Source organism: Bubalus bubalis, chromosome 15, assembly GCF_019923935.1.
Source record: "Bubalus bubalis isolate 160015118507 breed Murrah chromosome 15, NDDB_SH_1, whole genome shotgun sequence".
Classification (NCBI taxonomy): domain Eukaryota; kingdom Metazoa; phylum Chordata; class Mammalia; order Artiodactyla; family Bovidae; genus Bubalus; species Bubalus bubalis.
Genome location: NC_059171.1, coordinates 37,743,692 through 37,990,083, shown reverse-complemented (window position 1 = coordinate 37,990,083; position 246,392 = coordinate 37,743,692). Strand labels below are relative to the sequence as shown.

Genomic DNA, 246,392 nt, shown 5'->3' with positions numbered 1-246,392 from the left:
GTTCAGCTCTCTGCTGGCAGGAGGCAAAAGAAGAAAGACACCAACTGGACGTTTACTAAAACACCCAAAATGCCACTCCAAGAGTAGAAAAGACAGGGTGGTTAGACTCCTAAACTCTTGTGACCCTGTAAGCAGTGGATTGTTTTATAAGCACTGTGACACATTGTTACGCTCGAGTAGTAATGGTGTTGTCGTTATTACTGACTTGTTTAGTGTTGTTTTGAACTATCCCTCCTTTTGAGATTACTGCCCACGATTCTAATATTTGAAAGGCTCCATGAAAAGAAGAAGTTGAAACTCATTGCTACACCCTTGTCAGTGACTGAGGGACACCCAGAGTCCATCCCAATTCTAAGGGGCCAGCCATTGGGCGGGTGGGGGTTCCAGTCAGATGAGCAGAGCTCAATGGCTGCTATTGTTTTTCTATGTCTGGCATCTATTTCCCCTTTTGGTAAAACATCCTGATTTTCCTTTCAGGAACAATATCCTGAAATTCACTTTGGGTAGTTCAGTATAAAAGAGCCATCTTATTCCTATGTGGTAGTACAGCATATTGCTCTTTTCCTCAAGTTTCTATATTACTCTTCTGTTAATAAATTCTTTTGTTACCCAATGGTGCATGGGTTTCTTCTATGATGATTTTGTCCTAGGGAGCAAAATCTTTTTATTTTTTACAGGATCCTTCCTACAGGTCCTAGATCGTACACGTCCTATCACTGGGACTAAAAATACAATGAATAAATGATGACTCATGGGAAATAGATGGGGAAACAGGGGAAACAGTGTCAGACTTTATTTTTTTTGGGCTCCAAAATCACTGCAGATGGTGACTGCAGCCATGAAATTAAAAGATGCTTACTCCTTGGAAGGAAAGTTATGACCAAGCTAGATAGCATATTCAAAAGCAGAGACATTACTTTGCCAACAAAGGTCCATCTAGTCAAGGCTATGGTTTTTCCAGTGGTCACATATGGATGTGAGAGTTGGACTGTGAAGAAAGCTGAGTGCCGAAGAATTGATGCTTTTGAACTGTGGTGTTGGAGAAGACTCTTGAGAGTCCCTTGGACTGCAAGGAGATCCAACCAGTCCATTCTGAAGGAGATCAGCCCTGGGATTTCTTTGGAAGGAATGATGCTAAAACTGAAACTCTAGTACTTTGGCCACCTCACGCAAAGAGTTGACTCATTGGAAAAGACTCTGATGCTGGGAGGAATTGGGGGCAGGAGGAGAAGGGGACGACAGAGGGTGAGATGGCTGGATGGCATCACTGACTCGATGGACGTGAGTCTGAGTGAACTCCGGGAGTTGGTGATAGACAGGGAGGCCTGGTGTGCTGTGATTCATGGGTTCGCAAAGAGTCGGACACGACTGAGGGACTGAACTGAACTGAACTGAGATATAGCATAAAATATCTCTTCAATCAATTAGAGACTTGCTAACCCACTTCATTGCAATGTAAGCCATTATAGGGTACCCAACAGAGACCACCTAACTCTTATTTTCTCTGAATAATAAGTACAGCAGGCTTTTGTTTCTGGCTTCTTCAGGACTTACCTATAAGTTCAGATCAAATGGCACCCTGGCAGCCTTTATATTTTCCAAGAGAAAAGAAGTATTATCTTGGTATTCCACTCACAGAAATTTGCTTTTGCTTTTTCTAGGGTTAAAGTTCTTGGTTTGCAACCTTTAGTGTGCTTTCAAGTATTTTTTATTTGATCTCCCTTTTGAAGCTCATGTAGCTCTTCCAAGTCTAGAATAAAACAATTCTTCCTTCTATCCTTGGATTTCTTTAAAAACAAATAAAAACAAAAGACATCTCATTCTCTAGTCCTCTCTGCTTATAATATGATTTGGAACTCATCTGAAAAGGTAAGTTTTACCTGAGGAACTTTTGGTCCCAGTGTATTCATCTTTCTTGTACAATTGTAGTCTGATCTAAGCTCACTTTACTTTTAAATTCTCTCACTTGGATGAGACAAGTTTATTCAAAATAATATGAACTTTTGGGTGAGTCTCATACGATTTTTCATGGCATTGGATACTAGCATATTAATAGAGCAGCAGGAATAGAACTCTACTAACCCATTGTATATGCGTGTGTGCCCAGGTGCTCAGTCATGCTCATCTGACATGCTCCCTAGGACAAAATAGGACAATTTTTACCACTTCCAGCAGAGAAAATCAGAGTTCTTCTATTGGAATATCAAGGGCTCATTTACATTTCCTTTACATGTTACAAATTTTACAACTGTAAAGGAAATGTAAACGAGCCCTTGATCCAATAGAAGAGCTCTGATTTTCACTGCTGAAAGTGGTAAAAATTGTCTTAGGGAGCATGTCAGACAAGCACACCTTGTTTCAGTAGAACTCACTGGGTTTTAAGAAGGAAAGACCATGACTTTATCCATGTCTGGAAATCTTGAAAGGCTTTAGCGCCAGAGTAAGCAGAAAGTATTAATAGACACAGTTGTCATCTTGGATTTTTTAAAGGTGTAAAGAGAAGACTGGGCTTCCCTGGTGGCTAATCCCCAACACAGAAGCTTCCCAGACCAAGACCGGATCAAGTAGGATATTAAAATGATGTACTTTATATGAGAAAACAGGTCTCTGGTGACCCAAAGGAAAATTATAGCATAGCAGGTCCAGTGATATCCCACTGTTATGAATTCATTAAGGAAAAAGGGAAACTTCACACTGGTAAAATGTCTGGATCATGTCCACTTATTCTCACTCATTCCCAGGTGGCTCAGTGATAAAAGAATCCGCCTGCCAATGCAGGATACGCTGGTTCAATCCCTGGTTTGAAAAGATTCCCTGGAGGAGGAAATGGCAACCTGCTCCAGTATTCTTGCCTGGAAAATCCCATGGACAGAGGAGCCAGGCGGACTATGGTCTATAGTGTCGGACAGAGTCAGACATGACTGAGCATGCATTCATTTAAAAAAAAATTGCGAAATTCCTGCTACATACCAGGAACCATCCTACATGCTAGAAATAGAGTAGTGGAGAGACAGGCCCTGCCCTTGTGCAGTTCACTTTCCAGTGGGAGACAGACAACTTATATAAATGAAATTAATAACTTTTTCTTATTGGCAACAATGAGAATGTGAACAGAGAAACAGGATAGAGCATGACTGGTAGCGGCTGGAGTGAGGTGAGGACTTGACGAGGACCATCCAGGACACTGACCTCTCAGGACTAGAGGTTCTGACCTCTCACCACATCAGAACTGGAGCTGACTGATGAGAAAGAGCCAGTCCTGTGAAGGTGGCGGGGGAACATTTTAGGCACAAGAATAGCAAAAGCAAAGCCTTTGTTTACCTTTCTCTGTCTCTAGAAAATTGGGTGAAAGAGTTATCCGTCCAGTTCTTGAAGGGGTGTCCTAGCATCGGAGAACCGCAATGCAATCGGCGTATGCCCGGAGGCTTTGGTGGGGGAGCTGATTCTCATGAGAACGTTGGCTGTATTTTCTCCTGAGGGGCACTTGCAGCCACAACCTTGGTGGGAGGTGGGACTGCAGTTGGAGGTGCTCGACCTGAGCTGGTGTGTGCCCGGGCTTCTCCTAGGCTCCACGGCGGTCATCACCCTGACTACTGGGGGCAGGAATGGGGCCTGACTGGCTGGAGCAGGAGCCCTGAGGTAATGTTTCTCCTGGGTAGGACGGAAGTCTCTTTTGTGGTTGGGGTCTTGGCCAGGGCTTGTGAGCTCGGGGCTGTGCTTCTCTTTTCTTCACATTGCCCTCTGTGAGCATGCCTTGGCTAGAGACTGGGTCAAGGTCTGAGGAACTGGAGTCACACTCATAAGCTGGTTTCACCCCCTCGCAAGTATGCTTACAAAGTGTGCCAGCAATGGTGGGCTCAGCCCTGGAGCTGCTCTGCTCCCGCCTGAGTGTGTGCATAGATGTGTGCTGGTGAGTTGCCCCTACCCTGGTCAAGGCTGGGCCTGGACTGAGGTGGTTCCTTCTCTCTAAATGTGTCTTCTCCTGGGCACCTGTGACCTCCGCCTCAGTGGGAGCCTTGCAGGAACAAGAAGGGCTGGAGTAGGAGCCAGTGTGGGTGGGGGTGCTCGAGGGCAGGCCTGGCAAACTGGCCAGGTGACAAGCGCTTCTGCATCTGCTGCCTCTGTGCTGTGTCCTGGAGCAAGCAAGCCTGTGCTCTTGCTCTTCAAGAGTGGGTCTAGGTTTCTCACAGCACTCCAGTAGCCCCCCTGGTTTTCAAACAAGTTAAGGGGGTGCTGGAGAAGTGATCTCACTGGGACTTACATCCCTAGTGGGAAATCCAGAAGAAAAGCAGGATGTCACAGGCTCAGGGAACCTTGCTGAGGAGCAAGGGGTTCAAGCTGTGTATTAGGCATCCCAGTACTGGGGTCCCACATGGGGAAGATAAGCCCTCATGTTATTGTTGTTCTTAAGACTCTTGAGAGTCCCTTGGACTGCAGGGAGATCAAACAAGTCCATCCTAAAGGAAATCACTCCTGAACATTCACTGAAAGGACTGATGCTGAAGCTGAAGCTCCAATATGTTTGTCACCTGAGGCGAAGAGCTGATTCATTGGAAAAGACCCTAATGCTGGAAAAGATTGAGGGCAGGAGGAAAAGAGGGTGACAGAGGATGAGATGGCTGGATGGCATTGTTGACTCCATGGACATGAGTCAGAGAAAACTCTGGGAGTTGGTGATAGACAGGGAGGCCTGGCGTGCTGCAGTCCATGGGGCCACAAAGAATCAGACACAGCTGAGTGACTGAACAACAATAACAAGGGGGCTTATCTTCTCCATGTGGGACTCCAGCACTGGGATGCCTAATACACAGCTTGAGCCCCTTGCTTCTCAGCAAGGTTCCCGGAGCCTGTGACATCCTCCTTTTCCTCTGGATCTCCCACCAGGGACGTGAGTCCCCACAAGATCACTTCTCTTCCCTCTTGACCGACTCCATGTGGATCTGTCTTTACAGCCTTTTTATTAGGAGAAGCCATCCTGCTAGTCTTCAAGTGTATTTGGTCAAGAGTTGTTGTGTATATGGTTGTAGTTTTGTTATGTTCTGAGGGGTGGTGAGCTCAGCCTCCTCATGCTCCACCCTCCTGGTCCCGCCTCATAAAACCTTTTAAGGCAGGTGATCCTCAGTAAGCCGCTGGGGATAAAAGGTAACCAGAATTTAAACAGACAAAGGGGGGATTTCATTTGTTTCCTCTGTGTGTGCATGTAAGAGAGAGGAAGAGAGAAAAAGGAAATTTAATGAGAATTCAATGATATCGAAGGACTGAAAACTAAGTGGCTGGCAGACATTCCATATCTCTCTTCTCTCTTTTCCCTAGAAACCCTGTAAGTACTCCCCACACCACAAATGCTTAAATGAAGTCTGTCATATTGAAAACTAGAGAGAGTTCTTGTTTTTGTTGTTGATGTTTAAATAGTTCAGTGATATGGTTGAGTGCAGTGGCATGGGCTGAAGCCAACAGTGGTCATGAGAATAAAGGAAAAAATTTGGCAGACTTTGGGCCTCTGCAGGCATGGAAAAAGTGGTCAAACTGACCTTATCCATCATTCATAGGCCAGGCTGCTCCAACAAACATCTGGAATTCATATGTAGCCACAAAGGCAGCATCTTTCTATCTCGTCGCCTGTCTTCATAGCTGTGTTGGAAATGTGCATGTTTGCAATTTTGGAGAGGGTTTCTGAGGGTTAGATTGAAGGCGATTCCACAATCTTAGAACCTCATGTTTTCTGGTCTCTTCTTCACCTCCTTGGGGAAGAGCTGCTCTGATAGCCAGTGTAAGGGACCTCGCTCTTCTCTCTGGTCATTTCAGCTCCATATCTGAGTCTCTGCCCAGACATTTTGTTCATTAATTCACTCATTAATTTGAAAACATTTATTGAGAGCCCACTATATACCAGGTATTGTTTTGAATGTTGGGGATTCAGAGCAAATAAAACAGATAATAATATTTATCTTCATGGAGTTTAAATGTTAAACCATTTCTTCCACCTTGATTGATACTAATTCTCAGTGTCATGCTGAAAAATTGATGCTTTTGAATTGTGGTGCTGGAGAAGACTCTTGAGAGTCCCTTGAACTGCAAGGAGATCAAATCAGTCAATCCTAAAGGAAATCATCCTTGAATATTTTTTGTAAGGACTGATGCTGAAATTGAAGCTCCAATAATTTGGCCATTTGATGGGAAGAGCTGACGCATTGGAAAAGACCCTGATGCTGGGAAAGATTGAAAACAGAAGGAGAAGAAGGCAACAGAGGATGAGATGGTGGGATGGCATCACCAACTCAATGGACATGAGTTTGAGCAAACTCTAGGAGATAGTGAAGGACAGGGAAGCCTGGGGTGCTGAAGTTCATGGGGGTTGCAAAGAACCGGACATGACTTAGTGACCGAATAACAACCACACAGAGTCACTAGAGGGAAGAGAAAATAAGCACATGTCATAGAGGCTGATACATGCCCTAATGGAGGTTAGGATTCCCTGGTGGTTTAGACGGTAAAGAATCCACCTGCAATGCAGGAGACCTGGGCTTTATCCCTGGGTTGGAAAGATCCCCTGGAGGAGGGCATGGCAATCCACTCCAGTATTCTTGCCTGGAGGATTCCTATGGACAGAAGAGCCTGGTGGGTTGCACTCCACGGGGCTGCAAAGAGTCGGACATGACTGAACAACTAAGCACAGCACTGTGGAATTATTGAACCTATTCTAGGGAATCAGGGAGGGTTTCCTGCAGGTGGTATCAGCCTTGGGCAGGATGATCGTGGAAGGCAGGTAAAAATTTCCGCTACCTTCCTAGGGAGGACTAACATAAGACAGATTAACAGGGGAAACACATATAAATTTTATTTATATGGAGCCAGAAGAAAAATGAAGACTCAAACAAATGACTAGGCCTAAGTGTTACTATAGCAAGTTGAACAAAGGACAGCCATTTTTGCTATAGTATAGAAGTAACCAAAACATATGGGGGAGCTAAAGGAAGATAAGAGATGTTTTAACAAAGTTTGCTTGTCACATTTCTCTAGGCATCTACTCCCTCTCTCTGGTGGCGAGAATGTTTCTTTCTCCTGGTAGTGAGAACACTATTCACATTGGAATTTAAGCTCCTATGTTTTGGAATAAAAAGGAAAGTCAGGGTGCCTTCCTTGCATTTGCAGTTTTTCAAGTGTCTTTTTTTTTTTTTTTTTTTTAATGTGGACCATTTAAAAAGTCTTCTATAGAACTTATTACGGTATTGCTTCTGTTTCAGGTTTTGGTTTCTTGGCTTCAAGACATATGGGATCTAAGCTCCTCAACCAGGGATCAAACCCACACCCACTGCACTGGAAGGCAAAGTCTTAACCACGGACCACCAGGGAAGTCCCTTTCAAGCGTCTTTAACTCAAAATAATCAGCATGCCAAAGTGACACATTTTGGGGTGGCATGTTCTGAACCCCTTCAAGTAGGAATAGTTAGGTGAGAATGGGGCAGGTGTTCCTGGAAGAGGGAGAGCAGCCTGGGGGACTAACCCCAGCATGGCTCCGGTGTGGGGTAGGGAAGGAAGGGTAGTGTAACCTTAGGATTCGTAGGAAAAGATTAATTTAGTTTGAGACACACCCCATAGTGTGGAGAAAAGGAAATTAGTTTTTAATCCTGGCTTAAGGCATGACTAACTTTGGAACATAGGCCAAGTCTTCCTAGAGAATTCCCGTACTTTTCCCAAGAAGAAGGTTTTGCTTACTTTATAAAATGGGGGTGTTGGGCTAGACCATCTCTAAAGTTTTCTCCATCCTGACTTCTTGATTCTGTGAAAGGGAGATGGGGGTTGTTTCCACCTGATTTAGATTGTGGCTTAAAAGTAAATCAACACTTGACTGAAAAGACCATTGTGCATGTAACCAAAGAGCTCAGGCTGGGTGAGGTGCCATCATTTCACCAAACTACAGAAGACTAGAGCAGATGCTTCAAGACAGGGAATGTGAATGGCTCCATGAATCCCTAGAGCTGAGAGACTCTGAAATTCTCTGGATGTTTTCAAAAGAAATGTAGCCGGTTTTAGTTTCAATTCCTTCAAAGCTCACAGGTAGAAAGAGTAAAGTGAGGAGTGGATTCCCACTGTGTCCAAGGGGACTCTTGGTGGCAATCAAGGGGAGTGACCTCTGTCTTGGGAGCATCTAGAGGACCCAGAGATTGGCTGAGGGGCTGAAGGACCATCAGGGAACAAGGGATCATGCGGGCCTCAAGACCCACAAGGAGGATGTTGCAGAAATGTTTGGGACACTGTACACCCTTGTTTTTTCCAGAGTATCTGACCTCAAATTGTCCCTCCCATCTTTGGGGTACCAGCTGGAGATTCAAATCCCCAGTGGGGATGATTGGCCACTTACCCACACCCTTAGCTGAAGAGGAAGAATCCAGCCCCTCAGTTTGGCTTCCCAAGTAGCCCCCTATTCACTTGGGAAGAAAAAGGTCAAACTTTTAAGGGGTTACCTTTGTGTGTATGGGGGCTTCCCAGGAGGCGCTAGTGGTAAAGAACCTGCCTACTGACCCAGGAGACATAAGAGACGCAGGTTTGATCCTTGGATCAGGAAGATCCCCTGGAGAAGGAAATGACAACCCACTCCAGTATTCTTGCCTGGAAAATGCCATGGACAGAGGAGCCTGGTGGGCTACAGTCCATGGTATCACAGAGCCAGACATGAGTGAAGCGACTTGGCACATATTTTGTGTGTCTAAATGAGAGGCTGAAACCAGCATGCTGGCCAGCAAGAAAGGGGCTGGTGAATCAGGTATGATGACTTCAGTTTGGCGGCAGTCCCCAGATTGGTTGCAGAGAAGCAGACAGAACAGAACCACCTTTTCTTCACTCTGTACCATTAGAATGTTGGAAATACTCAAAGCCAGTGATTTTGCCATGGAAAGCAGCAGTATCTGCACCTTCAGGAGGACAAGGTGCTTGGACTTGTGTCTTACTCTTGTTGTGTATGCTGCAGGGGCTGTTAAACCACCCCCGCCCCCAGTCTTGGGGAGGGAAGAAGTCAAGAGTAGCATCTGGCAAGGTCCATGGCCAGGGTGGGCTGGCCCCTCCCATCGAGGCTGAAGGCTGATGTGTTGCTACCCACCTCAGCACAACCACTGGGGGTGGGGGTGAATGCAGTGAGAGGTCGTGGGAGGAACTGACGTCTCCCCCAAAGACCAGACCTGATCCTAACCTTGATAACTGGAAGCTGGGAGGCTACGAGGGACTATATGGGAGAGCAGGTGAGGAGAGAGGCTGTGCTTGCACTCCTGGGTGGGACAGAGGATGTGGGGATGAGAAGAGCTCACAGACACCAAATAGCACCATTTAGAAAGAACCCAGGATTCCCTGGCTGTTCAGTGGTTAAGACTTCGCCTTCCAATGAGGAGAGTATGGGTTCGATCCCTGGTCGGGGAGCTATGATCCCACATGCCTCTCGGCCAAAAAACCTAAACATAAAGCAGAAGGAAGACCCCAGCCCTGGAGACCTGCCCACGGGGGCCCTCACTCATGTGTGAGGCTGCAGGGTAGCACCTAGGGGCAAGAACGGAGGTCGGGGTGAGAGGCTGAGTCCAGTGCAGGGTACATGTCCTCTTTGGCCACCTCTGAAGGTCCCACTGATTCTCCCCCTCAAAGAGACAGAATTTGGTTGCCTGCAGTGGCAGAGACTGAACAGCTAGAGTAGAGGTGCTTTAACTCTTTTATTTTCACCTTCTGTTCCTATGCTTTCACTCTTCCCAGCCCCTGGAGTGGCCTGAAGTAGCCAATAGAGGTAAAGCAAGAGAAGTGGATTCAGGTGAGGAGAGGGAAAGACCAGACTCCCCACCTCCATCGCTGCGGCGCCCCGCAGAGAGATACCATCAAGGCAGAAGGCTGCTGGCAAGTCTGAGAGGGAATTAGGTACAAGTTGTTATTCAGTTGGGAAATAGAGGTCTGAGTTTAGAGACTAGTACTCTAACTCAGGTTTTTGAGAAGAGTCTTCCATAAAGTGGGATCAAGAGAATCTACATCAGTGGGATAAAAATGGTGTTATGTGGCAATCCCATTCCTATTCATTCGTTCATTCGTTTTACAGACATCAGTTGAATGCTTGCCAGAGGATGGCTGCATCTATAGAGAGAGCTGGTCTTTTTGTATTTAGGGCTTCTCTGATGGCTCAGTCTGTAAAGAATCTGCCTGCAAACCAGGAAGACCTGGGTTCGATTCCTGGGTGAGGAAGATCTCCTGGAGAAGGGAATGGCAACCTACTCCAGTATTCTTGCCTGGAGAATCCCATGGACAGAGGAGCCTGATGGGCTACAGTTCATGGGTCACAAAGAGTCGGACGTGACGGAGCGACTAACACTTTCTGTACTTAGCATTGAGAGAGCTCAAGCCCTTTCTTGAATTTCTATAGCTGTTGATAAGATCCCCCTAGTGGTGCTTAGATCCAACTTCCAGAAGGCACTGACATGTCCTTTCTTGTTATTACCAGCATTGTTTAATCTAAAACGCACCCACAATAAATCAGATGAGTGATCTTGGACTGAAGAGGGAATATCTTATTAGTGTGCTCTGGTAGTTTATTTTCTAAATATTCCTAAATGAGTCAAGTACCCAGAAATGGAGAATCTTTAATCCTTCTGAATCCTGCCTGGTAGGTTCAGAAGTACCAACACCACCCACCATTCTGCTCCTGCCTCAGATCCTACGAGAAGGGGGCTGTTTCTCACCTCTCTGTCGCTAAATTAGAAGTGAACCACTTTCTGCAGCTGAATTAGAGGTTTGTACTGCAGCCAAAACACAGTGTGGATTAGACAACTAAAGATGTCTTTTCAAGGGAAACAAAGAAATTAATTAAAGCCAGACAGGAAGCGTCTCCGGTGCAGTGTTTGGCATTGTACCCTCTCTCAGGCTTGCGGGAGCCAACAGGGAGGGTGCAATGTGGCAGGTGGTGGTTGGAAACCTTAGCCAGACCTTGGGGTTAATGGCGAGCCTCTCACGGGATGGGCGGCTGCCACCACTGTGAATGCCGGAGAGCAGGCTGCTGGAGCGTGCCCAAGGCAAGGAGTCGGGGTATGTGTGTGTGTGTGTGTGTGTGTGTGTGTGTGTGCATGTGTTTCAGTGTGAGTGCATGTATAGGATCTGGGTTGGGGGAAGGGAATAGAGCCATTAAAAAGTCTTGATGGTGATAAATGGGCACCTTTTCTTCTTTCCAGGGTAGAGGGACAGACAGATCTCCGAAGGAACAACAACAACAACAAAATGACATGCTGGGAGTCAAATAAGCCAGGCACGCTCATTCCTGTTATTTGATATACAGTAGGTCCACCATAGGGCTTCCCTATATACCAATATTTGAGCTTCGAACTTTCAAAGATGCAAGTGTGCATCTGTGTATCTGGTTCCAGCAAGGAACCAGAACCTGTGCCATCAATGTCAGGCGTGCATGACACTGCAGCTTGCCCTCTGTCTCCTGTTGCTGACGATCCTTCAGCTCTACCACCTCCCACCTCCTCTCTCTCCTCAGTACTCTTCTTGCCTGTTCACTCGATGCCAGCCCCTGTATGCCAGCTGTTGTACTGTTCTACTGTATTTTCAAGGTACTATACTGTAAGATTAAAATTCTTTTTATGTATAATTTGTGTGAAAAGTATTATAACCCATTACAGTACAGTACTATATAGCCAATTGTGTTGTTTGGGCACTTAAGCTGACATTGTTGGACTTAAACAAATTGGACTTAGGAACTCGCACTCTGAACAGAACTCATTCGTATGTGGAGGACTTACTGTAATTCACTGAGGTGAGTGTTTTCCCAATTTTAGAGATGAGCATGGTGATGTAGACAGGGATCAGTTACCTGACGATGGTTAAATGGTGAACAAGTGGCATTACTGGGACTTGAACTCTGGTCTTTGACATCAAAGTACTGTTGCAGACCCCCTTCCCCACCCTGCCTCTCCTATGCCCCCTTCTTGCAGTGTCTCCCAAGGGCTGTATATGGTGGTAACTCCAGAGGAAGTTGAACAGAACTCCAGAGGAAACCCACGTGGTCTCTTGAGGCCTCTGGGCCTCCATGGAGAAAGGAGGCAGATGAATTACTTGAGCTTGAGATCCCTTCTGGGACTTCCCTGGTGGCTCAGATAGTAAAGACTCCACTGGCAATGCAGGAGCCATGGATTCAATCCCTGGGTTGGGAAGATCCTCTGGAGAAGGGCATAGCTAACCACTCCAGTATTCTTGCCTGGAGAATTCCATGGACAGAGGAGCCTGGTGTAGTACAGTCCATGGTGTCGCAAAGAGTTGGACTGAGTGACTAACATTTTCACAAGATCCCTTCTAGCTCTAACATTCTATTTGTAAAGACTGAAGGATTTTGGGGGTGGGGCAAGATAATCCAGACTCTAGACCAAGCTGATGGTGGTGGAAACCTTACCTCATTATTGTGTCCCAGATATGCAGGATGGTATTTAGTTTCTCCAGAGAAACTCGGAGTCAGACACTAAGCCCCACTCTCTTCAACTGTAGTCCTACTGCTTTTAGAGGGAAACAAGAGTGCCTGGTGCATTAAATACTCAGTGATTATTGGACGAATGAATGCAAGATTGAATGGAACCCAGTGCTCAGTTGGCCCTGAGAGTGGGGGTAGGGGTGCGGATTGAAGGACCTGTGTGCGGAGGCGCATAGAGATGCACTTGGACATCACAGAACTTAAAATGATATTTACAACCGGAGCCACATGGTGAGGTCTATCTGTTTTTTGTTAGAGCAAACAAAGATGGAGTTTCAGTGGGTTGGTTAAATGACTTTGATGTGGCTACTTTGTAGACGCAGTTAATCAGCTCTGCACAGGCTGTTTGGTAGAAAGAGAAGAAGCCAAATGTTAAAGCCACTGTCTGATTATCTTTGCTGCAAAGAGATAGACCCTGAGTAGATAATCTTTTGTCTCCGGGAGCCCATTAATTAGCCTTGGAACACACCATGGATGGTCTCGGGCCCTGCTGGGAGTGGAGAATGGAATTGCACAGCATGTGCAAATCAGGAGATAGAGAGGGGGCGTGCTGGGAGGAAGAACGTGGTGGGTGGGCACCTGCGGTGCAGCCGGGGTGCTTAATATGTGGTTCTAATTTCTACCTGCGGTGACATCTGTCACCTTCAGAAGCGCTTTGTGGAAGTGACTTCAAGGGAAATTTGAAAGGTGGGGTCTGGATCCTGGAAGAACAGGAAGAACAGTTGCAGGGGCAAAGGAGAAAGAGAGATGGATGGTCCAATAAGGAATGGTGTGCCCCTAAGGTCCCGCACTCCACAGAAACCTCCAGCCATCCTGGGACTTCCCACTAGATAAGGGCACTGGTTTGTTACATTTCAAAAGAGCATGACCTGACTGTTGTTGACACCATGCAGCCTGGCCACAGAGTACAGAGTGTGCAGGCATCACCAAGGCGGGGAGAAAGGGCATTTGCCTTAGGAAGCAGTCAAGACGGAGCCCGGCATGCACATGGCTGCTGGATTTCAAGGCTCAGTGGGAAACCACTGGTGCCAAAGGATATGAATATGTAACATTTTCCCAAAGAAACAGTCAATCTGTTGGTTTTACCTTTCCCCATGTAACAAGATGTAGATGATGAGCAAGTGAAAGTCACGGGGGGACAATGGAAGGTCACAGGATCCAACTAGTTCTGCAAAAGAATGAAGGGAGAAACACCACAGGATGGAAGCCCACGCAGGAAAAATACAGTAAGAGTAATTATAATTGACAAGAATCTCTGAACTAAAACCATTTCATTTTCAAAAGCTTCCCAGTCATTAATGAGTAATGAGTAAGAGGAGAGAATAGGGAATATGTTTGTGGGAAAATTGTTTTTACTTTATTTTAAATATTGTCACGTAGAGTTTTTTTCCCTGTGTGTTCTGCTTTCCCGCTAACTGCCAGCTGGCTCTCTGTTTTACTGAGCCTCTATTCAGTTACTACGGTAGGCTTCATTCGGGTGACTGTAGATTCTTTCATCCAGCCCTGGTGGTGTGTGATTAATATATAACCTAACACTGATTCACTGGGGTTAGTGTAAACTATTGATGGAAGAGAACTATGAGTTTTCAGCAAATCCCTTCTTGAAGCCCTTACATGGAAGGACCCACAGATTCAGATCATATCTGTTTAATCATGTTTCAGTGCAGACTCCATAGTTTTCCAATTTATTATGATTGGAGAGTTTACATCTCTGCCCTCTCTCCCCATGGCATCATATTACATGTCTTTCACCAGGAAACTCAATGCAATTTTATTAATTATGAAACCAATAGGTAGAAAGCTAATAGGTAAATATTGGATTACTAGATGTGGAAATGGAGATATGACTATTCAAAGCTCAAACTGAAGTCATTATGTAGCCCCCTTCAAACCCTCTCTGTCTCTATTTATAGTTCATTAATATTATCATCATCTATCTATAAACCCAAGAGTTTTCATCTATGCCCCCAATCCCCTAGATCCTGTCAGTTCCCAGGTTCCTTCTGTTCTGCTGCTGCTGCTGCTAAGTTGCTTCAGTCATGTCCGACTCTGGGCGACCCCACAGACGGCAGCCCACCAGGCTCCCCCGTCCCTGGGATTCTCCAGGCAAGAACACTGGAGTGGGTTGCCAATTCCTCCTCCAATGCATGAAAGTGAAAAGTGAAAGTGAAGTCGCTCAGTCATGTCTGACTCCTAGAGACCCCATGGACTGCAGCCTACCAGGCTCCTCCGTCCATGGGATTTTCCAGGCAAGAGTACTGGAGTGGGGTGCCATTGCCTTCTACCTGCTTATGTCTGCGATGAGCATCTTCATTTTCCCTGTTCCCTCTGCTCTGTCCAAACCAGTCTCAGCATCCTACAGTACAAGCTCCGAACTTTCCAACCCAGGGATCAAACCCGGGTCTTCCGCATTGCAGGCAGATTCTTTACTGTCACCTCCCTGCATTCATCACTCACCCTTGCAATACGTGTTTACTGAGCTCCTACTATGTGCACACATAGTAGTGGAGAAATGAGAATATGGCAACAAACAAAACCGATACTGTTGTCCTTATAAATATTGCTTCTTACACTGATGCATTTTTAAACTTTTATAAGGAAGTTTTGCAAATTTATGGAGTCAAACATATCGGGATCCTTTAAAGGTATTATTATTTGTGGTTTTGTGGACAGTTGACCCTTGAGCAACACAGGTTTGAACAGTGTGGGTCCACTTACACGCAGATTTTTCAGTAAATAGTGAAGAGTGAAAGTGAAGTCGCTCAGTCGCGTCTGACTCTTAGCGACCCCATGGACTGCAGCCTACCAGGCTCCTACGTAAGGAGTTTTCAGGCAAGAGTACTGGAGTGGGGTGCCATTGCCTTCTCCGCAGTAAATAGGTACTACAGTATTGTTTAATCCACAGTTGGTTGAATTGGGGATGTGGAACCAAGGGTATGGTGGACCGACTATAAATATATATACATACTCAGATTTTCTACTGTGTGTGGGTCAGCACCCCTAACTTCCCACACTGTTCATGGGCCAACAGCTTCAGAAATCGTTTGCTTCAAAACTATAATAAAAATCTCACATAGACCAATCATGATTAAGAACTCAGGACAGCAGTCAAACTAACTTTAAATCCCATCTTTGTCAATGAAAGCTAGGCAATTTAGTCAACTCTTCTGTACTTCAGTTTGGTCATTTGTACAGATAAAGATTATTTAAGGGTATTTAACTCATTGCAGCTGTTTTGGAAATCAACGAAAATTAAATGCATATAGAAATGTGTGACAAAACGCAAGTGTGTATTATTATAGCCATCATTTTACCATGTTTTTTATGATTGCCTTTCTAATCCATTTGAAATTTATTTTCATTTATGGTGTAAACTGGGAGTCCCATTTTATGTTATTCTTCGTATGGAAGACCAGTTATCCCCAAACTTTTGTTTATGGTTTTCCATGGTTTCTCTGCTCTTAGAATCACAGGACCATTCCTTATCTTCTCCGCTGCATGAGTTCTCGCTCCACCTGCATTTGAGACTTCCCTTTTTACTGCTCTCCACCTCTGTGCTACAGCCACCCTTGCCTCCTTTGTGGTCCTGGAACATACCATCCACTCTTCCTCCCCAGAGCCTTTACACTTGCTATTTTCTTTGGAATATTTTTCTTTCCATATTTTCTATGGCTGCTCCTGGTCATCCGGGCCTTTCCTGTCCACTGAAGATAAAACACAGCATCTCTTCCCGTTCCCCCAACCCCTCACCCCCAAACCACTACTTACTCTCTATTTCATCACCATTTTACTTACTTTGTTCCATCTTATTTCATTCGTCACATTCATGATCTGGAATTTGTTTCGAAAATCATTTCTTCCCTTCCCTCCCTGGAAAGTACATTTCATCGGAACAACAATTTTTGCCTGTTTTATATACCGTTGTATCTGCAGAATCTGGAATAGTGCCTAGGAAATAGTATTAAAATTACCTTATTAGGAAGTCTCTCTTTCTCCTAACCAAACCAAACTTGCTTTTTAGAAGGCGAATCCTGGTGACACTATGGAAGTTGGTTTGTTGCATGTCTGGAACGCTCTCTCTCTCTGGCTTATTTTTTCAGTCTTACCTTAATTATAACTTGCTCACATATAGAAGTATGAGGATTCAGATCAGATCAGACATTTATTTGGTGCTTGTTGTGTAAAGCAAACAGCAAACACTTAAAAGCTAAACCATGCCTCAAAGGGCAAGGGGGACAGCTGGGAAACACGCTCTCCACTCCAGAATGATCACATTTGAGATGACATCAGGACATGCACATGCAACAACAGATCCTGGAAACAGATGTGATTCCTGGTAAACAGTTGGCTCTGGAGCCCCCGAGGTCCAGCCTTGAGATTTTAAGAGTCATCTTAGATGAGAGCAAACATCTTAGATGGTGGCTGTAAAGGGACAGTAGTGTCCGGTGTCATTAAAAAAAAAAAGGAAAAGAATCCCAGTGCAGATCCACAGAGGAAGGAAGGTAGACGTGAATTAATTTTATAAATAACAAAGGAGGGTGGAGGGTGTCTGGCTCAACTTAACCAGGGTCTCGGAATTCTCACTCCCTCTCACAAATGCATGTCCTAGAATTGGCAGCTCATCTCTGGCAGAACTGCCAAGACTACTCCATTCCCTAGGTGACTGATCATCTACCGAATTGCTGAGCCCCAGAAAGTCTGTTTCCCCAGGCAGCCTAAGTGAGAAACCTGATCCCGTGACCCAAAGATTCAGAGCGAACCTTTAACTGGGAGCCTCAGTACACAGAATGGAGTGGGCCAAACAGCTCTGGGGAATGAGGAAATTCCCCTCACGAGGTCAGAAATGAAGCAGGCGTTTGAGACCAAGATGGTCAGGTTCTTCCTGCTTTTGCCATGAGGTTGTCATCATTGCTTTGCATCACATGCAAAAAAGCAAAGCCCCAGTGTGAGTTCAGACTCAGACATGGTGTGTGGGTTTGCAATGTCCATCCTGACAGCCAAGGGTATGCTAAGGGTGGTGTGGGCTCAAGACTGAGAAGGCAGCAAACCCTTAAACTGTCAACAGTCTAGGAGTAAGTGGCGAGAGTAGCTTGCATAGGGAGGCCCTGGTTCCACAAAAATAAGCAGGTCAGTCCAGGGGAATTTGGATCAGGGTGAGTGTTTATAATTGCACAGATGGGATGGGGCAGAGGAGGGAGCATGGCAAAAGGTGGGGGTCAGGTCAAAGGGGTCTTATAAGAGGCAGTTTGTAGGTTTGGGGGTATCCTGGAGTTGAGGGGCACAGACACAAAGGAGACAGGAGCATACCTAACACAGCCCTCCCTTGATTCACCTTTTGGCCCCCAGGTCTGTCTTTGGAGATTAGCAAAGAGGCAGCTAGGGTCAGGTTGCCTGGCTAAAGCCATTTGCCTTGAGACTTCCTGCTGGGTAACACTCCCGTGCCCTCAAGCAGGTAGGCTTTCCTCATGGCCTGGGGCATTCTTTGTGCTTTGCTTGCATTTCTTCACAGGAATGCCTAGCCACATGGGTAAATGCCATCAGCATTTCCCCAGACTTCTTGTGAAGAGGGTCTGTGAGCATTTACAGAGCATTTAGCTTCTTCCAAGGGCTTCCCCGGTGGCTCACAATAAAGAATCTGCCTGCAATGTGGGAGATCTAGGTTCATTGCCTGGGTCCAGAAGATCCCCTGGAGAAGGAGATGGCAATCCACTCCAGTATTCTTGCCTGGAGAATTCCATGGACAGAGGAGCCTGGTGGGCTACTGTCCATAGGGTTGCAGACAGTCGGACGTGACTGAGCCATTGACACACACTAGCATCTCTTGGACAGCAAAAAGATCAAACACCAGTCAATCCTAAAGGAAACCAGTCCTGAATATTCATTGGAAGGACTGATGCTGAGGTTGAAGCTCCAATACTTTGGCCACCTGATGTGAAGAACTGACTCATTGGAAAAGACCCTGATGCTATGGGCAAGAGAAGGGGCAAGAGAGGATGAGATGGTTGGGCGGCATCATTGACTCCACGGACTTAAGTTTGAGCAAACTCTGGGAGACGGTGAAGGACAGGGAACCTGGTGTATTGCAATCCATGGGGTCACGAACAGTCAGACACAACTCAGTGACTAAACAACAGCATCTTCATACACCAAGTTCAGTACCTCACAAGGGGTGGTTGAGACAACCTTGTTTGTAGGTTTGTTGTTTTTTTTTCATATAATTTTGTTATTTATTTTTGGCTGTGCTGGGTCTTCATTGCTGCACGTGGGCTTTTCTCTAGTTGTGGTGAGCAGGGGCTGCTCTCTAGGTGCTGTGTGTGGGTTTCTCCTGTTGTGGAGCGCGGGCTCTAGGGCACACAGGCTCGACTGCTGCGGCGTACAGGATTGGCTCCTCAGTGGCACGTGGGATCTTCCCAGATCAGGGGTTGAATTCATTTCTTCTGCATTGGCAGGTGTTTTCTTTACTGCTGAGCCACCTGGGAAGCCCATTAATAGGTTCTCTACTATGATTCCCCACTTCTTTTTTTTGAACTTTGACAGACTTTTATTAGAGAAATTTCCCCAAAATGTTAATTTTTACCAACAGTACCTTTTATCAACAGTGTTAGATTGTATTACCTGTTCTTTTTTAAAAATTATTTTATTGAAGGATAATTGCTTTACAGAATTCTGTTTTCTGTCAAACCTAAACATGCATCAGCCATAGGTATACATATAACCCCTCCCTTTTGAAGCTCCCTCCCCATCCTCTAGGTTGATATAGAGCCCCTGTTCGAGTTTTCTGAGCCATACAGCAAATTCCCATTGGCTATCTATGATTCCTCACTTCTTAAGTGGAAACAGAGGCACAAAGAAGTACTATGGCTTCCTCAAAGTCACCCTGGAGCTGGGACTCAAACTCAGGTTCTTTTCTGCAGAGTTGGCAGCTCTAACCACTCAGCTCCACTGCCTGCTTCTCAGGCACCACCTTCTTCCTGCCAGGCAGTGAGCTGACTGTCAAAACCCCCAACCCTGGTGATGCCCTCAGGGCATATAAATTAGCCATTCTTGATCTTCCCAAATGTCAAATGAACTTAAACAAGCTTTTATATAAAACTGATTTTTATTGCAATTAAAAAAGAACAAAAGAGAATTTGATAAGTGCCTTTAATTACAACGTACCTGCTATTTACATGTAATTATACTTCTATATACAGCTTGAATAAAGTTCATTACATGTAAACTACAAGATATGACAAGTTAAACTCCAGCCTTTTGGGAACATTCAGAATAGAAATACTATGGGCAGAAACACACAGAAAACAAATACCAATTTCAGTACCATTACTGGATGATGATCGCTATCTGGCCACAGAAGAGAATTGTAAATATACATCAAATTGAAACTTATTCTTAACATGACTAACAGTATTGCTATTATTTAAACTCTAAACATAACAACTGGATCATCAAAAACAACACAATTTCAATTTATATAGCACCTTTCTTCCAGAGTTCAAAGCATTTGTATTTATCTATATTGTCTCAATTGTCCCCATAACATCCCTATGAGGTAGGCAATGGTTGGTATCATTATCCCCATTTTGTAGATGGAGAAACTGAGGCACAGAGTAATCATTTGCTCAAGGTCACACAGTAAAGTCAATGCTGAAACGGACCACAGAGCTATGAGCTTGTCTCAAAAACCAATGCGTCTCTTTAAATTGGCCCCTCTGATAATTTAATTCAATACTTCAATTCATTTTTCCAAGAAATAAAAAATGTACATTTTTTTCCTCCCATAAAAATTGTTGAAATACTATAGGCAAGAAGCAAACACTCTAGGGCAGATGTTAGATTGATGCCAAGATCCCCTGGAGAAGGGAAAGGCGACCCACTCCAGTATTCTGGCCTGGAGAATGACTAAGCATTCATGCTCTTTTAGAAAGTGTTTATGGAAGTTTCTTATTGGTTTTGTGTTTTCATTACTAGGAGGTTCTTTCCCCAGTTTTACAAAAAGTTGGAATGAAACATAATTGAAAGGCTGTTCCTAGTAACCTACAAATTATGTCTTTAGTAGCCATCTCGTGCTAGCCACAGGCTTATTTCTGAGTTTACAAAGAAGAAAATACCTAAACAATAATTTACGTCTTTAACATCATCTTTCTCAGTCTTATACACATGTACAGCGTGCTCCTTAAGAGACTCAGGGTGGTAGATAGTGCGTTGGAATAAGACAGTTTCCAGAGTCACATACACAAGGGCCGGAAGTCATGCCCACATCCTTTAGTTCCGATTTTACTTCTAATCCCTGCTCTGTCAGCCCCCCACCCCACCCCACCCCAAATCAAATATGTAGTTAGTACTCAGAAAAAAATAATTTTTTTGTGTGTGTCAAAATCTGAGGTATACAGGACTCTTTCAAACATTTGTTGACTTGGATGTAAAATTCAACTCTCCCAACACATGCCACGAGCTTCTCCCTCTGAGGCGAGCACTGCTAACGACGCTGCCAAGTTTCCAGGACATCAGCAGGCAGCCGTGGAGTGGCCCACAGGAATTCAGTTTCTAGCATGGCTCCAGGTAAAACAAGGGAAGCTTATATTTAAGAAGATGAATGCAAAAAAAGCAAGCAAGTTTACTGGCTAGGTCACGATCATCATGCCAGGTTCATTTATGGGTTTCACATGAAAAATACATAAAAACGTGTCAAAGGAATGTTCAAAGACCGACTAAAGCCTTTGGTTCTAGTCTCTCCGCCTAGGGAAAGGCACCGCTGTCTGTCAGGGAAGCCTTTACTACCTAAATGGGAGCTAAAATTACATTTCTTTTTTCCTTAAGCGTAAAAAAGGAAAAGAAAAGAGTCTGTTTACACTCATGGTTTCCCACTTGCTGAGTGAAAAAACAAACAAAACAAAATTAAACCAGACATTACAACAAGTCGGTTCTGAAATGCAGGCTCCAGGGGCCAAGACTGGTCTCCTCTCTTTTAGCCTTAATTATCCTGTGAAGGGTGCCTAATGGGTATAGCAGGTAGGCTTTCAACAATTAAATGAAATGAAAATGAACAGATACCTGTTCTGGTAATTTGGAAAAAAATTACACTAGAATACATATTTTAGACCATGATTTTATTTCATTTACTTTCGTAATTCCAGATGAAGACTCTAATTTAACACAGTTTTTGGAATGATCTCTTTTAAGTCAAACACTACCTTAGCGTGATGAGAGTGAAGTTTAAAAAAAAATGAAAACTAAACCCGGCCTGGATCCTTCGGTGTATAGAGACAGAGGCCCTCAGTCACTGAATCACCCACTGACTCCAAATGTTGGAGATTTCATCTATAAATGGCCAAGTTATTTTCAACATCTGGTAACTTCAGATGCTTGAACACTATCCTCATTTCCTTGAGACCTAGGAGAGCAGCTCAAACTAGTTACAGCAACATAACTTATAAGCACTATTTCCCAGGGGTGGGGCGTAATAGCTACAGGATTTAAAAAAATGTTACACTCAATATATTTTAGAAGTGATTCTTTCTTACAGGAAAGGGTTTTCCCCGCCCCCCTCTTAAAACAATCAGTGTCCTTCTACTTTACGGGTCGCTACTGGTCTGCTGTTCCAGGATTTACCTTCAGCCTGTAGGGGCCGTGAACTTTCCTGGAGAGGGCACAGTGCTCCTTTTTTTACATTTGTGAGTCTGAATCCTCAACAGAATGTTTTAAAAATTCTTTTCATTGGCCCCTTAGTGCCAACCACATCTCACAAAAGACATGGGCAAGAGTGTCCACGATTTGTGTGCTGTGCTCATTCAGCTATGTCCGACTCTTTGCGACCCCATGGACTGTAGTTGACCCGGCTCTTTTGTCCATGGAATTTTTCAGTCAAGAATACGGGAGTGGGTTGCCATATCCTCCTTAGGGGATCTTCAGGATCTGGGGATCGAACCTGCATCTCTTGTGTCTCCTGCATTGGCAGCAGATTCTTTACCACTGAGCCATCAGGGAAAAGGCCGAGAAGTGATGGTTTACACGGTTTAGCAAAGTTTCTGACAAATAACACCTAGCATCTGCTTCCCCAAGTGGGTCTGAGGCTTATCCAGGGAGCCCCTGATGCTGGAAAATGTGAACTGGGCAGAGCTGGGGAATGGTTCAATGCTGCCAGTCAGGGTCTGTGATAATGAAGATTGTAACTGCTATTGGAAAAGAAGGCATGGAACATTCTGGGAGCAGCAGACACAAGAGGGGCTGGGATGGTGCCATGCAAAGTGACAGAAGGTTTTAAACATTCCAAATATTGAGAATAAAGAAGGCTGACTGCCAAAGAGTTGATGTTTTTGAATTGTGGTGTTGGAGAAGACTCTTGAGAATCCCTTGGATTGAAAGGAGATCAAACCAGTCAATGCTAAAGGAAATCAATCCTGAATATTCACTGGAAGGACTGATGCTGAAGCTGAAGCTTCAATACTTTGGCCACCTGATGCGAAGAGCCAACTTACTGGAAAAGACCCTGATGCTGGGAAAGATTGAAGGCAGGAAGTGAAGGGAACAACAGAGGATGAGATGGTTGGATGGCATCACCGACTCGATGGGCAGGAGTTTTATCAAATTGTGGGAGACAGTGGAGGACAGAAGAGTCTGGGGTACTGCAGTTCATGGGGTCGCAAAGAATTAGACACGACTTAGCGACTCAACAACAACAATATTGAAAACAACTCTCCCACTCTTTAGTAAATTGGACAAATTTGACCATTACAAAGGTCTTTTGAGACAATGAGTCACAATGATGCTAACTGTCATGAATTATTTTTGAGTAGTTTTGAGTAAGAGGAGTACTTTGAAACTGATTGGGATCATCTAACAGACAATGTTATTTTTTTTGGAAACCATTTTTATGAGGGAAAAAAATGCATGCACAGTGAAATGAAAATTCCTATTGTTCAGTGATATTTCAAACTTCCCCTGAAAACATGAGGCATGTTAATATAGTGCAAAATTTAAACGGTAACAACATTAAAACAATTTACTGTTTCCAATTTAACATACAGAGGTCTGAGGAATGACAATTACCAACCTTTATAATACGTAACAGGAAGTGAGCCGAGATAGAGCACAATACATTTTTAAAAGTGAAAGTGAAAGTGTTAGTCCCTCAGTTGTGTCCAACTCTTGGCGACCCCATGGACTGTAGCCCACCAGGCTTCTCTGTTCATGGGATTCTCCAGGCGAGAACACTGGAGTGGGTAGCCATGCACTTCTCCAGGGGGGTCTTTCCAACCCAGGGATTGAACCTGGGTCTCCTACATTGTAGGCAGATTCTTTACCATCTGAGCCACATTTTTAAAAAACACCCACAATATGGAAGTGGTGAGCAAAGAAAAGTTCAATCTAACTGCATTAAGATAAATGATTACCAAAATAATGCTTTAAAAAAATCGTCTTTTTTAAAGCAAAAAATGTATCTCTTGTGTCATCTGGCATTAAGAAAAGTCTGAACTACAATTTCCTAGTTAAATAAAAGAAGAACCTAGAAAAACAATGAAATACTTTATAAGTATTGGAGACTGCATGTAAATCCAGCTTTAAAATGAGCAGTAGGGGTAAAACACCAGTTATGAATGTTTGTTCTCTTCTAGACCATGATTTTATTTAATTTACTTTGGTAATTCCAGATGAAGACTCTCACACAGTTTCTGGATTGCTCTCTTAAAGTCAAACATATTCTAAGTGTGTAAAACTCGTCTAGTGATACTGTCAGAAATAATATATTTAAGAAAAGCTACAACACAGAGCAAGAAAATACGACTACAGGACAAAGAATTTAGACTTCACTGCAAATAAAGCCATATTTGATATTATAGACACATGTTCCTATTTTCACATCAGTCACTTATTAACACCAAACATTACATTTTAACTTTTCCCCATTACACAGTACAATAAGCCTGTCAAGATTTCCAGGAAATAACCATCCGTACCTACTGTGCTTCCAGCAACCAAAGCTAAGCTGGTTGGTACCAGAAATCAACATTTTCAGAATGGCATCACTAGACCACACGGACTCACAGCAACTATTACCAGGAGCATTTACTCATTTACAAAGTCCTAAATCAGTCTTGAACTGAGGCTCTGAGATTCTAGCCATAATATGGGACCATATCAAAGCAGCACAGGATCCTCCACCACTGCTGTTCGTTCTGTGCTAAAATCTCATTGTTTCTGGAGACAGTGAAGGAAATGCCTTCAGGTGATGATGGGCCCCTGCTTCTGCCGCCTGGTTGCGTGTTGGGGGGTCACTATCCTGGCTCACATGGCCCTTGCTGCCTTCGGCCAAATCTCTCCTCAAATACCTGTCTGAGAAGGACACCTACTTTCATTTCCTTCTGTCAGGTTGAATATTTAGGGAGCTGCATGAATAAAACTGTTTAAACACACCACTGTTTGTCAGCTAAGAGAATGATGGACATAGTTTAAAATCTGAATTCATTAACTAGAGAAATTCACTGAGGGCCAGTTAAGAAGGTTTTCTGGTAACTGTCAAATGAAAATGATTGGGAAAAAAAGAAAATGACTGGACAACTGTTTCTTCTGTTCTGCTTTTATGACAATAATCATCACACTAGTAGGATACACATTCAAAATACATGACGGGATGTATCCTAATTAATTAAGCACCAGAGTGACTTTATATATACACGTGTGCGTGTATGTATATAGCCTGCCAGGCTCCTCTGTCCAGGCATTCTCTAGGTAAGATTACTGGAGAGGGTGGCCATTTCCTTCTCCAGGGGATCTTCCCAACCCAGGGATCGAACCTGGGTCTCCTGCATTGCAGGCAGATTCTTTACAGTCTGAGCCACCAGGGAAGCCCTATATATATAGTTACTGGTAAAAGTAAATAAATGCTCTAATTTGAACAATGAAAATAAAATATGAGAGCTAGATCTAGTAACATGCTGAGGTTAAATTTCAGTTCTTTTTGCTAACTACCTAATCTAGCACTCAATTAGAATCAACTCTCAGATTTTAAGGGCAGATAAATCAGTAATTAGCCTTTTTCCCACAAAGGAGAGTGGTACTTTCAAAAGCTTTAATAATCCTAATGATTTAATTTACTGAAGGGCAGGAAAAAAAAATGTGGCAAAGATATGTGCAAAAATTACTTCCTCCTAGAATTTAAAATCTCCTCAAACATTTCACATAAAGCAGGTTACACTTCCCTGCTGACAGACAATATCTGAGAATCAGTAAAAAATTCTTTGAAACTTTCAACATACATGAATAAAAGCAAAGATCCTAGGCAAGATTATAATAACCTAGGTTATTATAGTTCAATGCATACATAATATGGATGTCAAATTGAATTTTAAAGATACAGTAAACTTTCTTTCTTGATAATTACTTTTCATACATTTAAACTATGTAGCTTTTAAGATGAAAACTTTTTAAAGAAACCATAGGCTTCCAACCTAAAGATTCTAGCACAAAGTTTCAACAAATAAAATTTTTAAAAAGTGATGAAATTTATGAAATACTGTACTAAAGGGTTAAAACAGTGATGTTACATCAATAAAATACTTCAGTAAGGTACCTAATGTTCTAAAGAGCAGAGTCATCTCCCAAAGTTTACTCTGCTTTTCTCACCCCCTAGTCCTCATGGATTGTGCTATTACTTACTCTTTCAGGATGTGTTTTGGAGGCCCTTACAGTTCCCTTTTAATACTTTATATCACAACTTATTCTTAGCACAGGTTCTCCAATTGAGAGAGAGATTTCACTGCACACTTTATGGCCATAAGGCATAGCCCTTATTTTGAAACTTCTGGAGGAATTCCAATAATGAAATTTCAAGATATGACTATTTATAAAGGGCTTCCCTATCTAGAAACGGCTTTACTCTTTAGAGACCATACCCGTTTCCTTGGTCATAAGTGAGACATCATGAACTGCAACTTTTGAGCAGTCAGGTGTGACTGCAGCATGCACGAGGCTAGGTGAACAGTGTGACGTGGCTGTCAGCAGGTGCCAAAGCAACCCCATGATACTGAGGTTGTTGGCTCAGACTCCTTCACAATAAGCAGTGAGAATCACCAGGCAAACCAGTGCTTACAAAGGAGATGAATTCAGAGAGTATGGGCCTTGCACCTTTCTGATAAACTTCTCCCTGATCCAAGGTTATTCTGCCATGATCTTTTGATCAATGATGATTGTGCTTTTATGCACATAAAGTCTTCACGGGAGAGACCAGGCTGATTGGAAAATAACAAGCAAACCATTTACTCCAACTGAGCTACTTTACAATTGCAGAAACGTATTACAGAGCAGTCACAAAATCAAGCCATGAATGCAAGGAATGGAAAAAACATGCCCGGGAGCTGGTCCCTACAATTTACAAGATGCTTCATCCTCCCAACTGCATTCTTTGTCCTAATGAGTGAAAACAGTAAGATTATTCAATCTGAAAAATCACAGATGTCACAGTGGTACAGAATAATTGCCTTTTTTTTTTCTTTACAGTGTAGGAAAAGCTTCTTTTCTGTAGCCCACACTACATAATAGCACTTCAACCAGGTTCCTTTTAGAATGAAAAGTGAACAAGTTTCCCAATGTCGGCCTTATAAAATCTAAAGAGATGATTAAATTCAAACCAGGCTGAGCTCTCAATCTGAGTGATTTCAGCCACTGAATGAAGGGGAAAAAAAAAATCCCAACAGGGAATTTACATGTACAAGCACCAGGCTACAGAATTCATCACCTTTTTCTTAAAAACGTAGCTAAACCTTAATGGAATCATAATACTTTCATAAGGTTAATCGTCAGTCATCCCTAGTCATATCTTGTTCCTCTTTCCATTTTTACCATTTCAAATATTTCACTATTGCCCACCACAAACCATTGAAAATGATCAGTTCTGTTTATTCCACTTGTTTCTCCAGTGAGTCAGCTGATTTTTGACCAAGAGCTCCAAGTACCATTTGAAAAGCGATGTCTTTAAAAACCTTCCATGTTTTAAACACTTGGTTAGAAAAAAGATAACTACTGGTACAAGCTTATGTGCTTCATGGTGTCTTTTCAAAATGAGAATATAAATCATTGTACATCAAATCAAAATAGTTAATATATATTTTATCTGGCACTTCCTAGAAATTAGGCATTAAACATAAAATACCTTATAAATTTATATAACAAAAATAAATGTTTATATTTTAATCTCAAATAGATTACCTTAGGGGAGCAGTTCATGTATGAACTCCTGCACCGTCAGTGTGGCAGCGGAGATCATCAGAAATACACATTCAAGTCCACAGCCCTTGGGAAGAGATGGATGCAGTGGCTGCCACCCAAACACGTGGTCTGTGTCCTAACATTGAGATTAAGGCTCTCTGTTTTGGAAGAATGAGCTGGACTAAAACAAGTATAGAAGTACCATGATATTCTTTGAAAATACTGAAAAGACTCTGAAGAGTTTCAAACACTGGGGGGGGGAAACCATATTGACTATAAAAATAAAATAAAGCATCTAACAATGACTTCACATACTTTGGAAGAGGCTTGCTGACATGGAGTGCCCAAATCAGAAGGAATGAAGAGCCAGGAAACTCAAGGGGTGTCCCCAGCACTCTCCACTGGTTGGGGGCTTGGGTTCCCAGGTGCAGCTCTTTGAACGGGCTGGGGAGCAGACCGGAAATAGCAACCACAATTTCTTAGCAACGGAAAACACCCACTTGAAGGCAAAGGCCCAGCCTGGTAGGAGAAAATCCTTGGAATGAACCATTATAAATCGGAAGATTTCAGAGAGAAATGCCATTCATTTTACTATCAGTAGCAGACAGCGAAAAGGAGAGAGGGAGAGAAACCAGGCTCCTGTGAATGGCAGTGTTTCAGGCAGGTGAGCTGTGGTTTTTGACAAGTGTCATTCTTCCTTACTGCGTGGCTTTCTTCACGAAGAGGGTGAGATCACTGACAGCCGGGATCCTTCCAGAGGGAGCGGGTGCATGAAGCAGGTGTGCTTGGGTATGCCAGTGCCCTGGCAGCAGGGTGCCTCCCGCATTTCTCCCCAAACTGAGAAGCAGTTCTGGCACCTCCAATCGTCGTCCCTTTCCTAAAGCAGCATATGAAGTGTGGCTGACGTCGCTTCTTATCTTCTGCAGCCGCACTGGCTGTGCCGGCTGGTCCTGTGAGCTGGGTCCTTTCCAGGCTGCTAGAGCCTGGTGACGTCTCGGCATTGCTGCAAGTCCCCGATGCTCTCGTAGTCATTCTCTTTTGGGCGAAGGCCATGGTGACTGTTGGTCTCTGGGGTAGACTTCTCTTCCTCTCTGTTTAGAGTCTGTATTGCTTCATAATCTGGCTCAGGCTCCTCACTGGGCTTGCCTGCTGCTGGAAGTGTGCTGACACTATTCGGCATCTTCTCAAAGTCTTTAACAGTGGCATAGAGATCGTTGCAGGAAGAGGGGGACCTCGGAGCGGCTCCCGGCATGGAGGTGTAGGAGGTCTCCGGTACTCTAAGTGACTGTCCTGATTTGTTCCCTGGCTGTCCTTTTTTATGCACTGATGAATACATGGCCGAGATCTAGAAAACAAGGGGGGAAGTGAATAAATAAGCTCCAAGCTTGATTCCTCCCTCCCCCCTTTTAGTGACAAGCTAGATTCTTGGGACTATGGGGGTGTGGGTCCCTTTAAGAATTTTTTTCAGATTCCCAAACTTTACGGAGACATAATTGACACACAACACATGTAAGTTTAAGGTGTGCAGCATGATGGTTTGATATACATATTGTGAAATGATTACCACAATAAAGTTAGTTAACAACTTCTTTACTGTAATTACCATATATTTGGTGTGTGGTGATAACATTTAAGCTCTAAGTTTCAAGTATATAACACAGTATTGTTAGTTCCAGCCACCATGCTGTACTATATTCCCAGAACTTATTATAGATGGAAGTTTGACCCTTTGACCAACATCTCCCCATTTCCCCCAGTCCCCAGCCTGAGGCAACCACCATTCTACTCTATTTCTGTTTGGCTTTTCTAGATTTCACATCTATATGAGAATACACAGTATCCGTCTTTCTCTATCTGACTCATTTCACTTGGCACAATGCCCTCAAGATCCATCTATGCTGTTGCAAATGGCAAGATTTTCTTTTTTATGGATGAATAATATTCCATTATGTGTACATGCGTGTGTGTGTGTGTGTGTGTGTGTGTGTGTAATTACATTTTCTTTATCCATTCATCTGTTGTTGGACAGTTAAGTTGTTTTCATGACTTGGCTACTGTGAATAATGCTGCAATAAACAGGGGAGTACAGATATCTCTTGTAGACAGTGTTTTCATTTCTTTTGAATATATACCCAGAAGCCGATTCTTCACAACCTATGCTAATCCTGGAGTACGTAGCAGAACAATTATATGTGTTGTCTATAACTTTGTAAGTAGCCTAATTCTATGAAATCCAGGTTCTCTCTAATTCTGCCGAGGGTTTGAGGCAAGCAGGTAGAGTGGGCAGCTCAAGACCCCCAGGACCTGACTACAACATCGGGTTTTATTTGATTTCTTTATCACAATGATATTTCACCTGAGGAAAGTTTTGACTGCTTTACAAAAAAGGGTAGAAAACATATCATCCTGGTGATACTCAAAAGGGTGGGCTTCAAGTCAGCAGTAGCAGGATCTGGACATTTTTTGGAAAGGCAAACTCTGGGGCACCACCCCAGAACCACTGAGTCACAAATTCTGGGGGTGGGCTGACTCTCATGCCCACTAAGTGCGAGAACCACTGCACCAGACTGTGTAATCCACTCCTCCCGCATCACAAAGGTCTCAACAATAGCTTCTGGATGCTGGTTGGCAGTATACATATATCTGTCAGAGGATCACTTTCCACTATTTTTTTTTTTTCTGATTTTATCTATTAATTTTATCGAAGGACAATTGCTTTACAGAATTTCGTTGTTTTCTGCCAAATATCAACATGAATCAGCCATAGTTATACCTCTTCCTCTTGAACCTCCCTCCCATCTTCCTTACCATCCAACCCCTCTACTATTTTTTAAATTAACACTTCATTGCATACTATTGGTTAAATAGACATTCAGAGATGGGGCTAAGTTTTCTTCAGTGGGAAAATTCATTCTTATATGAAATCAACTCAGAAATGATATTGGGAGACAATCAACTTAGGGGATGGGCTGCCCAGGTGGCTCAATAGTGAAGAATTTGCCTGCCAGGGCAGGAGATGCAGGAGTCATGGGTTCAAACCCTGGGTCAGGAAGATTCCCTGGAGAAGGAAATGGCTACCCATTCCAGCATTCTTGCCTGGGAAATCCCATGGACAGAGGAGTCTGGTGGACTACAGTCCACTGGGTCGTGGAGAGTCAGACAAGATTGCACCTCTCATGCACCAAAGACAAAAACTTATGGGACACTCTTTCCTTTGGGAAGAACAGGCTGTTTTCCAAGCAAACCCACTCAGTCTCACCAATACATCTCATCTAGCCACAAATACAGAAGGCAGGAGAAGGGGATGACAGAGGATGATATGGTTGGATGGCATCACTGACTTGATGGACATGAGTTTGAGCAAACTCCAGGAGACGAAGGACAGGGAAGCCTGGCGTGCTGCAGTCCGTAGGGTTGCAAAGAGTCAGACATGACTGAGCGACTGAACATCAACAACAAAGCCACAAATATCAGGAGAGGTTTCATTTTCTTTGATACAAAAATGGACTGATTAGGAGATGTGGGAGGGAGGGTATTGTTTTATTGTTAGAAATCATGGTTGGAAATAAGTAAAAATATCCTTCATTACCTGCAGTTATCTTTGCACAGCAATTGATGTATTAAAACACCCAGGAAATAAGGGAACATACTTCCTGACAGATGCTTGGCTTTGCAAGTGCAGAGGGAGATGTCCTACTCTCACATATCCACATGCTGGGCAGAAAGCTTCCAGCTGGCCTCCAAAGCTTCTTAAGACACGCCTGCCGCACGCTAACTGTCATTTGCATGAGAACTTTCCCTACAGGCTGGTGGCTGGCATTTGCCAGGCTTAGACAATCCAAAGGGTTTGAGTCAGAGAAATAATCTTTGTGAAACTCCTGCCCTGTTGATTTAACCATTTTCATGCATATTAAATTAACATTCTCACCTGAGAGGTTTTAACTAAAAAATTCCTTTCAAAATGAGGAATTAGAGTAGCTTTCCATTTCAGAAGAATAAAAAACAAGGCCTCTGCTTTGTGTAGCAAGTTGCCAACACATGAAACTTTTTATTTAAAAGGTGGTCCGAGCCAAAAATGTGGACGGATTATAAAGGGGTGAGTCAGGCATGATAGGGGCTTCCCCGGTGGCTCAGAAGGTAAAGAATCTGCCTGCAGTGCAGGAGACCGGGGTTCGATCCCTGGGTTGGGAAGATCCCCTGGAGGAGGAGGAAATGGCAACCCACTCCATTATTCTTGCCTGGAGAATCCTATGAGGAGGCTGGCAGGCTACAGTCTGTGGGTCACAAAGAGCTGGACACGACTGAGCCATTAAGCACACATGCATGGATAGTAATGAAGGGAGCCGGTGTCTGGATATTTATTCCTCAGCTTCAGCGGTAACATCAGGAAGACAAACACAGCTTTATCTGTGAGAGTGACAGCGAGAGCCGGGCCCTCAGCACCATTTCTGTTTCTCTTCCTCCTTTCTTGCCCATGCTTCTGTCATAATGGCTTCCACTCCTGGTAAGTACTTGGGCCTTCTTGGCTTTTACAGTCTTTTCTTTTTTAAATTACAGGCTCTTTCATTAACTTGCAACTTAATATTATCCCTGGGCATGAACCAAATGTGCAGGAGGGTGTCACTGTAAATTTGAAATCTTATTAACATTTCTCAAGTCTTCTAATATTCTTTTTGAATATATTTCTCCTATGACTATTATTTTTATTTTGTATAAATAAAAGGTTTCTCTTCAAGCCCTCTTACTATTTAGCTTTGTAATTTTTCTCTTTAACATCTTTCATCATTATTATTCAGTCTGTAAATTGTTATTATGTTCTCATAAATTACCCTCTTTCCCTCATTTCTCTTCTTTTTATATTCAACCCTTCCCCCATCATTCTGTTAAATTAGGATAATAGTACTTAAAATTCAGGTCTCAGTTTCAGTCTGGACTAACATTATATCACATGAATATAAAAATAAATGATCTCCATATTTATTTTTCCTAAATCATCTTCCTAGAATGAATACATGGGAGTCACAGTTCTTTATTCTATGTTCAACATTCATCAGTATAACAGTGTCCTATTCAAAAACCACAAACAAATGTAAGATAAGAGGAAAAGTAATTAAAAATTTCACATAGTCTCAATTTATTTTAAAGAATTAGTTTCCAGATCTCTTATATATTTTTTTTCAGCCTGGCTTGTAGAATCTTAATTCCTTAACCAGGGACTGAACCCATGGCCTCAGCAGTGAAAGCACCAAGTCCTAAAAACTGGACTTCCAGGGAATTAAAATATTTTCTTAGCCCAATGGGATGGCTCCAGGAGAGAGAAAAATGCTGGAGGAGGCACAGGAGCCACTTCGGGCCCTGGTAGGAGGGCCCTGCATTAGTCTCGTGGGGGCGGGCCCAGTGGAGATGGACAGGCATGGGGGGGGACATGAAAGTTAGCTTCTGAGGTGGAATTGAAGGGCCTGATTACTGGCTGAATCTGAAGACAGTGAGGAAAATGCGGTGTTCAGGAGGGCCCCAGAGTTTTGGCTTCTGCAACCAGGTGGACAGATGGCAGTTCCACTCCCCGGAGAGGGAACATGGTGGGGGCTGGGCAACGTCACACGTGTGTGTTGCTTTTGTGTGTGTGTACGCGTGCCAAGCCACCTCAGTCGTGTCTGACTCTTTGTGAGCCCATGGACTGTAGCCCACCAGGCTCCTCTGTCCATGGGATTCTCCAGGCAAGAATAGTAGAGTGGGTTGTCGTGCCCTCCTCCAGGGATCTTCATGACCCAGGGATTGAACTTGTGTCTCTTATGCCTCCTGCACTGGCAGGTGGGTTCTTTACCACTAGCGCCACCTGCAAAGCCCACATTGCTTTTGTACACATACACAATTTACTAAGCTAGGCATGCCAGAAAGAGGCTTTATGTAGCTAGACAAATTAAGGTGTTCGGCTCTGAATCTAGCTTGACAAAATCCCATAAATACTGGCTTTTACAATTTTAATGCTTCACTGAAAGTTTAACCCATGACTCTTTAGCCCCAGTGCTTAGGAGGATACATCACTGTTTCTCATTGGTGGCCATGTCTAACCCTACTTCCAGTCTGGAAGGGTTTTTGAAGTTTCCTGCTCTGTCTCCCAGAAGCCTAAGCCTTTCTTCCTCTGTCTCCCAGCCTGGAGCAAATTCTCTACACCTACCTGTTCCAATTCCCTGCATATTCCAACCCACTATTAACTTCCTTCTAATGGGAACCTCCTCCCTGATTAAAGCTCACACACTTACATTTCTCTCTTCTCATTCCTCTTTCCTCCCCTCCCCTTTCTATTTTTGTCTTCTCCTTCTTCCCTATTGAGCTTCTTTGTTCAACTTATCCTCTTCCTTGTCTTCCCATCTCCCAGTTACTTTCTCTGAACCATGATAAAGCCAACATAGCCAACTCTCATCTCCAACCATAGGCTTAAGAGCCTACTTCAGCTTTCTCAGATGAAGGGTAACATGACAGAGCGTCTACTTAAGGAAGGAAGTGCTATTCTCTATTACAAGAGCTTCTGGATTATTTAAAAGTAACAAAACTCACCTCTTCTTCTGTGAGAGTTGGGTCTTCTTCCCGGGACTTGTACGACAATGAACTAAGTCTCTGTTAGAACAAAATAAATCAAGAGAAGAGAGTTTAAAGTCAATAATTTAACCTTTTTTTGGGCATATGCTTTGATGCAACTATAAACAAAAATGTTTTCAAACGATTTTTAGACAAGAAACTATTTTCTACAAAGAAATTATATAAAGGACCTCAGGAATAAACACATAAGTATGATTTTACATACCCAGCAGTATTACATTAGATAAGTTTCTTCTAATTTTTTTATTTGAATCTGTAGGTACAGAAAAACCAAATGATTATGAAGCCTACTGTTTCAACTCCTAATTATCACTGAAGGATTGATCATTAATGAAAGATTGAAAAATTGACTGAAAAAATACCATGGTGTTTGTCAAATCCCTAAACTTTTTATTTCTAGTTTGCATGAGTCATCAGGAAGATTCTTAAGCCATCTGGAAACTTTTCACAACTAGTGGAGAAATCAACTCACATTTTCTGGCCTCATTTCTTGGTGATTCTTGGTGATTCTGGCTCTGGGTTCACTGAATCTCTAACACATCTCCTGCCTGAATTCTTGGTGATTTCAACCGACCTGTATCCTTCCAAACCTGCACCTACTCCTTGACCTCCCTGCACTGACCGTGCATCCTTGCCCCACCTCCCTGCTCAGTCTGCACCTCAGACCCCTCTTACCCTAAACCACAGCAGCCCCACTATCCCATCTCCCTGCAGGCCCCTTCCGACCAGCACTCACTATTCATGCCTACTCCTCCCATAACCCAGTTTCAACAAGCCTGCAAAACTGTGGGGCCCCCAACCACTTTTTCCATGTCTCACTTCTCCTCAGTGTCCTTCCTTCTTACCCTATCAAACTCAAGCTCCATGGTTGGCCACCACTGTCGTACTTTAAGTACTCCACTCCCTTCCTGGTCACTGGAGAACTCACCCCTCAAGTGAGTCCTTAAAGCTGCTCTGAATCTTCCTACACCTGCTACTACCCCCTGGCCCCTGCTTTCCTAGCTGCCTTCTTCACATCTTCTCCTCTCTCCCCGAACCCCCAACACCTCATCCCTAGCTGAGGACCTTGAGAAAACTGAAGGAATCAAAAGAAATGTCTATAAACTTCTACCTCTCCCATCACACCTCCAGTCTCTGCATTCACACGTCTTCCTTCCTGCCCGCTGCCACAAGTGAACGTTCCATGCTCCACCTTAAGGAAATCCCTTCCTCCTGTGCAGGAGACCCTGACCCCTTGCACCCACTTGTGGATATAAGCACCAGCAACACTCCATTCTGTCTACATCAACTTTCCCCTCTATGGAGTCATCCCCATCCACATAAAAACAGGCTATTTATCTATTCTAAAACCCAAACCAAACCAACACACCCTTCTAGTTCTGTTACTAATTCCATTATAGCAAAACCTCTTAAAAGAGTTGTCTAAAAAAAAACAACACTCAATTTTTCTCTTCCTATTATCTCTCCAAACCCATTTCAGTTCAGTTTCTGCCTCCTAGATTCCAAAGAAACTGCTCTTGAGGAGGACACTGATGTCCACCGTGTCACTGATCTCTCCTGACCTCTCTCCTGACCCACCTGCTGTGTGCTGCAAGGTCACCCCTTCTTCCCCGAACACTCACTCCTTGGCTTCTAGGACACTGGATTTTCCTGTTTTTCTCTCCTGTTTTCCTCTCTTCTGCTGGCTTCTTTCTTTCCTGGACCTGTGTCTTTAGAACTCTTCAAGTCCCCACTCACACACACTCATGCAGTGATCTCACCCGATGTCAGCTTGAAAAAACTAATTTCTGCTGCTGACTTCCAAATGTACAAGCCCAGCCCAGGCCTATCCTTATAAGCCTGCTCCTCCATCCAGCTGTTCTCTGATGTTGCTTCTTGGATGACCAATATCTATCTCAAACCAATATGTCCAGCCCCGAACTCCCAAATTTGCTTGGCCCACAGTCCTTCTACTTCAGTTTATGGCAGTCCCACACTTCCAGGGGCTCAGGCCACACCCTGGATTCATCACTGTTTCCTCATCCTTTCATCCACATCTGGCCCATCAACAAATCTCCTGGTTCTAGTTTAGTGTCTCCTGTTACTTCTGCTGCTCCTACCCTGTTCCAACAAGTGTTTCTTGTCTTGCTTATTAGAATGGCTACCCAACTGGTCTCCTTGCTTCCATTCTTCACGGCTGAATGTCAACTCCATCAGAGGGATCCTTCTTAAACCCAGATGAAGTCATCCTGCTCAAGGCTTTCAAGCGACCCCATTTTATTCAGATTATAAGCCAAGGCCATACAGGGCTGGGCCCCCAGTTAATCTCTCTTTCAACTCCTCTTAGCCTTGCTCTCTCCTCTCCAGCCACACCTATACCCTCTTCGTCCCTGGAGAGGCTGGGCGTGCTCTGGCCTCAGGGCCTTCATACTGGCCATTCCCTCTACTTCATTGGCTCTTCCCCTAAAACATGAACCAAGTCACTCTCTCAACTCCTTTTAATTTTTTGTTCCAATGCCCCTTTGAACAAAGCCAGGTATGCCCTGACCACTCTCCTCACAACTGTGCTCCTACCCAATTTTCTCAGTCCCTCAGATTCTGTTCTGATTTTTTTCCTTTATATTTTAAAGCCTTCTAAGATATACTTTTGTTGTTCAGTCACTAAGTCGTGTCTGACTCTTTTTGAACCCGTGGACTGCAGTACGCTAGGCTTCCCTGTCCTTCATTATCTCCTGGAGTTTGCTCAAACTCATGTCCATTGAGTCAGTGACGTTATCTATATAATACATATGTATATATGGGGCTTCCCTGGCCGCTTGGATGGTCGAGTCTGCCTACAATGCTGTAGACCTGGTTTCGATCCTTGGGTTGGGAAGAGCCCCTGAAGAAGGCAATGGCAACCCACTCCAGTTCTTGCCTGGAAAATTCCATGGACAGAGGAGCCTGGTGGTCTACAATCTATGGGGTCACAAAGAGTCAGACACGACTTAGTGACTTCATTTTACATATAAGTATTATATAAAAAATATATTTTACTTACATACATATTTATGTCTTTATCTTCTAACTAAAATGTAAGCGCCACAGGGGCAGAGGTTTTTGTTCATTTATCTGCTTGTTCACTAGTGCATTCCCAGCACCTAGATCTTGCAGCTTACAGTGGAAAAGCTCATTAAAATCCTTTTGCAAATGAAAGCATGAATATTAAGCATTTCAAGTTCTCCCAATCACTTAAAATGAGAATGGTTTATATGGAAACGATGGATCATTCATCCCTATATTCCTACAGAAAGGTAATCTGGTTCCCAGATGGGTATTTCCAGTTTCTAATGTGACATCTGGAGAATGGCTTACTTGGCAGTGGTTAGACAATCAACTCTCTTATCTATCAACTGCTTGTAAGTAAAAAAAGGTTTAACTGTTTTAAACAGCATAAACTTCACATTAGTTTTATTATCTTTGGTTATACAAAGGGCAAAAAATTGGGCTGCGTTTTTGCCTTTAACAAATATGTTCATAAACACTTCATTGGTGTTGTCAACGGCTTACTTCGTGGGTAACATGAAAAGCTGAAATGCATTCAGAGAACTCTGTGCAGAATGACCCCTTGGAATAAGGGCTTCCCAAGTGACGCTAGTGGTAAAGAACCCACCTGCCAATCAATGCAGGAGACAGAACAGACGCAGGCTCCATCCCTGGGTCGGGAAGATCCCCTAGAGGAGGGCATGGCAACCCACTCCAGTATCTTTGCCTGGAGAATCCCACAGACAGAGGAGCCTAGCAGGCTACAGTCTATGGGGTCGCAGAGTCAGACACAACTGAAGTGACTTAGCATGCACATATAACCTTAGCCAGGGCTCCCCTTTGGATCATGAACTCCACAAGTTTTCTAAGGCTGCTATTGACTGACTAGCCCCTACTTAGCTTTCCTACCGAAACCTGAGAAGAGAACCCTACTGTTGTCTCTGCAGAGAATGGAAAATTGCAAGGTAATGCTGACAGCTGGAGATGAGAATTCCAAGCTATTGTGGCTCGGATGTCAGTTCACAGGACACACACAGAGAAGGCTCAGGGATTCTTACTGCATTTTAGAGCTCTGTTGAACATCTAAACTTAAGAGTCACAGGTTATTGTTTAGAAATTGTTGTTAAATAAAATCTCTTACTTGACTCCTATAAAAGTCTATACATAACCAGATATGCCCAGCAGCACCTGTGGGCTTGTTCCTGGGCTCTGATTTCTGGGACCTTGGGTGGAGGGGCGGGAATCACCCCACTGCTTGGGATGGCGAAAAGTAGAAGAGGCTAAATGGGCAGCAAAGTCTCATCTTTTTCGTTTTTGGCCTTCAAAATGTAGAAAATAATACTTGGCCTCAACTAGACATGATGCAAAAACTGGAAAATATCCAAGATGCCAAGGCAGAAATATTTTGTAAGCATGAGTTTTCAGTATTTTATTACTTGGAGGGGTAAAAAAATTCAAACACAGCTTACATGAAAACAGCTTTTACCATTCAGTGCACGTGAAGATGTCAGCATGTATTTCTTAGAATACCATGCAAACAAACGCCCCAGGTTTAGCTAGATTCCCAACTGGGACCAAAGCTCTGAAACAAAATCGCAGGAACCCACCTTGTTGGTTTCACTGGTCCCCTCAGCGGCTCCCTCTTCTCGTGCTTGACTCTCTTCCTTCTGAAGGTTTTCATTTTCGTCCAGGAGTTTCACGGGGACAGGAGGCGGGGCCTCCTCTTCTGGATCACATGAATTTCCAAGAAGAATCTCCGCGTTGACACTCTGTCGACACTTTTTGTTTCTGTCCACCGAGGCATACTCGGCAAAGTCTGTTCTGCTGTTGGCCTGCAGCCCCGGAAGCTCTTTCACACCGGAAGTAGACTTCGACCTACTGCTGTGGCCTCGACTTGGCTGGGCAGCTGCCGTCACCTCCTTAATTTCGTTCACGGTTTCATACAAGCAGTCCTCCACCATGTTTTCTTGCGAGGAACTGTCCTTGAGCACTTCATAGGGTCCTTCCATCCGCAGAGCCTGGTCCCCGTCTGCACTTCTCCCATTGTGCATCGTGTCCACCGAGCTCTCTGGGGGAATTCTGGGCAACTCTCGACTTTGATGACATTTTGGCTTCCCTGTGCTGTCCTGGGAGTCCAGTAGATCTGAAGCCGAGGTCTGGACTTCCTCATAATGTTGCATGCAGGTCACCGTGCTGTCTTCTGAAAGAACTAAAGCAGCAGGAGTATTAAAAGTGGAGAAAGACGCTTCCTTATAGAATTATTACAGTGACTCGGATAATGTCAAGTGAAGTGAAATCAATGTGCTGGCTTTTTATTTGACTTGAAGTTGCAAATTGTACATGATGTGACTGTTAGTGGAAATCTGGGCTTCCCTGGTGGCTCAGACAGTATAGAATCTGCCTGCCAATGCAGGAGATGCAGGTTCAATCCCTGGGTTGGGAAGGTCCCCTGGAGAAGGGAATGGCCACCCACAACAGTATTCTTGCCTGGAGAATTCCATGGACAGAGGAGCCTGGCAGGCTATGGTCCATGGGGTCGCAAGGAGTCAGACATGACTGAGCAACTAACATACATTCTTATTTCAATCACAGTGTAAACTAAAGCCATCCATTTCATCTTTCCAATACAGTATGTAATAAAATGTCTTGGCTATAAATTTGGGTCACAATTATACAACATTTGTGGTTACTCCTGATGGGCTTCTTATAGGCAGTGTTCAAGGGACCAGAGGATGAACGTGATGCTGCAAGGGGCCAGACTGTGGTGGGGGGCTGGGCACCTGAAGAGGGGCATGCATGGTGACTACTCCCCCTGTTTGGAGGGACTGTTTGGGAGCCATCCTCCTTCACGGGTCACTTTGACAGACATGATGGAAACCATGGGGCAAAACTGTGGCCAAAACAGAGTCCCAAAGGGTCCACCTACCCTGTGCCTTTTTAAAGCTTTTCCCTCCAGCTCACTGCCCCTCCCCCACCCCAACATTTCTACTTCAAATTAGAAAATGCAAACAAGAAATTCTTAGATTGCCACAGAAATGTAACCCTGTGGAGGCATTCAGTCATCCCTTAATCAAATGACTTTTTTTATATTAGTCCATTTATTTTAATTGAAGGATAATTACTTTAAATATTGTGATTATTTTTGCATCAAATGATTTTTGAGGGCCTATAGGTGCCAGGGATGGTTGAATGCTGGATACATCCTTCATCAGTGATGTCCAATGAGTCTGTGCTGCAGGTACCTACACTGTATCTCACAATAGTGAGCCGGCTGTTAAATGACTGTGTCTTGCATGTTCTTCATGTACTATATATTCTTCATATATATGTGTGTGTTTAAGTGCCAATGTATACCTAAACATATATTTATACTGGTATATTCATATGTATTTACTTTATATTTTTGTTATATATAGCCTATATATGCAAAACTTATGCAAAAAAACTTAAGTTTTTTAATCTACTTGTTTTTACTGACTAAACTGGGGTTCTCTAAGACCCTGAGTCCAGAATAGTATCTATGGTATGGCTGATCTCACTAGGTTTTTACATGAAAAACGAAATGAGTGAAAGAAAGAATAAAATGCTTACCTCCTGTTCTGGAAAAAAAAAAGACTACTTCTCTTTGGGGGAGGGGGCTTGAAATAAGTGTCCCTAAGGAGTATCTGGGCTTCCCCAGGGGCTCAGATGGTAAAGAATCTGCCTGCGGTGCAGGAGATCTGGGTTTGATCTGTGGGTTGGGAAGGTCCTCTAGAGAAGGGAATTGCTACCCACTCTGGTATTCTTGCCTGGAGAATTCCATGGACAGAAGAGCCTGGCGGACTACAGTCCATGGTGTCGCAAAGAACTGGACACAACATCTGGGGAAATTGATAATGGATCTCTTGATCTGTGAAGTTATCACCACCACCCACTGTGTTCTGAATACTTAATCATCCTGGAGGAGGTGAACTTTCGCCCTCTGGATTTAGATGTTTGTGTCCTGGTAGACAGAACCGGCACTGGCGTCTGAAGACACAGTGTCAATCCTGACTGCCCCACAGCTTCCTCGTCTATAAATGGAGGTAAAAGAGGATTTGCTATTGCAGGTGAAAGCAGTCTGTAAACTGCACCATGGAAATGTAGTTGTGACCTCTGTCAGCATTCACATCAGGCAGTGAGCGTGTAGATGGGGTGCCTAGGACTCAAATCAAAGGTTCAGATTACAGATCCTTAGTGCATAGACCATAAGATCTTAGGCAAATTAAGAACTTCTCTGTGCCAGGCAGAATAATGCACCCTTAGGTGTCCACGTCCTAATCCCTAGATTCCATGAATGTGTTTCGTCACATGGCAAAGGAGGAATTTAGGACAAGGATAAACTGCCTACCTGTTGACCTTGAGATGGGGAGGACCCTGGGCATCCAGGTGGGCCCAGTGTAATTAGGAGGGTCCTTATAAGTGAAAGGGGCTTCCTGGTGCCTTAGACAGTAAAGAATCTGCCTGCAATATGGAAGACATGGGTTTGATCCCTGGGTGGGGAAGATCCCCTGGAGAAGGAAATGGTAACCCACTCTAGTATTTTTGCCTGGAAAATTCCATGGACAGAGGAGCCTGGTGGGCTACAGTCCATGGGGTCTCAAAAAGAGTCAGACATGACTGAGCAGCTAACACCTGTAAGTGAAATGGGCAGGAGAGCCTGAGAGAGGCTTGACGATGGAGAGAAAGGCCTGGACCAACGCAGGCAGCTTCTAGAAGCTGAAGCAGGCGAGGAACCAGATTCTCCCCTAGAACCTGGGGAGGAAATCCTGCCCTGCTGCTACTGGGCTGGACAATACTTACAGATTTTAGCCCAGGGAGACCCGGTTCAAACTCTGATACCCAGAGCTGTAAAGGGCTGGACAATACCTTACAGATTTTAGCCCAGGGAGACCTGGTTCAGACTCTGATACCCAGAGCTGTAAATTAATCTGTGCTGTTCTCAGACACTAACTTTGTGGTAATTTGCTGCAGCAGCAATGTTTCAGTTGCCTCCTCTGTAAACTGAGGACAGTAATAATCTCCATCTTACAGAGCAGTAGTAATACTAGTAATAGTAATCTTATAGGTAACAGCAATCTTACAGTTGTTAGTGTACACGAGTTCATAAACTTACAGATCTTAGAGCGAGGGCACCCAGCAGTCAACTCATAGATACTAACTTTTCATCCAAATGATATTTTTTTTTTTTGCTAAAACTGGCAGTAATACAAAAGGAGAGCAAGAACACATTTCCTAGTTTTTTTGAGCTACATTTTCTTTTTTCATGTGTGAACGGTTTATTGAAAGGTGAAAGAAATACACTGGATAATGTAGCCAATAAAGTCTGCATTAATAAGACAGCTTCAAATATGTGACTGGAGCCAAATCCTGCAGGAAAAGTCTGGAAAAACAGAGCAATAAACAGGCCTTCGAGTTATCTCAGGCAAGGGACAAGGGACCCCTCCTTGTACCACTCATTGGTGAAGGGCTGCCTTGGGGAAGATATTAATTCCCAGGTACTTCCATCCAGGTCACGCAGGCAAGTGAGCTGGTGTTATTAAAAAATGATGATGGTAATAGCGGTGGTGTTCTGAGCTACATTTTCTGACCTTTCTGAGCTACATTTCTAGTTCTTTCGCAGGTAATGAGGCCTGCCCGGAAAGCTGGAATTGTGGCAGCACTTACCATCTCCGTTGGTGAGTGCTCCGTTCTGCTCGCTGCTAGGGGGCGCATCTGTGGCCAGGCTGGTGACAGAGCGGCTGAACATCTCCTTGTCAGAAGGCTGCAAGAACAAAGGTGCCAGGAGAGTCAGACTGCGGGGCAGAGGGGAATAGCCATGCCTTTTTGTTGTTGTTTTATTTATATTTATTCATTTGCATAGCCTGTGGGACCTTAGTTCCCCAGAGTCCTAACCAGTGGACCACCAGGGAATTCCGTCCATGGCTTTGTCTAAAAATTAGAACAGCAACAACAAAACCCAAATCTGCTACTTAGATGCAAATTAAGTGAAATGAAATGAAGTTGAGTCCCTCAGTTGGACTAGCTGCATGTCAAGGGCTCAACAGCCACATGTGGGCAGTCGCCATTCTGTCAGTGCAGCCAAGCCATCTTGATAGAAGGTTCTGTTGGACAGAGCTGTCCTGGGAATCTCCTGAGGCTGCCACCCACAGAGTTTCCCTTCCCAGATCACAGGTGGGCTACAGCAGGTCGTGGGGAGCCAGTCTCCTAGCTCAAGGCAAGGCGGGACGGGGAAGCCCCAGGGCTGATCCGAATCAGCGCCAGCAGATAGCGGCCTCGTCTTTCTCCCAGAGATGCCGGAAATGTCACCCTTTTCAAAGGTGTGTCATGCTGAGGCAAACGAGGGAAAACATCACCTTTGTCATCTGAAGGGAAGAGTCTTAAATCTGATCAAAGATAAATGTCACTGACATCTGAGATGTTCATAATCAGCCAAGTCTCCACTTGAAGGTTCACAAAAAATGTTGTATGCTAAAGCTTAGGTCTGCAAACCTTCCTTATTCTCACAAATTCAGGACCCTTGAGGGGAAGAATGGCATTGATCGTTTTTTACTGGGCTTATTGGTGGAAGTGGACAATACAGGGCATAATACACAAGGCTGAGCTACAGTTGGAAGTACGTTGCTAGATCACGTATTTCTTGAAATATGCCGCCTGTCTCATGTAGCAGCTGAATCACTGCTGATACGGTCTGCTCCCCAATCCCGCTCATGAAGTACATGCAGGACCCAGGTGGCCACACCCAACCGGCTCCAGGAGTCCACACAGGAAGTTCTGATGTAAATAGCACCACTTGGCTACCTGGCTTCTCAAATTCTCTGACTCCTGACTGGCAACGAAGTAATAACAACACAGGGGGCTTCCCAGGTGGCTCAGTGGTAAAGAATACACCTGCCAAGCAGGAGACACAGGTTAGATCACCAATCCGGGAAGATCCCCTGGAGGAGGAAATGGCAACCCACTCCAGTACTCTTGCCTGGACAATCCCATGGACAGAGGAGCCTGGTGGGCTATAGTCCAAGGGGTCGCAAAGAGTTGGACACGACTTGGTGACTAAACCACAAAAATAATAATAGAGTATGGAGCTCACGCTCATCATGCTCCAGAAACTTACAGGGAATCAACTGTTTCAATCCCATGACAGGGGACCCCCTTTCCCCTGGGTCGCCCCTGGACCTGCGTGTGTGTGAAGCTACAGCAGAGGCGCCATCTTCTCCCCCACCAACCTTCTGGGTGCAGTCTAACAGAGGTGCTGCGGACAGGTGAGAAGTGGGGACACAGACAACCAGAGACTGCCGTGGGGGTGACAAAGTGAGGGTAAGAGGGAGGGCGGTGCTGAGAAGCCGGGAAGAGGTGGGTGTGTGAGCCTCCTGCACACAGAGACAAAAGGGAGGACCCCCGGGGCTCCTAGGAGAGGAGACTTGACCACTTCGTTGCCCGGGCTGGAAGAGTGCCCACATTCACAGGGCAGGGCGCCCGGGACTGGAGACGCCTGCTGGGGGGCTCAGAACCTGACTGCTGGCTGCTTTTTTTACTCCAGACCTCACCTCCAGATCCCTCACCTCCAGACCCCTCACTCATCCATCGTTCCTCTTTGCCCCTTCTTCCTCAGACAGATTTACAGTTGTTCTTGAGAAATTACATCTAGGAGAGAAAGCAACTTCATAGTTTTATCCTGCGTATATGAAGGCAGGGGCTTCCCTGGTGACTCAGCAGAAAAGAATCCGCCTGACAAGCAGAAGATATGGGTTCAATCCCTGGGTTGGGAAGATCCCCTGGAGGAGGGCATGGCAACCCACTCCGGTATCCTTGCCTGGAGAATCCCATGGACAGAGGTACCTGGTGGGCTACAGTCCATGGGGTCACAAAGAGTCAGACATGACTTAGTGACTCAAGAACAACGTAGCAACTCAACAACAACAATGGGAGGGTGGCCCACCCCCAGCTGTTAGTATTGTTCAGCCAGTTAAGGGCACAGGCCTGAGCGGAACAAGGTGGGACCAGGATGCTCAAGCTGCTCCTCACCTGGGTGGATCCCAGAGGCCCTCAGAGCTTGTCAGGACCCTGTAGGACACAGACCAAGAAAACTGGGCCAGGCCATCTAGGATGCTGGGGGTCTCAGGCTCCTGCGACCTTACTGATAGCTGTTATGGGTTGAATTTTCATCCTCCCTAAATTCCTGTAGTGAAGTCCTAACCCTCAATACCTCAGAACGGACCTCCTATGGACTCAGGGTCGTTGCGGATGAAACAGGTTAAGATGAGGGATGAGGTCATATCAGAGGCCTTCTAAAAGGGGAACATGGACAGACATAAATACACACAGAGGGAAGATGGTATGAAGAGTCACAGGGACAGATATGTCAGTGAGGGCAGAGTCTTCAAGCATCGCCAAGGGCACCGCTGGAAGCGAGGAGAGCAGCCTGGAACACGCGCGCCCTCATAGCCTGCTGCTACCGTGATCTTGAATTTCTAGCCTCCAGAACTGAGATGATAAATTTATTATTTAAGCCACTCAGCTTGCAGTCCTTTGTTATGACAGGTGTGGCCAACTAATAAACCAGCTGGAGCTGGGCAGAGGCGAAACAGAAACGTGCCTGCGGTAAGCTGGGACTATCCGAGCAGCTTCCGAGCGCTGGCTGCAAAGAGCCAGACACAACTGAAGTGACTGAGCATGCACACAAGCTAGCCACGGGGAGGATAAACCTGCAGCACAAGGGCTCAGCCCAGGCAGCCAGTTAACTCTGGCTGAGTTGCTGCCCTCAGCTTGTAAGCTTGCAGGGACCTGCTTAGAGAAGTGGCTGATGCCTCAAAGGGCACATGCGTGTGCACACACACACACATGCACGCACACTCACCACGTTCATCAGGTTCTCATGGTCCCCACTGTGCGGTCTTGGCTTCTTTTCTCTGAAACAGAAAAGGAAACGTGGCTGTAATATCCAACGTGCCACCTAAAATCAAACATACACTCCCCTTTCCTATCCAAACTGTATCAACACTTAAATCTCTCTTTTAATAAAGAACCGACTTTATTTTACTGAGAAACCAGAAGCCAGACAACTTACCCCTCCTCTGCAGGCAGCAGGGTCTGAGGGGGTCAAGTCCTAGCAAGGGGCTGGCCAGCTCTCTTGCCCCCACTTCCTCCAGGAGTAGAAAATACAAGTTAACAAGAGGACTGGGGGCAGTTTCCTGAGTATAAACTGTTTATATCTAGAATACTGGGATGATTTCTTTTTTAATTTTTATTTTTTAAGGAAGTCCAGACAATTCTCATGTCTTCATTTTTCTTAATTCAGTCTTTGCAAAGTCACACACTGCCAGGGGATTGAGAAAATAAAGAAAATACAACTTTTGGCTTGTTGGGAAGGGTACATGCTCTCAGGATGAGTCATGTGTACTTCCAGACTATGGAAAAGTCCATCCAGTAAAAATAGAATTTATTTTTACTCAGGACAGGCTAAAGAAAGCCGTCAGTACTAGAAGCTACCTTTCCCATAGACGTATAAGGCAACAGTGACACCTAGTGGGAGCATAAATAATTACAGCGACAGGCTCTCCCAGGCCCAGAAGAGTTGACACTCCTCTCTTCTTTGGTCTTATTTCTTCAGCCAGCTGGTCTCCAGCTCAGGAGACCTGGGTCCGAACCGGCACTACTTGAGTTCAGGGACTCCAGATTTTCTCTTTTTGACAGAGACTTCAGTGCAGGAAGCCATATCCGGACTTTTAAATGACACTTGGCAACTCTCTTCCAAGGTTATTGAGAAGAGTTTAGAAGAGGGTTGGCTGCCAGCTGGTCTGCACTGGCTGCTCCAGCAGCAGCCAGCTCACCAGAGAGCGGCATATGTTGTAACAATGTCCGAACACCTGGAAAATCACTCTGGCTTCGGAAGGACTCTGCTTCTCTCCAAGCAAAGATCTCCTTTTTTTTTTTGGTGGGAGGGTTACACATTTTATATGAAGGAGTCGAGAGAGAGAGAGAAGTGTAATTCTAAAATAAGACAAGACGGTTATTTCATACACAGAATGGTTGGTTCTCTTTTAGAAAAATCTGGTTCTTAAGAAACTGCAGTTCTAGATTACAAGTCTTTAATAAAATGACCCCTCCACAGCTACAGAGCAGCAAAAATTCTCAGTAACTCTCAAATGGTAGCAAAATAGAGTGTGTTTAATACACATCGTACTTAGATTTCCAAATGTCCACAGATGGAGAAAGACAATATAAATTTAGACATGGGTGTGCTCATGAGAACAGAAAAAAGTTCCTTCTGGGAAGTTTCATATATAAGGGCTTTCATATATAAGGTCTCTTCCACTTGCTCCCCAGGAAAACCAAATATGGCCTTTCACTGAGCTAATAAAAAGTGTCCTGGGCCCCTTTGCAGGAGAGAAGGCAGTTAATCACAGGAGTGTCTGTGAACATCTATGCAGTGGGATGCCATCCATCACAGGCTTTTTAATACAGAAAGTCTTCTAGGTCCCAGGAACGTGTTATTTTAAGGCTTCGGTAGACACCCGTCACTCTCACCTGTTGCAACTGGAACACAGAAAGATGAGGAAGGTGATGAGGAAGAAGGTGGCCACAGATGCCAGGCTCCCCAACAGGATGATCTGTGTTTGTCCCTCGATCAGCAAGCTTCCCTCGGATCCCATGGTGGGGGCAGGGAGTGGCACGGGCTGCTGGAGTCAGTCAGTCCTTCCAAGGTGGCAACATGGGGGCAGAGGGTGGCGTCTTCCTGCAGAGAGAACAGCTTGTGTTTTGACAACTTCTCAGGAGAGGTGCTAGAATCCGGTAGCAAGTTCCTGTGGGGGAGGGGCTAGATGAGAGTGGGGGCTGGGGGCAAGTCTGAGCAGATCAGGGAGGTGTGTACAGAACACACTGGACTCGACCTGAAACCAGTACCCCTCCGTGGTCCGGGCTTTTGTTTTCTTACCCAAAATGCAAAGCAGGAGTGTGTGGTGCCTAGCTCTATGTTTTGAGGCCACAGATGTTATTTTTGTAGGTTTGGGGGATGGATTCTTAATGTTTTCAAGTAAGACTCCAAGTCTTTTTAATTATTATTTTTCACCTTTAAATATTTAAATAAATGCAAAATGTTTCACCTGGAGGAAAATCTGCTGAAAAAGAAACAACAAATAAATACACGTGTATTTGGATTCCTTTTTTCCACAGAACACTGTAAACCATTTATTACAGCTTTCACAAAAACGTAGTTTGCTACGTTTTTCTTCCCCACTTGAATCCTCAACTCCCCAAGCCTGCTTCTCTCCGAGAAGGTTTAAGGTCAATACAATTAATGACATAGTCTTTATATTCACCTTCAGAAACAGTTACCTGTTCTGAGCCTATGACTTTATTTTCAGGGCTGGCTTTCGTGAAAGGTTGTAAGCATTCAGTAAGTCTACTTTCAAGACACTGGAGGAAATTCTGTGCTGAGAACACATCACCAGCAGCAAAGAAGCCTAGTTATAAACAACTACAAACCGAGTGTAAGAGCTGTCCCTAGGACATTGTAGTACCTGGCACTGAGTACCTGGCACATGGGGGCTTCCTAGGCGGCACTAGTGGTAAAGAATCCGTCTGCCAAGGCAGGAGATGTAGGAGATGCAGGTTTGATTCCTGGGTCAGGAAGATTCCCTGGAGAAGGACATGGCAACTCACTCCAGTATTCTTGCCTGGAGAATCCCATGGACAGAGAAGCCTGGTGGGCTACAGTCCATAGGGTCGCAAAGAGTGGGACACGACTGAAGTGACTTAGCACACATGCAGTCAAGTGCTTTCCTCATTTAATCGCTGACACAAGCCTGTGAAGAAAGCATGACTAACTCCCATTTTTCAGACAAGGAAGCTGAAGTTCAGGCACTAAGTTCCCCCCGCGGTGTTGCCAGGCTCAGTGGCAGTGGAGGACCTGAGTCCAGCCAGCACTTGTGGCCTCTGCCCCTAGAGGGCGCTCCTTCTCACTGGGGGCTATTGCTCCCAGGTCCAGTGAGTTACAAGGCTTCTAAATGAAAACAGCCAACGAGCTTTGTGAAATATTTTAAGATTTAGATTTGGAAAAATAGAGCACTATTTCAAATTAATGATTTGCTTTCTCATCAGAGCTTGTTAAAGAACATTTGCTTTGATCAATTCTAGAACATTTCTCACTTAACACAGCCTTAGCTTCATTCTCAAGTTACGTGAATAAAGTCACCAAATAAATATTTGTGTCATGACAATTCATTAGAACTCAAAACACTTTTTAATAAAAAGGCTGGTTGATATTTGCATTTCCATTTGCTCCTTGACAGAGCTGGGACTATGTAGCCATCCACTGAGCAGCTACATCAAGCCTGCACATGGGCAGCTTAGGGAGTGCACTGTGGTTCAACAGGAGAAAACTTGCTCCAGGTGAAACATTTTGCATTTATTTAAATATTCAAAGGTGAAAAATAATAATTAAAAAAAAGCTGGGGAAAAAGAAATTGTATCTGTAAGTATGCAGAGAGAATTCTAGGAGATGAAGCTGACTGCTTTCTATACGGCCTTAAACCAACACGAACACATCCTAAAGGTCCATAAATACATAAATGTACAACTTCCTGGGTAATAAAGAACTGCATTCTTCCTGCGTTGGTTATATATTATGCCTGTGAACACTGCACACATACTGTCATGGACGGTCACGTTGCCTTTGCCTGTTTGCCCCTGGACAGCTATAACTGAAGAGCACTTCTCTTATGATTCGTTGCAACAATGAATAATTCACTTTAAACTTAGGCTACAAATTGGCATCAGAGTAAGTTATTAAAATACATTCAAGCAAGCACATAAATCAATAAATGTTTATATCCAGGTCCATGCGTGGCGCACTTTAAGAGGCACAAACGAAGAAGATCTGTTGTGCAGGCATTTGTGTGTTCCTTCTTTCATTTGCTCACTCATTCGTACAATGATTGATCAGTGTCTATTGATAAAGCGCTAGGTCCTTAGAAAATAGTTTCTTTGGTGAATTATTCAAAAGCCACATATCCATCCAGCAAGCCCCTCTCTCATCTCTGTGCACGTTTTTCTTTCTCTCTCTCAACAGGGGGAGGCGATAGAATATAATATGGTGCTTTGCCTCACAGAGCAATATGGGGAGGAGGATGAAAGCAGATTATTACCAGCGACTGAATAAAGGATGTAACTCACAGAAAATGTGTCAAAACTCCGGGCTCACTACCCTTCCACTAGAATCTGCAGAAAAGCTTCTGAAAGTGAAAGCAATACTTTTTCCAAAAGTTCTCCTGGTGCACAGAAAAAATGCCACAGTGAAAAGAAAGATCTGGTGTGTTTCTGAGTCAGATATTATAATACACTGTAATCCCCCAGGGCAAGGGCTCCGATTGTGTGGGTGGCTTTCGCCCCTCGGAAACTTCTGCATGCAACTGAAGGAGCCGCACAGGTCACAGCCCGGGTTGGGAGTGTGGCGGGAGCCCCTTCCTTTGCAGGGGCCAGCAGTGTGTGTGGGAGGTGTCTACACACATATGACTTCTAGGCGGGATTATTCTTCTTTTAGAGAAAATCCACACCACTGTTAACTCTTGTCTCCTAGCCTCTTTCTGTTTCCATAATTCTGCCCATTTCTTCTGGCTTATCTACAGTTGAGACATGACCGCCTCCCCGCCGTGGGCGTTCATGGCCTGCGCTCTCCGGTGTGCAGATAGACTACCTCTACCCCTCCCAGTGTGTAGATAGCCCATTCCTCCCCCACATGTGTAGATGCACATGTTTGGCTTCCATGTTCCTCCTTCCCAGTGGGGATGAGAGTGGAAGCCCTGTGCTAATGGTCCGGGGCTTTCCAAGAAGTGGAATGGACTTTCCTGCACAAGGCTGGGCCCTCACACACTGGTTTCCCTGAACTTAAATGCAGTGCTCAGGGGTCCTTCATGTAGCTCATCTTGAGTAGCGGAGCCATCTGCACCCTTACCAAAGGTTGAAGATTTCTCTCAAGAGTAGCGACAGAGGGAGAGAAAACAAGGCACAGTCTCTGGAAAGTAAGGAGTCACCCTGAAAAGGAATGGTCCCGCAAGGAGTGAGGCTTTCCTATACCTTACACTCTTTGCCAGGGTCCACATGGAAAAGACAGTCCAAGGCTGATGCTGTTACTGGTCTTGGGGACCAGCTTCTATGTGTGTGGATATGTTTAGTCACCCAGTCGTGCCTGACTCTTTGCAATCTCATAGGCTGTAGCCCACCAGGCTCCTCTGTCCATGGAATTCTCCAGGCAAGGATACTGGAGTGGGTTGCCATTCCCTTCATCCAGGGGACCTTCCTGACCCAGGGGTTGGACCCACGTGTTCTGCATTGAAGGTGGATTCTTTACCATTTGATCCACCAGGGAAGCCCATGGGGACCAGTTTATTCTCTCCTAATTCCTTCATCAAGTAAGATGTCTCCTGAGCATCCTGAATCAAGCCATATCAGCAGAAGCACATGAACAGTTTGGGGTGCTCTCTCACGATTTTTTCAAGGAGATAGTTAAGCCTATTTCTCTAATTCTCTTCCTACCTATCACAATAAAATTACATTCAATTATAGAATGCTGTTTCTTCAAACAGCATCCCATTGTCAGACCTCATGTGTAAATATTTTATGAGTAATTCAACATAGGGCAAAGCAGGACCATTCACTGACCTCAGTGAACATTTATTAAGACACCTGAATGTCCCACTAAGATGTGCTGCAAAAGATCATATTAGTGAAACAGCAGGTTTAGCCTAATAGTTGTACATCAGCTCTTTCTCTTTTAGAATAGGCTTTACTGTTTGCTGCACTGATGCACCATTCATGACCAGCAATAATTATAGTATTGCTCTTTAAGAGCTTCCCAGGTGGCTTAGTGGGAGATGCCAATGCAGGAGATGCAGGTTTGATCCCTGCATCGGGAAGATTCCCTGGAGAAGGAAATGGCAACCCACTCCAGTATTCTTGCCTGGAGAATCCCATGGACAGAGGAGCCTGGAGGGCTCCAGTCCACGGGGTCGTAAAGAATTGAACACGACTTAGAGACAGAGCACACACATGCATACGCGCATACCCACCCAGCCACCCACCCACACATTGCTGTGTAAGAGGCACTGGGATCCTCCTACCCCTCGATTTCAGACTACTGTGGGAACCTGTCACTTGGCCGGTGCTTGAGTTCACAGGACTTCTGTTGGGGATGTTTTTTTAGAAGTTGTGCTGGATAACTATTTTGGACTGAAAACTCCAAAATTTCTCATACTTTTATATCCATTCATTTCTTGGTTTAATCAACAAGCGATTCGATCTTGAGAAAAACCCAAAGCCTTTTATTTTAAAAGCACATGCCACTTTCAACCACAAGGGGGCAGTGTAATTCTATTCTCGGCCCTAATCAGCAGGCTTCTCCTGGAGAGACCTGCTATTCTTGTTGTTGGTGCCTCTGTTGAGCATTTTAATTGTCTTCATTAGCCTAGACCATCAGCCACTCCGATCAAGTCCAATAAGGAAAACAAAAACTGGGTGAAGTGAATGAAAGTGTTCTCCAGTGTTCTTGCCTGGAGAATCCCAGGGACGGGGGAGCCTGGTGGGCTGCCATCTATGGTGTTGCACAGAGTCGGACACAACTGAAGTGACTTAGCAGCAGCAGCAGCAGCAGCAGTTAGATTAGCTATGGCTCCTTTGAAGCCGGCTGAGGTCAGTAATGATGGTCATTATCATTTTACAGCTGTCCTAGTTAACTCATAATTACACACGATGGAAACCACCTCCACGCACGACCCCTCACTGATGCTGAAATAAGGAGATGGAGGACCCATCCCCATGGATACGCCTCCTTCCTGGTTGTCACCAAGTGTGGGAACCATGCAATAAAATGACACTTTACAAGCAACAGATCAATCAGACACATTTAACAAGGGCTGAGGACCGAGATTCTCTGCCGGGTTTCTGTCCCATGAAGCAGGTGCAGGCGCACCGGCTGCAGGGGCAAGAACCCCTCCACGGAATTCTCCTGTTCCCTGAAGACTCTGAAGCTGAAGTATCTGAATTGAGGTCACTTTCCCTTCAGACCAAAGGGGCCCTGCTGTCGGGAAGCTGTGTTCACTGAACACAGGAGAGTCAAGCAGGACTGCTGTGGACAAGGAGTCACCTCAGGCAACGTCTGCTGTCCATGGGGGCCCTGCTAAGACCCAAGGGTCTCTGCCAAACCAGTTGCTGTAAAGATCATCCCGCTTCTCTGCCATCTTTCCCTGAGTCAGGGGGAAACACACCCAAAGAGCGCAAGACAGCAAAGGTCTCCAGGGTGAGATTTTCTTGATGGTTTTCCTGAATCATTTCACCATCACTCTGGAGCAGTATCTTGACATTTCTTCCTTCAGCAACTTGGAGCACAAGAGAAACACTTGACGTCAGCAAACTGGCCCTGCCATCAAGGTTCGCTGCTGCTGCTGCTGCTGCTGCTGCTGCAGGAAGACCCGAGCGTTCATCTCCAGGGCAGGTTATCAATCTTGCAGGCCATCTGTCAGCCTAATCTGATTTCATCCTGTACACACCAAACCTATTGATCCCCACAGGAAATGGGAAATCTGACCCTCTGAGGGGTGTGTGTGTGTGTGTCTCATTTCCAAAATACACTAAACTTACATTACAGAATATAGTTTACTGCTTATCAAAGTCCCGCCACCATTTTGGTTTTGCCTTGAGAAAAGCCAAAAGGCAAGTGACTTTGGTGGTTAAGGAATGCCTTCTAAGGTTACTGTTCTTCGTATCCTGACTTGGAAACCAATTACCAAGGTTCATTTTTTATTTTCAAACATAAATCTCCTGAGAGAACCGGAGAGGAGGAAGGGGGAGAGGGAGAGAGAATGATTTTGACAGACTGGGTGAGGAGCACAGGTAAGGGGTCTTCAATTTGCATAAGCAAGTCTTAATGGTCTTTTTACAAAGTGTACAGTTGGACCTTTCAGCTCTATTTCTTCCTGTCTTGCATATTTGCTCTGCTGATCTGAATTAAAAGTTCCCTGAGGGCAGACACATATCCATCTCACATCCCACCATATTCTCAATGTCTCCATGAGCTGGGATATAGGACCCAGTCCAGAAATTTTTATGTTTCTGTGAAAGGAAGATTCCCCACCTGACTCTCAAAAGGCAAGTTTAATGAATACTTTATCAGGTCAGGAAGAAAAGGAGAATTAAAAGAGATGAGCACACCAAGCAAACAATTAAATAAGCCAAGGGTTTAACTGGCAAACCCTCAGTTCTGGAATGAACACAGACACCTGCCTTCTTTGTACTCTCACTGAAGCACCTGGATGGTTCTTGACAAAGGCCTTCAGAGATGGTAAGAATTAGAAGAAGAAATTCTTTTTCTCAGTCTTCTCAAATGAAGCCAAGGGATAAGAGGAGTTCAGAAGCCGGCCAGCCTGCCTGCCTACCTGATGGGGAATCTCCATGTTGCGGCCTCCATCCTACACACGAGCAACTGGCTTCTCCCCACATGCCCCCTCAGGGCCAGGAAGGGGCCAGGCTTGAAATAAAAAACACAGCCACCTCCACCGTGTTCGTAACCCTCAGGTGTCCACCTGGCTGGGACAAGCACAGACAGGTGAGGATATGGAAGCCCTGCCATCTTCCCGGCAAGCTCAGCTTCACGCTATAGTGACTGGTTTTCAGTATCGGAGAGAAGAACACTCATTCTCCGCTGGTTTGCCCACTGCTCACTCCCAGCCTCCTCATCATGGGCCTTCCTTCCAAGCGACCTAGAGCACTTTGCAGCCCTGGCACCATCCGCTTTGTTGGAGCCCGGTGGGGATGTGGTGCTTACACACAGGGCCGGTTTACAGAGATGAGGACTTTTATTTACTTCTATTTTTAAAATTTATTTTGTTAAAGTACAGTTGATTTACAGTGTTAATTTCTACTATACAATGAACCGATACAGATAGACACACACACACACACATTCTTATTCATATTCTTTTCCATTATGGTCTATCCCAGGATATCGAATATAGTTCCTTGTACTACACACTAGGACCTCGTGGTTTATCCATTCTCTATATTATAATTTGTATCTACTAATCCCAAACTCCTAATCCACCCTTCCCCACCCCCTCCTCCCCCCTGGCAGCCACAAGCCTGTTTTCTATATGAGGTCAGGACTTTTAGATCTCACTCTGTTAAGCACCACGTTGCACTTTTTATTTGGTTTCGGAAGCTCGGGTGATTCAGCCACTTTTTTTCATAACAGTAAAAGACTTAGCCAAGAAAAGCCCCGCAACCTCTTTGTTGAGAGGTTCAGAAATTCACCACATGACATAAATGCCTCTCAGATCCTCCACTCATGGATCATGATATTTAAAAGATCAGATTCATTGTAACACTTGGACTGAGGTTGGACAGCTAATTACACATGCTCTAGTATCTGTCACGTCCCAATTAGCTTTTACCAAGCCCTCACCTAACCCGGCTACTGCATGCAGACTGTACAACAAAGGATGCTTACCCTGGGAAAAGGAACTCTTCAGGATGGAAGAAGTAGAATTTCAGAGATTAGACTGAATTTAAGCCACGTCCCAGAGGAATCCTAGTTCATAGTGCTGGCTTCCTTGTGAGTTAGATCAACCACACCCTCTGATGTACCCGGATGTGAGCGCGCTGACTTAACATCATGCCCAGGCACTAGCAAGACAGCAGCTCGACTTACTCCTCAGTGGTTAACACATCAGGGCCATCTTTTACTCTCATACTTCCCAAATAAAAAAAAATTTTTATTTATTTTTGGCTGTGCTGGGTCTTTGTTGATGTGCAGGCTTTTCTCTAGCTGTGGAGAGTGGGGGCTACTCTCTAATTGTGGAGTGCTCGCTTCTCATTGTGGTGGTGGCTTCTCTAATTGTGGAGCATGGTCTTAGGGCATTCAGGCTTCAGGAGGTGAGACACACGGGCTCAGCAGTTGTGGCTCCCGGGATCTTCCTGGACCAGGGATCGCACCTGTGTCTCCTGCACTGGCAGGCAGATTCTGTACCACTGAGCCACCAGAGAAGCCCTCATCTTTCCTACATTTTACAAGCATTAAGGATTCTTTAGGTTATAAAACTGGTCAACAAAATACGTTTCATTGACTTCTAGAAAGCAAAAATCTGCAAAAAACATCCCTGTAGGTTACTTGTCAGTGTTCCCGGAAACTACTTAGGGCTGGGGAGACAGAGCGACGGCTTGATCAGAATGAGTCAGAACTCGTTATTTAAAAATGTATGTTCTCGGGGCTCATCATCAAGGCTTTCTGCTGGAAGGGTGTGGGCAGTGTGTGCAGATACTCAGGGAGTATGGCTCCCCAAGCCCCTTGGAGAAGAAGCAACAAGGTCATGGTCTTTGCAGAGCAGAGCTTCTCAAATGGGGGTCCTGGAGCAGAAGCCTCATCATCACCTGGGAACTTGTTAAAAATGCAGAATTCTGGACCTTCCCCGAGGCTTATGAGTCAGGAAGTCTGGGGTGAGGCTGAGCGAACTCTGTTTTCGCAAGCCCTCCAGGTGATGTGATGCATGCTGAAACTGGAGAAGACAGTTCTAGGACAGGACCTACTGCAGACAGAACACCTGGGGATCTTGTTAAGCTGCAGATTCTGAATCCTGTAGGCTATTATTATTATTATTTTTAGTTTTAATATTTTTTAATTGGGGCTTCCTAGGTGGTGCTTGGAGAAGGAAATGGCAACCCACTCCAGTATTCTTGCCTGGGAAATCTCATGGACCGGGAAGCCTGGAGTGCTGCAGTCCATGGAGTCGCAGAGTTGGACACGACTGAGCGACTGAACAACAGCAACAGGTGGCACTAGTGGTAGAGATCCTGAGTTTTGGGTTGGGAAGATCCCTTGGAGGAGGGCACGGCAACCCACTCCAGTATTCTTGCCTGGAGAATCCCATGAAGAGGAGCCTGGTGGGCTATAGTCTGAAGGGTCGCAAAGAATTGGACATGACTAAAGCGGCTTAGCTGGCACCCCACTCCAGTACTGCTGCCTGGAAAATCCCATGGACGGAGGAGCCTGGTAGGCTGCAGTCCATGGGGTCGCTGAGGGTCGGACACGACTGAGCGACTTTACTTTCACTTTTCACTTTCACGCATTGGAGAAGGAGATGGCAACCCACTCCAGTGTTCTTGCCTGGAGAATCTCAGGGACGGGGGAGACTGGTGGGCTGCTGTCTATGGGGTCACACAGAGTTGGACACGACTGAAGTGACTTAGCAGCAGCAGCAAAGTGGCTTAGCACACACACAGCACACACAATTGAAGTACAGTTGATTTACAATGTTGTGTTAATTTCTGCTACACACCAAGTGACTCAGTATTATAGATATATATACATTTTTCATATTCTTTTCCATTATGGCTCATCTTAGGATACTGAATATGGTTTTCTGTGCTATACAGCAGGACCTTGTTTATCCATTCTACGCATAGAAGCTTGCACCTGCTAACCCTGACCTCCCACCCCATCCCCAACCCTTTCCCCCTTGGTAATCACCAGTCTGCTCTCTTATATTCCTGTGAATCCTGCATTTCTACCTGGCTCACAGGCAAGGTCTAGGCTGCTGGTCTGAGGGCCATGGATGAGTAATTCTAGTGTAGATTTCCTCTTCCTTAACTAGGGCTGAAGGGTCATCCAACCAGATTCCTGTGCTGAAACCTGACCTTCATCTTACTCAGAGTTATGTGAGATGAGGTCAGAGCTCCAGTGTCTCTGGAGCCTTCTTGATTCTCACAGAAGCACCCACACACAAGGCCGCTCTCTCCAGAGTCTAATGAGATGGCAGCGAGTGGACGAGTCACTGGTGCATGGAGTCACAGACCCAGCTCCCACTCCATTCCTTCCCAGAGCATCGCTGTGTGGCCCGAAATGAGCCCAAACCTCCTGTGCCTCCATTTCTCTTTCTGAAAAGTGAGGTCACTTATAAGGTTTCTTTCCATCTCTGAGATCCTTTTATAAAAGAAGTTGGTGATTCCTAAGTTCTGAGACACAAATCCTCAGTGGGATCAATAGTTTCAACTCCCCAGGAAGCACAGTCTTAGTGATTCATGGAAAACATGACGAGGTCACACGTGTCTGGAGGGGACATCACAGGTGGACTTTTTTCTGGCTGCCCTGAGTCTTGGTTGTGGCACGTCCTTTCTCCGGTTTCAGGGTGCAGCAGCTTCTCTTGTTGTGGGGGCACGGGCTCTAGAAGGGCTCTGAAGTTGTGGTGCACAGGCTTACTGGCCCCATGGCATGTGGGATCCTAGTCCCCTGATCAGGGATTGAACTTGTGTCCCCTGCATTGGATGGTGGATTCTTTTTTTTTGGAAAAAACAAAACAAAACAAAACTTTACTGAGTCACAGCCAGCTGTAAATGTGTCACTGTGAGAGCACGTGGATGGTGGATTCTTAACCGCTGGCCCACCAGGGAAGTCCCCCTCATGTGAGGTCTTTAAGGTCAGTGTCCAGTGTCAGAAGTAAATTCCAACAACCCCTGAAACATCAACAGCACTTCTGACAATACTGGGCTTCCCAGGTGGCACAGCAGGTAAAGAATCCGCCTGCCAATGCAGGAGAAGCAAGAGAGGTGGGTTCGATCCCTGGGTCAGGAAGATCCTCTGGAGGAGGAAACGGCAACCCACTCCAGTATTCTTGCCTGGAGAACCCCACAGACAGAGGAGCCTGGCAGGGTATAGTCCATGGGGTCACAAAGAGTCGGACGTGACTGAGCACGCATGCATGCTGGGAACACCAGCACGGCACACTGGCTGTAGGGCTGACGGGGAAGTCTCTTCATTTTTTCATTAATGTCCAGTTGATATATTTACACATTTACGATTCATATTTATAAAAGCCTTTCAACAAAATGCGAGGATCAAATCAAAATATGGAAAGAGAGGATGCTGCTGCTGGAAGCTGCAGAGGCTTTTTAAGGCATTTGCCCCGAATTAGGAAAATCTTACAGAGAAAAGTTTGAAAGTGATCCATCTAATTTCCAATCTCAGTATTTGATAAGCCTGAGGTGCTTCCAAAGGTGACAGAACATCCTGGAGACTTTCTCTGTCTCTATTATTAAAGATGCTCAGCTCTTCGAGTTGGTTTCATTGGTCTCTTGACCGCCAACAGTTCTTACTCTTTGATTCTAAGGCACAAGCTGTATTTTACTCTTTGACACTCTGTAATTCATTGAATGAATAATTGGTAAATATCTACTCTGACAAGCACTGCTTCATCTTCAAATCACACCTTGAATATGAGATGACACTGGTCTGATGCAATTCAGTGGTAAAATTCAACTGGCAAGAGGTGAAAAATCTCTAGAATTAAGTCCCTAATACATAGGGCTTCCCTAGTGGCTCAGATGGTAAAGAATCTGCCTGCAATGCAGGATACCCGGGTTGGATCCCTGGTTGGGAAGATTCCCTGGAGAAGGAAATGGCTACCTACTCCAGTATTCTTGCCTGGAGAATCCCATGGACAGAGAAGCCTGGTGGGCTGTGGTCTCTGGGGTCGCAAAGAGTCGAACACGACTGAGCAACTAACACTTTCATTTTCCCTAATACAGAGATATATTTTGATCAAAGATGAAAAACAATTTACCACTGAATTCCAAGCATGGGAAGTTAGGAAAAAACAGAGCCAGAAGGCCTTTCACTCCCACCATGTTGCATGAGAAGCCACATCTAGTGGTAATAATTGTAGCGTGATTCTGTTTGGCTTGACAGCAGAGGCGCCACCGCATCAATGCAGCTGCAGCGCCCTTGGACTGATGGTGTTTCAAGCTGAGAACTGCCCTCATTGTGTCTGGTGGATTCCAAAGACAGCCTTTGCATGCTCACAGGGTGGACAGGACCGCCTCTGGGCGCCCACGCACACACTCATCCCAGTCAGGGTCAGCCAGCCACTGAGGATGAGTCAGATTCAAGGACCCGGGAGGGCACTTGTAAAGAGTACCCCCCATTCTGTCGACCCCTCACCCGGAATGGAGGAAAATGGCTTTCACTTTACAGTTAAAGCAAAGCTTAAAAAAAAAAAAGATGTTCAGGAAAGAAGTGGCGCATGCATTTAAAATCCCATTAAGGCATACGTGATGGAGCGGAGCAAGTCACCTGGGGAGGAGAAAGGAGGGAGGAAGAAGATGAGAAGGTTGAGGGCAGAGAGCAGATGCATTGTGTGTGGAGGGGGGCAAGGGGAACAGACTCAGCACTTATCTGGAGATTCTTTTCTGCTTTACCACTTTGTCTACAGCTGACCTTACTCCATGGGTTACTTTGGGAGTTTAAGAATGATGTGTGTATGTACACAATACTTCAGTACACCTATTTTCTTCTCCTCCTTTGCACAGTTTTGGGAAGATAACACTCTGTTGATGGAGGTAGGAGAGGTGAGTGTGCGAGAACAGAAACCCCTGTGGAGATTCTGTTCTTACTAAGTGACTAAGCATGGAAACTGCCACATTCTTTGGACGAGGTTCCTGTTCATTAAAAAGGCGAAAATATCATGACAGCCAAACACACTTCGAACCAGATACAAAAGGCAATATGGAGTATTTAAGAAAATGTGGTAAGAAGATTTAAGATGTCACACACAACACACACACCCACACACAACAGACTATTGTCGCAGACTCAGCCGCAAACAAGAACGAAATAATGCCATTTGTAGCAACATGGATGGAGCTAGATATTATCAGGCTAAGTGAAGTAGCTCAGAGAAAGACAAATACATGCTATGGCTTACATGTGGAATCTAAAAAATAATACAAATGAACCTATATACAGAGTAGAATTAGACTCACAGACAGAGAAAACAAACTTACAGTTACCAACACGGAAAGCAGGGGTTGAGGGGGAATAAACTAGGAGTTTGGGATTAACAAAGACATACTGCTAAGTGTAAAACAGATTAGCAACAAAGATTTACTGCATAGTACAGAGAAGTAGAAAATAATCTGAAAAAAAAACCCATATATAACTGAATCACTTTGCTGTACATCTGAAACTAACACAATATTGTATATTGACTATATTTCAATTGAAAAATCCTGTTTCAAAATAAAAGGCAATACGGGGTAAACTGCAGGATCCTGAGTAGAGACATGACAAGTATATCTCACTTGTGAGCACGAGAATATTTTCTCAACTTTGATGGCGGAGCGTTCTGCCTAGGGCCCTACTGAACAACTAGCCTTGACTGGTATCAGAGGGTGTGGCCTCCAGGCCGCCTCCATCTATCAGCCCCATGGGTCTCACGTGGCTTCCTTCTCAGGCCACGTGAGAGCATCAACCATTGTACAGATCCCCCCTAGGACTCCTCAGTCCCGCTCACAACCCCTGGGACACGTGTTACACGGCTGATGCCCAGGCCTGACCCTCAGATATTCTGGCAGATATTCAAGGCCCAAGAATCTGTTTTTTTAACGTGTGTCCTAAGTGATCCTGAAGTAAGCAGTTCACTGAAAACCCTGGGCTCAGGATTTGTTACAAGCCCTAAGGGAATCCCAGTGAGGTGGGAGTTACTTTTCAAGTCTTTAGACGTTCAGAATTATTCAAAACTAACATGACATTGGAAAAGACCCTGATGCTGGGAGGGACTGGGGGCAGGAGGAGAAGGGGACGACAGAAGATGAGACGGCTGGATGGCATCACCGACTTGATGGACATGAGTTTGAGTGAACTCTGGAAGTTGGTGATGGACAGGGAGGCCTGATGTGCTGCGATTGATGGGGTCGCAAAGAATCAGACACGACTAAGCAACTGAACTGAACTGAACTGAATATAGCATTTGGCCAGGGGAATCATTGCAGATGGAATTAGGAAAGAGTGAGAGGAACATCTGTATGAATGTGGCTTCTACAAGCTGTATCATTTTCATTGGCTCATCCTAGGAAAGGAAAAATCTATTCCTATGTTGGAGTCCCAGCGGGCAGGGGTAGTGGAATCCTGAAATCCACCGGGAGCCTTCTGCAGGGCATTTTCTTCCTTACAATGCCACGTAGCTAATGTGATTATAAGACCTAATGAACTGAGACGAATGCAATTTTGAAAATCTTCATAGCTAATGAAAATCACATCTTCTCCCTTAAGATTCCCCCCTCTTCTTTTCCTGTTTGTAAATCATGAATGAAATGAAGTCATGGGTTAAGGCTGTGTTTAGGAAAAGTCTTTTATAATTTGTAGACTTGGACATTTTAAATGTCACAGTGGTCTCCAAGTGGAAGGGTCACATTTGGAATTTACATTAGATGCCAATAAAATGTAAACTTTTTGGAGAGACCTAGAATATGGATTTATAACACTGATATTTAAGAGAGTTGTTTTTCCTGCCAGTTCTAAGAATTTTGTACGTCACAGTGTCAATGTCGGCACTCTGCCCCAATTTTCTTTTTTTTTTTTTCCTTGAAATTAGAGAGCAATAAAATGAGAGCTAATATCAGGGTATGGCTTTGACCTCACCCCACTGCTCTGTCCTATGTTTTGACCCCTTTAGGGGAAGGAACATTTCAAAGGCATAAAATTGAGAAGTAGAGGAGTGGCCTATGGTGAAATGGGAGACTGGGAGAGGTGAACCTTAGAGACATACTGTGGTAAATTCAGGAAAAGGTGCCAGCCACCTCTACCCAACTGACCAAGTTACTCAATTTTAACTTTTATTTGTTAATAAAAGAAACACAGATATTTATGGAGTATGCGTGCATGATAAGTCTCTTCAGTTGTGTCCAACTCTTTGCGACCCTATGGACTGCAGTCCACCAGGCTCCTCTGTCCACAGGGATTCTCCAGGTAATACGGGAATGGGTTGCCATGCCCTCCTCCAGGGCATCTTCCCGACCCAGGAATCAAACCCACATCTCTTATGTCTTCTACATTAGCAGGCAGGCTCTTTACCACTAGCGCCACCTGGGAAGCCCAGGTAAAACTATTCAGAACTTAAAAAATGGAATATGGAAACTCAAAGAAATGTCACACCTGGAGTTAAAAATTTGCATTCACTCTTCTCCACCACTGAGACTGTGAGTAGCTCTGATTGTACTAACAGCACAGGACTTAGCATGTGAGGGAGGTCTCCCCAGGTGTGGAGTGTGCACTGCGTAGCCATAAGAGCAGCTCTGCAGATGCGGACTGTGGAAATAGAACAGTGGATGTTGATCCTGACAAGGTCACTATTTCTCATGCTTCTACTATAGGAAAACTTCAAGAAAAATATACTTAGAAAATGGAACAATAAGGTGTGTTTTCTGGAAAAGAGGAAAACTCTTTTAGAAAAATTGAAGTAGTCACACCTATTTATTGCTATTGGGAAAATAAGTTAGCAGTTATCATTTTACTTCATTAGATTAAAAAAAATCTAAGCCATGTGGCTTCATTCCAGTTCTTTTGGTAAACAATTATTTCTAATGGTCATGTGATTTCTCAACACTAATTATAAAACAGTACATTATTATACTTTAAATTTAAGAGTCTTTTTTACATTATTTTTCTTAAGCCTTTCCCCGAACTCTCTGAAATCCTAATTCATCCAGTTTTTTAATACATTGTCATATTACATTAGGAACAAGCAAATTTCAGTGACAACTGGTCCACTGGCAGCCACTGACACATTGTGCTTCATCTTACTGAGAACATGACTGAGAATAATCATATGTATGATATATATGATAATCATATATAGAATATATTAATATTTATTAATGTGTATGTATATATGTGTGCATACCTAATTATGGTCTTGATTTGCATTGCTTTCATGATTAGTGATGTCAAGCACTCTCATATACCTGTGGGCATCTGTATGTCTTTGTGGGAGAAATTTCTGTTCCGGTCTTTTGTCCATTTTTTAATTGAGCTCTTTGACTATTGAGTTATAGGAGTTCCTGATATATTCTGGAATATAACATAGTGTAATATGGAATAATATAATATGGAATATTATGTATTCTGGAGCTCCTTTCCAGATATAAAGTTGGTAAATATTTCCTCCCTTTCCACAGGTTGCCTTTCCACTCTGTGGCTTGTTTTCTTTGTCATGCAGAAGATTTTTTGGGTTTGATGTAATTTCACTTCTCTGTTTTTACTTTTGTTGCTGTGCTTTTGGTGTCATATTCAAGAAATCATTTCCTAGACCAGTGACATGATTTCTTCTGATAGATTTACAGTGTCAGGTCTTACCCACTAACGATTTCAATCCATTTTGAGTGGATGTGTGGGTATGGTGTAGGATAAGGGTGCAAAGGATATCCATTTTTTCCCAGCACTACTTGTTGAAGAGACTATCCTTTTCCTACTGTGCAGTATTGGCAGACTTGTTGAAAATCAATTAACTGTATATGTGCAGGTTACTTTGGGGGATTTCTACTGTGTTTCATTGGTATATATGCCTGTTTTATGCCAGTACCATGAAGTTTTAATTATGCTTGCTTTGTAATGTATTTTGAAATAGGAACCTGAAGCTCATCACAGGATGAATTCATAAAGAAAATTTGGTATATGTATACAGTGGAATATCATTCAGCCTTAAAAACAGAAGGAAGTAAAAAAGCAGAAAGAAATCAGATTCTTTACCCATATAGATTATTATAAAATAGTAAGAATCTGGAAAAGAATGAATATATGTACATGTATAACTGAATCATTCTGCTGTACACCTGAAACCAACACAACATTGTTTATCAACTATACTCCAATTAAAAAACAACCCAGAAAAAAAGAACAGTTTTAGATGCTCTGCGACATTCACTTCCACAAGTCTTTGATTCTGTAGCCAGGATGCTCTGCGACATTCACTTCCACAAGCCTTTGATTCTGTAGCCAGGATCCAAGATCCCAAGGTGTATGATTCAGCACAGTCCCCAACTAGCACTGCTCTCCCAGTACTAGTACAAACTCTCCCAGATTGTCATAGTAGCTACCACTGTAAGATTAGGCAGGGTAGGGATAGGCTAAAAAATCAAATTCCAACCTTTCACATTATTAACCAAGTTGTAATCGGATGTCTTTTCCCCTAATTTATCACTGGATATGGCTTTTAGATGAACTGAAGGCTACCCTCTTGCCAATGCAAACTGGAAGACAAATATCGTCTATCTTGTGGCTGACATTGTCCACTGTCATGAGCTAGTGGGTAGACTGGAAAGCAGCTGAACCCACTGACTAATTAATGTCATAAAAGGTGTCTATTATCAAATATTAACAGAGGGAACTGTCCTGATTTATCTGTATTTTTCTGTAAAACTATGAATTATATTGTTCTATTGTGTAGTGTGTAAAGCTTTGTGTGATAAACTCAGAGATCTCAGTGCTTAGAAGGTTTTTTTTTTTTTTTTTTTAAATCCTGGTAAGTTAGCTTTCTTTTTCTTATAAAAACTAATATACATATAAAAATTATATTTCCTTTTCTCTGGCTGGAAGCTAAATGCTGTAATTATCCTTCAATTATAGCAATTACCTTAGTCTAGCTCTTTCTTTCCTCTCTCTACCACCAACCCCAATTACAAGTTTTTTATTTCACACATTTTGAAGTCTTATAGAAGTGTTTTTATTATAATAACCTCAATATTTCTTAGAAGCGCATCTTAATTTCTAAATATTGTATATATGAAGCTTTAAATTTAATTGCCATGTACTATTCCTTTAACGATTTAAAAAACTTTCAATGTCCAGATGCATTTTTAAAAAGCAAAGGATGAAAGAAGGAAGGAAGAAAGGAAAGAAGGAAGATCTTCTCACTAAATTAATCTTTGGGATCATAAGTTCTGATCTCTACTCTAAGAGAATAACGAAAGGAGTATTCAGATGATACATGAGATGCAGACTAAGATGATTAAAATCAAACTAACTTTATCCTAAAGGCTACAGAGAATGATTAAATTCTTATAAATTAGACTAGAATATTCAACCCTGGCTATACATTAGAATCACTTGGGATACCTTTTACAACATCCTAATGCCCAGGTCTAAGCCCAGAAATTGATTTAATTAAGTAGAGATTTGGTCTGGATATTTATAGTTGTAAATGTGTCCCCAGAACATCTGAACATAGTTTTGGCTGAGAATCACTCACCTAGACTATTCATTCATACTTCTAAGCTCTTAACTGACAAATCCGACTTCATTTTATTTCTTACATTATTGGAACATAGCATAGTCAGGATATGACAATATAAAACAGATATAGCTCATCTTTCCTCTTCCCATGCAAGTCCACACTGGGAACCACGCAAAGCAACTTTTTGCAGCACTTGTATAACCTCAATACCCAGACCCAACCATAGCATATATAGTCTATTCCGGAAGGCAGAATCTGACCTTGCAACATAAAGACACAGACTCAGAAGTGCGCTGAGCTATGTTGATTGTCTGCTAGATTATGTCTACATGTTTATCTGTGTATCTCTCAAATATGGACCTAAAAGTTGTATGACTGAATATAATTCATTGGATAAATTAAAATAGCATTATTTCAAAGTATTTTCAAATGTAAAGATTTCAACAAGAAATTCTTGTCTGTTACTGGTTCTCACATGCTGTTTGTAGGCTGCATGTCAAAGCTGGTCTAAATGCTCATTAAAACTATCTGTCCATTTACAAAATGATCCATAATTCTCAGAGGTAAAGAAGGTATTAGAAGCCAATACATTATTATGACAATACCTTTCTTTATGTTTTCAGCTACTTGAATTTTTCTTTTGATCTTTATTACTTAAACAGACACAACATACTGTTCAGGTCATTTTAACAAGCAATTTACTGAAAGATGACCATGGGTAAGGCAGGCCCAAGCCGCCCCGCCGCCCCCAGCTTCAGCTGGTTCCTTAGTCTCCTAGGCCGTGACCTTTCAAAACCCAGGGCTATTTCTTTCTAGCTCTTGGACATATTGAGTAAAGTCAAAGTTGCTCAGTCGTGTCTGACTCTTGGTTGATTCTATGGATTGTATGTAGCCTGCCAGGCTCCTCTGTCCTTGGAATTCTCCAGTCCAGAATACTGGAGTGAGTAGCCATTCCCTTCTCCAGGGAATCTTCCCAACCCAGGGATCAAACCCTCCCACATTGCAGGCAGATTCTTTACTGTCTGAGCCACCAGGGAAGCCCCATCCTTTTATACTAGCTGTTTATCTACTGGAACGATCATATTTTGGGCCATCACACCACTGATTTCCTCCTTCTTTTCTTCATCCTGTTCAGGTATCATGTTCTCGTCACCCCCTCTTCCTTTCCTGATGTGTGTGTGTGTGCTGAGTCACTTCAGTCATGTCCAACTCTTTGCAACACTATGGATTATAGCCTGCCAAGCTCCTCTGTCCATGGGATTCTCCAGGCAAGAATATTAGAGTGGGCTGCCATGCCCTCCTCCAGGGGGATATACTCAGGGATAGAGCCCACGTCTCCTACGTCTCCTGCATTGGCACGCAGGTTCTTGACCACTAGCACCACCTGGGAAGCCTTTCTTAAGCATCTTAATCTGAAAGCATCTTATGTACTGGTCTTAGTGTTCATGGTTGGGGGATGCACTCTAGAACACAGAGCCTCCCTGAGCACAGGATCTATGTCTTGACAAGCAGTAACTGCAGCACCGACAACAGTCACATGCACTCAGGAAGTATCAATGGTGTGAATGAATGCATGCCTTTGCAGTCTTACCAGGAATAGTTCCCGAAACAGTCCTGTACTTTTCAAGACTGAAACTACTGAACAGATAATAAATGAGTGGGTACAGCTGCCATTTTAACCTATAGCTCCCCTCACAATATGCACGTGTTAGGATTTTAATTGGACCCACAGTGGCAGCCACGTCTGCACAGAAGGCGATTTGTACCCTGTGGCTTTGTTGGCTCTCAGTTTCTGCCAGAGAGAGCTTCTCTTTTTGCAATCTTGGCTGTTCCTTTCACTTCCCAGCAGAAAGCGGCTAGACGTTACTGCCTGAAACTGCACTTCTAATGGTCTGTAGAGGTTTCTTTAGACCACTTTACTGCGGGTAACTGTGTTTACGTAGCATAGGGTCCTCAGTCTACCATGCAAAAGTTTTGGGGTCTCTTGTTATTGTTCATCCCCACACATGTCTGGCCTGGGATGGAAGTTACATTGCAAATAGCATCCACTTAATGTTGATGGGTTTGTTACATACAGCCTAGGATCTTTTGTCAGTAATCTTATCCTTCCATTACCACCACATGATATGAACAGTATTGGCCAGGAACTCAGCTGTCATGTCTCCAGGACAAATCCTCTTGACATATGGAATCGACAGTTGGATGCTGCCTCTATTTTGAGGCGCTTCTGTTTGGTCTGGGTTAGCACTTTAAGCCATATTGATACCACACTGCCAGCCTTCCAAATAGGCACCTAGGTTTGCATGTCAGCTCCATTCAGCATCTTCAGCATTTCTGTTTTACATTCAGTGTAGAAAATTCTATTTGCTATCACTAACAAAGTCAGTTACATTTGTATCTTGTGAAACATGCATAGTTTGGTGCCCTTGCTCAGAAAATGCACCCGACAGATAAATATTCGTTCCTTCTGTTGCTTCCCTGGCTATTTTAACAACTTATTTTATTCAAAGATATACTAAAGAAGAATCTGCATCAGTTAAAAACTCAATGTACCTAAAGTATTCAAATGTATACCCGGCGTCTGGTTATTTCTCTTTGTCAGCTAACTGGAGTTATGTTAAATTCAAACAATAAATTGTAATCATTATAAGTATCAGAATAAGCTGTTTCAATGCAAGACGTCCGATGACAGTATAAAGTTCTAAGAGATCTTGCTTTAACCAAATCTAATGTATATAAAAATTTGTATTCGTAAGAGTGGTATTATGAAATAATATGAATATTTTCCACAGATACGATTTTAAATGATGATTGATTCAAATTCCTTTAAGATATAACGTGATTTCAAACAGCCTTTCACAGAAACGTACAGGAACGTATGTAATGCCATAGAGGAGGCCAGGAACAGACACAAAGCCAACCCAGAAACTGATGACTGCTTCTCAGCAGTGATAAAAGGCTGTTCAAACTGCAGGGCTGGGGCTGATGGGAAACCAGTGAGGGAGTCGGGATGACCACCCCTGAACCCCCGATGAATCTTTAAGCCGTGCAAAGAGGCACAGTCGGGCACCGGGTTGTGTGATGTAAGAGGAGGTGGGAACTGTGAAGCCATCCTGCCAAAAATTGATTAAGCCTCCTGACTTGCCACCAGGCTTTTATTTTCACTTATTTATGTTTTTTAAAAAAATTTTCTATTTGTCTGTGCTGGCTCTTAGCTGCGGCACACAGGATCTTTAGTTGCAGCATACGGGATCTAGTTCTCTGACCAAGGATTGAACCCTGGCCCCCTTGCATTGGGAGCTTGGAGTCTTCACCACTGGACCACCAGGGAAGTCCCTATTTATTTTTTAATTCTATCACTTAAACGTGCTCAGGCGCTCAGTCACGTCCGACTCTTTGTGACCCTATGAACTGTAGCCATCCAGGCTCCTCTGTCCATGGGATTTTCCAGACAAGAATACTGGAGTGGGTTGCCATTTGCTTCTCTATTATCATTTAAGAAACCAAAGAATAATCAATGGTTGTGTCTACTCCTGTCATTTAACTCACATTCACAGGATTGTGAGGTTTGTGCGTAAGTTTCTATATGTGACTATCTTTATAAAAAAAAAATCAATAAATTTTATATGTGCAACTTAAGTAACCACCCATAATGACTGTCATCAATGTGTCCATTAGAATGCCATCGTATTGAGTGGAAGGAAATGAGAATGACAGTTTGGTGGTAACTACACATTTGAGAAGACACTCCTGGAGCCTCCCTCCTCTCCCTGGTTATGAAACAGAGTAAGTCCTCTACACACTAATGAGTTCCCTTTCAAGAACGAGTTCATAAGTTCAATTTGTTTGTAAGTTCAACAAAACCTAGGTACCCAACTAACAACACAATTGGCTATATAGTGTTATACTTAGGTTTACAAAACTTTTCACATAAATAATAAATTAAAAAAACCCACAAAAAATCAAGCAAACATTTAAAGTCTTACAGTACAATACCTTGGAAATTACAGTAGTACAGTACCGCAGCTGGCATACAGGGGCTGGCATTGAGTGAACAGGCAAGAAGAGTTACTGGCTGGAGGAGGGAGTGGAGGTGAAGATGGGAGAGCTGAAGGACTGTCAACAACAGGCGATGGAGGGCAGGCTGCAATGTCACTCACACCTGACACTGACGGAACACACGTCCTCCTCTTTGAAAGATGCAACTTGAAGGTTTGTATGTAGGAGACTCACTGTACTGTGATCCTCATTCTTTGGAGTTCAGTCTTAGGCTTTATTCCTTACTTTGCCTCATATTTTCTTCTTGACGTTTTAGCCATACCCATGAGTTCAATTCCCTTTGTGTTTCCTTGATGCCCTGTTTGTTGTTCTGTTGTTTAGTTGCTGAGTCATGTCTGACTCTTTCGTGCCTCCAGCTGAAACCTCTATTCTGAGCTCCGGAGTCCAGACCCAGCTGCCATGGGCCCACCGCACCAGCATGTTTTCAGGCCCCAGGCTTCTGCGCACGTGCCTGCTGGACCCCCCTTTCCACCCCCATCCCTCTGTGAACGGTGCCACCTTAAGCTCCCTGTGCAAGCTCACCTGCCAGGGTCCTCCCTTTACCACCCTCTCAGTTTTCCCCCACGTCCAATCCAACACAGCGAGCCCTCTTGGTTTCATCTCTGAGATGACTTTCAAATCCATCTCTTCAGCTGGTCTCTGCACCCCCAGGGTCGGTCCCCTCCTCAAGTTGCAGCATCTCTTGTCTTGGCCACCGGACTCACCCTGCTGCCTTCCAGTTCCTTCTTCAAACCCCAGCCAGGGGGATCTTTCCAAAAACAAAATCTGATCACACTGAGTCCTCTGCTTAAAACCCTTTAATAGTTTTCCATTGATCAAAGTGTACAGGAAATGAAATCACATCAAGTAGCTGCCACTTTCTGTAAGTTCTGGATGTGGCCTCCCTCCTTCTTCTCACTCTACTGTCTGTCTCCATCTCACTCACTTAGTCTTTATCCGGAACCTCTTCAGCCCCACCGGAGCCCTTCTCCTAGTTCAGTTCTAACCCCCATCAGATGCCAGGAAGGCCCTCCCATGCACAGGCCACTGCTCATTGCGATGCACGTTTCTCCTTCACAATGCCTCCTTTTCCTATGCCCACGTATTTGTGCCACAGGTTTGATTAATACTTGCCACACCTTCCAGATTGTATGGGAACCCTGTTATGAAACCGCACCTGAGCTACTAGTCAGTAGATACTGTACTTTGTCATCAAGTAGTACTTGGCAATCTCTCCTCCAGTCATGCTTGAGTAATCTCACTGAATCCGGAGATTCTAGTCTGTATTGACTTTTGTTTGTTTTTGTTTCCATAGTTAGTTGTGATGTACGAGGTCAGATTTAAAAGAGGCCCCACGTGCACAGAGCCTGGCAGGTAATGTAAACACTGAGGCAGGCCAGGTTAACCATGTGGAAATATTTTTCTCCTTCTCAAGGAAGCATGGTGTTTCTCATTTTTCTTTAAAGATGTGATCCGCTCATTCTAACTTTCATTTCTTCTTTACCTTAAGAAAACCACAGGACAAAACTAATGGGAAATGGTTATCAATACTCAATTTGATGGTTGGGGAATAACAAAGCAGGGTGGGGCTGGGGCAAATTATTATTCTACACCCTCCAAGTTGAGTGTGGGTTGCCATTCTTTCAAGAGACAAAAGGAACAAAGTTCTATAGTTTTAAAAAACAGAACGTATATATACGTGTGCATGCGTGCTAAGTTGCTTCAGTCTTGTCCAACTCTTTGTAACCCCTTGGACTATAGCCCGATAGGCTCCTGTGTCCCTGTATCCATGGGATTCTCCAGGCAAAGATACTGGAGTGGGTTGCCACTTCCTCCTCCAGGGGATCTTCCCGACCCAGGGCTCGAACCTGTGTCTCGTGTCTCCTGCATTGGCAGGCAGGTTCTTTACCACCTGGGAAGCCCATATAGATATGTGAAATAGAACTAGTATTCATGTTTTATTAATCATCTTCTAAAATCTGAAGGATTAAATAGATTGTTTACTAAATTTGTGGATGGCTTTCAATTAAATAGGGGTTCCCACAACTCTTAAGGCATATACTTAATATAAAATGTTTAACATATTATAAATCCTTTACAGTAATAATATGAAAAACCTGAGACTGTCCACAGATTTTTGAGATTAAGTCCAACATATCTGCATTACATTTTAATTTGTAAAAAATAAAGTTGCAGGAATTTAAGATACTTGCAGGGTTTGCACGGGTAAATTTTTCTTATCCTGGATTTAGAAACCTTTCTACAACTTCTAGTTTTTCAAACAAATGTCAAAAATAGGGAATTCCCCTTAAAGATATTATATATAAATAAAGTTATCAAATTTAGAATAGCAAGCCCCAGATGGTCTACCAGCATCAACGAAACCACTTTCCTTGCCAACATGAAATTCAGAAAGCAGAAATCATTCTCAGGCATACAGAGACAGACATCAAGTCCACAAATACTTGTGGCCATATGCTCAGTTCCAGGTTAGGTACTTTATTACACAGCCCATAAAACATAACTTTAAAATCAAACACTGAGTGTTCAGAATGAATACTGTTTAGTTGTTACGGAACGAGAGACCCCTGCTCTTGTGTTTTAGAGGGAGAGACGGTGGTGAGTACACACATGATGGATGGAATTCAAAAGCACAATCAAGGCTATCAGCAAACCTGTCTGGATTGGGTAGATTTGGACTTTTTACCTTCTATTGCCTTTTTCTTTCTGATAATCTGTTTAACCTATGGACTTCCCTGGTAGCTCAGGTGGGAAAGAATCCACCTGCAATGCAGGAGACCTGGGTTCGATCCCTGGGTTGGAAAGATCCCCTGGAGAAGGGAATGGCAACCCACTCTGGTATTCTTGTCTGGAGAATTCCATGGACAGAGGAGCCTGGCAGGCTATGGTCCATGGGGTCGCAAAGAGTCGAACATGACTGAGTGACTAATACTTTCACTTCACTTTCTTTTAACCTGCATTTCTGGGATTCAATATTTGGGACTATGAATGTGACAGAACCACCATGGAAACATACGTATCTTTGTAGGATCATGGTTGATGGAGTAGGAACTGAGGCTTATAGAGTTTGCCATCATCCCCATCTCTATCCTTGACTCCCCATCATTCAGAGAGAAAGTGAGAGAGATGAGGATGAGAGCCATGGGTCTCAATCACTCCACCATTAGGACTTTCTAAAATCATAAAAGAAACTGCAATAGAGTGGAAACTCAGTGCTTGAAAGCTAAGTGTAAGCAGATAGATGGCTTTTTGAAGGTCCTGGGGATCCTGGAGAGTGGGGGGCTGGGGTGATGCAAGCTGGGCTCAGGCTGCAGGGCCCAGTGATCATGTGACATATCTTTGTTGTTGCTGTTGTTGTTGAGTTGCTAAGTCGTGTCTGACTCTTTTGCTACTTCATGGACTATAGCCTGCCAGGCTCCTCTGTCCATGGGATTCTCCAGGCAAGAATACTGAAGTAGGCTGCCATTTTCTTCTCCAGGGGATCTTCCCGACCCAGGGATCAAACCTGCGTCTCCTGCATTAGCAGGCAGATTCTTTACCTTAAAGAGCTTCAAGTTCCACAGTTTTAAAAAGCAGACACCATCCTCAATGAACATTTGCCCTATTTCTATACTGTACATTCCTGAATAACCTTTGAAGCTCTATTTATTTCAAAGGAGATAGTTTTTTTTTTTTTGACCCAGTTAATATCACTGATTATGGATATTCTAGCTGCTACATAAATGAATCTCTACTGAGTCCAATTTGTGGGATCCAAGAGCAATTTGTGGATCAATCAGGAATTATATGGGGCTTGGCTGGTTTTGTGAAAATAGTTATAACACAACAGTGAAAGAAATCAATAAAGATTTATTAAGGTTTTGCTTCCTTTGCATAGGTTTAAAAATAAGTTCTGACCCATTAAAAAGGCTTTTAATATTTTTGGAGTTGAAATATCACACTTCACTGTCTCTGATTCTTTTCCTGAGTTGACCCTTCACAGCAATTAAATATCTTTTTCCTGAATAGCTGTGACTTTGTCTGGCTTCGGCTGCCAGGCTTTGTTCGCTTCTTTAGGTGACAACACCTGAATTCTGTGCCAAGGTGCACATGCCCTCGTAGACAATGTGCTTTCCCCTACTTATATTATCTTTCTGCAACAGAGAAAAAAATATATAACATTTAAGCTTTGCAAATACCATTTGGAGGCTCATTTGATACTCTTTACAAGTAGGCAATTAAAGAACTTGCCTGAAAAATCGGATTTTTAATATATGTAAGGAAAAATTAACAGCTTCTACTTATTCAACATCCACTGCTTGCCAGATTCTTTTTAACTTGGAGCCTCACCAAGACAGCTGAAGAACGGATGCTTTCAAATTGTGGTGCTGAGAAGATCCTTGGACTACAAGGAGATCAAACCAGTCAATCCCAAAGGAAATTCAATCCTGAATATCCATTGGAAGGACTGATGCTGAAGCTGAATCTCCAAAACTCTGGCCACCTGATGTGAAGAGCTGACTCACTGGAAAAGACCCTGATGCTGGGAAAAACTGAAGGCAGGAGAAGGGGGCAGCAGAGGATGAGATAGCATCACTGACTCAGTGGACATGAATCTGAGCAAACTCTGGGAGATAGTGAAGGACAGGGGAGCCTGGAGTGCTACAGTCCATGGGTTCACAAGAGTTGGACAACAATTATTTACCTAGAAAGACTGTTACATTTCACTTATTCTTCATAGGATTGTTGTGAGCTACAGGTAGGTGTAGAAGATTGTATCAGTGGCCACAAGTCTACCCCTCCCAGTATCTTCATTCCTTGCACTGTGACTTTGTAGCTCCTTCCAGTGATGAAAAATGTTTATTTCTAAACCCTTAATTTCTGGCAAGCCTTTGGGTTAGGTTTGGGCTGGCCTTTGTCTCATGGAATGCAGTGCAAGCAACAGAGTATCAGTTCTGAACCAAGACTATAGCTTTGCATGTCTCGGCTCTCACTCCTGGAACTTTGCTGATGCTCCCTGTGAATAAGTCCAGACCAGGCTGTTGAATGAGACACACGTAGCCTCACTGTCCCCCAGTAGTCAGTCAATTGCCAGAAGCTGAGATTGGAAGCTGACTATAGACACATATGTGAACCCAACTGAAACCAAAAGAACTGAGTCATGACAAACATAAACCCAGACAGTTCAGGAGCTAAGTAAATGGTTGTTGTTTTAAGCTGTTAAACTGGGAGTGCTTTGTTATGCAGCAAAGCGAACTGATAAAACAGGCATTATTCTCATCATTGTACTAAAGAGAGGTACAGAAAGGTTAGTAACTTGTGCAAGGTCACTTAGCCAGTAAAGTGGGAAAGCTATCAAGTATTACATCTGTCTCATGGGCCTACACTCTTAGTTCCATTGTGCTAACTCTTTTGATACAAATGAAAACGCCTACCTTAAGTGCCTCCTACAGGCTCTGTGTTGGGCTAGATATATTTCCTACATTTAGGAAACTTAAAATCTCCATTTTGTTTTTCACTAAGCAAACTGCAATGTGATACTTTTGTCCATTCTAGTGCTTTCATCTCAAATATATTTTAAATTTATTTTTCACCTTTTAAACCAGATCAAATGCAACCACCTCTCAGAAACCTTCCTTGTGTCCAAGACAGAATTAGAGTTTCCCACCTGTGGTTGATTGCAAAAATAACCACCATTACTCACTCCTTCCTTTATCCTCACCCTTTGTGATATGACTTTTCATATCATATAAAGGAGATAAAATCTACTTCCCTATCCCTTGAATCTAGACTGGACTTACGACTAACTTTGGGCAATAAATGTGGCAGCCATGCATGATATGGTTTCAGTTTTGAGATGAAGCCTAAGAGGCCTTGCTTACTTGCATTCATTTTATAGGTGACCCTAATGCATCATGTGAACAAAAGTAGGCTAGCCCTGCTGAAGGGTGAGAAACCATACTGACCAGCAGTCCATCAGCTAGGTTGTCCCACTGAGGCCACTAGACATGTGAGGACCCAGCCAAGATCAGCAAAGCCAAACCACAGTTAACACTGCTGTATGTGGTGGCCAGCTGAGACCAGAGGAACTGCTCAGCTGAATCCAGCCTAAATTGCCAGTTGCAGAATCAAAAGCTAAATAATCAGGTCATATTAAGCCACTAAATTTGTTATGAAGAAAAAAGATGATAGATACAGATCCCTTTGTACTTATCTAGCATTTTTAACCTTATTTTTAGAATAGCACACGTATTTGATAAAACTTCAATCAATTAACGAATAAATGATTAAATATTCAATTACACTGAGATAAGATTTTTCAAACAAAACAGAAGTCTATTTTTAACTCCTAGCTCCCCTGGTTGTGAGACAGAGCCATATTCACAGGGCCTGATACTTACCAGGGGCGCTCAATAAATGTTAGCTCTCATTGATCCTGTATGTGAACTGAAATGCCAAACAAAACAAAAGCCAGAGCAAGCATTGTAGCACTGAGGCACGCAGGAGATTTTTCTCCTGAACCCTTTCAAAATCAGGACAAACTCTCCTGGTGTTTGTGAGGTGGAGATCTAGGGCAAGGGACATTCTTTTCCCCCCCTGAATATTGGCAAGCTTCTTTCTCTTCGAAAGTAGACACTTTTAAAATGATCAGAGCTACTCAAGTCACCCAGTTTCAAAGAGTAGGAGAATTATGCGATAGAAAGACCATCACAAGAGGCATTCCCCCTGTCTTAAGGCTAATGGTTCTTCACTTTGGTTGCACAGTAGAAACACCTGGGAAATTTTTAAAAATGCCTCTAGACAATAGGTTTAATTAGTTTGGGGTATATTCTGCACACAGGGACTTTTAAAAAAAAGTCCTGGATTGACTTTATTGAATTAGTCAAAGTTGAGAACCACTATTCAATCCCTCCCCAGAGTGCTTCTACTGGTCAAGTGATTATTATTGGATTTTTAAAAAAATAATTTATTTATTTTAATTGGAGGATAATTACAACATTGTGATGATTTTTGCCATACATCAACATGAATCGGCCACAGGTATACATGTATCCCCCATCTGAATTTTTGTTTCTTTATTTATGGCTGCACTGGGTCTTTGTTGCACACAGGCTTTTTCTAGTTGCAGTGAGTGGGGGCTATTCTTCAGTTGCAGTGCTCGGGCTTCTCAGTGCAGTGGCTTCTCCTGTTGTGCAGCATGATCTCTAGAGCACGAGGGCTCAGCAGCTGTGGTGCGTGGGTTCAGCTGCCCCGTGGCATGTGGAATCTTTCTGGAGCAGGGATTGAACCAGTGTCCCCTGCATTGGCAGGCAGATTCTTAACCACAAGACCACTAGGGAAGTCTCTGGATTTAACTTTCAAGGAAGACCTAAGTAAACTTTCTTTTCTATATGCCTCTAATCAAAACACAGCACTGAGACCCATAGCTAGAACATAATAATTTCTTATAATGGACAATGACTGACTCAAAAGGAATTAAGGAACAATTATTGGATGAGTAACTTCCTGATGATGAACTCAACAAGCATAATATGAACACTTGGCATGGTCTTAAACGTCTCCAAGGCCTTAAGTATAATTGGGTATTCAAAATTTTATTGCCCTAAATTAAAGCACCACATAACACTATAAATTATATTAAATAAAAAATTCAAACTAAATTACTTTGAAGCATGCATGCATGCTCAGTAGCTCAGTCATGTCCGACTCTTTTCAACCCCAGGGACTGCAGCTCGCCAGCCTCCTCTGTCCATGGGATTCTCCAAGCAAGAATACTGGAGTGGTTTGCCATCTCCTCCTCCAGGAGATCTTCCTGAGCCAAGGGATTAAACCCCCATCTCCTGTGTCTCCTGCATTGGCAGGCAGATTCTTTACCACTAGTACCACCTGGGAAGCAAGCACATTAACCTAAAATCTTTGTTTGAAAATGTACCTTATATGAATAACAATTTATCACAAATTAAGGTATAATTTAATGTTTAATATGATTTTGAGTTCAGATTCAATGTGGTATTTCAAAAACCTGTGGTCTTTTCTTCTTAATGTGTAAGTGGCTCTCACATGGCAACAGCATTATTTTTAAGGACTTTTTTGAGGGTGGGGTGCGGGGCACAAAAGTGCTAGAAAATGATAGATAAATAATAACTTATGCTATAAACTATACAATGTGTGCAAACTGCTTCAGTACCAAAATTTTATCCTCAATAAATTCCATAGTTGTAATTACAAATAAACCTCCAGCACATATTCAGAGAGTCAGAATTTTTCTAAGCCATGGTTTTCAGGAGGGAAAAATCTGGTTTGACTCTGATTTCACAGAAATGGAAAATGAGGTCCAGAGAGTTTAACAAGTCAAGCAAAGCCCCCAGTACCCAATGGCTGGAACTCAAGCCCAGGAAGTCTGAGCTACCAACCTCTCATGTCTCTGGAGACAGGCACAGGGAAGATAACAGCCCCATGGTCACTGCGGCTGGCTGGGACTGACCTCTGTTAACAGGTGGCTGTGTTGCTAGAGGACCTTGGCAAAAGGAGAATTAGTTATCACTTTCTATCCCATTTCTTCTTATGACAAAAAGGCTGGGGCCAACTCTAGCCATTTACTACATTAGGTATAAATATAGTTACTGTACTCTTTCTATTCTATTATTAAATTCTTACATTAACATGGTACATGTGTTATAATTAATAAACCAATGTTGGTACACTATTATTAACTAAAGTCCATATTTAATTCTCAGAAAGATCCCCTGGAGAAGGAAATGGCAACCCACTTCAATATTCTTGCCTGAGAAATCCCATGGGCAGAGGAGTCTGGCAGGCTACAGTCCATGGGGTCACAAAAGAGTCAGACATGACTTAGCTAAACAACAACAATACTTAGTTCAGATTTCCTTAGTTTTTTACCTAATGTCCCTTTTTCGGGTTTGTTTCTGGATCCAATGGATTATCGAAAAAGCAAGACAGCTCCAGAAAAACATCTATTTCTGCTTTATTGACTATGCCAAAGCCTTTGACTATGTGGATCACCACAAACTCTTGAAAATTCCTGGAAAAAAAAAAAAAAAAACTTGAAAATTCTTCGAGATGGGAATACCAGACACCTGACCTGCCTCTTGAGAAATCTGTATGGTCAGGAAGCAACTGTTAGAACTAGACATGGAACAACACTGGTTCCAAATAGGAAAGGAGTATGTCAAGGCTGTATGTTGTCACCCTGCTTATTTAACTTATATGCAGAGTACATCATGAGAAACACTGGGCTGGATGAAGCACAAGCTGGAATCAAGATTGCCAGGAGAAATATCAATAAGCTCAGATATGCAGATGACACCACCCTTATGGCAGAAAGTGAAGAGGAACTAAAAAGCCTCTTGATTAAAGTGAAAGAGGAGGGTGAAAATGTGGCTTAAAGCTCAACATTCAGAAAACGAAGATCATGGCATCTGGTCCCATCACTTCATGGCAAATAGATGGAGAAACAGTGGAAACAGTGACAGACTTTATTTTTGGGGCTCCAAAATCACTGCAGATGGTGACTGCAGCCATGAAATTAAAAGACGCTTACTCCTTGGAAGGCAAGTTATGACCAACCTAGAGAGCATATTAAAAAGCAGAGACATTACTTTGCCAACAAAGATCTATCTAGTCAAGGCTATGGTTTTTCCAGTAGTCATGTATGGATGTGAGAGTTGGACTATAAAGAAAGCTGAGCACTGAAGAATTGATGCTTTTGAACGGTGGTGTTGGAGAAGACTCTTGAGAGTGTCTTGGACTGCAAGGAGATCCAACCAGTCCATCCTAAAGGAAATCAGTCCTGAATATTCATTGGAAGGACTGATGCTGAAGCTGAAACTCCAATACTTTGGCCACCTGATGCAAAGAACTGACTCACTAGAAAAGACCCTGATGCTGGGAAAAATTGAAGACAGGAGGAGAAGGGGACGACAGAGGATGAGATGGTTGGATGGCATCACTGAATCAATGGACATGAGTTGAGTAAACTCTGGGAGTTGGTGATGGACAGGGAGGCCTGGCGTGCTGCAGTCCATGGGGTCACAAAGAGCTGGACATGACTGAGTGACTGAACTGAACAGGATCCGATCCAGGATCACACATTACATTTAGTTTCTTCTATTTTTCATTAGTTCAACTGTGTGTTGGGACGTGTGTGGGGGATAGAATATCTCTCCTATTTAGCCAATTAAGGGCAATATCCTACAAATTACTGTTCTCAAATGCCTTAATCTAAAAGAAAAGGGCATATGTTAAAGAAGTAATCTAGAGTTTTAACTATGAGAAAAATACTGCAGTTAAGAGGGAGTTTAGGTTAAAAAATTTTTGACACTTGGAGGGACCGAGAAACATGATCTCTGACTTCAACATGGATTAACAGTCTAAAAAGTAAGGAATGGGGCAGGGGAGTGTGAGAGTTCAGAGTAATAAAAGACAGTTCATATAGAATTATAGTAATGCAGAAGAAAGGAATATTGTGAAATATACTATACTTTAGGGAACTCTGCATTTGTAAAATCCATAGAAACGCAGTCATAATCTTCTTGCCAATATTTGTATAAAAAGTTTTCCAAACAAGACTGATTCATCTTACTCTGAAATGAATTGTTAGATCACAACAGAGCATGTTAAAGAGTTTGCATCCCTTATAGAAATGCCAAACATTCACTCTGCCTGACGCTGTACTATAAATAGGGAAATCCAAATGCTAAAAATGTTCTTCGAGTTGCCAAACATAGATCTTTAGCATCCATTTCCTACTACAAATGACTCATCTTTTCAAAGTTTGAAAATGAAAGCTAGTTACAATTCACAGAGAAATGGTGTAGCATACATTGATAAAAAGACAAAGATATTTCATTTATGTGTATTTCTTTTTCCTTAGATCATATCTATTGAAATCTTTCTTCAGAATTTTAAGAGGTTTTATTAAAGAGTAGTTACTCCCATGAGAACTGGATTTTTAAATTAAAAACTAGAATAGCCAAGTAACATGAATATTATTAGAAAATAATAATGCTGACTTAAATCACATTGAAATTCATTAGCTTCATTTGGATATAATAGATGTAAAATGTATTAACTGTAATAAAATAAGTTAATAATGAAGTCATAATATGAAAACTAATAAGTTCACCAAAGAGATGGTACAAATGAAGCCCCAGTGTCCAAGAATACAAGGAAATTAAACTCTAAGAAATTTTACTTGATTAAGAAAAATAGGACTCTTGGGAAGAAAGCATCCTTAGTTGTAAAGAAAATAATAAAACAGGGAAGTGCCACTGATTTATGATGGGTATTTCAAGATAGTGTATGTCTCTCTGTATATCTTACAATAAGAAAAGAGAACATAAATAGTATAGGGATTTGTGTAGCACACTTGAGGTTAGGTTGAAGAGGTAACTGCTGATTTTTACTGAGAGCTGGGACAAGAAGCTACAGGAGATGCTCATTTGATGTGGGTTGAGTAAGGCAGGCCAAGAGTGGATTCACACTTTCTTCTAACCAACTGACTGTATCACTGGACTTTAATCTTCCTTCTGCATCTCACTAGACCTCATATTATCCAATTACCAGTCATTTACCGGAGGATGGCTAGATTCCTTTTAAACTGAATACAAATAATTATTGCAACCTCTTTTCCTGGCTTTATTAAAGGCTTTTTCACCTGTTTTGACTTGTCTAGTGACACTTGAGCAAAGTTCTCCAGGAGATATCTTAATTATTTAAACATTTTATGGTACACAAGAAAGAAGTGACTTAAATAAAATTACTCAATTTTAGGTAAGTTATTATTCAAGACTATATATGTCATATTCATTTAAATACAAACTTTAAAAATCCTATTTTGATTTTTCCTATTTAATAAGGGATGTGCTATTTAATTAACTTCACGTTCAGTATCTAATAAAATACATGACTTGAAGACAAATATTTGAAAAAGCATACTGGTATATAACTGATTTGGAATGAAACATATGAGTTTAAAACTATGTTCTTATATCAAACTTGAAAATAATTGTTTTCATTAACATATATCTGGGTATCTTACATGTTGAACAAAAACAATCAAGCTACGATAATTTTTGTGTTTACTTATAAAACAATGAGATAAGACAAAATGTCTTAGGTGGCAGTTTGTAAGCATCTCTCTGCAATTAATACATATTTTGACTTGTCTGTGTAGTCAGTTTATCCAGAGGAGTGTGATGATATATAAAAGGATATGAATAATGTTTGTTTCTAATAAACAGAAAGCCAAATTGCATGCGATTCTCATTACTTTTTCTTTTTTTAACATTGAACTTTGTATTGGACAGATATCCTAATAGGCTAACATAAAACTTACCCAAATACATTAAGATATTTAAGATTTACAAGAAGTGTAATTCAACAGATGGGCTTCCCAGGTGGCTCAGTGGGTAAAGAATCCACCTGCAATGCAGGAAATGCAGGTTCTATCCCTGGGTTGGGAAGATCCCCTGGAGAAGGAAACGGCAACCCACTCCAGTATTCTTGCCTGGGAAACCCCATGGACAGAGGAGCCTGGTGGGCTACAGTCCATGGGGTCACAAGAGAGTCAGATACGACTTAGCGACTAAAACACCACCACCACCAGAATTCAACAAACACCCATGTAACCATTACCCAGTTGAAAATAAAACGTGGCCAACACTGTGAGAAGCATGTAAGAGTTTTGACCAGATGACTACAGCTTATAACGTCACAACAATGCCTCTATGCTTCTCATCTCACTAATCAGCCACCCATGAGATGTATAAAAGCCACCATCTGTCAAGGTACAGGATCCACCCAGTGAAGAAGTGCAGAGGAAGAAGGACAGCAACCACGTCTGGTCTTTCTCCCAGTGCTGCTGGGTGATGCTGTGCAGGACAGCTCATCCGACAACCTCGGGACACGGGGCCTGGAAGCCTGGGTTTACTGTGAAGCATTAATCACACCCACTTTGAATTCTGCAAGAACAGAGCTTACAAATTCTTCCCCCAACATAAACACCAAGAGACAAGGGGTGGACAGTTCCCAAACCAGCAACGTCACACGCGCTGTGTGTAGTTCTGCTGGCTGGCACGTGTGTTCAGAGACCCCAAAGGGACGTGACCGTCCCTGTCACAGTCCCTGACAGTCCTTGCCACAGCAAGCTCTGCTGTGACACAGAAGCCACCTGGGGTGGCGCGCACAGAGCCCTAAGGCTTAGACTCCTGCAGGTGGCCCTCCCACCAGTGCTGCCGGCCCTCACTGTCTGTGGGACCTTGAAGTTACTCACCCTCTCTGAGCTTCAGTTTCCTCTTCAGTAACACAGGAATCATCCTAATAGTAGTAGTAGAGGAATCGGGCAGAATAAATGATTTAATATTTGCAAAGAGCTATAAAGACCCACACCTGCCTCATGGCACATACAATATAGTGCTTGTTAAGTAGAATCTTTAAGTGTTTACTTCAACTTCCTTCTATTGGTATATGTCTCCTTTCGTAACAGACAAAGATGACACACAACATTGGTGAGAACAAGATTCCTGTGTGCCTCGCTGTGAGACGCCAGGCCTGACTCCCTACAAGGATACAGACGAGGCTAGGCCGGGCGGTGCTCTTCTGGAGGTGCAGACACTGACTTCCTGGTGGGCTGGGGTCAGCTGTGATGGAAGCCTGGCTGTCACTCACACACGCTTATGATCAGGCCTCATGTACCGTTACCAGGGATTCCAGCAGAAGAGGAACAAGGAGGCAGAACGAGAGGCAGGGCTGCCAGAATCACAGGTGAGGCAGCAACTGCCCTACAAACTGCATCTTCTGCATCTCTCAGGGCTTGCCCAGCCCTCCCAGTTAGCAGCGCCTCCCAGGAGCCCCTGTGGGAGTAGTAGGAAATAGCCCTATCTCTGCCTTACTTCCTTCAGAGTCCTTAACTCAGTTGTTAAAAATAATAAAACAGAACTTCCCAGGGGATCCACTGGATAGGAATCCACCTGCCAACGCAGGACACACGGGTTTGATCCCTGGTCTGGGAAGATCCCACATGACCTGGGACAGCCGAGCCCGTGTTCACAGCTCGCTACTGACCTGTGCTCTACAATAAGAGAAGTCACCTCAATGAGAAGCCTGCACAGGATAACACAGAGTAGTCCCCACTTGCTGCAACTAGAGAAAGCGTGAGAGCAGCCACGAAGACCAGGGCAACCAAAAAATAAATAAACAGATAATGATAAAATAAAAACTACTTTTAAAACAGACAAAATAAAAGTACCCTTGACGAATGGAGGGAAATAGTTTAGTAACACCTTGATTCATTTTTCTTGATGTCTCTGGCATTTCCTTGAAAACAGCATCATATAAATATATTTAACATATTTTTAAATGGTTAATAAATTCAACTTTATAAAGATTGTCAAATATGTTTTAAGGGGATACATATTTCTTTAGAAGAAAACCAAAGCAGATAATGTACATGAATGATGTCCCAAGTGGTAGAGTAAAAGAGCTCCATGAGGTGTGTAAGACTAATCCTTATATAAACTGCATAAAAAGCCGAGATGGGTATGTCATTTAATAGTCATTAGATGACAGTCATCTAATAGCTGATTGCATACTGATGTCATCATAACGATAACTTTAGAAATAGCATAGTTTATATCATGAAGGAAATGGCAACCCATTCCGGTAGTTCTTGCTTGGAAAATCCCATGGTCAGAGGAGCCTGGTGGGCTACAGTCCATGGGGTCTCAAAGAGTCAGACACAACTGAGCATGCGCACACACACACACACAGTTCTTACCTAAAAAGATGCAGGGAGTTCTTCTTACAGATACCAGCCGAGACTGGGGAATATGACAAATCTCTCTCTGATATAAGAACACGCGGCCATGAATACGGCTGGGGGTGGCCGCACGCATCTGCTCTCAGGCCCACCCTGGACCAGCTCTCATGCTGTGTTTGTGAACATACAGCCTGCAGCCTGGCAACACCTTTCTCTGTTCTGGTAAGAAACACACACGCACACACATACACACCCTGAGACCCCACACACCTGGGGCTGTGATCAGGGTGGCAGGGGAGCGGAGTGAACGCAGAGCCTTTAAGAAGCACAAACCCCAAGCCTTGGTCTGGGTTTACATTTCCGCCAGCTCGGTTTCCAGTGCAGCGTTTGCGCACTGCTTTGAACCTTGGCTTTTACAGTTGTTGTTGCCTTTAAAGTTCTGGAGCATTCTGAGCATGGCGTCTTCTAGCACTGTCTCTGGCAGGGCACGTCTTACCTCAAGGCACATCTTTGAGTTTGTCTTTTTTTCTCGTATCTCAGGCAGCCCCTACTTGTTTCTGTGAGTCATCCCATGACACGCACGGGTTATTTTCCACTGATTTCGACATCTGAATGCTAATATGCAGGGAGCAATCTCAAAGCAGGTCTAGTGTGTTTAGAAGGTAATTCTCACCTTTCATGATTTTAATTTCTGTTACTACAGTATCTAGAAAGGCAGGCTGCTATCTTAATGACTTCTTCCATGTGAGACATGCGAAATGCAATGTGAAGAAGTCACTTCGAGGAAAACTATCTCCCCACATTATGACTTGCATCTACAGTCATGGAGGCTATTAGAATTTATATAGATATATTTTAAAAAGCTCTAAGCTGATATACTGCTCAGGATTTTGAGATTTCCCACTGCTCTGTGCTGTTGCATTCTGTATGCACAGCACAGATTCCTGGCAACCCTATTACAGTGAATAAACAATGTCTTCTCTGTCAGATCAGAGAATGAATAGTATCACACAATTCTCCTCTAATGTACAGCCTCCACTTCCTCGATCCAGCCCCTTCAGAAGAAAACAGGCAGAATAAGGACTGGGGAGGAAGGCATTCTTCTCACCCTGTCAATCTGGAACGGCATTCTAGCCGGCTCGGGACGAAGTAATGTCAACTCTCTATCAACTGCTAAACAGAGAAAGTTGACAAGTTTATTTTCTTTTAAATTGGATCATAGATTTTTGCATTTCTAAGTGTGCATGCCCATGAACATCTTTCTCGAAGGAAGGAGGCAGTTCATCAGCTATAATCTCAGGGCTTGGCCAAAACAGCTTTTAGCTACAGACTCAGCAGCAACCGGGGAACTTCAGAGAAATGACACAGCAATTTGTGTTAAAATATTGGCAGCTAATTCATGAATGCTGGAGCTCACTAGGAAATTCAGCTACCTCTGTGAACATTTTTATTCCCACTAAGCTCATGATTCACAAAGAAAATGCCTAGAGTTACTTCCCTGAAATATACTGTATGATGCTGAGAGATTTCTCTTTAGTGTGTCTGTCTCATATTCACTCTCTCTATTTCTCTCTCTCACATACACACACACATACACACAAACACCCCTTCCCCTCCCCCAAAAGAGGCATTAAGAATATAATCTTCCCAACAAGAAAATTCATTCACAAGGCATTTATCAGCAGCCAACGATTTACTTAGTAGGTATCTTTATAAACGGATTTCTTTAAAATCTTCCATATTCCTAAGTCTTAGTTGGCTAAAAATACCATGATTCAGGTTTCCCCCACCTCGTGATGTGAAACAGCATAAATCTTATTTTAACCCCTAAAAGGAATTACCCAACTCTTCCCTCTTAAAAGGAGAAATGCTATTTTTACAATCAGACCACACTGCCTTCTGCTTTCATGAATATCTGAGAGACACTGAAAAGCAGAAAAAAAAATACAGCTTCCCCTTTCTCCCACACATTCTGAGTCCAGCTCAATGGGCTCCCAGACTCTGCTGGCATTCTCCTGGTAACACATTCACAAGAGACCGCAGGAGATCCCAGTAGCACGGCTTGCTTTCCTCTGGCCCCCTCTCCTTCTCTCTCGCCTATCACTCGAGGTTTGTAGACGAAACAATTAAGCCTTTGTGCACTCCCACTGCAAACTGCAAATTCTAATGATGCGCCCCCATCACGGGTACAATGGTAATATTTACCTTGGAGAAATGTCCGTCCAAATAAGTATTCAAAATGCTGGCGAAATGTATTGCCTTTGAAATGTTGTGGTGTTGAATGTTCTCTCTTCTGTCTTGGCCTATAACCAAAGAGAAAGAAAGTTAGCAAAAAAAAAAAAAAAGATGGATAAAGACTGTGACAGATGCTGGTCTAGTTCACTGGAAAAATCCAAACCTAGAGCTTTATATTCCTTCTTGAACAAAGCAAACTACAAAGAAGAGACAAAACTACACACAGTAGTGAATGAATAAAAAAAAAAGGCCTCCAAATAGCAGCCAAGTCAATGTGTAATCAAATACACACCAATTTCCTCGCTCTTTCCTGATGTGTCCCCATTTTACAACAAAGCCATCTATGTGTTATTGGAGTGATATTAAAATTCAAATAACTGTTGTCTGAACTTGAGATAAAACAGATGATTTATTTGAAGAGAGTATTTATGCTTCGAGGTAAGGTAAGCTGTGATTAATTGTGAAAATGTCTTACTAAAAGCAGAATCTTTGGTGCAGCATGAACAAGGCAGGCTGAATGACATGCAGATCTAGTCCCGAGTGTTCTTTCATCTGCTCCACTGTGAAAATGGCGAAGATGTGCAGGAATGGAGGAGACCGCAGGGATGACTTCAGTTCATCTCACATCCATGGCTCTGCTCTATGGCCAGTGCCCTGCCTTTCCTCCACCCCACTTTCCTCTCCAATTCTCTTCCCACCGTCTAATAAACATCTCCTGCACTGAACCTCTATTTTTACAGAAGACACCATGATAAAAGTATTAAGAGAGGGAGGATGGGAGAAGGATGAAATGAATGAATAAATGAATCTCCAAGGAGAATATCCTAGAAGTTGACTAAGATTCAGAACGGCTTGATTATTTAACAGACTAAGGTACAATTCCTGATTTAAAATCTAAAAAATTGAATACAACATGAGCCTTCTAGATTTGCTTCCGGTGATGTTCTTTTATTAGAACCACACATAATCGCTTAGACTGAGACTTTCTGTTTTCCATAGCAGAATCAGCAGATTATTTATACTATCTTTAGGTACATCTATTGTTTCCCTGATAGTTACCAAGTAAGAATCGGCTGACTTTTCCTTGCCGCTGCATTTAGCTACATTATTTTTTTCCTTAAAAAAAAAAAAAGAAAAAAGAAAGTCTAAAAAGATTAGAATAAGTCACACAGTCAAGGGCTGTTGTTCTCCAACTCAACTCCAGGTCTTTCCACTGTCAATCAAGCAAACAGAGAGGGCAGGGCTTCACTAGGTGAAGCGCTTGACAGAAAAGAGCCATCTTTCAATCTTTCATTAGATTTCAAATCAAACCCTCCTCCTGAGCTCCTGCCATACAGATATATTTAGATACAGATTCCAACTGCAAACCTCTCCACTCTCCCATGTTGTCACTGTCAATCCCAGAGAACTCTCTTGAGTTCATTAGTGATATGAGCAAAATTTACTATCTAAAGCAAACTGCTACATTAAAAAAATAAAATGAAAAGAACAAACATGCTTCTTAAAAAGCCAAATCTTACTAATATGTACGGGAGTTAACTGGCTTGCGTATGCTATCTGTATTACTAGACAGGAGTTGCTGCTGCTAGTGCCGCTAAGTCGCGTCAGTCGTGTCCGACTCTGTGTGACCCCATAGATGGCAGCCCACCAGGCTCCCTCGTCCCTGGATTCTCCAGGCAAGAACACTGGAGTGGGTTGCCATTTCCTTCTCCAATGCATGAAAGTGAAACGTGAAAGTGAAGTCGCTCAGTCGTGTCCGACTCTTCGTGACCCCATGGACTGCAGCCTACCAGGCTCCTCCGTCCATGGGATTTTCCAGGCAAGAGTACTGGAGTGGGGTGCCATTGCCTTCTCCGAGACAGGAGTAAGGAGTCTGATTTTAAAACTGAACACATTATTTGGCCGCTAATTTAATCACATAAAAGTGGTACATAATTTTGCATTTTCAGAACATGCATTTCACCAGTTAGAAACATTCCAGGAAACAAGGTAATCAAGACAGTGTGGTACAGGCACAGGATAGACATCTAGACCAACAGAACAGAATTCAGCATCCAGGAATAAACCCGCATATCTATGGCCAATTCATTTTTGTCAAAGATGCCAAGACTATTCAATACGGAAAGAATAGTCTTTCCAATGAAAGATTTTGGGGCAACTGGATAGCTCCATGCCAAAGAATGAAGTTGGATCCTCAACTCAGACTGCATAGAAAAGTTAACTCAAAATGGATCAAATGCCTAAATTTAACAGCTAAAACTACAAAACTCTTAGAAGAAGACATAAGGGTAAGTCTTTATGAGCTCAGATTTGGCACTGGTATTTTAGATGTAATACCAAAAGCACAAGTAATTAAAGAAAAATAGATAATTTAAGCTTCCTCTAAATCAAAAACATTTTTTATGTTTTAAAGGATACGATCAAGAAAGTGAAAAGACGACCCAAAGAATGAAAAAATACATGTGCAAATCATATCTGATAAAGCAGCGGTCCCCAACCTCTTTTTGGCATCATGGACAGGTTTTATGAAAGACAGTATTTCCACAGATGTGGGAGGGGGATGGTTCAACCAGTAATGTGAGTGATGGTGAGAAACAGATGACACTTAACTGTTCCCGTCGCTCACTTCCTGCTGTGTGGCCTGCTTCCTAACCTGCGAAGGTCTGGTCTATGGCCCAGAGGTTGGGGACCTTTTATCTAGAATATACAAAGAAGTCTTATAATTCAATGATGAAAAGACAAACAACCCAACCAAAAAAAGGCAAAGGATCTGAGTAGACATTTCTCCAAATGGGGCTTCCCTGGTGGCTCAGTAGTAAAGAATCCGCCTGTCAATACAAGAAACGCAGGTCCAATCCCAGGGTCGGGAAGATCCCCTGGAGGAGGAAATGGCACCCTGCTCCAATATTCTTGCCTGAAAAATCCCTTGGTCAGAGGAGCCTGAGGGGCTACAGTCCATGGGACTGCAAAGAGTCAGACACAACTGAAGCAACTGAACACAGCACAGGGCAAACCCAAGTGTAATTTTTGCTGGACTCACTGGAGTTGTTGCACTAAAGCAGGATCACCCAGCTCCACTGAAAACTATCACAGTCTGACTGAGACAACCTGAATATACTTCTGTGTGGACCAAGGTTTCCTTCAGGTCCCATCTCAGACCGTGACTATCTCTGAGTGTGGATAGCAGCTAATTACCGCAAACGATGACTGATCTAGTCAAACAGAAATCCTATCTTTTCCACGCTGACTTCTTTTTTCTGCTAAATGGAATTTCAGGGTTTCTGAAACCAGGTATCTACTCAACTATGACTGCCCCCCACCCCGCCCCACCACCGCACACACTAAATCAGCAGAAGCCAAGCTCAGCACTTCTTCTCCACCAGCTTCTCTGACAGATAGTTCTCATGGGGACTCTAACCAGGGTCTTAACATGGATGAGGTCATTCATAAGATGCTCCAACAAATGGACTCTGGGAATTCATGTTGGGTTTTTTTTCCTTTTGTCTTTTTAATTGGAGGATAATTGCTTTACAATATTGTGTTGGCCTCTACCATACATCAACATGAATCAGCCACAGGTATACATATGTCCCCTCCCTCCTGAACCCCTCTCATCCCCCACCCCATCGCACCCCTCTAGGTGTCACAGAGCAGTGGGTTGAGCTCCCTGTGTCACAGGGCAAATTCCCACTTGCTATCTATTTTACATATGGCAAAACGTATACATTTCCACACTCTTTTCTCAGCTCGACCCACCCTCTCTTTTCCCCACTGTGTCCACAAGTCTGTACTCTAGGTCTGCGTCTCCATTGCTGCCCTGAAAATAGGTTCATCAGCACCATCTTTCTAGATTAGATATGCATGCGTTAAGACACAATATTTGTCTTTCTCTCTCTGACTTAGTTCACTCTGTATAATAGGCTCCAGGTTCACCCACCTCATTAGGACTGACTTGAATTTTTGTGACTAACCTGAAGGCTCATTCTAGCTAAAGCCTCTTAGAGGAGCTAAAATAGAATTTGGATTCTGGGCCACTGCGACCCCCAAGAGATTGGTTAAACACTTGAGAGATGGCCTGGCCCAGCTGCCATTGCTGAAAGGAGGTTTAGGGAGAGGAACACTTCTTGAAAACTATGCCCTACGGCCCCTCCTAGGGCAGCAGTGATGATACTGTTAGCAAACCTTGCGATCTGGGTAGATAAATACTGGGATCTGGTAGTACAGATCTGAGCAACTCAACTCCAAATTCAAGCTTGACAGGCCAGACCTCTAGTCAATATGAGACTAGATTCAAGGAGCTCCTTTATAAGGAGACGTTTACTCAAGGAGTTTAATGAATAATTCTCAAATTTAAAAGAAATTTAAAGGTGACCTATAAATCCAACCTCAATTGATACTTGAACCCTTTCTCCAATGTCTGTAACTTCTAGCTCGTGAGTGCAATGTCAAAATATACTCGGCTAAAAATAGAAGTTAAATGCTCTAAGCAATGAATCACGGTGTCTAAGATACAATAATCACTCAATATTTATTCACTGTTTGAGTGAGTTTTTAAAAATCAGAGCAGACTCCAGGATATTACAGTAATGAAGCTGCTCTCACTTGCAGTCCCTGAAGACAGAAAAAGGAGTAGGACTGTAGGTCTCTCACAATGGACGTATTACCATGGCAAAATAGCTCATGTGCAAATGCCAGCTAAGTAAACACTAGCCTATCCATGTTCTAGTGGAAATAAGGGCGTCCCTGGTATCTCAATGGTAAAGAATCTGCCTGCCAATTAAGGAGATGTGGATTTGATCCCTGGGTCAGTAAGATCCCCTGGTGAAGGAAATGGCAATGCACTCTAGTATTCTTACCTAGGAAATCCCATAGACAAAGGAGTCTGGCGGGCTACAGTCCGTGGGGTCCCAAAGAGTTGGACATGACTTAGTGATTAAACAACAGCAGCAAAATGGAAATAAACCAATAAACAAAACCTCAACATGCTATTCCAGCTTATCATAGATTCCCTCCCATAATGAAAGGTGTCTAGGGGCTTCCCTGGTGGCTCAGTAGTGAATCATCCATCTGCTAATGCAGGAGACATGGGTTTGATCCCTAGTCTGGGAAGATCCCACATGCCCTGGAGCGATTAAGCCCTTGCACCCCAACCATTGAGCCCACACAGTCTAGAGCCCGTGCTCCTTAACAAAAGAAGCCCTCACACTGCAATGAAGAGTAGCCCCCACTTGCTGCAACTAGAGAAAATCCCACACAGCAATGAAGACACAGCATAGCCAAAAAATAAATAAATCAAAAGAAAGGCTTGAGAAGGAATCCCTTTCTGTATCTGGAAAGCACTGTTAGGTTTGAGCTAGGGGTAAGGAAGGCTTGTGGCTGTAGACTAGTTTGAGTCCTGGTTCTAATTTCTAGGGTTATGCAGGACAAGTCCAGTACTGTTCTACAGGGCAACATCTAAAATACTTAAAGACACATATTTAAAGAAATCCCTGTTCTCCTGCCTTTGAGTGTCCCCTTCTCTATTTCAAAGAGTGTAGTTTTGAGTATCATCTAGCGTGACTCACTCCCTTGGTTCGCTCCCTGGAAAAGGGAATGGCCACCCACTCCAGGATGCTTGCCTAGAGAATTCCATGGAGAGAGGAGCTTGGTGGGTTACAGTCCATAGGGTCACAAAGGGTCGGACATGACTGAGTGACTAACACTTTCATTTTTCGCATGACTCACTCCCTTGGTGGCTCAGACAGTAAAGAATCTGCCGACAATACAGGGAACCTGGATTCGATCCCTGGGTAGGGAAGATCCCCTGGAGGAGGGCATGGCAACCCACTCTAGTACTCTTGCCCAGAGAATCCCATGGACACAGGAACCTGGCTGGTTACAGTCCATGGGATCGCAAAAAGTCTGACCTGACTGAGTGACTAACCCTTTCGCCCGTTAGCATGACCCAAAGAGAACAAAGGCTGCAAAGAGAAAGGAGCTGAGCCCTGGCCAGGCCTGCTCACGAGAGCAGAGTAGGCAGAGAGCCCAATCCAGCTGCAAAACGCAACTCAGGAACCAAACACAACATCTGATGGACAAGGTAACCTCGATCTGATTTAGGAAATCATCCTCATCTGGGTTTCAGGGACGGTGGGAGGGGAATTCTCAGGACCCAGCTATCACAGGGAGGGCAGAGCTCTCAGTAAGGAGCAACAAGCCGGGGAATCAGGAAGGTGCCTGCTACCGTCCTTGAGGTCCAGTCGTGGCTACAGAATCTTGCCACTGGGCAAGGAGGCAGGGTAAGAGGCACAATTCTTGGCAAGATCATGATAGATCATGGTATCCAAAGTAGATTATGAGTTCCAGACACTGAGACAGATGGGAAGAGAAAGAGTTAAACTTAGAAGATCCAGCAGTGAGTCTCCTGGGAAACTGGAGTCATGCCTGGGATACCGGATCTTACATCTGGATGGTAAGGAAGGCTACTTGGAATGTAGCGGTGGTCATCCCAGTGGTCAGCATTGAGGCAGTACCATTCTCAGCAGGGGAGATCAAAATTCAACCAACATTCAGTCAGCACTGAGCAAGACGACTGTGGGCAAGACTTAGAACATGATGGGTGGAAGCCTTACACACTGTGGGTAGGCTTAAACATCTTAAGTATTTCCTGCTATAGGGAGAACAATTTAAAAGCATCAATTCTTTGGCACTCAGCCTCTTTTATGGTCCAACTTTCACATCTGTACAAGACTACTAGAAAAACCATAGCTTTGACAGATTAGGTTTTCTAAATAAAAGTGTAGTATCTGGACTGACACATGTAAGAGTCCTGTGCTCCTCTTCACGGGTGCAGTGCTAATTCATCTGGAGAATTGCCTTCAAATAAGAGAATGTCAAAAACTGAAAGACTCAGCCCCCAGCATGTCTCCTCCTACCTTCTCTGTGTCCTCCCAACTTGGTCCTCTTCATGTATCTCCCCCGCCCCAGGGGACTAAAGATCTCTCTTTACTGCCTTTTTGCAAGTTAATTGGTGGCAGTGGTAGTGAGGTGCTATTGACATCCCTGTGCTATATCTGCCTTAGATTTGGGTCACTGTGTTCAATGTCAAGATGCTTTCCAATTCTGTTTCCTTCATTTGTTATTATATTAGGCATCTCACACAGTTTTGGGCCGTGCATATTTCTAGTGTTTTACCCAAATGAGTCCTCATGTTTCCTAGAACAGGATTAGGTTCAAATTGCTGTTGTTGTTTAGCTGCTAAGTTGTATCTGATTCTTCGCAACCCCATGGACTCTAGCCTGCCAGGCTCCTTTGCCCATGGGGTTTCCCAGGCAAGAATACTGGAGTGGGTTGCCATTCCCTTCTCCAGGGGATCTTCCTGACCCAGGGATCCAACCTGTGTCTCCTGCTTTGCAGGCAGGCTCTTTACCGCTGAGCCATCGGGGAAGCCCTAGGTTCAAATAACAGAAACTGTGAATATTGGAAAAACATAACTTATGATGCTTCCTTCCCCTGCATTCTTATTTTCCTTGGGCTGCACTTCTCTTGTTAAGCTCCCTCACGTTTTCTGGCCATTTTTCTTGCTGGTTCTCCCAGCTGTCTCATCTTTTCCACCCCGCCCCCCTCACCTCAGACTGCTTTAGCTCACACTTCCAGCCTTCCTGGTATTTACCATGTTAACACTTCTAGTCGTCACACCATCTGATGTCTCTTGCTTCATTTTCACACAATCTAACAGCTGAAATCCCTAGTGTATGCAAAGCAACAGTCCATTAAGAAAAGAGTGTTTTCTGGGATTTTGTTTTCCTTACTGAGAACAAAAAAAATGGAAAAGGCAAGAAAGAGTGGTTCACAGAGATGTCAAAGAGAGACCACTCTGCAGGTAAGATGAAGGAAAAAAAAAAAAAGGATTTTTTTTTAGGCATCAAAAAGATTATGACACTGGGAAAATAATTCCTTCTGAAAATCCCCTTCACTGGTGTGGGTGGTTTAATGAAAATAATCCCCTTTCCAAGAAGACTATATTCAAGGGAACGGAAGATGAAAATCCTTCAACACAGATCCTTATACTATCTACAATATAAGGAACCCAGGGAAGCATAGATACAGTAATAATACATATACTGAGTCATTAATAAATGACATTTTATTAGACATTAATAAATGGCATTATTATTAACAAAAACTTCTTTTTTGTCAGTATTGTCACTTGGAAAGAGGCTTAAAATGACACCTTTTACTATAAGCCTTATCTGTAAGCCTGCATCCCAAGTGAGCAAGGCTTGGGCGTGAATTTCTTGCAGTTTCAATATTAACAGAGAAAAAATAAAAATGACCAAAGCACTCAACAGTGAAAAAAATCCTTTCTTGGTGGCAAAAATCAGAATACTTTGTTATGCAAATTTAATGTATTTAAGGAAAGCTGCATGCCTTTCAAATATCTGAACAAAAAGCAAGGTAGCATAAATGCTAACATTAAAAAGCTTAGTTTCGGAACTTAAATCTTGCTTCAGCAAACAGAAAATAAACTGACTCCTCTAAAGGTTAGTTTATGAATGGGAAGTTAAAAAAATATTTAAAGACATCCTAGCCAATGTAAATAAACAGGGAATAATAACCCAGGCAACCAAAAAGGTCATTCATTCATTCATTTCCTTCTTTACCTTTCAATGGTATTTCTTTGCTAAAAAAAAAAAAAGTAAATATTACGCCATTCCCTCCCACTCTGTGTATCTGGGAAGCTGTCTTCTGGACTGAGTCTTAGGCTGCTATATATTTAGCCTATAGCTTTGGCTAGGTTCTGCCTAATGATGGATACTTAACTGGGTAGCCAGCAGGCCCACTGCTGTTGTTTATCCCAGAGCCCAAGATCAGCCTCTGAACATGTCCTGATGAGGAATAACCACTGTTTTATCTCATCCTGGGACCACTCAAGGGGTGGCGAAGGTGGAGGGTTGCTGATCACCGATCTTTTCTGGAAGAAGTTGTGCAAATGGGTGTATACGTGTTTGGTGGTGGGCAGGAGTGAGGTGGGCGGGGGGCGGGAATGTAAGAAGACTTTTTCTTGCGTAGGAAGCTGAGGAAAGAGACCTGAGGTTTGCCCGTGTGTACATTCAAGGTTCAAAAATTCACAGAAAAATACCTACTGCTAGGAGTCCTGGCCTCAGAGTAATTCAAGAGAGAAAGGGCCCTTCTCTTTCTTCTTAAGGTTCTGAAGAGCTGGCTGTGAGGTCTGTGTTGACCTGAAGCAACAGCTCTGTGGGGTCAGAGCACAGGTCACACTTGAGCTCTGGCTATTTACCCCATTATTGAAAAATTGTTGTCTGTAAAGTCTCTGAGTTTCAAAGGGGTGTGCAGGGGTGTGACTTGGTCCTTATAAAGGGGAAATTTGAGAGATGCACACAGGAAAAACACCCTGGGAAGCCTGGAGGTAGGTTGCCACCATCCAAGGATGTACCAAGAGCTGGAGAGAGGTCTGCAACAGGTCCTGTTCTAGTACCTTCAGGAGGGAAATGGCCCTGCTGACACCCTGATCTAGGATACATTTCTAGATCTAGAATGCATTTCTGATGTTTAAGCTACCCAGGCTTCCCAGGTGGCTCAGTGGTAAAGAATCCACCTGACAATGCAGGAGATGCAGGAGAATCAGGTTCCATCTGGTTAGGAAGATCCCCTGGAGAAGGGAATGGCAACCAGCTCCAATATTCTTACCTGGAAAATTCCATGGACAGAGGAGCATTGTGGGCTACAGCCCACAGGGTCGAAAAGAGTCAGACATGATTGAGCAATTGAGCACATGAGCACGGAGCTATGCAGTCGGTGGTACTTAATTATGGTGATTCTAGGAAATTAATAGAACTAGTACATGAAAAAATGTTTTCCAAGTTTCTATATATATATGGACTTCTCAGGTGGTACTAGTGGCAAAGAGCCTATCTGCCAATGCAGAAGACATGAGACACGGGTTCGATCCCTGAGCCGGGAAGATCCCCTGGAGAAGGAAATGGCAACCCACTCCAGTATTCTTGCCTGGAGAATCCCATGGACAGAGCAGCTTGGCAGGCTAGAGTCTATGGGGTCACAAAGAGTCAGACATGACTGAAGCAACTTAGCATGCGCACGCACACACACATATATCTGCACATATGAATCACTTTGCTATATACCTGAAACTAACATAACACTGTAAAGCAACTATACTCCAATAAGAAATTTGAAAAAAATAATAAATAGGACTAGGGTGTTAGCAAGGCAGAATTTATCACTTTGGCTTCTCATATCAAGAAGTTTACACAGCAACCCAGCAGCTACACTGGAGTTATTTCTTCACTGTGTATGTGTGTTAGTCACTCAGTTGAGTTTGACTTTTTGCAACCCCATGGACTATAGCTCACCAGGCTCCTCTGTCCACAGAATTCCCCAGGCAAGAATACTGGAGTGGATTGCCATTCCCTTCTTCAGGGGATCTTCCCCACCCAGGGATTGAACCCAGGGTATCCTACCTTGTGGGCAGATTCTTTACCATCTGAGCCACCAGGGAAGCCCATTTCTTCATTATATGAATTCAGGTGAACATTGAAATAACAAGCAGGTTCACATAATTCATGATACACCCTCAAAGGAGGAATTTGTATTTTTTAGACAGTGTTGTCAAAAATAGATTGAGAGACTGACTACTCAAACATCATGAAGCAGAGTTAGAGAAAAGTTTCAGTCATTTCTTTAATCTTGAGGAAAGTTCTGAGACGATTCCCTAAGAATATGATTCAAGTGGACACTGCACTCACAAAAGCAGGATCACGTAATTCATGATACAGCTTCAAAGAAGGAATTTGTATTTTTAGACATTGTTGTCAATAATAGACTGAAGGACTGATTACTCAAACATCATGAAGCAGAATTAGAGGAAACTTTCAATCATTTCTTTAATCTTGAGGAAAGTTCTGAGAGAATTCTCTAAGAATCTCACTTAACAAAATTCCTAGGGATTTTTTTTTTCCTTTCGCTTTATTGGGACATCTCTTTAGACTGATGTCATAGCTCCGTTTACTTTCTTTGCCTCTTGGGTCATTCATGTTTTTCCTTGAATTCGTCCTTAAGTCTGCCCTGCTTTATTGTTTAGCACTTGCGCATATTTCAGAGTTAGATTAATGTAGTTTTAGAGTGAAAAGAAACTCTGCAATATTTCAGCTCAACTAATTTTAGCCACAAGGAAGCTGATGCCCAGCTGTGATCACACAGCTGGTTAAGGCAGAGGCTGAACCAGAACCACTTTTCATTACCTCCAGATCTGTAGCTCTGGCCTCACCATGTTCCACAGAAGCTACCTGTACATGTTTCCCTCATCATATAAACCTGGCTCCAGAGTTGGTGCCTTTTATGTTTTTTACATCGCATTCAAAGATTCTCCTGCAATGATGCATTCAGAGGAGGCATACCAAAATGCCCATTTAAATATGGACTACTGATGATATAGGTAAGTTTCTGTGTGAAGATACTAGCAACTGATCATACATGACTGCTCTTCAGTACACTGTTATTGTTTAAGGTGAGAGCGCTAAGTCCCTTCAGTCATGTCTGACTCTTTGAAACCATATGGACTGTAGCCCACCAGGCTCCTCTGTCCACGCGATTATCTTGGCAAGAATACTGGAGTGGGTTGCCATTTCCTTCTCCAGGGGATCTTCCCAACCCAGGGATTGAACCCACGTCTCTTATATCTCCTGCACTGGCAGGCAGGTTCTTTACAACTAGTGCCACCTATTTTTCTTTTCTTTAAAGTCTCTTCAATTTATTTACTATCTAGAATATATTTCCTTTAATTTGATCATAGACCTAATTGGCATTATATATAACCCAGGTTTTATTTTCTTCTCTGTTTTGATCTCTAGGCTAATGGCATTTTAAGTAAGATGTGAAATCTGGGCTTTACTTACTGTGGCCCTCTGTTTGGGTGTCTGGTCAAAGAAGAAATGTAAGTCCATCTACTTGGTTAAATAAGGCAGGAAGGGGAAAGAGAAGAAGGAAATAAAAAAGGAGATTAGGTTTGACATAAATACACTTCAGTTCAGTTCAGTTCAGTTGCTCAGTTGTGTCCGACTCTTTGCGACCGCATGAATTGCAGCACGCCAGGCCTCCCTGTCCATCACCAACTCCCGGAGTTCACTCAGACTCACGTCACTACTAGGCGTAAAACAGATAGCTAGTGGGAACCTGCAGTGTAGCACTGGGAGCTCAGCTCAGGGCTCTGTGATGACCTAGAGGGGTAAGAGGGGTAAGAGGGGTAGGAGCGGGGGTGGGAGAGAGGTCCAAGAGGGAGGGGATATGTAAACATATAGCTGACTCACATCGTTGTACAGCAGAAACTAATTATAAAATTAGCTTTTATAATTATACACTAATAAACAAAAACAAAAAAACATAAAAAAAGAGAAAGGAAAAATAAGCTTTAAAGATTTAGAAAAAGTAAAAGATTTTGAACTCCCTTAGTTGCCAACAAAGATAAGATTTCTATCACAGTTAGTAGAAATCATTAGACAACAAACGCTCTAGGAGCTAACACGGCTGCATCTTCCCATGTGAAACAGCCGAGAGCAGTTTCCATATCAATCTGTTCAAATGGAGAAAACGGGTCACTCACAAGCCTGGAAAGAAGAAGAAACAAAGACCTCCCCCGAATACAACTGTGAGAGAGGGAAAGACATACAGTAGCAGCCTCCTCACTGCAGAATTACATTCTTTTCTTTTTCATCTGCCATCAACAGGTGTTGCCATGGTAACTATCCTGTGGTTAAGTAGTAGTAGAGGTAAGAAAATCTATACAGACCCACATAAAGGGGAAAAGACGAACGGTGTGTTGTACACACACTAACCTCAGATCTCGCAGGATGAGCAACCAGAGGCTCACTCTCCTGTTCACCAGGCCCCTGTGTTGCTGGAACAGGGCACGGCCCAAGAGTGTGGTCCCTGAAGAGCCAGGGGACTCTCAGGGCAGCTTTATGGCTCTTGAGTTTACCTTAGGCGCTAATTTACATCCCCGCTCCCGCGCGTACACTTCATAGCTCTGTGATGACTTTGGGGAGAAGGTAACAGTTTTGTCATGTAGTGTCTGGAAACTTGTAAAAAGGGAACATATATCACTGAACAACTTCCTTATTGTCCTCCTACTTCTCTCAGGTAGTGTGTTTAGTGATAATTTCTTGGCTTTTTCCCCCCAAATGGAGAAGCGAGGGTTTGCATGCAATGAATTAGTGAAATAATAACAGCTATTTCTTCCTGTGAACAACTGTAGCCAATATTTGTAGCCCTGGTATCAGGGTGATACCTCAGAGGCTGCCTGGGATTCGAAGCCCATTTCTACAGCCCTTCCTCCGTTGCGTTGTGTGTGTGCTCAGTCACTTCAGTGGTGTACGACTCTGTGACTCTATGGGCTGTAGCCCACCAGGCTCCTCTGTGCATGGGATTTTCCAGGCAAGAATACTGGAGAGGGTTGCCATGGCCCTCCTCCAGGGTATTTTCCCTACTCAGGGATCGAGTCTGCATCTCCAGCATTGCAGACAGACTCTTTAAAGCTGAGCCACCGGGGAGGCCCCTTCTTTCATTACTCACAGCTAATGATAGTATTTCATACCTTTAGCATCCCAAATACATTAGTATCACAGATGATAAAATAATATTATTTCTGAAATACTGCATTTTTATTTTGTAAGCTACTGTTGGTGACCCCCTGAAATAGCATAACCTATCCCCTTTATTTGGAGAAGGCAATGGCACCCCACTCCAGTACTCTTGCCTGGAAAATCCCATGGACGGAGGAGCCTGGTAGGCTGCAGTCCATGGGGTTGCTGAGGGTCAGACACAACTGAGCGACTTCACTTTCACTTTTCACTTTCATGCATTGGAAAAGGAAATGGCAACCCACTCCAGTGTTCTTGCCTGGAGAATCCCAGGGACGGGGGAGCCTGGGTGGGCTGCCGGCTATGGGGTCCCACAGAGTCGGACACGACTGACGTGACTTAGCAGCAGCAGCATCCCCTTTATTTACCCAGCTTTTTGTCATTGCTCAAAGGACCACTCCATTTTATAAATAAATAACATGGATAAATCCAGTTTGCTGACTTCTGTGATCCTTTAAAATTAGTTAGGACAGCTGATGAAACAAGTTTGTTAACGTCTGAAAGGTTTAGCTTGAGAGACAAATCAGTGTGGTACCAAGGACACTCTGCTAAGGCCAAGCAAGCATCAGGGGCTGGGCAAAATAACAGCAGCTGAGGAACTGAGGTATGAGACCTGCCTTTTCTTCTCTTGCCCATTTCTGGCACTCAGAGTCCTGCTCCCAAAAGAGACAGAAGCTCCTGAAAGGGTTGATGTGAGGCTCAAATGAAATAATGCCTATCTACGAAAGCATCGTGCTGTTCATAAACATTAACCACTAGGCAAATTAAAAGCCGACGTCGTCGCTTTGTTTTTCAAGCTATCTGCAATGCTGGTGTTACCTGGTTCACAGTTTTGAGGATAAAGCAGGCCACAAAATTTTCACATGATGTTTTTGGCAGAAAAGCTCTTGTGATTAGCTGGAGGTGCTTATCTCTCTGGACATCACTGTCTTCTACGAGTTCTTGTTCTTTTTGGTTCACAGGCTGGCAGATGTGTATCAGGGGATGCATGTGTGGGTGTGCGTGTGTAAAAGAGGAAGAAGGGGCAAGGGGCAAGGGAGGGAAGAGAGAAAGGAAGGAAAAAGGAAAGAACAAATGAGTTACCAAAGTGAGGAAGAGCTTTCATTCCAGCTCCCCAGATATGTAGCCATCCCTGATGGTGTTTGTTACTTTATGCGCTATCTGTGGCTCCCTAAGCATGGCCTTTCCCAGTCTTCAGCAGAAGCAGTTCTACTCTGCTGATGACACTGACTCGCCTCTCAAGATGCTGTTTCTCCATTTTTATGCCAAATGGCTTTGCCGATTGTAGTTCAAGATGCATGAATCCTTCCGTCTCTCAACCAAAACCCTAGATCTCTTTCACAGTAAGATACACAACTTCTGTCTTTTTTTGTGTGCGTATTTTTCTAAAAAAAAACAAACAAAAAAACAGTCCCCTCTTTAAAATGTCCTTTTACTTCTGAGTGTTTTGCATTCTTGGCCCCCACCTCATCCCTTCCATTCTGTCTCCTGTCTTCCACTTTCCTTAAAGCCTGCTGTTCATCACATTCAACTGCTGACTGAATTCACCCATGACTTCAACCTCCTTACATTTTTGTTAGAGTTGAGGGAAAAACACTTTAAAAAGGCTTTAAAAGATATAAAAAATCTAAAGGTATTTTTTCTTTGTTACATATTTGCTATGGTTTTCTACACAATACATTGTTCAACTGTTTCTTCATGTTCATTTATTATACCTTAGAGAACTTTCTGTGTTAGTAAACAGAGTTATCTCATTTCTTTGAACTACAGAGCATTCAATGGTATTACAGATATACTATATTTAGACATTTCCAGGCCAATGGATATTTAGGTTATTTCTGGTTTTCCTAAGTTAGAAACAATGTTACAAAAATGACTCTTGGAGACACATCTCAGAGGTGTAAGAGTGGGAGCACATGGATGGGACTGACTCCTAGGCATGGAACTGATGGTCATAGAGCGTGTGCACTTCTTGTTCAATTCTCTCTCTCCTCCTTGACCTAAAACTAAAGTTGCATTAATATACAGTCTATTTAACTGTAAAAGAGAGTGTACTTCTCAGTTCTGTTGGGCTTCACCACCAATCATATTACTTTCTCTTAACAACTTCCGGGATTCTTGGATACCCTTGTCTGTGGATGGTGTTTCTTTCAGGTTTTTCAGTGCTGCTGTGGATTTGTGATTTTCTTCATTTCTTCTTCTTTTTTAAAATTTGGTGCATGAAGGATAAAGCAGCACCCCACAGACTTGGTCAGCTATGAAGTGCCATAAGACCTCTTGCCCCTTGTGTATTCCTCCTTCACAGCTGTCCAAGTTACCCTCTGAAATGCAAAAATAATCACCTGACTCTCCTTCTTAAACATGGTCAATAACACCCTGATGCTTAGTGGGTATTACGGGTTGGATTTTGCCCCCTAAAAATATATGTTGAAATCCTGGCCCTCAGTATCTCAGAATGTGACCACATGTGGAAAGAGGATTGTTACAGAGGTATTTACTTAAGATGAAGCCACGAGGGTAGGCCTTAATCCCATAGGCCTGTGTGCATTAGTTGCTCAGTTGTGTCCAACTCTTAGTGATCCTGTGGACTGTAGCCCGCCAGGCTCCTCTGTCTGTGGAATTCTCCAGGCAAGAGTACCAGAGTGGGTTGCCATTTCCTTCTCTAGGGGATCTTCCTGACCCAGGGATCAAACCCTAGTCTCCCACTTTGCAGGCAGATTCGTTACCGTCTGAGCCACCAGGGAAGCCAATAGTACCAGTGTCCTTATAAAAAGGGGGAAGTTGGACAGAGAGATAGACATGCATGGAAGGAAGATGAAGGCAAGAAACACAGAGAACGCCAAGCAAAGATGGAGGCAGAAGCTGGAATTATGTTGCCCCAAGTCAAGGAACTTCTGGGGCTACCAGAGGCTGAAAGAGGCGAGGAACGATCTGACCCCATGGGTTTTAGAGGAAGTATGGTCCTGGAGAGTTGCCCTGGTGGCTCACCGGTAAAGAATCTTCCCTACGATTCAGGAGACGAAAGTTTGATCCCTGGGTGGGGAAGATTCCCTGTAAGAGGAAATGGCAACCCACTCCAGTATTCTTGCCTGGGAAATCCCATGGACAGAAGAGCCTGAGAGGCTACAGTCCATGGGGTCACAAAAGAGTCAGACATGACTGAGCGACTAAACAACAACATGGCCCTGCAGACACTGTGATTTGGAATTCCAGCCTCCAGAACTGAGAGAAAATGAATCTCAGTTGTTCTAAGTCACCCAGTGTGCAGTACCTATGTTATAGCAGCCACAGGAAACTAACTCAGGGAGTAAAGTCCAATCTCTTAGGCAACTCACACAGTATCATTCCCACAGCGGCTCAGCGCCCTCAGCAACCCACTCACTGCCATTCCTACCAATGCCCTACTTCCTTATCTGCTCATGTCCCAGAGTTCTAGGATGCTTCCCAGACCCACGCTTTTGAATACCCTGCTCCCTCTACCTAAATTCCCTTCTCCACTCTGCAAGAATTACTAATGTGCCTTAGCTAATTTCCAGGTCACCTCTGTTACGAGCTGTTTCTGACATTTCCCTTCTCCACCAGAGTCCCCAGATACCTGTTCTCCTGAGTCCCCTCTGTGCTGGCTCTAGAGTATTCTGACATTATTTTGCACTTGCTTGTTTATACATATCCATCCTCCTCTTCTATGCTGTTGAGTTCCTTGAGGGAAGAGCCGTTCAATGTATTCTAGCAAAAATTCCTGCATATAACATGCTGAAATGGGATTTGGCTCAGTGAACAATGCTATGAAAATATAAAAGTTGTATGCAACTTAATTTTTTTTAGTTTCTATTTTACATTGGAGTATAGCTGATTTACAATGTTGTGTTAGTTTCAGGTGAATCAGTTATACATATAGCTATTATTTTTCAGATTCTTTTCCCATGTAGCTAGAGTACTGAGTAGAGTTCCCTGTGCTATATAGCTGTTGTTCAGTCACTAAGTCGTGTCCAACCCTTTGTGACCCCACGGACTGCAGCATGCCAGACTTTCCATCCTTCACTATCTCCCAGAGTTTGCTCAAACACATGTCTATTGAGTCAGTGATCAGTGATGCCATCCAAACATCTCATCCTCTGTCGCTCCCTTCTCCTCCTGCCCTCAATCTTTCCTAGGATCAGGGTCTTTTCCAATGAGTCAGCTCTTTGCATCACATGGCCAAAGTATTAGAGCTTCAGTTTCAGCATCAGCCCTTCCAATGAATATTCAGGGTTCATTTCATTTAGGATTGACTGGTTTCATCAATGGGACTCTCAAGAGTCTTCTCCAGCACCTCAGTTCAAAAGCATCAATTCTTTGTTGCTCAGTCTTCTTTAAGGTCCAAGTCTCACATCTGTCCATGACTACTGGAAACATCGTAACTGACTATATGGACCTTTGTTGGCAAAGTGATGGCTCTGCTTTTTAGTGCGCTTTCTAGTATGTGCTATCCAGTAGGTCCTTGTTAATAATGCATTTTATATATAGTAGTGTGTACCTATTGACTTTATTCTGTTACATGTCTCTCATGCACAGAGGTGGAGTAAAGTAGGTCTGGGATGATGACAAATGATTGATGCACACAGGTGACACTGGCTGAAAAGTACTTTTCTACACACTGAATTTGTGGCTACTTTCAGCTTATTATTATTTTTGATGAGACTCATTCTTCTAACCAGTCACACTTAGGAACATCACACTATTCCTTCAGGTATTATAAAGTGGCAGTTCCAATCATCAAAAATAAGTCCATCAGCTGATGTCCTCTGACTGCTTTCTTCATTAGAATGGTTTATTAGAGGCATAAAGTTGACCTGTGGTTGCCTAGGGCTGGGGACAGAGCAGGAGATGGGGAAATCCAAGTGGGTGGTGACAGCTAAGGGGTGAGGGACTTCCCTTTAGAGTTGTAAGAATGTTCTAAAATGGATCATGATGAGGGTTGCAAAACTCTGTGAATATACTGAAAACCACTGATTTATTAATTAATTAGGTGAATTGCATACACACTCCATTGTATCTGATTCTGTCACTCTATGGACTGTAGCTTGCCAGGCTTCTCTGTTTGTAGGATTTTCCAGGCAAGAACACTGGAGTGGGTTGCCATTTCCTTCTTCAGGGACTCCTCCTGACCCATGGACTGAACCCACATCTCCTGTGTCTCCTGCATTGCAGGCAGATTCCTTACTGCTTGAGCCACTGGGGAAGCCACTGAACTATATGTACACTTTAAATGAGTGAGTTGCATGATATGAGAATTACAGTCTGATAAAGCTGTTTTTTTTTTTTTTAAAGGCAGAGTTCATTTAATCCAATCTAGTGCACAAGAATTGCTGTTAAAACAAGTCAACTCCTCAGAAGCCAAACAGCCACAGAGATAAAATAAAATATACCTTCTGCACTAGTGAAAAAAACAAACACACACAAAACCACAGCCCGGAATGCATACAGCATCCAACAGAAAAGGTGATGGACCCCAGGGCATTTCCCATCTGGCTCATTCACCCAGACCATTCTACCGCCTAGTCGTGGCAGCATAACTAGAGCTCAAAACTTTCCTTTTGTCATGAAGTATCCAATTTTCTCTTCTTTCTATCTCAACTAGAGATACAATCTTCTATGTCACTAGAGATACACTGAGTTGGATAAACCTAACAGTTAGGAGGGAAGTGAGATAAAATGATAAACGACAGTCAAAAAACAAACTCTTAAAAACTACCAGGCTTTAGACAGTGGAGGAATGATCAGTTTGGTGGTGAACCAATGACCTCTGTGCTAAGTCAAGACAGTAGCATTTGTCAGGGTGTCAGGCAAAGGAACATGACATCTTTAACACTTGCCAGATCATTCAGTAAGTCTTCTGAGAGACCAGGCAATGAATGACAAACAGCAGATATTCTGGTCCTTATTCATACACTGTTTTGTATTAATACTTATCGCCTGCCATGCAACTGCTTGTCATATCTCCCCAGTGAAATTCCAAACACCCCCAAAACAGAGAAAGAATCCCATGGGTTTTCTCTCCTCTCACCATTCCATACTCAAAGCATTCAGCAAAGAGTTAAAACCGCTTTATGGGGTGCAGGATACACCCATCTTAGAGTCTTACAGCACCAAAGACATTTTGTTTTTTCCTTTTTAATAATGTCATTTTGGAGCAAACACAATTTAATGAATGGAATATCCACAAAATCTATGTAATAAATAATTTCATAATTGATTGTTACTGTTCCTTGAAGCCCAATTTCTAAGGACTTCATTTTGGAGAAATGTTTACTATGATCCATAAACAACAGAAAAAGTCTTCAAATATCAACAGGCTGCTGCCTCCTCAATGTATTAGAGCATGTCTTTGTAAGCAGGATTCTACTAGGTCCACCCAGACTGACATAAACTACAAACTTTAGTTTTAAAAACTATCTTCAGAACTAGAGTCTAGTTGATTTACAATGTTGTGTTAATTTAGGGCTTTCCAGGTGGTGCTAGTGGTAAAGAGCCCACCTGCCAATGCAAGAGACGCAGGTTCGATCCCTAGGTTGGAAAGATCCTCTGGAGGAGGGCATGGCATCCACTCCAGTGTTCTTGCCTGGAGAATCCCATGGACAGACGAACCTGATGGGCTACTGTGCTTAGGGTCACAAAGAGCTGGACATGACTCAGGAACTAAGCATGCACACATTGTGTTAATTTCAGGTGCACAGCAAAGTGATTCAGTCACACATATATTCATCCTTTCTCAGATGCTTTTCCCATATAGATTACTACCGAATATTGAGTAGAGTTTCCTGTGCCATATAGTAAGGTTATCTAGTTTATTTATAGTTGACTCCGATGCTGGGAAAGACTGATGGCAAAAGGAGAATGGGGCGGCAGAGGATAAGATGGTTAGATGGCATCACTGACTCAATGGACGTGAATTTGAGCAAACTCTGGGAGATAGTGGAGGACAGAGGAGCCTGGAGTGCTGCAGTCCATGGGGGTGCAAAGAGTTGGACAGGCCTCGGCGACTGAACAACCATGTGTTAAAGGTAGCTTTTAATGTAACCACAGACAAGATTTTTATCACAGAAAGAGAGGGAATCATTTCTCTCTGCAACATATCCTTACATAGGTCATATAACTCCAAAAATTACAGACTCTTTGCTATTGAAATCTAATGATTAGTCACTAAGCTCAATATATACTTAAAAGCCTATAGTTAAATGTAATTAGCCAGGATAAATTACAGAGACAACCCTGCAAACACATGAAAACATTCTCAGAGTTCAATGTGTTAGGAAGCAACAAAGGAAAAAAGAAAAAAAGCTCTCTCTTAATATACATTCAGAAAGAAATACTCTAGTGTTCCACTTCTGAAAGCTCCTTGGTTAAGGAGGGAGCTCCCAAGTTCCTATGGTAGGGACTCTAAAACCTCTCTGTGACTTGACTGGCCAGCCCAGCTCCTTTCCAGAACAAATTCACCTTCCCCTGTCTTTGCTGCTATTATTCTTGTCTGGAATGTTCCACTCCTTCTCCCCTCATCTCTAACTCCTGACTATCCTTCTTGGTAAGGTTTTTCTCTTTTCCCTCTGTCCTTACCTTCTGCCCAGTTCATTTGGCATCAAATATTCTTACCTGTCCTATACTGGGGTTAAATCCCTTTTTCCCTGATCAAGCAGGTCAAGCAGATAACACTTCTGGCTCTTTCGATTTTTTCATTTAAGGGGAGGGAGGTGGATCAGTGTGTGATTCCAGGAAGCATAAACTAGGTACCCTGGCTTTGTTGTTGTTCAGTCACTAAGTTGTGTCCAACTCTTTTGTGACCCCATGGAGTGTAGCCCACCAGGCTCCTTGGTCTATGGGATTCTCCAGGCAAGAATACTGGAGTGAGTTGCCATGCCCTCTTCCAGGAGATCTTCCCAACCCAGGGCTTGAATCCATGTCTCTTACATCTCCTATACTGGCAGGCGGGTTCTTTACCAATAATGCCACCTGGGAAGCCCGGGTGGCCATTTTAGCTCCTCTCTATCTTCTTTAGGGATGGAGCTGCCCCCTGGGAATTGGCCTCTGACCCTCCATGCCATAATCTGATCCTTCTCGCCCACAGGCCTGTCACAGATACTGTGACTTGTGCTCACCTCTTGGGTTCTGCATCACTACAATAAATAAACTCCACCCTCCCATCTGGCCTATACCAGTAATAATGATGACAGTTGAACCTTATCTGCCAATTATTTTATCCTCGCTCTTGATTGTTTTTCCAGAACTTGGGAGGGTCACGGGGGTGACTGTGGTTTTCATCAAAGACTCCAGAATCATTCGTGTATGTAAGTTTATATATATTGATTAGCTGGCTTTCAAAATTGATGTGAGATCATGTCCCATCTCCCTGCCTGGACATAATTTGGGGTAATAAATCTTTGCTACCCAGGGCTTCATCACAATGCCCAATGTACAGCAGAAATAAACTCGGATATGTTCAATCATGAATACATCATCTAATTAAAGATATATAGAGAGAAGATTAAAAACAAAACTCAGGACTACGGTATTTGTGATTTCAGCTCACAGTTATAAGTTTATTAATGCCTTTTTGGTGTCCCTTATCAGCAAGTGCTAGCATAAAGTTAATATAGGCTGGGTGAGTATAAAATTAATATATGCGACGCACTGTGGTCCTGCAGAGGCAATTTAATTGCACACTGAGCAGCTAGAAGGGAGAATAAAAGATAAGGCATATCCTGATTGATTTTCTTCATCAAAACCCACAAGATCTCATTTCAACAAAACCCTGTCATTAAATTTCCAGCATATCTAACAGTTAATTTTATGTGATATATATCTGAACCTAATTTCCAAAGCAGTGGTGGCAATCTATCATAAGCCAAGTTTCCAGTTATCCACATCTTAAACCTTCATATTATGGGTTCCATTATCTTTTTCTTGCTCTTACATAAGAAGCTTCTCATGTATTTAAAAACCTATTAATGGGCAATGCTGCTGAGAAATAATAGTTCAGATGTCCAAGTATATGCTTTTGAGTTTCCTTCCCAAAGAAACAACAAAAGTAGATTAAATATATGAAGGATTTACAATTATGTCAAAATAAAGACAGTGTTTCAAAAAAACTTTAGAGGTCAATTAAAGTGATTAAACCACTAATTTCCCTTCAATTTTAGTTTTAGTACATTTTTTTTTGTTTCCAAGTCTGTTTATTTACTTGTAATTGAAGTACAGTCAACAATATTATATTAGTTTCAGATATACAATAGTAATTCAATATATTTATAGATTATACTCTATATAAAGTGAAAGTGAAAGTTGCGTAGTCATGTCTCACTCTTTGCGATCCCATAGACTGCAGCCTGCCAGGCTCCTCTGTCCATGGAATTCTCCATGCAAAAATACTGGAGTGGGTTACCATTTCCTTCTGCAGGGGATCTTCCTGATGCAGGGATCAAACCGGGGTCTCCCGCATTGCAGGTGGATTCTTTACTGTCTGAGCCACCAGGGAAAATATTGGCTATATTCACTATGTTGTAAATTACATCCTTGTATCATATTTATTTTATACCTAGGAGTTTAAAGGCAATCTTTTTTTTTTTTTTTTAAGTATGCATTTATTGAATACTAACAGGACACTAGTACTAACTAGTTAATGGTATTAATAAGCAGTACTTAGCAACACGATAATAATTCTCAAAATGATTGCCTATATAAAGCACTTTCCAGTTTTCAAAGATGTCACACACTTTTCCTAGACAATCACAGTCTCCTGTTAAAACAACAGAGCCAACATTGTCATGCCCACTTTACCAATGGGGAAACTGAGGCTCAGAGAGGTCTTGAGCACTGGCAGGGCTGGCACTACAGTCCAGACTGCCCATGCTCAGTAGTTAATCAGTTGTTTGGAGATTCGATAAATAGTTATTCAACACCTACTAAGCAGCGAATCCTGTGTTGCAGCTGGGGACAGAGGCGGTGCCTGCCCTCCCAGTCTCTCCCGGGTCATCCTGTTTGACACAGGACCAGTCAGCCCCATTCATCAAGTCAACATGCACATTATACAGTCAACATAAGATTCTTATTTTATACATGGACAAAAACAAAAATAAATCTGTTAATATTTCTCTTGTAAAAACAAAACTTTGGAAGACTTCCTTAAAGTTAATACACTTAATCATTTACTTTAGAAATTAAGAATATACTTCATTGTTACTCCTAAAGGCTCCAATTAGATAGTGTTTCCATGAAAACTGAGACTCCAAATTAAAAATAGCCTTTGGCATTTTTCAAAGAAGCATTTAATCTATCAAATGAAATGAGAATTTAATCCCATAAATTTGTCTACCTCATTCATATACCAAAGTGTCAGAATTTATCTAAGGAGACAATCGTAGACGCAAACATTCTCAGGAACAGTGCTGAGAATACTGCTGGAGAAGACCCTTCTTGAAATTCGGTTTTGGGGTTCACGTATTTCAAATCACAGGGATCTGCACTCCTGGTACCACTGTGCAGTTCCCAAGCCATGATTTTAATGAGGTTGCCCCTTACTTAAGCGCAGCTGTCATAAAATGTCATTAAACATGAGAGAGGCAATCCATATTGAGTCCTAAATGAAAAGACATGGCACCCACATGGCCTTTTCTCTACTTTTGCCCATGAATTAATCCATCAGTAGTAAAGGTATTTACATTTAAGGCAGGTTTCCTTTCAGGTAGGAAGACAGATCGACAGACAGGACAGACAGATATGACTGGGAGAAACCAGCAGTCCTGATGTAAAAAACCCAACAAGGCACTGAAAGAAGAAGTGTATTACTAGGTGCAGATTCAATCAGTCAGGGAGTTGATTTCACAACCGCGGCCTCATACTCTTGCTAATAAGCGAGTGGAACACGGTAGAACACGTGCTCATTACAAATGAAACCCAAACCCAGCCCTTCACGCCTCCAAGACTCATCAATCTTTTGGAATTGAGCAAGTAGAGAAGACTGCAAAAGTGCATTTCAGTTTTCTGTCTCCCTCCTCCACTCTTTTTGTCTCTAAAGGACTGTGACTTGATATTTACCTCTTATTTTTCTTTTTTTGAGATGTCTATATATATATATATATACACACACACACACACACACACAAGTCTTCATCAATGTAGTTTTATTTCTTATGTACATATATTTCTGTCAATCTGTCGGCTACCTTAGGGTAGATAACTGTGATGTCAACTGTATCACACACCCAAGTCCATGTCTTCCACAGTGCCTGGAGGCACTACTCTCATGTAAAACTAGCTCTACCTTATTAGAGTCCTGTTAGACGTGATAAGAAGAAATAGAAAAATGAGATACAGGCTCTAATTTATATAAATCACTTGTCAGATGCCTTTTAAAAAAAGACTTAAGCTTTTTTAAACCCTCAGGTCCCAAACTGCCACATAAATTTCTATAGAATGATACACTGACTCATGCATTTCTTTATTGGTATGGGATTAACTAAGAATATAAATCCCTGTTCAAACTTCCTACCTTCTCTGATTTATTGAACATACCTAAGATTTTGGCAATCTGGGAAGAAAACAGAGTTAGCTAAAGAGGCCTAATTTACCAAAAAAAATTATATTCCAAAAGTTCATCTTAGCCTGCCATTAATTAGGAATACCGAATACACTGTTCCATTAGAATGAGTAAATGAAAGTTATTACATTATTAAGACAAATAGGTAATAGCAATTTTTATCATGTTAAACAACTTTGTGTAAAGCAATCATGGAACATTAAAACCCTATTTATTGTATTCTGAAGTTTCCTTGATCTTTGATTTTATAGAAACATTTACCAAGTTGCCAGCAAAGAAATACTGTTATGTATCAATTTCTGTTAGTAGGTCAAATATGTACTTTCACATTTCAAAATAGCCTGAATATGTCATTTAAAAATTACAAAATATTATATACTTTTTATATCCTGAGTCACTTCCTCATTGTTAAGGCAACTAGTTCTTTTAAAAAACATGCCATGATGAAAGGTTGCACAGTGACTTCTGCACGTTTTTCTCCATGAAATGAAGTTATGATCTCATATGATAGAAACCTAGCATCAGAGAAGAGCCATCTATTTATTGAGATTAAACTTCTTTCACTCCTGTAACTGGAGCACCGGTGAGTGACAAGGACAACATCAGAAAACCGAATGGAGATGTTGAATAATTAACGAGCAGAATGCCTCAAATGCACTGCTGATTATTATTATTATTGTAACATCATCAAGCACTTCACACTGTTTCCTAAGCAGCTACCACCTGCTAGGTGCTTTGCAAGCATCATTCCCATCTTTTATAATGTAGGGATTATTAGTGCTAGTTTAAACATGGAGAGGAATTAGGGGACTCATCTAAGGCTACGGAATCTCTATAACAGCTGTGGTTCTAACAGAAGTCTCTCTTTGTTCTGCCCCAAACTGCCTGTTCTTAGAAAAAGGTCATCGAAAGGGGCTATCAACCTGCTAATACCCATTCACTAAAAAGTCGAAAGTGATTTTTACGTGAGGCTTTGTAGTGAGACTTCATGTGTCAGCTTTGAGCTTAGGTGGGAGGTCTGCTGGGAGGACCAGTCACCAGCAGATGGACTAGTGACAAGGAAACAGCGGGAGCAGCAGCCACCTCCACAGAAGAGGTGACACGACCACCAGGGCACTGGGACCACACTTCAGCCTGATGTCCTTAACCACTTACTTTTTCCTCTAAGTATTTCAGCTATTTTGAAGTCTGATCATAGATGGCATTTCTCTCCAAATCATAATGTAAAAATCATCCTTAATTTGACAGTAATTGAGCTACATCATTTCTTTACATGTCTGATCAAAATACAGCTTTGAAAGTCTACAGACAATTGAAATTTTAGGGAGTATTTAGAGAAACCTATTAATGTATTACATAATCATCAACCAAAGAAAAATATTAATTTTTAAGACCCCTGTTGAGCATGGGGAACTATTATTGTTGGGATTATTTTGTGTAAACAAGTCCAAGTCCTTATGTTACACAAAAGCTAATGTCTTTGCTCAGAAAATCTGAATTAATTTACCACCTCTGCTTTTTGACTTAAATGCTATAAACATCTCTGTTGTTCCTGAAAACAAAGGCTGTTTCTGCATAATTTTTCAAACAGAGAAACTGAAATTAAAGTACTATGAAAATATTTACTGGATAAAACAAATGCCAAGATCAAAAATGTTAAGACAATGAGTGGATATTTATTATCCCCACTAATCCTTTTGTATTTCAAAGTTTATTTATTTTTACTTGGCTCTTCTATGCTCTTTCATAAGTTATTACAGCATAGTAATTTTAAATTCATAAAAGATGATGCAGAGTTAATAATATCATGAGCTTTACAATAATATTCAAGTAATACTAAAAAGGATGGAAATCCATTTGTTATCTGAATATACTCTTTGGATGAACCAGTAAAAAGGATAATCTAATGTTGGAGTTTTGACTCCTCATGATCTGGCCAATGAGGCTTGGCATACAGAACAGAGATTTAATTTTAAAATGCCAGTGATGAATAGTTTTAAAATAACAACTTAATAAGTTAAATAGTCACGCTCTCTTCTGTGTATTTTAATAATAAATGTACAGATTTTACAATATTCTGACTTCCTAGCACTGCTAAATTCTTGTGAGGCAGTATCTGAAGTTAAGACATGGACCAATGTCTCCATGGCTTATTTGATGAAGACATCCTAATAGTTATTTCTCAGTGAATGTAGTTTATGACGATTTCTAGGGGACTGTTAACAGGAATTTCTGATTGAATGCACCTGCGACCTAAGAATACCAAAATGAGAAAGTATTAAAAACCTAGATTATTGTCTTTACGGCGTTCATTTTTGTTTTTAATTTGTAACTTTATATTTGGAGTACACGTTGTATTAGTTTCAGGTATACAGCAAAGTGATTCTGTTCTACATATACATATATCTATTCTTATTCAAATTATTTTCCCATATAGGCTGTTATATAATATTAAGCAGAGTTCTCTGTGCTATACAGTAGATCCTTGTTGATTACCCATTTTATGTATTTATTTATTTTTGGTTACCCATTTTAAATATAGCACTGTGTGCATGTCAATCTCAAACTCCTAACTACCCTCTCCCTGTACCCTTTTCCTGCTGGTAAATTCTCTAGTCTCTAAGTCTGTTTCTGTTTTGAAAGTAAGCTCATCTGTAACTTTTTTTTTGTAACATTTTTTGACAGATCAGGCATGAGAAATATAAAGAAGGGAAGTCCCGTGGTGCCTTTAGCTGGTTTAGGAAGCGAGGAGGAACTGATCAAGAGAGTGAAATAAACACAGAAAGAATTTAGTTTGGTAAAGGTTGATTTTGGGCCATAAGGTTGCAAAGAGTCGGACACGACTGAACGACCAAACTGACTGATTTTGGGGCTTCCCAGGTGGCACTAGTGGTAAAGAATCCACCTGCCAATGCAGAAGATGTAAGGGAGACTCAGGTTTGATCACTGGGTTGGGAAGATCCTCTGGAGTAGGAAGTGATAACCCACTCCAACATTCTTGCCTGGAAAATTCCATGGACAAAGGAGCCTGGCAGATTACAGTCCATTGGGTCACAGAGTTGGACACAACTGAGCAGATGACTGAAAGGTTGATTTTAAGGTGGATACGGGGCATGGAAGTAGGGAAATCTGGTGGGTGGTTAAGGAATTAACATCTTAGAAGAAAGGTTAAAAGTAGTGAGCAATATCAGGATATGCAAACATTTTCTGTAACAGGCCAGAGAATAAATATTTCAGGCTTTGAGGGCCTTATGATCTATCCCAACTACTCACTTTTGTGACTGTAGCAGAAAAGCAACCATAAGCAATAGCTAAAGAATGAGTGTGCCTATGTTCCAATAAAACTTTATTTATAAAAACAGGTGCCAGATGTATTTGGCTGCAGGACACAGTTCACCAGGGCCTGAGTTTGATGACTAATAAAGTCCTAGGAAGGGATAAGCTCACTCAGGAAGAACATAAGTAAGGCAAAGTAGTATGACATGAAATCTGAAAACATGGAACTCTTCACTTCTGTTGAATCCAGTAAGGATACAGACAAGGCTTGTAGTCAAATGAAAGTGCAAGTGTTAGTCGATCAGTTGAGTCTGACTCTTTGTGACCCCACGGACTGTAGCCTGCCAGGCTCCTCTGTCCGTAAGATTTCCCAGGTAAGAATGCTAGATTGGGTTGTCATTTCCTACTCCAGGAGGTCTCCTTGACCCAGGAATCGAACCCAGGAATCCCACACTGTGGGCATACTCTTTACCATCTGAGCCACAAGAGGAGCCCAGAACTGCTCCAGTTCATACTAACTGTATGTGAAATTGGGCAAGTTATTTAACCTTTGAGTTTAGTCCCCTTGACGGCAAAATAAGGATGACGATAATGATAATAACAGCTAATACGAGGCACAGTGCTAAAGAACACCTTAATATTTATAAACAATCCTCAGAATTAAGTACTGGGTTGGCCATAAAAGCTTGTTTGGGTTTTTCTGTAAGATGTTATCTCTCCCTTTAATGTGGGCACTGAAACACAGGAAGACTAAACAACACACCTTCGTGACTCAGCGTGTAAGTGGTGGAAGAGGTCTGGTTCCAGCCCAGGCAGCTGGCCCTAGACTCCCACTCTTAATCTTACACAAATCACAAAAAGTCATGATGAAGATCAGATAAAAGTGAAGCCTTTTATCATTGTGCTTGGTGTGTAGAAAGAACCTGGTAGGTGGTGGTCATTATTATTATTATAATCCAGAGTGAGGTAAATAGACTAAGGACATAAAGATGACTTAGATAAGGTCAATCTTGTCCAAGACACTTATTTCACTAAATTTCTAACATCAACTTTAAAAAGGCCCTCAAATCAACTCCATTGCCAATTTTCAAGGGGCATTTCCCTTTAGGAAAGGACGTTGGGAAAGAAAATCATATCATCCTTTATTACCACTTGCCTGGCATCTTTGTTTTCGGTTTTTACCAAGTATTCTTAGTCAAGTTGGGTTTATTCTTAGTGTTCATACACAGAAAGTTCCAGAAGGATAGTTTTTTTTCCTTGTGTTCCAACCTGCTGTAAGGATCTATAGGTCCCTATTTTGGGTTCATGGTAGATTATGTTTTAACAAGCATTTAATTTTGGCAGGAATTAATGAGCCCCCACAAACACTTTTGACCAACCAACTCCTATTTATACACTAAGGTCCAGCTCAAATTCTCCCTCCTCTGCAGAATTCCCTGTTCCCTTATGCTCCATTTCTCTTGGCAAGTTTCTGACATCTCTCTTAGGGCAGTAACCACTGTTAGCAGTTTATTTGGTACCTTCTGCTGGAAGAGGAATTCCTTGACTGATGGTATTAGTTACTTTTACTTCTTTTCTTGATACGTGGAATAAAGGCTAGCATAGGAATTTACATATATAAAAGTAAGGAGTATAAGAAAAGCCATTAATCCCCAAAGAAAAAGGAATGTGAGTCATAAGTAAAAATAATGGACTTTCCATATTCTAATTTAACAGTGATACTATCTTTTCAAACATTTTTTAAAAGTTTAAGCATCACAGGAAATACACCCAATTATTATTTAAATTTACTTAACTATCAATTGTTGCTGAAATGGAATTAAGATCAGTTTTTAAATTTTCCAGGGGCTTCCCTGATAGCTCAGTTGGTAAAGAATCTGCCTGCAATGCAGGTGATCCCAGTTTGATTTCTGGGTCAGAAAGATCTGCTAGAGAAGGGATAGGCTACCCACTCCAGTATTCTTGGGCTTCCCTTGTGGCTCAGCTGATAAAGAATCCGCCTGCAATACGGGAGATCTGGGTTCGATCCCTGGGGTGGGAGGGTCCCCTAGAGAAGGTAAAGGTTACCCACTCTAGTATTCTGGCCTGGAGAATTCCATGGATTGTATAGCCCATGGGGTCACAGAGAGTCAGACACAACTAAGCCACTTTCACTTTTCCAGAAGAACCTTGGGATGAATTACCCCTACCCATGAAGTGGATAAAGTTTTTACATACTAAAGAGAAACCAAGGAAGGTAGAGCAAGAGAAGATACAATGATGTTATATCAGGGCAAATAGCAATTGTAACATTTAAAAATGCTTATTTCTATAATAAAGTTATATATGGTTATATAAGATATTAAGTATTTAATAACTGTCAACATCTTAAATATAACTTTATTGCAAAATAAATAAATAAATATTGTTTCTGTTTAAGCACAACCCAGCAAAAAATTCAAACATGTCTTGGGTGATATGTTAATGCTGGGGATTAAAGAACTAGTATTTATAGGACAAAAAATTAAGCATGGCCCCTATTTGGAAAGTATGAGTCAGGTTTGTTTTGCTTTAACCTGGGCCCATGAGGATAGATCTCAAAGGGTCCTAGAGCAACCTCGGAGGTTCTGTACACAACTTGCAATTATGTGCAAAGCTCTCTGTGCCTGTGTCCTTCTTCAGAGAACTCGTCTAGAACTGTCATGAAATTCCTGAATAAGTCTATTACCTCCCTTGTCAGGATCTGCAGACAAGACTCCCTGAAGCACATTTATCTTACTTAAAAAGTTCTTTTTTGTTAACTTCCTACTGTTGAAAAGAACAGAAGGCTAGATTACTGGTCAAATTAAGTGAGTAAACGTGTGTTTCTGCCCCAGCTCACTGACATTAGATCTAAACTCAAAATTTTGTCCATTAGTGAGAAGCCAAGTTTTTCTCCATTAACCCATGGAAACTTAACCTTAACTTAAAAATTTTAAATAGCTCAGTGTTTTCAGGGATCTGAGGTGTCTGTTTATAAAGCTTGCGGACAAAAATCAATAAATACTCCAAGAGCTGAGCAGTTCTGAAATGCTTGAGTATTAACTGGCATGCTTTATTTTCTAATTAATCTGTGGAGTTAACTCTATTTAATGGGCTTCACGGGTGGCACTAGTGGTAAACAATCTGCCTGCCAATGCAGGAGACATGGGTTGAATCCCTGGGCTGGGAAGATCCCCTGGAAGAGGGCATGGTATGGCAACCCACTCCAGCATTCTCGTGGAGAATCCCATGGACAGAGGAGTCTGGTGGGCTATAGTCCATAGGATTGCAAAGAGTCAGACACAATTGAACAACTTAGCATGCACACACTATTCCATCCATAGGCTATAATCCATCTCTTATAAATGAAAGATGTTTCAGTATCTCCTGGGAGAGAAACATATTCTTTCCAACCTATTCTTTCCAGAACAAAATACATTTCTCTCAAGGATTAGATTTGAGAGATTCTATAGCATTTACAAAAGGCTTTTTCCAATATCCTCCTGCTAATTTAATTTTCTGCCTTTTTCCTTGTTGATAGCTGGGACCAATTTGGAATACCTTTTCCATATTATTGAAAATCAGTGGGCAGTAATGTCATTAATGCTTTCAGGCCACTAATGTACAAGAGGTTATTACTTCAAAGTACAAAAGATGATCGAAAATGAGTTGACCTTCCTAAAGTAAGAATTAAGTAGCCAAGGCCTGAAATTCAAAAGCTGCTTTCTGTTTTCCTGAAACTGCCCAATAAGCTTATCCTTACTAACCACAGAACCAACATTTCTTTGCTTAACTTGACATAAGGGACCATAACATTATATTTGGGCTCTACAGTAGCTTCGCTGCTCCCTGAAAGAAGAGTATGATTCATACCCATTTCAATTTCTATCTGTTTTGCATAAATGAAGCAGGCTTGTAGAAAAGACTGATTCATTATCATGTAAAACACAGCCATTAGGAGAAAATGTAGTAACCACATTCTGAGACATAATAAGATCAGACTCTCAGGCTTCTGGACTGAGCTGGGGAATGAGATGTGGAGTGTTTCTAAAAAAAGAAAGTCTTCCTTCTGAAAGAGGTATTCACAGTGGTAAATTAAAGGAATTTTACAGTTCTTAAAAAATGGAAGCACAACAGGCCATCCTTAAGTCCACCATCAAAGCACAACATTCTATCCAACTGACCCTTAGTGTTAGTACTGGTGTGGAGGTAAGTCATAGAACTTGTATCTGTTTTATCTGTTTTGTTTCTCTTTCAGAATCTTCTTTTTTTTCTCCCACATTCACCAATTTATTAAAGGATACGTCAAAGGATGGGCTTCCCCAGTGGCTCCACGGTAAAGAATCCTTCTGCAATGCTGGAGCTGCGTGTTTGATCCCTGGGTCAAGAAGATCCCCTGGAGGAAGGCATGGTAATGCACTCCAGTATTCTTGCCTGGAGAATCCTATGGGCAGCATAGCCTGGTGGGCTATTGACCATGGGGTTGCAAAGAGCTGGACACAACTGAAGAGACTTAGCACACACGCACACATGTTAAAGGATACATATGAACAGCCAGACAAAAAGGTGAGATCTGGGAGAGGCCCACACGCAGGAATTTCTGTGCTCAAGCTTAAAGCTCTCCTTACCCTCCATTATTGGTATATTTTTATTAACTGAAGTATAGCTGTTTTATAGCATTGTGTTAGTTTCACATGTACAGCAAAGTGATTCAATTATATGTGTACACACACACACATACATATACTTTCAGATTCTTTTCCATTATAGGTTATTACAAGATATTGAATATCATTCCCTGTGCTTTACAGTCCTTGCTGTTTATCTATTTTATGTAACTATCTTGTGGTTGGAAAATTTAACAGGAACCACTTGACTCAAGTGCCTATCATGGTAACAGTTGATGTGCTATCCTTGTCCCTGCCTATCAGATGCTACCACCAGGAAGGAACTGCTGGGTAATGACAGAAATGTAAAGTGTTAAGTGCCACAGACTCCACGGCAAGGGGAAGAGACAGGAAGGCCTGAATCCTGCAGTGATAAAGAAATAGCCTCAGGGACGGAAAGAGGAGATGATCCAGAGAAGAAAACAGGCGAATGGGAAGAACCTTTGAGTGCTTATACAATGCCGGGCATTGCTCTAGGCACTGAGGATACAACACGAACAAAAAAGATGTGTCTCAGCTGACCTCCCCATAGGTGAAGACTCACGGAAGACCAATTAACACTAGAGGATCAGGTAGGGAAAGTAAATGTTTTTTTTTAATTTTAAAATTTTTTTTCAAGGTTTTCATTTTTTATTTTTTTTAAATTAATTTATTTTAATTGGAGGCTAATTACTTTTAAAAGGCAAATGAGGGAGGAAGGACAGAGTGTTATGAGGGATTCCTGAGCCCTGGCTGCCTGAGGAAGCCCTTTTTGAGGAAGGAACATTTAAGTTGAGATCTGAATACAAGAAGGAACCATCCTCTCTATTCCTGCAACCTATATAAACTGTCTGATGGGAAAAGGGTGTCAAATGGCAAACTGTAGAACTGTGATCCTGTCTTGTAATTCAGGACCACTTTTCTGTGAATGTTCGAGGCACATTTTCAAATATCATAATATGTATTAGATTATATGAAGGGATTATAAAACAAAGCAATTTGAAATCAGTCAACAGGAATTCACTCCTGTCACTCACAGCAGTTCCACTAACAGTGCCTCAGGTATCTATGAAAACACCCCTTTTCCCCATGGTCATCCTGAGGATGCAATTCTGAGCTGGTATTTGCAGCCCACACCACACTCTTATACACCCAGGAGGCAAACTCATCTCCAGTGAAAGGAGATTCTTCTAGAGCAGACACTCAAAAATACACTCAACTAAAATTAAACTTCCCTTATCCTCTGCGAACATATCTGTTTAGCTTCATAACTGCCTAACAATACCTGTAATTGTATATACACATTTTATAAACTATACATACTCAAATGTGGAAAAATAAATTTAATTAAAAAAATTTTAAACTCTTTATTGAATTCTTTATTGAATTTGTTACAATATTGCTTCTGTTTTATGCTTTGGTTTTATGGTCACGAGGCATGTGGGATCTTAGCCCCCACTGTCAACCAAGGATCAAACCCATACCCTTTACACTGGAAGGCTAAGTCTTAATCACTGGACCACCAGGGAAATCCCTGGAAAAATAAATTTTAGATACTAACATTGGACAGCACGCCTTTGCACTTTGGGTCATTTGCTGGACAATGGCAGATGATCGTGGTCATGAAATGGCAAAGCCTGGCTTGCCACCACTCTTGAGTGTCTACATTTTCTGGCTATCCCATAGGAAATATTATTCGTTTTCACAGAATCCTCCATTTTTTGGTTCTTCCCCTACATGATATTACAGGAAAAGTTTTATTTATTTTATTCCCCCTCCTACTCTGTTCTGTGACTCTTCATAGTTAAAACCATCAGAAAATGGCCAGCAGAACAGCTTGCCTGAAGTCTGCAGAGAATGAGTGAAGCACATGCAGAGAAGGAGGGACCCTAGCACTACCCGGTGACACAGCAAAATTATGAGAAACTATGGTTGACCTCAGAGGCCCACCATTCAAAATTACCATGTGCTAATTACTTGGATGTAGGGCCATCTTGCGATGATGTCACTCCTTTCTTTAATGATTGGGGTTGATTTGGTGAGAGGTGTGTTAGTTGCTCAGTTGCGTCTGACTCTTTGCGACCCTATGAACTGTAGCCCACCAGGCTCCTTTGTCAATGAAATTCTCCAGACAAGAATACTGGAGTGGGTAGCCATTCCCTTCTTCAGGGGATCTTCCCAACCCAGGAATCAAACCCGGGTCTCCTGAATTGCAGGCAGATTCTTTACCATCTGAGCCATCAGAGAAGCCCTTGTGGGGAACTGGGGTCCCAGGAAACCATAGGTCTGGCCAGAGCCCCCATCTGCTCTCAGGAGCAGGTGCTGGGAATCTCAGATTCTGAACTCAAGGTATATCTTTGATGGCTCAGAAATTTCTAAGGAAATCATGACTACTGATAACAGCTCAGCATGTGAAATCTTTTCACAGAAAATCACAGTATTTTCACACTGGAAGAAACTTTATTCTTCATGAAGAAATAATCCTCACTTCACCTGTCCCTTTTTGGTCTTTCATTTCCTCTTTCCTTCTTTTTGTTTTTTCAATATCAACTAGTTATTTTAAAAGAAAAAAAAAGAGTCCTAATATACAGAAAACTACAGAAGTCAAACGAATGCCTGCCAATTTCATGCACCTTCACTCACTTTTATTTAAATGAAAAATTCAAAACAAAATAAATAAAAACAGTCCTAGAGAAGTTCTGGAACTTACCTGGGGTCACACAGAAGCCAGGAGTAAATAATGAAACCAGTGTCTAGGTCATCTGACTTCCCAACCAAGTTCTACCTTGTTGAGATCACATACCTAATAGAAAACTGATATTTACAACTCTAGATGGGGACAGTCTAGTGATTAGACAAAATTTTAACCACTAACAAGTCAATTAAGGTTGGGGAAACCATTTGAGACATATTTTAAGTTAAAAAATTTGAATAGTAATATTTATATATTAAAAACTTCTAAAAAGAAAATAGAACACACACAAAAAGTGAATACTGTCAGGATATATTCACATTCCAAAAAGTAAATATAGTGACAAAAAGCGAATACTCTTGGAATGTATTCTATGCCATGAAGCCAAATGACAGTGTTATGATCAGTAGGGCCGGCATAGCTTTTGAGAGTAAGTCAACAGATTGACATCAAAAAGGGACCAATGCTGAAGCTTGGTTCTATCCAGTCTGATGCTATACAGCTGACCCTTGAACAATGTGGGGGTGGGGTGGCAAATCTGTATAATTTATAATGGGCCCTCTGTAACCATGGTTGCTCTACCCATGGTTCTTCTTCCATGGATTCAACCAATTACGACTCATTTAGTACTTACTATATATAGTATTCACTACTAGAAAAAATCCATGTATAAGTGAACCTGCATAGTTCAAACCCACATTATTCAAGGGTTAACTGTACTTCATTTGGACAGCGGCCTAGAAAACAGAAGAATGAAACTTAACTAGAGGCTGAAATTCTCCTTTTATACTTGGAAGCACAGCAAATGCACTCTCTCAAGCTTATGAAGTAACCCTCCAGCATCATTGATTTTTGAGTCTTACAAAAGCTCTTCGTATTGTGCCTGCATCACAGATTTACACTGCTATAACTCCTGTCAGACATCATCTTGGCTTTATGAATAAATAAAACTATGCTCTAGGGAAACATTGATTTAAGAAGAAAAATCAATACTCATCTAGCATGTGATAGACCTGAGCATTAAGGCTACTTATCCCCCAAATACAATACTAAATGGAAAACCATACTTTCTGCTTCCTAAGTAAAAGCTGGGTGAAGGTGTACGAAGTTGGCAGGCAAATGATTGCCTTCCATAGCCCTCTTTCAGGAATCAGGATTCCTCTTTCCTTTTCAAGGTAGTTAGCCAATACTTCCAAAAGAAATGAGGAAGGGAAAGATTAAAAAGAGGTTGACAAACCAATACTGGCAAAATCTTGGTAATCTGTGAATTTATACAGTGAGTAAACAAGAACTCACTCTATTATTTATTCTCTCATGGATGTAAAATTTTTCATAATAAGAATTTGAAAAGTATGCATCCCTGCCTGGAAGAAAACTATTTAAGGCTAATATCAACCAAGATGTTGACAATGGTTCTTTCTAGGGTACAACCTCATAAGAAAGCTTTTTTCTTTCTTTGGAATTTCATATTTTCCAACTTTCTATAGTGAATATGTATACTGCCTTTTATAGTTCAGAAGATGCTCACATAATAAATGCAAGGCAGGATAGCAAAAAAGAGAAAAAAAACAGGATTAATTAATTGACTGCAAAGTATTTTGTTGACTACTGACCTAGAGACAGCTAAGATATACATTGTAACGCTTATTTATATCAACTCTTTTTTAACTGCTCTGGGACATTTTTTCAGAGTGCAAGGAGGTTGCTATTAAAATTGGTTTGAAAAATAAAGCAAACACTGTACACTGAAATTAACCTCATCTTTGAGAGTCAGAGTTCACATGGGAGACAAAACCTGGCTAAAGTCATCATTTCCTCAGTTCTGAAATCACCTGACAACCCAAGCCTATTTTCACAGTGGAGACAGCTGTTGAAAGTTCTGACCGGCCTGTGGTAACCTTTGATTACAAAGCCAGAGGCCAAGGCTTTTGCTTTGTTTCTCAAATTGGTTGGAATTAAAAATGAATCCCATTATGTTTCCCGAGCTCCTCAAAGACACAATCCATTGCTAACTGTGTTAACTGCAGCCTTGTTGTTTTGGGATTAGGGCTGCTGTCCCAGCGGACAGTTACTGATGCTGTTCTCATGGCTTGTCTTTCTCATGAGTGAAAAGAACAACTCTGGTGATCTGAAACACACTTCCAAGACATGGGCACACAAGAAGCCTGAAAATGGGTTAGGGTAATTTAATTGTTGAATCCCAAATTCAAACATTATACAAGTAACTACTATCCTCACCCAGATTGGCGAATGCACTGACTAAATCTCCTCTCTAGGTGGACATGACTACACAGTTGCAAGTTCCAAGGATACGCAGCCACCATGTTAGTTCTGACAGCCATGCCCCCTCTCTTACTTGGTTCATCAGTTTTGTGTGATTCTTTGTGACCCCACGAACTGTAGCCCCCCAGGCTCCTCTATCCATGGGATTTCCCAGGCAAGAATACTGGAGTGAGTTGCCTTTTCCTTCTCCAGGGGATCTTCCCGACCCAGGGATTAAACCCGGGTCTCCTGTATTACAGGCGAATTCTTTACTGTCTGAGCCACCAAGGAATCCCATAGAAAAGGCAAAAGGGCTGTAAATTGGTTTTGGCAGCTCTTCTTTAATCCATAGATACTAAAAGTCTAACAGAAAAGCAAAACATTATCGTTGAGAAAAATGTTTGTACATAGAGAATAAGCACAGCTTGAGATTCCTTTTTACAAACACTACCTTCCTTTTTTGGGATTCCCCAATGTCTCAGTGGGTAAAGAATCTGCCTGCAATGTAAGAAACACAGGAGACGCGGGTTCAATTCCTGGGTTGGAAAGATCCCCTGGAGAAGCGAATGGCAACCCACTGCAGTATTCTTGCCTGGAGAATCCCACGGACAAAGGAACCTACCGGGCTATAGTCCAAAAGGTCGCAAAGGGTCGGACACGACTGAGTGACTACACACACACCTTCCTTTTTATTACAGTGTCAGAGATACACTCATTTAAATTAGAGCATCCAGTGTGTGTTACTATGTGCACGGCATCTATTAAATGCTGTAGATACAAAAATAATAATATCTGAATCTTACCCACAAGCTTAGTGTCCATAGGAGGGTCAGACATATTAATGGATAATTAAGTATAGTCTGACCAGAGATACAGCTAAAGAATCACAGGAACCCACTTCACAGGAGGGAAATGTGGGGGTGGGAGAGGCTTCTCAGAGGAGATGGAAATTGACGTGGACTTTGAAGGCTGCATAGGGATTTATCAAGAGAAACTGAGCAAGGGCATTATCAGGAGTGAGACCAGCACGTGCAAAGCCTGAAAGGACACAATGCGTTGAAACAGCCCAAGAAACTCAGTCCTAACGAAGCACAGACAGCAAAGCAGGGGAAGGCAGGCAGTGCACTAGAGGGTGCACAGGACCGACGGTGGAGGCATACACCAAGATGTCTGGGTCTCTTCTCAAGGTTACAAGCACCCACAGAAGTCACTGAACAAGAAATCACACTATAAAGTGGGGAGCAGGGTACCCAGAGTGGGGACAATCTGTTGAAAGACAGCTATACTAGTGAGCTCCAGCAACACGTGGAGTTGATGAGAACCAGAACTGATGTAGTGACAGTGGGAGGCAGAGGATAGCTGGACCGGAAGGATATTTACAATTAACATTTGTGACAGCTGGCAATTAATATTTGACCTCACCAAGTGCCACTGTTTGGGGAACTTTCATACGTTCTCTTAAATCCGGGATCCAGTGTGGACTGAATGCAAACAGTGAAGCGATGTCAGGATGGAGATTGCTGGCTTGAGTTACAAGGTCGACAGTGATGCCTTTAATTAAAATATTGATTCCAGGAGAAGGTATCAGTTGTGAGTAGCAGGTAAGTGAGGAGGGGTGGGAAAGAAGGTTTCACTGTGCACAGATTAGTTTTGAAAACTGCTTGGGATATACAAATGTTGATAACCAAAAGCTGGGGTCAGGAATTTGGCAGACAGCAAACTGCAAATTCCAGATCAATTTTTTAAAAGAGGCAGAAAAATATCCCCACAGTAAGACTGAAGCAATCTACCACCTACAAAAAAAAAAAAAGGCACTCAATACAATGCTTTCTAGAAACTTAAGAGGACCGTGTGATTCCTCCTCAGAAACATCTGAGCCCTATTCTAAAATATATAGATTCTTGAGTTAAATCTTACTGTCCCCTAATTAGAAAATGCTCTATAATTCAGGCCCACAAATAAAATATGTAAGGCAAGCAGCTTTAGTGAAAATGGAAGTGCATTAGAGAAAACAATATATAACCCCTGATTCGAGATTCTTGTCAAACGCTAGGAGATCAGAGGAAGGCATTTTTGGAGCGTGGATAATCGAAGCTCCTAATACACTGACTCTTAAGTTGAACTTAACAAACAAAAGGCAGGCTGTTTTCCAGGATCTGCAGTTATATTTAGAAAGATCTCCGAGGGGAACCCCAATGACCCTGAAATAGCACCCTGCTCTCCTAAGAGGAAAGGGTTACTCTAGCAAAAGAAAGAGCTTCTCAACAAGTTAAAGGAAAGATTTGATTGAAAGACAGTGGCCTGTTTTACAAGATTGCTTCTGTGAAGAGATTCAGACCAGATGTACTCTTTCCTTTCTGGCCCATAAGAGGAATTGGATAATGATGTATAATGGACAGAGGTCAGTCAGGTCACAGTGCTTGAGGTTTGTAAATCTTTTAAATGGGTGGGCAGAGCACTTCAAAGTCCAGGATTCATTAGAAAAGCAGATAACCATGTAGCGAACTAATTGCTAACATCAAATAAAGAATGCCTTTGTGTTAACTTGTTCGTTTAGGCTGGCTGATTTTTTTCTGGTTTCAGTTCTGTTCATAGATGACATAAAGTCATTTAAAAATTTTTATATAACTTTATTATCAGCACTAAATGAGATGACCAATACTATTGATAATAATAACAGTAAAACACAGTCCAATATATATTTTGTTGCTGGTATTGGTGGTGGTGGTGAGCACTGTTTGGAGCTGGAAACTCATCAAGCTATCCAATTATAGTCTCCATCTCAAAGATGAACACAGAACTTGAATGAGGTTAGGCCCTTTGCCTAATTTCACATAGGCATTAAAAGGGAGAACCAAGCTCAGGCCCATCACTTACCAAAGGGAAACACCATGTTGTAGGAAGCATGGTGAGTGGTGTCTTAAGAGGCTGGGGCAGAAGCCTCCTGGTGCTAACTTCAAAACTGAATTAGCAAATACCCTTGAGATTTCTCAGCTTCAAAGCTGTGTGTCTCCAGTCCCACATCTCAGAGTACCCGAATATACCCTTGATGCCTGTACAAAGTTAAACTGTAAGCAAGCATGGATAAACAGTGTAGAACAAACCAGAAAAACGAATACCTCACAATCACTCTCTCCCAGCTGTGAAGTTGCATTCAACTGTTGAAATAAGAGAATGACCTCGGGGTTTTCTGGAAAGGAAACACAACAGGAAACAATTTCAAAACTCTGAACTGGATTAAACTGAAGTAATAAGGGCTTCCCAGATGACTCTAGGGGTAAAAAGCCTGCCTGCCAAGGCAGGAGACACAAGCGATGCGGGTTTGACCCCTGGGCTGGGAAGGACCCTGGAGAAGGGCATGGCAACCCACTCTAGTATTCTTGCCTAGAGAATCCCATGAATATGCACGCAGGCTACTTATGTGTTCACTGCTCAAATCAGGCCATCTTCTCATTGTTTTCTGTCATATTCACCCTTTGGGCTTCCCTGGTGGCTCAGATGGTAAAGAATCTGCCTGCAATGTGGGAGCCCTGGGTTCAGTCCCTGGGTTGGGAAGATCCCCTGGAGGAGGGCATGGCTAACCCACTCCAGTATTCTTGCCTGCAGAATCCACATGGACAGAGGAGCCTGGCAGGCTGTATCATCCATGGAGCTGCAAAGAGTCAGAAAGTGTCCGAGTCAGTGTCGCAAAGAGACACTAGTGTCGCAGAGACACTACTGAGCGACTAAGCACATCACGATGAAAGGTAAGATGATGGTCATTTTCATTTACTTATTAAAGTTCTGAGCAATAAAGAAAGTAACTAAAATAATTACTTAATTAACCTCTAGTAAGGTAAAAAATAATGCTGAAAAATAAAAGCTAAAACTTGCTCTGCCAATATTCACAGATCTATGTATTATCACAAATTTTATACCAGTAGGAAAGTAAAAAGGATTGCATTAATCACATGTGCTGTCAATGATTACTAATTACGCCCATGCTTTATGTCTTACTCATAACTTCATTCCATCTCTTCTCACAGACTAACGGTAACTATGGGTTAGCACTTCAAATCACAAACACGTGTACCTTCCAGGATGCAAGGTACTTAGAGATGAAAACAAAAACAAAAATGGTTTAATGTCTCAAGAAGATGACAGTGTTATCAGAATAAAGATATATTTCATCTGGAACAGACTGGAACAAAAGTCTGTGTGCTCAGTTGTACAGTCATGTCTGACTCTTTGTGACGCCACGGACGGTAGCCTGCCAGGTTCCTCTGTCCATGAGATTTCCCAGGCAAAAGTACTGGAGCGGGTTGCCATTTCCTTCTCCGGGGCACCTTCCCCAACTGCACTGAACTGTGTGATAATTGTTATAATAGATTTAGCCATACTATTTTATATCTTCATCTTGAAAAATGCCATATTTTTGTTAGCATGGTTTCCTACGGTTAAGATAAATCTGTATCACTTACAAAGATCACTTCCTCCAAGAGGATACGTGATTCAAGTTTGAGGAACGTAATCACAAATTTAATATTCTGTTTTTGTAGATTGAGGATCTAAGAAGGTATCTTAAACTATTAGGCGGAAGTAAAAAGCATTGTGTGAAAAAGAATGACCCAATAACTAGATTGAATAGTCTTAGAAAAAGTACCCATTGAGGTAAACCAATGTGATTTTTTTCCCCTTTTTGATAGTTTAAAAGAGAAAAGAAAGAGCTATTTCTTAGAAAGAAATAAAATGCAAACCAATTCGAGAAAGAGCAAAGGGAAATAGTGAGCGAGGTGGTGGTCCCTCCATGGCCTGCCAGCTCAGACTATCCAGAGGTCAGCAAGACAGGAGCTCCCCAGCCCCCATCCCATGTCCTGGGGCCCCTGACCATGTGAGCTAAGAGCCCCCTGGCTGGACCTGCAAGAGAAAGGTGTAGCAGAAGATGAGGGAGAGTGTCTGGTTAGGAGGAAAAGGGTAAAAGATCACACTGGCAAAGGGTTTGCTTTCAACATAGAAAAGCAATGGAAATTCTCTCCTCTTTGCCCTTCTGTCGGGAATTCCCCATTCTCAAATACTAAGCAAGACACCTCAGCAAAGCCGTGAGCTCTGGAAGGTTTCCGCATCAGCCACACCATTGTTTATAAAACCACGAAGCTGCATTTCAAGCTCTAAACAACTGTAACAGAAACAGGGTTTGGGAAAAGCACCTGTTCCTAAGTAGAGCAATAACTATTTTGAGTTAAATACTGATAGTTGTTGTTCAGTCGCTCATTCATGTCTGACTCTTTGCGACGCCATGGACTGCAGTACGCCAGGCTTCCCTGTCCTTCACCATCTCCAGGAGTTTACTCAAACTCATGTCCATTGAGTCGGTGATGCCATCCAACCATTTCGTCCTCTGTCATCCCCTTTTCCTCCAGCCTTCAATCTTTGCCAGCATCAGGGTCTTTTCTAATGAGTCTAACACTGATAGACCTCTATGTTATACAAAAGCAAAGAGGCTCAGTTCAGGAAACCAAGTTACCAACACATAAGATACAGAGAGACACAAGTAATAAAAAGTATGTACAGGCTGAAGTGTGTAAAAGCGTGAAAGTGTCAGTTGCTCAGTCATGTTTGATGCTCTGCGACCCTATGGACTATAGCCCACCAGGCTTCTCAGTCCATGGGATTCTCCAGGCAAGAATACTGGAGTGGGTTGCCATTCCCTTCTCCAAGGGGATCTTCCTGACCCAGGGATGGAACTCAGGTATCCTGCATTGCAGGTGGATTCTTTACCATCAGCCCTAAGGGAAGTGGGCATTTGGCTTGAGGAACTGTTGTTAAGTGCTAACAGGTTACAGCTCTTTGTCCATGTCCCACATGAAGATAGGAAGCCCCACAGCCCCGAGCAGGTGCTGGGTTAAATCCTGACTTAACTACTGACCTCCCTGAAAGCAACTGAAGAGAAAAGGAAGGACAGGAATTTCTGGAAAGAATTTAATGCTAGTCATTTTCCCTCCTGATCCCCCAAGGGCTTGGAAGGCTCAATGATTTCTATTACATTCAGCACAGTCAGGTGAAAAAGAGTCCCAAAACAGGTAGCCATGTCAATTCAAATGATCCAGAGTGAGTCGATGGCATTACCAACTCAATGAACATGAACTTGAGCAAACTCCTGGAGACAGTGAAGGACAGGGAAATCTGGTGTGCTGCAGTCCACGGGGTCACGAAGAGTCAGACACAACTGAGCAACTGAACAACAGAGTGGCTTTATGAATACATATGTTGGTATGTAGTTTTTACTAACTGGCTTTTTCTGATTCTGTTCTAGTTTAACCACATGTTCCTGGTGGCTGAGATGGTAAAGAATCTGCCTGCAATGAGGGAGACCTGGGTTGGATCCCTGGGTCGTGAAAATCCCCTGGAGGAGGGCATGGCAATCCACTCCAGTATTCTTACCTACAGAATCCCACAGGCAGAGGAGTCAGGCAGGCTACAGTCCATGGGGTCGCAAAGAGTCAGACACAATTGAAGCGACTTATCACGCATTCACGTGCTCAAAGTGTAGTCCCTGGCCTCGCATCGCCAACCATACCTGTGGCTTGAGTGAAATGCAGAATCTCAGACCTACTGAATTAGAATCTACATTTGAACAGGTGAGCCACGTGCACACTGAATTTGGGGAAGAACTGGCTTCCGTTTGTGCCAAGCTGGGTCAACCTCCGCTTGCCCAGAAGCCACAGGCACCCTATAAAAAGTGTTACTGAACGGGTTTCTGAGCTGAGGGACTTTCCTGGGGCTCTGCTTCCCCTCTTCCACCTTAAATGGCTCATTTTGGCTTCATGGGTTTCCATTCAGCTGCCTCCTGCCCTTGCTTGGTCCTGCCTTTCAGTCTTACAATATACAGTTGGCAGGCTTTGGATTCCATTTATGGAAGCATGGGGCCCTTGGAGCGCCTCGCCCGCATTCCCACCCTGTCTGCAGCAAATGGCATCATCTCACTTCCTGAGACCGAGTTCCAGATACCCCTCCCCCTCTGCTCTCAATTAGCTTTGAGGGGCAACCAGCTACTCAGTGCCCTCGATCTGGTCTGCACAGCTCCCGATGCCCACAAAGGTCTATTACCAGGCACTAATGCAAAATACATAGTGCTGCCACTGTGGCTTCATGAAGGCTTAGCTTCTGGCTCTAATAATTACTCAGGGTTTTTATGTCTTCTTTAATCTGAGCAGACTGCCTTCACTCTTTCTAGTTAATTTTACAAAACGAGGGAAACAACAGCTGTATGTGACATAACTGAATGAAAGATGAAGTTGAGCCTAATTAATGCAGGCTTTGCTTCAATAACAGCTTTATTCCTAATAAACAGAGTGTGACATTCTCATTAACCTAGATACAAACTCCCACACTAATACTCACTCATGAAATAATATGAAAATGCTGAATTTAGAATCTCTGCTCTCTTTCAAGACTCAAATGATTTCAGATGCTGTCATTTGTAATAGTTTTATTATGATTACTAAAAATTACCAGTTACAAGGCTTCCTATTAATATTTGCAGGCCCTGTGCTGTACATTCTATACACCCTCATCTCATGGGATCTCCTGGGAATTCCATGGAATCTGTTCTATTGTTATGCTGATTCTACAGATGGGGAAACGGAGGTTTGAAAAAGGTAAGTGACACAGCCAGTGAGTGGCGAAGCCAAGTTTCAAATGCAAGGGTACCTGACTCCAGAGGTACACCTCACTCAGATCATTTTGGATAACACACAACTGTCGCCTAGCGCTGTGGCCAGATACAGTTTACCTGCACCTCTGTATTCCTAAGCACATACATGCATGCATGAGTGCTAAGTCACTTCAGTTGTGTCCAACTCTTTGCGACCCAATGGATCATAGTAGCCTGCCAGGCTCCTCTGTCCATAGGATTCTACTGTAGTGGGTTACCATGCTTTCCTCCAGGGGATCCTCCCGACCCAGGATCGAACCCACATCTCTTCTGTCTCCTGCATTGGCAAGTGGGTTCTTTACCACTAGCGCCACCTGGGAAGCCCATACATAGTCATCACTAAATATTATATTACTTGAATCAAGAAAGTATAAACCAATAAGCCAACCGTCTCTCATCCCATGATGACTAATATTTGACACAGGCATCCTTGGTGAGATGTGACCATTTTCTAGCTCTGTGATAATTCTTTCAGCCGTTTCTCGGCTAGAAGAAATCAATGAAAGGGATGAATCTGAAATCACTCTGTTAAACTGTGATAAGTTATAACAAACCTGCTTAGCACCGTGGGGACCTGAATGTAATCTCCAGTGGGTGGGTGGCCCATCAGTAACAAAATTTGTTCTGCTGTCAGGAGAGAATGCTGGCAATGGCCACTCGTTGGATCCCTTTCTCCACCAAGGCAGCCAAGACCTTGGGTGAGTTTAGCACGTGTACAGAAGAAATAGAATGGAATCTAAGCCTTCCCGTGTGAGTTAATTACCACGAGACTCTGGACAGACCAGAAGCACCCATGATTCAGAGATAACAATGTCTGGTCCTGCCTCTTTTGCTTCCCAAGGACTATGTGAGAATGACTTGATGGGCTTAAGGCCCTTAGGTAGAAAGACCTGAGGTTAATGAAACTGTGTCCACATGCTCAGCGTTGAGCAACACAAAATCAGGCCAAGACACACATACACGGTAACCAGGGTTAGGCACATGGGGCTCCTACAATATTGCTTTTGATGTTAGTGAAGCTAAAAATAAATAAAACAACAATAACAAGAAACCTTACAAAGGGACCCTCCCCTTCCCCAGCCACCATCTGAAAAACAGAAACTCTTTTTCTTTAAATAAAAATTACAGTCAACATTTTTAGTTTCTCAGCTTTTGAAAAGGTACAAACACTGTAAGAAAGATAAATATCCTAAGTGAAGTGAAGTGAAGTGAAGTCGCTCAGTCGTGTCCAACTCTTTGCGACCCCGTGGACTGTAGCCTACCATGCTCCTCCGTCCATGGGATTCTCCAGGCAAAAATACTGGAGTGGGTTGCCATTGCCTTCTCCAGGGGATCTTCCCGATCCAGGGATAGAACCCGGGTCTCCCGCATTGTAGGCAGACGCTTTAACCTCTGAGCCACCAGGGAAGCCCTATAATATCCTAAGGCCCATGCTAAATACATAACCTTTTTTATTTTAATGTTTTATATTAATATATGGATGAATATTTATCACTCCATATTTATTACTGCCTCAATATTTATTACTGTCTCTACGCATATTTCTCCAGCTGTCTTAGGCTGTCAAGTCTGATAATGCAGGGGCCAAATCGAGTTAGTTCTCTTTGTAAAGCATGTGAAATTGTCATGCATAATTAGGCACATAAAGGGTTTCTGATGAAGTTGATTATGAAGAATGAGAAGAGTGACTGCCACGGCAGGCATGTTTGCTGCCACCTTCCTGTCTTTCTGAAATGCCAGATGATCACACGCTCACAGACATGCAGAGCTCGTGGAAGCCTGGGCTGAAGATCACGCAGAGCGAGCCGAACGCCATGTGGTCTGTGGCCTAGCAGCAGCACCGGAAGCCCGTCAGAACAGCAAACCTCAGCCCCACCTGAGACTTAGGAACTGAGAAGGTGCAATGTCACAGGATGCCCGGGCAATCTGCGTGCACATTCAAGTCTGAGAACCACATCTAGAGAACCATCTAGCTCAGCAGCTTCCTTCTACAGATGGGGAAAGGCTGAAAAGTCTGCAGGTGCAGATACCTAAGAAGGTCTCACACCTTCCAACCCCTCCTGCTCCTTCAGGACTCTTCCTCCTTCAATTACTCTTCTGTGTATCTACAGCTTGCTGCTGAGAACACCGGTTGTTTGTGTTTGTCACCGATTCCTTTCATCTTTCAATACTGTGAATACACTTAGAGATGCTGGAAACGGAAATCTAGAATACAGCAGAGGGCTTGCTGGTTACACACGGCCCACATCGTGATGGTGTGTGGAACTGGCCACCAGGCTTCCTGCTCAAGATCTGGATCTCACATTTGTGGTACCTTTTGGGTCCATGTTTCACCTTCGACCTTTGGTCCCTACTTCACTAACTGCTCCTAAGTCCCAGCTACACGTGGCCCTGCCTTGGAGTTCTGGAGACCAACCAAGTGAATATTATTCAAACCCTCAAGGATATGCCTTCCCAGAAAAACAAAACAAAGCAAGAATCATGTGAAAACTTGTAAAAACTCTGAGTCGCTCTTGATCTGCTGGTCTGTCACTGCATCTTTGAAACCAGTTTCCTCCACAGCTTCTCTGTCCAGCCGTACTTCATTCTTCCCGTTTCAGTTTGGGAGCCATTCATTTCTATTTTGTTGTTCAGTCTCTAAGTCTTGTCTGACTCTTTGTGACTCCATGGACAGCAGCACGCCAGGCTCCTCTGTCCTCAGTCATCTCCCAGAGTTTGCTCAAATTCACGTCCATTGAGAAGGTGATGCTGTCTAACCATCTCACCCTCTGCCGCCCCCTTCTCCTTTTGCCTTCAATCCTTCCCAGCATCAGGGAAACCTTACTATGAGTTTTTCTTCAGGATTTCAGCCACAAAAGTAGTTAGTGAGGAATATTCAATAATATTCAAATTCCATCCCGTTTGGGCCACTACTTTCCAAAAGGTAAATAAGCACTGGCATACACTTTCATCACGGTATGTGGCAAACATCTGTCCTGACTCACATTTGAATACCAACTGGCACCCTCTCAGTGCAGTGACTTTTCTGGAAAAAAATTTCTCCAGGTATTAAAAAAGATTGGCTGTACTTTTCCCCACAAGTCTCAGTTTCTTTCTATGCATTTAGAAATCAGGAACAATTTGTTGGATATAAAAGAAAAGCACCGCGTTGAAGAAGGCCTGTTATAAAAACACAAAAGATTAACTGAATCAAAATTCAAAGTTTGGTGCAGAAGTTTGGAAACAATGAGAGCACGGTGCTGAAAGTCAAACATTAGATTAGTGGGAGACCAGGATGGACTGACAATGTTGTGGGCAGCATTTCCTAAATAATCCTTGAGAGGGACTGCTAATCCAAGAGAGCCACAAGTACCCAATCTTACCTTGGAAGCACTCTCCTCTCTCTCAAGGCAACATCCTTCATAAAAGAATATCATTCTGTCATCTGGGGTACAAAGCAGTCCAGGAAATACTAGTACATGAAGGGGAAAAAGTACAAAGAGAAGATACTGCTGAACTGCACATCCCAGGAAGTCTGTCATGAACTGGTTGAGGCAACAGGTTTGGGGAAACCTTCACTACATTTTTGGAGATGTGCTAAATGAGTATATTAAGCATTTAGAACAGGGCCTGGGCTTTCCCAGTGGCTCAGTTGTAAAGAATTGACCTGCAATGCAGGAGCCATAGGAGACATGGGTTCGATCCTTGGGTTGGGAAGATCCCTTGAAGGAGGAAATGGCAACTCACTACAGTATTCTTGCCTGGAGAATCCCATGGACAGAGGAGCCTGGTGGCCTACAGTCTAAAGGGTCGCGAAGAGTCGGACACGACTGAAGCGACTTAGCACGCACAGAACAGGGCCTAGTATATATCATGTGGAATATAAAATCTCTCAGCGTTGGACTTGTATTCCCAAATTCCCCCAAAGCAGCAACTGAGTGAAGCTCTTGAACTGCTGCCCTTTAGATGAGGCATGTGCTCTCTGTTGGCCACAGTCCTTACCACTCCCTATTGTCCCCCAGATACTGCAGCCAAGCACCAGCTGCTTTTGAACACTGCATGGCAGTGCTGTTGCTAAAGTAGAATAAAAGGAAATGCATGAAGTTTTACCCATCTCTGTACCATCTGCTGACCTCCTGAGAAGGCTTTGAGATCCTCTGGCTCACTCATTTCTGGTACCCATCTGAGTTTCTTGCCCTGCTGCTGCTGCTGCTGCTGCTGCTGCTAAGTCGCTTCAGTCGTGTCCGACTCCTTGTGACCCCATAGACGGCAGCCCACCAGGATCCCTCGTGCCTGGCATTCTCCAGGCAAGAACACTGGAGTGGGTTGCCATTTCCTTCTCCAATGCATGAGAGTGAAAAGTGAAAGTGAGGTCACTCAGTCGTGTCCGACTCTTAGTGACCCCATGGACTGTAGCCCACCAGGCTCCTCCGTCCATGGGATTTTCCAGGCAAGAGTACTGGAGTGGGGTGCCATTGCCTTCTCTGGTTTCTTGTGCTAGCTAATGCTATTACCTGCATAAAGCTGCTACCTCTGCCAGGAACATGCTCTGCTCCTTGGCCCCCTTTTCCCATCTGCCCAATTAGAATTCACTTTTCAAGGCTTTTGCAGTCTTTTTGACCCAGTCAGTTGGAATCTTCTGCTTTATTGTTGGTTTCCCTGGTGGCTCAGATGGTAATGAATCTGCCTGCAGTGCGGGGAGACATGGGTTCGATCCCTGGGTTGTGAAGATTCCTTGGAGAAGGAAATGGCAAGCCACTCCACTATTCTTGCCTGGAAGATCCCTTGGACAGAGGAACCTGGTGGGCTATCATCCATAAGGTTGAAAAGAGTTGGACACAACTGAACGACTAACATTTTCACTAAAATTTTAGAACTAGTTCTCTGGACTCCATTTTAGGCCAATAGCTGAATCATCTGATTTTTCTCCTCACTATTTTAAGGTCTTGTTTTGCTCACAACATCCAGTTTTATGTTCTCAAACTTCTGTCTATTGGAGCCCTAATTACTCCCATCCTACACACACATGCACACCTCAAGATGGACCTACAGTGTAAGTGTATATGTATGTGACTGTGTGTTTCTGTGTGGCAAGGGCGTAACTGCTGGCATCGAGGCCAGGAGGAAGAGGGGAGGTGAAAAGGGCAGAGGAGGCATTCCTTCTTCCTCATTTGGACCTCCCGTTCCCACGAGACCTAGAAAGAAATGAAGTGGTAAAGGAGACCAGAAGGGAGGAAGAAAACAAAGTTGCTTCATTTTCTTCTAGAACTCCCTTCCCAGGTTTCCACTCTGCAACCCACTGGGGATGTCAGTTCTATGTGACAAGGTGGGAAGGGATCAAGAGTGAGGAGGAGGAGGGGGCAAGAGACAGGGAAAGAAACATCCCCACTTTTACTCCTCACGACTTCATAACCCGCTCTCCATAGCCCCCCAGATCAGAGATAAAGTCTGCAGCTGCTGAAAGAACAGGAAAGAGAAAAGATATTGGATAATAAAGGGCAGTCAGAGCTCAAGTCACCCTTCCCTGCCATCTCAAAAGTCTTTCAACCCCCTTCACTCCTCTCTTCACTTCTCAGTCCCAACTGTCTCCATGGCAACATGAATACCTCATCCCATAATTCTCTCTGCTCCTTCTCCTCCATCCCTAAGTCTACTCTAAGGAGCCACACCGGGGGCTGGAAGAGCAGCTCCTTGAAGACAGGACTCCCACCTGGTACACATGGAGAGAACCAGCCTACTTGTCTGGCCCACAGGAATCAAGCCCAGTGCATGGAACTGCATTTATGAAATCCCTGAACTCAAGAATAGTTTTCCTTACAGGGAAGGAAAATTATTATCAATGTATTCAGCAAAATATACATTATTATCAATGTATTCAGCAAAACTCCTGACACACAGAACTAGAAAAAATACAGCAAGTGTCTGCTAGTTTATTTCTTTCAATGTCAGAGTCTCTGGATTCAAATTACATACTCAGTTGCATATTATTTTTTATGTACTTGTTTCTTGAGATAGGGCTTCGTAGGTGGCACTAGTGGGAAACAAAAAAAACTGCCTGCCAATGCAGGAGACATAAGAGACCCAGGTTCAATCCCTGGGTTGGGAAGATCCCCTGGAGAAGGGAATGGCAACCTACTCTAGTATTCTTGCCTGGAGAATTCCATGGACAGAGGAGTCTGGTGGGCTACAGTCCATGGGGTCAGGAAGAGTCAGACACAATTGAATGACTAATGCTTTCATTCTTTCATTTCTTGAGATAAAGTAATAAAGTTTGAATCTGTTTAATAAAATCAACTTAAAAAGTGATTTGAATCTAGTATGAAAAATATCTTTAAAAACAAGTGTCTTGAAAAGAACTGGGGACAATCAATTCTATTATAATATGAAGGCTTTTCTTCTCTAGTCCCTAATGAAGTAGAGGTAAGAACTAAGGCCTTTTCCAACACAGCCAAAGATCTCTATAATATTTTATAAGTCATGGATGGACATATTTCAGAAATGACAAGATATTTGGGTTTAGTGCAAAGACCAAGCCTGAAAAAACATCTAAAGTTGGAAATAGGTTTTCCAAAGAGACGTCTGAAAACATACATTGATAAGCGTCCCAAAAGCATGCAGAGCTTTGACTTGCCATTCTTTATCCTGCCTTATTTTATCTATTTTCTAGGCTCCTGACTTATTAAAAGACAGGCTGTTTCAGATGACCTTGCAGGTACAGAATAAAAAGAGCAATTGACAAAGAAGGGGAAAAAAAAATTGTACAGTGAAGAGATGTTGCTACTTATGAACGGAAACATTGACAGTCTGGTACAGGACAGAACAAGCCTGTCTTCTGGTCTCCGTTCTGTGAGCCTCCCCTTCTATATCAGAAACACTAACAGTGGCTGACATCTTATGCCAGGCGTGTTCTATGTACCTTTCATATGACAACAGCCTTATGAGGGAAATACAGTTATTATCCCCATTTTACAGACGTGGAAACTGACATTTAGAGAGGTTAATTATTTGCTCGAGGTCACAGAGCTGATGGGGGCGGGGCAGGGAGGCAGACACGTAGCAACAAATAGTCTGGCCACAGTACAAGCTCTTATCCTCTCTTATTACTCTGTTCCACACCCTTTCACTCACTCCATCACCTTCCTTCTCTCCTGCAAATGCTCCAGTTTCTCCCACAGTGGCATTATGAGTTAAGAAGTCACTGATGTCTGGGTCTGGTGAAAACCGAGCTGCATCTCAGCCTTCTCAGACCTTCCCTGCAAATAAAGATAACAGGGATTGGCAGCAAGATGGGCGTAGAGCCCACAGCTTACATCCCAGGCAGCTTTCCATTCCCGCAATCCCCCACCCACCCCCATCTTCTATCAGCACTAATCACATGCCCAGCTTGAAAGCTTATCATCTTCCTGGAACTTTCCATCATCCCTCAGTCCTAACACAATGGCTACAAACAAGCAGCCTCTTGTCATTTACAGTTTGGACAGGAAGAAAAAAAACACTTCTAAGCGTAATACAGTAGTGAATTACTTAGGAGTTCCATATGGAATATTATTAGCTCCTTCTGAATGTCTGTTCTGTAACAACAATGTGCTAAGTACTACAAAGTATATCAATATGAATAACTGATTAACCTTTCCCTTGCGGAAAGTTCCCCTTCTGTGAAACTCTTTACTTCCATTTCCTAACAGATCAACTATTTCAGATTGAGTATCTAAGAACTGTGCTTCCCTGGTGGCTCAGTGGTAAAGAATCTGCTTGCCAATGCAGGAGACCCGAGTTCAAACCCTGGGTGGGGAAGACCCTCTGGAGAAGAAAATGGCAGCCCACTCCAGTGTGCTTGCCTGGGAAATCCCATGGTCAGAGGAACCTGGTGGGCTACAGTCCAAGGGATCACAAGAGTCAGACATGACTTAGTGACTAAACAACAACAAATCTGAGAATCAGTAGAGACATTCAGAATTGGGCTTCTTTGTAGAGAGATGGGACCTCTGAGTCGTAAAAATGAAAACACCTTGAATACTTAGTTAGAAAGCCAGATGCAGAAGAAATGCGTGTGTGGATGCAGAAGAAATGTGTGTGTGCTAAGTCACTTCAGTTGTGTCTGACTTTTTGTAACCCCATGGACTGTAGCCCACCAGGCTCCTCTGTCCATGGGATTCTCCAGGCAGGAATACTGGAGTGGGTTGCCATTCCCTTCTCCAGGGGATCTTCCCAACCCAGGGATCGAACCCACATCTCTTATATTTCTTGCACTGGCAGGCAGATGCTTTACCAACTGTGCCACCTGGGAATCCCACAGAGGAAATATTACTACTTATTACACATATTAAGTGTCATGAAATTAATTCAACTGATGAGTACCTCATTGAAACTCTGACAGAACTACCAGAAAGTCTTTAGCAAGAAATATTAAAGTAACCATAGCAATGAAGTAATTGCACAATACTCTTTATTACTAATTTAAGAAATGCCAAAGAAGATACTTTATTTTGTGTATGCCTATTTTATTTCAGTGACTATCTTTCCCTAGTTGGACTAATGATTTCAACTCCTCCAATTCTATGGGAGTCTTAAGTACGACAACTGTAAATTCTCTAATAATGGAGGTTTTTAGAAATATGACTTTAAATAGTTTATAATTAGGGATGATACATCTAGACAAATTGCTATATAAAAGGTAGAACATTAAAGCCATGAGAAAGAAATGTGACTTGTGTGCTAAAAAAAAAAAGGAAAAAAAAAAGGCAGCGATAGATTCTTAGTGAAGAGACGAGAAAGGCTGCAAAAACTTGGAAGACAGAAGCCCCTGTGGGCAGGTGAGGAAGAGAAGGAGACAATGGTGTCAGCAGTAGTCACAGCTTTGCCCTGTCATGAAGGGTGAGTCATAAACTCAAGTGCTGACCAGGGTCAGGCAGGATCAGATACCATATATGACCATATATGAGTGAAGTGTGTCAGAAGAACACAAAGCCGTCTCAGATTTGGTAGAAAGGAAGGTGAACAATGTTGCCTTCCTTTATTCTAAGGAAAACAAGTGTCATGCCATGATAAAAAGGCAGCTGATGGCTGGCTGCATTATCTGGGAGGCAATAAGGAGTGGTAAGGACTGTGGCAAACATGCCTCGTGTAAATGGGCAGCCACGAAGCACATGTATTAACATCTAATCCTTTGGGGGAACTTCGGAACGTGAACCCAGTGTTGGCGAATGTTTTCCTTTTTTTTTTTCTCCTTTAAGAGAAGCTGGAAACATGGATTTTCACATGATATGTCACTATGTTTAAATACATGCTACTACCAATATGATTTGAAAAATAATACTCTACCTTCTATCACTAAGCGGGCCCACAAAACAAGGCTGGAGGATCAGATTTGAGGGTCATCTGATATATATAGCTTCTGCTGAGGTAGGAGCAGGATGGAATTTGGATAGCAAAGGCCTGGAATTTCAATCTCAGATGTACTACTTCAGGGTCTAGGAAAAATGCTTAAACTTTCAAAAGTCAGTGCCATGCACCACAAAGATGCTTAGAGGTGAAATAAGCAGCTAGTGTGAATAGGTAGAAGAGTGTAGTCATTGAGAGAGAATGCAGGTTTCAGAACCAGTTCAGACTCGGCCTCACTACTTATCAGGGCAGTATTTCACCTCTCTGTGTCAGAGTGTCCTCGTCTTTAAAACGCTATTGATGTCACAGAGTGTTGGGGATTCAACAAGTATTAACAATTTTGGGACACATATGATCAATATAACAGAATTCCTTGCTTTCCTTCGCAACCCCCACGAAACAAAGAATAACTATACTTTAAGAGGCAATTTCATTGTAATAACTTTCTGAATTTGGATATGGAAAGTTCTGTATAGTATGATACTGACACAGCTTTTCAAACTGAAATGATCTACAGGACATTTTAAAAGCTCTTCACTCAAAAAAAAAAAAAAAATTATTTACTTATGCCTGTGTCAGCTCTTGGTTTTTCCAGTGGTCACATGTGGATGTGAGAGGTGGACCATAAAGAAAGCTGAGTGCTGAAGAACTGATGCTTTTGAATTGTGGTGTTGGAGAAGACTCTTGAGAGTCCCTTGGACTGCAAGGAGACCAAACCAGTAAATCCTAAAGGAAATCAGCCCTGAATAATCATTGGAAGGACTGATGTTGAAGCTGAAACTCCAATACTTTGGCCACCTGATGCAAAGAACTGACTCATTGGAAAAGACCCTGATGTTGGGAAAGATTGAAGGCAGGAGGAGAAGGGGATGACAGAGGATGAGATGGTTGGATGGCATCACCGACTCAATGGATATGAGTCTGAGCAAGCTCCAGGAGTTGGTGATGGACAGGGAGGCCTGGCGTGCTGCAGCCCATGGGGTCGCAAAGAGTCAGACACGACTGAGCCGTGTCGGGTCTTATTGCCCAATGTGGGCTCTATAACTATGGTGAGCAGAGTTCTGAGCACGCGGGCTTAGTTGCCCTATGGCCATGTGGGATCCTGGTTCCCTGACCAGGGATGGAACCCTTGTCCCCTGCATGGGAAAACAGATTTTTTTTTTTTCAATTGAAGGGTAATCACTTTACAATATTGCTTTGGTTTCTGCCATACAACATAATGAATCAGCCATAGGTATACATATGTCCCCTCCCTCTGGAATCTTCCTCCCATGTCCCACCCTTTCCCATCCTTCTAGGTTGTTACAGAGCCCTGGTCTGAGTTCCCTGAGTCATACAGGAAATTTCCATTAGCTATCTATTTTATATATGGTAGTGTATATGCTTCCATGCTACTCTCTCCATTCTTCTCACCCTCTCCCTCCTCCTCCCGTCCACGTCCATAATCAGTTCTCTATGTCTGCGTCTTCATTGCTGGGAAGGCAGATGCTTAACCACTGAAGCATGAGGGAAGTCCCTTGACTTAATATTTTTAATTCCGTTTTTGTTTTCAGATGCTTGTAGACTCATATGCAGTTGCTTGTAACACAGGGAGATCTCATGTGTCCACTGCTCAGTTTCTCCCAGTGTAATTTCTGGAAACCCTATAGTACAACATTACAACCAGGAAATTGACAACTATGCAGTGAAGATACAAGACATTTTCATCACCACCAGGATTATACAGGTTACCCTTCTACAGCCATACCCACTTCCCTTCTGCCCCTAGCACATCCTTAACCTCTGTAAACCACAAATCTGGTCTCTATTTCTATCATTTTGTCATTTTAAAGAACATTATGTAAATAGTACCATACTGTATGTTACCATTTTTGATTGACCTTATTCACTCAGCACAATTCCCTGGAGATTCATTCAATTTCCTTCATTTATCAGTAGCTGGCTCTTTTTTATTTTTGAGTATATATATATATATATATATATGTATGTATGTATTCCATGGTATGGATATACCACATTTGTTTAACCATTCATCTGTTGAAGGGCATATAAGCCAGGTTTGGCTGTTAAAAATACAGCTACTACAAATATCTGAGTAAAGATTTTTGTGAGAGCATACTTACTAACTTCTCTCAGATAAATGCCCATGTTTAAGTTTTTTAAGAAACTCATTTCCAGAGTGGCTACAACATTTTATATTTCTACAACAATGTGAATGATCTAGTTTTTCCCTATCCTCACCAGCATTTGGTGTTGTCACTATTTTATATTTTAGTCATTCTGGTAAGTGTGTAGAGCCATTTCGATCTTGTTTTAATTTGCAGTTTCCTAATGGCTAATGATGTTGAACATCTTTTCATGTGTTTATTTGCCATCTGTGTATCCTCTTCAGTGAAATGTCTATTTCCTAACTGCCTTGTTTGTTTCTTTTTATTGTTGACTTTTACTAGTCCTTTGTTAGACACATGGTTTGCAAATATTTTTTCCCACTCTGTACCTCGCCTTTTCATCCTCTTAGCAGTCTTCTGTAGAGCAAAGTTTTAAATTTTGGTTACATCCAATTTATCAAATTTTCCTTTTGGTGTTGAGCCTAAAAACTTTTTACCTAGTTATACCTTAAAGGTTTGTTTTTATATTTTTTCCCAAGAGATTTATAGCTTTGTGTTTTACATTTAAGACCATGATCCATTTTGAATTAATTTTTGCAGAAGATGTGAGGCAGGTTAAAGTTCATTTGTTTTTAACATATGGATGCCCAACTGTTCCAAGGCTATTTATCGAAAAGGCTAACTTTCCTTCACTGCATTGTTTTTGCATCTTTGTCAAAACCCAGAATCCCTTCATGTTGTTTATAAGCCATACAGTCTCCAGTATTCTGCTAGACCAGCTCAAAGGAACCAAGGCAGTGGTTAAGAATATCTCAACTTTATAAAATCATAGATCTGGAAGTCAGAAGACCCACTGCATTTCCCCTGGTGGTGGTAAGGGTCAGAATCGCTTTTCTCACTTTTTCCGGCTTCTAGCTGCTGCTAAGTCACTTCAGTTGTGTCCGACTCTGTGCGACCCCATAGACGGAAGCCCACCAGGCTCCCCCGTCCCTGGGATTCTCCAGGCAAGAACACTGGAGTGGGTTGCCATTTCCTTCTCCAATGCGTGAAAGTGAAAAGTGAAAGTGAAGTTGCTCAGTCGTGTCTGACTCTTGGCGACCCCATGGACTGCAGCCTACCAGGCTCCTCCGTCCATGGGATTTCCCAGGCAAGAGTACTGGAGTGGGGTGCCATTGCCTTCTCCGTCCAGCTTCTAGAGGCTGTCTTAAATCCAGTCTTGTGACCTTGCATCGTATCACCTTTTCTTCTGCTTCCATCCTTACATCTCTTTGCCTGGCCCTCCTATTTCACTCTTGTAAGAACTCTTGTGAATACACTGGGCGCACCCAGATAATCCAGGAGAGTCTCTCCACCTAACAATCCATAATTTACCTTTGTAAAATCCCGTGACCATGTAAAGTAACCGATTTAAGAGGCCCTTGGAATTACGATGTGGATATCTTAAGGGGACCATTATTCACTGTGTTGGTCGCTCAGCTGTGTCTGACTCTGTGATCCCATGGCCTGTGGCCCACCGGGATCCTCTCTCCATTGGGTTTTTCCAGACAAGAATACTGGAATGGGTTGCCATTCCCTTCTCCAGGGGATCTTCCTGACCCAGGGATCCAACCTGGGTGTCCTGCATTGCAGGCAGATTCTTTGCCGTCTGAGCCACCAGGGAAATCCCTATCTTAAGAGGACCATTATTCAGCTTACCACACTTAGCTTCCTGTAACTGAACATTTTTATCTTTTGCCAAATTTGCAAGTTTGCAGCCCTTATTTCTGCCAGTACTTTTTCAGCCCTTCTCTCTTCTTCATCTTCTCCTGGGACTCCAATGCTACAAACATTAGATCTGTAGTCACAGTCCCACAGGTCCCCAGGGCTCTGTTTTTATGTTTTCTTTAGTCTGTTTCTCTGCTAAAATTTGGGCAATTTGCATTGTTCTATTGTCCAGGGAACCCACTCCTTCCTCTGTCCCCTCCATTTTGCTGTTCATCCCATCCACTGAGATTTTTGTTTCAGTTGTTCTATTTTTCCAGCCTAAAATATCCACTAAGCTCAAAATTATATGTCCTATTTATTTGCTGAAACTTCCTGTTCACTGTTCACAACTGCTCAGTGAAGCATGTGGATGATGGCTGCTTTAAATCCTTTTTCAGATAATTCTACCTTCTATGTCATCTAGCTCAGTGTTGGCCTCTATTGAATGCCCTTTTCTCACTCAGTTTGAGATCTTCCTGGCTCTTGGAAGAACATGTGATTTTTTTCATTGAAATCTGGACATGTGGGACATTGTTATGAGACTCTGGATCTTATTTAAGCCTTGTGTTTTAGCTGTTTTCCTCTGACACCACTCCGGCAAAGGAAAAGGAAAGATTGTGACATTATTGCCACATGAGACAGAGTGAGGCTCCCCACTACACCTCCACTGACATCTGAGAGAGCGGCTCCCCTCTGCCACTGGGCAGGGGGGTTCTGGCCCCCACCTATGTCTTCCTGGCTGGGAGGAGCAGTGTTACTGTTTCCTATGTGGTCTCTACCAACACCACCCCAGTGGTTGGGAGGTGCGCAACTCGACTCCTCGTGTGGTTGCCACTTGCACAGGGGTGGAGGTGGCAGGTTTTGGTACCACCCAGTAGAAATCAAAGTCTTGGCTCCCTACTGCTCAGCTTTCTGTTACCACCACCCAGTGAGGGAGGGGTCTGGGGTGCCTCCTTAGAGCCTGGCAAGGGTGGAAGTCCCAGCCTCCCAGTCCGCCTTTGCTGGCAGGGTGGGGCCATAGTTTTTTCTGTGATGTTTGGCTGGAGGACAGCAATTATTGAAAAGTTTTCTGTCCCTTTTCTGATCCTTCGGCTAATGAGGACAGGCTTTCGTTGTCACTGTTGTTTTGTCTGCTCCTGTTAGTGTTTCCTGACTACTGGCTTCTCTGACTCTAAATTTGGTTGTTGTTCAGTCACTCAGTCGTGTCCCATTCTTTGCAACCCCATGGACAGCAGCACACCAGGCTTCCCTGTCCTTCACTGTCTGCTGGAGTTTGCCCAACTCATCTCCATTGAGTTGATGATGCTGTTCCACCACCTCATTCTCTGTTGTCCTCTTCTCCTCATGTCCTCAATCTTTCCCAGCATCTAAATATATGTTGCCAAATATATGAGGCAAAAAGAAAACCCATGTAACAAATTGTCACGTCATTCCTTGGGTCTTAAGGTCCATAGATGATCTGCCTTCTTTTCTCCACCTTTCAGCCTTATTATATCTGTTTTACAGAGTATCTAGGGGTTTCATTTGTACTTTGTCAGAATAACAGGGAAAAGTATGGCTACCCCACCTTTTCAGAAGCATAAGTAGTCCTTCCTTTCATTTTGAAGTTAAAATTAGAAACCTCATCAAGCAAGGAAATTGCACTTAACTATGCTGAGGACACTACATCAAGTAAGAGCAAAAGAATGCATCAAATCAATTTCAAATACTTAGCAAATAATTTAAGGAAAACTTTAAAAATGTGCTATGGCATTTAACCCATAAGAAAACTAAGTTTACAAAGAATATCTTTTAACTGTGTTCTCAAAAAAATACCCACCAAGATTTTAGTTAACTTTTAATTTAAAGATAATTTTAGAAAAAGAGAGGGACTTTTCCTCAGTGGGCAATGTTTCATAATCAGTTACCTACAATACTGAGGTTTTTAGTAGTTTTTCCCCCCTCTACTTCAGTTCGTCTCTGAAGGCATTTTTCTTTCCTCAGCTCTCTGTAAGAATTGGCAGTATGTATATCATGTGGGGTTGTATTTATATTTTTTGAAAGCTTTTCTCCCATGTGACATCTTTATAGAATTTAAGAGAACAAGATACGTGCATGCTACTAGATGCCAGTCATTAATAAAGAGCAGACACAGTTCCAATATTACATCTATTTTCCTTTAATCGGCCCTTTATTTTTAGATGGAACGGACAGAGTGGCAAAAGCACGGCTAAAAGTAAGTAAAAGTCTGCTGAAAATACAGTGAGATGAGGTCTGTTTTCAACAGAATTTTTTTTTTGCAGATCAATGTGAAAGGTTACTCTTTAGGTTTAAAAAGTACCCAAATCAAATAAGATATAGTAAGTAGCAAGAAATGTGTAAATGAAAAGAACTCTCAAGTAGATAAAAGCACTTGAAAAGAGCCTAAGAGGAGCTCTGAGTTAGGAAGGTTTGGCATTTACTCAGAACAGTTCTGCAAAAATCCGGGTTTGAATTTTATGTTCTACTTTTAATCAGAAGCAAATGGCGACTCCTCAGGGTAGACTCTAAATCCACCACATTACTTCTTTACGGAGCTGTTTTCTGTTCCTTGGGTGAACAGAAGGAAACTGCATGGTACAGTACTCAGTAAGATGTAAAATAAGGATTAACAAGCCATTCTGGAGAGTTAGCAAAAATTAAGCTTCATTGACCAGCTTGATTCACAGCCAAACTGGCAAAAAAAAAAAAAAAAAAAAGCACCCTAGAAAGCAAACAAACAGTAAAGTGACAAGCAGCACACAAAAAATGAAATAACCCACAGAAGCATTAAAATCATGAAAAGGTGTATTGTGTTCCGTGATCAGTCAAGTCCATTACTGGAATAACAAAAGGCTGACAAAGGTCTGTGTAGTCAAAACTATGGTTTTTCCAGCAGTCATGTATGAATGTGAGAGCTGGACCATAAAGAAGGCTGAGCACCGAAGAATTGATGCTTTTGAACTGTGGTGTTGGAGAAGACTCTTGAGAGTCCCTTGGACTGCAAGGAGATCCAACCAGTCAATCCCAAAGGAAATCAGTCCTGAATATTCATTGGAAGGACTGATGCTGAAGCTGAAGCTCCAGTACTCTGGCCATCTGATGTGAAGAGCTAACTCCTTGGAAAAGACCCTGATGCTGGGAAAGACTGAGGGCAAGAGGAGAAGAGGGCGACAGAGGATGGTATCACCTACTCAATAGACATGAGTTGGAGCAAATACTGGAAGATACTAAAGGACAGGGAAGCCTGGAGTGCTGAAGTTCATGGGGTCGCAAAGAGTCAGACACAACTTAGAGACTGAACAACAATTCTGTACCCAGTGTGCTTAGTTGCATTGAGTCTTTGGGACCCTATGGACTGTAGCCCTCCAGGCTCCTCTGTTCATGGAATTCTCCAGGCAGGAATACTGGAGTGGGTTGCCATGCCCTCCTTCAGGGGTCTTCCCAACCCAGGGGTTGAACCCGGTCTCCTGCACTGCAGGCAGATTCTTTACTGATTGAGCCACCAGGGAAACCCTGTATTCAATCAGCTAGTCCAAAACAGCCCACTGGCCACTGTAAAATCTGCTTAGGAAATAAATAGTACATTCCCCTTCCTATATCCACAGAATAGAGTTTACCGGCAGAGAGGAACACATAGGCTAGTGGAGAGACATATTACCCCTTTATCTGGAAAGGACAAGTGACATGTCCTTACAGAGCGGAGATGAGCAGTAGCAGAAGGAACCCTCGGCCAGGGAGCTGCCCTGCGGGCGGTCACTTGGATGGGCCAGGCAGCCAGCACTGCTGAAGACACAGAAGGTGGGCAATTCTGTCTGCCGCCCACCATGGTTTTAAGACTTCACTTATAGGAAGGGGAGGCATTTTAATGCCATTGGGCTCTTCCCAAGATATGTCAAGGATCAGGAAAAAAAAAAACACATTGATTTAAAACTTAAGGTTCTTTAGGACTACCCATTTACTCTAAGTTTAAGACATTTTTAATGTTGCCTAAGTACCTCATGTTTTATCAAAAAATAACTCTTTAATGTCTATTATCTTAAAAGAGCTTCACATTTGGGTACATGTCTTTGGCGATGTATTATTTACATGCCAACTCCCTCCTAAAAGGATCTGAAGCTGTCTAAATGATCTATCAGTTTATGAAAAAAACATACTAAACCCAAGTGCATGTATTGTAACAGAAGCTCACTAAAATCAAAACTAGATGTAAATCTTACATTTATGACCTTTAATCACCCAAAGTGCATTTCTCTCCAAAGGAAGAGACCAGAGTACTAAAATAAACATCCTATTATCATTATTAGTCAGGGACTTTTCTTCTCTCTGTTGGTGGTGCTAGTGATAAAAAACCCACCTGCCAAGGCAGGAGCTTTAGGAGATGCTGGTTTGATTCCTGGGTTGGGAAGATCCCCTGGAGGAGGACATGGCAACCCACTTCAGTATTCTTGCCTGGGGAATCCCATGGACAGAGAAGCCTGGCGGGCTACAGTTCATAAAGCTGCAAAGAGCCGGACACAACTGAAGTGAAAAAAATGCATGCATGTGTTTTTTCCTCATGCATATAACCCTGTGTTTATCTTTGCTATGGGTAAATAGCAAAATGATTATGATATCTTTAGATGTAATTAGAGTAAACTGGGTACGGAGATCTTGAAAATAGTTGGAAAGGTGCTAAGCCTTTAAAAAGAAGCCAAATAAATCTGCCTTGCCAAACAAACATTTAAACCAAATTACAATGCACACATCCGGGGGAAAAAATTCTAGCTTAACATGCCAGTAGAAAAAAGTAGAGATGCTAAGCTCTAACAAGGGCAAGGGAAAGTTATTATCAAAAATGTCAAAATGAGAGGCTTTGGACAAAATGAATAGGTTCATTTACCATCCTTAGAGAGAAAAAGTTAAATCAGCAGAGAACAGTTTCTTTCTTGGCAATAAGAGCTGGTCTGTTTGTTTTTTAGCTTTCTGAGAAATCACAGTACAAAATTCTTACTGTTTCCTCTTGAAATTCAATTTGCTAAATTATTTTACAAGTGGAGATTTATCACAACTCTGTCAAGAACTGTGAAGGCTCTGAGATTATATCCAACTTGGAAGCTAACAAGTTGCCTGCCACATTTCATGGATGCTGTAAGAAGACAGAACTAGGAAGGCTCTGAGATTATATCCAACTTGGAAGCCAACAAGTTGGCTTGCCACATTTCATGGATGCTGGAAGAAGACACAGGACTCCTGAGTCAGAGACAAAGGGTTGTATTACTTAGGGTCCGGCAAGCAAGCAGCATGGGTTTCCTGTTTAGTCACTGCTGCTTGGTGCTCAGGTCCCAGGGGTGCCGGGGGCTGGGGGCTCAGGTGGCTGCTGTGCCTGTGGTGTGCCTCTGCATCACACCTAAAGAACCCTGAGTTTGGGGAACATGAATTATTCACCACAAAGCCTTGCCCTGAATGGAGGCATTTTTATATTGGGTAGTAAATAAACATATCCTTTGCTCTGAATGTAGACAGGATCCCTGTCCTCTAACGCTGTTCACGTCACAAACATCCTTGAAAAAGTATTGCTTCTATCTGTAAGACATGCGGAAACGTGAGACCTTTTCCAACACTCTCACTGAAAGCAAACAAACAAAAACAAACAATAAACCCTGTGAAGACTGACTGAAACTGCATTCTAGTTACAGATTAATTTGGGGAAGGACCACATCTTTCCTACACTGAGGTTCCCAAGCTATGAACACTGTATGTCTTTCCATTTACTTAGTTCTTAACACGTGGCATGGCGTGTTGCAGTCCATGGGTCACGAAGAGTGAGACACAACCAGGCAACTGAACAACAACAATATGTGTTTCAGATAAAGTTTTATATTTCTCTTCATAAAGGTAAGATCGTTCTTGAGTCCTTTGTAGTTTTCTGTTGCTAACATTCAGTTCAGTTCAGTTCAGTCGCTCAGTCATATCCAACTCTTTGCGACCCCATGAGCACACCAGACCTCCCTGTCCAACACCAACTCTCGGAGCCCACCCAAACTCATGTTCATTGAATTGGTGATGCCACCCAACCATCTCATCCTCTGTCATCCCCTTCTCTTCCTGCCCTCAATCTTTCCCAGCATCAGGGTCTTTTCCAATGAGTCAGCTCTTTGCATCAGGTAGCCAAAGTATTGGAGTTTCAGCTTCCACATCAGACCTTCCAATGAACACCCAGGACTGATCTCCTTTAAGATGGACTGGTTGGATCTCCTTGCAGTCCAAGGGACTCTTAAGAGTCTTCTCCAACACCACAGTTCAAAAGCATCAACTCTTCAGTGCTCAGCTTTCTTTATGGTTCAACTCTCACATCCATACAAGACTACTGGAAAAACCACAGACTTGACTAGATGGACCTGTGTCGGCAAAGTAATGTCTCTGCTTTTTAATATGCTGTTTAGGTTGGTCATAACTTTCCTTCCACGGAGTAAGTGTCTTTTAATTTCATGGCTGCAGTCACCATCTGCATTGATTTTGGAGCCCCCCAAAATAAAGTCATCCACTGTTTCCATTGTTTCCCCATCTATTTGCCATGAAGTGATGGGACCAGATGCCATGATCTTCGTTTTCTGAATGTTGAGCTTTAAGCCAACTTTTTCACTCTCCTCTTTCACTTTCATCAAGAGTCTTTTCAGTTCCTCTTCACTTTCTGCCATAAGGGTGGTGTCATCTGCATATCTGAGGTTATTGATATTTCTCCCAGCAATCTTGATTCCAGCTTGTGCTTCTTCCAGCCCAGCGTTTCTCATGATGTACTCTGCATAGAAGTTAAATAAGCAGGGTGACAATATACAGCCTTGACGTACTCCTTTTCCTATTTGGAACCAGTCTGTTGTTCCATGTCCAGTTCTAACTGTTGCTTCCTGATCTGCATACAAATTTCTCAAGAGTCAGGTCAGGTGGTCTGGTATTCCCACCTCTTTCAGAATTTTCCACAGTTTATTGTGATCCACAGTCAAAGGCTTTGCTAACATATATGATATTTTTATATCATATAAAACAATTGTGTAAATGATGACATATCCTACAACTTTCTGAACTTGTCCCCAGGTAAATTTTGGAACTCCCTCTTTGTTTTATCAGTCAACAGCATTCTGCAAATATGCAGCAGGTACCTTAATACATGTCCTTGGGGCAGACTATAAACACAGCTAAGCATTTATGGAGCTCTTGCTGTGTGCTGGGTATATAGTAGTTTTTTAATTTCTCAAAACATTCTAAGAAAAATTCTATTATTTAGATGAAGTCAATGAAATAGAATATGTCACTTGCCTAAGATCATACGTTGGTAAATAGATCTTGGGATCTAAACGATTTCTGATCAGTCCAGCTTTAAGATTTATGCAGGTGTGAAAACGTCAATTCCTGAGTAACAGTGATTTTCCTCTCCAGTTGGGAGTTTTCAGGACTGATTGAAATGTCACCCTGAATCTCAAGTCAGCATCACCTCTGGCTTTTTGATGAGTGTAGGCAAGTAACGGACCTACTTAAGTCCTTGTTTTCAAACCACAGTGAAAATGCTGCTTATTCTATCAATTTCACAGGCTTTGAAAGGAAAGTGAGAGGATAACAGAAAATTGTGTAAAACATCATAAAATGTAGATGAAGTGCAAATGGTTCTAAAAATGCAGGTATTGATCCTTACTCTGATTTGGCAGTGTCTGTAAGAGTCATCCTGTTTTTATCTTCAGTTCATTTCAGAATCAACTCAGCAAATGTTTGATTGGTTATTATGAACCAGTTTCACCACCACCAGATGACACCACCCTTATGGCAGAAAGTGAAGAAGAACTAAAGAGCCTCTTGATGAAAGTGAAAGACAGTGAAAAAGTTGGCTTAAAACTCAACATTCAGAAAACTAAGATCATGGCATCTGCTCCCATCACTTCATGGGAAATACATGGGGAAACAGTGGAAACAGTAGCTGACTTTATTTTCTTGGGCTCCAAAAACCACTGCAGATAGTGACTGCAGCCATGAAATTTAAAGATGTTTACTCCTTGGAAGAAAAGCTATGACCAACCTAGACAACATATTAAAAAGCAGAGATATTACCTTGCCAACAAAGTTCCATCTAGTCAAAGCTATGGTTTTATCAGCAGTCATGTATGGATGTGAGAGTTGGACTATAAAGCAAGCTGAGTGCTGAAGAATTGATGCTTTTGAACTGTGGTGTTGGAGAGGGCTTTTTAGAGTCCCTGGGACTGCAAGGAGATCCAACCAGTCAATCCTAAAGGAGATCAGTCCTGAATATTCATTGGAAGGACTGATGCTAAAGCTGAAACTCCAATACTTTGGCCACCTGATGCAAAGAACTGACTCATTGGAAAAGACCCTGATGCTGGCAAAGATTGAAGGCCTGAGGAGAAGGGGATGACAGAAGACGAGATGGTTGGATGGTATCACCGACTCGATGGGGATGAGTTTGAGCAAGCTCTGGGAATTGGCAATGGACAGGGAAGCTTGGCATGCTGCATTCCATGGGGTCACAAAGAGTTGGACACAACTGAGCAACTGAACTGAACTATAAACCAGTTTCAGTGCTAATGCTCAGACTCTTGTCTATCCAACTCTTTGAGACTCCATGGGCTATATAGCCTGCCAGGCTCCTCAGTCCATAGTATTCTCCCAGCAAGAATACTGGAGTGAGTTGTCATTTTCTCCTCCAGGGGATCTTCCTGACCCAGGGATCAAACCTGTGTCTCCTGCACTGGCAGGTGGATTCTGTACCACTGAGCCACCAGGAAGCCCCAATTCTAGACACTGGGGAAATAAACATTAATGTGTTGTGATGTCTACCTTTAAGGAACTCATAGTCCAACTGGAAAAGAGAGACCACTAACCAGGCGATTATGATAAAGTGTGAGCTGCTCTTGATAAGGGATACTCTAATGAAGCATTATGGGAATGCAATTAAAGGACATCTAAAACAGATTTGACAGGGGTGGTTGGACAAGCACAGCTAGGTGCTCAGAGTAAGGGGCAGTTGAAGCCGGAAGCAGGAGTTAAGTCAGTTAAGGGATTCAGGAAATAGTTTATGCAACATTTAAGGAACTTTGAGTTGATGTATAATTGGAACACAGAACACACAGGAAATTGTAACAAATGAGGCTGGATAGACAATCAGGGACCAGATCACTAAAGACTTTGTATCCATGCTAAGGAGTTAGTGCTCTTTGCTGGAGACCACTTTTAGAAAAACTAATGAAGACTTTTAAAGAATGGCATGAATAACTCTGCACCTTAGATAATTCTCCCCAGCACCAGGGTAGAAAATAACATAGTTCCAGCTAAGTATGGCCAAAAAACCTTAAAAATCACATTGGGCTATACCTCATCCAGATGGTAAGACTCTAAGAGAATGGCAGAGGGATTTGAAATTCAAAGGCAGATTCAGTATTTAACAGACACAGTGTATAAACCTTGGTGACCAGGCACTATGAAGAGTGAAGGATACAGAGGCTCAGAGGGACTTCCTGTTTTATTTGCCAGGTCTATTGAATGGTTGATGGAAAGACTTCAAGAAGAGATAAAATGTGGCAGAGATAAAATGTGGCCTATGGGAGCAGACCAATCAATCAGCTGGGTATTTGAACATGTTCAGTTAGAATATCACATAGCAAATACTCATGTTGTGTCAGGCACCAAGAGGAACTCCAAAAGAAGCACTAAGCACTAAACATAATTCTTTTCCTCTATGGTCTGGTTAAGAATACACAGATATGAGGCAATATATGTATATGCATTGCTGATTCACTTTGTTGTACACACAAACACGACATTCTAAAGCAGTTATATTCCAATTAAAAAAAAAAGAATATACATATATGAAAACCATTTATAGAAATAATTGATAAACACTAGGGTCACTTCAACAGTGAGTGGCCAATTTTAACAATGAGTTGTATTTACCACAGTAGTTAATCTAGTAGTTATGATCTAGTATCCTAGATCATAGGGTAAACCAAAAGACCCTGACAGTATTAGTTTGGACATCTGTCTGAATAAAGATAAATCCATTTATGAATATTAAAATGACATTACTTTCTACAGTGAGGCTTCAGAGAAAACATTCATTCTGAATATGATTTCACCTTTGTCAAATATGACAAATCCATTGCATCTCAGAGCACATGTTAGTGTTAGTCACTTAGTCGTGTCAGACTCTTTGGGACCCCATGGACTGTAGTCCACTAGGCTTCTCTGTCCATGGAATTCTCCAGGGAAGAATACTGGGAGTGGGTAGCCATTTCCTTCTCCAGGGGATCTTCCCAACCCAGGGATCGAACCAAGGCCTCTAGCATTGCAGGCAGATTCTTTACCATCTGAGCTACCAGGGAAGCCCCATCTGAGAGCAAAAAGGTTTCGAAATGTCAATCAATTCATCATCAAATGTTGACGTATCTCCAGAGATTCAACAATATTAGCTCAGTCCAAAATTTTATCCCTTGTCAGTAAACTGATCTGATAACTGCTTTGTAAATTAAGTTCACCATTTAGCAGCATGTGTTTGCCAAGATAATACAGAAGAAACAACAAAGAAAATTATTTGTCAAGTCAATGGTATTGTATACCATTTTACCTAAATTAGAAGGATGTGTAATCTGATCCAACAATTCATTCTTTAATCCCTAAGGGATCTCAAAAATAGTGTCAATTTCTTGTGTTGAGCTCCAATAGAGAAATCACAGGAAAACAGAGGGAGCAAAGCATAGAACACAACTTTCATCAGATCTCCCTTAAATCCAAGAGAGAGCCTCCGAGGTGGCTCAGTGGTAAAGAATTCACCTGCCAATGCAGAAGACTCTGATTCGATCCCTGAATCAGGAAGATCCCCTGGAGGAGGAAATGGCAATCCACTCTGGTATTCTTGCCTGGAAAATCCCAAACCAGAGGAGCCTTGTGGGCTACAGTTCATGGGATCGAAAAGAGTCAGACATGACTACGTGACTAAGCACAGATCTCTTCAATTCATGACACAGGTGAGTCATGCCACTTCAACTAGATCTCCTCTCCTACAAAGCGGGAATTGTGAGGCCTTAATGATACACATTAATGTGCTTGAAAAATACTTGGTTTTCAACTAATGTTTAATGAATGAAGCCTCCAAGATATATACTGAGCAAAAAAACCTATAAAATGAAGAAAATAATACACTAATAATATACAATCTTTTTGGCACCATCAAAACTACCTGCACAAAAACAGAACTCTGCATCTGACCCAAGCCTGCCCAGGTAAGTCATCTTACCTTCAGTGGCAGAGCCAGGAATCAAGGGTGTAGCTAGCGTTTGGGGTAATAACCTAGCATAAATAATTTTGACTTGAAGGTGGTCATAAAGTCTAAAAATTGGTGAATATACATAACATATGGTATATTAATATTACTTTGTGTGCATGTATGCTCAGTCATGTTCAACTCTTTGTAGCCCGCCAGGCTCCTCTGTCCATAGAATTTTCCAGCAATAATACTGGAGTGGGTTACCACTTCCTCCTCCAGGGGATCTTTCCAAGCCAGGGATTGAACCTGCATCTCCTGCGGTGGCAGGCAGATTCTTTACCACAGTCCTGGGAAGTAATAGTACTATATTACTTTACAACACAAAATACGTTCTAGGACATATATGTCTATTTCCAGACTTTATAGACACTCTACACAATCAACACAAAATGCTTTCACTGCAATTAAAAAGCCAAAGTCTCTTCCTGCTTCACAAATCGATGTTCTTTAAACTGCAGTTAAACCTTTGTTTTGCTTCTCATTTCAAGACTGTGGCTGAAGTTCCTCTTTTGCTTACAGACACATGCTGGCAGGTGGGGGGTTGGGGGGCATTTTGCTTTTACAATGTAATTGCTTGTCTTGTATGTCAGACCTCCAGAGGCGGCCCTAAGCCCACCTCCTAGCACTAATGATGGAAATGAGGCAACAAAACGCCACACTGGGAAAACCTCTGACTATCATGTTGGGGTCTGGAAGGGCCAGACTTCCCTGTGGCAATTTGCAGGACCCAACAGTCAGGCTTCAAGGAAGACAGAGCCCCTTCATCTTCCTGGAAGTTCATTCAAACTGGGTTCATGCCTGAGGCAGGCCATTCATAACTGGGGTACAGCATGGGTGGAGGCCGACAACCTAGAGGATGCTGGTCCTCGCCTTGGCCTGCCTGAGCAGGGCACCCAACGGAGGGGGCATGGCAGCGCAGGGTGAGGGGGCGTGGCAGCACGGGGTGGTAGGGGGGCTGGCACTCTGCTCTGGGAGAATTTTTTCTTGCTTTGTTCATGCTCTTTGTCTCTACATATTCCCCAGGGGCAAAGGTGTGCTATGAGCTGAGTGATATTTCCCCAAAATTCCTATGTTAAAGTCCTAACTCCCAGTGGCCCAGAGCATGACTGTATTTGGAGTTATATCTAAAGGCAACTCTCAAATTGCCTTTAGAGAGGCAATTAAGTTAAAAATCAAGTCACTAGAGTGGGGCCTAATCTAATCTGAAGAGTGTCCTTACATGAAGAGGAGAGGACACGCAGATATCAGGGATCCATGTGCCAGAGGGACAACGCCGTGAAGAGGAGGGAGAGGACTGCCATGTGCAAGCCAAGAAGACTCCTCGTAGGAAACCAGCTCTGCTGGCACTGGTTTTGGACTTCCAGCCTCAACAGCTATGAGGATATATATTTCTTTTGTTCAAGCCATCCAATCTGTGGTACTCTGTTATGGGAGCCCTAACAGACTAATAATACAGGATGCCTTCCTTCCCCAAAGTCTGCTGCTGCTAAGTCGCTTCAGTCGTCTCCGACCCTGTGCAACCCCACAGATGGCAGCCCACCAGGCTCCTCTGTCCCTGTGATTCTCCAGGCAAGAACACTGGAATGGGTTGCCATTTCCTTTTCCAATACATGCATGCATGCTAAGTCCCTCAAGTCAGGCCCACCCAAACTTTATTATGAAGTTAAATCTCCAGATAAATACATCCAATATGCCATCACCAGAAGAAAATAAAGCTGGAACCTCCCTCACACTCTCAAATGGAGGCAGGTGGGTCACTGAAGTCAATGTGTTTTCAAGCCAGCTTTTACACCAGATCTCTAATTATCAGTGTGCTTTCCACACAGCAACCCTCCTCCACCTTGTCAACATCATTTGCACAACTCTTGGTTCAAGAGCCACTTAAAAAATAAATGACTCATGGCAACTGAAAGCATAATTTTCTGTGAGGCATGATGGTTGGGTTTCTAGGTTTATGGTGATTAAAAAAAAATGCTACTCCTTAAACCTCTTGGCTTCTTTTATGGAAAAAAAAGGCAAAAAGAGACCCAGAAAGACCGATGCAGATCAAATCTCTCCTTTGTAATATACACACCCATCCCAATTCCAGGACTTAAGAAAGAACATTAAAGTTTTCCTACAGAAAAGCCAGCAAAAATGGACATTTCTGGTTCTGTCCCAAGATGGGATGTACTGGATTTGCAAGAAGGACCACGTTCATTCATGAGACGATTAACCTGCAAAAAATTTCTGAAATTTTGCAGAGCTGTTCTTCCCATCTTCACGCAGGCAGCACTGGCTACAAATAAGGGCAGACTGCTTTGCCAGTCACAACATGCATGAGCAGTATGACCTTGGGCCAGAGGCTTAATCACATTGAGTCTGTTTCCCAATCTGTAACCCAGGGAGCATACATTCCTTTTACAGAGCTGTTGTAAGAATTACATGGGATAGTCGAATAAGCAGAGCCCTTAGACATAGTATTTCTCAAAAATCAGGTTCATGGACTCCACGCATCAGACACCGGAGGCTTAATGAAGTCTTGCTGAAGTCTTGGGTCCCACTCTCTGTCACTAGACCAGGTTGGGGTCTGGAAGTCAGCACTCTGAACAAGCATTTTAACAAGTGGATGAAGGCTGGTGAGGTTGACAGGCCACGAGGCCCTGTAAGTCAGGACCAAGGGGAGAAGAAGAGCCCAAGATCAGCAGTCTAGCATCAGGTCAGCAGGCTGCCCGCTCTGCTCTCAGCAGGTCCCCTGGTTCCAGATCCGGACTCCAGCCTGAGGCACTAGAATCCCTAGTTCTGGTTCAAGTTCACCTTTCGTCCTGCTCTGAAGTGATCTTCCTAAATCACAAACCTGGTCAGGCTGCTCTCTGCCCTCCTCTGACTGCCTGAGTCTGCTCTGGCAAGGCTGGTCTCTGAATTCTGGTCAGCTTTGCCTGTTTTGGTCACATGTCAGCCTAAATGTCACCTCCTCCAGGGTGCCCTCCCTAACTGCCCAGTCACTCCCAGTAACATTAACATATTTTACTTTCCTAGAACCTAATACCTGCTGATATTCTCTTGTTTATGTGACTATCTCCTCCCACGAGAAAGTCAGTGTGTGGAACACAGAAAGAACTCAATAAACGCATACTGAATGGATGAACACGTTAACTAATCATTGGCCTGCAGTGCCAGCCTTGGCAAGGCTCTCACTCTGTATGCAGGAGGCAGAAAAGTGCATTTTTCCATGCAAGACAACAAGTGTAGGACAAAGTTTCAATTACATGATATCTGTGTTCAGGGGACAGTGTTACAGAAATACAATTTCTGTAAACTGATCCCATTAAAGAAAGCTGGCATTTAAGTCATTCCTATATCTTTAGAGTAGCTCAGAAAGTGAAATATTCCCTTTCTTTCTTTGCACAACTGAATTTTCCAAAAATTTCACGCGACTCCCTTAAAACAGTTAGCTGTGCGCCATTAATGCCAAAATCACCTCACTTACAATTTTCTACTTACCGACACAAATAAAAGTATTGTCACCGTCTTTGGAACAAAATATCCCTTAACAAGTGGAAGCAGTAGGGCCCAGAGAGTATGGTAGGCCCACTCCTGTTATAACTGTTCTCAGCTCCTTTAGACACTGCGGGACAATGGAGCCCGTCCAAAGGGTCCTGTGTGCTGCTCTCAGAAAATGGACGTGCATTCTGACCACAGCATGTCTAGAGAAGAGGCTGTATAAACAGACCTTTATAAAGAAGCCTATTCGAATGCATTTCTGTCCAACTCCGGGACTCATTAACGTGTAAGGAAAGATTTCCGAGACCCATAGGTGCATTAAGAATGAAAGCAAACTCTGAATAGATGACAGTTCCATTTTACTACTAGCTTCCCCTCTCCCACTAATTCAGAAAAATTACATTCTATACAATAGTTTTCCAGCAAAGACGCTGCCGCCCATCTTTCTCGTAAAGGAAAGGCAAAGTGAAAAAGTCTCCACTTGGGAACTTTAATAGGTTCTCCCGCGTGTGTCATTGTGGGGAGTGAGTTGCAAGTGAACTAGCGACAGATGAGGCAGGAGGGCGCCCAGCTTCGGTTTACAGAGTTACACAGAGGAAAAAGGAAAACATTTGGTTGCAAGGCTGGAAGCAAAAGTTCTGAAACGAAAATCAGGCCCCTGGGTGACAGCCTCATGAGGAGATAAGCACAGGCTTCGCCCGAAATGGCTTCTGGCCTGCCGAGGCCATGGGGCCACCAGGATTTACTAATGAGAACATGGTCCCAGGGGGAGAAGTCGTCACACCAGCTGGGTGTGTGCAGCTGCCCCGTACAGACACCCACACCCTGAGCTGAAACCCAACATAAACTGGGGATGTTGCCATTGTTTAGCCTCTTCCTGTCCTTTTATTAAAAGCAGTATTTTTAAAACTAAAGTATAGTTGATTTACAATGTTGTGTTAATTTTTACTATATATCAAAGTGATTTAGTTACACACACACACACACACACACACATATATGTATGTATGCATGCTAAATTGCTTCAGTCATGTCCGACTCTTTGCAACCCCATGGATTATAGCCCACCAGGGTCCTCTGCCCATAGGATTCTCCAGGCAAGAATACTGCAGTGGGTTGCCATTGCCTTCTCCAGTATGTACATAGATGTACACACACACACACACACACATCCTTTTTAAATACTCTTTTCCATTATGATTTATCACAGGATATTGAACATTGTTCCCTGTGCTACATAGTGGGACCTTGTTGTTCATCCATTCTAAATATAAAAGCCTTTAACTGCTCACCCCAACTTCTCACTCCATTTCCCCCCAATTCCTCCCCCTTGGCAACCAAACTTCCCTGCTGGTCCTTCTAGTGATTCGATGGCTTGTTACCAATAACAATAAACAGGTATTGCTGCCTCTACACAGGTGGTTCTCAGTGTAGAACCACCTTGGGGGAGCTTTCAAGCACCAGCCTGGCAAAGCTGCACCCTCCCCCTGGCACTCCCCCCACCACAGCATGGTAATCGGTAATCACAATTACTAGAGGTGAGCCCTGGACATCACCAAGTATTAAATCTCTCCAGGTTATTAGTCACTCAGTCATGTCTGACTCTTTGTGACCCCATGGACTGTAGCCTGCCAGGCTCCTCTGTCCATGGGGATTCTCCAGGCAAGAATACTGGAGTGGGTTACCATGCACTTCTCCAGGGGATCTTCCCAACCCAGGGATCGAACCAGGTCTCCCACACTGCAGGCGAATCCCCAGGCGATGCTTTTTGCAGCCAGTGTGGAGAACCACTGCTCTAAAAGCGGCTGGAGAGAGGGAGAGAGACATATATAAGAGGGATCAGAGGGTCCACTCCAACAGAAGGGGGCAGCATCCTCACAGCACAAAGAAGGTGGGGGGCATATTTAAACGAGGAAAGAAGATGTAGCAGTAACAAGGTGGGGCCCTTGTGTGCTGTCAGCCCTTTGATAACAGGAAATGTGGTAACAACAAGCAATGTTTGAAAACTCAAGAAAGGAAGACGCTTGGCACAAGAAGACAAACTTGTCCTGGCTAACCAAGACAGGACGAGTGGAGCTATTTAAAGCTGGGAGATAAGAGATAAAACGAATCTTGGGAAGAGGTTGTAAAACCTGTGAGGAAAGTGTTGGCTGAAGCTGGAGAAGGAGATGTCAACTAAGATGCTCCAGAAAGAAGTCTATGCTAGAAAAGGCGGGGCGTGAACTTCCACTGCCAAACGGTGATGACTCAACACCTGTACACATGGATGGTTCCCCTTTAGACAGAAATTTTGGTGTCACCCTTGAAGCAATTAAGAACTGTAAAAAAAAAAAAAAAAGAAAGAAAAGAAAGAGGCAGCAAATTACAGCATGTACGCAAGTGCCCACTAACTTTGGCTCACATTGCTCTTTAAGAACTTAGTACTGCCTTGATGTTTTGAGCCTTACAAAAGCAAAATTCTTGGATGTCCCTATAAACGTGCAGTTTTTCTCTAATGCTAATGCAACACTACACCCTCTTTTTTTTCTCATTTGCAGAAATGGAGTTCCCTTGTTTATAAATGGGTCCCACAGTCTAGAGTACAATTCTGTTTAAGTAACACTGCTGTAAGGACATGCTTGCTCACATGTCACAAAAGCAAATGTACATGTTGATCAAAATACTCAATGCTCATTCTACAGCTCCCTAGGAGAAGGCCAGCTAAAACCCACTGCCATCTCAGTTACAATTTCACCACTGGAATCTGGAAATTAATAGAGATGTGAAATTTATGATTAAAAGACTAACAAGGTTTGCTAAATGCCATTAGGCAAACACATAAGATGATTATGCAGGATTTTAAGCATTCTGGAACAAGTCTGAAATATCTTGCTTTGATGGGTGTCCTCCTTCTAAGTTGTGATCCCAGTAAAGACCCTTAGGTCATTTTCTTCATGTCTTCCTTTCTTAACTTCTAAATATCTTCACTTCAAGAGAACTGACTCCAGTGGATTCCTTACCTTGGCTTTTCTCTTTTCCTTTAGGTGTTCAGTCTCACAGCCCACGATTTTGTGACAGGTGTGAAGGTTACCAAGCATGAGTCTGGGGCTACTGCAGTGATGTCTACCATTGTTACCTTTGGATTTCCTTCAAGGCCATCTTTTCTGACCCTTAAAAGCTATCTTCATCATCTGTGGCCCTGGGCCTGGCAGAGGAAGGGATGGGCTAGATGAACATGGCTACAATCCAGGCCTAAAGCAGGGAGGTGAAACCACAGACATAAGAGAATGTGGGTCTGGCTGGCCATTCACATCCATACCTGGCCCTCATCCACCGAAACTGAACAGCTAATCTGGCATTTTGTCAAGTCTGATGGGAAGTTAATGATGTGAAAGAAAGACAAGTATACCCATGGCTAAGCTGTATGAAGCATGTATGTGGCAGAGGAGATGTTGGGGGCGGGGCTGAAGGAGGATGCGACAATTATTTTTGAATGTAACATCCTGGACAGGTTCATAAACCTTTAGCCACAATTTTAAAATGCAAAATTTTGTGAAAACAGAGTGTCTTTGTTATTTTGCTACCAAATGAATTTGTTCCAAACCCTGACCTGAGCTGACAAGTCTTTTTCCTGTCCAACTAAATGAGAATATTCATCTACTTTGCTGTAGAAATGACTGTGTCTTCCGTATGCCACGGGAGTATTACCTAACCTATAGGATGCAAACTGCATTCCCTTTCTGAAAGCTAGATGGATTCTAAAAGACATTTGGCCCCAGAGTGTTGGGCTACAGAACTGCTGACCTGCGTACAACTCGCCAGAGTTCTCCAGATTTAAGCCTTGTATTATTTTCCCACATCATGCAGGTGTTTACCGGACCTCAGCTTTTCAATGATTTCTACAATATTATTTTAGTAGACACATTTACAGGGAACTAAACAGGACAAAGCTAAGAAACAGGCATACCATGTACGATTTCAGATATGCTGCCTTAACACACGCGCTCATCTTTTCCTGTCACCTTTCACTGTATCAGTCTGGGAGTTCTGACACTGGGCATCCCCAGTCTGGGCCACAGCGGGTGTACTATGCACCTAGTATGAAAACCAGAAACATGATGCTGATTTTCAAAAAGAAGCTATCAAACTGTGTGTTAATTTTTGTAAAAATTTTTAAATTCGTTTAAAATTTTATGCAAAAATTAATATTCCAGGGCATCCCTGGTGGTGCAGTGGATAGGAATCCACCTGCCAATGCAGGGGACAGGGGCTTGATCCCTGGTCCAGGAAGATCCCAAAAGCCGTGGAGCAGTTAAGCCTGTGTGCTACAACTACTGAAGCCTGCGTGCCCCAACAAAGACCTGGAGCAACCAAGAGTAACAGTAATTAGATAAATTTCAAAAATTAACATTCCAAATAAAATGTCCATAGATGTGCCTTTTAGCAAATGGAGACGGAAAGTGAGACAGAGAAGAGAAAAAAGACATAAAGATTAGCTCTTGCCTGGCACTGGCAGTGAGAATGCAGAATGAACACAAAGGGGCACAAGGGATCTTTCTGGGGTGATGGAAAACTCCTAAAACGAAACTGTGATGGAAGTCCCATAACTGTCAGCTTTCTACAGATCCATGAATTGTACACTTAAAATGGGAGAGTTTTATGTCATGTAAATTATACCTCAATGAAGATGTGGGAAAACTAATCCTAAATGTTGGGAGTAACACTGTTTATGTCAACACCTCTTCTTTTGTCCTGATGTTTCAAATTAACACCAATTCAAACAGGGGAAGAAGGATGCAGTAAATGAGATCCATTCCGATCATTAAGGGAAAAGGAGAAATTTTGCTCCCAAATGACTAATTTTACATCCAGACAGAGGAGATGAGTTCTTCTAGATACTCCCCGACATTTAGCAAATGAAATTGAAATTATTTCGATTTTAACATGCCACGTGTGCCTCTCTAATTACAGCATACATCACAGCAAACAATAGTATTTTGTTTACCACTCATCCTGCAAAGACAGCGGAAACTCCTGAGGATGATGTCATGGTCTTCCCCACATTTTCAGGACCTAGCAGGTGTTCAATGTATGAGTTTATTAAATGGAAGGATCTCTTCATCAGAACCACTGAACACACTTCCATTTGCTCGAACAATATAAAGCAAATTAGAAAGACATTCCCTACTTTCTAGACCAGGGTTTGCCAACCACAGCACTGTTGACATATTGGCCCCAATAATTCTTCCCTGTGGAGCAGGGCTGTTTGGTGCACTGTGGGATGTATAACAGCATCCCTGGCTTCTACTCGTTTATTAGATGCCAGCAGTAGCCCTTGCATACCCCTCCCCGCCCCGCCAACCCCCACCCTCGCCCAACAGCTGTGACACCCAAAATGTCCTCTGGGTGGCAAAGTCACCCTTCCTTGAGAACCACAGCTTTAAACAGAAAGAGTATAATGAAGATCAAATCAAACTGTTGTGTTCACGTTTCAGCAGTGCTTTTCATGTTATTACTTCCTAAAGCTAGTGAGAACATCAAAAAGAAAATGCATGTGACTAGCAAATGATAATTCTCTGACCATGGGCCTTGGCATTTTATGGGGAGAAGAAAAGAAGTTCTTTTTAATTTCCTTGTAACTGCGAAGATGCAAAAGGCTTGTTCTGATCCAAGGCTGACAGTTTTCAGGATATGTGGAGCTGGAAAAATCCATATGAGAAGGGTCCAAATGTCAAATGGCCTATGGCTGTAAAACAGTATAAAAGCAGTGTGCTCTTTGCCAGCACTGGGCTGTTTATTATGAACTGTAGCTAGGGGAACAATTTTGAATATGCTATTGAATATTTATTAAAAGAAAAGATCTACAATAATGCAGGTCCTGACCAGCTGCTATTAGTAAACCACTCAACCAGTTGGAAAGGTTAAGAACTGTGGTGGCAAAAACCATTAAGTGCGAGTCTGATCCTCTGGCATTTTGTTTTTTCTCAGCCACCACAGTGTTTAGCAATTCTCTTCCATACACCCTGGCATCAAATCTGAAAAGCTGTTATCCATATTGTATGCTTTACATGAGTCCCTGACCATTTCAGTTTCAACTCTTACTTTGGAGATATTGGGAATTTCAGGCTGATGTTAGAAGCTTAAGATGTATATTTTGGGCAAAATGACTGTAATATAGTATAGCAAAGAAAAAATTATCTTATATTACTTGACTGTGTTTCGTTATCCAGATTCATAATACTTTACTGCAAAGCATCATTATTTTTTATTTAGGAAAACAGAGAAATACACTCCTAACCTCAACACTAACAATTTAGGCCCTACACATGACATCGTTGGTTTCAGCCACTTCTGGATTTATCAGTCTATCGCATATGAGAAAAGGTTATAGCAGAGTGTTTAACTGTCAATTCCTAATATCTGAAAAGGAAGCATATCTTTTAAGATTACGTTTGTAAAAATATTTATATCTCTGCATGTCTATTGGCAAACATAAGTAGGTTTAGGATTCTGAAACATTAAACATATAATTCCTCAATCTGCTAAGAGAAAGAGCATACACAATATGCAAAAAGCCCTCTATTCAAACAAGCTGTGACTGTATACATAACTATGGTATTCAAATTAGATTACTAATTTAGACCTGTTCTATCATGTCAAGTAGACACTAACATAAAAAAAAATGTCAGAATAAAATTCAATAGGAAGAAAAATGAGGTAAGGAAAATTTAATTACTCTCTTTAGAAAATGATAACTCCTAGTATATAACATTAAAATACATACTTCTGGAAAGATTAGTGGGAATGCAGCTTAATTACTCATCTTGGTGGTGAGTAATAAACACAGTATTGTCAAATCACCTCTACAGGATACTACCTCTGTGCCCTGGATTATCATATTTGCATTTGGATGAAACTGGGACACATGAGGCATGGAATGGCCAAACTAAGTTTCATTTTACCTCGTCTGAATTTCCTCACATATTATTATAAAATGCACTAAAATCACACATAAAACACAATATTATTTGATATTATTATTTAAATTCTCATATGCCTATATTGTAATTTCTCAACTGCAGTGGACTAAGGCTACTATAATACACCATGTGTAATGATAATTACTAGAACTAACACAGTTGCCTAACATTTTTATAAAACTTTAAAAAAATTTATAAGTGTATGGTGATTTTAGAGAATCAGCACTAATAATAAAAGATGAACCCACCAAATGCCACAAATGCATAAGCCCTTTTGGATTCAATTTTTTTCCAAAGCTAAAATGTAAAATTGGCACCATGAAGCTTGAAATTGAGATTTAAAGATAAGCACTGGTACCAGCATTTTGCTACTTGCTAGAAATTGCTTTTATCTGAAAACTGCTATTTAGAAAGGCCCACAGATATTTTTTATGAAATAAAGGTAGCATCATAAACTTTACAAACAGCTGTAAGATTCTATGAACATTTCATGATTCTAAACATTTCTATATAATAACAGTTAATATCTGCCTTAACAGTAGCAAACTTAGGTAAATTTCAGAATATCTGAAGCTAAAATACAAGTTGTAAAACTAAAATAAGCCCTTTCGATTTATCCTGCATAATTTTACACTGCTTAAGAAAAAGACAAATGCTTTAATGCTTTGGCATTAAAAGGGGAACATGATAGCTGCTTTGGCAAGATAAAGCAAGCTACATCACTTAATGTATTTGGAGAATTCAGGAATGATATTATAAAAGGAAAACCAATAGTTTAAACTTAATTTGACTGAATTATATCACACATACACACACACACACACTTCTCACCTACAAAGGCCATTGTAACAACTGAAAAACAAATTTCCATTATACCAGACAGCAAGTTTAACCACAACAATTTTACAGTTTAAAATGCTGAATGCTTTTCTTTTTAAAGTTAGATGTTTTTTAAAAGCTTTTTAAGATAATGAAAGAAAAAGATGTTTGTCTCTAAAAAAAGCTTTCCCCTAGTTGGACTTGATTGCATACATTTGCATAAAGAATCTGTGGTCCATCAAATGTAAAGACTGCAGTCAATATAGCTTCCACTATTGGTGCTTTGAGCAGACTAATGAAAAAAAAAAACTCTTAAAATTTTTTTAAAGTAGCTACCCCCTAATTTTTCTTTAGTAGCTAGTCAGGAAGACACAGGCAACATAATGGAGTGGCAAGAAGCCAGAATTTGAAGCCAGAATGCCTTATTTGGGGTCCTAGGAGCTCTACCATTTACTAGCTATGTTATCTCCCCAGAGTCGCCTCAGTTCCCTCATCTCTGCAATGGGAATAATTCCACCTTTAGGTCAAAATGAAAGGAACAAGGACAGATATGCATGATACTAACTAAAACACATGGTAATTATTTTCATCATCCCCCCAATACTCCAGCTTGTCTATGACTTAATGTTGCCTGTTTCTTATAAGACAAGTGAAAATTACAGGGAACTGTACCTAATATATCTCAAATAATCCAGTGAGCCAAAAGGCTCATTAATAACTCTAACAAGATTGGTTCAAAGGTCCAACCCTCCAAAGATGCTGTGGCCAGGAGAAAAGCTTATTTTTGTAAACTACCAAATGATGGGTCATCATCACTGTCCCTTTTGGCGTGCTCATTCACGGGCACAACGAGACATGCCTGTTATGAGAACCAAGAATTTTATGTGCCAAGAAAGCAATTCTTTCATTCTTCCCACTTTCCCAAGTGCCCATGTACTGCTGTCAACGAAGGAGAAAAATGAATGGAAAGGGAAAACAAGAAATGACAATTCTATGCTATAAGCAGCTTGAGATCGAGGATCGTGCTTTACTCATGATTTTATTTCTTATTTCTTTCCTTCACCCCACTCCCCATCCCTTTTCCCCACAGTAGGTACTTAATACTTCTTTACAAGCTTTGAAAGCTGTATGAGACACAGTCACTGTCCTGTGTGTAGTTACAAGCGCGTTAACAGTCAGACTGTTCCTCTGCTCTCTGCCTTTTCTTTGTATTTTACTCCTTTTGTCACCTGGCTCCCATTCCATCAAGCACCTCAATCCGCTTTGCCTCTGGCTTCTACCACTTTGTGTCCAAGCAATTGTCGATAACTTCCCTCACTTAATCTTACTATTCCCCCATCTTCTTTCCCTCTGCCTGCCACCTTGGCCTTCAGGCTCCTTGGAAAAGCTATGCCAAACCTAGACAGCATATTAAAAAGCAGAGACAACTACTTTGCCAACAAAGGTCTGTCTACTCAAGGCTATGGTTTTTAAAGTAGTCATGTACGGATGTGAGAGCTGGACCATAAAGAAGGCTGAACTCCAAAGAATTGATGCTTTTGAACTGTGGTGTTGGAGAAGACTCTTGAGAGTCCCTTGGACTGCAAGGAGATCAAGCCAGTCAATCCTAAAGGAAATCAATCCTAAATATTCCTTGGAAGGACTGATGCTGAAGCTGAAGCTCCAATACTTAGGCCACCTGATGTGAAGAGCTGACTCGTTAGAAAAGACCCTGATGCTGGGACAGATTGAAGGCAGGAGGAGAAGGGAACGATGGAGGATGAGATGGTTGGATGGCATCACTGACTCAATGGACATGAGTTTGAGCAAGCTCCGGAGATACTGAAGGACAGGGAAGCTTGGCGTGCTGCAGTCCATGGGGTTGCAAAGAGTCAGATACGACTGAGCAACTGAACAATGACAACAATGCACCTTCTCAGTCAGATTACAACCTCAACAACAACTCCAAATACACAGAAGATTTGAAAACCTGTATCTCCAGCTCAGCCTCTGTCTTAAATTCTAGAACCACAGGCCTGTGCAACTGTCAATAGAATCCCAAGCCCTGGATGTGGCACTGGATATTGCCCTGGTCCCCTGTATCATTATACAAATACACACCTGAATGCATTATCTCCCCCTACAAACCACATCCTTTGTATTCACTATCAAGAACAACTCTGTCCTTTCAATCACCCAAGCCAGAGCTCTGGGAGTCACCCCTAATGTCACCACCGCTTCCTGCTTCTCTTCTCCTTCTCTGTCCCTCCCCCACCTCCCCATCAGTCTAAGTTCCGACCTTAAATCCATACTAGGATTCAACAGCTTTTGCACACAACTGCTCTTTTCCACACAGCCATCCTTACATCCCATCCATTCTCTACAACACACCAGACTGATCCTTGTAAAAGAACGGCCTGAAATGCTCAAATTCATCTGGACCAAACACACCCTACAAGACCCTTTCCAAAGTGGCTCCAGCCTCCACTCTCCATTTCCGGCCCCACCTACTGCCCCTCACGAGCACCTGCAGCAGGGAAAAACCAGCTGTCTCATAGACACACCATGCTCTTCGGCGCCTTCACTGCACCGTTCTCCCTGGTCTCTCTGCTCACAAAGATTTTTGCCATCCCACTCCTATCCTCAGCTGCCTGGTCCCTTCCAACTCACTCTTTCAGGCTCAGACCCTGCCCTATTCCCTAGGGGTAAGTCATCTCTTTGGACTCAGGTACCCCTAATAAAGCCCAGCATCTTTTATGCACTGGTTAAAACTGGAGTTAAGCATCATTTCCCCTCCTGAGACTGAGAGTTTTGAGAGATGTGAAAGGAGTCCTCTTACGTCTGACGTTTCATTATCTAACACTATGCCTTGTATATCGATATATATCTGGTGAATGCATAAATGAGTAAAAACCAGTCCAATTAAGTTTGACTCAAACACTGCCAAGCTGCTAGTGGCTGATTATGTGTGAATGAGAGGCTCACAGCTCTTTTTACAAGAGGTCACGGAAAATATCATAAGGCCACTCTGGCTGCAATTCCCAAGTGTTGAATACAGAAGTCGTGGTGTTCCCCTGTGTGGCCATGTTACAGATTGGCTCTTTTACAGTTGTTTTTTTTTTTTTTTTTTAATTGTCTTGTGTGGTTTTATTGCCTGTGATCCAGAACATGCACTACTTCAATATTAAAGTCTCCCAAAAGCTTCAGCAAGTTCAACCACACGGGGGTGATGGAAAAATGAGTACGGGTCAGGGTGAAAGGCCAGAGTGAGTGGAAGAAACATTAACAGCAATGACTGAGTCACAAATACCTCAGGACCTGAACCTCAACGACGCATCTGAATGCCCTTTATTTCTCAGGGAACAAATTCACAGGAGAGGTTCCATATGCATCCCTGGAGCTCCCTGCAGACTGAAATAACACATGCAGCAATGTTGACTAGTCACAGCTTCTGGTCCTTTTAGAAAATCAACTGAAGTTGATTTGTAAGTGTTCTCTTACAAATGAACACTAGAGCAAAAGATGCAGGGACTGGGTCCTATGAAATTAAAACAAAGCACAAAGCTACTGTTAGTCACATAAAACACTTAAAAAAAAAACTTGCCTACTCCATGAGGTTCATAGGGTTTCAAGTGCTCTGTAGTTTAGCACACATGCACCCCAATCAGGCCAACTTTCCCTGTCCTCTACCATAAAACCCACACTTAGAAAATTGAATTTTTCCTAAGTTTTTAATCACTCACAGACTTGAAAATTATACAGTCCTATAAAACCAAGAAGGGGGAGTAGGTTAGACATTAACATACCAAATATTATAACAATGACAACATCAAATATAATAATTCAAAACCCAAGGGATATAAAGAATTTTTAATGACTTTTTAATTTTTTTAATGGATTTTAAAAATTGTTTTATTTGGGGAAAAAAAATTCTCCTTACAAAAGTGTTGCTGCAAATTACAGAGACTCTGCAACAAATATTAGCTCCAGTGTAAAATCATGAGGAAATAGAGGAGGTGCCATTCACGGTAAAGGGTTTTGAAAATATTGGACATTGGTTTTAAATTCTGCCCTTTCCCTCTGCACTTCGAGTGCAATTAGAGAGACTAGGATGCAGATACAGAAGATGTGACACAATATTCATTTTCTGAGACAACATGCTTGCACCTTACTTGTGAGACACACATGTTCATTTACTTAAAAACCTCACTGTGACACATGACATCACTACAGTAATGTTCACTGCTGATTAAATCAATTTTTGATTTACTTTTTTAGAAATCACCTGAGAAAATCTCAGGTTGTTCTTTCTTGGATGAGAATGACGCAACTGCTGCTGCTGCTGCTAAGTCGCTTCAGTCGTGTCCGACTCTGTGTGACCCCATAGACGGCAGCCCACCAGGCTCTCCCATCCCTGGGATTCTCCAGGCAAGAACACTGGAGTGGGTTGCCATTTCCTTCTCCAATGCATGAAAGTGAAAAAGGAAAGTAAAATCATTCAGTAGTGTTCGACTCTTAGCGACCCCATGGACTGCAGCCCACCAGGCTCCTCCACCCATGGGATTTTCCAGGCAAGAGTACTGGAATGGGTTGCCATTGCCTTCTCCAAATGATGCAACTACGTGACATCAAACAGAGATAAAGTTTGCAAGCTTCTTCACTGCGTCCCGTTATCAGTGGATGGCCATATGCTTCTTATTTCACAATGCTAACATGTGGGTTTCTTTTCTGAGATCATTGAATGAACTAAGCTTTAAAGTCTTCCTCCATAAAGATCTAGAAGACCGTGGGCACAGACCTTCAACCATCCCTTCAGTTCTATCCCAGGGTCCCTGTGGGGATGGAGTAAGACTGAATAGGATTATTTCAAGAAGCACAATACAAGACATCTATGCAACAAAGCTGGACAATATGAAGGCTTCCAAATTACGCAGTAGAACACTAGGCCTCATAGACTCCTGGGCTCCACTCCTGGGTCCGAAACTCACTAATGTGCTCTTAGACAAGTGCTCTGATCTTTCTGCTTGTGCAAAAAATGATAACAAAGTAACCACATAAGGTCACTGTGGGGATTCAAGTAAATCGTGTATGTATTTCCTAGCATGGCAGCCAGCACACATAAGGGTTCTGTGTTAGCTATTCGTTCCATCCAGTAAGGATGTGGCAGACAAATCATGGAGCTGTCTGTCCCCACAATCACCCCCACCCTCAAATTCAGCAGCGTCCCAGCCTTGAGGGGCTGTCTCTACCGTGTTGCACACATACTGTTTATTTGGAGAACTGGTATCACCTTCCACGTGTTTCTCCCAGATGTCTGAGGCCAGAGATTTAGAAATACAATCAGCCCCCAACTCTCCAAGCCTACAGGGAAGATAATTCAAAACAGGAGAGATGACTGGGAAGAGTAAATGGTCTTCATTCATTTTATTCATACCATAATTAGCCTGCTTTTCTGGTACTTATATCTTATGACAGCTGGATGTTGGAAGAAAGTTGTCTGGAAACAGAGGTAGTCACAGACAAGCCAACAAACAGTTAACAGGGACAACAAATAACACCATGCAAATTCTAAAGACTTAGTTGAAAGTAACTTCTGGCCCCAACTTGAGTCACAGAAGTGACTGAGGAAGACTTGTATTATCGAATCACCCAGAGCAGAGGAACATTTGAAATGTAAAAGCACTTGAAAGAGTAAAAGGAATATTTGTGCTCTGGCGGGAGGGCTAAAACTGAAGTAGAAGATATTTCAGAGAGATGTGGAAAGACTCAGCTGATGGCAAGGACCCTTTCTGACACCCTCCTGGAACCTTACACCCATGGACTTTAAAATTTTTTAAGTGAGATATAATTAACATGCAAAATCATATTAATTTCAGGTGTATGACATAATGAATCAATATTTGTATATATTGCAAAATGGTCGAGATGAGTCTAGTTAACATCCATCACCATAGTTAAAAATAATCTCATATGAAACTTTTAAAATCTACTCTATTAGCAACTTTCAAATAGGCAATACAGTATTATTAACCTTAATCACCATGCTGTACAGAGAATTTTTTATTTAAAAAAGCCAAGGCAGAATATCTGTCTTGAAGCACCTTTCAGTGGCAGGATACCAGGTTTAATTAAATATTAAATCAGTCTGTAAGCTGCCTGTAGCCTATGTGCCCTTGACAGCAATTACATTTTAATATCTAGAAAATGAGTTAATATTTACCAAGGGCCAGAATACTATGTAGATATGGATGATACTCTAAGGAAGCCACAGGAAAAAAAGTAACTTTTCAATTATTCTCAACTTTTAGAAGTCAAGTAAGATGCTCAACAGGCTGTGGACCAGAGTTTTAACGAAGTGCAGTCCACCAGTCCATGGGCAATTGGTTCTAGAAACCCCGAGGATACCCAAATCAGTGGATGCTCAAGTTCTTTATATAAAATAGCTTTATATCTGCACATAACCTTAAAGTACATTCCCTCACACACTTCAACTCTAGATCTCTTATAACACCTAATACAATGTAAATGCCACGTTAACATAAATATGTAAATGCTATATAAATATCTGCTGGAGCAAAGTAAGTTCAAGTTTTGCCTCTTGGAACTTTCTGGAATTTTAAAAATATATTTTCAACCCATGGTCAGTTGAATCTACAGATGTGGAACCTACAGATATGGAAGGCCGACTGGACAGCTCACACATGACCCCTGAAACTGCTTCCGACCACACTGTACTAAGGCCCAGAGGAAGCATGCTTATTTAACATGAAATATAAATTATTGCCATTCTGAACAAACAGTACAATATGCAGCAAAGTGTACACTCTCTCTCTCTCTGCCCCAGGGGTACTCTCCAGCTAGGACTGAACTCATGCTCACAGATGACGCCGATTGCAGATGAATGGCCTGCTTGTGGTGGTTCACTAGGCTGTGCGGATCCCGCAGCTTCATCTGCAGGCAGCAAACAAACCCGGGAGAGGCGGCCTCCAGCAGGAACCCAGGAACCATAACACACCACTCTCTTTTTCTCAATTCTCTGAATATATGAGCAGGAAAGGAAAAAGCAATGGAATCCACTTCAAACCAAAGGATAAAACCCATTTCACCTGCTGGTATCTCTATCGTGTGCTAAGGTAGACAAGCCTTTTAACAATAATTATGAGAATAACAGCTCCCAGTCATGGAGAACTATGCTATGAGTTAAGCACTCTGAATACTTTACAGCTAAATCTAAATTTCCTCATCTGTAAGTGAAAGATAAGAAGGCACCTATTTTATTATGTTATTATGAGGATTCCAGGAGAAGAGAAGAAAAAAGCACTCTGGAAGTTGAGGCAGCAGGGCCAAAAAGGATAGGGTTTGAAAGAGACATACATGGGTTAAAAGCCCAAATGCGATTTCTATGATTTGATCTTGCTGAGTTCCAGTTTCCTCTTCTCCAAAGTGGAGATGAAGCCACCACCTTGAAAAGGAATCGAAAGAGACAACTGGTCAAATACCAGCTGGTGTCTACATTACCAGGAGGGGTTCAACAAATGCTTATACCCTGTATCCTATGATACATGCGAACAGCTTCTGTTAACCTCTGTCTGCAGTCGTTCAATCATTCAATGTCAAGAGTATCCACAGAAGCACTTCCTTTCGTAACAATGATAATTTTACCCAGTTTAATAAGTCGGACACTGGTTTAACAGCTTTACATCTATGAACTCATTTAATCATCATCACAATCCAGGGAGGCAGGTACTGTAATCCCCATCTTACAGACCAACACACTCAGGCACAGAGTTTAGGTAACATGCCCAGGCTCAAACAGATGGTACCTGAGTTAGCAGCAAGTCTCCCTAGTCTGTCCTAACCTTGATGTGACAGAGTATATGGGGGTCAACCTGTTTGAGCTGCTATACTTGGATATATATCTTGAGATAAGCAATGGATGCTCTCACCACCAACTACAATGTGTTGAATAACTTATCAACTTCTGAAATAACATTTTGTGTGTTTTCTTAGAATTCCTTAAAATACTATGATTTTAAATGAGATGCCTTTTAAATGAGATGCCTATAACTAGTTCATCTTGTTCCATGTGCCAGAATACTATAAATAAATGTGCTTCTTTTTCTAAGGAGCACCTAAATAAATCTCACATTAAACCACAATCCTGAGTTTTTCAATACAAGTCCAAATCAAAAGAAGATATATTAGGGCAGTCTGAATGTTATCTGTTTTATTAGACTAATGACTTCCATACCAAAAAAATCTGAATATTCTCTTATCTCTAATATTCATGTCTTCACAGTCATAGCAGTACTGTATGGTATTTCAAACTATCCTTTTACAAATTTAATTAACTCAAATATTAAACATCAATGATGATAATCTATTTCTCTGCTTAAGAGGAATCTCTGGGGGAACAGATGAGAGAGAAAGGTTAAAGAATTCTGGAATTCTATCCTTCAAAGTAGGACAGGGCATCTACCTATAAATCACGCTCTTTGTTTATTAAGATAATTAAGCCTAACAGTACACTTAACTTTCAGACTCAACAACTGTCTGGCATGAACAATCTCCACTTTTTCTAAAACAAAGGGGATGTGTTCAAAGGGGTCCTCTGCAAGCTCCCTGTACAATGCATGCTATTTTAAAACATGATTTATGTGTCTAATTCCTGGAGCTGCCTTGAAAAATATACTGGGTTTTTCCTTGCATGCACCCTATTAGGAGAAGACACTCCAATCTGAAGAGTGCACTGTTTCAGACTGCAGGGCGCTATATCATGTCAGCATTTTCATTAAATACGTTCAAGCTGGACCTTAAACAAATGGAACGGAGAATCACAGCTGCAGCCACTGCAGAGAGACACACTTATCCGGCCGGGAGGCTTACATAAGAGGTGCAGGACAGTCAGGGTGAAACCCAAGTGTCATCATCTGAACACGACTGCTTTGAGATTTGCTCACATTCTTCACATAAATGGAATCACGTAACACTGAGCGGATTTCTCATTTTATTTGCCTTATAGCACAAAACTGTAGGTTGACATATTAAGTTGTTTTCCCCTAAAGGATTGGGCTCTAATTAGGGAAAACTGGGAACTTCTGCCTAGAGGGAAAGTGGGATGCGCGGGAAGCCTGGAGGCCAGAGAAGAAATGATTTAGCCTCCATCCCTGAAGACCTAGCGCATCCAGGAATATTACTGGAGTCACTCCCCTGAGGACCTGGGACGGAGGTGTCAAGAATCCCCTACCTCTTGTGTGTGCGCGCGCGCGCGCACACACACACACACACACACACACACGAGTCAAGGAGCTCGGAACAAGCAATCAGCAGCAGGCGAAATGCCCTCGGAGCACCTGTCCTCTCACAGCACATTTCCAACTGGCACGTTCAGCAAAGACTGGAGCCCGCCCGCCAGGGACGGCTGCCTCTCCCCGCGTACCCTGTCCGCGGCTTTGCTTTCTCAACTCCTCAAGCTGGAGCCCCGCTAACAAAAGGTGCTTCCCACGACGTGAAGATAATAAAAACAAACCTCCCCTTCCCGCGGCGCCACCCTCCAACTTTAGAAACTACAGTCAACTTACTGGGATGCAGGCGACAGGGAGCCTTCAAGGGGGACCCCGCTCCGGCTGCGCAGAGCCCCGCTGGCCCCGCACTGCCCCGGCGGCTGCGGCGGGTGCGGGGCGAGGCGCTGCCGTTCTGCACCAGCCGCCTCGGCTCCGCGGTGCCCGGAGCCCAGCACTCGCTGGGGCGCACCGCCTGGCGGCAGCGGCGACAACGAAAGCTACACGGGTCCGCGTGGTCCCGAGCGCTGCCGCAGCCGCCCGCCCCGGAGTGCAGCGCTCCGAGCCCCTGGTGCGTGTCTCCGGCTCCGAGGGAATCGCGGTTCTACAAGAAAGGCGGCCGGGGAAAAGCCGAGGCGCTGCTGCCGGGAGAGCCGCCAGCCCGCTCCCAAGCGGTCGGTCACATCGCGGGCACGGCGGGAAGCGAGCCGGCGAGCTGGCACCGCAGTTTGCACTCGCAGCCGCGCCGCGGAGAATGACAAGCTCCGAGGCGGTGCAGCCGTGCGGGGCGCGGGGTGCCACTGCGCATGAGCCCGGCTGGCTGCGGCACGTCACGGGGGGGCGGGACGGGGAGGGGTGGGAGGGACGAGAAGGGGCGGGGAGGGGTTGAGCCGGGCGGGGCCGGGTGGGAGCAAGATGCCCAGCTACCCCGCGGGAAGGTACAGGAAGTCTGCAGCCTGGGGTTCTGTGAACCTAAAGCTGTTGTGTTTGAACTTGTTTGCTCCAGAGTCCATTGTCCCTTAAAAACTACTCTTTACTCTAAGTGATCCTTTAGGCTCTGGGCAAACCTACAAAAGTCAGTTTAACTCATGTTATGGTTTAACCTTAAAGAGCTGGGATTGAGGGGACAATGTACCTTGGCTGTACATTAAAATAACTTACTGAGCTAATAGGAGCCCTTTTGCCCCGACCGCACCCCAGAATCCAGAATAGAACGTACAGGAGAATCTCTGGATGGGGCCCAGCTAGCATTTGGCTGTAAAGCTTCCCAGTTGAGATCGAGGTACATTAGAGCTTCTTAAACCTTTAATGTGTGATAGAATCTTCTGGAGATTTTCTTAAAATGCAGGTTCGTATTCAGTAAGTTTGGGCACTGTGGGAAGGTTCTACATTTCTAACAAGCACTATTGATGTCAGTCCACCCCATCTTTACTACTCAAGTGTGGTCTAGAATCTAGAGCAGAGTTTTCCTTCTGCATGAGAATCACTTTTGTAGCTATCTGAAAATATCTCCAGGCCTTATCTTCAGTGGTTATGGCTCAGCCCTGGGCAAAGGTGGGACCCTGGAATTTCATTCCTAAGGAGCACTCTGATGAGTCCGATAGAGGGTAAAGCATCTGCCTACAATGTGGGAGACCCGGGTTCGACCCCTGGGTCGGGAAGATCCCCTGAAGAAGGAAATGGCAACCCACTCCAGTACTCTTGCCTGAAAAATCCCATGGACTGAGAAGCCCGGTAGGCTACAGTCCATGGGGTCACAAAGAGTCCAACACGACTGAGTGACTTCATTTCACTTCAGATTATTAGACCAGCAATTAGGAGTTGGGAATAGACCTTTGAAGTGGGAAGCACCAAGCCTGGTGTTGAACTCAGGACATCCAAGTCCAAGTCTGACTCCCAAGTCCAAGTTCAGCTCCAAGCCCACTGAAGCTTTATATGATTATTCCAAATTTTCTGTAATTATTATGCATTACTTTACTTAGGAAAAATATATAAATCACATTACATACATAACACACATGCTGTATTCCTTACACATATCATTTGTGTGTGTGTGTGTGTGAGTATATGTGTGTCTGACTATTTGCAACGCCATGGACATAGAATTTACCAGGCAAGAATACTGGAGGGGGTTGCCATTTCATACTCCAGGGGATCTTCCTGACCCAGGGATCGGACCCACATCTCATGTGTTTCCTGCATTGGCAGATGGGATCTTTATCAACTGCGCCACCTGGGAAGCCTACACATATCATTAAAGGAGGCTTAAATCTGGCCTGGGAAGAAGATTGATTAGGAGAGGAGGTGTGGGCGTAGAGAGCAAAGTGATGGAGTAAGAAATGTTAGATGGCCTGTTTCATAGTGCACATAGAGGGAGGGATGCATGGGAAGAAAGAAACCTTGGACTCAACCTAGGTCCTGGAAAAGTGACTTGGAGAAGACTTGGTCTCCTGGACCAAGGACCAGACTTGGTCTCCTGATCGGTACCATAAAGTGAAACTCAGTGTTCCAGAACATTTGAATGTATGACAAGTCCTATACATTACCTCACTGAAATCTCACAATGGTCTTGTAAATTGAATACAAAAAAAAAAAGATTTATGCTCATTTTACTAATTTTAAAAAATTGCTTTGCTCACACAGTGGAACTTGAATGAGACTACAGATCTGTGTGTTAGATGCAGCTTCTATAACTCTAAGAAAAACGAGTAAGCTCTTACAAGGAAAAAGGTTTCTGTTTATTATTCACATCTGATTAAGGTTGTGCCTAAGTTCTGAGCTAGCAAATCTTTCATTTTTAGAGAGAAGAAATCCATTCTGCATCTTCACCCCAGTTTTGCAGCTATACAAATTGGGATGCAAAATGTTGTCCTAACAGCATCTCGAGGGCTTCCCTGGTGGCTCAGATGGTGAAGAATCCTGCAATGCAAGAGACCTGGGTTCAATTCTTGGTTCAGAAAGATCCTCTGGAGAAGGGCATGGCAACCCACTCCAGTAGTCTTACCTGGAAAATTTCATGGACAGAGGAGCCTGGTGAGCTACAGTCCATGGACTTGAAAAGAGTATCATCCCGCCCCACCCCTTGAGCCTCCATCCCTCCCAGCCACCCCCCAATTGACTTTGAGTTCCCCCATGGCTTAAATGGTAAAGAATCTGTCTGCAGTGCAGGAGACCCTGGTTTGATTCCTGGGTCAGGAAGATGCCCTGGAGAAGGAAGTGACAACCCATTCCAGTATTCTTGCCTGGAGAATCCCATAGACAGAGGAGCCTGGTGGCCTACAGTCCATGGGATCGAAAGAGTTGGACATGAGTGAGTGACTAACATACTCAAGATCGTCTCAGTTTTAGGACATTACAGGTGCATAGTGCGGGCTTCACTGAGAGCTTCAAAAAGCAACACTCATGTTTTCTGGTGACAAGCATGATTACCATCCTCATTTTATCCAGGGCTAACCCTGGGTCAGGAAGATCTCCTGGGGAGGTAAATGGCAACCCACTCCAGTACTCTTGCCTGCAAAATCCCATGGATGGAGGAGCCTGGAAGGCTACAGTTCATGGGGTCGCAAAGAGTCCAACACGACTGAGCGACTTCACTAAAGAAACTAAGTGATTTAGACAAAATCCAGGCAAGAGCCAGTCTCAGGCCTCGGTCCTTCTTCTCTGTTCTCCTGTCACTAAATGACCTCCTGAATATTGTTTTTCATTTCCAAATTTTTACTGATTTTCCATCAGTAAGTTAGAACCAAAGATATTACAGAGTCACTCCTTGATATAGAACCAGAAGTGTCAGGAACAATTCTTGTAGTAACTGTTCTGGACTATATTTCCAATGTAGAGTAAAGTTTTGGAAGAAAGTGCATGATATTTGGGCTTCCCTGGTGGCTCAGATGGTAAAGAATCTGCCTGCAAAGTGAGAGACCAGGGTTGGATCCCTGGGTCAGCAAGTTCCCCTGGAGAAGGGAATGGCAACCAAGTCCAGTATTCTTGCCTGGAGAATTCCATGGACAGAGGGTGGGATATTTATACACAGTCTACCAATCCAGAAGTTTGCTTCAGAATGCTGTATTGTAAACTACGTCCGATCCACCCTTGTCTTTCAGTTCAGTTCAGTCGCTCAGTCATGTTCAACCAATCGTGACCCATGGACTGCAGCACACTAGGCTTCCCTGTCCTTCGCCAACTCCTGGAGCTTGCTCAAACTCATGTCCTAAATTGGTGATCCCATCCTACCATATTATCCTCTTTTGTCCCCTTCTCCTCTGGCCTTCAATCTTTCCCAGCATCAGGGTCTTTTCCAATGAGTCAGTTCTTTGCATCAGGTGGCCAAAGTATTGGAGTTTCAGCTTCAGCATCAGTCCTTCCAATGAATATTCAGGACTGATTTCCTTTAGGATGGACTGGTTGGGTCTCTGCAGCCCAAGGGACTCTCAAGAGTCTTCTTCAACACTACAGTTCAAAAGCATCAATTCTTTGGTGCTCAGCTTTCTTTATAGTCCAACTCTCACATCCATACATGATTAATGGAAAAACCATAGCTTTGACTGGACAAAACTTTGTGGTAATGTCTCTGCTTTTTAATATGCTGTTAAGGTTGTTCATAGCTTTTGTTCCAAGGAGTGTCTTAATTTCATGGCTGCAGTCACCATCTGCAGTGATTTTGGAGCCCCCAAAAATAAAGTCTGCTGCTGTTTACACTTTTCCCCATCTACCTGCCATGAAGTGCTGGGACCAGATGCCATGATCTCAGTTTTCTGAATGTTGAATTTTAAGCCAAGTTTTTCACTCTCCTCTTTCACTTTCATCAAGAGGCTTTTTAGTTCTTCTTCGCTTTCTGCTGTAAAGGTGGTATCATCTGCATATCTGAGGTTATTGATATTTTTCCTGGCAATCTTGATCCCAGCTTGTGCTTCATCCAGCCCAGCATTTCTCATGATGTACTCTGCATATAAGTTAAATAAGCAGATAAGCAGGGTGACAATATACAGCCTTGACGTACTCCTTTCCTAATTTGAAACCAGTCTTGTTCCGTGTTGAGTTCTAACTATTGCTTCTTGACCTGCATACAGATTTCTTAAGAGGCAGGTCTGCTGCTGCTGCTGCTAAGTCGCTTCAGTCATATCCGACTCTGTGCGACCCCATAGGTGGCAGCCCACCAACCTCCCCCGTCCCTGGGATTCTCCAGGCAAGAACACTGGAGTGGGTTGCAATTTCCTTCTCCAATGCATGAAAGTGAAAAGTGAAAGTGAAGTCGCTCAGTCGTGTCCGAGTTTTTGCAACCGCATGGACTGCAGCCCACCAGGCTCCTCTGTCCATGGGATTCTCCAGGAAAGAGCACTGGAGTGGGGTGCCATTGCAGGTCAGGTGGTCTGGTATTCCCATCTCTTTAAGAATTTTCCACAGTTTTGTGGTGATCCACACAGTCAAAGACTTTGGAATAGTCAATAAAGCAGAAACAGATGTTTTTCTGGAACTCTCTTGCTTTTTCTGTGATCCAACAGATGTTGGCAATTTGATCTCTGGCTCCTCTGCCTTTTCTAAATCCAGCTTGAACATGTGGAAGTTCATGGTTCATGTACTGTTGAAGCCTGGCTTGGAGAATTTTGAGCATTACTTTGCTAGCATGTGAGATGAGTGCAATTGTGCAATAGTTTGAACATTCTTTGGCATTGCCTTTCTTTGGGATTGGAATGAAAACTGACCTTTTCCAGTCCTGTGGCCACTGCTGAGTTCTTGAAATTTGCTGGCATATTGAGTGCAGCCCTTTCTCAGCATCATCTTTCAGGATTTGAAGTAGCTCAAGTGGAATTCCATCACCTTCACTAGCTTTGCTTCCTAAGGCCCACTTGACTTTGCATTCCAGGATGTCTGGCTCTAGGTGAGTGAGCACACCATCATGGTTATCTGGGTCATGAAGATGTTTTTTGTATAGTTCTTCTGTGTATTCTTGCCTTCTTGTATTCTGTCTCTTCTTAATATCTTCTGCTTCTGTTAGGTCCGTACCTTTTCTGTCCTTTATTGTGCCCATCTTTGCATGAAATGTACCCTTGGTATCTCTAATTTTCTTGAAGAGATCTCTAGTCTTTCCCATTCTATTGTTTCCCTCTATTTCTTTGCATTGATCACTGAGGAAGGTTTTCTTATCTCTCCTTGCTTTCTTTGGAACTCTGTATTCAAATGGATATAGCTTTCCTTTCCTCCTCTGCCTTTCGCTTCTTGTCTTTTCTCAGCTATTTGTAAGACCTCCTCAGACAACCATTTTGCCTTTTTGCATTTCTTTTTCTTGGGGATGGTCTTGATCACTGCCTCCTGTACAATGTCACGGCCCTCTGTCCATAGTTCTTCAGGCACTCTATCAGATCTAATCCCTTGAATCTATTTGTCGCTTCCACTGTATAATCCTAAGGGATTTGATTTAGGTCATACCTGACTGGTCTAGTGGTTTTCCCTACTTTCTTCAATTTAGGTCTGATTTTGGCAATAAGAAGTTCATGATCTGAGCCACAGTCAGCTCCTGGTCTTATTTTTCCTGACTGTATAGAGCTTCTCCATCTTTGGCTGCAAATAATATAATCAATCTGATTTTGGTATTGACCATCTGGTGATGTCCATGTGTAGAGTCTTCTCTTGTGTTGTCAGAAGAGAGTGTTTGCCATGACCAGTGAGTTCTCTTGCCAAAACTCTGTTAGCCTTTGACCTGCTTGTTTTGTACTCCAAGGCCAAATTTGCGTGCTATTCCAGGTATCTCTTGACTTCCTACTTTTGCATTCCAGTCCCCTATAATGAAAAGGACATCTGTTTTGAGTGTTAGTTCTAGAAGGTCTTGTAGGTCTTCATAGAACCGTTCAACTTCAGCTTCTTCAGCATTACTGGTAGGGACATAGACTTGTATTACTGTGATATTGAGTGGTTTGCCTTGGAAATGAACAGAGATCATTCTGTTGTTTTTGAGATTGCATCCAAGTACTGCATTTTGGACTCTTGTTGACTCTGATGGCTACTCCATTTCTTCTAAGGGATTCTTGTCCACAGTAGTAGATCTAATGGTCATCTGAATTAAATTCACCCATTCCAGTCCATTTTACTCCCAAGGTAAAGACAATGTAACATCTTTACTTCAATTAGAGCTACTCCTCTCTGTGATTAGGAAAAAATTAATAAGTGAACACCCTAATTAAAAGAGAATTCTCTGTAAATTAGGGAGTTGATTGTGGAACTCTGTTAGTTCACTTTTTAATAAGAAAATATTTTAAAGAAAAAAAAATCATAAAAAAGTCAGCATAATAGTCATGTTGGGATTTTTAGGACAGGTGTCCCAACTTCTGATCCTGTTTTCTGAAGTGTTAGAAACTCCAGTCAAATTATTTATCTGTAGAGTGTATGAATTCATTTGAATATTGACTTTTTGAGAACCAGGATTTAATTTTATAAAAAGTGAATTAGTTTGACCCGCTGCCATTGCATTTTGAGCCACTATCACTGGCATTAAACACATGAAATATATAACATTGCTTTAATATTGACCGTGTCTTAATATTGATTGTGTCTGATTTAGAACTTGTTTCTCATTAGCTTCTGTTGTTGTCTGGCAAGAATAGCAGCAATGTTGTTTTTTTTTCCCCCCTCTGAGATTTGATTTCCTTATGGGTCAGCAAAGCCTGCTCTTTGGCTTAGAATTTCTTCATTCAATGCCTCTAAAAGTCCCAATGGTAAGGATTTCAATTATACAGATGCTAGCAACTCCATTGAACCTATTTTCTGTTCATTCAAGAAATTGTACCTAGAATAGATTCTTATTCAATTCTTTCTGCTAAGAATCACAGGTTGATCATTGCGCTGAGAGGTTCTGGCCCCCCAATTTTTTGTATTTGTTAATTACATTTCTTTATCCATCTCACTCAAAGAGATTCTTTGACATGAAAATCTTATACCTTCTGCCTGCTTCATAGTTACAGTCCAGCTCAGAGAACTGTGGGGAGTCCAGGTGACTGGCAAAGCTGAGACAAAAATGGGAACATACAATTAGGCTTCACTTGGAAAGAATGAGGTTGCCATAAAAGGTTAATACAAGTTGTGCTTGATTTCTGGACATGGCTTATTACCAAGTTTGCCTTGTTTGAACACATGCAGCTGCTAGTAAATTCCCTAGAAATCATAACTGAATCCCTGGTGGGATATGGGGGTGGGAGGAGGTGAGACTGGGGATAGTTAGGTGAACATTCTGTTTTGTTTTGTTTTTTTTTTTATCCTGAGCAACTTTTGGAAACTATTGAAAAGCTCAATTCCTCTTTCCCTGACATAGGAAAATTAAGAAGTGCCTGAATTTCAAATGCTACTTCTCAATTGCTTGTGCTAAATTCTTTAGAACTTAGAGCAGCCTGATTTTCAGGCTAGCTCCAAAATATTTTTTTAAAATAAATTAATATAGTGTTCAATGGCAACTCCAAGCCTGAAAGGAAATAGGTGCTGGGGGAAGGTTCTGGCCCAATGATAAGAGTGGGGTCTGGGGCAGGGGAGAATGGAATTTAGGGGCCAAAGAGGAAGACTGCCTATGGTCTTGGTGGCTGAGAAGCAGAGACTGATAAAGATTGTTTATCAGTAGCCTCTGAGATAAACTTGGGATAACTATTGGCCTGTGACCAAGAAGAGAAATAGCAGTTGAAACTGGACCTGCAGCTTAGTGCTTGCATTTAGTAAAAATATAAAGGGCCTCACATTAGTCTTAATCTATAGGAAAGAATGATCAGAGACTACTAAATAGGTTATAAATCCCTTACAAATGGATAAATATTTTAAAGAACTGTTACAGAAATGTATCTTCAATTTTAATGTCTGAGAATTACCTACCCCTCTCTCCCAGACATGTTACCCACTAATAGAAGGAGAAGGTGGCCAGTGGAGAGGCCATGGGCTCAGTTAGAACCACACATAGTTGGCTGGCCCTGGCTTCTGGTATCCCCATCTGTCAGCTACAATCACATGACTACCATCTTTGATTACCTAACATGGAGTAACAATAGTTTTAAGCACATGCATGTGTGCTCAGTCATGTCTGATTCTTTGTGATTCCACGCTCTGTAGCCCTCCATGCTGCTCTGTCCATGAAATTTTCCAGACAAGCACACTAAAGCAGGTTGCCATTTCTTGCTCTAGGGGATCTTCCTGACCCGGGGATTGAACCTGCATCTCCTTCATTGGCAGGCAGATTTGTTATCACCGAGCCACCTGGAAAGCCCATAGTAAGTTCCTAATGAATGCCAGATATTAGAATTAACTTTTTTTTCCTCCTAGAGTCAAAATCTGTAGCTAGATGTCTGCTAATGCCTGTTTTATCATTTTAATGTAAGCAGTGATTAACTGTGGTTCATCAGAGAGTGCTTTCCCTTTTTGACAGAAGACTTAGGAGTGACTTTAAGGCTCCTCGGAGAATAGGGAAACCTTGTAGAAAAGGCTTTCAGGGGAGATCAAGACAAAGCTTGCTAATGTTACTCTGTGGCCTCACACGTACTGCAAAGGAAAAGGCAGGGTTTAGGACTTGACACTTCCAGATCTTTCTACTGGGAGAAAGAAATTATGGTGGGAAAAGAGACAGTACTTATAAAAGTGAGAGCAGAGAGTGCCTTAAGGAGATGTCTTTATATTACAGATTATTCCCTTCACCCTTTGTCATCCTAACCGTACATAGTCCTTAAATTTCTATCTTGTTGTCACTGCTTAAGGTTTGTGGCTTTGAAAGTAATGGGAGGATGTGTTACTCATAATATTGACAGAGATTGCTTTGTTCACTTTTTACTTGTTCTGCCTTCATCACTTTCATAGAATGTAATTCTCACACACTCCAGTTGGAAGTACGAAGTCCATTTAGGACTGGAGAGATATGTGCTGTTTACTTGAATTTCTTCCTCAGTCCGCCTAAGCTTACTTATCTGCAAAATGAGAATGTTTAAGGTGGCTGTTATTATTCTCGGAAAGAGTCAGCTATTTACCTGTTCCTTCTCCCCCATGAAGAAGGAGCATTTAGTTTCTGCTGAACTCTCTTCCCTTCCTTATGCCCATAGAGGAAAACACTTTCTAAGAGGGGTGCTAGGAAAGACTAGGGAGAATGAGGGCCCCTCAAAGTTTCCACATACTTGGTGGTCAAACCTACTATTCTGAACAAGCTACCGAAGCTCTTAGAATTTGAGATGTTACTTGTATGGCTGGTGGTCACCCTCCTCGTGGAATCCAACCGTATTCTTTGATGGATGGAAAAAAGCACAAGCACGTAGCCCGATAGAACAGTAGACCTTGGAGATTTCACAGAAATTCACACAGAAGATTTCCCAGAGGCAAAAACCATAAAATAAACCATCACTCCAAGACATCTTGTAAAAACAGCAGTTGGTTTCAGAAATATTTAATCCCAAATTCCACTGAAGTGCACATGGCATTTCCTGTCTCTGGAAACAGAAGAAAATTAAGCTCTGCTTGAAAGAAAGAAGGCAGAGCCAGATGTTGGTGTTGGTAATGATCTGCAGAGCCTGACGCTCATGTGGCAGCAGTCCGGGAAACGCATGACAGCTGTCTGAAGCCATGGGAGCCTAATTTCTCTTGGCTAGAAAAGAAACAAAGTGTACAGGCTGTGTTGTTTTTATATACAATGGACAGCTGAGCCCAAGAGACATGATTTTGGTTTGTAGAGCCAGTAACAGCAATTTTAAATATTATTTGTATTCCTTTGACAAACTTTGTCCAAATCACTTATTCAAGGAATGTTCAGTATCCAACCAACTATAATGCCATTCTAAAGTGATTTCTTTTCCCCAGAAAATGCTAGACTATTAGATTTTAAAAACCAATTATAGGCAATTTGATAGTGGTTTGCTTTGTCTATATTAGCAATTAGAATTTTGTTCTGAAAATACATGATTGGGCGTCTTGATAAAAAGAGCCTTGGGTATACAATGGTGATTAAAACCCACTTTATCTTTTATTTTACCCTACTCGGATTCTTTTGCTTTGGTCAAACTGGTTTGCTCTTCTTCATTGCTTCACATCCTTTGAGGTTTATTGCTTTAGTGTATTTCCCTGTTTAGTTTTTTGATTCCTTGCATTATTCAATTATATTCAATTTGACTTTTACAGGGATAAAATTTCCCCATTTTAACTATTTGTTTCCCCTCTTTTAGAAACTTGTAATATAATTGACCTAGAACACTATGTTAATTCCAGGCGTACAACATAGTGATTCAATATTTCTATCAGATCAGATCAGATCAGATCAGTCTCTCAGTCGTGTCCGACTCTTTGCGACCCCATGAATCGCAGCACGCCAGGCCTCCCTGTCCATCACCAACTCCTGGAGTTCACTGAGACTCATGTCCAACGAGTCAGTGATGCCATCCAGCCATCTCATACTCTGTCGTCCCCTTCTCCTCTTGCCCCCAATCCCTCCCAGCATCAGAGTCTTTTCCAATGAGTCAACTCTTCGCAGGAGGTGGCCAAAGTACTGGAGTTTCAGCTTTAGCATCATTCCTTCCAAAGAAATCCCAGGGCTGATCTCCTTCAGAATGGACTGGTTGGATCTCCTTGCAGTTCAAGGGACTCTCAATAGTCTTCTCCAACACCACAGTTCAAAAGCATCAATTCTCAGTGCTCAGCCTTCTTCACAGTCCAGCTCTCACATCCATACATGACCACAGGAAAAACCATAGCCTTGACTAGACAAAGCTTTGTTGGCAAAGTAATGTCTCTGCTTTTGAACATGCTATCTAGGTTGGTCATAACTTTCCTTCCAAGGAGTAAGCGTCTTTTAATTTCATGGCTGCCGTCACCATCTGTAGTGATTTTGGAGCCCAGAAAAATAAAGTCTGACACTGTTTCCACTGTTTCCACTCTTTCCCCATTTCCCATGAAGTGGTGGGACCGGATGCCATGATCTTCGTTTTCTGAATGTTGAGCTTTAAGCCAACTTTTTCACTCTCCACTTTCACTTTCATCAAGAGGCTTTTGAGTTCCTCTTCACTTTCTGCCAGAAGGGTGGTGTCATCTGCATATCTGAGGTTATTGATATTTCTCCTGGCAATCTTGATTCCAGCTTGTGTTTCTTCCAGTCCAGCATTTCTCATGATGTACTCTGCATATAAGTTAAATAAACAGGGTGACAATGTACAGCCTTGACGAACTCCTTTTCCTGTTTGGAACCAGTCTGTTGTTCCATGTCCAGTTCTAACTGTTGCTTCCTGACCTGCGTACAGGTTCTCAAGAGGCAGGTCAGGTGGTCTGGTATTCCCATCTCTCTCAGAATTTTCCACAGTTTATTGTGATCCACACAATCAAAGGCTTTGGCATAGTCAATAAAGCAGAAATAGATTTTTTTCGTAAACTCTCTTGCCTTTTCTACGATCCAGCGGATGTTGGCAATTTGATCCCTGGTTCCTCTGCCTTTTCTAAAACCAGCTTGAACATCTGGAAGTTCATGGTTCACATATTGCTGAAGCCTGGCTTGGAGAATTTTGAGCATTACTTTACTAGCGTGTGAGATGAGTGCAATTGTGCGGTAGTTTGAGCATTCTCAATATATGTATATTTCTATACATTACAAAATAATCACCAGGATATGTCTAGTTCCCACATCACCATACAAAGTTGTTACAATACTATTGACTATGCTCCCAGTGCTGTACAGTTCATCCCCATGAATCATTTATTTTGTAACTGGATGTTTATACCTCTTAATCTCCCTCACCTATTTAATTTATCCCTCCACCCTCACTCCTCTGGCAACTACCTGTTTGTGCTCTGTATCTATGAGTTTGTTTCTGTTGTTATGTTTATTCATTTGTTTTGTTTTTTAGATTCCCATATAAGTGAAATCATATGGTATTTGTCTTTCTCTGTGTGATTTATTTCACTTAGCATAATACTCTCTAGGTCCATTCATGTTGTTACAAATGGCAAGATTCATTTTTCTTTATGGCTAATATTTTGTTTCTTTTCCTTATTTTCCATTCATCTATCCATCCTAAAGGAGATCAGTCCTGGGTGTTCATTGGAAAGACTGATGCTAAAGCTGAAGAAACTCTAATACTTTGGCCACTTCATGCGAAGAGTTGACTCATTGGAAAAGACCCTGATGCTGGGAGGGATTGGGGGCAGGAGGGGGACGACAGAGGATGAGATGGCTGGATGGCATCACTGACTCGTTGGACATGAGTCTCAGTGAACTCCAGGAGTTGGTGATGGACAGGGAGGCCTGGCGTGCTGCAATTCATGGGGTCGCAAAGAGTCGGACACGACTGAGCGACTGAACTGAACTGATGAATGGACAATTAGGTTGCTTTCTTATCATGACTAATTGTAAATAATGCTGCAATGAACAAAGGGGTACATATATTTTTTGAATTAATGTTTTTAATCTTTTTGGAAAAGCACTCAGAGTGAAATTGCTAGATCATATGATAGTTCTATTTAAAATTTTTTCAGGAAACTCCATATTGTTTTTCACAGTAGTCATATCAATTTACATTCCCACAAATGTTGCACATGAGTTCCTTTATCTCTACATCCTTGTAAACACTTTTTATTTGTTGTCATGTTAATAATTGTCTATTCAGGTCCTCTGCTCATTTTTTAATCTGTTTTTTTTGTGTGTTTCTTGGTGTTTATTTTTATGAGTTCTTTGTATATTTTGGATATTAATCCCCTATCAGATATATCACTTGCAAATATCTCTCCCATTCATTAGGCTGTCTTTTCATTTTGTTGAGAGTTTCATTTGCTGTGCAAAAAATTTTTAGTTTGATGTAGTCCCATTTGTTTATTTTTGCTTTTGTTCTCCTTGCCTGAGGAGGCATATCCCCCCAAAATATTGCAAAGACCCATGTTGATAATGTACTGGCTATATTTTTTTCCTAGGTATTTTTTGGGTTCAAGTCTTACATTTAAATCTTTACTCCATTTTGAGTTTATTTTTGTACATGGTGTGGAACAGTGGTCCGGATTAATTCTTTTGCATGAGCTGCCCAATTTTCCCAGTATCGTTATTGAAAAGTCAGTCTCTTCCCCACTGTAAATCCTTACCTCCTTTGTCATGGATTAATCATCCATAGAGTGTAGCTTAATTTCTGGGCTCTCTATTCTGTTCCATTGAGCTATATATCTGTTTTTGTGCCAGTATCATATTGTTTTGACTACTGTAACTTTATAGTATAATTTGAAATCAGGGAGCTTGATGCCTCCAACTTTGCTCTTCTTTCTCAAGATCACTTTGGCTATTTGAAATCTTGAGTTTCCACACAAATTTTAGGGGCTGCCCTGGTGGCTCAGCAGGTGGGGAATTCGCCTGCAATGTGGGAGACCTGGGTTTGATCACTGGGTTGGGAAGATCTCCTGGAGGAGGGCATGACAACCCACTCCAGTATTCTTGCCTGGAGAATCCCCACAGACAGAGGAGCCTGGCAGTCCATAGGGTCGCAGAGAGTTGGACATGACTGAGCGACTAAACACACACAGATTTTAGAATTATTTGTTCTAGTTCTGAGAAATGCCACTAGTTTTAAAATAAGGATTTCATTGAATTTGTGGATTGCCTTAGGGAGTATGATAGTTTTAACTATTAATTCTTCCAATCCATGAACATCTTTCCATTTGTTTTCTTGTCTTCAACTTCTTTCATCAATGTCTTATAATCTCTGAGTACAGTTAGCTGTTCGTGTATAGAAATGCAACAGGTTTCTGTATATTACTTTTGTATCTTGCAATAGTTTTTTGGTGGTATCTTTAGGACTTTCTTTACTGTCGTCTGAAAACAGTGATGGTTTTACTTGTTCCTTTCCAATTTGGACTCTTTTTATTCTATTTTTTCTTATCTGATGGTCATTGAATAAAAGTGGCAACAGTGGGCACATTTGTTTTGTTTCCTGATCTTAGGAGAAATGCTTTCAGCTTTCCACCATTGAGTTTAATGTTGACTAGGTTTGTCATATATGGCCTTTATTATGTTGAAGTATAATCTCTCAGTACCCACTTTGTTAGAAGTTTTTGTCATAAATGAATGTTGAATTTTGTCAGACTCTTTTTCTGCATCTATTGAGATGATCATATGATTTTTTTCCTTCAATCTATTAATGGGTAAACCACACTGATTAATTTGGAGGAACTGAACCCTTCTTGTATCCCTGGAATAGATCCCACTTAATCATGGTGTATGATTCTTTTAACGTATTCTTAAATTTTGTTTGCTAATATCTTGTTAAGGGTGTTTGCCTCTGTGTTCATCAGCGATACTGTCTTGTAATTTTCCGTTTTTCTTTGTGGTATTGTTGACTGACTGTGGCACCAAAATGATACTGACCTCATAGAATAAGTTCAAAAATGTTCTTTCCTCTGCAGTTTTTTGGGATTTGAGAAGGGTGGTATTAGCTCCTTAAATGTTTGGTGGAATTCACCTTTGAAGCTGTCTGGTTCTGGACTTTAGTTTTTTAGGACTTTTTAAAAAATTGTTGACTCAATTTAATCAATCTGTTTATATTTTCCAGTTTTCTGATTCAATCTTGGGTGATTGTACATTTTTAAGAATTTATCCATTTCTTCTAAGTTGCTCATTTTATAGTCATCTCTATGATCCTTTGTATTTCTGTGGTTTGGAGTTTAACTTCTCCTTCATTTCTGATTTTACTTATATGAGCTTTCTCTTTTTTTCCCTTGGTGAATCTAGCTAAAGTTTTACCAATTTTGTTTATCTTTTAAAAGAACTAGCTCTTAATTTTACTGATCTTTTGCACTACTTTTTAAAATCTTTATTTCATTTTTTCTGCTCTGATCTTTATGATTTCTTTGCTTTATACCAAGTTTGAGTTTTGTAGGTTCTTCTTTTTCTAGTTCCTCTAGGTGTAAGCTTAGGTTGTTTTTGAGATTTTTCTTCTTTCCTGAGGTAGCTTTTTTGGCTATAAACTGATAGCTCAGTTGGTAAAGAATCCACCTGCAATGCAGGAGACCCCAGTTTGATTCCTGGGTCAGGAAGATCTGCTGGAGAACGGATAGGCTACTCATTCCAGTATTCTTGGGCTTCCTTTGTGGCTCAGCTGATAAAGAATCTGCCCGCAATGTGGGAGAACTGGGTTCGATCCCTGTTTTGGGAAGATCTCCTGGAGAAGGGAAAGGCTATCCACTCTAGTCTTCTGGCCTGGAGAGTTCCATGGACTGCATAATCCTAGGGTCACAAAGAGTCAGATTTGACTAAGTGACTTTCACGTTCTCTTTTCCCTTATAGAACTGCTTTTGCTGTTTACTATGGGTTTTGAGTCATTGTGTTTCCAATTTCATTTGTCTCCATGTATTTTTTAAAAATTTCTTCCTTCATTCCTTCAGTGACCCATTGGTTATTTACCAGCATAATGCTTAATCTTCACATGTGTTTTGAGTTTTTTTTAAAATATACTTTATTTCTTTACTGTTGTGGTTTACTCGTTCTCCTTTCCAACCCCTTGTCTTTCAAATACTAGCCATACTTGAATGCCTAATACATGTCTGCACATGTCCATGTAGTTGACTTTGATCATCCTGGCTCCCTTGCTGGAGATATTTCTACTCCTGTGGGCGTCTATAATATCTACTGTCTATATCATCCCCATGGCACTAATTCCAAATTCTCCCTGGTTCCTAGCACAGAACTTCAAAAACCCTTGGACTTTCTTGATTGATAAGAGTGCTTTATGATATACATAATGAACCTCTTTGGGCCATGCTTGAGTTTCTGGTAGTAAGATATGGAGAAAAAAACAACCATGTGCTTAGAAGTTGGAACTTTCAGCTCCACTCCCTGACCCTGGCGAGGGGAGAGAGAAGAGGTGGAGACTGAGCTCAATAAAATGGCCAATGATTTAATCAGGCATGTTTGTACAATGAAACCTCAATAAAAAAAAAAAAAAGAAATCCTCAAGGCAGCAAGGTTTGAGGAACTTCCTGGTTGATGCAAATATTGATGACTCAGAGGGTCATGCACCTGGCCTCACATGGACAGACATTCCTATACGTTACTGTATTGAATACCTTACCCTGGTTGTTCTGTCCTTCTTTACACTTATTTGGGGTTTTAACCAAAATACAATGAGAATAGTCTCAGAAACTTAAAAAGGTGATACTAAACTGATAATCCTAAATATATTTTCCTAAGTTCTCTGAGTCATTCTAGCCAATTACTGAATCTGAAGTAGCATCGTAGGAACTTCTGAATTTGTAGCCAAGTCAGACAGAGTATAGGTAGCCTGGAGACCCCACTTGCAGCTGGCATCTGATGTAAGGGAAATCTGTTAGGGACTTTGCATTTTAGCTTATAGTATCTGATGCTAACTGCAGTTATTATTAGAATTGAATTGAATTGTAGGACTCCCAGTTGGTGTCAGGGAATTGGCATCAGAACACAGAATTACTCTGTGTAATTAAAATACACATATTTTTATGTTGTCTTATTTATAGTGTTGATTATCATCGAGCAGAAATGACAGCATCTCAAGATGAGGAAGAGAGCAATTATAGCAGTATTTTCATGTCCACACCAGTCAATCTGATCAAGTTGATTGGTGGTCAGTGAAGTAATCAACACATTTTTGTATGAGCATTCTGTCTCCCCAGCTGGATTGTGTGCTTGTGGAAGTCAAGTCCACATTTCCTATGTCTTCATATTTTAAACCATGCTTCGTGAATTATCTTAAAAAATTCTAAGTACTAACAACATGCTTTATGGTTGATATGATGATATACAAATAAGTACTTATTAATTATAATATTCATTTTTTCATTTCATGCATACTTAACAATCTTGTTTCTACAGATATTACTTTTATATTTTTTCATTTCCTTATTTCACAAATAGGAAAAGATAATCCATAGATAAGCCTCTTTCCTAAAATTGCAGAGTAAGTCAGGACCACACCTGAAATTAAAAGTCCACCCCATTTGGGCTTCATTTGTGACTTAGCTTATCACACCCTCCTTAAGTATTAAGAGCTACTGGTCTTTCTTAGTTCCAATAATTCTATGAATGATAATAGACAGTGATATAGCCGTTGAAGTTCAGAAACAGATTCTATTATTCATAGTGAGCTTGTCATTCATTTTTGAATTTTTCATTTAGCCTTATGTTTATGCTAGTAATTAAACTCATTTTGCCAAATTAAGTTGGTGAGTCACTTATACTGATAGGAAATGTTAAGAATCTAGCTTAAGACACATACTTTTAAAAAGGAAAAGAAATAGACTTCAAGCATCGACAAAACAGAAACACTTAAAAAAAATCTTGAGTATATAGAAATAACTGTATTGCCTCTCTAGCAGGTAAAAATTTAGTTAGCTCTATTGAATTGCAGCTAGACTCACTCTTTGAGTCTTTTTCATATTTTATATCAGAACTGAAACAATAACTTTGAAACCAGAGGAGTTTCTAATGGCTTTGAGGGATACCGACTAACAATTTATTTCAGGAAGGAGAACAGAAGAGACATATGACTTTAATTTATCTGATTTAATGTTACTCTTCAGAAGTAATTACTTGCTTTTCTACTACACCAAACTTTTACTTTATTACTAACAGAATCTCTGAAAATGACAGCAACTGGAGTTAAGGAAGAGTCATTACCGTAACATTCCATTTGACAACATGCAATCATGTCCATTAAGAGCTTTAAATTGCCCTCAAATGTGTGGTAGGAAGCATCAAGGTTTATTTAACCTAATGCTGAATACTAACAAGCTTGATAATAAACTTGCATGAACAGCTGATTCTCAGCACATTTCCCTAAGAGTTTTATCTAAAATGGCAAACATGGACAGAAAGGATTGTTTCCTGGAGTCTTAAGTTTAGACATATCTGTGAGGCTTTCTTTGAGTCAAAGCAGAGATTTTTGCAGTTAAGCAACCGATGGCTCAGTGGGTGGAGAATCCATCTGCAGTGCAAGAGACCCAGGAGACATGGGTTTGATCCTCAGGTTGGGAGGATCCCCTGGAGGAGGAAATGGCAACCCACTCCAGTATTCTTGCCTGGGAAGGGTCTCTGGCCTTCTCAGTCCAAAGGGTGGCAAACAGTTGGGCATGATTGAGTGACTAAGCACGGACATTGCAATTAAGAGAAAGTCCATGGTCCTTTCTTTCCAGAAGACTCCTGGATAAGTAGGGATGTCTGTTCCATGTAAGCTTTGGTATGGAGGACTTGGGGACTTGAGTGTTTAAAAGAAACCCTCAGAGATTGGCCTGATTTTTATTACATTAACAGTATTTAATTCCAGGGGAGTCGAGTACAGTTATCTTTTGAGACCCACTTAGAGCCATTCCAAAATTCCAGAATTCACTGTCTAGACCAATCTAGACTCTTCTAATTCAGGAATGATATGGCCTGCTATAGGTCCACCCTCCTGGGGCAACAGGAGAATTGATGGAAGCTTGGTTAGAAAAAATGTGACCTGTTGTAGAAAAAAGGCGTGGTTGTGCCTCCAACAGTGTGGACCCCAAAGCAGTTTTTCTCTTTTTTTGTGGGAAAGAGAGAACCAGTAATTCAGCCCCCAGCACAGTGGTTAGCAGGGTAGGCTCTGGGGGTAGATAAGCCTGGTTTGTAAGCCTCCACTGACATGTATGTGCATGCTCAGTCACTCAGTCATGTCTGACTCTTTGCAACCCCACACAAGGTGGCCCACCAGGCTCTCCTGTCCATGGGATTCTCCAGGCAAGAGTACTAGAGTGGGTTGCCATTTCCTTCTCCAGATGATCTTCCTAACCCTAGGATTGAACCTGCATCTCCTGCATTAGCAGTTGGATTCTTTACTGATGAACCAACTGGGAAGTCCCCACTGACAGGTACTGGACTTTTAATCAAGTTGCTTTTACTCTCACCGTCTCGAGATTTCTCATTTGCAAAATGTAGCAATGGCTTTTCTTAATTGATATTTAATTACATGATCAATGAAATAATGGTTTTTAAACTTCTGGCAGTCTCTAAAACCTAGAAAGTGCTCAGATAACAACCAGAAAGTACTGGTGTGCTGGGTGAGGTCTGTGCATTTTATATATGTAACTCATTTAATTTTCATATGTGAATTACTGCATTTCCATCTTATAGATGAAGAAACTGAGGCACATACAGACTAAGTAGTTTGTTCAAGATCACACAGCTGGCAAGCAGCAGATCACCACCACTCATTTTAAGCCAAGTCCTGTGGCTCCAGAGTCCATGAATTCAACCACGATTTTCTGCTGCTTATCTAATAAATAAGTGCAATGTCTTATGATTGTTATTTTCCTTCCTGTAAGTCTTTCCAACTCCATGGCACTGACATGACCTCCATTGTCTCAGCTCTTTTGTTTGAGAAGAAGAAGCAGTTGTTCCTCCCTGTTGGTAAACCAGGGTAATCCATGACAAGTCACTTATCATTTGCATGATTCTCAAGGTGAAGGAAAAATAGTAGCCAGAAGAGCTTAGTGGCTTTCTAACTGATGAGGCTGGAAGAAGAAACAGGAAGTGTATAGTCTACCTCTTCTTCTTCTCTTTTAGGTGGAAGCTGCTGAGAAGTAAGCCATCTTCGGTGCTCCTCTCTGGGTTGTGTGATGAGACAGATCTGTTCTGGGAGTTTACCCCTCCCCCCACTCCCCCACCCCCACACCCGCAGCAGGGCAGCTGCTACTGCTGCTAAGTCGCTTCAGTCATGTCCGACTCTGTGCGACCCCATAGACGGCAGCCCACCAGGCTCCCCCGTCCCTGGGATTCTCCAGGCAAGAACACTGGCGTCGGTTGCCATTTCCTTCTGCAATGCTTGAAAGTGAAAAGTGAAAGGGAAGTCGCTCAGTCGTGTCTGACTCTTAGCGACCCCATGGACTACAGCTTACCAGGCTCCTCCATCCATGGGATTTTCCAGGCAAGAGTACTGGAGTGGGGTGAAGCTTCTAATTCTGGAGAAGGCAAACCTGCTGTATCAGAATGCCTTCTGGCCAACATTGCTCTGTTGATATCCTTATTGGTACATGCTAAGTTGCTTCAGTCATGTCTGACTCTTTGTGACCCCTGTGGACTGTAGCCCACCAGTCCATATCTGACTGACTGTGATGTCCTTCCTCTGTCCATAGGATACTCCAGGCAAGAATACTGGAGTGCCGTGCCCTCCTCCAGGGAATCTTCCTTGTGGCCTCTATCTCCCTAACTTCTCTATCTGTGTCTTAATTTATTTGCACTTCAAGTGAGGGAAAAAAAGACATTCATTATTGAGTACCACTGATTTCTGACTTTCAAGAAGATGTTGACTCTTCCCCAAGGGCCCTCTGATTTTCCTGCTGAAATTGATGAGTTTATACTGATTCATTCGCATCATTCTCTCATCATCCTCTGATGGTCCATTATTTTTCAGGGTGACTGTGGACTAAAGGAGCTGACTGTCACAGAGACTTTGAATATGTTAAAGCTTGGTCAATAAGTGGGAAGAATTTAATTTAATCATCATTTCATCCTCTGTATGTGAAATGTGCTATAAAGAGATCTCAGTGAGTATGCTCATAATTACAAATGTATTATTTTAACATTACTTTAATGCTAAAGGAACTTCTTACAGTACATTGTCTTCAGACATCTGATAATAATAAAATGAGTATTAAAGTAGAACAAGCCTATGCAACATGAGATGCATGCCAGTAAACCAATTTATAAATAAAGAAAAGATGAAGTGGAAGGAGACCAAGTTCAAAGACATACTGCCATTGATGGCCAAGTTGGATGTAGATGGGGGTTTTGAATGTACTGGGTAAGCCCATGATGTCCTACCTAAACAACATACAGCACAGCTCACATCTTGACCACTCTTAAATTTAGGACTCCCACAATAATATCATCTGTTCGGTTCAATTGGGCAAATATTTAGTTGACTCAGGCTTTCTATATGTTCTATATGCTCTATGTTCTGATTGGGCAAAAGAGCAATGAACTGAACAAATATGGGTCATAACATCATGGAAAACAACAGAAAGAACTCAACTACACTTGTTAGTAAAATTTGTAATTGTTAGCAAAGAAATATTTTCTAAAATTAAAAGTGTCATTATTTAAATACATGTACTATGATTTTTATTGCTTTGTTTCTTACAATAGGAAAAAAATCACGAGCTTTCATCAATAGGAAATGGTTTCATAAATTATTATACTTTTACTGTATGGAATATTATGCAGTTATTTGATGGAATGAGATAGATGTATTCGAAGAGATTGGAAAAATGTGGTGATATTAAGAAAAATTAGTTATATGTACAATTCCACTTTTGTAAAAATAAAACAGTGGGAGCAGTGGTATTCATATGTATATTGTACATGTTATTAATAGTTTAGCAAAGAAATAAGTAAGGAAGAAGTGTGTGCTCAGTTGTGTCCAGCTCTTTGCAACCCCATGGACTGTAGCCTGCCAGACTTCTCTGTCCATGGAATTCTCCAGGCAAGAATACTGGAGTGGTTGCCATTTCCTTCTCCAGAGCATCTTCCCGACCCAGGGGTTGAACCTATGTCTCTTGCATTGACAGGCAGATTCTTTACTAACTGCCTCAACTAGGAAGCCCAAGTAAGGGATGTGCATACCGAATTTTTAACAGTGGTTACATCAGCTGGGCAAACTTTTGAATTGTAATTCAGAGGAATAGCAGTTTTAATTAAGAGCATTGACCCAAATGAAAAACATTGAAAAAACATTGTGAAAAAGCAATTTTAAGTAGAAAAAAAAATAGACTACATTTAGACTAAGAAAAATAAACAGGATTATTGTAGAGATGAATCTGTCAAGATGTTAATATTTGCCTCAGGATAGAATAATGATCATTATAAGTAAATTTTTCTCTCCCTCTGGACACTTTTATGTATTTTCTATATTTTCTACAGAAACATGCATTAATGTAACAATCAGAAAGAAATACAATTATATAGAAGATGTTTGTGCCCTTTGACTTAATTCCAATCTTAACTTTCTTGCTGAAAATAGAACATACGAGAAGAGTCCAAATAAGAATAATTTCTTTTAAAAAGTAATTATGAGGTGAAACTATGCCCTTATTTCAGAATTAATTATTTAAAACTGCTTTTCTATAACTTAGTTTTGGATTTTCCAGTGCATTCAATAGAATTATTGGAATCTTCTATCCACTTCAATAAAGTAGAAGTTTATCTTTGAGCTCATTTCTGTGTTCCAGTTCCACTCATTCTGGGTAAGGACCACTCCACATTGATCTATGATATCATGATATAAATTCATAGGAAAAAAAGAACACATCCCTCAGAAACTACACCAGTATTTTCCCTCTAGATATAACTGTTTAAGAAGAGGCATGCTCTAAAGTCAACCCCAAAATAATCAATAATGAGAATGCTTCCTGTGTAAAAAATTTATATTCACTGAGAAGCTTAAGGCTTGAATAATTGCTTACCATGTGAGTGTGAATTGTGAGGTTAAAGCAGACAATCCATTTGGTAAACACTATTGATTGCCCGCCATGGTTCCTCTTCTCATTTCTGGGAAGTGCAGAGGCAGATGTAAATAGAAATTACACCAGGTGTGGTCGATGGAGGCCCAGACCACTTCTGAGGCACCTGGGCTGAGCACCAGCGAGTGGGGATGGAGGGAAATGACATACACAGGAAAAAGCAAGGCTTTAGTTCCTAAATGGAAAATCTATGCTGTTAAAACCTGGCCATGGAGCAGGAAGACCTGAGATGGAATTCTGGTTTTACTAAACTGGAATATGTCAATTAACCTCTGAGCAGTGAGTCTCTGATTTGATCCGTGCTGAACTGAAAAAAGCTTAAAACAAACAAACAAACAAACAAAAAAACCCCACAAGCTAAGCCTTTACAAAGTTATTGTGAGGATTAAAGGAGATGATATTTGCAAAATTGTATTTTATGAATGTGAAATTCAATAAATAAGATGAACATATCAATAATCAAGGGCATGTTACATCATTTGGGACACATATTGTGTCTTCTACTTGGTCATTCCCCATTAAATATTTATTAAGCTTATTTGATAAGTCAGGATATATACTGGTGATAAAGTGATGTTTTGACAGCTATTTTCATTAGAAAAACCAAGGTTCCCTAGGAAAGGTAAAATTAAATGGCAGTTACACTTTGGGACAGCCACAAAATACTAAACATCGTGCAATCTCAGAGCCAGTAGGATAATATGTGGTCACTGATTCAACCTTCTACGTGTGGCTGGTATTTATGTTCTCATCTATTCTATCCTAGAACACCAATTCATTGCTTCAGTGTGCCTCATTGATTCAGTTATTCAGGCGGGAAATATAATTTGAGAGCTGACTATGCTTTGAACACTCTACTAAGAGTTGTTGATTATGGTAAGGAAAGACAAACCACTCCCTGTCCTTACAGAGTTTACAGTGTGGTGATACTTTCAAACTGTGGTGCTGGAGAAGACTCTTGAGAGTCCCTTGGACTGCAAAGAGATCAACAGTCTATCCTAAAGGAAATCAACCCTGAATATCATTGGAAAGACTGATTCTGAAGCTGAAGCTCCAATACTTTGGCCACCTGATGTGAAGAACTGACTCATTGGAAAAGGCTCTGATCCTGGGAAAGTTTGAGGTTAGGAAGAGAAGAGGGCGGCAGAGGAAGAGATGATTGGATATCATCACTGTCTCAATGAACATGAGTTTGAGCAAACTCTAGGAGACAGTGAAGGACAGGGAAGCCTGGCATGCTGCAGTCCATAGGGTTGCAAAGAGTCGGACATGACTTAGTGATTGAACAACAACAGCAAATTGTCACATAATCACACAAACCATTGTAATTATGACAATTGCTGGGAATAATAGATATGTAATTCTACAGGAGCCTGTAATTTCTGTGTTTGGTTTAGTCAGAGAGGTCATGAGAGACTTCTCTGAGCAGAAGGTGTGTGGACTTAAATTCAAAGGATGAATGCTGTACAGTAGAAACTAGCACAACTTTGTAAAGCAACTATACTCCAATAAAATTTTTAAATAAATAAAAAAATAAAACATTAAACCACACAAAAAAAATACAATTGTGAAATGACTACCTTCTGAATTAGCTGTGAACTTGGATAGGTAAAAAGTATTTAAAAGTAATGAATATGTTAAGTAGGAGAAGGCAATGGCACCCCACTCCAGTACTCTTGCCTGGAAAATCCCATGGACGGAGGAGCCTGGTGGGTGGGCTGCAGTCCATGGGGTTGCTGAGAGTCGGACACGACTGAGCGACTTCACTTTCACTTTTCACTTTCATGCATTGGAGAAGGAAATGGCAACCCACTCCAGTGTTCTTGCCTGGAGAATCCCAGGAACGGGGGAGCCTGGTGGGCTGCCGTCTATGGGGTCGCACAGAGTCAGACACGACTGAAGTGACTTAGCAGCAGCAGCAGCAGCAGAATATGTTAAGTAGTTCTTTGTTGGCAATTCAAAAAGAATATGCTATTATCGCTAGAGGGGAAGGTAATGTAATAACTGTGCTGTTTTTGCAACTTCTGTGAATCTTAAACTATTCCAAAGTAAAAAGGTATTAGTTATATTCAAAAAGGTAAACAAATATTTTCAAATATCAAAAAGAAGAAAACCCTAACAGAAAACAAAGAATGAATAGTAGGGGCCAGAAGATGAATATAAGAGAGAAAAACATTCTAGGCAGAGGGAACAGCTTGTGTGAAGGCCATGCATGCAAAGGAGCATGGCAGTCTGTGAATGGCTGAATCTCAGAGTTGAGGGCTGATAGAAGATGAGGCTGGAGAGGTTCATGTGAGCTGCTGCTGCTAAGTCGCTTCAGTTGTGTCCGACTCTGTGGGACCCCATGACGGCAGCCCACCAGGCTCCCCCGTCCCTGGGATTCTCCAGGCAAGAACACTGGAGTGGGTTGCCATTTCCTTCTCCAATGCATGAAACTGAAAAGTGAGAGTGAAGTCGCTCAGTTGTGTCCGACTCTTCACGACCCCATGGACTGCAGCCTACCAGGCTCCTCCGTCCATGGGATTTTCCAGGCAAGAGTAATGGAGTGGGGTGCCATCGCCTTCTCTGTCATGTGAGCTGGAAACCACACAAACCACACAAATCTTGAAGGCTGTGTGAGGGATTAAGGTTCTGATTAGGATTCACAGGGTTTCTGAAGAGCAAATAATAATTGTAAATAAGCATGTCATGACCAGATCTGTACTTTGAGAAAAAAGAAATCAGTCTCACTGCATTTGGAAAAATTGACCAAAGATGGGCCACGGTTGGTATATTAGTTTTCTATGGCTGCTGAAAGAAATGATCACAAATTAGGCATTTAAAACAGTATCACATTTTTTGCAGGTTGGAGGTTAGGCCCAGCAAGGCTTAGAGGAGTTCTCTGTTCAGGATCTCACCAGACAGGGATCAAAGTATTGGCGTGGCTGAGGTTCTCATCACAAGCTCACAGGTTGTTGGAATTTGTTTATTTCTCACCTCCAAGCCCCTCTGGTCTTTGAGCCAATAATTCCCCCAGGTCAAGTCCAATCTTTCCAACTTCCCCTTCTGCTACCTCTCTCTTATTTCCTCCTCTGTCTTGGGCTGGAAGCTCCACTTGAAAGGGTGCATGTGATGATGTTGAGTTCACTTGGATAATCCAGGATACTCTCTCTATTTTAAAGCCAAGCTCATTAATAACCTTCATTACATCTGCAGAGGCCATTTGCCATGTAATATAAGTTGAATCCCCAAGGACAGAGGAGCCTGGTGGACTACAGTCTATGGGGTCACAGAGTCGGATACAACTGAGCGATGAAGCACAGCACAGAAGTTATTTATAGTCATGACATTGGGGACAAAGGTCATGGCCCAAATTCTGCCTGCTACACTTGATATTCCCAGGTAGCTCAGTGGTAAAGCATCCTCCTGCCAATGCAGGAGACACAAGTTTGATCCCTGGGTTGGGAAGCTCCCCTGGAGGAGGAAGTGGCAACCCTTTCCAGTATTCTTGCCTGGAAAATCCCACGGACAGAGGAGCCTGGTGGAACTACAGTTCATGGGGTTGCAAAGAGCTGGACACGACTTAGAGATTGAGTACTGTAATCTCTACACTTGATATAGGGATACCAGTTAGAAAGTTATTCTAATAGTTCAAGCAAGAGAGGTTGATTATCAGGACAAAAATAATGTTGAAAGATATGGGGAGAAGTGTCTGTGTTGAGTGAATCTTGAGAAAGAAGGGAGAGAAAGGTGAAAAGGAACATTATGAGGTCTTTCTTGCTTACAGAGTTAGATGGGTGGGGAGCTCACTACTTAACAATGCAATTCGCTCCATTTTTGGACAGTTCTCATCATATATTCTCCTTCCCTGGACCTCGAGTCTTACTGCGCATTTCCAGCCCTTCTCTATCCTGCATTTCAAACTTAACCTGCTTATTCTTTTCTGCCTAGAGACAGCACCCCTCCAAATGCTGTTGGTCTCCTCCCATTATTGAGAACAAATGCTGAAGATCTGTTTCTCTAGTAATGTGTTTCTGATCATAGATAATGTATACATATGGCTCACAGAAATCCATTCAATACCAACATCTAAATCTAAGATAGTACATCCCAACCTTAGAACTAATCATGATTTATAAGTTATAGTTTATTCATCTTGATTATTTCAATGTATGTATTTTTTTACTGAAAAGAGATAAAAATATACTCTTGTACAACCGAATTATTTTGCTTAGTGATATATGTTGGCAGTCCTTACATGTCACCATACATAGACTTTCTGGTTTGTTTAAAGAGTAGCACAATATTCTCTTTTTAAATGGATGTGCCATAATTTGTTTAACATGTCACTTATAGAGTGGCCAGTTTTTGCTGTTATAAACAATGCTGTAATCCATATCTAGGTGCAAATGTCTTTGACTAGTTGTATGATATATCTCTAGGCTAACTTTCTAGAATTGAAATTCTTAGAATAAAAATTATATATGTTTAAAATTTTAATTATATACATTTAAAGTTATAACTGTTGCTGTAAACTGTCCTTCAGAAAGACTGTTGCTATATCTATATATAGCTTAATCTAGGAGTGTCAGGTGGAGAAGGACTATGACTTCAGTTAAAAAGAAATCCTCTCAATGAAAAAAACTGAGATTGGATCAAGATTATCTCCTAAAGTAGTTTTGAAAATGTAAGATTTAACAAATATGAAACATTTGTCCCAGTGCTTCTGGTACTGTGTTATCTACCGGGGACAGTATAATGGTATTGGAATAATTCAAAGAATAGGAATTGAGTCCTTTCCTCAAGTATCCCTTGGCCTGCTCAGTAAACATGAGGCTAGTGAAAAGCATTAAGGGAACATGGTGGGGGACTGATGAGTTCAAGGAAACTTTCTCATTTGAGCTGAGCCATTTTGATGAGCAGAATTTTGGAGGAAAAAAGTTCTTGTGGGATAGTACCCAGTCATAAAAAAAAAAAAAAAATGGAATTCTGCCATTTGCAGCAATGAGGATGAATCTAGAGAATATTATACTCTGTAAAATAAATCAGACAGAGAAAGACAAATACTGTATGACATCACTTATATGTGGAATCTAAAAAATAAAACAAATGCATGTATATAGCAAAACAGAAACAGATTTACAGGTACAGAGAACAAACTAGGGGTTACCAACGGGAAAGGGAAGGTGGGGTAGGAAGATAGGGGTGTGGGGTTTAGAGATACAAAGTGTTATGTATAAAATAAATAAGCTGCAAGACTATATCATTCAACATAGGGAATATAGTCAATATTTCATAATAACTATAAATGCAGTATAATCCATGTGGATTAGATTTTGAAGGTTAAATGTTGACATACTATTGAAATGTGAATTTCTTCATATGCCAAAGGCAATCAACCACTCAGTTGTCCCTGTGGTTTATAAAGGTTTCTAGGAGTGACTGCTCTCTTCCAAAGAATTCCAAGACTTTGGACTCAGTGGAAAATTATTTCAAAGTGACAGCTACTGATCAAGTGAAAAACTCCACTTATTTACTTTATGATATTAAAGTATGAGCTCGTGCTATCTCTTTCATCTGCAAGGCTTTCTTTTACTTCAAAAAGAATATTATAAACAAAAGTACTTTACAGGATGTGGAGATGAAAACAAGTTATGAAACCAGTTTTTTTGTGACAGTTTAGGAAGAATCATGTGGGATGAACAAATAATTCTTTTTTAGTTAAAAATTCCATATTTACACATAAGAGCATAGATGGGGAAACAATGGAAACAGTGAGAGACTTTATTTTCCTGGGCTCCAAAATCACTGCAGATGGTGACTGCTGCCATGAAATGAAAACATGCTTGCTTCTTGGAAGAAAAGCTATGACCAACCTAGACAGCATATTCAAAAGCAGAGACATTACTTTGCCAACAAAGGTGCATCTAGTCAAAGCTATGGTTTTTCCAGTAGTCATGTATGGATGTGAGAATTGGACCATAAAGAAAGCTGAGCGCCGAAGAATTGATGCTTTTGAACTGTGTGTTGGAGAAGACTCTTGAGTCCCTTGGCTTGCAAAAAGATCAAACCAGTCAATCCTAAAGGAAATCAGTCCTGAATATTCCCTGGAAGGACAGATGTTGAAGCTCCAATGCTTTGGACACCTGATGCAAAGAGCTGACTCACTGGAAAAGACCCTGATGCTGGGAAAGATTGAAGGCAGGAGGAGAAGGGGATGACAGAGGATGGGCTGGTTGGATGGCATCACTGACTTGATGGACCTGAGTTTGAGCAAGCTCCGGGAGTTGGTGATGGACAGGGAAGCCTGGTGTGCAGCAGTCCATGGGGTTGCAAAGAGTTGGACATGATTGTGCTACTGAACTGACTGACTGTACAATTACTGTCACGTTGTTTTGGATTTCAGAACATCTCTAATTAGGTGGTCGTATGGTCAGCTCAAATATCCCATAGTTTTAATGGACCTACACAGTTTTTCTTAATTGTAATGTAATCTTTGTTCTCATCAAATCAGAGTGGTTGAGAACTATTAATTACTCCATTTAGTTTTTCAATAAGTTCATATTTCTTCATTCTGAATATTGATATGTATCTATTTAGTAGAGAAACAAATGGAAGCATAGAAAATCAGAATAGAAAGTCAACAATGAAGTCTACCTAATTAAATTTGAAAAGTAATCTGATAAAAACTTAAAGAAAATATTTGGAAATCACTACATTGGCTTAATGTATTATAATTAGTCTTCTCTTGTTAAACATTAAAAATAGTTTGGAATAAGAAAATAAAGGTAGTTTCTTAAATAGGCTATTTCTTTTTTCAACTAAACAGTTTTGTAAAGCTATGATTTCTTCTGTGAAAGTAGAAAGTCTAATTGTATTCTTTAAAAACCCTCTTCAAGGTTATGCCCCATAGCATATGAATAAATGGTAGTAGTAGTCTTTAATTAGGAAAATTTGATTACCTAAATTGTTAGTTCATGTTGCTATCGATATTAATAAAAAGAGCACAAATGTTAAAGCTTACAATAACAAACATTTTCTTACTTACATTTGATCCAAGTTATTAAGTCAATCCCACACTAAAAGCACAGTTACCGGGTCAGGGACATAAATGGTGGGGAGGGAACAGTCAATGACTCACCAGTGACAAAAACACAAATATTTATCCATCCCCACCATAGTTGAAAAATACATTGATGACTGAGTGATTTCAAAATAGCAATCTCCCTCCCACAAGGTCATTGGAGATGATCAAGCACACGTTCTTCTTTGTTATCAAGCATTCCCTTCTCTTTCACTTCCCTTCTACTTCTCCCTTCTGCCCTGACACTACCGACCTATCTGTGGTCCTTTAGCTTCTACCCCCAAAATGGGTGGATCAGTATTGCTCATCCTTCATATGTCAGCAGCTGTGTCAGCCTGGTCTTCTGGGAAGCCAATGGCAGGGGTGCAAGAGGTTTATTTGGGGTGTTGTCTATGGAGAAAACAAAGAGAGGGAGCAGGAGCAGATGGGGGTGGGGGGAGCCTCTAACTGCCATGCAGCCCTGACAGCTGTGGATGGAAAAGGAGGAGGAAGAATTGGTACCCAGAACCATAGAGAACAGCCAGGGTGGAGACAGTCTCAGTCAGAATGATTGGAAATAGCTGAGACAAAGTTTCCCATTGAAGAGCTTCCTTGTGATCAGGATGGGCAGCTTTAGGGTGTTCACCACTGGGGTGAACTCAAAGGAGTGACTTCTGGAGACCATCAATCATCTCTGCTCCCCAAGGGATTTTCTTTCTCTTACTGTTTTAAAGTTGATGTACAGTTGATTTTAATCAACTATACTGATGGGGCTTCCTGGATAGTTCAGATGATAAAGAATCTGCCTGCAATGTGGCAGACTGGGCTCTGTCCTTGGGTCAAGAAGATCTCTTGGAGAAGGAATTGGCAATCCACTCCAGTATTCTTGCCTGAAAAATCTCATGGACAGAGGAGCCTGACGAGCTACAGTCCATGGGGTCTCAAAGAGTTGGACACCACTGAGAGATGAACACTTTCACTTACTTTTCATAGTTGATTTACAGTATTTTGTTAGTTTCCAGTGTACAGCAGTGATTCAGTTAGATATAGTCTTTGTTCTCAATTCTTTTTCACTATAGTTTATTACAGGATATTAAATATAGTTCCCTGTGCTATACAGTCAATCCTTGTTATTTTTTTACATGTGGTAGTGTGTACCTCTTAATGTCATACTCTCAATTATCCCTCCCCATTTTCCCTTTGGCAACCATAAAATTATCTTCTATGCCTAGGAGATTTTCTTAAGTGGAGACCTGAGAGAGGCATTCCTATGGCTCCACCAGAATTATCATCCTTATTCTGGACCAGCTCATGGTACGTCCCAATCTGAAAGTCTGTGAGAGCTCTCTGTTGGCTACAGAATAATGTCCAACGTGCAACCTTGATATGGGATTCATTTACCTTGTCTGCTTTTAGCATACTCACTCTGGCTCCTGTTCTCCAGTCAGACAACTCCACACCACTCCTCAGTGCTCCAAAGCAGTGTGATATCTCTGAGATTTGCTCTAGCTGGTCTTCTACATGCATACTCTTCTTCTCAACTGCTCACAATAGTACTCACCTTTCTACATCCACACCGACTGCTTCTCCTCTGAAGCATCTTTTGTGAATCATCCATTCAGGATGTAGATGATCAAGCAAACATGCTCTTTATCATCAAGCATTCCCTTCTCTTTTTCTTCCTTTATACCTTCCCCTTCCGCCCTGTCTGTATTGAGCAGTCTGTGGTCTTTTCGCACCTTTCCCTTGTGCCAAACATCCTATGCAGTGGTTTATTTGCCATACATTTCTTTTATACTTTGTTTTACATATTTTCTTCAAAGATTTAGTGGACGAGGACTACGTTTCTAAGACCCTTCTGAGGTCTTGTATATGTTATTTGTAATGTGATAAATATTTATTGAAAAGAAACTAACTCCAATACAAGAAAGGACATTTGTTTTTGAGAAGAGAGGATGGGGGAATGAAAGATGGAATTATCCCAACAACCTCAAAGACAATTCTGCACACGTGTTCACCGCATCCTCTTTGCCTCTTGTGGAGAGATTCAAGATTCCGTTTCCTGGAACTAAAATCATGTTGTGTTTACAAAAGAGCTAAGGGATGGGGAAGCACTTGGAGCTTCCTTTTTATGCAGCCCTTGCTTGCTTGCTTGCTCTTTGTTACCCCATGGACTATAGCCCACCAGGCTACTCTGTCTATGGGATTTCCCAGACAAGAAATGGGGAGTCGATTGCCATTTCCTTCTCCAGGGAATCTTCCTGACCCAGGAGTCGATTCTGTGTCTCCTGCATTGGTAGGTGGATTCTTTATCACTGAGTCACTTGATGATGTCATGCGGCCCTTAGAGAGACTCGTGTTTGCATTTTCTTATATAATTCTTCCCTTTTTTTCTTATGCGTACCCATGTAGTCCAGAATTCTCCCACTTAGTTCTTAGCGAAGACTGGATGGCAAGTTTTCTCATGCCTCTTCTTGGTTATCTTTGGGTTCCCATCACCTGCTGAGGGCATGGCAGAGAGTGAGTGCAGAGTTACTGGCTGCAATGAGCCACATCAGAGTTGTGTGCAGTAAGCAAGGAAGTGGGCACTCTGACCAAGGCAGAGATCTCATCAGTAGACAGTGGGTGCCAAGAAATCACAGAGAGAATTACAGATACCGAAAATGTAGCAGGAGGTGAAGGTATGGATGGCAGCATGCAGAAAAAAAAATGGAGGCAGACAATTTGCTTTGCAATGGTCAGTTGGATTGGATTATTTTTGGCCCCACAGAAGAGGTAAAAATATTCATTGGATCCAAGTTAAGCCTTTCTTGTATGCTCATTTTTGCAAAGAGCCATCCTCATTTCTGTAATTGAGACAAAAAAGTAGGATGGAAGTAATTTCTGGCTGTAAAGTAATCATAATCTTGTTTGGAACACATGTACAAACACATTAAATAGCTTAATTAAGATAGGGTAGAGTATGAATTTGAGTTTCTTTTTCCTTCTGCATTTAATTTTCTCATAAATCCTGATGGATTAAGCTACAAAATAGATTTCAAGTCTGTCAGCTTTTCTCCATGTTCACATACAACCTTAGTCTTTACCTCACTTGTACCCCTTGGACCTGTAACAATCTCCTTACTAGTGATCCTCACTCTAATTTTGTTCCCTTGCGGTCCACTGTCTGCACAGTAGCCATGGAGAGCTTTCAAAAAACACAAATCCTGTCTTGTCATCTCCTGCCTAAAGCCCTCTTCATGGCTTCTGGATGCACTCGGTTTAAACACTAAGTTCCTATGTGATCTAGCACTAGCTTACCTCTCAGCTCCATCTCTGCCAAGCTTCCCATCATTTGCTACTCTCTGATCATACCTCCTGTCTTTTTTCCTTCTTTTCACCTTCTGAAAACTTCCATGTTTGGTCCCTCCTTGGGGCCTTTGTAGATATCCATTCTACCTGGAAAACTTTGCACCCTAACTTTGAAGGGCTGACTCCTTTCATTCCATTCAGTGTGTGTGTGTGTTAGTCGCTCAGTTGCGTCCAACTTTTTGTGACCCCCATGGACTGTAACCTGTCAGGCTCCTCCGTCCATGGGATTCTCCAGGAAAGAATTCTGGAGTGGGTTGCCATTTCCTTCTCCAAGGGGTCTTTCCGACCCAGGGATCGAACCCAGGTCTCTTACATCGCAGGCAGACTCTTTATGGTTTGAGCCATCTCCTTCAGCCACTGTCTTGTATCACCCCTTTGTGGATCTTCATAACACTTGAGAGCATCTAAAATAATCTTTTACTGCACATATGTTTGTTGTCTGTTCTCGCAGAGAATGTCAGCTCCCCAATATTAGAGATCTTGTTTGTCTTTTTCATTTTCATTCATTATTCCATTTCCTAGTTTATGCCTTGTGCGTGGTAGATTCTCTTTAAATAGTGGTTAAATGAATGAATGAAAAATATGAACTACTGGAAGACAAAAAAAAGAGAGTGTAGCTCAGAGTAGCATGGGAACATTCTTGGAGGAAGAAAGATGATTTTAGATATTAAGAATGGTATGGGGCAGGAATGTGTACATTTTTGTCAAAGGGAACATTCTGGCCTGGATGGAGTGGAAAGTACACAGAACTAAGCATGGAGCATGTATCACATCAGAGTGGGCTCTGGATGGAATCAGAGGGAAAGGAAGGAAGGTCATTACCACCAAACAATACATATACATTTTGCCTCAGGTGGCAAAGCATTACAATTCCTCAATGCATCTAAGATCTAGGATGTCTATCATCTTTTTCCTAATTTCAACAAATCTGGAAAAAATTACAGTCCCCAAATCATGAACAAAATAAAAAAAACATTTAACAAGGCCCATGTATTTCACAGTTATACTCATAATGATGATTTTGTTTTATTTTTTTGGCTCCCCTATTTCTCATGAAGTGATTCACTGGGTTGACAGAGCAGCTCTCTGAATTATTCAGTCTAAGAGTGGTTTTCATTTATTTGACATTTTATTTTCTTTCAGGAATGGATCTTATAGAATATGCATTTTTTCCCTTGAATGAAATAATATATATGAAGTACTTTGCAAACCATCAGGCACTATGGCAATGGAAGATGGAATGATTATTACCTACAGAGGTCTTCAGGGACATAAACTACAGAAAGCATCAAGTCTCAGTGCCCTGGTTTTCTTGCTTTTTACTGCAATAAGATGGACTATTTCATTATACCTGGAGATTATTTTTTTGCTGCAATTGAGAGGTAATCATGTTTTTCTGTATATCACCTGGTTACTAACTCCAAGAAAATTAACGAAATCCATGTGTTTCTGAGAGCATTATTGCGTGAACAATCGTATAACATATTGCTTGTTCAGGAAAAAAAAGAATGAAAATTTCTGCCACTTTAAAAAAGCACTTATTTGACTTGAATAGGGAAATGCAAATCAAAACCTCAGTGGGATAGCACCACACATCAGTCAGAATGGCTATCATCAAAAAGTTTAAAAATAACAAATGTTGGAGAGGATGTGGAGAAAGGGAGCCCTGGTACACTGTTGGTGGGAATGTAAATTGGTGCAGCCGCCATGGACAATGGTATGGAGATTTCTCAGAAAACTAAAAATAGAACTACTGTATGATTCAGCAATTCCACACCTGGATATATATCCAGAAAAAAACAAAGACACTAATTAAAAAAGAAACACATATCCCAATCTTTATAGCAACACTATTTACAATAGCCAAGACATGTAAGCAGCTATCAACAGAGACTGGCTTAAGAAGATGTTATACACACATACACACACAGAGAGAAATACTACTCAGCCATAAAAAGAATGAAATATTGTCATTTATAGCAACATGTATGGACTTAGAGAATGTTATGTTTAGTAAAATAAATCAGACAAAGACATCCTGTATGATATTACTTATATGTGGAATCTAAAAAAATAATACAAATGAATGTATACACAGAACATCAACAGACTCACAGACATAGAAAACAAATGTATGCTTACCAAAGGGGAGAGGAGAGGGGAAGGGACAAATTAGAGGTATGGGATGAACAGATACAAACCACTATACATAAAATAGATAAGCAACCAGATTTACTGCAGAGCATAGGGAATTACACCCAATATCTTGTAATAATCTATAATGGGATGTAATCTACAAAATACCGGATCATTATGCTGTGCACCTGAAACTAACACAATGTTGTGAATTCACTATACCTCAATAAAAACAATAAAAAGCACTTATTCCTAATAGTCCCCATTTGACACTTAGCATGGAATGTCTACATGTAGCATCAAGAAGAACAGTGGTTTCAGTGCTTCCCTAGTGGGCCAGTGGTTTAAAATTCGCTTTGCAATGCAGGGGACATGAGTTCTACCCCTGGTCTGGGAACTAAGATTCCACATCCTTGGAGCAACTAAGCTGGCACTGAACTAGAGAGTCCTTGTGCCACAGTGAAAGATCCCGAATGATGCAACGGTGTTCCCTCGTGCTACAACTAAGACCCAAAGCAGCCACGTAAATAAATAAATATTTTTAAAAGAATGTATAAAAAAGATGAAGAATAGCGATTCCTATTAATTCCTAACGTTGCAATGCTGGGCTGCAACAACTGGGAGATTTTACTTTTGTGTGTTAATAGTGAAACTGCTGCACTAAAAAATTTAAAACACATACTAAAAAATAAACACATTTTCCAAAATAGGATCCATCACTCTCTTTGTCCTCCATAAATTAGTTCATGCTTCCTCAACATAATGTTAAAAAAAAATAGAAAGCATTATTACCCCGCAGGCTGATCACAGATTCTGTTTATTTATTTTTTGTTTCATCCATGACATTCTCTCAATCTGATCTAACCCATTTCATATCCACCCACATACTCCTTTCCTGTATCTCGTATAAAATTTTTTTATATAGTGAAAATCACATTTATTTGCCATTCTCCTGGATGCCATTCAATTATCTTTAGGCTTAGGGAAAAAATGTATTGTTCTAAAGTCAAAATTGAGAATTGACTGAACTGTCTTTTAGTTAAGGATTGAGAATAGAAGAGTTTTATAAAGAAATGAAAGTCTCTGGAATTTTGTTCTTTAGACTCAGAAAATGTTGTCCTTCACGGCATTACATGAAGCACATCTGTTAAATCAGGATTTTCCTGATAAAAATGAACTTGGATTCTCTTGACAATTTGACATACTTGAATTCTGCTGGACTACTGTACATATAGCTAGAGGATCCATCTAAGAGCGGGTATTATAAATAAAAATTTAAAAATCCACTTGACTTTATTAGAACCATTATCCATGATCCATTAGAGGGGATCCCCCAAATTTTCATCTAATGAAATGCAGTTTTATTAACTACTCTATATTTTTAACAGCCAGCTTGCTCTATTCATTGTGATTCAGTTTGTGCCTCTGCTGCCATCGTAAATCACTTGTTATGCTTCACTGCTTTGTAATACCAGCATAACCTTTTGCTGTCTCTTGCTGTCAAAACATCCCAATCTGAGCTGATGCAATTTTATTTAACATGTGTGCATCCCTCTCTAACCTACAGAGTAGCAGAATAATTGACTGCATCTGAGAAGTTCTTTCACCAAATACCTGTAATAATTAAGACTCTAAATATATGGAAAATCCTTGACAATAGTGTTAATCATTCAGAACTTCTTTTCACAGGCCTAGCAAACAAGATGTGAACTGTGTAGAATGGCTAGTCAAAGATGGATGAATAAAGGAAGCTTTATTTGCTAAGTATTCCTAAGGATCCCATCTATGAGCCAGCGAAAAGATGATTAGTTGAATTTATTAGTGGTTCCCATACCAGTGGCAGACTGGCATGAAAGACCCACAATTCCAGGCTTCATGAAATGGTCACTCATTTATAGGGCCTGAAGCAAAAATGATTCCATACTATTTTCCATATAGATTGCATGCATACTTGCATTGTTTTTTCCCTGGCTATTTTTTTAAAACACAGATCTTCTCCAGATGCTTGGATCACACTTGCCAAATAGGTGCTCGATCCAAGGGTCTCTGGTATTTAACACCAATCACTGTCAGGAAGATAGTCTGAAGGGCATAAAAGCTGAATGTGTAGAAGAGATTTAACTAACAGTGTAGTCTTTTAATCTCTTACCTGACACTTGAAACACTATATGATATATTTTGGCTGAGAAGTGTTTTCTTCTCGTTTTCTATTTTTATAAATATATTATCAGAGAGGGACACAGGAAATCCGTAACAACTCAGCCTAAACTGCTTGGAGACAGGGCTAGAAATGAAGTTTCTAGCAGGAAACCACATGTATTTTGAAATCCGGTATAATATGCATCAAAATTATCTCTTCCTCTTCTCTATCCCACACCATAGAGTGACTACTATATCCTTTTACTAGAGAAATAGGCTGTTTTTTCTCTTGTTCATAAGGGTATATGAGGAGTCTTTATAATGAAATGAACTGCTTGGCTGGTAATGAAGCATTTGCTTTCCTGATGTGCTTTCCAACCACTCAGATTCTTAGAGAAAACTCAATTTGCCTTTTATTATCTCTCATTGGATATAGAGTCAGATTTCATTATTTTTTATCTATAGTTTCCTTAGCCATATCAAAGATGCAACCTGGGAACCAATTCTCAAAAAATAAAAAAGGGCTCGAGGCCTTTGATTGCTTCTAATATTGAAATACACCGGAAGCATAGAAAAAGAAAGACGTTTGCTTTTGCTTGTCTAGGAAAGCAGTGTAATGTCATTGAAGAAGGACCTCAGATCCATCAAAACATTTCTGCAGGAAAATTGGACTTATCCCTGATGCGTGGCTGCGTGCCAAGGACCTAGATTAGAAGTACAAAATACACAGTTTCTGCTCTGTGACGATTTTCTCTGCCACAAAGGAAGCCAAATGAGCTCATGATATGTATTATGTATCTCCTTTATGGGCGCACATTTATTTATTTATTTTTACATTTTATTTCTTCAGTTTTGGCTGTGCTGAGTCTTCACTGCTGCTTGTAGACTTCCCCTAGTTAGGTCGAGCAGGGGCCACTCTCTAGCTGCAGCGCGCAGGCTTCTCATTGCGGTGGCTTCTCGTTGCAGAGCACAGGGCCTTCAGTGGTTGTGGCACAGGCTCAGGAGTTGCGGCGCATGGCTTAGAAGATATCCTGTGGCATGTGGGATCTTCCCAGACCAGGGATCAAACCTGTATCCCTTCATTGGCAGGCTGATTCTTAGCCCCTGGACCACCAGGGAAATCCATATGGGCACACATTCAGTCTGTGCCATATAAAGGGTAAATGAGCATGAGCCCTAGCACCATGGCCTGAAGGAAAGGAGGACTGACCGTTGTCTGTGATAAGAGGATGCTTTAACAATAGGGTGGGGAGGGAGGTGGGAGGGGGGTTCAGGATGAAGGGACAGATGTATACCTGTGGCTGATTCATGTTGGTTGATGTATGGCAAAAACCATCACGATATTGTAAAGTAATTATCTTCCAATTAAAATAAACTAATTACAAAAAAGAAAATGGGAAAAAGCTGAAAAAAAATACACAGCAGTTACAAGGTTTTCCTTCCATTCACGGATCCACAGAGACAACAAATGTAGCACAGAGACAGTAAGTGAAACAGAGAGACTGTATATGTGGTACTGATGGTGTGCTTGAATATCATAAATATTTTCTCCAGGTCTCCTAGGGATGCTGTTTCATGAAGTTGTACATGGAAGATATTCTAGAGGATAAGAGAAGAAAACATAAACAGTAATTCTTTAATTCCTTTATATAATTGCTTTTATGCTGCTGCTGCTAAGTCGCTTCAGTCGTGTCCGACTCTGTGCGACCCCATAGACGGCAGCCCACCAGACTCCCCCATCCCTGGGATTCTCCAGGCAAGAACGCTGGAGTGGGTTGCCATTTCCTTCTCCAATGCATGAAAGTGAAAAGTGAAAGTGAAGTCGCTCAGTCATGTCCAACTCTTAGCGACCCCATGGACTGCAGCTTACCAAGCTCCTCTGTCCATGGGATTTTCTAGGCAAGAGTACTGGAGTGGGGGTGCCATTGCCTTCTCCATTGCATTTATGAGTCTTCCTTAAAACTCAGCATTCAAAAAAATAAGATCATGGCATCCAGTCTCATGACTTCATAGCAAATAGATGGAGAAACAATGGACACAGTGAGAGTCTTTATTTTTTGGGGCTCCAAAATCACTGCCTATGGTGGCTGCAGCCATGAAATTAAAAGACACTTGCTCCTTGGAAGAAAATCTATGACCAACCTAGATAGTATATTAAAAGCAGAGACATTACTTTGCCAACAAAGATCTGTATAATCAAAGCTATGGTTTTTTCAGTGTCATGTATGACTGTGAGAGTTGGACCATAAAGAAAGCTGAGTGCCGAATAATTGATGCTTTTGAACTGTGGTGTTGGAGAAGACTCTTGAGAGTCCCTTGGACTGCAAGGAGATCCAACCAGTCCATTCTGAAGGAGATCAGTCCTGAATATTCACTGGAAGGACTGATGCTGAAGCTGAAACTCCAGTACTTTGGCCACCTGATGTGAAGAGTCAGCTCTTCGCATCAGCTCTTGTCAGCACCAACCCTGATGCTGGCAAAGATTGAAGGCAGGAGGAGAAGTGGACGAGAGAGGATGAGATGGTTGGATGGCATCACTGACTTGATGGACATGAGTTTGAGCAAGTTCTAGGAATTGGTGATGGACAGGGAAGCCTGGCGTGCTGCAGTTCATGGGGTCACAAAGAGTTGGACATGACTGAGCAACTGCACTGAAGTCTGAATTGAGTCTTCCTATATGCCAGGCATAAAGAATTACAGGTGTAACATCATCACTAACTTTAGAACACATGGTCAGATGAGTTTACATGAAGAAAGTCTTGTGAACATGTAACTAGGATGAATGTGATAAATGTGGGGAAAAAACTGTATCTAAGGTGCTATGGAAATAAAGGCAGGAGTAATTCACCCTATTTATTTTGGAGTGGGGGATGTTCCCTAAGATACCCCCTACTTCCCTTTGCTACTCATTTTCTTTAGAGCACTTCCCATCACGTGATATAGTACATGTTGTTTATTAACAGTTTTTTTTTTTTTTTGACAGTGTGCACTAGCCACATCAAAATGTTACATAGACCCTCTGAGAATAGGCACTTTTCAATTTTATTTACAGCTATATCCTAGTGTCTGGGACTGTGGTTGTCATATAGACATTGCCAAATAAGCCTTTGTCGAGTGAATGAAAGGCATGCCAGCTATGTGCCAGATTCTGTATTAGATGCTAGACAAACAATGGTGAATACTACTCACGGTCAACCTGACCATAGGCAGCTTGCCTTCTAAGAGGGGAGAGGTAGACAATACACAAAGAAGTGTGATGATTTCACACACAGATGGGTGCTAATGATACAACAGAAGAGGAGAGGTCATAGAGGGAGAAGAGGGATGTCGCTTAACTAAGAGGACAGAAAAGGCCTCTCTGAGATGGTGACATTGGAACTGATATGAGATTGTGAGGCCCAGGAAGCTGCATGCTGATACAATGAAAGAGAACATCATCAAGGGGAAGAAAGAGCAAGTTCAGGTCCTAAGAAGGGAATTATGGAGAGCCAAACAGGCCAGTGTGTCCAGAAGCAAGGGGGAAGGCCTGGGAAGTCCAACTTTCATCCTGGATACAAGCAGAAGACGCCAGCACACTTACAGCAGGGGAATGACATAACCTGATTTAGGTCTCAGAAAGTAAGTTTGCAGAGTTGTTCACGTTTATTCTGCAGAAGGTGGTGGTGGAAGAGGGTCAGGGAGGCCTTGTCCAAGTGGAGGAGAGATGTGAGGGCAGCTTTGACTAAGGCTGTACTGGTGGGGGGAACTGACAGGCCTTGAAGAAGCATTTAAGGAGGTGATGAGCACTGAGTGGACAGCAGAGGGTAACAAGTGGGTTGGTTTTAGTTAAGTAGAAAATATCACTAGGACATTATAGGAGGTGAGGACTAACGATGAGCTTCCCAAGGTCTGTTCTTTGGAAGTTTGAATTGATGAGCTAGTGAGGACGAGTAATCTGGAAATTACAGGCAGATAGGATACTGGAATTTGATCACTGTGGCTGAGATGTGCGGGGCAGAAAGGAGAAACTAGGACGAGAGGTCACTTAAGCAGCCTGCAGTTGAGAGCGATTTAAAAAAATGACACTGGAAAGAAAAAACACCTGAGAAACGTTAAAGAAAATGGGTAGCCCAACAGTCCCGCCAAGACGCTGCCGAAACAACCACTCCATTAATCAAATGCAGAGGAAAGTCTTTTACCCCTGGGTGGAGCCTCACATAGACAAAGTAGCCAATAGACTGACTGCATTTCCCACATTTTAGAGCTTCCCAGGAGGCGCTGGTGGTAAAGAAGCCATCTGCCAGTGCAGGAGACGTAAGAGAAAAGGGTTTGATCTTTGGGTCGAGAAGATCCCCTGGAGGAGGAAATGGCAAACCATTCCAATATTCTTGCCTGGAAAATTCTAAGGACAGAGGAGCCTGGCGGGCTACAGTCTATGGGGTCACAAAGAGTTGGACACGACTGAGAGTGCACACATGCGCATTTTAGCTAGTTTTTTTAATGCTACAGACAGAAAACTTTCTTCAAGGATTGGATGTAATGGATGAAGCAAGGGGAAAAAAATCTGGATTTGATTTCAAATTTGGTTCCAAATTGGTGGGGCACAAATACAGTGCTACCATATATGACCTGAGAAACCAGGGGGAGATAAAAGGTTAAGACACTAATGAGAGGAAGTCATTTCATAGGAAAACTATTAATAATTAAAAACCTTTACCTTTGGCTTGGAAAATGTTTTCAAGTTTATATTTAAATATGAGGGTGTGGCTGGGTTGGGTAGATCCCCTGGAGGAGGGCATGGCAACCCACTCCAGTATTCTTGCCTGGAGAATCCCATGGACAGAGGAGCCTGGTGGGCTACAGTCCATGGTGTTGCAAAGAGTTGGACACAACTGAAGTGACTTGGCACTTGGCATATGAGGGTGTGGTATTCAGGAAGTTCATTTAAATATAATGAATTAAAAAGGTATAAATAGGACTTAGGAGATGCTAGAAAGCTACTTTATTTCCCAGCACTGATTCTTCATTGCAAATGGGCCACTTTCTCAGTTCTTCTGTAAGTATGATCTTTCTTGAGCCTTCCTACAAAAATTACGGGAAGAAGCTGTCTTTGTGTTCAGTATCATGAAAAATGATTTAAGAGGTCAACAAAGCTATAATTAAGCTCATCTATTTATTCATTCGACACATATGCATTACACTGAAGTCGAAAAGTGTGTGATAAATATTTAAATCTCTTTGAGGTCAGGAACCATATCCGATGTATCTTTCTATCCCTTACAGACCTGAGCACCACTTTATAAATTAAACCAATGAGTCTGGCAGAGGGAAAGGTGACAACAGCTAGAGTAATTTAGTGAAGTTCCATGGACAAAGTAGAATTTTAACTTGTCCTTTAAATGGAAACCCACTCCAGTACTCTTGCCTGGAAAATTCCATGGACTGAGGAGCCTGGTAGGCTACAGTCCACAGGGTTGCAAAGAGTCGAACACGACTGAATGACTTCACTTTTCACTTTTGCAAAGAAATAGTCTATGTCGACATTAAAAGAGGTAAGGGATTCAAGTATTAGTAAATTTGGAAGTAAGATTTGCCTTCTAATTCAAAAGTGGACAGACAAGATTATTCATACATTCAACAATTGGCCTAGTACCCACTCTGTTCGAGGCATTGTGCTATATTTTAAGCATGCATTATAAAATGAAATATTCACAGTTTCTGCCCTGGTAAAACTTAAAGCCCAGGAAGGGACATAGATAAACAAACAAATAAATAAACAATTGATAAACAAAACAAAAATAAAAGAAATCAATTTTTTTCTTGTGATGAGAACTTTTAAGACCTATTCTTTTAAGGGACTTTCAAATATCCAATACAATATTATTAACTATAATTATGTTGTACATTACATCCCCAGGATTTATTTATTTTATAACTGGAAGTTTGCACCTTTTGTTACAAAAAATTTGTAACCAGACTGTAATGATTGTTAACTAGACTTACTGGGATCATTTCACAATATATACATATATCGATTCATTATGTTGTACATCTGAAACTAATACGGAAAAAGAAAAAAATCCAGATTGTTCTGACAGAAAATAATGACAGACTTTTTGATCATGGTGATTAGAGAAGCTCTTTCTGAGAAATAGCATTGAATTTGATGAAAATCAAAGACAACCATCCTCAGGGCAGAGCATTTTCTGTGGAAAGAAAAGCAGCGAGGAGGTTGCAGGCACAGGGAACAATAAGCAAAAGCTGTGAGACAGAATGTATCTTGGCTCTTTGGGTGACTGAAAGGAGGATTTATAGCTCAATTTTGAGGCTTGGTTTTGAATAAAAATGGGATATCTGAGTGGAGATCTCCTAAAATAAAGGAAATTAATAGCTTTAAAGGGGATGAAAAGTCAGTGGTAAAACTCATTCATTGTATAAATATGCACTGAGTTATTCTAGACATTGGGAAGGCAGTAGTAAGAAGTTTGCACTCTAGAAGAGGAAGACAAATCAGAAAACAACTCAATAAACACTTTAATTTCAGACCATGATAAGGTGCTACAAAGATGACACAGTATCCTGGGGGTGATAATGACTGCTTTCAATAAAGAAGTCACATGTATACCTGTGGTGGATTCATTTTGATATTTGGCAAAACTAATACAATTATGTAAAGTTTAAAAAAAAAAAAAAAAAGAAGTCAGAGAAGACTCCTAGGGAGAAGACACTGGCTGCATAGCCTGCAGTGAAGGGATTGCCACAGAACTTGTGCAAAGGTCCTGAGATCTACAGTTCTGTGCAGACCTTTCCGTTGGCACAAAGGCTGGGAGTATTCTCATGATCCCTCTATCTCACAGCACGTGGGCACCTCTCACTCCATCCCATCTTAGCCAGTTCATCATCTCCAGGAAGCCAAAGTCATCCTTGTATTCTGCATCTCCTCTCGCTCCTTGGCTCTTGGTCTCTCTTTCTGTCACCCGGTGCAACTTATATTCTCACCCCAGCTAACACTGCTAGCAACATCTTCTCCTTCTTGAGGTGGGGACAGTGAAGTTCTGTGGGCTGTAAGTTGGGAGGAGGTGCAAGCAATCAAGAGCAGGAACCCTGCGTGGTCAAAGAGGTCACGTCAGGAAATGGGTGTGTGTAAATACAAGCTTGGGCAGAGTTCACTGACAAGCCTGAGATTCGGTTCAATAACATGTCACTGAGTTCCTCTGGTGGGGCTCTGAGCCAAGTGCTTGCATCTTCCTGACATATGTGGGAACGTTTTACTGAGAAAGTGAGCTCTAAATGTGGAACCAATGCCTGGGCAAGTGTATGGTTCTCCATGTACAGATAAAAATAAAGTGGAGAATTATGTTCTCAAAGATAAGCTGAGGCTTTATCAAGTTACAATGAGAGATGAACTCTGAGCTGGTATCTGATTGCTATGTAATGAGAAGCTATATAAAATATACAAATATATTTTTCTTCATAGAATTAAAGAATCAGAATCAACAACCATTAATTGAGCCACTATCAAATTGGAAAAGGAATTTAATTCTTCCAGCAGTCCTTTGAAATAAGTCTAATTTCCTCCATGCTCCTGGCAAGGGGTGGGGAACAGCCCCACACGCTGGACACGCAGTAGGAAGAGGCAGCACAGGTGTGTGGATGCAGGTTGTCTGACAACAGATCCTGGGGTCATCTCTCGAGACACGAACTCCTGCTCAGCACAATGGCAGCATGTTGGGAGACAGCCGGGGAAGAGTCCAGAGCAGTGATGGGTACGCCTGGTTAGGAGCATAAGTTAGAATCTCATTGTCACTTCTTTCTGGCCCAGGGAGTTTGGGTTAGTAATTTTATCTTCCTAAGCCTCAGGTTCCTCATCTCTAAAATGGGGCTAATATTAAAACCTACCTCTCAGAGTTGTTTCAGGATTAAATTAGCTTCTTAAGTCAAGGGTCTGACGTTATGCCTGGCACTCTTAGCACTCAACAATGCTAGCTAACTTTCATCATCTCAGAGGAGAGAATTTAGCACTTAGGGTGCACTTTTTAAGCTCAGTCTTATTGGACGGAAGGCTGGGCTCTATGTGACGCTGCCCTCGAGACAAGGTGCTCCTTGCTCTCGGGCCCTCTCCATGGACAATGAGCACCCCAGTCACCCTCATTAAAACATACATTTCCCATGTCTGCAACCAGGGACAGAAATGCCAGGGGGGTATGAGTGACAGTCAGCAGCGCTTGCTGACAACCTGAAATCTCTTGTTGGAGAACATTGAGGCTTCCAGCTATAGAGCCTCACGTTGGAGTCAAAGTGCTGCCTTTTTAACATAATCTCTGCCCTCCTGTACCTTTTAGATGTCTGAGTAGGATGATTTACATAAATATCCCGCACACCATCTCAGAACATTTAAATGTGAACCTTTGAATGGGGCTCTTATTAAGAAGAAATTAATTTCTAATTCAATTTAAATTTTATTTTGCATGCTTTACCCCATCCAACATCCTGCCTGATAAATTATGTTAAAAAAAAGTTAAAAATAAGCGAGTCACGTGATCTTTGAAGTCAGAAAATGCATCAGAAAAGAAAAAAAAGGGAAGTGAATTGTTCTAAGTATACCAGAAAGGCCTTATGTGTTCAGAAACTCATTTCTTCTTCTCCAAATCAATGTGCAGTGATCAGCACAGAGAACTATCAGAGCACTGTTGAATATCAAGCACAGAAGATAACGGCAGTGATTACAACAGGCAATTGTGCAGCTGTGGTGTCATCCCCTCCCCCTCAGCCTGATCCCCTCCATCAGATTGGTTGCTATGTTAATATTCTTAGGCTTAAAAGACCAGAATTAATGCCTTCAGTTTTGTCTCTGATGTGTTGGTTTTCTGTCAAAAATTCCTGACAGAATTAACAGCTGATGAATCAGGGTAATTAGAGATGGAGCAGTGCCGCCTTGGAATCATTGACACAGCGTCCTCTCCTGCTTGGATGCAGGGCCTTGGCCTAAGAAACCCTCCCTCCTCATTCTTCTACAGGGCAACAATTGTCAGCTATAAATAGGCCATCGGTTATTTTTTTCTTTGGATCATGAATATGGAGGATGATCTTCCTGTGGTCTGATGAACAACAGCAACTACTACAAAGAAAGCAGATGAAATCCAGGGAGGCAACTGCAGGAGGTGTTATAATACCTGCTAGAAACCGACAACATTTAAATTAAGAAGAATCATAGCATAATCATTTGGTGACTTCTTTCTTTGATGATGATGAAGTGGTTTTCTGTTAATCGAGAGAATCTGTGAAATAGGCAAAGCTCCTCCAGAGCGTGTTCCAGTTCATTCAGCCTTATAGAAAATAGAGAAGTATGTTGGGAGGTAAGATGACTGAAACACAGGAAGTTGACTGCTGGAGACCTGAAACCTTAGCATTTTCATGTGGAGTCCCAGACTCTGCCCCTTCGCCACGCGATCCCCGCCTTTTCCTCCTCAGTCTTCACTCCTAAAGAGGAAAGTGGAGGAAGGGAGAAAGGAAGCGTGATACAAGTGTCTGTCTGCCAATAAAGAGAGCACCTACTTCATGCTCACAAATCATTCATCTCGATGACCTTTCTTTTTTCGTCATTTTCTTAGAACAGTTGAGAATTCAGTTTGGCTCCTGTCAGTGGCTGGAATCTTCCTAATCCAAACCTACTTCTGGTTTCTAGTCCTCAGCTGGTTACCCTCATGTCAATTTCTTTACTTACCTGTGAGGAATTAACTTAAATCCTGAAAAGATTTTCAGAAGGATAAAATACTATCATGTTACCCCTGGGAGTTAAGCTGTGATCATGGTGTATATGGGGGTTTCCTGAAGCTCAGTAGGTGAAGGCCATGTTCTAGGTTCTCAGACCTGTCTGTGCTTCTGAGAGCCTTCTGCTTTGCCATGGGGTCTTTCTGAGGTCATAAAGGATACTGGCAGTTAGGTGTCAGTAGTAAGTGGTCTTCAAAAAGGAGGTGAGCTGGGGAAGCAGGCAGGTGAGGAGCAGATGAAATCAAAGAAGAGACATATGTCCCTTGATTATTTGTTTCTCAGTCTGTGGGGGTTGCTTAGCAAGGAGGGTGGGAAATACTTGGTGTGTTAGGAACAAAGCTGGTGCAATAAATTATGAAATTGGCTGTAGCAAAAATCTGTGAAATACAGTACCCACCCTTAGAAGAAGGGCTTCCCTTTGCCCTAGGAAACTGCTTACCATAAAGATGTTGGGTAATACCTATGCTTTACAGCACCCCACTGCAGATTTCCAAAACCTCTTCTTCACTATCACAAAGCACCAAGCTCTGTGTGCACTGATTTATAACTGTAGGAGCATTTATACACATAAATAATTAAATAATTAAATACATACATAAATCTTTTCTCTAATCTCCCATCTAAAATTTTCACTTTTCTGAAGAGTGGAAAAGATTAATTTTTAATGTTACTGAATTAGTTAGAATAAAACCTAAGAATAGGTACATCTGAACATTTGATAGAATATATTTCCTTCCTCTCATTAGGACAGTAGTATCTAAGGCCCCTTCCTCATTCAGCTGTTACCCAAGCATTGATAATCCATTAAAGAAAAAGGGCTAAGCCTTGAAAAGCATTAATTGAATTTTCCTCTATTATGACCAACTTAACTGGATCAGAAATGTGGTCAAAAATAGAATACATGTCCAACTCTTGATTATCCATGGAAAGGAAAACCATGTCTGATGTGGATTACACATGGTAATGACTGACTATATGATTCTAAACACTATTTTTATTTGATTTTTAAACACATTGTCAATTTTGAGTGCAAGAATAGAATCCATTGTCAGACTGCACTTAGGTTTAAATCAGTGTGACTGGAAGATCTCATTCTAATCCCTTGCACTTATTAAGATAATTTAATTTTAGGACCTCAGCCTACTATTGGCTCTTGGTTAGGCTTTGGGGAAAAGTCATAGATGTGTGTTCATATGTGATCATTCAGAATCATTTGGAAATGTAATTTTCCCATACTATTTCCTCTTGTAGTAACATATAACATCCACATGTTTAGATATATTTGAGTAAACTTTTTTTTTAAGTATGGTTTAAAGTCTTTTATTTCTTATTTAATTTTATTTAAAAATTTTTGAAGTATAGCTGATTTACAATGTTGTGTTAGCTTCAAGTGTATAGCAAAGTGATTCAGATTCTTTTTCATTTTAGGTTATTATAAGGTATTGAATATAGTTTCCTGTACTTTGCAGTAGGTCCTTGTCGGTTATCTACTTTATATATATAGGGATGTGTATCTGTTAATACCAAACCCCAAATTTATTCCCCCTTGCCTCCTTTCCCTTTTGGTAACTGTAAGTTTGTTTTCTACGTCTGTGAGTCTGTTTCTGTTTTGTAAATAAGTACATTTGTATCATCTTTTTTTTTTTAAGATGCCACATATAGGGAACGGTAGCATCAGAGTCAACACCACGGTGAGGTTTTTTTTTTTTTTAATCTTCCTGTTTATTTTCTTCAAAATCTAAAAGAAAGTGAAACTGGTAAGAATAAAAATAGATATTCCCAAGTATACTTTACCAGACCAATATCGTGACCCAAATTTCTGAACAAAGCAATTTAAATGTATAAGAGAGCAGTCATTTTACAGAATATTAATTCTACAAAATTTTAGTTAAGAGAATTTGATTAGCCCATGAGCTGTTATTTGAACTGAATTTGAACTAGGTCTTAGAAAAACTGAACTCTAGTAAAACAGCATTGCTGCAAACTGTATCATAATGTGTTCCAAGTATCAGTGTCTCCTAGCTGGGACTCCGAGTAGCAATAGAGGCATCAAGAAGCAATTTAAGAAGCAACGTAAGGCCCAGGGCACAGTGAAGGAAAAGAAAATAAATAGCAAGCTAATGGTTGATTATCTCTTCTTAGGATGAAATATTTTTGTTAAGACATCTTTAAAATATCTATTTTTATGAATGTTTTAACATAGGTCAACTGGGGACAGGTTCATTTAAAAAAAAAAACTGGTGAGAGAATTCAAAAGTATTTGGACAAATTTTTCAAAAGAATTTCCCATTAAACTTATTTAATCTGATGAGACATTTAAAAGCATACTCTTCCCTCTCAGAGTAGCAAACTTTGAAGAGAAAAAAAAAAAATGTCCTAAAGAATGAAAAAGAAAATTAAAACAAAGAAAATTACTATTGGGTTTATAATGTTATTCACCAAGGTCTTATGATTCCTTAAGTCTATTTTTTAAATGCATGAACATTTATGTATTTTGCTTTAAAATATATGTCAACTTCACAAATCATTTTAAAGCCATTAGGTCTGGAAAATAAATGATTGAGGCTTCAGGGAAAAAAAAATTTTTCAGATCATTTAGCTGACAACAACAGTCATTTCATGTTACGCCCCAAATCTGACTCAGAGTATGTCTGTGAATTCTTTTCAAGGCCCAGGAATAGAATCTCAAGCAAGGAGATCTTAGCCATAATTTGAACTACCTGGGTTCAAGAGTCAGTAATCTGGATTTATTTACTTTTCTCTCATTCACTTTTTTCCTGGTCTACGGTCTCCACGGTGAATTAAAATTAACACAGGTAGACTAATCCTATATTCCTTTGACTCAAACAGTTCCAGAGGTGATGTATCTCATGGTCTCTGTGAAATCTAATCACAGCAGGGAGAGATCTCCATTCAGAAAAGAAATCTGCTCGAAGAAAGTAGATAAGCTTCCAATAATTAAAAAGTAAAATCAGGTTAAACAATTTAATGAGGTTTTGTCCTTCTAATTAGTCACATCATTTTATTAACAGAAAAAAAATACTCCAGTGAGCCTTCCATGCCATAATAACTCAGATTTGCATGGCATGCTGCGGTTCACAAAGCTTTCTCACAGATTATCTCATTGTAATTTATGTGGTGCCTGCTTATTTTTCTGTCAGATTTTAAACTATGCTGTGATTGTTCATAATCTGCAGTTCGTGACTGGTTATCAACACTACCAAGGCAGTAGAGGGTGCATTATCTTGATGAAATATAACCGAGATTGGTAACGAAAACCCAGAACTCTCGTTAAAATACTTGTGCATCCCTAGCACAGTCTCAGAGCCAACTTCCAAGATGACATCAATGTGAGACTCTACTGTACTTAATTTGATTTTTTTATTATTCAGAGTTACTTTCTGGGAGACAATAGAATTATTTAAGTTTAGTTTTCTTCTTATCTTTACCACTGTTTGCAGCTTTCCAGATTGAATTCTTACAGGAAAGGTTCCTTGCAGTCAGACAGAAAGAACTGACACAGGGATTTACTTTTGAAATGTTGATAGATTCAGGTAAAATCAAATGGTTCACAGTATGAAAATCGCTATAATTCTTGTACAATTCAAAAAAGCATTTCCTAATCATTTATGTAGATCCAGTTTCGCTTCATAATTTCCAGACTGCCACCTGGATGCACTCAGCCTCTTCTGTGACACAGCTGAGCTAGTTTTGAAAGTTCCTCCTTTGTCTCTGGGCTCCTTCCCTTTTATTCCCCCAGGACTTGCCACCTCAAATTATTTCATCTGAAGCTATGTCTGCACATGAATAGACAAATGGAGAATTAAAGCAATTATACTATTAATTTGAGCAGGAAAAAAACAAAAAAACCTACTTAGCCTGAGTTAACTGGCAATTCCTGGCAGACATCTTTGTCTGTTTCAGTGATCTGGAAGATCGCCTAACTTCTTTTCTGGGCAGGGATGGAGGGGTGTAGATCTCGTTCATGTCACAGGGCTCTGAGTATTCAGTGTCTACACATGATTGCCTCATTTCTTGCTGCCCCAGACTGTATCTATTCTAGGAAGGCTAAGCCATGATAGGAAGGCTGGGTGGTTCTGAGGTATAGTACTTACAGAGATATCCCTGTGAACACTTAGATATTTTAAGTTCTTAACTGATGTTAGGGCCTGTTCCACCAGTCATGATGAGTTGGACTAACTGACATTTTTATTAATTCATTCACTCATTCATTATCTATTGAGTGCTCTGTGCCAGGGCTCCAGAATATAAATATGACAATCTCTAGATGCCAGCACTTTAAGAGTTTGAAGTCACGTTAAAAAGTGGTTACAAACTACTACTAGAAAACCTATTGTTTAGTCATCCAGTCCTGTCTGACTCTTTGTGACCCCATGGACTGCAGCACACCAGGCCTCTCTGTCCCTCACCATCTCCCGAAGTTTGCCCAAGTTCATGTCCATTGCACTGGTGATGCCATCCAGCCATCTCAACCTCTCATGCCCTCTTCTCTTGCCCTCAATCTTTCCCAGCATCAGGGACCTTTCCAATGAGTCAGCTGTTTGCATTAGATGACCAAAATACTGCAGTTTCAACTTCAGCATCAGTCCTTGCAATGAGTATTCAGGGTTGATTTCTCTTAAGATTGACTGGTTTGATCTCCTTGCTGTCCAAGGGACTCTCAGGAGTCTTCTCCAGCACCACAGGTCAAAGGCATCAATTCTTCAGTGCTCCGCCTTCTTTACGGTCCAGCTGTCAGAATCATACGTGACCACTGGGAAGACCATAACCTTGACTATATGGATCGTTGTTGGCAGTGTAATGTGTCTGCTTTTTAACACACCATCTAGGTTTGTCATAGCTTTCCTGCCAAGAAGCAAACATCTTCTGATTTCATGGCTGCAGTCACCAACAGCAGTGATTTTAGAGCCCAAGAAGAGGAAATCTGTCACTACTTCCACCTTTCCCCCATCTATTTGTCATGCAGTAATGGGGCCAGATGGCATGATCTTAGTTTTTTTAATATTTAGTTTTAAGCCTGCTCTCTTACTCTACTCTTTCACCCTCATCAAGAGGCTCTTTAGTTCCTCTTCGCTTTCTGCCATTAGGGTGGTATCATCCACATATCTGAGATTGTTGATGTTTCTCCCACCTATCTTGACTCCAGCTTGTAACTGATCCAGCCTGGCATTTCTCATGATGTACTCAGCATATAGACTAAGCAAACAGGGTGGCAGCATACAGCGAGAAAACTGCTACTACGAAAAACTAAAAATAGAGCTACCATATGATTCAGCAATCCCACTCCTGGGGATATATTCAGAGAAAACCATAATTTTCTAAAATAAAAAGATACGTGCACCCCAATGTTCACTGCAGCACTATATACAATAACCAACACATGGAAACAACCTAAATATCATCAACAAAGGGATAGATCAGAAGATGTGGTGTATATATACAATAGAATATTATTCAGCCATAAAAAAGGATGAAATAATGCCCTTTGCAGCAACATGAATGCACCCAGAGATTTTCATGCTAAGTGAAGTAGGCCAGACAAAGACATATCAGATAATATCACTTACATGTGAAATATTTAAAAAATGATACAAATGAACTTATGGAAAAAACAGAAATAGACCCACAGACGTATAAAACAAATAGTTACCAAAGGAGAAAGGGTTGGGGAAGGACAAATTAGCAGCTTGGGTTTTAAAAATACACACTACTATATATAAAATAGATAATCAACAAGGACTTACTGTATAGCACAGGGAACTATACTCAATATTTTGTAATAACCTATAAAAGAAAAGAAAAGAAGGAGTTACAAGCTGAAGCAACAAGTTTGAACAGTGAGTCCACTGTGGGCAAAAAGACACACCCGCTAAAAGTTTGAGAGAGACAGACTCAGAAACCACAAGCAATTTCCCATGAATATACTTTTCATTCTTAACGTTGTTTCATTTTTCTCTTACAATCCTTTAGAATGAGATAAGTCAGCGCATTGGGTATTCGTTCGCTCCTTCTCAAAGATCTTGGGCCTCTGAGAATTTTGGGGTAGGCATTTTCAACAGAGAAGGGTTTAGCAGAAGTTGGTCAAATATATCTGCCAAGGGCTCTCCCTGGCAGATGGCAACAGCTGTTTGAGACTGAGTCAAAAAAAGTACAGGAGGAGGCCCTGCAAATGTCCTTTTTATTACACTAATGGCCTTTTCCCTGAGAGTGGTTTTCCATTGTATCAGTGCATAATTGTTTTTGCTAATGCATTTGCTCAGATCATACAAAAATCTAATTATTCTATGTAATGAATCATTAACAATTTCCATAAATTCATTTCAGTGTTTGCATGCTGGTATTCAGTTTATGCTAATAAACCTGAAATATTCATGCCTTTAAACCTGAGGTTGCTGACTATGTTCAAAACATTTATTTCAGTAAATGTACATTTTAAATCTGCATTTTGCGAAATACTGAGGTGTAAACACTGCAAGATGATTCTTGAATGCTGCTGCTGCTGCTAAGTCGCTTCAGTCGTGTCTGACTCTGTGCGACCCCATAGATGGCAGCCTACCAGGCTCCTCCATCCATGGGATTTTCCAGGCAAGAGTACTGGAGTGGGGTGCCATTGCCTTCTCCGTGATTCTTGAATAGGATATTCTAATTTTCTATTCACTTCTTTCTTAAAAAAACTATTTATTCCAATTGGAGGCTAATTACTTTACAATATTGTGGTGGTTTTTGCCATACATTAACATGAATCAGCTATGGGTATACATGTGTCCCCCATCCTGAATCCCTCTCCCACCACCCTCCCCATCCCATCCCTCTGGGTTGTCCCAGTGCACTGGCTTTGAGTGCCCTGTTTCATTCATGGAACTTGGACAGGTCACTTCTTAAGAAGAGTTCTTTTATTTCCTTTACATCCTGCATTCACTTAGCTCCAACAAATGACACATAGTCATGTTAACTTAGGAGCATTAATTGGTGTTTGGTAATGAAAGAAGATCAAAAGTGATTGATGTTGACTTTTTAATGACTTACATTGAAATTCAGCCTTTGTTCTATTTGCAGAAACAGATATTAGGAATAAGTATTTTGTTATCATTATTTTTAATCAGAGAAGGGGAAAACAAACCTTGAATTCTAGCTATAAAAATTCACCACTGTCAAGTACAGAAGTTTTCTACATTATTGTTGTTGTTAACATGTGCTGTGTAGCAGGTACTCTGCTCTGTAATGAATGTTCTCCATGTCATTTAATCCTTCCCCGAAACACCCCAGTATTCTTGCCTGGAGAATCCCACAGACCAAGGAGCCTGGTGGATTATGGTCCACAGGGTCACAAACAGAAACGACAAATGGAACTGAGCACATGCACACACAGGGCCCCTGAGGTTGGTCCTCTATTACTCTCAATTTACAGATGAGAAACTGAGATTTAGAGAAGTGAAGAAACTTGCCCAAAATTACAGTGTTGCACACTGGTTCTCCACAAAAGGGGATTTTGCCTCCCTAGGGACATTTAGCAATGTCTAGAGGCATTTTAAGTTGTAACAATTGGGCAGGGGGCAACTGGTATCTAAGGAGGAAAGGCCAAGGATGCTGCTAAACATTTTACAATGCACAGGGAAGCCCCCATCACAAAGAATTCTCAGTGGTCCAAAATGTCACCAGTGATGCGGGTAAGAAACCCCGCCCCAGAGTGGCAGCTGCGTGTGATGCCTGTGTCCCAGCTCCCTCAGTGACTGATTTCAGAGCAGCTGTGCTGCACTGTGGTCTGCGTTGGCCAACCTCTTACCAGAACCTGAAGTTGTGACTCTGCTTTTCTGCCTCAGGGCTTTCTCTGAATCACCAGTACAGGTGCAGCCGGGAACGGCTGGGAGTGAACACCTGGAGGCAATCCTCTATCAGTTGGCAACGTGATGGGGTACTTGAGGGCCTTCCACACAATTTTTGTGCGTGAACCAGATGAGCTGAGTCTCAGTTGCCTACCTGCATGTTGCTTCATTCATGCTTCATTCATTCATTCATGACTCTTTGCGACCCTATGAACTGTAGCCTACCAGGCTCTTCTGTCCATGGGATTCTCCAGGCAAGAATACTGGAGTGGATTGCCATGCCCTCCTCCAGGGGATCTTTTCCCGACCTAGGGATCAAATCAGTTGCCTACATTGGTAACCAACTGGTGCAACAGACCCTGACTGACCCAGTGGCATTGACTGACCCAGTCCCACTTCCCACTGGCCGAGGGTTGCCCCAGGTTTGTCAACACCTTTGCCATTTCACCTCTGTTGCTGGGCTTCAGAGAAAGATTTGGGTTAGAAACTTAGAGACAGCACCACTGAAGCTTGAGGTGGGATGTTGGTATCTATACTGAACTGTCTGCTAAAGCTGGTTGAAATCAGTAACAATAAGCTATGGGTTTTTAATCACTTCCCTGTCTTACTCCTGGGACCCTCTCCTCTTTCTAGACTTGCCACTGAAAAAACTACCTGGACCCAAGTTCTTATTCAAGCTGTATTTTCACGGTAACTCAAAGTAAAACACAAAGCTAGCAAGTCTACTCTGTTATAGTGCAAATTCAATTAAATGGAACCTAATGCTGTCTGTGTCACCTGATAAACAAGGGAAATCTGTCCATCAGCACCCTTTGGCCTACAATGCCCTTTCCACTTTAAGTACCATGGTCAACTATTTAATATCACCTCGCATGAGTGCGTACTGTCACTTCAGTTGTGTCTGACTCTTTGCGGCCCTTTGGACTGTAGGCCACTAGGCTCCTCTGCCCATGGAATTCTCCAGGCAAGAAGACTGGAGTGGGTTGCCATGCCCATGGACAGAAAAGCCTGGTAGACTACAGTCCATGGGATTGCAAAGAGTCGGACACGACTGAGTGATTGCTTGCTTGCCTTGCCCTTCTCCAGGGGATCTTCCTGACCCAGGGATTGAACCTGAGTCTCTTATGCCTCCTGCGTTGGCAGGTGGGTTCTTTACCACTAGCACCACCTGGGAAGCCCTTCCCTAATATTGCTTTATCAGGATTCTAAACTCTCTCACTACTTATCTTTTCCCAAACCCAATAACACAACCCCAATGATGGAATCATCCTTTTGTTGCTGTTGTTTGTGCAGAAGTCGTACTGGTTTGTGAGAGAAACCCAACTTACCTGACCTATTGCAAATTTACACTGAGAACTTGAATTCAGCCTTAGATACTCTTTGGAAATCGTTCATGAATATTTAAATGACTTCCTCATATACTTCTCATACCTCTCTAGCCCCAAACCTGGCTTTATCAGCCCTCCTCTTCATATCTCTTTGGACCATTTGACATTTTATTCCTGATGATTATACTGCATTTACTACTCCTTTGATCTGATGGCTCTTTTTTCTTTTAGATCCACTAGTATCTCTTTTTCCTTTCTCTAATATGAGAACAAGACTTGTCATATTTCCTTTTTTATACTTACTCTTTTGGTGAGCTCATTCCCTTCTATAAGGGTGACAACTAAATTTCTGTTTCCAGCTCTGATATTTTCCCTAGGCCCCAGGATCATTGCTGACTGTCCATTTAATTAACCCATCAGCTAATCTCCCAGGTAGCCCACATGTGTGCATGCATGCTGTTGCTTCAGTCGTGTCCAACTCTTTGCCATCCCATGGACTGTAGTTTGCCACGCTCCTCTGTCCATGGGATTCTTCAGCTAAGAATACTGGAGTGGGTTGCCATGCCCCAAGTCCAGGAATGCACCAGAATGATCTAAGGAGAATTTTTTCCTCTTGTCCAAATGCATTAGCAATTGTCGTATAAACCAGTTCAGTTACCTGAGATTCAAGGACAGATTCATTGGGGATTCTGGGGCAATTCTTTCTTACTCTTCCAGGAGAACTTTCAGAAGCAATAATCTTTTTTTCTTTCTCCTGCTTTTTCTCAGGATATATTCGTGTATGGATGTGACATCTGGAAAGGAGGTCATTATGTTAACATCACTTTGAGAGTGAATCCAACATGTGGATGAGTGCTGAGTCAATGATTCTCGAGGAAATGGAGTTAAGGAAACTGGATTAAGTTCCTCCGAAACGGTGCACTTCCTATGATATCCAGCAATGGGAGTCCATATTTTTCCTTGTTGTTTAAGCCAGTTTCAGTTACTTGCAACCAAGGGCTTTCAGTGAGGAAATTTTCTGCCATGTTCTCTTTGGGAGAATCTCAATCTCCTCATTTCCCCCCCTTACACTTGTCATCTCTTAAGTGCACATCCAATTACTGGCAGTCTTCTAGTTAATCTACATTCTTTTATTCTCTGCTCTTTCTGATTCATCTTTTATACTGTTGCCAGGTCAATTTTCCTAAAAGATGATTTTTATCATGTTTCTCTGTAAAGTCCTATAATGGCTTCTTTCTTTTCACTTTCAGCTTTTAGTCCTAACTCCCAAGAATGGTTTTTAAGGCTTTTCATAGTCAGATCTCCTCTTCGTATACTCAATATGACTTCTCTGTGTTCCCCAACATACAGTTGAAAATCTTTCTTCTTAATGCTTTCCAACTGTGGTGCTGGAGAAGACTCTTGAGGGTCCTGTGGACAGCAAGGATATCAAACCAGTCAATCCTAAAGGAAATCAACCCTATTCATTGAAAGGACTGATGCCGAAGCCGAAGTTTCAATACTTTGGCCACCTGATACGAAGAGCTGACTCATTGGAAAAGATCCTGATGCTGGGAAAGACTGAAGGCAGGAGGAGAAGGGGGTGACAGAGGATGAGATGGTTGGATGGCATCATCGACTCAATGGACATGAGTTTGAGCAAACTCCAGGAGATAGTGAAGGACAGGGAAGCCTGATGTGCTGCAGTTCATGGAGTCACAAAGAGTTGGGCACGACTGACTGAACAACAATTTCCTAATAGTCCCTCAACTGAGAAATGCTTCTCCTTTGCAGAATCCATGTATACCTTCAGTTTTACTTTGATTTCTAAATTCTCTTAAACTTTTCTTGAATAGATACAACCTTTATTCATTTAAAGATATTAGGTATAGACTATATGTTTCCAGGTATGCAAAAAGCAGTGGATTTATAAAGACAAATGTCTGGAAAAGTCTTAATAGGAATAATGAAATAAAAATTGAGAAACACTGTTTCAGATACTGAGTAAACCATTTTGCAATTCATGAAACAGTCTTGCACAATTGTAGAACTGTTCTGCTACAAATTCCCACATTGCTCTTAAGAAACACTGGTGGGGTTGCGTTTATGTGTTTATTTTCTAGTTTAATCTGTTATTGTAGCTTGAGATAACAGGAAATAGAGTATTTTACTGCCAATTATTTCAAGTCCATTTCTCCTTCTCCCTCACTCACCTAAATTCTCAGTGCCTTGAGAACAGATGTCATCATACATTTCTTTCATACCTTCCTTGAGAGAATAGCATGAAATGTCTTTATTTTACTTCCTCCCTCCCTCTCTCATTGTCTGCATATTCATGTTACCCATTTCTTATCAGAGTGCAAGGAATGATATTTGCAAAGCTGATACTAACTGTGGTTAAGAACTGACTTTTGCTTGAAAGACTTAGTATATAGGAGATGGTTAAAAAGCATTGACTGAGGCAGATGCCTGCCTTAGTAAAAGGTCTTCTTGCTGCCATCACTTTTCACATTCTCTTAAATCCATATCTTAGTAACAGAGTTTAAAAACTATTGTTAAACCAATGAAAAGTTTATTTTTTTAATCTAACCATAATTCTAACTCTCTAATATTTATTTCTTCATATTTGCTTACAAATTTTGTCCATGTGTAGTTGATTTTTTTATTAAAACAACAATACTGAATACTGTTGTCAGTGTTCTGTATTTTACTCATTTAGAATCACGGTATTTCAGTCTTTCTAACCAATTACCAGAACTGTCATTTTAACAGCTGCATAACAGCCCATCACATTTATTGATGGTTCTTCCTTTTCTGTTGGACAATTTGTTTTTCTTCATTTATAAGTTATATATGATGCTTCTGCCTAGTCTTTCTGCCATTGATTTTTCTCATTCTCGATTCAATACTGCCCTTTCACCCTGGATTACTATCTATTTGCTTGGTTTCTGACTATTGTGATTTATACATGCATCAATTCACCTACCTGCCTTTAAACATGCATCAATTCACCTAGCTCTGATCAGTGATAGTTGCTTGATCCTTTGCATTTCTGGCTCCAAAGAGTCAATGCTTCTGATTCCTGCTGCTCAAGAAGGATTTGGTATAGCTTGAGGCACGTGTGGAAAATCAGTTGGATGTTTCATAATAAGAGAGAAGACATAACTCAGAATAATTGAAACATTTTAAAGGTAAAAGCCACATGTTTCCTCTTGAGATAAAGTTCTACATTATAGTAAATATGTTCCCAGAATACTCATGGATTACTTAATGATGATCAAAAATAGCAGCTGAGTATTGTTTTTAATTTTGAAGAAAAGCAAACAAATCAATAGCAATCATAACATTATATACCTAAACTAGGATGAATAATGCCTTCATAGAAGATGTGATCTGATTTCAAGTAATATCATTTATCAAATACAAAGGATTGCTGCTGCTCTTGACTTCAAGACACATTTTATCTATCAAAGTTGAATCAATATAGGCACAGTTTGGATTCTTTAACGAAAACTCAGAGATCAGTCAAAATAAGATTGCTTAATAAGGTGGTGAATGGACTTCCCAGGTGGCCCTAGTAATAAAGAAACCACCTGCCAATGCAGGAGACATAGGGGACTCGGGTTCCGTACCTGGGTTGGGAAGATCCCCTGGAGGAGGGCATGGCAATCCACTCCTGTATTCTTGCCTGGAGAATCCCAAGGTCAGAAGAGCCTGGGGGGCTACAGTCCATAGGGTTGCAAACAGTCGGACATGACTGAAGCGACTTAGCACGCATGCATGCAAGGTTGTGAATAAATAGTCTACATATTTGATATAAGGGAAGAAAAACTCTATTCAACAATAACAAAAAAATGTTTAGGCATTAAGAGTGCTGCTGCTGCTGCTAAGTCACTTCAGTCGTGTCCAACTCCGTGAGACCCCATAGGCGGCAGCCTACCAGGCTCCCCCGTCCCTGGGATTCTCCAGGGAAGAACACTGGAGTAGGTTGCCATTTCCTTCTCCGATGCATGAAAGTGAAAAGTCAAATTGAAGTCGCTCAGTCGTGTCCAATTCTTAGTGACCGCATGGATTGCAGCCTACCAGGCTCCTCCGTCCATGGAATTTTCCAGGCAAGAGTACTGGAGTGGGTTGCCATTGCCTTCTCCGAGGAATAAGAGTGAGGTCTATATAAAGATCTACTTAAGATTTTAAAATGCTTCTGAAACTACGTATGGAAAGGTGTATCATTTCTTGGATGAAAAAAATCCACATCATAAAGGTGTGATTCAATAAAAATAGCAACAGCATTTTTATTTTGGAGTCAGACAGGCTGGTATTAAAGTTCAAATGGAAAAATAAGAATAGACAAGAAAAATCTGGAGTTGTGGGAAGGATCGGTGCTTCCACGTATTAAAGCATATTTTACATCTTTAAAAATAAAAACAATATGGTACAAGTTCCTGAGCTGAAAAACAAGAAATAGGTCTAAAATAAAAGGATTTAGCATATTAAAAAGGCAGCAGCCCACATCAGTAGGGTGAAGGTAGACTTTTCAATGAACCATGTTGGATAAGTTGGTGGGATCTGTAACAGTCTATAAAACAATAACACATTTCTGTATGGACTCACTCCCTTTCTGTTCCTTTTCTATTCCTCTCTCCACTCTTTAGATCACACTCTCCAATAAATACTTACACAAAAGCCTTTTCTGCAAGTTCTCCTTTCTAGGAACCCAGGCTTAAGTAATTATTCTATATCTAAACTTTCCCCTCTTTTACTCTTTTTTTCATTATGCCCTTTATAATTTGTCAGAAATTAAAATTTTTCCAGTTTATCACTCTATTTCTATATTTATTCTAGTCTCAGTTTTAGAGTCATTTAGTTGCAATTCTCACTGCCAGTGGTTGGCTGAAGTCTTTCCTCTAGTTGATTCCTTAATAAGGATTTATGGGAACAACATTCCCTGAATGTTCAAGATAATTTGTCTGTTGTCCTTACAACTGAAAAGCAATTAAATTGAATATAAAATGCTAAAGTCACAATTTTTCCTTGAAGATTTTGTAGGTTTTCCTCCCTTGTGTTCTGATGTTGAAATGTGTAAAAAAGTCTGAAACCAACCTAAGATGGGTTTTTCTGCATGTCTCAAATATTTTCTTTCTTTTAAAATCTATTAGGTTTATGAGTGTATTCCTCAGCATGGATCATTCTGGGTAAATTTACTCTGGGGAATGGTTGATTTTCAATATGTGTAAAATCATTATTTCAGAAAAATTTTTTTGAGTAACTATTTCTGTTTCATTTTGCTTATTTGTGAAATTTTAATTTCTGCTTCTATCATGGGACTTCCATCAATGCTCGTTTCCCTTGAATCCCCTTCAAATTTTACATTTATTTCTGTTATTATATTTTTCTCCTACTGTATTCCTAAATTCCTCTAGCTCATAATTCATCCTTTCCTGTTATCTTCTTATTGTTAAATTGCTAAGTCATGTCTGACTTTTTGCGACCCCATGGACTGCAGCCTGTCACCAGACTCCTCTATGCTGGGATTTCACAGGCAAGAATGCTGAAGCAGGTTGTCATTTCCTTCTCCAGGGTATCTTCCCGACCCAGGGATTGAACCTGAGTCTCCTGCTTAGCAGGCGACCGTCTCTTTTCTGAGTTCCTGCATTTCTGTCTTATGCATTTGTTTCATAGTGGTGCTTGTTTTGTTAGGCTCCCTCCCCCTACCCCATGGCTTTAATGTACTCTTAAATAGTTGGTCACAATTTTTTCTGCTCCATGGCAATTTCTTTCTGGTGAGTCTCTCATTTTCCCCTTGTTCTTCTTTTCCTTTCTCCACTAACATTAATTGATGAGTTTATAAAAAATTTCCTTATAGGAAGGGAGATTTTGGAGTCAGTTTGCTTGTATTTGAAATCCAGCTCCACGACTTACCAGATGTTTGACTTTAGGAAAAGTTATTTAACCTCTTGATCTCAGTTTTTTCATCTACAAAATGGGAAAAATACTTCTTAGTGCTGTTGAGAGAATAGAAAAAAATAGCACAATTAAGGGTGAGAGTGGCGTTATACACATAGTTTAATGGTTACTAAGGACTGATGCTAAAGCTGAAACTCCAGTACTTTGTCCACCTCATGCGAAGAGTTGACTCATTGGAAAAGACTCTGATGCTGGGAGGGATTGGGGGCAGGAGAAGAAGGGGACGGTAGAGGATGAGATGGCTGGATGGCATCACCAACTCGATGGACATGAGTTTGGGTGAACTCCGGGAGTTGGTGATGGACAGGGAAGCCTGGCGTGCTGCGATTCATGGGGTCGCAAAGAGCCAGACACAACTGAGCGACCGAACTGAACTGAACTGAAGTGCTAGCTACCAGCAGTTATGTTTTTAAGACACATTTTCCAGAAAGACAAATGAGACACAGAGTAAGTAATTTCCAAGGACTGTAAATTGCATAAAGATAGTGCCTTATTCTGTTCTGGATGCTATAACAAAACAGCACAAACTGATGGTGAAGGAGGAAACAGATAGATCAGGCTCCATCTTGAAAGCAGGACTCTGTCTTCGGCCAGACTGTGGACTTTGAGCTATATGCCCAGAATCTATGGAAATGACTTACCAACTGGAAAACCAGACCCACCCCCACTCCCCACCATGGAAGAGCCCCAGGGCTCACACCTAGACTCTCCATCGCTTAAAAGAATACCCTAATTATCTGTGTAACCAAATAGAATCATAAATTCTATTATGCTTATTGGGGTATGACCACAGGCCTATTGATAATTGTCCACTGTTAACTACCTAGGCTTAAGGCATACGAATCATGGGTTAACTTTGATTGTATCTTCCTTTTCCTTTGTTCAGACTAGTTTCAGAGAACTTGGGGAGGTGGGTTTGAGCACGTACACTTAGGGTATATAAGGTTTTCACAAAGTTTTTGTGAAAGGTCGGGGTCCTTGGCTAAGAGGAGACTCTCTGCCTTGGGCCCGCCAGTGTAATAAACTGCACTCCACTATCCGCATTGTCCTTCTGAGTGAGTTTGTTTCCAGGAACGTGTGGCTACAATGGCTCATAATTAACAAAACTTTACTTCTCACAGTTCTGGAGGATGGAAGTCCAAAATCAGGGTGTCAGCATGATGGGGTTCTGGTGAAGGACCCCTCTGGATTATGCATTGTCAGTTTCTCTCTGGATCCCCCCATGGTGGACGGAGCTAGAGAACTCTTTCATAAGAGCACTAAGCCCATTCATAAGAGCTCCACCGTCAGGTCGTCAGCATCTTCCAAAAGCCCCACTTACGCATACCATCGCATTGGGTATTAAGCTTTCACATACAGCAGTGAATTTTGAGGGGACATGATCATTCAGACCATAGCAGGTAGTGACTCTATTGTTACCCCCTGCCTTTTTTTTCACTGCTATATATCTAACACTTCATCTGTTATCCAACAAATAGGTGCTGAATGAATGAATTAATGAATACACTTACCATGGGTCCCACATCTCAAAGTGGCAGAGCTTGCATTTGAACCAACTTGCCAATCACACTTATTTCAGCCACCTTGTATTTTTTGGGCTCCAAAATCACTGCAGATGGTGACTGCAGCCATGAAATTAAAAGACGCTTAATCCTTGGAAGGAAAGTTATGACCAACCTAGACAGCATATTAAAAAGCAGAGACATTACTTTGCCAACAAAGTCCATCTAGTCAAGGCTATGGTTTTCCATTAGTCATGTACAGATGTGAGAGTTGGACTATAAAGAAAGCTGAGCACTGAAGAACTGATGCTTTTGAACCATGGTGTTGGAGAAAACTCTTGAGAGTCCCTTGGACTGCAAGGAGATCCAACCAGTCCATCCTAAAGGAGATCAGTCCTGAGTGTTCATTGGAAGGACTGATGCTGAAGCTGAAACGCCAATACTTTGGCCACCTGATGCGAAGAGCTGACTTATTTGAAAAGACCCTGATACTGGGAAAGATTGAAGGTGGGAGGAGAAGGGGATGACAGAGGATGAGATGGTTGGATGGCATCACCGGCTCAATGGACATGAGTTTGGGTAAACTCCGGGAATTGGTGACGGACAGAGAGGCCTGGCATGCTGCAGTCCATGGGGTCACAAAGAGTTAGTCATGACTGAGTGACTGAACTGAACTGAATTGTGTCCATGAAAACAAGTCATAAGACTGACTGGATTTCAAGGGCTGGGGGGACAGACTCCAGCTCTTGCTAAGAACTGCCAGGAATTCATGGCCACATTTAAATTACCACAGACACTATGTCCCATTGCCTATTCAAATCTTTGCCATGTCCCTTGGGTCTTTTAGCATTGCATGTATCTCCACTTTTGGAAGGTAAATGAGCTCTAACTTTACAGAGAAAACAGAGGATCTTAGGCATAAATGACGTTTCTTTCATGCTGCCACCTGGCACTTAATTCACAGTAGATTGTAAATCTACTGTAAATCCCCTCCCCTTCTCCAGTCCTTGGCACCATTCCCAGGAATCAGCCTTTCTGATACCTGTTCTTTTACTCTTCATGCCAGGGTCAGTGAATTTATAGCTCTTCTTCCTGAAAAAGGCTGTTCTCTTCACCCTTGTGCCTATTCCCATCTCCTACTTTTTCCTTGGGGACCTTACATGTCATTGAAACCTTTGAATAATTTGAGTATATTTTTAAAAAATTTCATGCCATTTTATAAGCAAGCTAATATCTTTTTTCATCTTTGGGGGAAAAAAACACCTCAACTTCTACCCTATTGTTTCCTATTAGTCATAAGAAAATATTTACAAAAAATATCTGTTAGTGTCTCTTTCTTTACTTCCTGTTGATATCTCAACCTATCTCCACCTGGTTTTCATACCAACTCAAAAACATTATTTCCACCAAAGTCACTTCCTACTTGTTTAATCTAATGGATTTGCTTGACTTATCCCTGTCTGCTTCTTTAAAATTTCCTTCACTAATTTCTTTTCCCTACTCATATCTTAAATGTTAGTTTCAATGATCACCTTTGCCCCTGACTAAAACCATATGACTTCACGCTGGATTATTGCATGCAGTTCTTGGCATTGACTGTCATGATGGTGATCATATTATCTTTCCTATGTGCTCTAGATTCATATCCAACTCCCAGATAGACATTTGCTCTGGATATTCTATGGGCAATATATCAGTTCTATTGCTATATAATAAACCATTGTAAAATGTAGTATCTTTAACAAACAATAATTTACTTGCTCATGATTCTGCAATGTAGGCAGGTTTCAACTGAGTGGTTCTTCCAATCTTGCCTGGAATCACTTGGGTGGCTGCAGTTGGCTGGTCTGAATGGCCTCATTCACATATCTGCAACCTCAGCAGAGAACGCTGGAATGGCTGGATCTATCTTTCTCTATGTGATCTCTTGTCCTCAGAAGGTTAGCTTGAACTTCTTCACAAGGTGATGACGATGTTTCAAGAGGGTGAAAACAGAAACTACAAGACCGCTTGCCTCTGAGATTTGCCAGTATTGTCACTTCTGCCACATTCTATTATCAAACTGAATCATTGGAACAGGTTTATTTCAAGGAATCGGGAAACAGGCTCCAAGTCTTGCTAAGAAAATTTATGGCCATATTTTTTCCACCTTCCACATAATTGATACCTCATCTTGTTTAACTCTCATGACAATTCTGAGACAAGTACTATGATCATTATTCTTTTTCTCCACATGAGAAAACTGAAGCCCAGAAATATTCTCTAACTTATCCAAGGCTCCACTATTTGTAGATAGCATGACAGGATGGGCGCCCAGGCCCATATCATGTGTATTTCAGGTACCACACTGAGCAGAAGCTCACTTTCCAGACTGCTCATGGTGGAACAGAAGAGCGTCCCTCAGACTGGCCTCTAGGCTAATAGGTACAAGAAGACAAGGCAAATGAAGGTGTATTTCATTATATGATGTAGCTGGCTAAGCATTGAAGAATTGATACTTTCCAATTGTGGTGCTGGAGGAGACTCTTGAGAGTCCCTTGGAGAGCAAGGAGATCAAACCTGTCAGTCCTAAAGGAAATCAACCCTGAATATTCATTGGAAGGACTGATGCTGAAGCTGAAGCTTCAATACTTTGGCCACCTGATGTGAAGAGCTGACTCATTGGAAAAGACCTTGATGATGGGAAAGATTGCTGGCAGGAAGAGAAGGGGGTGACACAGGATGAGATGCTTGGATGGCATCACTGACTCAATGGACATGAGTTTGAGCAAACTCTGGGAGCCTTTCCTTTGAGTGAAGGACAGGGAAGCCTGGCATGCTGCAGTCCATGGGGTTGCAGAGTTGGACACGACTTAGCGACTGAACAACCATGATGTAGCTATATATTTGGAAATCATTGTGTTAGGCCAGGGTAAGTCCAGCTCTGCTACAATATTAAATCCCAAAGTGTTAGTGGTTTAGCACAGCAAAGTTTCGTTTCTTGCTTCTATAAAACCCATTGTGGAAGCCCAAACTGAATGGAGACACTGTGAGTGTGCAGATACCTCACTGGACAATTCCAGCTGAGTCCAGCCTCTAAATCAAACTATCACATGCACCTTATACTTGATCTGCCCCCAAATAATATTTATTATCTTCCCTAAATTTGCTGATATTCTTGAATTTTCTGTTTTAACTCATGCTGCTGCAAAGTCGCTTCAGTTGTGTCTGACTCTGTGCGACCTCACAGACGGCAGCCCACCAGGCTCCCCCGTCCCTGGGATTCTCCAGGCAAGAACAGTGGAGTGGGTTGCCATTTCCTTCTCCAGTGCATGAAAGTGAAAAGTGAAAGTGAAGTCGCTCAGCCGTGTCCAACTCTTTACGACCCCATAGACTGCAGCTGACCAGGCTCCTCCATCCCCATTGCCTTCTCTGGTTTTAACTCATATGGTCCCCCAAGTCAGAAATTATCAACAACTGTCCTTTGCTTATCAGGTTCAACTGGTCTCCAGGTTCTGTCAAGGTGATAGCTTCATTTTCTCTCAAATTCCTTTTTTCCTCAGTCTCCTCGTAGCTTTTGCATGCAACTTCAAATTGAAACTCAGGTTTTGCTTCTGTAATCTGTTCTGAACATTCCCACTAGGGTGATCTTTCTAAAGAGCAAATGATC

The 246,392-nt window shown here is 42.0% G+C and overlaps 1 protein-coding gene and 1 long non-coding RNA gene across 13 annotated transcripts; both read right to left on the bottom strand.

Annotated features, from left to right (window-relative positions):
* Positions 1 to 25,445: 25,445 nt before the first annotated feature.
* PAG1 (phosphoprotein membrane anchor with glycosphingolipid microdomains 1) lies at positions 25,446 to 179,051 on the bottom strand. 12 transcript variants are annotated; one of them, XM_044928655.2, is made up of 11 exons: positions 178,537 to 179,051; positions 128,629 to 128,699; positions 90,020 to 90,106; positions 87,380 to 87,477; positions 83,690 to 83,733; positions 47,837 to 48,044; positions 46,167 to 46,218; positions 42,977 to 43,073; positions 38,899 to 39,500; positions 34,247 to 34,306; positions 25,446 to 29,033 (listed from the first exon to the last, which is right to left on the bottom strand). In XM_044928655.2, exons 6-11 carry the CDS (start codon positions 47,959 to 47,961, stop codon positions 28,665 to 28,667), a joined length of 1,305 nt encoding a protein of 434 aa, XP_044784590.2. In that variant the 5' UTR covers positions 47,962 to 48,044; positions 83,690 to 83,733; positions 87,380 to 87,477; positions 90,020 to 90,106; positions 128,629 to 128,699; positions 178,537 to 179,051; the 3' UTR covers positions 25,446 to 28,664. The 12 variants fall into 12 exon arrangements, 11 of the variants coding, with proteins under 11 accessions (XP_044784590.2, XP_044784583.2, XP_044784587.2 ...); XM_044928648.2 differs by lacking the exons at positions 83,690 to 83,733; positions 90,020 to 90,106 and adding an exon at positions 176,330 to 176,417; XM_044928652.2 differs by lacking the exons at positions 83,690 to 83,733; positions 90,020 to 90,106 and adding an exon at positions 101,884 to 102,027.
* Positions 179,052 to 223,873: 44,822 nt separating this feature from the next.
* Positions 223,874 to 227,410, bottom strand: LOC112579153. The gene is made up of 2 exons (XR_003103595.2): positions 225,911 to 227,410; positions 223,874 to 224,127 (listed from the first exon to the last, which is right to left on the bottom strand). It is a non-coding gene; the product is annotated as an uncharacterized LOC112579153 (long non-coding RNA).
* Positions 227,411 to 246,392: the final 18,982 nt, after the last annotated feature.

Bases quoted from the DNA above. Each gene is read 5' to 3' on its own strand.
- PAG1 (XM_044928648.2), bottom strand. From the start codon at position 47,961: ATGGGATCCGAGGGAAGCTTGCTGATCGAGGGACAAACACAGATCATC. The intron at 46,219-47,836 runs GTGAGAGTGACG...TTTCTGTTTCAG, and splicing joins CTGTGTTCCAGTTGCAACAG to AGAAAAGAAGCCAAGACCGC. The intron at 39,501-42,976 runs GTAAGTGCTGCC...CTGCTGCTTTAG, and splicing joins AGCACTCACCAACGGAGATG to TTCTTTCAGAAGACAGCACG.